The sequence below is a fragment of the Panicum virgatum genome, chromosome 9N (genome assembly GCF_016808335.1).
Source record: "Panicum virgatum strain AP13 chromosome 9N, P.virgatum_v5, whole genome shotgun sequence".
Taxonomy (NCBI): domain Eukaryota; kingdom Viridiplantae; phylum Streptophyta; class Magnoliopsida; order Poales; family Poaceae; genus Panicum; species Panicum virgatum.
Genome location: NC_053153.1, coordinates 25,965,316 through 26,215,201, shown reverse-complemented (window position 1 = coordinate 26,215,201; position 249,886 = coordinate 25,965,316). Strand labels below are relative to the sequence as shown.

The 249,886-nt window shown below is 46.5% G+C and overlaps 9 protein-coding genes, 2 non-coding genes and 3 pseudogenes across 16 annotated transcripts; 8 read left to right on the top strand and 6 right to left on the bottom strand.

The window, feature by feature from the left end:
- The first annotated feature begins 11,296 nt into the window (after positions 1–11,296).
- LOC120693567 lies at positions 11,297–11,405 on the top strand. Its single transcript, XR_005683030.1, has one exon. It is a non-coding gene; the product is annotated as a small nucleolar RNA R71 (small nucleolar RNA).
- A 5,534-nt stretch (positions 11,406–16,939) lies between these two features.
- LOC120688898 (uncharacterized mitochondrial protein AtMg00810-like) lies at positions 16,940–17,368 on the bottom strand. Its single transcript, XM_039971250.1, has one exon. The coding sequence runs from the start codon at positions 17,366–17,368 to the stop codon at positions 16,940–16,942; it is 429 nt and encodes a 142-aa protein (XP_039827184.1).
- A 6,000-nt stretch (positions 17,369–23,368) lies between these two features.
- LOC120688897 (zinc finger BED domain-containing protein RICESLEEPER 2-like) lies at positions 23,369–26,294 on the top strand. The gene is made up of 3 exons (XM_039971249.1): positions 23,369–24,103; positions 24,719–24,779; positions 26,149–26,294. The coding sequence occupies exons 1-3, from the start codon at positions 23,369–23,371 to the stop codon at positions 26,292–26,294; spliced, it is 942 nt and encodes a 313-aa protein (XP_039827183.1).
- Positions 26,295–45,551: 19,257 nt separating this feature from the next.
- Positions 45,552–46,523, bottom strand: LOC120692484 (annotated as a pseudogene).
- Positions 46,524–48,794: 2,271 nt separating this feature from the next.
- On the top strand, positions 48,795–50,402 carry LOC120687701. Its single transcript, XM_039969726.1, has 2 exons — positions 48,795–49,004; positions 49,421–50,402. Exons 1-2 carry the CDS (start codon positions 48,795–48,797, stop codon positions 50,237–50,239), a joined length of 1,029 nt encoding a protein of 342 aa, XP_039825660.1. The 3' UTR covers positions 50,240–50,402.
- Positions 50,403–51,787: 1,385 nt separating this feature from the next.
- Positions 51,788–65,970, bottom strand: LOC120688896 (annotated as a pseudogene).
- Positions 65,971–90,999: 25,029 nt separating this feature from the next.
- LOC120689682 lies at positions 91,000–116,204 on the top strand. Of its 5 annotated transcripts, none has more exons than XR_005681386.1 (15): positions 91,000–91,326; positions 91,788–91,846; positions 92,741–92,849; positions 99,286–99,401; positions 100,509–100,577; positions 100,700–101,386; positions 107,555–108,072; positions 108,201–108,265; positions 109,247–109,326; positions 113,144–113,248; positions 113,468–113,607; positions 113,682–113,810; positions 114,002–114,154; positions 114,986–115,112; positions 115,680–116,204. XR_005681386.1 is itself a non-coding variant. In XM_039972043.1 (14 exons), exons 1-14 carry the CDS (start codon positions 91,128–91,130, stop codon positions 115,041–115,043), a joined length of 2,487 nt encoding a protein of 828 aa, XP_039827977.1. In that variant the 5' UTR covers positions 91,000–91,127; the 3' UTR covers positions 115,044–115,673. The 5 variants fall into 5 exon arrangements, 3 of the variants coding, with proteins under 3 accessions (XP_039827977.1, XP_039827976.1, XP_039827979.1); XR_005681385.1 differs by having other exon boundaries at positions 114,429–115,209; XM_039972043.1 differs by lacking the exon at positions 115,680–116,204 and having other exon boundaries at positions 114,986–115,673.
- Positions 116,205–127,725: 11,521 nt separating this feature from the next.
- LOC120689681 (AT-rich interactive domain-containing protein 1-like) lies at positions 127,726–135,601 on the top strand. Its single transcript, XM_039972041.1, has 2 exons — positions 127,726–128,804; positions 134,679–135,601. Exons 1-2 carry the CDS (start codon positions 127,845–127,847, stop codon positions 135,306–135,308), a joined length of 1,590 nt encoding a protein of 529 aa, XP_039827975.1. The 5' UTR covers positions 127,726–127,844; the 3' UTR covers positions 135,309–135,601.
- Positions 135,602–139,656: 4,055 nt separating this feature from the next.
- Positions 139,657–143,680, top strand: LOC120689679 (ubiquitin-conjugating enzyme E2 4-like). Its single transcript, XM_039972039.1, has 6 exons — positions 139,657–140,257; positions 140,372–140,451; positions 140,732–140,846; positions 140,942–140,994; positions 141,097–141,225; positions 143,265–143,680. The coding sequence occupies exons 1-6, from the start codon at positions 140,214–140,216 to the stop codon at positions 143,393–143,395; spliced, it is 552 nt and encodes a 183-aa protein (XP_039827973.1). The 5' UTR covers positions 139,657–140,213; the 3' UTR covers positions 143,396–143,680.
- Positions 143,681–150,266: 6,586 nt separating this feature from the next.
- LOC120689678 lies at positions 150,267–155,262 on the top strand (annotated as a pseudogene).
- A 35,542-nt stretch (positions 155,263–190,804) lies between these two features.
- Positions 190,805–222,477, top strand: LOC120689677 (silicon efflux transporter LSI2-like). Of its 2 annotated transcripts, none has more exons than XM_039972038.1 (4): positions 190,805–191,138; positions 219,785–221,165; positions 221,271–221,460; positions 221,763–222,477. In XM_039972038.1, the coding sequence occupies exons 2-4, from the start codon at positions 219,939–219,941 to the stop codon at positions 222,029–222,031; spliced, it is 1,686 nt and encodes a 561-aa protein (XP_039827972.1). In that variant the 5' UTR covers positions 190,805–191,138; positions 219,785–219,938; the 3' UTR covers positions 222,032–222,477. The 2 variants fall into 2 exon arrangements, with proteins under 2 accessions (XP_039827972.1, XP_039827971.1); XM_039972037.1 differs by lacking the exon at positions 190,805–191,138 and adding an exon at positions 219,198–219,350.
- A 32-nt stretch (positions 222,478–222,509) lies between these two features.
- Positions 222,510–222,582, bottom strand: TRNAK-CUU. The gene has a single exon. It is a non-coding gene; the product is annotated as a tRNA-Lys (tRNA).
- Positions 222,583–227,122: 4,540 nt separating this feature from the next.
- LOC120688895 (keratin, type I cytoskeletal 14-like) lies at positions 227,123–227,638 on the bottom strand. The gene has a single exon (XM_039971248.1). It carries the CDS (start codon positions 227,636–227,638, stop codon positions 227,123–227,125), a length of 516 nt encoding a protein of 171 aa, XP_039827182.1.
- Positions 227,639–230,926: 3,288 nt separating this feature from the next.
- Positions 230,927–231,897, bottom strand: LOC120689676 (glycine-rich cell wall structural protein 2-like). Its single transcript, XM_039972036.1, has one exon. The coding sequence runs from the start codon at positions 231,823–231,825 to the stop codon at positions 231,148–231,150; it is 678 nt and encodes a 225-aa protein (XP_039827970.1). The 5' UTR covers positions 231,826–231,897; the 3' UTR covers positions 230,927–231,147.
- Between the last annotated feature and the right edge of the window lie 17,989 nt (positions 231,898–249,886).

Genomic DNA, 249,886 nt, shown 5'->3' with positions numbered 1-249,886 from the left:
TATTGCAAAACATCCCGCTATTCATACTAAGACATTGCCTAAGTATGTTGCTCCTAACTCGAGAGGACCCAAACTTGTTTGGGTACCATCAAAAAGTGCATGATTGTGTCTAGATACCATGGCATTGGAGGCTTGGTTAAATTGTTATCTTGTTCGTCATGTGATTGAGTCGAGTAATTAAAGCCTAGTGCTATTCTCATTCCAATGCCAAGTCAAAATAACAAAGTCCAAGTGCTACACCATACAAGTGTCTTATTCTAGTTGTGGTGATTTATTGGAAATATTAAATGGCTTGCAAATATTTGAGTTGAATCTTGCTTTTGGATGAAAATCACTTTGCAAGATTGAGAAATGAGCTAAATGTCATTGATTCTCAATCGTGGCCTGAAATCTAGTGCATTTGCTACTTGGTTCTCTTATGGATCTTTTGGTTTGCATTTCTAGCATTTTTGGTGCATTTTTGGGCTATTTTTGTTTTTCCCTTGATCTTGCAAGTTTTATCCTATTTTTTTGATCCCACATGTTTTTAATGTCTTTTGGAATGCTTTCATGCTGATTTTACAATTTTTGGAAATATCTACGAGCAATGATTCCAAAATCAAATTTAGTTTGTGGAACTTCATTAGAATTCTGGACAGTCTGATAATTGGAGCACGGACGGTCCACGGGTAAGAGGCGGACAGTCCGCCAGTCAGTAAATGTTTCCACCAGAGGCTCTACGGAGACAAATTCAGTAAGAGAAGTGTATAGCATACGATCCGCTCGAATGTCGCGAACGGTCCGCCTGAGATAAGTTGAATCCACCCAGAAACAATCTTAGCTCTGTCAAAATCAGATCATGAACTTCAAAGGTATATCTCTTGTTGATCAAATTCATTTGGATGCATATGAGATGTTTGGATTGAAAATATATGCTTATGTTGCTTGCTATGAGATGATTAAATGGATTTAATGATTAGCAATCAAATTTGTGTTAGTTTGAATGGATATGATCATGAGATGGCTTTTATTATGTGATATGAATGGATATATGCCTTGTGATAGTATTCAAACGAGTTAGCATCAAGTTTGATTCATATTTGTTGAAACATATCTCAATTCCTTAAATCTGTCACTTGTTGGAAATCTGAGTAAGCTGAGAAGTTAGCCACATTTGGATGATCTAATCTATTTGGATTTGCTCGAAATTTGGTGTGCATGATCTACACTTATAGTATAATGGCTGTGTAATAGTTCATGAGAATTGGATAAGAGATACTTTGGTTTTGGAGTGGAACTTGTTAACTATAGTGCAGCAGTTTTCAGCATATAATGGTGTGGAAAGATATGAAAGCTGGTAACAATCTAGAAGTCCAGTGAAGCTCAAATTTTTATGGCTGCTAGATGACTTATTGGTACACATCTCCACCAAATTTCGTGGCAATTGGATATGTATCTTGGGAGATATGGTTTATTCTTTGAAAAGTACAAAATCTGCCATATAAGTGACAATCATTGGATTAATCAAGATTCACTTTAGTTGAATGGTCCTCAAGTTGGAATCATAGTTACAAGTGTTTCAGGCACCTATGTTTGGTTTTTAATTGAGCTAGAAGAATGAAAAGCTATGAGTACAAGGTCATTTGATTGATTGAAGTGTATATTTGGCACATATCTGGTACTCAAGTTGAAGATCAAAACCAAGCTCAAGATGAAGATGAGTTTTAAGTCCTAATAATTATTGGAATTTTTTGTAAGAAAGAAAAGGACTTAAACAAATAGAAAGAAAAGGACTTAAAGAAGTATTCAAGATTATTCATCATGACAGGTCCATCAATTGATCAAACAATCTAAGTCATTTCAAGTGAGTATCAAAAATGGTTCTTGTAGAAATCACTTGTCCCTAGAGAGGGGCGAGCCACCCAAGTGTGGGATTGACAAGCATTGTGCTTGGAACGCTGACATGAAAGTGATGATCTAGAGATTATTGGAGATGCTTAGTTGAAGCTATCTAATAGGTTGATCAAGAAAAACAAGCAATATCCAAATAGAGAGATATTCATGACAATTCAAGTGATATTCAAATATATTCTCTCAAGCGAGCAATGATCAAAGATGAAGCAAGCCAACCACAACAAGAAAAGTGCACTTGATCATAAGTGGTTCTCATTTCATATGGGTGAAGCATGGAATTCATATTGGTATTCTTTGGTCTTCACCAAACTATTAATTTGGTATTGGACTTCATATTGCTATTGGAGTAATGAGTTGGAATCAAAATGACTATCCTCTACTCCAACATAGCAAAGGTACCATTGTATGACATATGCATTCATTTTATATTAAGAACATGATTAGTGAATATAGTCATATATAGTGATCATTCATAAAAAATAAATTGATTTTAAATGTTTGTATGGTGCCACTATTGTTCTATGCTTGATATGATCTAGTGGTAACATATGACATGTTCATGAGCTAGTAAACCCAAGTAGTTGATCTAGAAAATAAACTTTCAAGTGTTTAACTCAACATTGTCAAGATAACCCTTATAATGAGGCGTTAAGAAGCTTGTCATTGGTTAAAACCGAGTTAGATCATTTGGACAAGTAATCTAGATCAAGTCAAAGAGAAAGAAAGTCATAGAAATAATCTAGTTCAAGAATTAGTTATAAATGTCAAAATCAACAAGCGACATCAACATTGCAAGACATGGCTAGATTATCATTCTCTTTCACGTGATGTCCTTTCTACACGTGGTATTTCATTCAAGTGGTATCTAGTCTATCAAATGGTGGTTCCACAAGTGATCCTCAACTTTAAGTGATCAATTCAAATCAAGAAAGCTACCCTCACCAACAAAAGCTCAAATTTCAAATGGATTGACATATGCTTTGACATAGGGGGAGGAGCCCCACTACAAGGTATCTAGGTCAAGGATCCTACAAATGACCTACATGTGGCATTTCAAGGTGGTCTTCATACTTCCACATGTGGTAGTTATAAGTGGTGTCAATTCAAATCAATTGGTAGTGTCCATCAAAATTGAAAGTTCAAAATTCAACCATTACCCTAGTCCAACTCTTTGCATCAAGCCACAAGAGATTCTCATGATACAATCTTCAAGTGGTATTCATTGATCTTCACATGGCACAAATTTCATATGGTGTCGGGCCTTTTATGGTCATTGATGACAAAGGGGGAGAAATTTGGACAAAGATATAAAATGTTTGGACGAAGATATAAGGAAGATAAGAGTGCAAGCATGGACATGACATGGATCAAGAGGGAGCAATATTGAGGAGGATCATCATTCTTGGACAATGGACAAGAGGAGCACACAAGTAGGGAGAGCAAGCTCATGAACTTGGTTGTTTGCATTTGATATGTGCATATTCATGTGCTTACTTGCATTTGCATAAGTTTTAAAATTTATATATGCAATGCTTGTGTGTGATGTATGCTAGTCATAGAACTTGATTGATGATTTGATAACTAGCATGCATAGATTGTAGCTAGATATGTTATTTTTACAAGTGAATCAAGAGCCTTGCTAATAATGTTGATCTCATGAGGTATCTTGAGTTTTTGATGCATGTCTAGTTACTCATTGATGCTAAGGAATAAACTTCAAAGATGCAACTCCGATTGGTATCACGCTTCAAAGATTTATCTTATATACCTTAGCATCACTTAGTAGTGTTAACAATTCCACAAAGTTCATATTTATGCATGTGTGTGAGTTTAAAACCAAATCTCTTGAGCACACATGTAGGGAGAGTTATCACTACCAAGTCAGATTTTTATGGTGCTTATCCAATCTTTCACAAGTGGTCTTAATCGTGGATAAGCAACATAAAATCCAAACCAAGTTAGCTATTTACACATGTGTGAAGTGCTAGCTTGGAATATGCTCAATTTCTATATCTTTGTAGAGTTGTCATCAATTACAAAAAAGGGGGAGATTGAAAGGCTCTTGTTTGGTTTTGGTAATTGAGTGACAACTTAGGTGGACTAATAAGTGTTTATGTGGAGATACACAGGTGATTAGTCCACACAAAGACACTAGTATGAGCAACATGTGCCATGAAGGAGAAATGGCTAAGGGTTGATGCTATGCTCATATAGTGTGATGGAGAAACTCATTGCATATGAGACATGACATGGAGTCATGGGACCAAAGTGGAGAAGATCAAGACAAGACTTGGCTTGATGGACCGGTTGCAATGGTGAAGGGCAAGTCAAGACTTTGAAGCGATGGACCGCGAGGCGGTGAAGCTTGGGTAAGACTTGGCACCGATGGACCGAGGTGACGGTGGAGAGCGAGCAAGGTCAAGATCGATGGACCAAAGAGGTCATGTGATGATATGGAGTGGATCATATCATTCAAAGAAGATCAAGCTGTTGGCATTTCTTAGTGCAATCGCTAGGAATGGTTAGTCCCTGGCAACAGCGCCACAAATGCTTGTTGGCATTTCATAGCGCAATCACTAGGAATGGTTAGTCCCTGGCAACAGCGCCAAAAATGCTTGTTGGCGGTCCTTGGTGCAATCACTAGAAATGAGGGCGCCGAACCCATCCTAGCAACTGCACCCAAGGGGTGCCACTCTCGTGGTATAATCAATGCGATTACAGAAGGATCCGCAAGTGCACGGATATACCGTTGTAGCATTTCACCCGGAGAGTAAGGGTATCGTCATTTATTTGTGTCCCAAAGGACAGTAGTGGAAAAGGTATTGTACTTAACATTAACCATGACATTGTGCCTCAAGTAATAGGCAATGCTCTAATAGGGGTAAGTCTAAGTAAAGAATAAGCAAGGGTAATACGACACATCACACATCCACACTCCAAGAGGAAGGAATAAAAGAGAGAAACAATAAAAGAAAGGAACTACTCTACTCTACGTTAAGTCAGCCGGAGCTTAGGCTAGGTTTGGTGTCCTAATGCTTCTATCCAAAGCCGGGGTTATGTTAGGACATGGTTAGGACTACAGGTGCCAGGAAAATGGGATAGCGGGGAGAAGGTCCCGCACCGGGGTACATCCAGTCCCGTTACCTCTTTGCATGAACTCCTACACCGAACCCGAACGTCGGGGAGTACGCTAAACGCAACACTGCTGTTACGCCGGACGGACAGGGCTGTCATCACCTGCCGTCTACCCCAGTCACACCGTGGAGCACGGTCATATCTGAAGGATCCCGCATACCCGAGCACCATGCTCGTGTATGAAGTCACTACTGTAGTGCCCCTAGGCTTCCCACCCTTCGGATGGACAAGTAAAACACTAGAGCAAACCCGAAAGCACATTGAACCTCTATCCGTACCCAGATCATCTGGCCTAACCAAGACCTTAGCATAACTCATGAACAAACTAAGCATGGATTGATAAACTATCAGTATAGTAAAGCAACCATGGCATAACTCTATATTATGAATAGAAGTCTGACAAATCGGATACAAAGCCATACCGGGAGCCGAGGATTGCTCAACAACCCCGAGGACGACTTGCTCGCTAAAGAAGAACTAGCCTAGCTCCACTACCTAGCTAAGAGAGCAAGAGAGAGGAGAGCCTTCTTGGAATGGTGGAAATGAAGTGTGTGTGTGTTGAGGGGGGGTGGAGAGAGGCCCTATTTATAGCTCTGGAGGTCGGTTTCCCGCCAACGCACATATGGAAGGTGATCAGGTGCCTTGGCAGCTACTCCTCCTCGAAGTGCACCTAGATGGGAACATGCTAGGTTCAGGCAACCCAGGGGATCGGCCGACCCCACCTGGCAGCCCCTCGGTCTGATCCTTTGCTGAGTGGTTGATTCGTTGGATCTTATCCTTATCCTCTAGTGCATCTTGCGTGGAGGCCCTGTTTCCTCTGACATGTGGGCCCTCTTTGTAAGGGTGTGATGCCGGATGCGATATTCTGCGTAGTTGTATGGCGTCAGCTGCATGTTTTCGTCTTATTCCGCTCCTGCTCATCTGAAATGTACAAAACTCAAAAACAACTGTGGAGCAAGGTTAGTGATACAAATATACGAGTAAGGTATGTAGTTTTCCTTGATTATTGAGTATAGTTGACGGTTGAAAATGGCACTTAAACACCGTCAACAACTCCCCCAAGCTAGCCCTTTGCTCATCCCGAGCAAAGTTTTAGACTTAGGTTGTTGATCAGGAGTTGTTACAATGTCGCATTCCTGACTTATGCCTAAGGCACAACCGAGTGTTCTTACCTTTATTCCGAATAAGTTGGCCTTGTTCGCACCTTTTTACCTTACTCCTGTGGGGCGTATAGCATCATCCTCATCTTTGGCGGTTGAAGGTCAGAACAGCTTGTAGAGTATCACTTACCACTCCTTTGTTCAACCGTCAATCCGGAGGTTTTATAAAGTTTTTGAAAAGAAATTTGTAATTTCCTCGGGTGATCTCTCGGATAGCTCAAATGTGATTCATTCCTCACCAAGGCCTTTTTTATGCGCCTTTTTTTTCACCCTATTTCTAATGGCTTCTTTTTGGTGGATCTGTAGGTATGGAGGATATGACGACAACCTTGCTTCTCATATTTTGCAAAGTCAAAGACCGGATTCAAAGGAGAAATAAGTCATAAGCCTTGATCAAGATGTGTAAGTATGTGGATATTTTTGGTGGATGATGGATGAGAACTCCTTTATATGAATTCTCTCTCCCTTGTAATGTTTTTGGTATGGACTATATTTTCTTTTCTCTCTCTTTTTTTTGACACACCTTGTGGGTGTGTGGCACACCTTCTTTGGGTATGCATCTTTTCTCTTCTTTTTTTTAACATGCCTTGTGGGCATGTGGTATACCTTCTTTAGGTATGCATCTTTTATTTTTTTGTATAGTCCATACATTATGATGATAACTTTGGAGAGAGATAAATATGGCACTAGGAGTTTTATTTGTGGATGGATGGGGGGATGTACTTGCTATCTTCAAGGTGTAGAAGTATAGCATGTGAGTGGACGTGTACGTGATCTTGATCATGGGCGTATGAAGTGATTCTCTCAAAGGGTCACAACAATTTGACGAAGCTCAATGAGAGGACAAGTTGCATATGTGGAAAGGTTTTTTCAAACTTGTAACTCATATGGCTTTGAATGGGAATTGCATATCACCGAGGAACTTTATTTTATTTTTGTATTTTTGAAAAGAAATACTCTAGGTATCAAGCATCATATAGGAGAAGATCATAGCAACTCTTTTCAGCCATATCATAACCCACAACAACCTAGATTCGAATTCTGCTTTTCGCTACCCACAAGTTTCAAGCTTAAGTTTTGAACAATTTAGCCACCAAACTCAAAACTTAGGCAGAGCATAAGGTTGTAACTAGGCATAAGAAAGAAACTAACAGAGCAACTATTTATCATCTCAACAAGGAAGAACTACACATGCTTACTACACGTATTGGAAAGCAAGTAAATATTTTTGGTTTTTTTCTAAGTTTTGCAAGTTTTTATTTGGTTTTAGTTATGCAAATTTTTATGGATTTTCTAGTTTTGCAAATTTTTGTTTGGTTTCATGCAATGGTTTTGAAAGCAGTAAAGGATAAAGTTTGATACAAGATACCTCTCGTGGGGGTCCTCCCCCAAGCTAGCTTTAGGCTCACGGCTGTTGGTTGGGATTGAACTCAGCCCAACGGTAGTATGCCCTCTGCTCCTCCTACATCTGCTGCTGACGCTGCTCCATGGTGTGGATCCTCTCACTGGTGAATCGCTGCCAGTCTTGGGTCGACTGGATGTGCTGGCCTAGCGATTCTTCATTGTTGGAGGCACGTACATTCAGTTCGCCCATCTGCTGAGTCAGAGTAGCGAAACCTCTGGACGAAACTGAACGTCTGGCGGTGATCGGAGGTCCGCTGGAGCTAGAACTAGTGGACCGGCGCCCTGAGGCCTGCCGTGCCCACTCGGTGGAGCTGGCACTCTGCCATGACGAACCTCCAGCCTCATATTGCTGTGGTTGAGGCTGAGGTTGTTGCTGCATGAATTCCTCCCTTCTGGCCCTGCTTCTTGTAACCCTGCCAGGTAAAACAGAAGCACTATGCCTGCGGCTTTCCTTTTGTGGGACAAGAGGCCTGGTTAGCGAACGACAGTTATACAAATGATACCCCGCATTTGGCAACGGAATCTCATTTGCATAACCAAGGGAGAATAAAACCAAGGAATCATTCGGACCTTTCTTGAGTGTGTGGCTTTGCACCAAATAAGTCTCATCGATCAAAGCACGGGGATCCTTAATGAAGGGAACGGGGTTCCCGTCTAAGATTTCCATGTTTGATGCGATGCGGGTAACCAACAAATTGCACTCAATAGGACCCATCATCCTGAAATTTGTAAGCCATTGCTTAACCATTGCTTTTGCAGGGGAGACTCGGATCTTGTTGACCATGGCGTATAATATCATCAACTCATCGTTCCGCACTGGCCGTGGATCATCTCTTGGAAAGAGAGTGATAGCCACCCACTTGTGCATCAAACGAAGAGTCGGGTTTTGAATGTCATTGCACCGAGGTGCAAATTTGCCATGAACAACTTGACCCAAGATCAAATCCCAAAACTCATGTCGATCAAAACCGCGGCAAGCTTTTTTAAGGAAAATTGGCAAGCGAGCACTGAAACCAAGGAGGTGACTGAAATTTCTCCAATTAAAATAGCGTTCAACTCCAAAAAATCGGAAAGAAACACCGTCGTTCACCTCCCGAAGAGTGCAATGAAACTGGATGGTGAGGAGACGAGAACCATTCTCCTCAACGGGCACAAAACCATCCCATCCAACCGTATGCCAAACACGAGCGAAGTCAATATCCATACTTGTTTTCTCGAGGAGGTCTGGATCGAAGGCTCTGGTGTGACCAAAGCTTCGATGCGTGATCATGGCGTAGGCTTGACGCTCGCGGTCGTCTTGCAAGTCAAGGTACGGTGCATCATATTCATCTATTTCCATTTCCTCGGCTTGCGGTTCTTCAGCTTGCTCCTCTATTTGTTCCTCTTGTTGGTCTTGCTCATAGTCCATTGTGGTCGGCGTTGGTGTAGGTTCGGGGGAATGACGGGAGCTCGACCCACCCCGTGAACGAGATGAGTTTGACCCTGTCATCTTCTTGATAGCTCCGGAAAGTTTCCGACCTACACGCTTCATGCTTGCAACAAGAGTGAACAAGAACGAACGAGAACAACTCGGTTCGGGTTATGTTAGCGAAATCAAAATGAAATTCTTACCCGAGAGTTGTTCCTTCAAATGAGCAGATGATCTTGTAGCAAAGAAATGAGAGAGAGAGATTTCTTGAAATCAAACTTGAGCCAAAATCCAATGGAAACCCGAGTAAGAATGTGTGAGAGGGAGTGTGAGTGAGTGTGTGAGCATGAGAGAGCTCAACACCCCTCTCGGCCCCTATTTAAAGAGAAGATGGCGCGTGCACCAGAGGAGAGGCAAGCCACAATGGCTATGGAGCCGTTGGAGAAGGTGGGGACCTGGAGCCGTTGGCCCTGGGTCGGCCGACCTGTGGGGTCGGCCCCCTGGTACCCCCCTTCGGCCTGGTGCTTCCTCAACGGTTAAGTTCTTTGAAAATATGGTGCACGGCCAAAAGTTTGCTCGAAAAGATGTCCAAATTATTTTTCCCAAAGGATTGAAAACTCAAAAAATATTTTTGGTATTTTTTTGTAAAAAGGAAAAAGTTGCTAGAAAAATTCCAGCATGCAGGAATCAAATTTGAAAATTTCGAACATGCAGTGGAGAAAAAACAAATGAGGTAAAATGAAAATTTTGAAAAAGCGAAGAAAGAAAATATGAGATAAATATCAATTTACCTTTGGCAAGGGCGCGTCATTTAGAGTCCGACGTGCAAGACTTTTCTCCGACGTTCTTTACCATTGGTCGGCCAGCCCTGGAGAATTGGACGAAGCCGAAATCTCGACCTTCCGCCACACCTTCTTTCTTTTCTTCTTTCTTTTAGGTGCGGAGGGTCGGTGTTCTGGCTGAGGTTGTGGTGCACCCCAGAGTGCTTGCCTTTCGCTGTCCTGGTGTATCAGAAAGCGCTGCTCATCCCTATGCTTGAACCTGAAAAATATGTCATCCTTTCCAACACGGAAGCGGATTTCTCCCCTCCCAACATCGATCCTTGCCCTGGTGGCCCTCAGGAATGGTCGCCCAAGAATGAGCTCCACTCCGAGGTCGCCCTCTATATCCATTACCACGAAATTGGCAAGGATGACAGAATCTCATACTCGCACCAGCATATTTTCGAATATCCCTTCGGGATATCGAATTGATGAGTCTGCAAGCTGCACGAGCATAGTTGTTGGGGAAAGAGCAGGGTATTGAAGTTCTTTGAAAATTACCTTGGGCATTATGTTCACGCTTGCCCCCAGATCACAAAGTGCGTGCTCGTAGTATTTGTTGTAGATTGAGCAACTGATCATGGGGACCCCTGGATCCTCTTGCACTGCCGCCACAAGGCCATCCCAAGAGTCGTTCCTTGGGGAATTGTACCTACCTCCACGATTAGTTCGTGGTGGCATCCGGGACGAGTTGCCCCATCCAGAGAGCACCATGTTGACTTTCTACGGGAGGCTCGGGTTGCCCCGGGATCTTCCCGTTCTCAGCAACAGGTAAAGCAGCAGCAATTTGTGCAAGTTGGGTTTCTATCATTTTATTGAAACTTGATTGGTTTTTAAGCGTTGAAGACAAAGTTTCAAGCTTGACATTCAGATTTTTCTGGGTTTTATCATTGGCCAAGAGCTTTTTGTTTATATTTTCATTAATTTTAACTTGGCCAAGCACAAGTTCTCTCAAGAGGGGTTGGTTCGGATTGAAATTCGAATTGAAAGAAGAGTTATAATTATTACGTCCCTGAAATGGTGGACGTGGCTGGTTCCACCCCTGGCCTCCTTGTGGTGAACGGTACCCATTGTTGTTGTTGTTGTTGTTGTTGTTGAGGTAAGCGCAATCTTCACGGGTCTCGGGGCTGTCATTCCCTGAGTGTCCATCATTGCCACAGACTTCGCACGCGAAGTGCGAACCCATGGCGTAGACGGGAGCCTAAATCTGTCGTTGGCTCCCTTCCTCCATCTTCTAGACGAGGAGGTCCAGTTTTGCGGCAATCATATCCGTCTCCTTGACGGTATGCATGCCTTTCGTGCGGGACTGGAGTCGTTCATCACTCCACCCCTAATTGGAGACCATCTTCTCGACCAATTCTTTTGCTTTGGCTATGGTCAGGTTGAGAGAGGCTCCTCCAGCAGCGGCATCAATATTGGCTCGAGATGTCATTGTGATCCCATTGTAGAAGCATTGCAGGACGAGCCACTCGCCCATGCCGTGATGAGGATAGGCTAGGATGTATTCCTGCAGCCTCTCCCAAGCTTCTGGGATGGATTCCATCCCTGTCTGCTGGAAACTTGATATCTTCCCACGCAGGGCATTGGTTTTGCCCAGTGGGAAGAACTTTGCGAGGAACGCCTTGGAGCATTTGGCCCAGGTGTCGATGTCCTTTTCCTTATAAAACCACTGTTTTGCCTTCCCTAGGACGGAAAAGGGAAACAGACGAAGCTTGACAATGTTAGCAGCGACACCCCGTATAACAACGGTGTCGCAGAGTTCCAGAAAATTCTGCAAATGTGCATTTGCATCCTCGTTTGGCTTGCCACAGAATGGGCTAGCCTGCACCATGTTGATGAGGCTTGATTTTAGCTCGAAGTTCATGTCCCCGACATTGATGTTGGGGCCAGTAGCCACATTGTCGGTGGAGGGGACGGAGAACTCGCGGAGAGTCTTTTCAGCCATAGCCTCAGGAACAAGTGGTGCTTCCTGAATGGGTTCCTGTGCCGGGAGGATAGCGAGAGGAGGAACGATGCAAGGTCATGTCCTTCTCACGAGCTTCTCTGGATTGTCTGTGTAGTTTTTCGGCAGGGAGAAACCGGTCATACACTACCCCTATCTTCTTTTCAAATCAAAAATTAAGAAGACATATAGTGACATTAGCCTGAAAGAGCAATGACTATATCCTAAGTTCAAAGCCAAGATTAACATTAGTACAATATCTTTGTTCACTTGCCGTCCCTGGCAACGGCGCTAGAAATGCTTGTTGGCATTTCTTAGCGCAATCACTAGGAATGGTTAGTCCCCGGCAACGGCGCCAGAAATGCTTGTTGGCATTTCTTAGCACAATCGCTAGGAATGGTTAGTCCCTGACAATAGCACCAGAAATGCTTATTGGCATTTCTTAGCGCAATCACTAGGAATGGTTAGTCCCTGGCAACAGCGCCAGAAATTCTTGTTGGCGGTCCTTGGTGCAATCACTAGAAATGAGGGCGCCGAACCCATCCTAGCAACTGCACCCAAGGGGTGCCACTCTCATGGTATAATCAATACGATTACAGAATGATCTGCAAGCACACGGATATACCGTTGTAGCATTTTACGCGGAGAGTAAGGGTATCATCATTTATTTGTGTCCCAAAGGACGGCAGTGGCAAAGGTATTGTACTTAACATTAACCATGACATTGTGCCTCAAGTAATAGGCAATGCTCTAATAGGGGTAAGTCCAAGTAAAGAATAAGCAAGAGTAATGCGACACATCACACATCCACACTACAAGAGGAAGGAATAAAAGAGAGAAACAACCAAAGAAAGGAACTACTCTACTCTACGTTAAGTCAGCCGGAGCTTAGGCTAGGTTAGGTGTCCTAGTTCTTCTATCCAAAGCCGGGGTTATGTTAGGATATGGTTAGGACTACAAGTGCCAGGAAATTGGGATAGCGGGGAGAAGGTCCCGCACCGGAGTACATCCAGTCCCATTACCTCTTTGCATGAACTCCTACACCGAACCCGAATGTCGGGGAGTACGCTAAACGTAACACCGTTGTTACACCGGACGGACAGGGCTGTCACCACCTGCCGTCTACCCCAGTCACACCGTGGAGCACAGTCATATCCGAAGGATCCCGCGTACCCGAGCACCACGCTCGTGTATGAAGTCACTACTCTAGTGCCCCCAGGTCTCCCACCCTTCGGATGGACAAGTAAAACACTAGAGCAAGCCCGAAAGCACATCGAACCTCTATCCGTACCCGGATCATCTGGCCTAACCAAGACCTTAGCATAACTCATGAACGAACTAAGCATGGATTGATAAACTATCAGGGTAGTAAAGCAACCATGGCATAACTCTATATTATGAATAGAAGTCTGACAAATCGGATACAAGGCCATATCTGGAGCCGAGGATTGCTCAACGACCCCGAGGACGACTTGCTCGCTAAAGGAGAGCCTTCTTGGAATGGTAGAAGTGAAGTGTGTGTATGTGTGTTGAGGGGGGGTGGAGAGATGCCCTATTTATAGCTCTAGAGGTCGGTTTCCCACCAACGCACATATGGAAGGTGATTAGGTGCCTTGGCAGCTACTCCTCCTCGAAGTGCACCTGGACAGGAACCAGGCTAGGTTCGGCTGACCCAAGGGGTCGGCCGAACCCACCTGGCGGCCCCTCTGCCTGTTCCTTTGCTGAGTGGTTGATTCGTTGAATCTTATCCTTATCCTCTAGTGCATCTTACATGGAGACTCCGTTTCCTCTGACATGTGGGCTCTCTTTGTAAGGGTGTGACACCGGATGCGATATTCTGCGTAGTTGTATGGCGTCTGCTATGTGTTTTCATCTTATTCCGCTCCTGCTCATCTGAAATGTACAAAACTTAAAAACAACTGTGGAGCAAGATTAGTGATACAAATATGCGAGTAAGGCATGTAGTTTTCCATGATTATTGAGTATAGTTGACGGTTGAAAATGGCACTTAAGCACCGTCAACACAAGCCAAGTGTTGACTCATGATGATGATCAAAAGGCTTGATGGAAATTGGTGCTTGTGTGGCATCAACAATTTGGGAAGATAAAATGGAATGCGCAAGGCAAAGGTATGACTTGTAGGGCATTTCATTTCACCAGTCAAAGGTTGTGTAGAGAAGTGCATGACCAGATTTAGGATAGATGGCCGTACTATCAAGAGGGGCAAACTTGTTTGCATATCCGTTATCTAGTGCCACTTGATGGATCTAACATTACGGTGTTGCTAGGATCGAGTGGCGTGGTGAGATCAAGTGAAAATCCTTTCAAAATTATTGTGAAAATGCTAACACACATGCATATGGTATTGTTCACTTGGTGTTGTTGGTACATTTGCAAAGGAGAAAGAGTTGGAGTTGATGTTTATCAACTTGGGGAAGCAAGAAAGGCTTTTTGGTGTTCTCTGGTAACTAGGTTGGCTCTTGGAGTGGAATACTGATTTGATCTATTTTGTTTTGGATCAAATATTCAGTTGCGTTGTGTAGCCCTCTGAATAAGCTTTCCATAGAGTCTAAGATCACCTAATTTGGACATCAGAGCTAAGAGTTATGAGCGTTTTACCGAGATTCGTTTCTGCTGGAAATGTACCTGCGGACGGTCCGCTTCTGGGGGGAGGACGGTCCGCCGTTGTCTCATTTGAGCTCGAATAGAACCGTTTTTGGCTCTGGATTGTGGTCCAAAATGAAATGCGGACCGTCCGGCCCCTGGGGGCGGACGGTCCGCATTTAAAACCTGAAACAGGCGCAGAAACTTGGTCTTTCTTTATGGGGTGTCCAAATGAACTACGGACCATCCGCCATTTGTGAGGCGGACCGTCCGCCCGAGCTGTAACGGTCGACTCCAAGAAACATTTATTGAGAATATAGCCATTGGATTTGAAATGGCGGACCGTCCAGTCCCTGTGGGGCGGACAGTCCGCGAAACCTCTATTTTCACGGGATTTGAGTGTAACGGCTAGTTTGAGGCCTCTCGCTATAAATAGAGGTAGTGACCAGCCATTTGAGAGGTTGAGCACCTTGGAACTTGGTGTCCTTGTGTGAGAGTGCTTGAGAGCTCTCCAACTCACTTGTGGCTAGTGCTAATCATATTTGTTAAGTGAGAGTGCTTCTAGTGCGTTGCTTTGAGAGATTGCAAGGGATTGGCACTAGGTGATCGAGATGCAAGCCGGTGGTGCTTGTTACTCTTGGAGGTTGCCACCTCCTAGACGGCTTGGTGGTGTGTCTCCGTTGTGAAGCCCGCAAGAAGATTGTGCGGTGCTCCGGAGAAGCGATTGTGAGGGGTATTGTGCTCACCCCGCGGGAGTCGCGAAGAGCAACTCTAGTTGAGCGAGACGCGAAGAACAATAAGTGGTCCGGCCAGGTCATGTGCTAGAGCTTGGTGTGAGCACTCCACATTTGAGAGTGTGACTTGAGAGTCACCACTAGCAAGAGGATCGGCGGCAACCTTGGAGCTTGTCTCAATGGGGACTAGCTTGGTGGCAACCAAGTGAACCTCGGGATAAAAATCATCGTGTCAACTTTGTCTACTCTTCTCGGTGGTTTGCATTCTCCAAATCACAAGCCTTGTATTTACGTTCATACATATCTTGTGCTTATGTAGTTGCTCTAGTGATTAGTTAGCTTGTGTAGCTTGCTAATCATCTTCTTGCTTGTGTAGCATAGAAGTAAAATCATAGTGTAGCTAATTAGCTTGTGTTGATCAATTAATTGTCGTGCTTAGTTTGTGTAGCTAAGTAATTTTGAGCTCTCTAGTTTGGCTTGTGTAGCCTTGCTTTTGAGAACTACTAGTTGTGTTAGTTTTTGTGAACTTTGCATACTAGTATGTGTAGGTGCTCCCCGCTTGTTTGAGTACTAGTTGCATAGCTTGTGTGACCTTGCAAACTAGAATTGTGTAGGTGAGCTCTACCGAGCCCAGCACCTTAGTTGCTCAATTAGGATCTTTTTATAAGGTGAAAATTATAGATAGAGGGGTGTAGTCTTGGCTAGATCGATTAGTTTAATTCCGCACTCGTTTCGGTTAGCCGGCAATATTTTAAGCTTTAGACAGGACTATTCACCCCCCTCTAGTCCGCCATCTCGACCCTACAACGGGTAATATACCCGGGGCGTTGGGCTGCTAGGGGTGCCCAACGGCTAGTGGGCCACGGGCCACCGGTGCAACGGCTAGTGGGCCCAAAATTAGTCGGGTTGCATAGGGTCAAGCCCATTAGTCGTGTCGGGTCAGGGTCAGCACTATGGGTCGGAATTCAGGCCCAGACACTACCCTATGCATCGTGTTGAGTCGACGCTGACCCTATAGGTCGTGGGCTGGGCTGGGTTAGGGTAGGGTTTTTTTCATGTCGTGTCTAGTGCGTCCCATGTGACCCAGCCCATTTGGCCATCTATATCCGCCACCGTGACGAGAGGAGAAGTTTCCTGGCAGCCGGTACCTGAGCGCCACCCTCACCTACATGGGCGACAACAGGTTTTGCCTCGTTGAGAATGTGCTACGTGCTGTGAACAAAGCTCGCGAAGCCGTGCTCCATGTCACCTTGTTTGGGTTCAAGCACAACCATAAGGGAGAGCTAGCAACTAAGATCCACCACACCACTAGATTCTATGCAGTGTCCAAGAATACCATATTGGAGGAATAAAGACTCAACTCAACTTTCCATTAACCACGAATGAGTTTATATAGAGATTACATGATGACTCTTGAGATACTAAGACCCTTGATATGCTATCCCCCCCATAGTTGGAACATCGATGTCAGCTTGACGAGAGATATTCAAACTGGAGCGAAATTCACTAAATATAGAGGTAGGAAGACCCTTGGTGAACACATCCGCATATTGGGAGGTGGACGGCACATGAAGGACTCAAATTTCTCATGTAGCCACTTTGTCCCGAACAAAGTGCAAGTCAATCTCAACATGCTTGGTGCGCTGATGTTGCACCGGATTGGTTGAGAGATAAACGGTGCTAATGTTATCACAAAAAACCACAGTGGAACGCCGAGGACAAAAATGAAGCTCTTGGAGTAACTGACGAAGCCATGAGACTTCGGCCACAACATTAGCGATGGCTCGATACTCGGCCTCTGCACTGGAGCGAGACACCGTATGCTGGCGCTTTGAAGACTAGAAGACCAAACTATCACCCAAGAAGACAGCATAACCAGAGGTGGAGCATTGAGTATCCGGACATCCAGCCCAGTCGGCATCCGAGTAGGCAACCAAATTATGAGTAGATGAGCGAAGGATCCGCAAGCCGTAATCCATGGTTCCCTTGATGTAGTGGAGAACATGCTTGATCAAGGCCAAATGAGATTCTATAGGATCATGCATATAAAGACATATCTGTTGGACAACATAAGATATATCTGGGCGAGTGAAGGTAAGATACTGTAGAGCCCCAGCAAGGGCACGATAATCAGTGGCATCAGCTACAGGTGCCCCTTCAGCAAAAAGCTTGGCGTTGGTGTCAATTGGAGTGCTGCATGGTTTGCAATCAGTCATGCCAGCACGCTCCAAGAGCTCAAGTGTATAGAGGTGCTGGGAGAGGAACATGGTAGTTTGACTCCAGAGACACATTCATCCCAAGAAAGTGATGCAACTGACCAAGATCCTTCATAGAGATTTCCGCAGTGAGCAAACTCATAATATGGTAAAGCAAATCTCCAGAAGAAGCAATTAATATAATATCATCAACGTAGAGAAGCAGGAAGACTGTGTCGGATCCACGCCGAAGAATAAAGAGAGAGGTATCTGACTTTGCTTCTATAAAACCAATGGACCGAAGGAAGGAAGCAAACCAAGCACGGGGTGCCTGCTTCAAGCCATAGAGCGACTTGTTAAGTCGACATACATAATTTGGTTTTGAGGGATCAGCAAATCCAGACGGTTGAGCACAATAGACTGTTTCTTCTAAAGTACCATGGAGAAAAGCATTCTTCACATCTAACTGATTGACGGGCCAGTTGTGAGAGACAGCCAAAGATAATATTGTGCGGATGGTGGCCGGCTTCACAACAGGACTAAAAGTCTCGCCAAAATCGAAGCCAGGTCATTGAGTAAAACCACGAAGGACCCATCGAGCCTTAGGCCAGTCTCAGTGGGAGTGTCATAGTGGTGTCATGAGCATTAAATTTGCTGATGTGGCAAAGTTTTTATGAAGAGAGAGGATGGAGAGTATCATGAAATGTGCTCCTCTGGCACGATTACCTAGTTTATGATTTTGGTAACTGTGTCGATGACACTTCCACTGAGACTGGTATTATATCGGTCAAGAGTTCCATCTGGATGTAACTTGTGTCTGAAAACCCACTTTCCTGTAACAATATTGTGGCCATGGGGTGGAGGCACAAGTTCCCAGGTGTTATTTGCTTGGAGAGCAGTGAATTCCTCTTGCATAGCATCACGCCAGTTGGATCAAGCAAAGCACTTCTGTTTGTCTTGGGAACTGGAGACAACCCAACAGCTTGCAGATTCATAATGGTCTTGGGTTGGCGAAAACCCTGCTTACCTCGAGTAACCATAACATGTTCATTAATCACTGGTGATATTGGAACAGCACCTTGAGGAAGTTGTGCTGCAGGGATAGAAGAACTAGCGCTAGGAGCATCAACGGTGCTAGCTGCAGCAGCACCTAGAGGTGCAGCGCCTGTGGCCGCTGGGGGCACTTATGCGCCAGGGAGTGCAGTGTCCACCGAGGGCACTGCTGTGCTCAGCGCGAAGCAGTGGCGAAGCCAGCCCAGGAAATGACCTAGAGCCGAGTTCTACGATAAATTTTTACCGGAGCGAGGCGCCGAGGCAGCAAGAAAGGCTGCAAAGGTCCGCGACGGTGGCACACGGGATCCGCTGGCGCGGCCAGGGGGTGCCGAGGTGGGGCTGCAAGATGGACGGGTGCGGGGTGCCATCGCGGCCGACCGTCGCGCAACGGCAGGACTACAGACGGGGAGGGGGTGGATTGTCAACTGTCGAAGTCGGCAGCGGCATCTGGTGGCAAGAAGACGCAACGCTAGGCTGGGACGCTAGGTTGAACCGCTTAAGAGACCGCAACCCACTCGACCAGACGGCCCAAGAGGCCACAAAATCCTCTCGCCCATTGTCTCAATCTGAGTCTCACGACTCTCGGCAATAGAGGATCATCGTCCTCGCATTCGGAGGGCGTCGCCGCACCGTCATGAACCGCTGCTGGAGTTGAGAATGGGGGATATTGTTAGCACCCACAAACCAGAGGAAGCATCTACTACTATGGGCCACCTCACTAGGAAGCCTAGTGTCCGTTTTAGCGGCAACGAATGTGTTCGCTAGATGTGTCTGCACGCACGTATTGAACCCAACTCATGTAAATGCAAGAGAGTTGTTGGTTAAATACTGAGTGCGTGCGAGGAGGAAGGGTATCGAACAACTTGTATAAACTCTTACTCCTTTCTCAAGTAACCTATCCTTCGGAAGCTAATTCCCTCTTCTCCTTTGTTCTTCCTATGTTCCTCGGATCCATCCTTCTTCTTCTTCTTCTTCTTCCCCACTATCTTATTCTTCTTTTCTACTACCTACCTTTGCTACAGATATACTCTGGAATTCACGTAGAGGAACCTAAGGCGGCCACCCTGGCTCGCCCTAGTGGTGGCTCTGCCAGTGGTGTGAAGGACGCAGGCCCAGCGCCAGAGTCGCCGGCGTTAGTTGATGACGGGCCATGGCTAGTGCATGTGCCAAGCATGTGCAGAGCTGGAATTTCCGGGTCCGTAGGAGCTTGGATCCCATTGGCAACAACCCGAGAGGCGGGGGCAACGGGAAAATGCCCATCATCTGGAGCAGCACCTGTACCTGTAACACCAGGACCTACAACAACCGGCGAACTAACAGGGCCAGTAACATAATCAAACTCCAAGAGAAAATCAAAGTTGGGGGAAGGTAGAGGTGGAGGAAGTTCCGCAAAGGGAAAGGAAGATTCGTCGAAAGTAACATGACGAGAAATAATGATGCGATTTGTGGCCAAATCAAGGAAAACACAGAGGGTGGTCCGAGGAGCAAGCTTATGTGGAGTAGTAGCAGATAAATTGGGGTAACACTTACAACCAAAGACACGAAGGTGATGATAGGAAGGAGGGACACCGTACAGGGCGAAGTACGGAGTTTGGAAAATGAGTGTTTTGGTTGGATGATGGTTGAGAAGATAGGTTGCAGTGTGGAGGGCTTCCACCCAATAGGAGGGTAGAAGGTGGGCTTGGAATATGAGGGAACACATAATATTATTAGTGGAACGGATGACACATTTGGCACGACTGTTTTGGGGAGATGTGCGTGGACAGGACATGCGTATGGTGGCACCATGGGAGTAGAGGAAATGACGAGCGGTGGAGTTATCGAACTCACGACCATTGTCACATTGGACAGTCTTAATAGTGGCGCCGAACTGAGTAGTTACATAAGAAAAAAACGAGAGAGTGTAGAAAATGTATCGGATTTAAGGCGTAAAGGAAAAGTCCACAAAAAATGAGAACAATCATCAAGAATTATAAGATAGTATTTATAGCCACTGACACTAGGAATGGGGGATGTCCACAAATCACAGTGGATTGAATCAAAAATCGCAGAAGCACGTGAAGTGGAATGAAGAAAGGGAAGGCGCACATGGTGGCCTAATTGACATGCATGACATAAAGTTTCTAATTCATTTTTATTACATGCGGAATGTAAAGAAGATGTCAAGTGAGATAGAGACTCATGGCCAGGATGACCGAGCCGGCGATGCCACAAAACTGGTGTAGATGTGATGGCAGTGAAGGAACGAGGAAGGGCTGGTGGTCGAAAGGAATATAGCTCTCCAAAACTATTGCACCTGACGATCACGTTCCTCGTTGTGAGATCCTTCATAGAAAAGCCCGAGGGGACAAAATTCAACAGAACAATTATTGTCAGTGGTAAAACGACGGACATAGATAAGATTTTTAATAATATGTGGAGAGACAAGTATATTATGCAGATGGAGTTATCAACAGGTAACTGAAAAGAAGTGGAATCGACACTAGTAACAGGTAAATAAGAACCATTACCAACAATGATATGATGCGGAGTAAAAGGAGTAGGTGGATGAAACTGAGACAGAGAATCGGAGTTTGAAACCATGTGAGAGGAAGCACCTGAGTCCATATACCAGTTGTCGGTTGGTGGAGGCATGAGCGTCATGGTATTGAAGTTGGTCGCCAGAGCCTGCATGATCCCACGTCCAGGAAGAAGCTGTGGGAGAGGCGCCATAGTAGGTGGAGACGGCCACCGAGCAGGTTGCTGATGGAGAGCCAACGAACTGCGGCGACAGTGCAGGGGTGCTGGTGATATACGCCTAAGGAGGGGAGGCAGTGGAGCGAGCGGTGGATGCGGGCGTGCGCCAGGCTGCCCAGGCCAAATAGCGAACGTACCCGTGATCGGGTTCCACTGTGCTGCCCGGGGACTGGGCGGGCGGGCAGCAGCCTGACTGCCACCACCGCACCAACGTCGACATTGGCGATTGGAGCCGCCTTGACTGCGAGGAGCAGCACCATGGCCTCCCTGGTAGGGATGCAAGCGGGGCGGGCTTTGCCGCAAGCCCGCTGGGCAAGCCCGCGCCGCGAGCCCGTTTAATGCCGCAATTGGGCCCGCATAGTTGAAGCGGCGTTATGCGGCGGCCCAACGGGGCCCAGCGGCGCCGCAAAGCCCGCAAGAAACGGAGTCACGAAGAGTAGTAGGGATCGGGGATCCCAGGAAGAGGTGTCACCGCCGCCGCCATCCAGTCGCTGGCTCGCTGCTCGACCCGCCCGTCCTGGCCGCCTCCCCGTGCGCCTCTTCCTCCCGACGGCGGTGCCATCCGGTCCTGCTCGACCTCGCGGACTTCCGCCATGAGCGCCACCGAAGCTGCCCCAGCTGCGGTGGACAGCTGCAAGGAGCCCGTCCACCCGCACTCCGACGTCGTGCTCACGCCCGACCAAGGAGACCCTGCCCCTGTCTCCTTGGACAGCGGCAAGGTCAAGATCTTCATTCCATACTTCCATGCTCCTTGTGTCGCCCTTTCCCCCATTTGCTCCTCTTGCTCTTTCGATCCGGCTGATCCAATCTGGGGTTCTCGCGTATGATTCTAGACGGCGGGGCTCTACAGCGCTAACGTGCACGATGGGGCGTTCGTACACCCTGGCTCGGGCCTCGGCGCCAACGACGCCGACCACACCACGTGAAGGCGAGGCGGGTTTTTCTTGTTGTTCTTGTTCCAGCCTTGTTACGTACCTTGCTTTGCATCCGATTTGTGGATCCATTATGAAAACAGAATGCTGATATGTTGCTGTAAACAATGTATACTGAATTTGGGTTGCAGGGGGCGCAAGATCAAGGAGAACATGCTCCTCCACAAGAAACAAAAGGACAGATCTGAGTTTGGCAAGAGGGTGAAGGTGCTACGACCTGCACACCAAGGCTCCTCCACAGCTGCTTAAAACATAATTAAATGTATTAATGGTCTATTTACTTTGGTTATATGTGCAGGTCAAAATGGACACACAGGAGAAGGTGCCAAGCTCAACGCAATTAAGATCACCAATGGTATCAATGACCGTAAAATCAACAGGAGTGAGAATCCTATTGTCACCAAGGACTAATTCCCCTTCCCCATCCGTGTTTTTTCCAAGTAAGTGACTATACAACTGTTAGATTGACTACTTTTGCATAGTAGATTCTGTCCTGAACTATCAATCATGACCATGATTAGGAAAATATCGTAAAAGACATAAGCTTACATCAGAAATATGGAAAGATTTTGATGCTATATATGATGGTGACTCAATTGCTGAAGCTCAGTGTATGCATTGCCAAAAAATAATCAAAGCCGCACGTGAAGTTGGCACAAGCACTTGCCTTAGGCATTTGCGTACTTGTGAGGCAAAAGCAAGGGTGGATCAAATGCTCAATCAAATGAACTCTGATGATCTGTCCTCACTCAGTGCATCATTAAAAGACTGGAAATTTGATCAGGAAAAATCTCAGCAAGAATTAGCTTATCTAATTGTTGTCCATTCACTACCTTTTAGCCTTGTTGAGTATCCAAGGTTCAGGAGTTTTGTGAACAATCTTAATCCATGCTTCGAACATATTTCAAGAACCACAATCAAGTCATATTGCATGGGTACATATGAGAAAGGGAAGTCTGAATTACTCGAGGTGTTGAAAAGTTCAACTTCTAGAGTATCACTCACTGCAGATTTATGGACGTCCAAGCAAACCTTAGGCTACTTGTGTGTTACCTGTCATTTTATAAGAAATTGGAAACTTCATAAAATGGTTATAAAGTTTGGTACTGTAGAAACACCTCATGATGGCAGAAATTTGTTTAATGCAATGCTGAAGTGCTTGAATGAGTGGAGCATCAAAGATAAGGTCTTTTCAATCACCCTAGATAATGCTTTTGTAAACAACAACTTTGTGAGCACTTTGAGAGAAAACCTAGTAGCCAAGTGTTTGCTGCCAAGTAAAGGCACAATGTTTCATTGCCGATGTACCGCCCACATCTTAAATCTGATAGTTCAAGAAGGTTTGCTGGCCATGAGCAATGTTGTCACAAGTATTAGAGACAGTGTAAAGTATGTGAAGAGCTCACAAGGACGGAAGCAAAGGTTCGAGAAGATGATTAAAGAAGTAGGGATATCTTGTGATAAACGACCGCCACTTGATGTTCCGACGCGGTGGAATTCCACTTATCACATGCTCAAGTGTGCTTTGGAGTATGAGAGAGCATTTGAAGCTCTAACCCGTGAGGACAGTCAGTATGTGCATGAGCCTTTAGTTGAGGAATGGAAGATGGCCAAAAAGCTTTGTGACATCTTGAAGACATTTTGTGATGCTACTGAAGTACTCTCGGGTTCCAACTATCCTACTACAAGCTGTATTTTTGATCAGTTTTGGGAGGTCAAGCTGTTATTGGAAAAGGAGTCCTCAAATACAGATGTTATGATTGCAGCCATGATACATAAGATGAAAGAAAAACTTCAGAAATACTGGGATATATGCTTCTTGCAAATATGTGTTCCAGTCATCTTGGACCCTAGATTTAAGTTGGGATTTCTTAAGTTTCGTCTAAGCAAATGTTTTGGTGAAACATCACAATACTTCCCTATAGTTGAGAGGACATTTCGAGATCTCTTCGATGAATATAACTCACAATCAAGTGACTGTACTCAAGATCATGCAAATTCAGTTGGTAGTGTTGAAACCAATGTTGATAGAAGCAACCCTTGGGCAGATTGGAGCTTGCACCAGAACTTGAGACAAATGAGAAGGGTGAGTGAACTCGACAAGTATTTGGAAGCAGAAACAGTCCCTACAAATGCTCCTTTTGACATTCTGCAATATTGGAAGACTTCTTGCACTACATATCCCATACTTGCACGTATGGCACAAGATATGCTAGCTGTTCTAGCATCAACGGTAGCATCGGAATCGGCTTTTTCTAGTGGAGAGAAAGTTATCAGTGCCTACAGAAGTAGGTTGACCAGCAAGACAGTGGAAGCATTGATTTGTCTCCAGGATTGGATCAGGGGGAAGGGTATGTTTGGTCTACTATATGTATTGTGATGTCTTCTGTGTGTGCTAATATGTTTACTCCTTGCCTAATCCATTTCAATTATTTCAGACTGTAATATCACCCATGATGAAATAGCTGGATACTTAATTGGAGATGAAAAGGATGACTAGTCGTAGACCCATGAGCATTGATCTGCAATATTTTTACTCTGATCTTACTACAAGGTACTGGTGTTTATAATATATGTCTACATAATCTCTAAATATACTGGTGTTCAGTCTTTTGTGTTCAGTCTGTCTGTATTCTAGTAGTAGCTAGCAAAATATTGAGTTACAAATCATTTTGTTTATGAAATATTTATGATAGTTCAGGAAGGTTTGCCTATCTCTGAATTGTTTTCTGATGCTCCTTGTGAGTCAGTATCTGGAGGATGTATGTTGCTTGCAAGTAGGCTTTCCTTAAACTGACTGATCATGCTGAATGTTACAATCTGAATGACTTTTTTTTCAGATTGCAGCTAGGTGATTGATGTCACAAAGGAGAGTTCAAAAAGTTCATCATCTCTTTGGTGGCCAGTTGCTTATGATTTGATACTACATGTAGGAGCATATAGTCTATTAACAGTGCTAAAATCTCTCTCATGAGATTACTAGTAGTTCAAACGGCACTCTTTGTAATATGTTTATTGCACAACTGGCAATCAGTTGCTGGTGAGTCTTTCTTTTTTTTCTGTCAAATTGGAGCATGTTGTGGGCGTCGGTAAAATTTACACGAATGCCCCATGAAATTGGAAAACAAAAGTACGTAAATCAACATGTGAACTTGGGGGGAAAATAAAGTGGTACATGGACAAATATAAGTGCTGACAACTGCGGCTGGGGGCAGGCAACCAGCAGGCTGCTCGCGCAGCGCGCAGCGACACGCGGGTGCAACGCGGGCTGCCGCGAAGCCCGCAAATCACTCGCGGTGCTGTGCGGGCAGCCGCATGTGTCGGCGTAATCTGTTGCGGCTGATGCGGACGTGGGGCGGGCAGCCGCAAACCGCCCCGCTTGCATCCCTAGTCCCTGGCCAGGAGAAGCGCCATGCCCTCCCTAGCCACCTTGTCCTCCCGAGCTGGTGACATTGCTGGGGGGACTTGGCGCAGAAGAGCGTGATGAAGACGAGGCAACAATCGCAGTAGGGGAAGAGGTCTTGCTGGAGAGAGTCACCTCTTCAATAAGCAAATCGGCGCGAACATCAGAGAATGATGGAAACGGGCGAGTATGCTTGATCACGGCTGCCATATAAGAATACTGCTCATTAAGACCACGAAGAACGTTGAGAACCAAGGTGCGATCCAAGACAGGTTCACCCAGAGTGGCCAAAGTATCCGCCATACGTTTCATCTTGTTACAATAATCGGGTGATGGAGAGATCCCCTTGAACAAGGGTCTGAAATTCAGCATCAAGAATTATTGCACGAGTTTCTTTGATGCCCATGAACTGTTCTTCAAGCCCAAGCCAAATAGAGCGGGATGTCGGGGAGGCGGTAGAGACAGCCTCAATAAGATCAGGAGCCACCGTGCCAAAAAGCCAGGACTTAAACGTACAATCCATGCGATGCCAATGAAGATCCGTGGAGAAATCATCATCAGTGAGCACAAGGCAATCAAGAGCATACTTGGTCACGGTGTTCAGGAAGAGCGAGCGCCATCGAGGATAGAAGGTAGACACCTGTTCGAGGATGATAGGGATCATCGATTTGATGTTGATCACGACGATGGCTTGAGCGTGAAGCTGTGATTTCTCTGCGTTCTCATAGTCGGCAAGTCGTTGCTCAGCTTCGTCTGCCCGAGTGATGGCTGCCCGGGCCTGCGCGGCAGCGAGATCGGCGGCGGTGATGGCTTCTTCTGCCGCGCGCTGAAGCTCTTCCTCGCGGGTCGTCATGGGGAGGAGACGGTGACGTAGAAAGGCCGCTGACCAGCAGCAACGGCGAGGGACGTCGCGGCGTCGCCGCTGTAGGTGGAAACGCGTCGGGGGAGTCCGACGGTTTGGGGAAGCGAAGGATCAGAACCTTACTGATACCATATTGGAGGAATAAAGACTCAACTCAACTTTCCATTAACCACGAATGAGTTTATATAGAGATTACATGATGACTCTTGAGATACTAAGACCCTTGATATGCTAACATACTATACTATTTTCGGTATTCTGGATGTAACCACTACCGGAATCCAATACTTCGCCGTGTGCCCCGATCTTTGCCGTGTGCAGAATTTCGGGCACACGGCAACCAGTCCATTTGCCATGAGCCAAAAGAAAAACACACGGCAAACAAAAGGCACACGACAAAAAGTACGTTTGCCGTGTGCCTAGAAAAAAAACGCACGGAAAAAATAAAACACACGGCAAATGGTGGGAGTTTGCCGTGTACCATGACGAACACACGGCAATCTGGTTTGTTTGCCGTGTGCCTAACGTTAGGCACACGGCAAACAGGTTGCCCAGGCGAGCCGTTTGCCTGACCGTTGGGTTTGCCGTGCGCTTCAACTGGCACACGGCAATCAAAATCTATGCCATGTGTTTTTGTTCTTTGCCATGTGCCTAAGTTGTGGCACATGGAAAATTGTTTCAAAAAAAATTGATTAAGCACTCCTAACTTTTTCTGCTAACTACATACTATACGTGGTATTATATGTTAAGTTTTGGTATTTTTCTCGGTCTTTCAGCTATATCTAATCATTTTATTTAAGTAAACCGAATTCTTGTGGATAAATCAAATTTGAGCTGCAAGTATTTTGAATAATTGAATATAATTAGTCAAAATTTGATATTTACATTATTGAGTCCAATGTGAGGCCATATCCATGAAATGGATGCAAATTTCGAACATCTTGCTCATGAACATTGACCACGACCGTCTGGCCGGATCGGTTTAAAATTCTATAAAAATCAAACGGAGTCTGAAAATCATAAGATTTGCCATGGTATCATGATTTCATACGCGGAGGCTAAGAAAAAAAATTGAGAAAGTTCGGACAAGTTATCGCGTACGCTCCTTCTCCGTAGAAGATCCAAAGAGTTGAGAAGTAGTTGTTTAGATTTGAAGTCAAAGTGACAGTCAAATTGGCGTATGACTTCAAAACTTTTTGTACATGCAAAACACAACTTAGATTCTTTCTTAGAAAAATTTGGTTATTTTTCTAATGCTTTTTTTAAATTTATATTGTTTTGCTTAAATTTGGTTTAGGATTTTGGATGTACCGCTGGACGTCGTCTGCCTTTGCCATGCGCGGCCGTTAGGCACACGGCAAAAAAGCCGTTTGCCGTGTGCCGGCCCTTTCGCACACGGCAAAATAAAAGAAATCGGTCACATTTGCCACCTCACCAATCCAAAGCTTTGAAATGGAGCTCTCCCATTGGTCTAAACGTCTTGAGGCGGATCATCCCTCTCTCTCTTCCTTTTAAAGCTCCCGGCCGGGCCTCCTCCTCTCTTCTCTCTCATTCTCTCTCTCGGCGGTGGTGCAGGCCCACGGCGGCAAGCGGGCGGGAGGCCGGCCCCAGGCACGTGCGCAGACAGCGCTCGCACGCGCGTGACGGAGCCTCGTGGGGCCGCAGCGAGCGCGTGGCAGTGGGGAGCAAGCGGCAGCGGAGCCGCTGGGTGCGGCGGGCGAGCACGGAGCGGCGGGGTGCGGTGGCAGCGAGTGCGCGAACGCGTGCGTGGAGCCCAGGACGCGCGGCGGAGCCCCGTGGGGCCACCGTGAGCGCCGGCCATGGAGCCACGTGCGGCGGCGCCGAGCGCGCAGCGGTGGGACGAGGCGGCCACCCGCGCCACCGGCGGGGTAAGGATGCGGGTGCGGCGGCCTCCTGCGGCACCGGCTGGGCGCGGCGATGGCGAGCGCGCGGCACGGACGCGGCACCGGTGGGGTACGGACGTGTACCTAGCGGATTTTTTTGTTTTTTTTCCGATTCTTCGCCATGTGCAAGGGGTCTCGGCACACGGCGAACTAATTATCTTCGCCGTGTGCCTGAAATCGTGGCACACGGCGAATTCATCCCGACGCCGTCAGGTTCCGGTCACGCCATCGTCTTGCTTTTTTGCGCCATGTACCTCGACAAACACACAGCAAAGTTGTTTGCCGTGTGCCCGAAATTTGGCACACGGTAAACTCGGCCTTTGCCGTGCCTGTAGTTGTCGTCTGCGCTTCGCCGGGTGCGAGCCTCGGTGAAATCTTCACCGTGTGCCCGGGGGGCTTCGCCGTGTGCCCCAGGCGAACGTTATCCATCATGGTACCTCTGGGGTTGATGGTGCTGCTCACTTCCAGGAAGTTTTGAATGTGAGCATTGGCAGCCTCTGATGCCTTGCCACAGAATGGACTCGCTTGAACCATGTTAACCAGTCCCGACTTGAGCTCAAAGCCATCATTGCCTTGGTCATTGTTCTGTCCAATAGGAATGTGGCTACTAGACGGGGCCGAGTACTGCCTGAGAGTCTTCACCATGGGTGGTGCTGAGACTGACAAACGAGGCTTCCAAGTGGGTTTCTTCTGAGGTGGGACGATGCGGTGTCTCACAATTCGCCCAATTCTCTGAGGGTTCGGATCAAAGTTGGATGGTAGATCAAAACCGGTCATGCACTGCTCTGCATTGAATAAATGAGAGAGAGAGTAATGGTAAGCCTACTAAAACTAGCGGTGATAAAATAGTAAGGTTTTCCACTCACACTAGTAGGGAATCTCACAAAGATGACGATTCATTTTTGTCACAGTAGGCAATCAAAACGTCACTGAAGATGTTTTGTGACGAAAACTCATTCGTCATGCATATGCCGTCACATTTATCCCACCGTGACGAAATCGATAAATTCGTCATAGAAGTGAACTTTTCAATGACGAAACGGCCTTTGTCAAGGAACAGACGATCTTCAGTGACAAAAGTATATACGTCACAGGACATTGCCAAATTCATCACTAAAGGAAATGCCACGTGGAGTGGACCATGGCGGCGGCTGACGTGGCTTGGGGTGACACGCTGGCAGATGACGTGGCAGGTGACGTGGCGTGTGCTAGGTGGCAGGTGACGTGGCGTCGGCCACTCTGGCAGATGACGTGGCTTTTGCCATGTAGTGGATGACGTGGCATCTGCCACGCTGGCCGATGATGTGGCGTCTGCCATGTGTCCTTCACTGGCCCTACCACGTGGATCATTTCAAATTGCGCCACGTGTCTGCCACTGAAACGTTTTTTCGTCACAAAACATGTCCATTTTCATCATGGAAAACATTCTTATCATCACAGAAGGCACCAAAAAACGTCACTGTATTTGGTCTTCTTTCATCATAGAAGTACAATAGCTCAGATCACATATAGCTCAGATCACATACAGCTCAGATCACACAGCTGGTCATAGAACTTACATCTTAGTTCACCACACATAAATTCAACAAGTTCACCACATTATCTCTGAACTGGCATAAGTTCAACACATGCCAACATAAGTTCAACACAGACCACTGGACTGACATAAGTTCACCACATGATCACTGGACTGACATAAGTTCAACACACCATGGACTGACACAAGTTCAACACACCATGATCACTGGACTGACATAAGTTCAACACACCATGGACTGACACAAGTTCAACACAGAACTTGACTAACATTAGATTGGGACAAGGGAACAGCTCATAAGTCTAGGATGAGTTACCATTGAATCTCAAGAAACGGCGGAGGATGATATTGTTCTCTTGTGCTGTCTTTTCGGTTTGCTCCAAACGCCTTTGGGTCTCTTCTGCTGTCTTTGTGGTTTCATCCAACTGCCTTTGGGCCTTGGCAAGATTTTCCTCGGTAACCTCACTCTTCTTCTTCAAGGTTGCAAGTTGTTCCTCGAGGGCAGCTTTGGCTCGTCGTTCAGCTTCAAGTTGTTCCCGAAGATCCCTTTCAGTTGATGAAGCTGATTTTGAGGAGCACCCAGACTATAGACCAGCATTCTTCAGAAATGTGTTTGACTTGGAGCTATCCTCGGTGAGCACCTTGGCAACAACTTGTGCACTAGACATTTGCTCTTCACCATCAGGTACAACTGCTGCCTTCAAAGCCTCCATTTCAGACTGAAAAAAATTCAAACGACAGAATAATAGGTGGGTAGAAGCCAATATGAATAAATACTATGCATGTATGTACTTAGCTTCAATGCAAACCAGCAGAATATAAGTCAATGCAAGCCATATAGTACATTAGTGCAACAATTTTTGATAAAAAATGCACATATTTTCTCAACATATTATCTCAAATCAAGTTTATGATAAAAACTGCACCTAATGCACATATTTTACATGCCAGCCAAGCCATAATTGATACTTTCCTAACTATCAATAGTATTTGATACATAAGGTCATGAACAATAAATAAATCTCAGATTAGAATGGCACTTACAACAAGGCGTTGTGCCTCATCTCTCAGTCCCGTTTTGGAGCTTGTATGGCAGGACTTGAAGGCCTCCACTACATCAAGCTCTTCATCTTCTGTGCTGGGCTCAACCTCCTTTCTCTTCTACCTCTGGTACAAATATATGGAACATTAGAATAGTTATTTCACATAGTACATTGAAGGGAAAAGTGGGTGCTGACTATAAAAGGAGATTGACTTACATAGGCATGCAAATGGGAAACATAGGCGCGAGAACCTGTTGTCTGATGGAACTTCACTTTCAGCCGGTTTTGTTTGTACTTTTCAGAGGTTTGCTGCAAACACATGCACTTACTAGATCAGCTTCCTAGTACAGCTTGAAAAAAAATTGAGAAGTTGGAACATACCTTATTCTTAGGGTCAGACCAATGGGCAACTAGTGCAATCCATTCTTGATCAGTCATGTTTTGCACAGGAGAAGTAGTTCTGACCTCATTTGCTGGGACACCATTGAAGTATTTCTTCTTCAACCTATAACGCTGGTTTCGTATCGCAGACTGCATTACATCAGCGCAAGCTGCCTTTGTTGCATCATCATTGTTAACAGCCAATCGAATCTAGTGAGGTGAGTTGCACATATCAATAGTTAGAGTAGGTCATATAATAGCTCATTAGTGCAGCATAGTAGAGTGTGTAAATGTACTTACATATATCTTTCCCATGAATTCCTTAAAATGGGAATCATCCTTCTTGTACTCTTTTCAATGACGAAGAATAGGAAGTTCAGACCTAACGACTACACCTGCTTGTGAGAAATTGGCAGCTTGAATAGGTTCTTTTGGCCTCTTATCCCCTTCAGCAACAACCACATGCCTCCTTCTTCCCATAGCTTTGTTCATCCTTTCCAAAAGTATTGCAGCGGTTGGTTGCCTCGGCCGCCTCGGGCATCTAGATGTAGATGCTATATGACAAAGTTATCATTTAGTTAGTGTGCATTCATGAAATTTGATTTGCTTAAGCCTACAAAATTTATTGCTCACATAGATACTTGCCTCCATCAGTGGGCGGGGACTGTTGGTCATTGTCCTCAGGAGACTAGTCCACGAAAGGACTTGTGGGTCTCTGTTGGCGCTCCTTAAGTACCCCTTTTATCCCTTATTTATCCTTGATAATAGCATGAATTTAATATCAAAATCACTAACCGTCCTAACCCCGGCCTAATTATTGGTCATTTTCACACTTGCACATATATTTTGGAGGAACTTCGTTTTTGCAGGTTTTTGGCCTATTTTGGAGCATGAAATGACGAGGCCCGTGATCGAGCGCTAACATGGAGAAAGACGAAGGCCAAAGCCCAAAGGAAGGACCAAAGCCCATGTTGATTCGAAGCCCATTCATGCACATCCATCCTCCAAGAGAGCCCAAAGGACCAAGCCCACGAAGATGAGATCAAGATACTACGGGATTAAGCAAAGCAAATGAAGATTTAAGGAAGGATTCTCTATCCTATCCTTTCCTCGAAGATATCTCCAAGATAACGACGTCCAAAGGAGTGCAATCGTGAAGGACATAAACTCTAGAAGATGCGAGGAGTCTACACGCGAAAGATGAGACCGAGGCGGGCCCGAAAGAGGGTAGGCCGGCCAGCCTAGGCCCATGAGCCGGCTGGCCTAGCCCGTTTCCGAGGCGGTTCGGCCTCCCCTTCGACCGGTGGCTTCCTCGGCTTATAAATAGTTCGCACCTTATTCAACTCGGAGCATCCATCCACCCAGAACTCGACGAAAACCTAGGGCCAAGACCGGAGGGAGACGACGGCCGCCGCAAGTCTTTGAAGTTGTCTAGGAGATGGCTTAGGCCGCCCCTAGCCGCCATGGCCTCCCTACGTGGTTGTGCCATGGTGGAGTTCATGAGCTAGTTGGAGTCGTCAATGGTATGTACTCGGTGGTGACGATCCAAATGAATCTATTATGTGAGTAATGATAATCATGTCTTCCGAATCTTTTAGCGACCATGTTCTCTCTTTCGATTTTGTTCTTTTCTTTGGCTTTGCTTCATCCTAGATCTATTATCGAGATAGATCGCTTAGCATGATCTTGTAGTCATGGTGGCTAGAGGTTCATGGCGGAACTACCAAAGGGGGTTCGACTTGCTTCAGGGTGCTTTCGTCCAAAGGGGGGCGTCGTGACAGGGCATTGCTTTAGTAGATGGGGTATCGAAGGATCGGATTGGAGATTTTGGGTTTAAAGATGCCATTGATTGAGATGCATGATTTATTTGCTCATTAGCTTGAACTACAACTAGATGACAATAGGCCTAGTCATGTCTTTGGTTTTGCTATGGCTACGCCTATATTCATGGATGAGATCAACCTTTACACAACACTCATAACTATTAAAGGTTACTCTATATGTGCAATTCTTGCTTCATGTTAGGATAGATCCGTTAGATTAGATGGAAAATCTTGGGTAGTTCTTTGTCGATCCACGGATTGATAAACCTTGGGGGAATACTCTAAGGGAAAAGCTACACGATCCCGTGCACTTGCGGTATATAAATTGGGGCGCTAAGGAGCGTCAACAGTCTCTCAACATCTTCATGGCTTTGGGGTGTCTCGACACATTCCTGAGGCAACTGTTGATTAGCAACCCCCTCTCATGAAGTTTGGGGCCGTTTCCCTGACCTTGTTGAGACTCCAGATGTTCTCTCCGCTACTGGTCCACCTGCCTTCACCCTCTTGGACTGCCTTACTCCTCCTGGAGCCATGTCGGACACTTGCTTTCTTCTCCTTGTAACAAGTCTTTTGACTCTATCAGTTTTAGGCAACTCTGCAAGGAAAAAAAACAGCTTGTAAGCACAATGGTCAATATGCAAGAGCAGAATTTAATTTACAGTAATGCTGCATAGAAGGGAAAAAATGCAAAGTCGCTATTTTCCTAGCCCCCATAGCCAAGAAAGAACAAGCACCTCGATCTTGAGGGTTGTGGGCTGCTCCTCGTCTAAAGATTCATCATCATCATCATCATTATCTCCTTGACTGTAATCTTCAAGGAGGTGTTCTGATGACTCAGAATCTTCAATCCTAGTTTTCTTCTTGCTTGAATCTGTACCCTTTGTGGATCCCGGTTGTGAAAATATATTTTTTAAGTTCGGACATGCTTTCATGGAGCCCAAGTTCTGCCAACCTTCTTATATTGTCTGCTACCCTCTCATCCCGACACATTTGATATTCAATTTGTTGTTATTCTTGCAGGAATAAGTAAATGGTCACTATCAAAATACTAGATCAAGGCTCAAATGTATCTAATATAGAACAAAGTTGCATTAAGTCTCAACAATCAGCATGTAACACAATAGTATACAGAAATACACATGAATGTTAAGTTCAAACAGCATATATGTTGAAATACACATGAATGCTAGAGTTTCAAATTTATCTAATATAGAACAGCATACACATGTATGTTAAGTCAAACAGCACGTATGTTAAGTTGAAAAACCAACTGGGACAATATTCAGCTGGGAATATTAGCAAAATATTATGCATGGGACAGCATACACTTGTATTCAACTAGTTATACAAAGTAGAGAGAAACTAGAGGATCAGTTCAGACAGAAAAACAAATATAATTTCAGCTGGGACAATATTAGCAAAACCTCATGCATCACAGCTTACTACTCTAGTATAACACAATAGTATAACATGAATGCAACATTTTGAATTAGATGTGACAGCAAACAATCTAAATGTGAACAACCTATCACGATAATTCAATGTTCAGAGAAGCCTAGATACACAATTGATAGTTCAGATAATCCTAGATACACACAGCCATCACATGGCTTCTGATAGAGAGAAGCATGCATGCATACACATATTTCAACAGCTAAAAGGCATTACTGAATCTTAATTGTGATGTTCAGAATTGTTTTTCCCCAACAAAAAATTAACTATGATGTCCACAAACTTTGGGTACCAGAGATTTTATTCCAAGCTATATGCAGTAAACATACAAGCATGCATGCAGACACCTTATCCAGTTCAGATTGCAAAAAAAGGGAAGGAGGAATCTATGAACCTAATCTGCATAGGTGCAACAGCAACACTACCACAGGCCACCATACAACTTCAGATTATCATGCCACAAAATTTCGAAAATGGATATTTGGACATGAATGCATACACATGTGAACAAATACTCGGCGGCGTGGGACATGGCTTTAAGTCGGTTGCATACAAAACTGCACGGAGAAGGAACCAGGGAAGAAATGCTTACCTTGGGATGGGATCGACCTTGGCATACCTCGAGCTGCGCCACGACGCATTGTCACCATGGTGATAGTGCAGATTCGGAGAAGGGGAAGCAGATCTGGCGAAGGGGAAGCAGATCCGGCGAAGGGGAAGCAGATTCAGCAAGTGGTATTGAAGGGGTCGGCAAGGTGGCGTCGGGGACAAGGAGGCGGTGGCTTCACGGAGATCCCGTCGGCGAAGTGGCGTCGGTGATGAGGCGGGTGCGTGGCTGAGATCCCGTCAGCGAAGTGTGTCGGTGACAAGGCGGCGAAGTCGCTGAGATCCCATCGGTGAAGGCAACGGCGGCGGTGGCGGCGTCGGTGGAGGCGGCGGCGTCGGGTTTGGGACCTGGCGTGGGCGGGTAGGGTTTGGGACCTGACGTGGGCGGATAGGGTTTGGGAGGTGGGGGTGTTTTCCTTTAATTTATCCAAGGGCGTGGCCGCAGAAAATTTTGGGCTGGCGCCCAGATTTCCAAACTCGGCGGAAAATTTTGGGCTGGCGCCCAGATTTCCAAACTCGGCGGGAGATTTTAAGGCTGGCGCCCAGATTCTGGGTTTGGGCTGGAACCTCCAAGAATTGGCCCAATAAACCTCTATTTGTATAATGTCAAAATTAGTAATGATATAAAAAATTAAATTTAACTATTTAATATATTTATTTAATGACAAAACTATTTTATACGATTGAAATTAATTATTTGTTTAATGTTGATGATGAAGTCTTTTATATATGTCTTAATTATTAAGTATTTAAATATTTATTTATAACATTGTTGACAAAATAAATCAATACTCGTGTAGCATTATGTTTCAAATTGAGAAGATATCCGGATCCGAATCCGGATTCGAACTATCCGTATCCGATCTTTTAAAACATGGTAAAAGGTGACATCCGGATCTTATTTCATCCGTATCCGATCCGAATCCATCCTTGGTTGGAGAGTTGGATATTTTCTATATCCAAAATCCTTTTAGTAAGGTTTCAACACAGATTTATTGGGAGTAAAAAATTGGACACTATTGGAGATGCTCAGTGCAAGTACAACGCATAGACGAGGTCGTCGATTTACGTCGGGAGAACCAAAATACATCTTCACCGAGCACCTTCAAGACGAAGAGAGAAAGAGAGCAGCCGGTGCTTCCCTCGTCTACGGCTTCTTCCCCATTCTCCCAGGATGTCGGTGGGATCCGATGCGCACGCGCGAATCCGTTTGGCGGCAAAGCTTCCCGCCTTTCCCCCAAATCCAACTCCATATACCCTATCCCCCATCCTCAATCTTCGTTCCTAGGTCGTGAGCTGCTCAAGGCAGATGGGGCCCGGATGCGGTAAGCGGTTCAATCATCCGCGCGGAAGGGGACCTCGTCAGCATGATATATAGCTGTGGGCGATTGCATGTCCCATGCCACTCCACTCAGCTCCAAAGTGATGTGTCCACTTTCACTGGCTGAATCTGAAATAGCGCATATTATTGATGATGGATTATTAATCTATGTTTAATACTCCTAATTAGTGTTGTAAAAGTCCCCACAAATTTTTTGCCCAAATTTTTTTTGGAAATTAAACGCGGCCTGATATCCCAATTATCACAAAGTAACAGATTGCAACTTGATGTTATGGAGATCACGGGGCTTTTTTTTCCTGGCTCAAGAGCACGTGACTTTGCATGTTTTGTTGTTATAGCTAGAAAAAATAGAAAAAAGATAGCCAAGCAAAATCGTCAGAACAAGCCTCGCTCGGTCACATAACTTTGTTCAGGTAACAGAGACGAGCTGCAGAAAGAACTGAGCATAAGCACATAATCTGAAACCAAGCTTATCCTTCCCATTTTATTAGGCAAGTGATCAGCACAATGACGGAGCTAAAACATCAACAGTACAAGGAAAGCATCACATCTTGTGGTCACTATCCTCCGACTCATCATGCAGGTTTGTAGCACAACCATTTGGTACAGCTCCTGCTCCTATTCGGTTGATTTTAGGCATGCATCGAGCTCTGCATAGTCCTTCCGAAATAACACACAATTATTCTTGCACACGTGGATCGAGTTATATCCAAGGCCCAACTCACGCAGACACTTCTTAGCATTATCATATGATTTTGGTAGGTCACATTCTGGAATAGCGGTTGACAATAGATTCAAAAATGCATCAAATGCCGTATTGCTGATCCGATAAAATGATTTGATATGGAGCAACCTCACCATAAAGGAAAACCTTGAATGCTTAGATCTAGGAATAAGTGACCGCTTCGCATCTTCAAGGACTTTGAAGAAATTAGGTTCTTTTCCATCTGCCTCTGCTGCTCTATACATGTCTCATATTAACTCTGGCACTCCATGATCGTCCTCATCATCATGCTCGTCCGCATCCATCTCAAAACCATCATTGCCAGTTTCATGAGCCTCATCCTCTACAACCTCAACCTCTACACCATCCATAGATTCTCCATGATGAATCCATTGAGTGTACGTACATGAAATCCCAAAAATATGTATATGGTTATAGACTGTTTGCTGAGGCCATGACTTCATATTCAGGCATCTCTGGCATGGGCAACGTATCTAAAAATCCTTCCCAAATTTTTGGCCCACAAATTCCATGAACTGATCAACTCCTGCCATATACTCTCGGCTGTGAATTGTCTTCCATTTATCCATCTTCTATCCATCTGTGTTGAACATAATAATATTAATTTCAGAGCAAATTTATCAAACAATTACACTACGAATTCAAGCAACTGTATATGCAACTCAATTTCAGAAGGAATAAATAAGTGCACAATTTTATATATGCTGCTGATTTCATATGCTTTCCTAGGTACTTGATTTTACTCCACTGCACATAGAGTAGAAAGGTAGCATGATTTTACTCTGCTGCACATCAGAGTAGAAAGGTAGTTCCAGTTCATCAGCTCCTCATAGCAACCAAATTACTAACCCTCATAATCATGCCAAGCCCCTTTAACAATCGAGATGTGCAATCCATTATCCATGGCAAGATTTAATGGCTATGCTAGGAATAAATGAAGGCATAAATCTCAGACAACAATCTACATTGAGGTAACCATCAATTAGGAGAATCTCACTGGGGCGCTGCCTTGCCCTTCGTGTGCCTGCTCGAAGACGCCGCCGCAGGCGTGCCTGGTGGCAGCCATCATCGCAGCCCCGTGCATGCCGGCCGTCGCCGCAGACGCGCCTGCAGCTGCGTGCGTGCCGGCTGTCGCCGCACCCGCAGCCGTGCCCGCAACCCCGTGCGTGCCGGCCATCGCCGCAGCCGCGTCCGCAGCCCCATGCATGCCGGCGGTCACCGCACCCGCAGCCCCGTGTATGCCGGCCGTCGCCGCAGCCGTGTGCGTGCCGGCCGTCGCCGCAGCCGCAGCCGCGCCCGCAGTAGCATGCGTGCCGGCCTTCACCGCAGCCGCCACCGTCGCGTGCCTGCCGGCCATCACCGCCGCCGCATGCCTGCTTGCCGCCCGCCGCCCCACAGATGCGAAACATATTTCGCCCCACAGATGCGAATTTCTATTCAATTATACCTGCACTGCTTATTTCATTCAAGTAAAGTGTCCAACCACAGAAAGCCAAGAAAGATGTTGTAGTCTAGTGGGCAAGAAACGCGGTGTTGGTAACCACGTCCCAGGTTCGATTCCTGGCTGCTGTTGTTTTTGCCCCATTTAACTTTATTAGTGCCTAGGTATACACGTGGCCGGTGGTCCCTCTGGGTGCCTATGTAGACACGTGGCCGGTGGGCCCTTTGGGTGTCGTGTGGCTGGTGGGTCCCGGACTTCTAAAGATGGGTGCCACATGGCTGGTGGGTCCGGCATGACAGGTGGGGCCCACGGGTGGCACAAGATTGCGGTCCCATGTGGCTAGTGGGTCGTGCCATGTGGCAGGTGGGTCCGGCATGACAGGTGGGCCCACGGGTGGCACAAGGTTGCGGTCCCACATGAGGTAATCTGTGACAATATAGATTCATCAGAATTCATTACCTAAATGGCCAATACGATCTGTGATGAAATTCATTGTTGTTTTATGACACTCAGTTGTAGTTCGTCATAATTTTTTAGTGGCTGGGCTCCGTCACCCGTGATCAATGACAAATTCTAAAATTTCATCATTGGTGCATAATGTTTAATGACGAATTTTGTGAACGTCACAAGGAAATCGTCATAGATTAACACATTTCTACTAGTGTCAATTATACGATAACTTTAGCCAATTGCTTCTCCGGCAACGGCACCAGAAATACTTGTTGGTGTCTCTTATGCTCAATCTGAATAGGTATTCTACAAGCGCACAGAATTCACCGGTGTAGCACTTCACCTTGGAGTATTCCAGGGTATCGTGAAATCCTCAGGGAAGCACTATGGTAAAGTGTATCGTAAACTGTAGTGACAACCCTTACTAAAGTTATCGACCGACTAATTCAGCAGGGGTAAGCTAGATAACTGATGAGATAAATGGCCAAGCTATGACCGTGTGGCACACAGGAGATTCTATACCTTAGAGAGGTAGCAGCTGTGAGGACAACGAGCGAGAAAGGACTCCTGAAACACTTCTAAACTACTGAGCTAGCCTCACTAGAACTAATCTAAGTGTCAACTTGATGTCGGAACCAGGAGCTTACTTCGGCGGCCCAAGCGAAGGGCGCAGACAGGGGTGAGAAGGGGCCCAACATACTTTTGGCAATCCTACTGCTATGAAAACACCCGAACGTGGTGGACTACGAGGGACGGACAAGGTTGTTACCACTTGCCGCCTACCACTGCGGTACTGTATTCTAGCTAGCACTAAGTCAGACACCACGTCTGCTCTCGGTACTAGGATTTCTCTTGAGGCCTTCAAGAGAAATCCCTCTCAACCTAGTGAACTAACTTGAGTTACACTAGTACAGGCGAGAAAACCCGTAAGACTAACTCCGACAAGCAAGAAAGGGAACTTAAACTGAACTAGAGGTAAAACTTACTCCCGCAGACAAGCACTAGTACTTGGGAAGATAAATAGTTGAAGAAAATAAAGCTGACTCAAGTAAATAAAGAAGATAACTTATATTAAAATAGTCAAAAGAAAAGATACAAGAGCTTTACCGAGCTCCGATGATGACTCGGAATCCCCGAGACAAGCTCGACTCGACTCTAACTCCCAACTACTAACCTACTCTAGACTTGAGAAGAGAGAATTGCTCCTTTGAGTGTGTGTTTACAAGTGAGGGGGAGAGTGCTATTTATAGGCTTCCAAGGTCGGTAGAAGGCCGGTAATTCTGTTAGCGCCAGGTGCACGCAACTGTAGAGGCAGTGCTTAACTTCCACGCGAAGCCGAGAGCCGAGTCTTTGCAAGGTGGGGACGGGCGGCCCTCCCTAGACTGGCCGGCCTAGGGGTGTGCCATCTGACCACCGACCTCCTGTGGATGGCTCTTGATCTCTTCTGGACGTCGGTTCTCTAGGTGGTTTCCTCGGATGCCTCTATCTTGGATCGGGCGGCCTACCTCCAGAGCCCCTCGACCCTCCGCTTCACCGACATTGCACAACAGCACTCCACTTTGCTTCTGGAATGGGTGGTTTCCCCATTTGACGATCTTGGCACTGACATGTGGGTCTTTGAGTTGAACCTTGTGCCTTCCGGGTCCACCGAAAGGATATGAAATGTTCGCCTTGTTCTAGAACCTTATGAACATGTCACATTGCTCCAGTGAAAGTATTGGACCCATGTATGTGGAGGTGTCAGGCCGGTCGGCACGGAATGTGCCGGGCGGCCGGGATTTTCTCTGATTTCGACCATCTTTGGACAGTGAATACTTGCAAGCACAACTCATCCAAAACTTGTGAAACTTATTAGAATCAAATAAAATATGCATGGAACATAGTGCAAAACTCAATTTATTCCCGAGAAGTTGATGGTCAAAAACGTGAAATAATGGCCGTCAACACCCCCCCAAGCTTAAACTTTTGCTTGTCCTCGAGCAAAGCTTAATACTGAGGCTCGGTGGATCAGGAGTTGCATCGATGTTTGCCCTCTACATGTACCCTGTGCACAGCATATTACTCTATCCGTATGTACTTTGATTAAATTGGCTCATACCTATATGTTCTGGATGATGGGGCTTATTTCACATTTCATTCCTTGTCTGAACGGTTGGAGGACTGAACAACCTTCACCGGAATATTTTCCTGTTTTCCCTGTTCAGGTTCATTCTCGGAATATTTCTTAAGTATGCATATGATTAAGGTTCCCTGAAGGTACTCTCAATCGCTCAAGGTGTATGATTCCTCACCAAGATCAAAAACTTCACCATCTTCTTCCTATTCTAAGATTGATATCTGGAGTTATGGGTAGGAAGAGTATGACATACCTTGATTACCTGTGTTACCGAGCCGAAGAGTGGTTTGCAAGAGGTAGGTACTTGATCAAATTCCGATCTTATGGAATCACAAATGTTCAGGGAAGAGGGAGAAATGGACTCACACTTTTGGAAACATTTGTGGGTCATTTTATTGAACTCCTCTTTTGGACTATATATTTTTGCTAAGGATCATGGGCACTTCTTCTCTCTCTCTCTCTCTCTCTTGTTTAAAGAAGATAACCCATGTCCTCCATGAATTCAGTATTTTCTGAGGGAGTAATTGCGGAGATTTTCCTTAACCTTTTTGAAATGGATAGGCACACAGTGGAGATTTTGGGCTGAGTTGTGGTGGAACTATCTGGTGAAGGTGGATGACAATACCCAGAGTAGGTAATTGTCTTACCAGACATTTTGAGGCTAGCAATGAAATGGTACGCAAATGAGAAAGACCGGTAGATGACAAGTACCTTTTTCCAAGCGAACTCACCATTCGACAAAGCTCAAAGTAAATCAAGATAGCCTATGGTAGCTCTTGCATGAAATATCATTATGGCTCTGGATGAGATATGTAAACCAGCAGGGAAACCTTTTATTATATTTTAATATTACTCCAAGAATTTTCCCTTACTGAGGTAGACAGCGTTAATTCCGATGTAGGCCATCTCGAATCCCACAACAACTTAGACTTAGAAATCATGTTAATGCTCCCACACAAATAGATTAATTGTGTCTATTATGTGCCAACTAGTTCTGGACCTAGATGAGTAAAAAGCTGTAAATGGGGCACATGCAAAGCTCAAACAGAGCAACTATTCATCATTTTCCAGATAAGAGTTTGCACGGATTTCCACACCTTTATTCTAAGCATGGCAATTCTCTCTCTTTTTTTTTAACTAGGCTGAACTGAATGAGCGGGTATGACGACTTACCTGGATACTGACGATCTCCCCCCCCCCCCCAAGCTTCAACGAAGCTCCGGGCTACTGGTCAGGATGTGGCGGGGGGTAGTACGCACCATGGTGCCAATCGTAGGACATGGAGGATATCATCCCCCAACTCTCCTATGTGAGACTGGTGTTGTGATCGAGGCTGTGTCCCAACTCCTATCGTAACTCTAAGGCGCCCAATCGGGAAGTGAGGCCTGACAACTCCCATGTGAGCGGGTTGTTGTACTCGAAGCGTGCTAATGCAGATGGGCCAACCTGCGGGCCATGGGAGGTCCACATACCCGAGGGATAGTAAAATCTCTGGTCGTGCCCATACCCTGTGCTACCCTCAGGCTGGTACGAGGGCTGGCCACCCTGGTCGTAAAATCCCTAGGCCTCCTCTAAGCTCATGTGAGTGGTGTCTGGGTGAGGCTGTGCTGAGGCATCTGGCGAGGGTGCAGCATGTGATGGTCCGGCTTCCTGAGAAGCACGTGCCGGCCGTGAAGCTCCTGGCTGGCGAGAAGTCCCTGCCTGGCAGGATGTGCCTGCCTGACGGGAAACTCCTGCCTGCAGTGATGTGCCACCCTCGGCCAACTGTGTGTCACTCCGAATTCTGCCACGTGTCATAGGACCAGTTGTGCTGTGGCGTGCTGGCTCATTCTTTTCCATCTGGAGGGTTAGACATTTCACAGAGTAGAGCGAGAGTTTCGGGCATGGCAGCTCGAACTCCCTCTCATACCCTGGATAGCACATGAAAACTGAATTCCCGGGACCTTCACGCATCATGTGCGTGTGAACAAAGTGGTCCAGACCAATGAAGGTTCTGTACTCATCTGTCGCGGGCAGATATGTGACTTGTGCATTCTCCAAAACACCGACATACAGCGCAATGCGGGTGACCAGTGAGGTTATGTCGATGGGAGATTTGCACGTGATCATTTTCTGACAATGTGCGACCATGCCCATGACAGGTGAGTAGCGAATCTTCTTTGCCATAGCATAGAGGCACATGAGCTCCGAGGAGCTACATAGCCTGAGGTCTGCTCAGGAAAATACTACCATAGCTAGGTACTTGGCTAAAATTCTCAGAGTTGGATTATGGATGGAGACTATGCTGTTTTTACTACTTACTAGTTCATCTGAGATTTTGTTCCACCAAGCACTACGATCATATTCAAGATCATCTGTTAATGCACTAGCTTCTAATAGGCATTTTTTACTGAAGCCTAGTGCATTACTAAAGTCTCTGGGTATCATTTCAGAGAACTCGTTGAAAAAGCGGAAGTGAATTTTAGTTTCTTTTCCAATGGTTTCGACATGAAGTGTTGATAAAAATTCCATGGTGAGAAGGTGCAAACCTGGTTCGGTGATGTCAGCGAAGCGCGACCATCCCACAGCTGTGAACGCGTGATTCATGTCCTGGCGGAGTCCCGTCATCATGAGGAATTCTGTATCGAACCGCTTGGCGTGGCCGTATGACTGCTTCTTCAACAGCTCGAGGGCATCCCGCTCATAATCAGTCCGGACAACGATCTAATCGATTGACGTCAGAACTCTGATTTTGAGACGGGGCCTCGGGACTGCTGGAGAGGCAGGGGCTTCCTCTTCTTCTTCCTGGGATTGTGACGGTCGGCAGACAGAGTCCACCGACATGTCATCCCGGTGGTGGACTACGAGGGACGGACAAGGCCGTCACCACTTGCAGCCTACCACTGCGGCACCGTGGGGTGGAACACACTTTCTAGCTAGCACTGAGTCAGACACCACGTCTGCTCTTGGTACTAGGATTTCTCTTGAGGCCTTCAAGAGAAATCCCTCTCAACCTAGTGAACTAACTTGAGTTACACTAGTACGGGCGAGAAAACCCGTAAGACTAACTCCGACAAGCAAGAAAGGGAACTTAAACTGAACTAGAGGTAAAACTTACTCCCACAGACAAGCACTAGTACTTGGGAAGATAAATACTTGCGGAAAGTAAAACTGACTCAAGTAAATGAAGAACTTATATTAAAATAGTCAAAGGAAAAGATACAAGAGCTTTACCGAGCTCCGATGACGACTCCGGATCCCTGAGCCAAGCTCGACTCGACTCTAACTCCCAACTACTAACCTACTCTAGACTTGAGAAGAGAGAATTGCTCCTTTGAGTGTGTGTTTACAAGTGAGGGGGAGAGTGCTATTTATAGGCTTCCAAGGTCGGTAGAAGGCCGGTAATTCTGTTAGCGCCAGGTGCACTCAACTGTAGAGGCGGTGCTTAACTTCCACGTGAAGCCGGGAGCCGAGTCTCTGCAAGGTGGGGTCGGGCGGCCCTCCCTAGGCCGGCCGGCCTAGGGGTGTGCCATCTGGCCACCGACCTCCTGTGGACAGCTCCTGATCTCTTCTGGACGTCAGTTCTCTGGGTGGTTTCCTCGGATGCCTCTATCTTGGGCCGGGCGGCCTGCCTCCAGAGCCCCTCAGCCCTCCGCTTCACTGATGTTGCACAACAGCACTCCACTTTGCTTCTGGAATGGGTGGTTTCCCCATTTGACGATCTTGGCACTGACATGTGGGTCTTTGAGTTGAACCTTGTGCCTTCTGGGTCCACCGACAGGATATGAAATGTTCGCCTTGTTCTGGAACCTTATGAACATGTCACATTGCTCCAGTGAAAGTATTGGACCCATGTATGTGGAGGTGTCAGGCCGGTCGGCACGGAATGTGCCGGACGACCGGGATTTTCTCTGATTTCGACCATCTTTGGACAGTGAATACCTGCAAGCACAACTCATCCAAAACTTGTGGAACTTATTAGAATCAAATAAAATATGCATGGAACATAGTGCAAAACTCAATTTATTCCCGAGAAGTTAACGGTAAAAAACGTGAAATAATGGCCGTCAACAGCCACCCCATTCCACTGAGCTGAGATGTTCTTGGTGGTGCTTTATCCATGTACAAACCAACATAAGCTTCTGCAAGTTTAGCTCCACTTTGAATCATTTTTTTAAAAAAAATCACCATCATCACTAGAATCATCACTCTCACTTCCATCCATCTGTACAAACAAGTTTGAATGGACACAATGAGATAATAGAATTCAGCTTGTAAACAAAGAAATGTCACACAAGGACATATCAGGTAATGGAAATGTCAAATAGTTATTCAGCAAATAGTGCATGCTCACAAATGAGCTTTCAAAGGAAAAAATGGCACATAAGAACTGAAACAATGATGAGCAAGATACAAGTGCCAATATTAGCACAATCATTGGGTCTCAATTCTACTTTTGATACTTGTCATTGTATTTCCTGCTCAACCAATTGAACCGTATCTCGTCATTAGGCATGGTCATAAACATCTCTCATTGCTCCTTCTTCACAACAATTTAGATGCAACATAATGCTCATTGCTCCCATAGCCGGCAGCACAAGCAATCACAAGTTCCATCACTTGGTCATTTGAATATTTTCCCTCTCTCTTGGAAACAAACTCTATAGCTGAGCTAGCCATACGTGCAACTGCTTCTTGAATGAGGAGTGCATTTCCTGTCTTTTGCTTCTTTTCTTTGTCTTTTCCTTGAAAAGGTCTTGCCAACCTCTTGCCAGTAGCAGGTGTAGGAGAAATAATATTCTCTTCTTCTTGATTTTCAGAAAAAATGCATCATCTTGTGTCCCAAAAATTGCTGCCTCCTCTTGTGTTTCACCATCAATTGGAGGTGTTGCGCCATTAACTCCATGAAGAGACCAATGGTCAATACCAATATTAGTGATTCCTACAAAACACCTTGCCAATTCTTCTTCATTTCGAAGGGGTTGCTTCCTGAACTTCCCACATCCAGGAATATCCTGAAATTGCCAAAGACAACCACATATTAGTACAAAGAAGAACAAAATCAGGTAAAAACAGTAGCAAAATAATAGAAAAACTGAAAACCAAACACACTTACAGCTCTAGCTTTCTTCCACCATTCATCATCCATATCAAATGTCCTCTTTACAGGGTCCCAACTAGTTCCAGTTTCCCTCATCTGGAGTTTCTTCCATGCCTTGAAATCTTCTTTTAACTTGTCCCACTTGTTTTTCAGTTGAGCCTTGCAGATCTCAAGCCATGTCCAATCTTTGAACCCTTTCTCAACCTCAGCATAACCGAGTGCATTCAGGTAACTGCTTGGTTGATTTCCTTTCTCAACTTGTTTGGCAAACAAATTACACACAATCCGGGTGTTCTCAGCGTTCTAATCAATTTCCAACATCTATAGCACCTCACAAATTAAGTTTTAGAAGGCATTACAATGCTGCACAACCACATCCTAACAAGAACAGTAGCATCTCACATAACCGCAAAGAAATTAAACCAACTTTTATAGTGTATAGAGTCTCAAATTAAACTAATTTTACTACTGCATAACCACATCCTAACAAAAATAGTAGCATCTCACAGACCTCGTCTGGTTCCTCGCTTCGCTTGACAGGTGCAGCGGCATGGGGGCTTTGGTTCCTGCACCAAAGTGGGGCCGGCCTCAGGATTTGCAAGAGCCGGCATGGGAGGAAAGGAACGAGGAGAAACAGAGGGCAGCATGGGCGCCATCCCCGCCGGATCTTGTGCTGAGCCCCCGAGAAACTCACCTGCAGATGGGTGGAGGTGTGACTCCGGTGCCTGGATATGGCAGGAGGACGGCGAGGTTGCAGGCGGATGACAGCTTCGGCCTATAGGCGGCAACGACCCCGACCGAGCAGGCGATGGCGGGGTAGCCTAGTAGGCGGCAGTGGGCTGGGAGAGGCGGAGGCAGCCGGTGGGGTTGGCGCACAGCCGCGGCCGGCGGGGTGCGACCGAGAGCAGGCAGCGGTGGTGGCCAGGGGAGCAGGCGCGTGGGGGCTAGGGATAAGGTTGGAGTGGGGGTGGAGAATAGAAGAAAATAACGATTCGAGGTTCGGGGTGTATAACCGATGGCAAACGTGGGTAATTTTGGCCGAACTCCAAGTCGATGTCCATATGAGAGGGTTTGGAGTTGGAAAAGAGGTGCTCCACCAGCTCCATGGAAAATGAACTACGAGCTCCACCCGCTCCAGGAGTTGGTCAGCTCTAGAGCTGGGGTGTTTGGCTATCATTTTCCAGCTCTAGCGTGGAGCTGAGCTCTGGAGCCTTGCCAAACACCCCCTTAGGGACGGGGGTCGGTCACACGCTCCATGCTGGTAGGACTGCTTGGATGGGCGTGAATGGATAAGAGCAGGCACCCCAACCGTACTACCAAACAAGCCACCTGCTCCCCCCGATGGGGGTAACAGTGTTCTCCGCTAGCACAACAGGAAGACGCTGCCTCACCTGTCCGTACACGCGATTGGATAGGACAGGAAGCCATCATCATGACAATGTCAGCATGATGTCATCATCGCAATATCAGGCGCACACCGTCATCAAGTAGGAGCGACGGTGCATGGCTACGGACGACTGCCTTATGGCACTTGACGGCGGGTAGGCCGCTTTAGTTGTCAACGCACGACGAACACGGACGACCGACCCCCCCCCCCCCCACCCCTTGCAAAAGAAAAGCACGCAAGCCACCTGTGCGCTCCGACTGACAAGCTCGACGACCCCCAACGGTCGGGGAGGAGTCCCCGACCGAAGAAGCTCTTGATCTTACCCCTTCTACAAGCCTCAGTTAGCATTCTTGTAAGGAGGCATCCCTTGAACTGTAAAAGGGAAGGCCCTCCACATAGATAGATATCCGAGAATCAATCCATCAATCCTTTCACCCGATCACATCACCCACTCCATCCATTTTCAGTGCTAGCAAAATAGACCTTAGACACAGTTTTCGCACTCGCTCGTAAGCTTACTCCCCAACTTCTTGAGCACCCGGGCTCGAGCAATACAGTCGATCAACCCCCACTGGACATAGGGCATTTAAGCCTGAACAAGCATAAATCTCATTGTGTGCTAGGCCATATCTGATCCGGACGCACGATACACGCAAACGAGTAGATTAGCAGTTGGCCATTTCCGGCACTGACAATGTTCTTTCTAGATCTTTGTCTATATTCTATCCAAGGACATAAGTTCTCTCCCATGGCCTAATATTGCACATTCTCACTGATCCTTGACCTCACAAGATGAATTATTGCATGCGCTCCAACCCATGTCTTCCATCATCCTTGTAGATCTGCCCATCGCTTATATTCCTAATTGCTTCTTTCTTTATTAAACAATTTTTATGTGACCCATTGTCTTTGAAAAAGAATTTGATTTTGGAACACATGAATCTTTTGTGTATCCTTTAGTTCCCCTATTTATAACTGGTACCAAAATTCCAACTCCTTAAATGGGCCTAGAGAAAACATTACATGTTCAGCTTCTGGCCCAACATATCACATCACGTGAAAGGACTTAGCCTAAATAAAAGCAGTCGAGCGAACCCTCCAACCCTTCACCCATTCCCTCCTACTACATCTACCCTACTCGCCTCCTCTCACCAAAAATCACAAACCCTAGAGACCAAGCCGCCAAATCCTACCCTGTTCAGGTCATGCGGATCCGTAGGAGTGCTGCTCGCTTAATCGGCTCCGCCTACTCCGCACCATCGGCTTCGTCTCCCATGTTCCCATCGCCATCACCCCCGCTCGGATCTGGTACTGCTGGTGACTTCCCAAGATCTGCAACTAACTGCAAGGATATCTGCATGCTCAGCCGCTCACCATGGGACCTTATCAATGACCTCCCCCTCTCTAATCCCCAGGTTAGCGCCTCCTCTCCTGCACTACGAGCTCTTTGTCTTCCCCTTTCCCCCTCCCTCCCCTAGTACTCCATGATGTATGCTTGTGTGTAGAGGGGGTGGGGGAGGACACAATAGATCCTTGGACTCATGGGATTCAGTTCGAGCATTCCTCTAGGGTTGGCCAATAATTTTGAGAGGCCCGACCTAGCAAGGCTCTAAGCATTATTAGTTACTCTTTCCATGTGGTAATTTAGGCAGGCTACACAGCTAGGGTTAGAATCAGTAGAGTTGCGGTGGGATCAAACACTAGATCTGTGGCCCTATTTAGGTATTTTTTTTCTTGAGATGTTATTTGGTATGTTAGTGGGCTTGTAATTGCGTCTAGGCTTGTTGCTGATTTGATGTTTTTTATTGATTTACCTATTTTGTTCGACTAGGTGGTTGATGACCTGCTGGACATCTATCACGTGGATTTGAACAACAGGACATGTTGGCTCTTCCCACGCAGCATGCCAACCATGATTGTGAACAAAAAGAAGACAAAGCGAGCCATGGATGCGGCTGGCAAGGACAAAGCACAAGTGCAGACATCGAACAAGATTGTAGCGAAGAAGGAGAAGATGCCAAAGAAGATTATGAAGAAAATGAAGAAGGAGAACATGGAGGGTGAGGCCAAGAAGAAGGCAAAGGTGAAGATTGAAGAGGGTGAGGAAAGGGCACCACAAGACTTTATGTGCAAGAAGAATGATGGCAAGGGGTGGTATTGCAAACAACGAGTGAGCCTCCCCAACACCCTCTGTGAGCATCATGTTAGGAAGAAGGTCTCCTACTTGAAGCCAAAGTTGGCTTCGCCAGTAGAGGAAGAGAAGGTGGTGGTGATGGCACTAGCAGTAGGCTCTAAGCCTTGCAGTAGCTCCAAGACGCGAGAGAAGAAGCCCACTAACCACTTTAAAACAACTGGAGACTTCTACTACTATGATGGGTTTGGACCATTACTTGGCAAGAAGTATTGTAGGAGCACCACTCATGGCTCTGCACCTCTAGCTCCCAAACAAGAAGAGGTGAAACTACAACTACCCAAAGATGTTTCTCCTCCAAATCAGGCTAAAGTTGTTGTGGGCATCGATGAAGGGAGAATCGACAATGACTATGACCCTGATTCCTCTAGCCGCAACATCAACTTAAAGAGGAATGGGAATCCATGGAAGCGCTGGAGGAAGCCCGTGAAGGCACGATCCCTCAAGTCATTGGTGTAAGCAAAAGCAACCGGTGCATGCACATGGTTGCAGAAGAGAAGTCGCTTTGTTATTCTCGAGCTCTCGTAGCTTACTTTTTTTTTTCAATATTGTTATTGATATGGCTTGGTGTCTAAGCTGTATGACATTTGCATTTCCTTTGGTTCGTTGTTTCGTGTAATAAGGCTGCTAAAGTACCATTAGCAACAGCTTTTTGTGTGGATGCACTCAACATGCAACAGTTTAATGTATTCGTAGTCTTTCTTGCATTTGTGATCAAATGTATGAATGTTAATGAAGCTTGTTTACGCATGGATTTACGCATGAGGAAGCAAATGCACATTTTTGGATGCAAATAATGGTCATGTACTCATGTGATTCTAACGGGCTCCTCAATCTAACTAGATAGTTAGACATAACATGTCCTATTACAAGGAAATCAACAGATTATTAATTCAAGAAAGTTTTTTGGTGGCACGCATCACACATACAAGATTAAGGTTTTGCTTAACCTGTCTGTCCACCAAATTGAATCAACATGGTCAGTGTTTACTAGAGAGGGATGTGACGGAACATCAATTGATAGCTGTTCATGAGCCATCAAGATAAAAACGGCACCCTGGTCTGTTTTTTTTTTTTTTTGCGAGGACACTGGTCAGTTAATCCGAACAGCTTTGTTTTGGGTTTTGAGTTTTGGCGGTGCTCTTGTGTTCTACTCGATTGGCAGTGATTGGCCCTCCGCGTGCCGTCCCCAGCAGCCCAACATTTTCTTATGTGATGTTTGCCATTGGTCACCGTCATGTGGTCAACTCTGGTGGCTGGACAGTAGAGTTGTGTAGATGGCCTGTTGTGTATGTGGGCTGGCTGTGCCGGTCACCGAGAGATCCGGTCCACACGACAATGTTCCAAAGCAGTTCTGGGCTTTTCTGTACATAGTTTGGCCATGGGCTTTCCTCCACCATACTTGTTTGTCCAAAAATCAGGTTAACGTATATAGGTGATAGTGAACTACACTAGATGTGTAGTGAATGATGTGTAAAATATGTGAAGCCAGTAAATCTATGCAGAGAAATAAATGGTAGAGAGTGGTTTAAAATGATAGAGAGTTTCAGGTGTTCTCTAACAGGCCAAACAGATGGAAGCTAATAGTTCAAGCACCAGGCATGGGCTTGCCCTAAAAAAAAGAACTTTATGCCATTCCATTTAATTTCCAGTTAAAAGCTAGCCTGTTATACATTAGCAAGCTGTTACTGATGGACTATGGATAAAAGCCCCCACTCCTCCCACTATAACACCTGGGTTTTATGGTCGGGTTGGCTAGGTGGGGCGCGCTAACATGGTACCAGAGCCGAGTTCCCGGGTTCGAACCCACCCGGCCACGCATTTCCGCTGCGCGATTTCCCCTGCGCCTCTCGTGTGCTGAGACCTGCTGCGGGCTACGCCGGGCTCGCACGCCGTAGGGGGAATGATGGACAATGGATAAAAGCCCCCACCCCTCCCACTATAACACCTGGGTTTTATGGTCGGGTTGGCTAGGTGGGGCGCGCTAACAGTTATAGTGTTCTACACTATGGCGGAAAAATTAACAGCACAGCTATTGACAAGAGAAGAATTTGGCACAACTACAATTTTCCATACTACTTAACTTTTGAAACGGCACATCCCCACCGAGTTGCATTCCCATCATCACCATCCGTGCTACCCAAAAGAAGAGGATATCTGATCCAGTTTCAAGAACAGAACCAGGGTAGAATGTACTAAGATCAGGTTTATCGTCTGGCCAGCCAAGTACGCTTAATGGAAAGAGGCCAGATGAAAACCATGTATCAAGTACATCAGGATCTGGATATAACTGATATTTCTTCCCTGGATACCTCTGCTTTGCCTCCAGGATTGCATCATTTTCATCCCTTGCGATGATCCAGTGGTCACTGTAAGAACCCATGTCTTTCTCTTTATCATCTTCTAATGTCACATACCAAGCAGGTATGCAGTGTCCCCACCATAGTTGTCTTGATAGACTCCAATCACGAATGTTTTCAAGCCATCTGCAACACAAAGAAAATTCATGCGGCACTGATCATTTGTCAACTAATTCTAGGAGGATAAACATGATTTATACTTAAAAGCATGCATGCCTAAAGTAAGAAAAAGCATATTACCTATACCAGTCTTGCTCATATTGCGGTGGAATGATCTCAATTTTTTTGGACTTCACAGCATCAAGAGCTCCCTTTGCCATCGAGTTACAACTAACAAACCATTGGGGCTTGATCATTGGCTCCACAACATCTTTAGATCTTGAACACAGACCCAAGCTCATCACATTACTTTTTGTATCTCGGTAGAGACCCTTGATTGACAAGTGCAAACTGATTATAATTTTGCAATTACAGTAACAAAAAATACAGAAAAACATGGATGGTAGCAGCAAGGTATACAAACAGGTAACAAGTTTCAACTAAAGTAAGAAAATGATAAGTAATACACACACAAATGTCGCACATAATTACGAAAACACGACCCAGATTATGACAATACCAGCACGAGAACAAAGCTGAGGCAGAAAAAGGCTCTAATGGAATTACACTAGTAAATATAACATCGCTTCAAGGAAAAGAATATTTAATGTCAGTTTTTCCATTTCAGCTACTTATAAGGCAAGCCAATTGAAGAAATAAAAACAGGAATGCTAACACAACAAAGTACCCATACAATTGACTATACTTTTGTAATAATTGCTAAGCTTCAGGTTCAATCAAATTATGTGTAGAACTACTCTGTCTGCTATTGGAATGTACAAGTCAACAGTATTCCACTATAAAAGTTTTTTTCAAGTTGATTCAATAAAATAATGATCTCTTAGTAACTAACTATAGAATGTTAAGATATCTGAATAAAAATGAATGCAAGCCAGCTACAAGATTGATGTAAAATTAACTGGATAGAAATAGCAGAAAAAAATAAATAATATAGCAACACCTTATTCTTCAATGCATCAATAACAGCAGTTCGAGCAGCAAAATGTGGCATCCCTTCAAATTACGAGCCTCCCATTTCATTTATTTTCCCATCATCTGTGAAAATATTAATGAACTCAAGGTTATGGCGTTCCCCAACCTTGAAGTCATTGGGATCATGAGCTGGTGTGATCTGCAAGATAGCAGTAAAATCCAAAGTAGATATAAGAGTGGATACTTATAGCAATATGTAAATAGCCCGAATAGGAAAAATAAAAACCAACATATCCAAAACAGCATCGGGTGAGCACACTAACCTTGACAGCACCAGTACCAAAACTAGGATCCACTAACTCAGCGTCACAAATTATTTTGAGTTTTCGGCCATTGAAAGGGTGTAGGGCATATTTTCCATGTAAGTGCTTATATCTTCCATCCTGCGGATGAACAGCTATGGCAGTATCGCCAAGCATTGTTTCAATCCATGTAGTTGCCACAATAATTTCACCCAAACCTTCCTCTAGAGGATAGGCAAAAGATATCAAAACACCAAATTGCACTGGGGATCTATAACCAGGAACCTCTAACGGAGTTTCCCCTTTAAGATCCTCATGGTCAACCTGAAAAGCGGTGATGCAAACATAATTATATCATATACTGAAACATAATACTGGATACTACACAATTATGCCAGGAGTCAAGCTGTCCACTGTATTGTTAATGTGGAAGCCTTGTCTACCTCAATATCAAAAATTGCTGTTCGAAGTGTGCAATCCCAGTTCACAAGACGATGAACTCTGTAACAGAGTAACCCGTCAAGAACATGTATCAAGCAAAGATGGGAGAACTCCAAAATAATACATAATACAGAAACAAATGCATGTGCAATGTTGATGGAGAACAAAAATACCACAAAGCAGCAGAACTTTCAACAAGAAAACTAACCTATAAATTAAACCATCCTTATACAGCCTGACAAAAGCCTCAGTCACAGCTTTTGATCTCTGTTCATCCATTGTAAAACACTGTACGTACAACAGCAACAACAACATAGGCTTTTGTCCCAAGCGAGTTGGGGTAGGCTAGAGATGAAACCCAAAAGACACAAAGGTCACGGTTCAGGCACGTTGATAGCTAGTCTCCAAGCGCTCCTATCCAAAGGTACCTCCTCAGAGATATCCCAATCTTTAAGGTCTCTCTTAACCGACTCCTCCCAAATCAGTTTAGGTCTACCTCTACCCGTCTTTACCTTATTGACACGCTTTAGCACCCCCACTACGCATCGGCGCCTTCGGAGGCCTCCGTTGGATATTTCCAAACCATCTCAACCAATGTTGAGTAAGTTTCTCCTCAATTGGTGCCACCCCTACCCTTTCCCGAATAACTTCGTTCCGGACTATATCCCACCTTGTGTGCCTGCAAAACCACCGCAACATCCACATCTCTGTCACACTCAATTGCTGGACATGTCGCCTTTTTGTAGGCCAACATTCAGCACCGTATAACATCGCCGGGTGAATCGCTGTCCTATAGAACTTACCTTTTAGATTTTGTGGCACCCTCCTGTCACAGAGGACACCAGAAGATTGACGCCATTTCAACCAGCCAGCTGAGATTCTATGCCTAACATCTTCATCAATGTCGCCATACTTTTGTAGCATCGAACCTAAATACCGAAAAGTGTCCTTCTGGGCCACCACTTGCCGATCGAGACTAACGTCACAACCCTCATGCCTAGATGCGCTGAAATCGTACATCATGTACTCGGTCTTGCCCCTACTAAGTCTGAACCTTTTGACTCTAACGTGCGTCTTCACAGCTCTAACTTCCTATTAACCCTTGCTCTATTCTCGTCAACTTGCACCACATCATCAGCAAAGAGCATACACCAAGGGATATCACTTTGTATGTCTCTTGTGACATCATCCATCACCAAAGCAAATAAATAAGGGCTCAATGCCGACCCCTGATGTATCGCCTTGTAAAACACTGTACGTAGATTGAAAAAAAAATTGAGGGTTATACAAAAATATAGTATACATAAATGTAGATTTTTCAAGCTAAACCAACAAGAAAAACAAAAAGGAATACCTCGCGTGACCAATCAAATGAGGCCCCAAGCATGCGAAGTTGTTTCAGAATGGCACCGCCATGCTGCTCTTTCCATTTGAGGACCTATGAAGTAAATGATTCAACATTGGGAACAAGGAAATATAAGAACGAACCAGCAAACAAATGATTCAACAAAGGGAACAAGGAAATATGAGAATGAACCAGCAACTTATAATATGGAATGAAACACAGTTCTCTTTTTGCAAATAATTAAGTAAATTGAACCTATTGTGCGCCACTACAAAGTTTTAGAGTTTTGTATGTGTGTCAATTGGTATATTGACATATAATCATGTGAGTCCAGAGCCATCTTGTTAGGCTCATGACTTTTTTTTCTCAGTGTTCACTGACATGATTTATAGTCTATAGAACACATGTTTAGGCAGTAAATCCTACATAAGTATTGAAACAATGACTATCAACAATGTGGCAATATACTACTTGGACATATTACTACTGAAGTTGAATTGTTCATGTGTAAGAAAAAAGCACCTACCTCACATAAAAATTTCTCATGTCCTATGTCATGCCTTGATAGATTCTTATCACACATGAGTTTTTTCTCAACCACCACCTGATGGTGCAAAAACAAATAATTTAACTGATACTTGCTACCATATAAAATATTGATAAAGAGACAATCACACCACTCCCATAATCAGAAGATCAAAATTGGCCTTACATGATTTTGAGATAAAACACACAATTTCATGCCTCATGCAGAGGAAACATATTGGGGTCCCATATTTGTGTTTTGTGCTTCAGCCTAGCAAACAGAACAATACCTGTGTAGCTATACCAGCACGGTCCATTCCAGGAACCCATAAAGCATTGTAGCCTGACATTCTCAGCCAGCGAATTATAGCATCCTGAATCAAAATAGAAGTGCATCAATCACAGAAAATCATAACACACAGTGAAGAAATAAAAAGGCATAATCTCTTACCCCAAAAAATGCTGTGTGAGGTCAGATAACCAAATAGTGCCACACAATGAGTGCGAGCAAATATTTGTTCTATATATAACCCTTTAGAAAATGAAGGCACTTACTATTACAAATGGTGGCTTTGAGCTTGCTGCATCTGCTTCAAAATACGGAGATGATTCCCACCAAGCATACCAGCTGCATGACAAAATGGAGAAAGGGAAATAGAAAAAATTATCCACATATTTCTTATATTGAGTTATAAGAAAGTTCTGGTGCTAGGAGTCAATAGAGAAACAAAAGCAACATACGATTTCTCAACAGCAACGGGATTATATTGTTTTGCCATTTGAGATGCCAGCAGTTTTTTCTGTCCAGCAGGAGTCTCAGGATCAATGAAATCCTCAGGGCTCTCATCTGTGGTGCCTTTCTTTCTCAGCTTCTTCTCACTCTTCTTAGCTCCACCTCCATCAGATGCTGCTTGTGCCTACAGACAACCGACATCAACACGGCAAAGAGATAAAATAAAATGCATCACACATGACACATGAGGTTGAGCATTAAGCCGTTGCAGGCTTGCAGCCACCTAGAGCCTAGCCGCTTCCTTCAGCTTTGCTTTGAGCTTCTTCTTCTCCTCCTTCTCTTTCGCCTGCCAGAGAACACGACGGAATTGGTTTAAACTGGGCACGCACGTTCCACAAAACTCGACCAAATATTCAGTTACATCATGAACAGCAAAGGATAATACAATTGGAGATGTCTATACCTTCTGATCCTTCTTCAATTTCCTCTCCAACTCCTTCTCATCTAGTGGCTGCAGACATGCCAAATCAAAATGTAAGATGCATTCTCCGTGCAACAACCAACAAGGGCGGTATGGTTTCACAAATGCCAGCTAAATCCAAAGAAAAAGGAAACACAATCAGCGGAGATCGTGCATCACGCCTCCCTAATCACCAAAACGGCACCAGGTTGACGTAGCCCTGGATATACAGAACAGAACTGATTCAAAAGCTCCACCAAAGCCCCCCGCTAGAAACGCGATCCCAATTCTTGCACAACCCAACCAGCTGCATCGCGTTCGCGCGCCGAATCGTTTCAAACACTTAACCGGCGATATTTCATAAACTCGCAATCGTGCGGGCGCAGCCACAAAAACACAAACAGAGCACGAGCAGAGAATGACATTGCACAACCCCAAGCGGAAACGAGTCCGCGGGCGCTCACCTTCTCCATGGCGCGGATCGGGGGCCGGCCCCCGGGCTCGCCGCCCGCTGCGTCGCCGGCGGTTGCCCCGATGGAGCGAGGAGGCGCCGCGGCCGGGTTGGGCTCCTTCGCGGGGTTTAGGAGGGTGATCGGAATCTGGTACGTGCTCGAGTGGCGGCGCGCGCAGCGTGATCGGTGGCCGGGATTTATGTGAGGAGGATTCGCGAGGGCCAAGCGACCGGCCGCAGGAGTTCGGCTCCCATGTGGTGTTTGATTGATAATAAGGTCATGTATAGTTCCCAAAATTTTCAAAATTTCTCGTCACATCGAATTTTTAGACATATACATGAAGCATTAAATATGGTTTAAAAAATAATTAATTGCACAATTTAGCTGAAAATGATGAGATGAATCTTTTGAGTCTAATTAGTCAATGATTGACATTAATTATCAAATAAAAACAAAGGTGCTACAGTAGCCAAATCGAAAAAAAATCGCGAACTAAACACGCCCTAAGCCGAGCCTCCACGCGCGAGGGTTAGGTTAATTTGAGTGCGAATAGTCTCCAAGACACGGCCAATCTGTGTAGGAGTAGACAGCTACTATTGTGCTCTAAGAGCATCTTCAACGGACTTTTCATTTTGAGTCCCTTATGTAAATTGGTCATTACCTCCATGCCCCTAAAAAATTCAGTCGCACATCTATACCCTTGCCCAAATTTTTATTCAGTAGGAGGTTTCATCTTTATCCTTCTTCAGTAGGATAAAAAACAAAATCTTTCAGAATCCATGAAACACGTTCAAGGACATCCACATGTGAAACCTGCAAAAGTTTTCAGCTTGAAAAATAAAGATGAAAAGAAAAAAGGGGCTGAAAGGAAATATCTAGAGAAGTGTCATTAATGGTAATCACAGGTATGCCAATTTATAGAAGATAATAGAAACACAGTAGCTGCATACTACCAAAAGTGGTATACCTCTGAATGCACCCGATTGTATTCATGAAGAGTTTTACCAGCTTGGGAAATTGCATTAACCAGTAACAATGCAGATGAAAGATACTTTATATTTGCATGTGGCTGCTCAAGCTCCTCTTTATTTTGAACCGTCTCCAAATCAAAGCTATAGAAGTGGTCGGCAATCCGATTAACGATAGTAGCAAACCCATCTGGCTTACTATTACCATTTTTCTTGGAGGAAGATCCCAAGAGGATATGCTCTTGAGCTGCAAGGAGCAAAACTCCTGCATGGACAAGTTTCCCATCCTTTATGTAATTCCAGACCTCATCAACCAGATCACTTGTGTGTTTTGCAAGCTCCCTAGTGGTATCCAAGAAGATCTTCTGCAAAAAAGAGTTTAAGAAAATGCTTTATTGCCTATGTTCCTTAAACAATAGTAACCTGGAGTTATAACCTCCAAGCAAAAGAAAACAGATTTTTAAGATTCATTAATAGTAGCTTGAAGTTGCTACCTCCTCTGTTTTAGTTAAAAAATTAAAGCAGTGTCAACACATGGTCTTAAAAAAAACTCACATATATAGAAATAATTCTGCATTTGAGAAGTGCAGGTGCAACGATGCTCAGTACAAAAGCAATATCATTGATTTAAGATATATGGCATTAGTCAACAATTTTCATCTATTACTCTGCAGAAGTAGTTTGTGCAAGGAGGGATGCAAAACAAACCATCTCGGGGAGATACAGAAGATGGAAAAGCTTGTAGATATCTGCTTTACTGTAGCTTGTATGCTCTCGGTTCGGCAAAAGATTGTCCTCCAGGTACTTTTGCAAGCAAGTGTTCTCAACTGCAACATGCTGTGGGAGTAGGCCCACACTGACTGTATTGCCAGCCATGCGTACATTAGCTGACACACCTTTGCGTACGAGCAACTTAATCATGTCAACAGAGAAAGTTTCAGCAGCTTCATGGAGGGGGAAGCGCCCATATTGGTTCATGTGGTTAGGTGGGCCAAGTATCTCTTCATAGTGTAGGCATTTACACTATGCCAAAATCGCAGATTGGAGCCGCGGAAAAACAAGCATAGGAGACGAAAAAAACTGCGTCACCAAATTTTCGTCACCGATGTGAATGTCATTGGTGACGTGTATTACTCGCGTCACCAATGATGACTTTTCGGAGACGCAGTTCTTATGTAACCGCGTCTCCCATATCGTCAAACAGCGACGTTACTTCGGAATTCCGCGTCTCCTATATCTGTTAATTGGTGACGAGTTTTCATTTCCACGTCTCCTATAATGTTATATTGGTGACGCGTGAAAAATCCATGTCTCCTAACTGTTCAGTTTTGGTGACGCTTCCTTATAAATCGTGTCTCCGGTAACTTATCTTAGGTGACACAGATCTTTGATCCGCGTCACCGATAACTCACATATTGACAGACACTAGAAGTCTAGACGCGTCTGCAATCTCAATTTTCTTTTTGACCACCTGCTTCATGCCACATGCCACAGACGTTCCATATCACAAATGCATTTCACATTTCACACGATTATCACACAGGCACATATGATTATCACAGCACATTTCACAAAGCCCTTAACTGCACATTTCACAAAGCCATATCACACATGCATTGCACATAGATTCCATCACAAGAAGTTTACTGTATGTTAACTAGGTTCATCACACAAGTAGCAACACAAATAACATGTGACAACATAAGAGATTATTCTTCAGAGTACATCACATAGGTTAATCTCATGTTCTTGCACTTCACACATCATTACCTAATGTGCTGAGAAACGTGGATTTTGGTAGTGGTGATCCCCATTGCTACTAATGACCTGGTCCATGATGAATGAAGCAATTTTTTCTCGAATTTTGAGTAACTCATCTTTGTCAAGGGGAGTAGTTGATACTTCGAACTCCTGTGTACATACAACAAGAGGTAGGTATCAGTTTGTATGAAACACATGTACAAAATGTTGTACAAGCTGCAAGATCTAGCTAAAGCTACTTGCACAAGTTTCTAGTGCATTGTCCATAAACACAATCAGCTGCAGCTTCAACAGTTCAGCAGTTCAACAATCAGCTACACAAGTTTTTTCTGAAAATGAACTATTAAGTGGCAGTTGCAATACTATTCTTAAATCAATAAAAATGACTAGTTTTATGCTTTGCTGAAATTGGAAAGTGGAAACTATCAACTATTCTAGATAGTACAGGAATTCCCCACAGCGTTTTCACAACCTAAGAACAAGTAACAGTCTGCGTTTTCACTTAATATCATTTCAGAAACAAACATTCAGAAAAAAAACATTTATTATATAGGCAGCTTCAAAAACAAGTAAGATTTAATAAGTAGATGAACTTATCAATCCCATAATTGCATGAAAATTATTATCATTGAAAGAGCGCAAAATGCGTGTAATAAGACAGTAGAGGTTTCCAATATTGATGGCCTCAGGAGGATAAATCCAAAATCCTTCAGAATAGATGAAACACGCTCAAGGACATCCACATGCGGAACCTGCTAAGTGTTGCACGTATAAGAAAGATAACGAGGAAAAAGGAGAGATGGGACAAAAGGCAATATCTAGACAATGGCAGTTATGGTAATTGGCCTAACCGCAAACATGCATCAACAGAAGATAATAGAAAAATAGTAGCTGTAGAATAACGTACTTCAATACATTACAAATGAAGCTCAAGACGTACTTCAGTACATATTTTTTTATTTTATGTTTATATGTAAAATTACTCAGAGATTTATGCATGATGTTGAGGTAGAAATGTATAATTGTGAGAAGCTTCTAGAAGATTAGAGAGTATGCATGAACTATGGTCACCATGCTTCTTGGTGAAATATAGAATACGCTGGAAATTAGATATTTGTATAGTTAGATAAGTATGAAGAAAATTTTAGAGTTAGATATTTGTAAAGAAGTCTGCAAAAGATGAAAATATGAAAAAACCATATGAGCCATGGAGTCTTATAAATAGGGGTACTCCTCTCCCCTCTTGCTATACCATGCCATAAAAAGTCTCAAGTAGGAGATGACAATGTTGCCATGCAGTGTAGTAGTGTCATGGTAGGATAGTTGCATAAAGAGTACAGGAGTCATGTGTTGTACTAAGTTATCGTGAATAAAGAGTTGAGTTTTCATATAGAGTTGTTCTATCATATTAGTGTTTAGGTGAATGTCTTCTTGGTGTAGCGTGGGCATAAGGTCCACAAAAGAAGTGATATCAAACTAAGGTTCAACTTCTCGGAAGTCGGTGTCAAGGTTAGGAGCGTCGATTTCTCAACACATGTTATTTATAGAACCGATAAATGGATTAGCTAGGCTATAGCTATAGCCTTTCTTAGCTTCTACAAACACCAAACGCTAAATGTCTTAGCCCGCTATTTTAAACACTGCGTCGTAGTAGGAGTAATATTCACGTAGATAGCCATAATTATGGCTGCAGCAATGACAACAACCGCAATATATGAAATGTGACACATCAATGTAGCAAAATTTGTCCTCAGCCTAGAACGACTCCAAGATCACACTGAATCACATCTTTAAGAAATATAGGCCAATACTTTGTCCAACTTTCATCCATGAAACTGTTAAGAACGCTTACAGCTCAAAATGCAGAGTTTTCAACAGCTCATAATGTGGCCAATATCGAAAAGAAAGCAAAGCATATACAGACTGAAGGGCAAAAAAAAGTTGAGCTAAAACTAAAAAGGAAGGCTCTTAAATGAAGCGACACTAATGGGACTGAATTCTTGAAGATTCTCAACAGCATTATTTTCTTGTTGAGAAGTCATCACAATAGTGAATGAATTATTATACAAGTGTGCTTCTTGGAGCATCTTTGGGTTCAGTATGATGGTGAGGCATTTGCTGGCCTTTCGTATCTCTACTTCTCCCTCCAGTTCATCAGCAAGTGCAATGCGTAGTAAACACAGATATCCCTCCTTCACGAGCTCCTGCCCCTTTCCCAAACCAAAGATATTTTGAATTTTTCGAAGCCTTGCAACACTTGATTCTGAACCGATCATCCAAATATGAACTTCAGAAGGTTTGAGAGCTCAACATACATTGTATAGATCATATAACTTGTCCTCGTCATTATCACCTGTGGTTGGAGCAATTCCTCTACCTGCTGTGATTTCTTTCTTGCTGCAGATATTGTAACTTGTGAATGTTAGTTATACTTGCCAAAACATGGCTAATAAAAAGAGATAAGAAAGTAAAGCATTTCAGCTAATGAGAAAGAAAGACAAGGAAAGCAAGATTACCAATATTTTTAAGGGGTGATGGTCTATCTTTGATGCTGGAGATTGGATCTCCATTCAGATGAGACTCCCATTTTTCCAAGATAGAGGCTGCAAGATACTTGTCAGTATGTGTGCTGGCAATAACATCATGGACCTTTCCAAAGAGCCTGGTCTTCCTCAGCAACCCATCAACGAACGATACACACTCTCTAGGTACCTGGCGGCACGTCAATTCATCAAAATGGCTAATCATCCATCTCAAGAGATTATATAGCTCTCCTAATGTGTCCTTATCACCAGGTCTCCGTTCCCTGCGGATCATGCATATGGAGGCAAACCTGTTGAACAGCATATGCTAAGTCTGGACGAGTGAATGTCAAATACTGCAGAGCTCCAGCAAGACAACAAAAGTCGTTAGGGTCGGTAACATGAACTCCTCCATCCGTAGAGAGCTTAGGATTTGTGTCAACTGGCATGGCACAAGGCTTGCAGTCAGACATACCGGCATGCTAAAGGATCTCCATCATATATTGGCGCTGGGACAGTAGAAGGCTAGAACTAGTGCGCTGCACATGCATACCTAGAAAGTGATGAAGCTCACCGAGATCCTTCATGGAGAACATCTGCTGGAGAGCACAGATGACACGGCGAAGTAGCTGAGGTGACGATGCAGTGAGGACGATGTCATCAACATAGAGCAGGAGATATGTAGTATCGCTGCCCTGGTGGTAGACAAACAAAGATGTGTCTGTCTTAGCCTCCACAAAACCAAGTTGAATGATGTAGGAGGCAAAGTGGCTGTACCAGGCCCTGTGTGCCTGCTTAAGACCATAAAGCGACCGATTGAGCTTGCACACATAACCAGGATGAGCTGGGTTGTCAAAACCTGTCGTCTGCGAGCAGTAGACTGTCTCAGATATGTTGCCATGGAGAAAGGCATTCTTGACATCCAACTGATGAACCGGCCAGCTGCGAGAAAGTGCCAAAGACAGAACTGTGCAACTGTAGCTGGCTTGACCACTGGACTGAAAGTCTCATCGAAGTCATTGTCGGGACGCTGTGTGAAACCACGGAGAACCCAACAAGCCTTGTAGTGCTCCAGTGTACCATCTGCCTTGAATTTGTGTTTGAACACCCATTTACCACTCACAATGTTGCAATGCGGTGGCCGTGGAACCAAATCCCAGGTACGGTTCATCAATAGAGCATCGAATTCCTCCTGTATAGCACCTCTACAATTCGGATAAGCAAGACCTCCTCGATAGGAGCGAGGAACCGGAGGGAGCGTCGAGGCGGTGTGGATGGATGGAAACTTCAGCCCACTCTTTGCACATGTGATCATCCCGTGTTGGTTAGACACGGGCTACGTCGGAACGACACCACGTGGCAGAGGTCGAGGAGGGGCCGGTCCATTGACAGGCCGACGGGAGTAGACGTGGACATACTCCTGCAGTGGACGTAGCTGAGGGGCGGTGGACGGCGAAGCCGCGGCCGGTGCAGCTGGAGGCACGGGCCGCGACGTGAAGACCAGAGACACCGGGGAGACCGCGGCAGTCGCGCCACCAGGGGTGGGCACTGCAGGTGCGCCAGCCTGGGAGGCTGCGGCAGGTGCGCCACCTATGGAGGGCGCCACAGGGGCACCAGTAAAGGACGCCGGGGCCGAGGTCGGGGACGCCGCGCTAGGAGCCGAACCTGGTGAAGGCGCTCCTGGGACAACTGGAGCGCACAACACGGGTGGAATCCCCAGGGCGGCTTGCTGGGACGACAAAAAAGATGGCACGGCTGTGGCCGCACGTGGTAGTGCAGCTGGCACCATGGGTGGACCTGCAGGCAAAGACTGTACGGGTCCAATTGGAGCCGGCATAGAATCAGTCTAATCCAAGAGGAACTCAAAATCCGTTGCATTAGGAGTGGATTGTGAGGCGAACGGGAATGAGGTCTCATCAAATACAACATGGCGTGAGATGAGGACCCTGTTAGACTGAATGTCAAGGCAGCAATACGCTTTGTGATTAGCGGAATATCCATGGAAGACACACGCGGCTGAATGCGGAGCGAGTTTATGTGCTGTGGTAGCGGAGAGGTTAGGATAACATAAACAACCAAAGACCTGAAGATGACCATAAGAAGGTGCTGTGCCAAACAAAGTGAAGTGAGGTGTGGCAGACTGCAAAGTTTTGGTCAGGAGGATGTTCAACACGTGTGTTGCTGTGTGAAGGGCTTCAACCCAATAGGATGGAGGCATGCTGGCCAGAAACAGCAAGGAGCGAGCATCATTATTGATGGTAGGAATCATGCACTCGGCTTTACCATTTTGAGGCGAAGTGTATGGGCAGGACATGCGCAAGTGAACACCATTGGTGAGGAAGAAGGTGCGTGTGCAGGAGTTGTCGAACTCACGCCCGTTGTTGCACTAGACGAGTTTGATGACCATGCCGAACTGTGTGTGAATATAGGAGAAGAAGTTTGCCAGTGTGGAAAAAGTGTCAGATTTAACACGAAGAGGAAAAGTCCACAAGTAATGAGAGCAGTCATCAAGAATAAGCAAATAGTATTTGAATCCAGAAATACTTGGAACTGGTAAGGTCCACAAATCACAGTGTATAAGATCAAAATTACTAGTAGCACGCGAGTTTGATGACTGAAAAGGCAAACGAGTATGACTTCCAAGCTGACAGGCATGACAAGTCTGGCTAGGTGCTGTATTACAAAAGGGAATGACTGAAGCGACTTTCGCTAAGACCTCATGACCTGGGTGACCAAGACGGCGATGCCACAACGAGGGGGTAGATGCAGCTACAAAAGCGTGCGCCGAGGGAAGCTGCAGAGGGTACAGGGGGCCGGAGCTATTGCACCTGAGGATCAACTTTTGCGACGCCAGATCCTTCACAGAGCAACCAGCGGGGTTAAATTCAACAGAGCAATTGTTATCAGAGGTGAACTAGTGTACGTAAATAAAATTCTTAATAAGTCTAGGAGAAAAAAGAACATTATTAAGAGACAGATGACCAGGAATAGACATAGCGCCAGTGGCCGTGATGGGAAGTAAAGAGCCATCGCCGACAACAATTGATGAAGGAAAAGGGTACCGCGGAGGTAAAATATGTGAAAGAGTGGAAGGACTGGAGGTCATGTGCGAGGTAGCACCTAAGTCAAAGTACCAGTCAATCTGCTGGGGCTGCTGGAGCGACATGATGCTGAAGGTCGAGGCTAGTGACTGCTGATCCCAGGAGGTGCCAGTCATGGGGTTAGTGAACCCTAGGGGTGCCTGTGCGACAGGAGTAGGAGCAGTGCCGTAGACGTGCTGAGGCACCATGATGCCATAGTAGGCCTGCAGGACAGGCTGAACCTGTCAATGCAGCGCTTGCTGCTGAGCTTGCAGCGCCTGATGGTGCACAAGAAGCGCCTGTTGGTTCGGTGCCGGGGTGGCTACTTGCTGCACAGGTGGAGTAGCGGGAGGGCGCTGGGCGGGCCATATCTGGATGGCCCCCGTCCACAGGTTGTAGAAGGATGGCCACTGCGCATTGTTTGCTGACGTAGGCGCAGTGGAAGACCGAGTGCTCGAGCCACCTCCGCCTGTGGTGGGATGAGCAGCATTGGCGCCCTTGGGCGCCTTGGAGCGCTTGCCCCGGCCTTGGAGCGCTTGCCCCGGCTGCCCTTGCCGGAGGAGCCACCAGACCTGCCCCCCCCCCCCCCCACATTTCCCTTGCCACTGCCAGAGCCAGAGCCGGAGCCAGATTGGCTGGACTGGCACTGGGTAGGTGCAGAAGGGCACTAGGAAGGTGTGGACGTCTCGGCGAGGAGCGTAGTGAAGGGGGTGGACGCCTGTTCTGCCATGGTGAGCTCCTCCAAGGTGAGGTCGTCGCAGACCTCCAGGAAGGAGGGGAAGAGACGACTCCGGTGAAGATGACGCCTGATGGAGATGAACTTCTCGTTGATGCCGCGGAGGACGTTGAGGACAAGCGTACGGTCAGTGACGGTCTCGCCAAGATCGGTGAGGTCATCAGCCATACGTTTGAAGCGCTTGCAGTATTCTATGATAGAAAGATCGCCCTGCACCAAAGTTTAAAACCAGGCGTCAAGATGAAGAGCGTGCGCTTTCTTGTTCCCAAGGAACTGAGCCTCGATGGCGAGCCAGGTGGTGCGGGCGGTGGTGCCCTAGGCGCTCCAGGAAAGGATGATGTTGACGAGATCATTGGCTAGGGTGCCGTAGAGCCAAGATCGTACGACGCAGTCCATCCGTGTCCAGTCAGGGGAGGGATGCGCAGGGTGATCACTGAAGACATGATCCTGCAGCTGGTACTTCCCTAGGGTGAGGAGGAACTGTTCCCTCCATCGGGAGTAGTTGCCGGAGCTGGTGTCGAGGACGACGGGAATGAGACTCCGGATGCTCTGCACGGCAACTGCCTGTGCGTGCAGGTTGAGGACGGCGGCAGCCTCATGGAGAAGCAGAGTGCCGTACAGATTGCCCTCGCCATCGGGAAGGGAAGCATCGGTGGCGATGGAGCGGTCGTCGTCCAGGGCGTCGACGGCGGCTTGGCCCTCGTGTGCGGCGCGATTCAGAGCAGCACACGCACGGGAAGCCGCGGCGTCACACTTGTGGGAGGTGGCCTCCTGCTCAGCTTGTCGGACGCGAGCAAGAGCAGCCTCATGCGCGGCCTGGCGAGCGGCATGCGCGTCGGCCTTCGACGCGGCGGCATTCGCAGCGGCCTTGGCGGCGGCAGCGTCCGCGGCGGTCTTGGCTGCGGTGGCGGCGTCGGAGGCAGGAGAGGGACCGGCCATCGGCAATGACGATCTGATGATCGGTGCGTGATGGGCAGCGCCGCAGGAGGTGCGGCGGGTCTAGCGGTGCAGGGGACGCACGCTAGGGTGCGGAAGCGGGATCTTGGGGATCCCGGACTCGTGATACCATGAAAGTAATGAGGTTTGCTTGGAATTATTGCTTGATTAGGGTTTAACACAAGGGTTACATCTATAGGCAAGGGATAGCCTGCCCAACCTAAACAGCTGCGTTCGGCACAGGAGCCAGCCCTAGCCGAGGCGCACAACACACCTGGGCTTATCACACACACACACACACACACATATACAATTCTAACAGCATGCACTCCACATTTTTTTTGCGAAGTCATATGATGTGAGGTAAACTACATTATCAACAATGCTATTGTATGCCCAGTGGAGTCCCTGAGACCGCTTGCCATGAAGAGAGAAAGGTGAAAGCAGTCCCCTAACCTTCAGAGGAGCCTCATGAATCTGAAAGAGTTTCCGAAGATTTTCAACCTCGAAGTGATTCTTGCAGGTAAGTTTGTCTTCATTAACTGCTTCTTCAAAAGATCGTATGCCCTCTCGGCCTCTGTCAACACTCGGAATGGAGCTGTCTTGATAGGACGCTTTTGAAGCGGGGACATGAAATCCAGACTCTTTTGCTTGTGGGGGAAGTTGGTGGGGCATCCTCGAATCACGATTACTATCGGCAGAGAAACTTCTTCTGGGCATACCAATAGAGCAATGACCATTTTCTCCACAACCAAATGGCACATGCTACACATAGGCACATAGCAAGGTTGGATACGAGATGCCATTCTCCACAACCAAGAAGCTCAGATTCTAAACACGTGAAAACAAGTCAAATCTTTGTTACAACGAACTATAGGCAAAACACTCAGTTCGAGATCTAGTCACCAATTTGCAAAATCATATAAAAGTGAACTCTTTTACCCATCTGGGACTAACTGGGAGGAGGGTGGACGAAGGTAAAAACAGGTATATTGCACTTCACTCAGAAATTTGAGTGGCTTTTCACAATGTTTCATTTCATCATTAACTATCCTAATCAACTTCCCTACTTAGATACCTTGTACCGAAATGGTACCAACAACTTCCCTACTTAAATACTTATTACCAAGAGGATCATTTACATATGTACCCTTGGATTACCCTAGTGATCTGTCTTCAATTCATCATACCACGCTCACAAACACATTATAAATGAAAAAGGGCCTCATGTTTTAAACACGTGAAACAAGTCAGATCTTTTGTTACAACGAACTGCAGGCAAAACAACAGTTGGAGCTCTAGTCACCAATTTCCAAAACCAAAATCATGTATAAGTGAACTCTTGTCTAACCGGGAGGAGGGTGGACGGAGGTGTGTCTGGGAGGGGGGGGGGGGGGGGGGTGCATCTGGCTGTGGTGGTAGGGCGGCTGGCTGTAGCCGACGAGCGTGCTCAGCTTGCCGGCGGTGGTGGCTGCTCCGATGAACGCCGCCGGCGATCCCCCCTTGCGGTGCCCAGCTGACGCGACAGAGCTCATCGAGGACACGAAGCCATCGTGACTAGTCCTATCGCCGCTGGGGATGCGCCTGTGCCATGCTGCAACGCGTCTCCATCATGATGGATAATAGCCTGTTTGCATTTTGCGCGTTGGAATCCGTAAGGCGATCAGTGTCCATAGCAACGTTTTGCTTTTGCCATAGGCTTTCAGTGAGGCGCGTAGGCACATAGCGCGGAACAGCTAGCGCTCACGGCCAATGACCGAACATGCTGCATTTGACCATTCTTTCGGAAGAGGTTCCTCCCGTAGTAGAGTATTGCTTTAATTTCTTTCAATCTTCTTAAAAAATCGCAGATGCCAAGCACTTTGAGGTCTGACTCTCTGTGTTTAAATATGAGAACATACCATACTGCAGAATGCAGTATAACTAACCATAGCAGTTTATGGAGAGTCGTTGACAACGGGTAGGCGCACCTTGCAGGACAGCATGAGGCGTCTGCGCGTCTCCAAGGCCAATGCAAGGTGGGTGGTCACTGTCCTCGATAGCAGCAGGCGCCCGGCCCGGCCTGGACAATAATCTGCTGTTAGCCAAGAGCCCAAGACGCTCCGGGCGGTTCCCCGTGGGGCTAAGCCGCTCAGGCTCATCTACTTACAGCTTGCTGGCGGCTGGCAAGGATCGGAGCCAACGACCTGCGCCGACGACGTCGGATAGGAGGGGACTGTCTGGCGGTGTCCGCACCACCGAGCGGCCATACACTCGCTCGGGCAGTTCGTCATTGCCTCGCCTCGGTGGGGTCGCCGCGTTCGGCGCGAAGCGGTCGATGCAGTTTGGTGCGGTCCGGCAAGCTCCTCGATCGTGAAGGTGCCGCAGGCCCGCAGTAGATTCGATGCGGTCATCGTGCGCCACCGCTGGCGGCTGTTGGTGCTGAGCCGCGCCCACATCCACGACGCGGGTCGAGTACTCGAGCTCCGGTTGACCACTGGATGCGTCAAGTCTATTGGTGAACAATGTCGCCGCCCGCCCGCCATGAAGTGGTACGGTGAACACGCCTAGCTACAGCCAGCATTGTCGCTGGAACTCCGGCTGCCTCGACGCAACGCCCTCGAGCTGGAGCGCTGCTGATCAGGTTCATGTACACGGTCATCGTGATGAAGATCGCGCTCACCAGTCACCACGGGGCTGGTGCCCACGCTGAACGTGTCCGCGCCTTCCTCGCGCTCCGACGGTGGACGCGCGCGCTGGAGCGCCTCGGCATCGCACACCGTTCCTTCACGCGACAGGAGAATTGCGTCGTCAAGACATGCGCCGTCGCTTGCTAGCCTGCTACACCATCGCCGGGCTTTGGCGGTCATCTCTATCCTCTGTTCTACTCAGCTCAGCTCAGCTCGTCGCGGCGCCCGCTGACGGTTGTCGTTGACTAACATGCTGGTTCGCGCGTGCGCTTGCAGGAGGGCATGGACAACAAGAAGACGTACGAACTGTCCTCGAACTCGCCGGCCAATGTGCCGGGAAGAGCTACAAGTTAAGCAGCCATGGGCCCATGGTGCTCGCCAAGATGAAGGACACCGCCGAGGCCTTCCTCGCCCTTCCTCGGCAGCGAGGTCCGCCGTCCACGACGCCGTGATCACCATCCCGGCCTACTTCAACGACGCGCAGCGCCAGGCCACCAAGGACGCCGGCACCATCGCGGGCCTTAACGTGCGCCGGATCTTCGCCGAGCCCGCCGGCGCCGGCGCCGCCATCGCCTACGGCCTTTTGACGCGAAGCTGGGCAGCGGCGAGATGGAGAGGAACATGCTCATGCTCATGTTCGACCTCGGACCTGCAGCCCTCGAGAAAAAGTTAACGAGATGTTCTCTGCTCGGGTCTTGATCGTTCTATGGGCTGCAGGCCTGCAGCATCGCTCCAGCTGCTTCAGAGTTCAGAGAATGCATGCACCTGCATCATTTTCCCCAAAACGATTTTGGAAAAGAATTTTGGTAATATAAAGTACTAAATGAAGTCTTACAATTTTTTTTGCACGAATGGGTTGTAAATCGCGAGATGAATCTAATGATGGTAATTAATTCATAATTAGTAAACAATTACTGTAGCATCACTATTGCAAATCATGAATTAAGTAGTCTCATTAGATTCGTCTCATAATTTACAATCCATCTGTGCAAAAAATTTATAAATAGACTTCATTTAGTACTCCATGTGTTGCTGCGGGAAATGGGCGACTAATAAACTACTCGATTGCTCGTTTGTTGTGCGCTAGATCGAATATGATCTAGCACGCAAAGACTCGAGGATTTAGACTGGTTCGGCCCGAAAATGCCCTACGTCAAGTATGGGGGGTGGTGTTCTTGTTCTATTGCTCTCGAGCCCGGGTGCTCAAAGTTCTGAGGGGAGCTTACAAGTGGTGTCAAGCAGTGTCGAACCTCCAGGAGTCCAACTCTTTCCTACGTGGAGGACTTTCCCTTTTATAGTCCAAGGTGGGGGCCCCATTTACATATATCTAGCGCTGTATCTTGGGCCTGTCTGGGAGTCCTTCGTCCTCGTCAGTCGCCGAGGCCCACTCAGTCAATCCGGAGTGGGGAGGCTTGAGTCTGGCTAGTTTTCTTAGGCAACGGGTTGTCCACGCGCTGTCCCATCCTCGACCAGTCGGGACAGCCTGGTCACTCGGATGGTCGCTCGGGGATCATCTCCGGTCTTGTCCGCCTGGGCCTACGCCCTTATCCGCAGGGCTACCTCACCTCCTCCTTGCGTAGCCCCTGCCCGTAGGGCAGCGCACCCGGTGAGGGATGCCTTACTGAGGTCTGGCGGGGGACGTCTCGTCACGCTCGCTGGTATAATGGAGTGGTGTGCAAGGGCAACCATCATTACTGCGCAGGAGGCGACGTCCGTTGATGCCCTCTCCTGTAGTGTCGCGGGGCCCGCACTTGCGGCGCTGTCCCTCTGTCAGAGAGCCTTGTAGCCTATGTCTACGCCACAAGATAAGGGGAGCAGGCGTCGTGGAGCATGTACAGGGGCCTGTCTTGACCGACACGCCTGTCAGACGGTGCGGTAATCTTGGAGCGCACGGCCGGATCGCCCGGTACGGCTCTGACCCGGGGCGCTAGGTCGGGGAGCCTCCACGTGTCCCAGCCGTGTTGGCTTACCAGCGAAGGCAACTGCCTATGCTGGTTGGTGGGCCGCGCCGCGTCTGGCCCAGGAGACTGGTTGGGCTGTCCCTGCACGAGTCAGGCCCGTCAGGGGTCCCGGGTTTACACCCCCGTCAGAGGCCCCCGAGTGGCTCTGTGGTTTTGATAACCGCGGAGCCGCTGGACTCGGTCTGATGACCCCTGGCCGGGGCATCCCATTTGCCCGTCCGCGTTCCCAGCTTTCGGCGGGCGCCAGTGCTGGCGTGACGGAGTCGTGCCGATCTTGATGGCTGGCTGGAGCGCGGGTACCGTGGAATCTCGAGGCCTGCCGTCGCGTCTTATCACCGCACCGCGGGCGCCTTGGCTTCCCCCCTGCTCGGGGCCGCCCCCCATTGGTGGGTCGTGCGGCGCCCATGCCCCGAGTGGCGCGGCGGTCGCTCTGCGAGCTGGGCCCATTCCACCAGCAGGGCGAAGCTAACATAAAAGTTGAGGTGGTGCACTCTATACGTAACAAATAATTTTTTCTTGTAATATATGGTAAATCTCAGTAAATTTAGTGGTAAAAGTTTGTTTTACCCTGGTGCCTGTGCACCAGGTTAGCACACTGTGGCTTTGCCCCTGTCCACCAGTATTTAAGAGAGGGGTTCGGTTTGGTGAAGATTTATGGTGTGCCATGTTTGACTGGTCCGTTGGGTGCTGGGGCCGTTTGTGTCCACGTTTGCCTATAAATAGGGGCGTTGTGGATACATGGTTCCACACAAGAAAACGGGTCATGGAAACCCCTTTGGTAGTTTTCTTCGTCGCACCCTACACCCGTCCTCCAGATGAGGGCGGGCATGTCCTATGTCTCTGGTGCTAGAAGAATGCTTGCGAGCGGCGAGGGATCTTCCTCAGGCATGAAATCATCAACGAGTTCATCCCGCCTACCGCCGTTCGGCGCCGAGGAGTTCGAGGGCTTGCTGCCGGAGTATGGCAAGCCAGGCCACCGGTCTGTCGGCTCCCTTGCCAATCGGTTCGGGGGGCTCCCGGCTTCACTGGTGGCCTCCTTGGACTCTCCTCGGCGTCGGCCGGGTGATCTGGTGGTGGTGGACCTATCCTGCCACGGGGGTCGCCCTTCTGCATCCTTGTTGGTGCTGCTCCCCCGAGATTTCGGGTGGGTGCATCAAGCGTTGTTGACGCGGAGCCGCAGATCTGCTGCCTCATCTTCCAGTTTTAACTGGAAGGCGGCACAGCTTGGCGTTGTGCTTTGTGGCAGCGGGGGACGGTCATGGGCTCTTCTCTCGTCTGGCAGGGTGGTCTTGCAGCCGGGATGGGTCTCCGCGCCTCCGTCCGAAGGCGGGCGATTTTCTGAGGGGCGACTGGAAGGCGTCGTGGCCCGGGGGGAAGGAGATCATGGCCCGTCTTCCAGCACCTGAGGAAGATACTCAGAAGCGGCGACGATGAGGAGCTTGAGCTAACCTCAGCTCCATTAAACTCCTCGACGACGTCGTCTGCCTCTACCTCCGCCGGGGGTCTCTCGGCACGGCTGATGCTAGGAGAAAGCTTGCAAGGTGCTACAAGAAGTCTTGCGATGTTCTTTGGCCATGTCCTCCAGCTTGCCAGGTAGTGGCCGTTGCCTTAGCCCCCATTTGTTGCTCCCTTTGTGGGAGTAAACGGATTTGATCTATTGTATCCGCTGTCTCCCCGAGTTGTGGACAGCTAGCTTTTGTTTGTAGTAATGGTTTTCGGCCGATTGTTTTAGGGAGATGATTAATGAAACGAAGTTCGCCCTGGGGCGTTTTTTGGTTGTTAGTTTGCCGCACTGTCTTTTCATTTTCATGCCTTAATGGTAAATGAACTCCACTGCGATCGGAGGAGGTGAACCCTGCCACTTGACCTAGGTGGCCCCAAATGGCGGGTTCGACGAGCTCGATAACGGGTACGCCAATTTAAGGACAATCCGAGTGAAGTCTGACCCTGCCGCGGACGGTCGGGTCGACAGAGCCCCATTGGGAGCACTCCACTGCTCAACAGCCCGCATCCCAATCAGATACCCGAGCCGTCAGCCAGCTCGGGGGGCCTAGTTGGCCTCCCCCCTGGAGGGGATTCCGTGGAACGCTAGAGGCCGGATCGGACAAGAAAATTTGAGACGACCCGACTGCTGCCGGGGCAGGTTGGGCTTGGGCCGCTTGGTGCTCATCTCGGTTTTTGTTCCCTGGCTCTTTGAGTCAAGGCGGCGCGGAGCCCTTAGCAGACTGGCCTTCGAACCTTGAGATCGAATCATGCGGTTGTGATTCATTTGAGGCATGGAAACGGTTCGCCGTCTCTCCTGCAATTGGAAACGAATTGACGACAGGGGATTTAATTGAAACTGTGGAAATACGCACCCGTTGAGCCGATGCGTCGCGCCGGTTGCCGCAGAGAGGCCCGTGTGTGCCGGCTCGTGCCTCGAGGCATCACTTCGTTCGGGAACCGCCGTAGAGTGATGACGATGATGAGCCTATTTAACCCCCTGCCACCTATTGTCTCGTCTCCGTCGACGCTGTTGCCTGCCAGTTCGCGGAGAAAAAATAGAGAGAATGAGAAGACAAAGGCGCGGGGGGGAAGAGAGAGAGGAGAGGTGCTAACCGCCTTCTTCGTCATCGTGATCTTCTCCGATGGCTGACGGCAAGCGCACCCGCGATGAGGAGTCCAGTGCTCCGCCGTGCGGTCTGCCGCGGGTGTGTCGCGAGCTCTTCCGGGGAAGGTACTTCTCGATGCCATCCTTCTTCATATGTCTCTGCATTTTGTCTTGTTGTATTCTCGATAGTTCCCGCGTGGTGGTAGGGTGGCGTCGTCGGGTCCCGGCGTGTGGATCGCGGGGCAAGGCGGCGTCGGGCCATCGGGCGTCGTCGCCGCTTCTGGCTCCTCCTCGTCTGGCAAGCATTCGGCGTGGGTCGGTGCCGGAGCGCCCGCCGCTGCTGCCTTCGGTTCTGCTTTGCCCTTGGTTGTGCCTCTAGTGCCAGTCGTCGCGGCGCCATCGGCCGCCGCCGCTGCTGCGTCGGGTTCGCCCGCGGCGTCTGCCACGTCCTCAGAGTCCGGTTCTGCAGAGGTCCATCCGGACATACCAATCCTGCAGCGGGAGTGCGATTTGGCGCGTGACCGCTTCTCGGCCGCCTCGGTCGAGATCGAGCATCTGCGGGACAACCTGCGAGTGGTCGAGGTGGCTCGCGGCGCTATCGAGGAGGAGGCACGTGCGGCGAGGGATGCCGCCGCGGACGCCCAGGCCCATGCCTTTGGTGAGTTCTGTTCTTGGTCATGTCATCCATTGTCTATTTTTCCTACATTTCACAACTTTTATCCGCAGTGCTGGAGGAGGAGTTGGACGCCGTTCGTCGTGAGGTGACGGACTTGCAGTGCCGCCTCGACGAGGTAGAGGACCAACGCGAGGCCCTGGAGGATGGCGCGCTCGCCGTCTTCCGCGTGGTGGAGCCGTGGGCGCCCATGCGGGTGGTTCAGCTCCACGCCCTCCCCGCGATCATTCGCTCGGTGGTGAGGCTGGGGATCCGTTGCGGTGCCGCCGCCGCATTGGCCTCCGTCCAGCTTCGCACCGGGATGCACCTCGGGGGAATCGACGCCGGCTTCCCGGAGACCTCTAGCGCGGCGGTCCGTCGGACGGCCATGCGGAACTTCGCCGGGTTCGGGCGGGTCATCACGGCGGAGATGGGCGTCGACGCCCTACTGCAGTGTGGCGCGGACCCGGACCTGGACGACTCGTAGTGGCCCGGCGGGACGGAGGTGGAGCACGGGGCCGGCCGGCGGCCATCTTTTTATTTTGTTTAATTATGAAATGTCTGTAAGTGCTGGGCCCCAAGCCGTTCGTGCGGCTTGGGTGAACATCTGGGGTGTCTGTCATGTGTGCAGTACCCTGATTATGTTTAATGTCTTGTTTGCTTCTTATGCTCTTGCCCGGCTTTTCGTCTAGCGCGGGTTCATTTTTTCGAAAAAGTTTCACCGTTTTGCTTTTTGATTTCCTTGTGGAAGTTTCTGTGTGTTGTGTGGCAAGAGAAAATGGTGTGCGTGTGCCGCACAGTCTGTCCCAGTGGGGTCCCTGAGCGCCTTGGCCTGAGAGTGCTCAGGTCAAGGGGTTGTAGAGGTGAAAAACGCAACAGAAAGTAGGATGGTCGAAGACCATGGTCTGGCCCCCGAGCGCGCCGAGCCAAATGCAGTTGGGTCAGGGTGCTGGGAACCAGAGAGCATGTGTGCTGCTAAAGGATAAAATGCAGGTGTCCGGCCCCCGAGCGATTCCGAGCCGGGAGTGGCCTGGGTCGGGACGCCGGGGGAGTGCACTGTGCTGTGCGGGAAGAAGAAAAATCGACAGGTGTCGGGCCCCCTAGTGTCCCGAGCCAAAAGTGGCCGGGTCGGGGCACTGGGCTGAGCCGCTAGTGCTCTTACAGGAAAAAACACCGTAGCTATTCTATGTTGCAGGAGTTGGTCAGTATGTTACTGTCGGAGTCTTTTAACTTGTAGGTGCCTGGCCGTATCACCTCTACGATACTGTAGGGTCCTTCCCATGGCGGTGAGAGTTTGTGCTTGTCCTTCGTCGACATGACTCGTCGCAAGACCAGATCTCCGACTTGCAGCGTCCTCTCCCGTATACGCCTCTCGTGGTACCTGCACAAAGTTTGTTGGTAACGGGCTGACCGGTGTAATGTTGCTAGCCTTGCTTCCTCCAAAATTTCCATGGCATCCCTCTGGGCCTCGGCTACCATTTCTGGCTCAAACACTTTGACTCTCGGGGCACCATAGTCTAGGTCAAAAGGGAGCACGGCCTCCGAACCGTATGTTAGGAAGAAAGGTGTTTACCCCATTGACCAGTTAGATGTGGTTCGCAAGATCCAGAGGACTTCTGGCAGCTCTTCCACCCAACGACCTGCGAATTTTTTGAGCATGTCAAAAATTCGCGGTTTGAGCCCTTGGAGGATTAGGCCGTTAGCTCTCTCAACTTGACCATTTGTGCGTGGGTGTCCGACCGATGCTCAGTTGATCCGGATCTCGTATCCTTTCGCAAACTCTTGGAAGTAGTGGCCCGTGAAGTTGGTTATGTTGTCGGTAATGATGGAATTGTGCACGCCGAACCTGTATACGATATCCAGGAAGAACTTGATGGCCTCCTTGGAGTCGATTGTGGTGATCGGCTTGGCCTCTATCCACTTGGTGAACTTGTCGATTGCGACAAGTAGGTGGGTGAACCCTCCTGGTGCCTTCTTCTGTGGACCGACCATGTCTAAACCCCACACGGCGAATGGCCATGTTATGGGAATGGTCTGAAGGGCCTGAGCTGGCAGGTGGGTTTGTTTCGCATAGAACTGGCAATCTTTGCACGCGCTGACGATTTTCTCCGCGTTGCGCAGTGCTGTTGGCCAGTAGAATCCTTGTCGAAAAGCTTTTCCGACCAGGGAGCGCGGTGGAACATGGTGTCCATAGATACCGACGTGTATCTCAAGAAGAAGTTCCTTGCCCAGGGCAATGGGAATGCACTTCATGAGAATGCCAGTTTCAGACGGGTTGTGTTTGTAGAGCTCGCCGTCGATTAAGGAGAATGTTTTGGCTCGTCGGGCGATCCGGCGAGCTGCATTGCGTTCCTCAGGGAGGACTTCGTGGAGAAGGTAAGCCAGTAGGTCAGTCCTCCAATCTGTGTCGTCTTCCTGACTTGAGTCGGATTGGCCTGTGGCCAGGCAGAGTGGGCCCCTAGGTGTCTGGTCGGGGGCTGGTTCGGAGGGAGCGTGCTTTGTTTTCTTTGCATGCTCTGTTTCCTCTGCCCGTGTCTTGTCTGCGGTAGGCGACTTTTCTCATGCTGATGGCGCGTTTAAGTCGTTGACGAAAACACCACTGGGCGCCGGCTTGCGCTCAGCGGCCATCTTTGCGAGAGCGTCTGCATCGGGGTTTTGATTCCGTGGGATGTGGTGGAGCTCCAAACCTCGGAATTTCCCTTCTAACTTGCGGACTTCCTAGCAATATGCATCCATGAGAGGGCTCTCGCAGTTGGAGTTCTTTATGACTTGGTCGATTACCAGCTTGGAGTCGCCGTAGACGTATAGGCGGGTTGCCCCGATGTCGATGGCTATACGGAGACCGCTGATGAGCGCCTCATATTCTGTGACATTGTTGGATGCGGGGAAGTGGAGGCGGATCACGTACTGGAACTTGCCTCCCTCTGGGGAGACCAGGACGACCCCGGCCCCCGCGCCGGGTCCCATGACCGACCCATCGAAGTAGAGGGTCCAGTATTCATGAGAGATTCCTGGGGTCGGAGTCTGAATTTCTATCCACTCGGCGATGAAGTCAGCCAGGGCATGAGACTTTATCGCCGTGCGTGGTATGAATTTGATGCCGTAGCCCATTAGCTCAACCGCCCATTTGGAAATCCGCCCCACGGCGTCGCAGTTGCGGACCACTTCACCGAGTGGGAATGAGGTGACGACTGAGACCTCATGCTCGGTGAAGTAATGTTGCAGCTTCTTGGCCGCCATGATGACGGCGTAGAGGAGTTTCTGTGTCTGCGGGTACCGCGACTTGGTGTTGGTCAGTACCTCGCTGACGAAGTACATGGGGCATTGGACTTTGAGGGCCGTGTCCCGGCTCCTCCCTTTCTACTACCAGAGCGGCGCTGACTACATGGTTGGTGGTTGCCAGGTAAAGCAGAAGGGGTTCGCATGGATCTGGTGCGATGAGCACCGGGGGAGAGGACAAGAAGGTCTTGAGGCGGTCGAGGGCCACCTAAGCCTCCTCTGTCCAAACAAAGGTGTCAGACTTCTTGAGGAGTTTGTACAGCGGTAGGCCTCGCTCTCCCAATTGGGCAATGAATCGACAGAGCGCTGCTAAGCACCCGGTTAGCCTCTAGATGCCCTTAATGCCACGGATAGGGCCCATGTTGGTGATGGCCGTGATTTTGTCGCGGTTGGCCTCGATGCCGCGCTCGGACACCATATACCCGAGGAGTTTGCCCTTAGGCACACCGAACATGCATTTCTCAGGGTTCAATTTGATGTTGAACCACTTGAGGTTTGCAAACGTGGCGCTCAGGGTGGTGACTAGGTCATCCGCGCACGGTGTCTTGACGACGATGTCATCAACGTAGACCGTGACCGTCGCCCGAGGCAGATCCGGCCGGTCGGGGTCGGTCGGTGGATTAATCTGGTCGGAGAAGCAGGCTTGCATGCATCACTGGTATGTTGCTCCTGCATTCTTGAGTCCGAACGGCATCGACACATAGCAGTATGAGCCGAACGGCGTGATGAAGGATGTCGCGAGCTGGTCGGATTCCTTCATCGCTATCTGGTGATAGCCCGAGTAAGCGTCTAGAAAAGACAAGATCTCACATCCAGAGGTGGAGTCGATTATCTGATCTATTCTAGGCAAAGGAAAAGGCTCCTTGGGGCAAGCCTTGTTCAGGCCAGTGTAATTAACACACATCCTCCATTGTCCAGTTTTCTTCTTTACAAGGACTGGTTAGAGAGCCAGTCGGAGTGACAGACTTCTTTTATGAAGCCAGCAGCTAACAGTTTAGCTATTGCCTCTCCTATGGCCCTACACCTCTCGTCGTCGAAGCGGCGCAGGCGTTGCTGGACGGGCTTGGATCTCGGCAAAATGCGGAGCTCGTGCTCGGCGACCTCCCTTGGGATGCCTGGCATGTCGGACGGCTTCCAGGCAAAAGTGTCCTTGTTGGCGCGGAGGAAGTCGACGAGCGTGAATTCCTATTTGGCTGACAGCTGGGAGCCGACCCGCACCGTCTTGGTTGGATCGGTCTCGTCGACCATGACCGACTTGGTCTCATCAGTGGAGATGAAGGTCGGTGCCTGGCTGGGCTTGCCAAGGGTCAGGACGGCATTCTGGAGTGGCGGCATGAAGCTGGCCGAGCTCCACTGAGTTCGCCGCAGTGGTGGCGAGGTCGAAGTACTCGCGGCTGCTGACGTAGGCCTGCTCGAAGGAGCCGCTCACCGGGATGACCCCGTTTGGGCCTGGCAGCTTGAGCTTGAGGTAGGTGTAGTTGGGCACCGCCATGAACTTGGCGTAGGCGGGGGCGCCCGAGAATGGCGTGGTACGCCCCCTTCTAATCTACCACCTCAATTGTGAGAATCTCAGTGCGGTAGTTGGCTTTGTTGCCGAACGTGACCGGCAAGTCGAGGTTGCTGACCGGGTACGCCTTCATGCCCGGCAGAATGCCGTAGAAGGGGAAGAGAGAGGCTCGCAAGCAGGCTCGTGGGATCCCCATGGCTTCTAGGGTGTTGATGTACAGGATGTTGAGGCTGCTGCCCCCGTCCATCAGCACCTTGGACAGGTGCATGTTGCTGACGACGGGGTCGACGACGAGTGGGTAGCTCCCAGGTCGAGGGATGCTGGCCGGGTGGTCGTCCTGATCGAAAACGATGGGCGTGGACGCCCATTTCAACTTTCTGGGGATAGCGCTGCGGCGGCACATACCTCGCGAAGCCGCACCTTCTGCTGTCGCCTGGAGCATTCATCCTCCAGGCCGCCGATGATGACCAGGCACCGGTCCACCTCTGGGAACGACCCTTCTGCCGGCTTCTCCTTGTCCTGTTCAGCGTCGGGTTGCTTGTCGCGACCGTCTCTGTCGGACTTGGCTGTCCTGCGAAGGAGGCGCTTCATCATGTCACAATCCTTAAACTTGTGATTCACCGGATAGCCATGGTTGGTGCATGGCTTCTCCAGGAGGAGCTGATTGAAGTAATCGTTTCTGGGAGGGCACTTATCTTGGCGGTCGGTCGCCGCGACCTCGCCGGCAATGGGAGGCCGGCGATTCTTCTTGTTCTTCCTATCATCACGGCTTAAGGAAGGCCTATCGGGGTTGTGACGTTTCGCATTCGCCACGTGCTGGTCCCGCTCAAAGACGGCCCTGACCGCCTCCTCGCCGGAGGCGTGGTTGGTGGCGATGTCCAAGAGCTCGTGCGTGGTGCGCGGCTTCTGGCACCCCAGTTTGTGGACTAGGGTTTTGCAGTGCGTCCCGCTGAGGAACGCGTTGATGACGTCAGCGTCGACGACGCCGGGGAGCGAGTTGCATTGCTTGGAAAAGCGCCGGATGTAGTCGCACAGGGACTCGCCTGGCTCCTGCTGGCAATTCTTGAGGTCCCAAGAATTGTCAGGGCGCAAGTACGTGCCCTGAAAGTTGCCGATGAACACCTTTCGGAGGTTTGCCCAGTCGCCGATGGAGTCGGTGGGCAAGAAATCCAACCAGGCACGGACGTTCTCTCCCAGGCAGATTGGGAGATACTGGATGATGAAGCGGTCGTCGTTCGCCCCTCCGGCCCGCCATGCGAGCCGGTAATCTTCCAGCTACACACTGGGGTTCGTGTCCCCGGTATACTTCACGATGTTCGCCGGTGGCCGGAAACACTGGGGAAGGGCGCCCCACGAATCGCCTTGGAGAAGGCGCTCGGTCCGGCGGGATCCGGGCTCGGACTCCAGTCGCGATCCATGTCGGGGTCGCAGGGGCGTCCCCCATGCCGGAGCGGTGAGTGTTCCGGATTGGACACATATGCCCGTGCGTCTTCTGCTCGAGCGGCCGCGCGTCGACGTCGGCGCGGTCGACGGATGCGCGTATGCATGCGTCCAAACATTTGATGTGATGTTTTTTATATAAAAATTTGGGACCCTAATTGAACAGAGTCCCCAGCTGACCAGGCAACGCTCGACGTCAGGGACTAGTAATGATTTCTTGTAGGGCTAGACTAGAGGAGGGTTGTCGGGCTGCTAGTTGACCTTCGGGATTCCATACCATGGGAGAGGGCGAGAGGCAACGGACGGTTGGGACCTGCGGCCAGAGTGTGTCAGCGAAGCTCGTGCAAAACTGTTTTTCATTCATCATCAGCCGTCCATAAATCATGGGTGACTGTATTTGTAAAATGATATCAATTGACTTAGGCCAGTCTTAGTGGGAATTTTATGAACACCGTTACCATGACTGAAAACTAAATAACTATGTCAGATAAGTTTTATGGTGATAAAACTCTCCTCACATCTCATGAAACTTCAGCCTTCACTCTTCTTACCATATCAGTAAAATTGATGATATTTAATGTTATGAAATATTTTATGAAACTTTCATTGAGACTGGTCTCGTATTTTCTCCTGCTGCCAGGCCACGCGTGTTACTCGCCGGGAGAAAACAAAGCAAATTCTTTGGTGCAGCGCGCGCTCATTCCGCACGCCAGCACGCTTGTTCCGGGCCGGGACAGAACCGAATTTAGGAGCGAGCCAACGATCCAGCAGTCCAGCACCACCAGACCAAATTAATCTTAAACACCAAACAAGTGATCAATGCGTAACGAGAGAGGTGAGTGAGACTGGGAGCCTGGGAGGGGTATTATAATTGGTCATATGGGTCAGGCCAAGCAGGCGCCCGAAACCCAACCCGGTCCGGCATGAAAGGAATAGTGCTCGGGCCGGCCCGACCCAATATAGCAGGCTGTGCCTGGGCCTTCACAGCGGCCCGTAGTGCCAGCCCGAGCCCAGCCCGACTAAGCTAGCGGCCCGGTAGCAGGGAGCCGTTGCCCCGACCTACTAGCCGTTGGCGGCCCGGCTCGATAGCTGTTGGGGGCGGCGGCATATTTACCAATGTAACACAGTCGTCGCCGGAACGACCGACGCACTAGTGAAACTCCGATGGGAAATCTGCTAGGGTATCAGTGCCCGCACGCGCACGGGATTCACCACGGGACGTGTCGATCTTGGAGTGGATATATAGCACTGTAAAGAGGCCCTGTTTAGTTCCCACCCCGTAAATGCAAAAATGCAAAATTTTGTGAAAGAATTTTGCTAATTTGAAGTACTAAATGAAGTCTATTTACAAAACTTTTTGCATGGATGGGCTGTAAATCGCGAGACGAATCTAATGAGTATACTATTCATGATTTGCAACAGTGATGCTACAGTAATCATCTGCTAATTATTAATTAATCATGGATTAATTAGCATCATTAGATTCATCTCGCGATTTACAATTCATCTGTGTAAAAAATTTTATAAATAAACTTCATTTAGTACTTCAAATTAGTAAAATTCCATCGTAAAAAATTTTTGCGTTTACACGGCAGGGACTAAACAAGGCCAGAGTGACATAGACTGTATGTGAACCCGTACCCATACCGGTCCATGGCTCCATGTTTTGCAATGTCAGGGTTGCAGTCCAACGTCTCAGTTTGGACGCGCATGCAGTTATAGTTGTACTAGCTTTGCACGCGTCACGGCCGGCAGCGGCACAGCGCTCAGCCGCGAGGACTCTACAGTCCTCTATAGTTGAGTCCTTAACGTGTGGACCCGATCTCTCAGTGAGAGGGCAGTACTGCAGAGGAGTTGCTTCGGCGCTCCGCTGCTCCAGTGCTCCTGCCGTGCCAATGGCCGCCGGCCGCCGCGCACACGGAGAACGGCGTCGTGCATCGTGCTTGTCGCTGCTCGTCGTCTCTCTCCGTGGCTGCTCTTGTTGTCCTGCTCGATCGGCTACTCCCCAACAAGTCTACTAGCACAAGAGAGACGATGGGCCAATCGGGAATGCAAACGGGTACGTACGATGTGGCACTATTTGATACGAGTACAAGAATTAGGAGATGGGTGTAAAAAAAAATAAAGGAGATGGCGTACCACAGTTTGACGAAAGAATTAGGACATGGACAAAATACCAACCAATCAACCTGATCTAAAGATCACGTGGTAGATTGGGCATGTGACAAGACTTAGACAAACGATTACTTCGTTCCTCACTCCCTAAATATAAACAATTCTGGTGTTCGAAAACATAAGGACTTCTAAATGTCCACCAGGCCCAAAAATCATTTATGGAACAGATTTTTAGCACAATATTGGGTTACAGATAAAGAAAGTTGTCGTAATCTTAGTTAAATGAGGGGCATCATGGACTGTCCTCTTTCAGCTTTATTTGCCCTAAATTTCATGAATTCTTATATTTAGGGACAAAGAGAGTACTCTATGAAGATGTCATTTTTGTAACAACTTTTAATCTAAGCAATAACTTTTCAATACAAATAATAAAAAATTTATATGACAAAAGCTATATACTATATAGTATTTCTTTTTATCAAAGGCTTTGCCCTAACAAAACAAAGAAGCTTATATAAGAAAAACTTTTGTGCTTGTGAAACAAAAAAAAAGTACACAAGAAACCACAAAAAAACTAAGGGCGTGCTAGGAATGGAATAGTTCATGTGGAACTTTTGCACTTTTGTCATAAGTAATGTTTTATTATAATATAATTCTAAACAACATTTTACTAAACATATACTATAGCCATGAATAACAAATCAGAAAATGTCACTAGTAGTTTTGTTTCTTATATAAATTCCAACAACCGCCAAAAATTACCATGTATACTCTAGTAAAGAGAAAACTCTAAAATATACAATTTAGTAGTTTGGTAGGCCCAAAATTAACAAAAGAATACAAGCTCAACATCCACAAAAGAACACATACCTTTATACATGCAAGTAGGTTGCTTCTAGACATAGAGTTTGGCCAAGGCATTTCGAAGCTAGTCAAAATACCACTAGCCAATTATGTAAGGCATTTAAAACATAGTAGCATCTAGCATATGGACTAATCTTGAATGAGAAACAATTCTAACATTTCTCTTTGAAAGTGTATTAAAGATTAATGAAACAATGATAAAAAAATTGTTGAATCTATCATAATAAAACACATACAATTATTTATTGTCTATACATAATTTTATATGAGCGTAGTGATGTGGTTTAAATTTTATTAGAAGATCTTTTTTGACAAAAAAGTTCACATATTCGAGTCCATGCAGTTGCTTCACCACTTGCCTAATTCACTTATTGTGACATGATTTTAGCACATTAAGTATGTGTTCACTAGTCCTTATATTCCAAAACATGCATCCCATCTTGATGGGTGCCACGTCAACCCACTTCTCTGTTTTGCATAGGTTACGTCATGTCATGAGTACAACATAATTATCAGGCACAACAAACACACAAAAATACCCCAGAAGTTTCGCTAATTTACTCGTAAGAATAACACCAGAATGATCAACTAGCCTACATTGAATTGAAGTTCTAATAATTGATGTAAAAAGACCATGAACACATAATCTGCATGAACACAAGAGTTTTCACATAATCCAAAATCAGTTTTCTACCAAATTCTAGAAAATCACATGAATACAACTATATCTTAATTCGCCGTTTTCCTTGATTTTCTGCAGGGAGAAAATCATTAGGTTGAAGCAGATCTATTAAGCGATGGACCACAGGTATATGTGTTGGAGTTCATGATGTTAGGAGTGTAGACTATTGGCTATAAAGTCCTTTATGCATACGTTAGTAGAGTGACTAAGGGTCATCTTCCCATACACATTCATGCACTCCATATATTGCGCTTATTCATAGTACATGACTTGTGCAAAGGACAAAGGGCAGCACAGAGGGAAGAAAGTCACATGGCCAAAATTCCGAGAGAACAAGGCAATCACAGGGTTGACTAGGAGAGGACTGAGGAGACTCTGATCAAGGTTTGCAGAAGGGGAGGACTGCAAGCTAAGGCAAGTGAGGGATGCTCTAGGGTTGGGAGGAATTGGGGTTTTATGAGGGCATACGGTTGGGGGGCACACCTGTTTCTCCAGTTGCATCATCAGCTGCTACTTCTAAATTCGGGAAAACCCTGGTTGCTGCCCCCCCCAAAAAAGAAGTTTCCTCTGTTTGATCAGTTTAGTTGCATAAAAAAATTTATAAAATGAAATTGACCTGGTGGGGTGAAGAGCCTCACGGTTTTTTATTAATAAGAACTAACCTTCATCAGCTGCTACTTCTAAATTCGGGAAAACCCTGGTTGCTGGCTCCCAAAAAAGGAGTTTCCTATGTTTGATCAGTTCAGTTGCATAAGAAAATTTATAAAAACAAATTGACCCGGTGGGGTGAAGAGCCTCTCACGGTTTTTTATTAATAAGAACTTACCTTCTCCGGGTCAAGAAAACCCCCAGACCCCGGCTACGCCGGCGAGGGGATTTTTTTGAACCAGCCCCGCAAATCCGCTCCAACAAGGAATCAAACCCTGGTCTAGTGGTTGTGACCATGCCTCAACCCCTCTAACCAACTAGGCTAGAGGACCTATGGCGCATAATTTCTTTGCGTTAATGTCAGACATGTTCTAAAACAAGAAAAAGAAAGCATAGAGCTCATGTAATACCTTTCTACTCATGCATTCTTCAAGACATTCAACAACGCCGTAGCACTACTTAATGACCTTCTAGGTAGATGATTAAGTTGTTGCTGAATTGCTCCCAACCAGTGGCGGAGCTAGATTCTCAGGCCAAGGTGGTCCAAGTTAGCATAATTTTTTTCAACACTATAAATGTAATATTGCCAACATACAAGTATAGAGTTTTTCAAATAACTTACATGCTCACTGTAGTTGAATAAGAATACGCATTTCTAAAAGAGAGATGCAATATCTCCACTAATCATGTTTCAATAAATCTACAAAAGAACTGTACAAGTTTTCAATTTACCATATCAATTACGCATTGAAATCCTAAAATTGATCTGGACTAGTATCTAAATCAATTGTTCTATTCATGCATGCCTTGTGCAAACAATGAAACAAGTTGCCGTGCTCACTCTTCGGCACCACGCAACCGCGTCGGCCACTACTAGAAAACACGCCAAAGATCGGTACTTTTGGGGTGGATGAAAGCCTATGGATACACAAACCGGTACCTAAGGCTCTCCATACATTAGTACCGGGTGGTAACACCAACCAGTGCCTATGGATGAGCCTTAGATACCGGTTGGCGGTACTTTTAGATTAGTACCGGGTGGTAATACCAACTGTTGCCTATGGATGAACCTTAGGTATCGGTTGGTGTTACAAACCGGTACCTTAGGTTCATCCATGAAAGGAAAATATCTTTCTTCCCATCACAAGTATTTTTTGACCAAAAATAGTAGTTTACAAAATTTCGAAATAACTTTCAAACCTCTGCTCAAATGAACTCGAGCCTAAAATAAGAATTGTAGATCTTGAAATTCTGAACAAGTTTGATATTTAGAGTTTGTTTGTTTGACATAGGGAAAGTAGAAAAAAATATCAATATAGCGTAGAGTGAGTGATTTATACATTATGGTTTCACGCTGTTAATCATTATATACGTTGAAATATAGTTTCTTCTTGCCAGCTTGATTGAACCTTTCTCTGAGCTAGAATCTCTTGATCTTTTGCTGCCTTCGGAGTTTGGTGTATCTACGAGGATGTTTTGATATTTACTTCAATTTCTACATATTATAATACACTTATGGTAAAAATTTCACATTTTTTATATGTTTTGCTATATGTTTTCATTTAAACAAAATTTCAGAATTAAAAAAATTGTCCGGATACTCCGGACAAATATCCGATCTATTTGTCCGGATACTTATGGTATATGTTCGGATACTCCGAACTTTTTTGAATGTTAGCCAGCGGACAGCCCGCCCCGCAGGCCGGACCGTCCGCTAGTCAAGATGTTCGGATGTCCAAACTTTTGGATCGGTGGACAGTCCGCCACTTAAAATGGGTCATTTGAAATTTGATTTTTTAAGTACCTCGGATGGTGTCAGACCTGGGGCAGTGAGACTGATTATAAGCATAGAATATTCTAGAGTAAGGGATAGCACATGGATGTGACTTACCTCTCTTGTAACTACCCGAATAGGCGTAGAACTAGCTGCAGTACAAGGAAACTACCCGACCGTGTTGTAGTAGGACTCCAATTGTACTCGGCTAGGACTTTCCATATAACCTTGCCCCCCGGATATATAAGGGCGGGCAGGGACCCACTCAAAACACATCAACACCTAAGGCAATACAAGCAACTACACAGGACGTAGGGTATTACGCATCTCGCGGCCCGAACCTGTCTAAATCCTTGTGTTCCTTGCACCATCGAGTTCCAAAGCAGTCGATCCCTACCTACAATACTACTGCTAAAGGTATCCCTGAGCAGGCTTGGCAGTAAACACCGATAGATGGGGAAACAGTGAAAAATGAAAGTTATAGATCTCGAAAAATTATGAAACTTTCCAGTTGACAACTTTTTGATATGAAATCATCTTGTCAATAAAAAACTACATTTCAATTTCTCAAATTTGAATTTCAAATTTTGTAAATGACCTCGGATGGAGAAAGTATCAAAATGAAAGTTGTAGATCTCGAAAAGTTATGAAACTTTGTAGTTGACAATTTTTTAATTTGAATTCAATTAGAGCTTCAAACAAGCAATTTACACTCAATTCCGTATAATATGTTGGGAAAGAAAATGGAGTACAGACACAAGTGATAGCGTGGTGCGGTAATAGAGGAAGTTACATGGGAGGCTTGAGGTAGGTAGTTCGAATCCCAAGTGATGCAAGTGCGCATATTTCGTAAAGAAAAATCGTAGCTCCACACTATAGGGCTAGTGGTGGTGGCTGGTTGGCTGCAATAATTTGTTTCTTTCTTTTATTTTATTGTTTTTGATTTTTTTGGATTTTTTATTATCTAGACATGGATTTTTGACCAAAAATACTTTGGTATTCACCGGTACTAAAGGTAGCCTTAGGCACCGGTTCATTTACCCGGTAATGATGACCGAGCCTTAAGTACCGGATTCCGGGAAAACCGGTACTAAAGGCTTGTTTTCTAGTAGTGGGCCGTCGACATGGCAATTTGACCATGGGCTTTTCTCCACCACGCTTGTTTGTGACAGTAACTTGGAATTCCAAACAAGTCCCCTCTAAAAGAGAACAAATGAAAGTTCCAAAACATGAAGAGAATCAAGAATTCAAATGTGTATCTTAGGTATAGGACAAGGAAAAGGCCAGCCAGGTGGGGCAATGTTTAAAAGAACAACTTCTCTGTTTGAAACTTTGAATTATCATGTCCTCCCCCTCTTTGTTCCATCACTCTTACTGCATTTTTCAGTCTGTCCAATTTTATGTTTTGTGCTTGCGTTTAATAGAATTATTATCTTTTTCATTTTACCTGTTCCAAAGAGCTTTATATTTATTATTGTTGAGTTGAAAAATTACTCAAAGGATTGCGAAGTCCTTTTCAGGAGCAAATATTAACGTTAGGTCTGCTTAGCTCCAGTGCAGGTACTTAGCTTCTTAAGGTTTGGGCGTGCCAGCCAGTTTGATTCTGCAACTGACAAGATATATAATCTAATGATCAAAAAGCAAATCAGCCTAAAAGCCGACGTAGTGATATCAACCAATGTCGACACAATTTTAAACGATCAGCTATATATTTAATGTAGATCCTTAAATCTTGGCTCGAATGTTTAAAGCAGTCTTCGGCTAGAGGTCCGATGTAAAAGTCACTTATCGGCTAGTTTTTCGATAAATGCCATCGGCTAACAGTTCGATGTGGATGGAGCGATTACTAAAAATCTACCTTGTCGCGAAAGAACCACCAAACCGATAACAATTAATCTACCGTCATCACCAATCAGATCAAACCTAGCCGAGACAGCGTTGGCAGCAAGGTGATAAACTAAGGGCTACAACCCTTGGAATGCATGATCTGCTATCTTGAGCCCTCTAACCAAGTCAGCTAGAGGGTCGTTCGCAAACTTGAGCTTTATTAACCAAGGGGAGCATATTATGATTAAGTTCTACTAGTCGGGCAATATAAGTTGATGCTTGCCTCAATCAAGAAGCTGGATGGACAGTCCTATATAATTGTGCTAATAACTAACCATTGCGCCGTTGAATTCTGGTCACGGTTTACTGATGGATTTCCACTTCTCCTAAAGGAAATGCAAGACTCCTTTGCTTGACAAGAAAGGTGATCCCTGATGTATCCTCTTCTGAAATCTGAACTCATCAACGCATTCACCACTCCGGAGCAATCTGGTTCAATGACCGCCGGCAAGTGCACCACCAATTGTGATGCATGACAAAAGCCCTACACGCATGGTCAGATTTCAGCTTTTGCCGGACACTAGAAAAATTGAATGTAACACCATTATGGTCCTGGGCCAAAATACAAATCCCTGCCTCCCTAGTTCTGTTGTTTCTACCCAGCATTTCCTGGGGAGCAATCCATCAACTGCTCCTCCCCTGCTCGTCATCAGTTCTATCATTTCGATTAGGTCCACCAGGATCCCGTGCAGCAAGGTCATTGCCTCTCTCATCAGTCATCAGTAATTTTAAGGATTTCCTAAATGCCCGGTTATATTATTTTCAGACATTCCAAAATATTCGGTTATATTATTGTTCAAACTTATCATTTTGTTCAGTAATTAGCTGATAGTGTTGGCCAATCATTCTTTCTAAATACGTACGTGTAGGTACACCCTCCCTTCCTAGTTTAAGCGAACTAATTAGTTTATTCTAAACTTCATTCATACATTTAAAAACAGAAAGAGTACTACAGACTACCTGTAGTACTCTAATTAGGTGTGTTATGTTAAACATTAAGATTGTACGTGGAGTATTATCAGCCCTCCAAAATTTTCCACTGTCAATCCTCGCACGCCATTGACTCAATCATCACTCATGGCACCAATAATCAACCAGCAATTCAACATCAACCCTCCAACCACATCATCCTTGGACCCCCCCTTGTCAGATGTTGCCATTAGAAAAAGGAGACCACGTTGAACTACGATGCAACCCAACACCTCCAGCTAATAAAAAAGAATAAATCCCAGAACATTCATCTGGAAGAACATAAACAAAAAAAAAGACAGGCACCGTAGATAGATACTTCCCCCTCTTGACTCCTCCTCCTCCCCGGTCTACTCCGTACGAGACCAGCAGCATACGCTCGGCTCCACCACCCCGTCGCTTTCTCTCCTTTTCCAGTCTTTTTCCCGGCGATTAAATAAAGCAAAAAGAGATCGGCAAAGAGAAAAGCGGCTCGGATTAAGATTAGCGTCGTGACGGAAAAGCCCCTCGACCCCTCCCTCCCTCTCCACATTCCCCCCGATCCCCCGCTCACCTGAAGGAACAGTTGTGCTGGTTGGTCCAGTTCGAGCGCGTGGGTTTAGTCAGAGGCTTTGGAGCTCGCCCCGCGGGTTTCGCGGGAGGGTCGTTGCCGGGCTGATGCGCGCGCCCATGGCCGCGGCGCGTTGGCGGCGGGCGGCGGCGGCGGCGGCGGCGGCGGCGGCTGCGGTGCTGGTGCTGGTGATGGGCGCGGGGCTTCCCGCGGGTTGCGCCGCGCAGGAGGGGGAGGAGGTGGTGGTGGCCAGCTACGGGCAGGGCAGGCTCTGGCTTAAGCCCTACGACTGGACCTACCTGCGTGGTGAGACAGTTCGTGCGCTCTGATTCTCTCGGTTTGGGCTCCCGCGTTTCCCTGTTGCGATCGCCGCCCCGAGAATTTCGATTTTGTTTTTTTTTTCAGCGTGCAGGGATATGGTGGGTTTTTTCTAGTATGGGGGGTTCTGGGCGTTGAGCGCTCGTGGCGATGGAATTGAAGGACCTTTGTGTTTTAGTGACGGGTTCAGGCCCTAGCTGTCGCGAAATTTCACGGGAAACGCCACACTCGTGTTGCAGAATTCGTTTTACCTTTCAGCAGCTGTTGCGTTTTGGCATGCTCTGCTTAGTTTTTGGCTTCCCAGATGCTGCTCCCCCCAAGGCGGATAGGATTGGTTTAGTTGGTTTTCCGTTCTGGCTACTAGTTATTTGTCTCATCCGTGGGAATTCTATTTTCTCTATCTCCCTATTTTTGGATCGATCTTAATACTGTACTTCCTGTACTGCCAGTTGAGTTGCCGCCCTCGTTTTCCTCGGTCACCATGGATTTCGAAACTGACATGGACATTGTAAGTGAAAGATTCCGGAATCCCGACCATTATTAAATTATGAAGTACATGTACTAAGAGCTTACTTTGACTGCTATCAGATTTGTTAAGTGGATATGTTGGTACTTGCTACTATTAGTAGCTGGGTCATGCTTAGTCTCAGGCACTGATCAGTAGCTAATAACAGCTCCCAGATTATGGGTGTATGTTTATCGGTTCACATGTAAGTGTCTTGATGCCTTAATGTGGACGGGAGGAGTTGTGGTGTTCCCTTTCTTTTGGAGTAGAATATTGTGCTACAAAAAACCAATTGAACAAGTAGTACAACCAAACTAAAGATGATCAAACAGCTTGTATGTTGGCATTTTCCTATCACATTTTATATGGACAGTTAATTTTTTTTCTCGAATACTCATGGACAGTAAAATTTCGGTGGGAGAAACATACTTTTGTATTCCCTCCATTCCAAACTATAAGTCATTCTAGTTTTGTCCTAAGTCAAACTTATCTAGCTTTGGCCAAGTATATAAAAAAATACGCAAATATCTATGACATCAAGTTACTTACGTTGGATACACCATGTAATATATATCGGCTGTGCATTTATTTGATATTGTAGATTTTAATATATTTTTCTATAAATTTGGTCAAAATTAGATAAATTTGACTTCAGACAAAGCTAAAACGACTTTTGATTTGAAACGGAGGGAGTGTATGTAATGGGGATTGAATGAATATGAAACACTGGCTTAGTTGTGTTTTGAGGCATGACACTGTGAGTGGAAATTTTCTGTTCTATGAATATTTTGGCTTTTTCGTGGAAGAACTTCTTAGCGGGGCACCCTCCTTTTGGTTTAGATCTGACTACATTGACTTATGTACAGTTTGTGAATGCTTCTTCTTTACATAATGCAGCAGAGGGAGCACATGAAAGGCATTCCAAGAAGCGAGCTTGCTATTATCTGTTTGATGAATTCCAACCCTCCTATTCCTGATATATCAGAATCTTATCTAGACAGTTTATGTGAGTACCATATACATTTCCTAATGCGATGGTTGTCGCCTTTGATATTTTCATTTTCCATTTGAACCTCTTCTTATACCTGCTGAATTGTAAAGCAGATTTGTTCAAGGCATGCTATGCGTAGTTTGCAACTGTTTTTATTTTAAATTGTGAAGGATTTATACCCAAATGCTATTATTCTTAAGTTCGTCATGATTAGTGTTGTAATATATCTTCACAGTCCTAGTAAAAATTTATTGCAAACAATGAGTGCGAAAATAAGAAAGACCATCTCTGTTACAAGTTTGCTAATTTTAAACTATTGGATCTTTCAACTTGTTCATCCTGAAAGCTCATCACTGGAGATTTTGGTGTAATTTTATAATATTTTGATGATCCACACTCTGTGCTGTTTCTTATCCAGTCTGATGGCTTCGAATTGTGTGTTCATCTACTCATCTACCATCTGTTCTATATCCTGCTGGTGTTTAGCAGTGATGGAGAGAATAATTCTCTGTATTCATCCAACCCTAGATGGGTGGGTATATATATAACATATACATGTGCCTCTAGGTGGGCCTCTATACACATGGGCTCAATATACTCCAACACCCCCCCCCCCCGCAGTCTGAACTACCGGCGCAGCGGTATTCAAGACTGGACAACAAGAAAGCTAACCCCCCCCCCCCCCCCCCCCCCGCAGTCTGAACAACCGACGCAGCGGTGTTCAAGACTGGACAAGATGAGAGTACAAGGAGTGCACAAAAATGGCTAATACCCCCCGCAGCCACAACTAGCCATCGGCTACGTTGAGGCTGGATCGAAACTCCGAGAAAGTCGACGAGGGCAGCCCCTTGGTGAAGATGTCAGCAAACTGGGAGGTAGTCGGGACATGGAGTACCCGAACATCGCCGATGGCAACTCTGTCGCGCACGAAGTGTAGGTCGATCTCCACGTGCTTCGTCCGCTGATGCTGGACGGGGTTGGTGGAGAGATACACGGCGCTGACGTTGTCGCAGTAGACGAGCGTGCTCTTGGCGAGCGGGCTGTGGAGCTCCGCCAAGAGCTGTCGTAGCCAGGACGCCTCCGCCACGCCGTTAGCGACAGCCTGGTACTCCGCCTCGGCACTGGAGCGGGAGACAACCGGCTGCCGCTTGGACGACCAGGAGACCAGGTTGCCGCCCAGGAAGACGGCGTAGCCGGAGGTGGAGCGACGAGTGTCCGGGCAGCCAGCCCAGTCAGCGTCTGTGTAGACCACCAGCTCAGCAAAGGACGAGCGGTGAAGTACCAGGCCGAGGTCCACAGTGCCACGGACGTACCGGAGGAGACGCTTCAGCGCAGCAAGGTGTGACTCCCGGGGATCATGCATATAGAGACAGACCTGCTGAACAGCGTAGATGAGATCCGGCCTGGTGAAGGTGAGGTACTGCAAAGCGCCGGCCAGACTCCGGTAGGCAGTAGGATCATCCACCGGATCACCCAGATCAGCAGACAGCTTCGCCTGAGTGTCGACTGGAGTGGAGCAGGGCTTGCAATCAGTCATCCCAGCCCGCTCCAGAATATCGAGGGCGTACTGCCGCTGGTGAAGGAGAAGACCAGACGGGCGAGGCTCAACAGTGACGCCCAAGAAGTGGTGGAGCTGACCGAGATCCTTCATAACGAACTCCTGCTGCAGAGAGGAGATGGCACTCTGAAGTAATTGCTGACTGGAAGCTGTGAGCACAATGTCGTCGACATATAGCAGCAGATAGACAGTCTTATCCCCACGGCGGTAGATGAAGAGAGACGTGTCAGACTTGGCCTCGGTGAACCCCAGTGTCATCATGAACGTGGCGAACCGAGAGTACCAAGCCCGAGGAGTCTGCTTCAGCCCATAGAGAGACTTGTTGAGCCGGCAGACCATATCCAGACGACTCGAGTCCACAAATCCCGCAGGCTGAGAGCAGTAAACAGTATCTGACAAGGTGCCGTGAAGAAACACATTCTTCACGTCCAGCTGGTGCACAGACCAAGTGCGCGAGAGCGCAAGCGAGAGGACCGTGCGCACCGTAGCGGGCTTCACGACCGGGCTGAAGGTCTCATCATAGTCCACACCAGGCCGCTGAGTGAACCCCCGGAGAACCCAGTGAGCCTTGTAGCGCTCCAGTGTGCCGTCAGCCCAACGCTTATGCGTTCAGATCCACTTGCCAGTCACCACATTGCAACCAGGCAGACGCGGCATGAGGTCCCACGTCTGGTTGGCAAGAAGAGACGCGTACTCCTCTTCCATCGCGCGACGCCAGTGAGGATCCGCCAAGGCGTCGCGGATAGAGGAGGGTACCGGAGAGACCCGCGGCTCTCCCTCGATGGCGGAGAGAGTTGCGGCCTGGGACGCCATCCGCCGAGTCACCATGGGATGGATATGCCGAGGATCCTAATGGATGACTTGCGGGTGGTACACCTCCGGCTCGGCTCGAGAGGGAGCCGGATGAGGCGGCGGCGGCGACGGCTCCGGTGTCGGCGTCGCAAGAGCCTCCGAAGCAGGAGGCGGCGCCGGTGTTGACGCCGAATGACGCCGGTACACCTGCACCGGCTCAGCGTACCGCTGTGGCGCCGGGTTCGGCGCCGAGCGACGCCGGTACACCTGCACCGGCTGAGCGTACCGCTCAGGTGCAGGGGAAGGCACCGGGGCCGCGCGTGTCGCAGCGGGAGACACCGGGTCCGTGCGTGGCGCGACCGTGGGCACCGGGGCCGCGTTCGTCGCAGCAGGGATCACTGAAAGCGGTGCCGGTGTGCCGGGAAAACCTGCAGGAAAAGGACAGACAGGTAACGGTGGCTGAACCACCGGGTCAGTCGGAAAAAGAGACGCCAGCTCGGGATCAGAAGAAGGTGTGGATGAGGTGGAGTAGGGGAAATCCGACTCGTCGAAGACAACGTGTCGGGAGATCAGAACGCGGCGAGAGGTGAGGTCAAAGCATCGGTACCCCTTGTGGTCAGGGGAGTACCCAAGGAACACACAACGAGTCGAGCGGGGCACCAGCTTGTGAGAAGCGGTGGCGGAGGTGTTAGGGTAACACGCACACCCGAAGACCCGAAGGTGGTCGTAGCGAGGAGGGGTACCGAAAAGAGCGTGGTGTGGTGTGGGAGCAGGAGAAGCAGTGGACGGAAGGCGGTTGAGCAGGTAGGTGGCGGTGTAGAGGCTCTCAGCCCAGAAGCGCGGGGGGAGAGAAGCCTGGATCAGAAGGGTGCGCACGACGTCGTTCATCGTGCGAATCATCCGCTCAGCCTTGCCGTTCTGAGGAGAGGTATACGGACAAGACATACGCAGCTGAACACCCCGAGACAGGAAGAAAGACCGGGAGGTGGAGTTATCAAACTCCCGCCCGTTGTCACACTGGACGGCCTTAACGGTGAGGCCGAACTGAGTGGACACCCAGGCAAAGAAGTGGAGGGTGGGGAAGGTCTCAGACTTGGCGCGCAAAGGGAAAGTCCAAGAGTAATGAGAAAAATCATCAACAATGACCAGATAATATCTATAGCCAGACATGCTGAGTACAGGAGATGTCCACAGGTCACAGTGAATGAGATCAAAAGCATGCGCAGCATGCGAAGAAGAAAAAGAAAACGGAAGTCTAACATGACGACCTAACTGGCACGCATGACAGAGGTGCTCAGCAGGAGCCCTAGTACATGGAATATCGGTACTACGGCGGAGCTGAGCCAAAACGTCGCGGCCGGGGTGACCAAGCCGGCGGTGCCAGGTGGTGGAAGAAGGCGTCACGGCAAAAGCAGAAAACGAAGAAGCCGAAGGTGAGGCAGCGGAAGCAGGAAGCCGAAGAGTGTAAAGGGGCCTCGGGCTGTCACATCGGAGGAGCAGACGCCGGGAAGCCGAATCCTTCACAGTAAGACCAGATGAGTCAAATTCGATAGAACAAGAGTTGTCAGCAGTAAACTGGCGAATAGAAAGAAGGTTGTGAACCATTTGAGGAGCAACAAGAATATTAGGAAGACGAGGAGCAGAACCCACGGCGGTGACAGGAATGCAAGACCCATCACCAACCATGATAGAAGAAGGATAAGAGGGGTGTGGGGGTCGGACAGAAGATAGGATACCAGCATCGGGAGTGGTGTGGAACGAGGCACCCGAGTCGGCGATCCACTCGGTGCTGGTCGGCGGCGTCGGTCCCATGGTGCTGAAGGACTGCGCCAGAGCGGCCTGGTCCCACACCCCAGGCCAGGTCGGCTGCTGGCTGGGCTGAGCGGGCGGGGTCCAGGACGGCGCGAAGAGTGGAGTAGCGCCAGTGAACATGGCCGCTGGCTGGAGCTGAGGATGAGGCCCCCCTCCCGGACCCTGGAACGGCCACATCGAGATGCGCCCTGACCATGGGTTACTGAAGGATGGCCAGGGCGTACCTCCAGCGGCAGGGGCAGGAGCGGGAGCCGGAGCCGGAGTCGGCGCGCCCCGACGGCCCCCACCGGTACCGGTGCTCCCAGAAGCAGGGCCACCAGAGCCACCACCACCACCCCGTCGCCGGCGACGTCCACGGCCCCCCCTCCTCCGGTCTGCCCGGCGGGAGCAGCACCAAGGAGGGAGGTGGCAGGAGCAGCGGAGGAGGCCGGTGGAGTAGCAACAAGCGCGGCGGGGGTGGGCGAGGGCGATCCGGGTGCGAGACCCCTGGTGATCTCCTCGAGGACGAGGTCGTCCCGGACCTGCAGGAAAGTGGGGAAGGGCCTCTGCCGGGCGATCCAGCCCTTCAGGTGGTCGTAGGTGCTGCTCAGTCCCCGTAGGACATTGAGCACCAAGACCCGATCGGACACCGGATCCCCGAGGTCGTGAAGAGCATCGGCCATGCTCTTCATCCGCCGGCAGTACTCACCGACGGAGAGGTCCCCCTGTACGAAGGTGCGGAAGGTGGCATCGAGCTGGAGGGCGCGGTACTCAGCATTGCCGAGGAACTGCCCCTCGAGCTCCATCCAAGCCTGCCGCGCGGTGCCGCTGTGGGTCCTAATGAGGTCCTGCAGATCTAGGGAGAGGTCCCGAAGATCCAGGACAGGGCGACGCTGTCGAGGCGCAGCCACGTCACGTCCCGCGCCTCGATCGGCGAGTCGACGAGGATATGGTCGTCAAGGGCGTAGCGGCGGAGGGTGAGGAGGACCTAGTCCCGCCAGCGGCCGTAGGAGGAGGACGCGGGATCGAGGAGGACGGAGACCAGGGCCCTGATGTTCTGGACGCCGGCGGCCTGGAGGTGGAGCTGGGTGACCATGGGGTCGGTCGGGTCGTACCGGGCTCCAGATCCAGCAGGCGGGGCACGGCGGGAGGAGCTGCCGGGCTCGGGGTCGACGGGCAACTGGCCGGAGGATATGCGGAGAAAGCGCTCCGCCTCGGCGACCCGGAGGGCGAGGGCGTCGGCCGTGGCACGCTCGCGCTCCCTGGCGAGGGCAGCCACACGGACCCGCTCCTGGGCCGCCGAGGCGTCCGACTTGGCGGCGAGGAGGGCCGCGGCGAGGGCGGCGTCGGCCTGCTGTCCTCGGAGTGCCTCGGTGGCGAGCGGTGCATCCGCACGGGGCATCCCGAGCTCGGGCCACATGGGAGTTGCGACGGCGGGCTGCTTGCCTGCGGCTACCGCAGCGCGATGTGCCTCAGCGGCGGCGGCGGCGGCAGCAGCTGCAGGGTCGCTGGTCGGTGCCTGCTGCAGGGGACCTCCTGGCCCCGCGTCTGCAGCGGCAGTAGCAGCAGCAGGTTGCTGCAGGGCGCCCACGGCGGCGGCGCCCGCAGCACCCGCGGCCCCTGCGGCCCCCGCGGCGTCTTGCGCTGGCGGGATGACGGCCTGCGCGGCGACCGGCGCGCGCCAGGCCGGAGAGCCCCAGGCGGCGGCGGCGGCGCCAGATCCGGTGCCCCCCGCGTTCGCGCCCCCCGTGCCGGTAGCAGAGGCGGCGGCGGCGGCGGATGCAGGGGTCAGGGCGGCGGCGGACGCAGGGGTCAGGGCGGCGGCAGTGGGGCGCCATGCGGCCGCAGAAGCAGGGGAGGAGGGAAGTGGGGGGAAGGAGGAAGGGGGGAGAGGGACGGCGCCGGGAGGGGCGGCGCCGGCGGCCGGCCATGGCGCCGGCGGCGGCTGCTGCAGCGCCCAGAACAGGGGCGGCGGCTGCAGGGGAGAAGAGAGAGAAACCCTAGGCTAATGATACCATGATGGAGAGAATAATTCCCTGTATTCATCCAACCCTAGATGGGTGGGTATATATAGAACCTATACATGGGCCTCTAGGTGGGCCTCTATACACATGGGCTCAATATACTCTAACAAGCAGCATATTTATTTCTGTGAGCTGGAGTTCAGATGATTTCTATATTTATAGAAAAAAAAGATAGTTGGTTTAGGGGCATTCTTCTGTCAGTTTTTTTTTTAAAAACTACTTTAAATGCTTAAATAGCTCTCTGAATCATTTCAACTAATTTTGACAGGAAGGTTCTTTATTGCAGTATCAAACTTTCTCCCATCTGGACCTTTTGGCAACGGCAATATAATTAATCAGTCAAATCTGGCGCAATGCTTACCATTTCAGAAAAACATAACAGTTGTGCGAACAAATGACCAGGTAAACTATTCTTATACTGTGATTTACTAAAACAATATCTTTCTTGTGAGATCTAATGTGCAATATGTGGTACTTTCATCCTTGTCCATAGGAGCATATTGTTATGTTGAGTTATGATAGCTATGCTGATATTTGGATGATCATATATCCAATAATCAGAATCCCAGTTAGTACTGAGGCATACTAATATTCTGAGGAGTTTATGACACTTCAGTGCTATCTGTGTTTAATCCAGCTGATGTGGATTGATTACTAGATGATAAACACGAACGGCAAGGTGGTAGTCGAGATCTCGCCCTCACGCTAGAGGCTCTGAGATTAATCTCTTCTACTTCTTGCCTGCCTTACAATGACACCTCTCCTCTCTATTTATAGAGAAGATTACTTGACTCCTAAGAAAGCTACCTAATCTTATCTTATCCTTCCTAAGCAACCAATCTTATCTCTAAGCAATCTGACTATCCAGTCAGCTAACAAACCTAACCCATCTAATCCGCGCGGCACTGTTCACGTGCTACAGTACTCGTGGGCCTAGGCCTGTGGCCGGCGCACTTGCCATAACACCAGCCATGCTGCTTCTGTAATAGTGATGCTGTGCTTTTTTTTCAAGTCAAATTGTTTGGGATTAGTGTTGGCATTTTCCAGAATAGTCACCTCCCAGACATGTTAGAAATCAATTATATAACTTAGACTGTTTCTTGGCTGATTACTTGTTGGACCTAATAATAATATACATATAAAACTGCTGGACCACAAAAAGGTAAAACAATCTGTTTTTTCTAGTCCCAGTAATCACTCATTTGTGGTCTGCTGTCTTATTGAAAGAAATTGAGATCTTGTTTTACACCCAATCATCTGAAAACATATTAATTTTGGCCTTTTACCCTCACTTTTCATGTGTTGCTATGATGCCTTCTTAAGCACTATATGCAATGCATTTTTTTCGTTAAACATGTCCCATATACTTGGCAATACCAAATTGAAATGGGTTGTTGCAATCCTGATCTGATCACTAAGTGGAAGAAATTTATTATCTTCTGATGCACTGAAACCACCTTAAGAAATTCATGAACTTCTGAGATGCCAACCTTTGATTGTTTTCTGTAGATATCTCCAGGGGTATGGTACATTGGGTATTTTCATGGCATCGGCCCTGCTCGCACACAATCAAAGATGGTATGTTTAGAAACATGTCCATAGAACTCTTGGTCTCTACTGCATATTTATGTATTTTTTTGTCTTTTTCGCACAAAAATGCACTAAATGAAATTTGAATTGTGATGGCTATACTTTTGCAGATTAGCAGAGGAAAAGCACGCTTGGTGAGCACCCACATTACTGTAAGAGAATGCCCTACTTCAGCATTTTGGGGACCCTACTGCAACCAAACTGTTGAAATGATTGGTTGTTCTCAACCTTCAATAGATAATAATAACTCAAGGAATCTTCTAGATCTGAACATTGAGAGGAGAAACAGTTGGTATCCTAGAGAGCATAATAGGCGTATTAATATCCTATCTCAGAGTCAATTAGTAGAAAAGGAAGTTGGATCTAATGTTACAGCCCTGGCGAGAATGGAAAACTCAGTCACTTGTTCCATTTCTAATAACTCATTATGCGTCAGGCAAGGCGACATGAAGTTCTACTTCTTGGATGTAGTCGACTTAGCATTGCAGTTTGAAATTACAGCTGCAAACTTTGGAGTTATAGAGCCATCCTTGATTTGTTACCTGCGGTATAATGCCTTTCCTCAAAGGGATCTTCATGACTATTCAGGTGATATCAGCCACGATCCTTTGGTTGTGAAGTTACCAAATATTGGGCGTTGGTATATTGCTATTGAGACTGTCAATAAAACACAGATGAATAATACAGCATCAAAGCCTGTTCTAGATACTATGTGTTTCTCACTGAAGTGGCAATTGACTGGATGCTTGAATGGAAAAACTGGAACAAATTGCTCTTGGGAGGTATACGGACTCCAGGTAAGTCTGTATTACTGTTGTTGGTGTATATGTGAGCCCATGTATAGAGGCTCATCTAGAGACTCATGTATAGGATCTATATATCACACCCTTCTAGGGTTTGGAGGAATACAAGCATATTCTCTCCTATTCTCCCTATCTTACATGGTATCAGGCTAGCTCCATGGCTGCTGCCGCCGCCGCCTCCATGGCCGGCCGGCCGGCCGCTGGCGCCACTCCTCCCTTACCTCTCCTCCTTCCCTCCCCTCTCTTCCCTTCCCGGCAGCAACTCCTCTGCTCTGCTCTGGGCGCCGATTCCTCCCGGCGGAACCCCTCCTCCTCCCGGCCCTGCGCCCGCCCTGCCTGCCCCTACCGCCGCCGCCGCCTCTGCGGGCGCGGGGGGCGCGCCGGCGCCGGCGCCGCACCTGGCGCGGCCGTGGCCCCAGGGGTGGCCGATTCCTCCCGTCGCCGCGGGTGCCCAGGGCGCCGCGGGGGGCTCCCCCTCATCTGCCCCTGCCGCCGCTCTTTGCAGCCGCCGCGTGGGGCGCGGACGGCCTGGCCGCCGCGGGCGTTGGCCTGGGTGCCGTGGTGGGCCCTCCTCTGCCCCGCTCGCCTGGGCCACCGCCCCTGCCGCCGCGGCCGGCGCTGCTCGCGCGGGCGAGCCGCCCGTCGGGGCTACCCCTCCCCTGCGCCCCCCTCTCCCCCGGCGACCTCAGCGCCCACGCCCCCGGCGACCTCTGTTCCAGGGGCGCGCAGTGCGTTTGCCGCGGCCTCTGCTCCGGGGGAGCAGCGCTCGTGGGACCAGTCCGCTAATGCGCAGCCGCCCCCCGCCGACGCCGCCCAGGATCCAGGCGCGGGGGGCGCACACGACGCCGCCATCGTCACTGCTGCTGCTGGACGCGCGTGGCTGCCCCTGCACGCGCCCGTGCACACGCCCGCGCTCGCCGCGCGGGCGCACGCCGCGCAGGCCGCCGCCTCTTGCCGCCGCGCACGCCGCGTAGGCCGTCGCGCACTCCGTGCAAGCCGCGCAGGCCGCTGCCTCCCTCGCCGCCGCGCAGGCCGTCGCGCCCCTACACGCGCCCGACCCTCTCCTTGGTGCTCCTCTCACCGGCCAGACTGGGGGTGGGGGAGGCCGAGGGCGTCGTCGGCGGAGGGGACGTGGTGGTGGTGCTCGGGGCACTCCGGACTCGACTCCGGCTCCCACTCCTGCTCCTGGCTCTGGAGGTACGCCCTGACCATCCTTCAGCGCCCCATGGCCAGGGCGCATCCCGACGTGGCCGTTTCAGGGTCAGGGGGGCCCCTCGTCCTCAGCCCCAGCCGGCGGCAATGCTCGCCGCCGCTGCCCCCCTGTCCGCGCCTTTTTGGACCCCGCCCGCTCCACCCAGCCAGCAGCCGATTTGGCCTGGGGGTGGGACCAGGCCGCACTGGCGCAGTCCTTCAGCGCCATGGGGCGGACGCCGCCGGTCAGCACCGAGTGGATCGCCGACTCGGGTGCCTACTTTCACACCTCCCCACATGCCGGTATCCTCTCTTCTGTCCGACCCCCACACCCCTCTTGTCCTTCTTCCATCATGGTTGGTGACGGGTCTTGCTTTCCTGTCACTGCCGTGGGTTCTGCTCCTGGCTCCTTTCGTCTTCTCAATGTTCTTGTTGCTCCGCAGATGGTTCATAACCTTCTTTCCATTCGTCAGTTTACAGCTGACAATTCTTGTTCCATCGAGTTTGATTTTTCTGGCCTCACTGTAAAGGATTCGGCCTCCCGGCGTCCGCTACTCCGGTGTGACAGCGCGGGGCCCCTTTACACCCTTCGCCTTCCTTCTTCCGCTGCACCACTCTCGCCTTTTCTTCGCCCTGGCCGTCTTGGTCTGCCGCGACGCCGTCTTCCACCACCTGGCACCGCTGTCTTGGTCACCCTGGCCGCGACGTTCTGGCTCAACTCAGTCGTAGTGCCGATGTTCCTGGTACTAGGGCTCCTGCTGAGCCCCTTTGCCATGCGTGCCAGCTCGGTCGTTATGTTCGGCTCCCTTTTTCTTCTTCTTCTTCTACGCATGCGACGCAAGCATTTGATCTTGTTCACTGTGACCTGTGGACCTCTCATGTACTTAGCCTTTCTGGCTATAAGTACTATCTGGTGGTGGTCGATGATTTCTCGCACTACTCTTTGACGTTTCCTTTGCGCGCCAAGTCTGAGACCTTCCCCACCCTCCACTTTTTTGCCTGGGTGCCCACTCAGTTCGGCCTCACCGTTAAGGCCGTCCAGTGTGACAACGGGCGGGAGTTCGACAACTCCTCCCGTTCTTTCTTCCTCTCTAGGGGTGTTCAGTTGCGTATGTCTGTCCATATACCTCTCCTCAGAACGGCAAGGCTGAGCAGTTGATTCGCACGACGAACGACGTCGTGCGCACCCTTCTGATCCAGGCCTCTGCCCCCGCGCTTCTGAGCTGAGAGCCTACACACCGCCACCTACTTGCTCAACCGTCTTCCGTCCACTGCTTCTCCTGCTCCCACTCCACACCACGCTCTTTTCGGTACCCCTTCTCGCTACGACCACCTTCGGGTCTTCGGGTGTGCGTGTTACCCTAACACCTCCGCCACTGCTCCTCACAAGCTGGCGCCCCGCTCGACTCGTTGTGTGTTCCTTGGTTACTCCCCTGACCATAAGGGGTACTGATGCTTTGACCTCACCTCTCGCAGCGTCCTGATCTCCCGACACGTCGTCTTTGACGAGTCGGATTTCTCCTACTCCACCTCCTCCACACCTTCTCCTGATCCCGAGCTGGAGTCTCTGTTTCCGACTGACCCGGTGGTTCAGCCACCTTTTCCTGTCCGTCCTTTCCCTGCAGGTTTTCCCGGCACACCGGCACCGTTTCCTGTGATCCTTGCTGCGCCGAACGCGGCCCCCGGATCTCCGATCGTGCCGCGCGCGGACCCGGTGTCTCCTGCTGCGCCACGCGCGGCCCCGGTGCCTTCCCCTGCACCTGCGCGGTACGCTTAGCCGGTGCAGGTGTACCAGCGTCGTTCGGCGCCGACACCGGCACCGCCGCGGTACGCTGAGCCGATGCAGGTGTACCGGCGTCGTTCGGTGCCGACACTGGCGCTGCCTCCTGCTCCGGAGGCTCCTGCGACGCCTCCACCGGAGCCGTCGCCGCCGCCGCCTCCACCGGCTCCCTCTCGAGCCGAGCCGGCGGTGTACCACCCGCCCGTCGTCCATCGGGATCCTCGGCATATCCATCCCATGGTGACTCGGCGGATGGCGTCTCAGGCCGCGACTCTCTCCGCCACCGAGGGAGAGCCGCGGGTCTCTCCGGTACCCTCCTCTGTCCGCGACGCCTTGGCGGATCCTCACTGGCGTCGCGCGAAGGAAGAGGAGTACGCGGCTCTTCTTGCCAACCAGACATGGGACCTCATGCCGCGTCCGTCTGGTTGCAATGTGGTGACTGGCAAGTGGATCTGGACGCATAAGCGTCGGGCTGATGGCACACTAGAGCGCTACAAGGCTCGCTGGGTTCTCCGGGGGTTCACTTAGCAAACTGGTGTGGACTATGATGAGACCTTCAGCTCAGTGGTGGAGCTTGCTACTGCGCGCACGGTCCTCTCGCTTGCGCTCTCGCGCTCCTGGCCTGTGCACCAGCTGGACGTGAAGAATGCGTTTCTTCACGGCACTCTGTCAGAGACTGTCTACTGCTCTCAGCCAGCGGGATTTGTGGACTCGAGTCGTCCGAATATGGTCTGCCGACTCAACAAGTCTCTCTATGGTCTGAAGCAGGCTCCTCGGGATTGGTACTCTCGGTTCGCCACGTTCTTGCTGACATTGGGGTTCACCGAGACCAAGTTTGACACGTCTCTCTTCATCTACCGCCGTCGGGATGAGACTGCATATCTGCTGCTCTATGTCGATGACATTGTGGTCACAGCCTCCAGTCAGCAGTTGCTTTAGAGTGTCATATCCTCTCTGCAGCAGGAGTTTGCTATGAAGGATCTGGGTCAGCTCCACCACTTCTTGGGCGTCACTGTTGAGCCTCGCCCGTCTGGTCTTCTTCTTCACCAGCGGCAGTACGCACTCGATATTCTGGAGCGGGCTGGCATGACTGATTGCAAGCCCTGCTCCACTCCTGTCGACACTCAGGCGAAGCTGTCTGCTGATCTGGGTGATCCGGTGGCTGATCCTACTGCCTACCAGAGTTTGGCTGGCGCTTTGCAGTACCTCACCTTCACCAGGCCGGACCTCACCTACGCTGTTCAGCAGGTCTGTCTCCATATGCATGACCCCCGGGAGTCACACCTTGCTGCGCTGAAGCGTCTCCGCTATGTCCGTGGCACTGTGGACCTCGGCCTGGTGCTTCACCGCTCGTCCTCTGCTGAGCTGGTGGTCTACACCGACGCTGACTGGGCTGGCTGCCCGGACACTCGTCGCTCCACTTCCAGCTACGGCGTCTTCCTGGGCGGCAACCTGGTCTCCTGGTCGTCCAAGCGGCAGCCAGTTGTCTCCCGCTCCAGTGCTGAGGCGGAGTACCGGGCTGTCGCTAACGGCGTGGCGGAGGCGTCCTGGCTACGACAGCTCTAGACGGATCTCCACAGCCCGCTCGCCAAGAGCACGCTCGTCTACTGCGACAACGTCAGCGCCGTGTATCTCTCCACCAACCCCGTCCAGCATCAGCGGACGAAGCATGTGGAGATCGACCTACACTTCGTGCGCGACAGAGTCGCCATCGGCGATGTTCGGGTACTCCATGTCCCGACTACCTCCCAGTTTGCTGACATCTTCACCAAGGGATTGCCCTCCTCGACCTTTCCGGTGGCTAGTTGTGGCTGCGGGGGGGTATTTGCCCTTTGTACTCTCTTCTTGTCCAGTCTTGAACACCGCTGCGCCGGTAGTTCAGACTGCAGGTGAGTGTTGGTGTATATGTGAGCCCATGTATAGGATCTATATATCCCACCCTTTTAGGGTTTGGAGGAATACAAGCCTATTCTCTCCTATTCTCCCTATCTTACAACTGCTATACAGTATCAAATGATACAAATTCATTATGTACCAGACTAGCAGTTTGCAATAAATCAACTGATACTGTGTTTGCTGATATTTATCTTCCCATTAAAGATCCAATGAACTGCCGATTAACTATGTTTCTGTTGAGTTTCACGCACTAATTCACTTGAATGCTTGATACATTTTAGAAAGTTGGGCAATGCTGGTGCTCACATCTAGGCTTTCCCAAGCCTATGATGCGCACTGGAAGTGTGACTTCAGTTATAATTTCTTAAAATTGTGCCCATGTCTTGATTGTAAGACCTTTGGGTTCTATACTGTCTTAAGTGCTCTGAATATTTTTTTTTAATATTTAGTTGTTGATGAAAGGTGGAGATTATACCCACAATCTCTTACTCAACAGCTATATCAAGGGGTGGCAATGGATCATGTCCCTATGCTCCTTTAACAATCCAACTCGGCCCTTATGTATTATTAGCTCAAATGTTATAAAATAAGAGCCAAGCCCTTAAATTATCTAGACTAAATTTTTAGGCCTTTAACCCCCTAGCTTATATGTGAAATACTTGGACTTGAAACGTGGTGTTTACTATTTTCCCTTCGCAGGTAGTAAATGGATACCCCCCCCCCACCCCCGCCCCCCCCCCCCCCCCCCCCCACACACACACACAAAAAACAAGAAAACCTTTCAGTGTGCCAAAATGTGAATGTATCAACCAAGCTGAGTGTCTTAGCTTCAGTTGTAGAGGAAATGAGGCTTTGGGGTTTACCGGGTACTAAGGGCATCACTTTGTTGATTGCCCCGCTGCTTGGTACTTTTGAGCTCTTGCCTTGGTTGAGCTAGTTAGTGGTTGTTTTTAAATTTGTGCAGAGGTGCTACTGTTTTGTCTTATAAGCGTGTGAGTGCGTGTGTGAGTTTGTTTGTGTGGGTTAGTTTTGTTTCTGTTGGGGCTGTTTTATCCATTTTTCTTCTTAATATAAAGATACCCAGCTCTCCTGCGTGTTCGAGAAAAAAATTATCAACCAACTATGAAGAAAGATTTGGAGGCGGGGTGTGGACAGTGGGGTTGAGGATTATATACACTACAACATGGATGTTACACAAACGTTCATTTAAGATTGCTTTTGTGCATTCTTTGTGAATATGCATTTTCTGTACCTGAAATACATCTTTGTTAATCAAGTATTGCTTGTACTCGCAGAGGGTTCCAAGGAGAAGTCCTTCTATCCCGTTTGAGTCATATTATATTCCTAGTGATGAAAGGGCATCTCTGGAAGATAGCCACTTCTATTTGGAGCAATTTCTAAGCAACTCATCCCATGAGCAGATTGCATGGACATATTTCTTTTTGGATGTTCCTCGAGGTTCAGCCGGTGCACTTATCCATGTCCAGCTTAAGTCAGATAAAGAATTGAACTACGAGTTGTACTCGAAATATGGTGGCTTGCCATCCAACGATATTTGGGATTATTATGCGAGTAGGACAAGCAGCAGTAATAGCTCGGTATTTTTTTCATTACAGAATTCCACGAATTCAGACATGGATCTATCAATTTTCTATGCTAAAGAGGGAACTTGGTGCTTTGGGGTGAAGCATCCAACTGATACGGCAAATTCTCAGACGTATATGTCTGTATCCCTTCAGGGTTGCCATAGAAATTGCAATCAGAAAGGTGTGTGTCATTCCTCAGTTGATGAAAGTGGGCTGACATTCTACAGGTGAGTTCTAAACATTTTTTTCTATCATCTGAATGTTTTCCTATTTCTTTTGCCATGTATTCTTTAGTACTTGATGACATAAAGTAAATCTTATTGGTGGTGCGATAATATTTTTCTTAATTTTCCAGTTTCTGCACATGTGATCGTGATCATGGTGGGTTTGATTGCAGCGATGAGCTAGTTTCCCCTAATGGTAACAATATTCATGTCTCCTTTTTAAAATCCCTAGGGACAATTTGTACTGAAATAGTTTTTGGATATTATCAATGCTTTAAACTCTTATTAATAAAATTTTGGTTGGTAAAAATATTTTGGATTTACTACACTATGACATTTAAGCTAATGGTTTCATGTGAAGTTTGATTTAATTAGACTAGCATGCAGAAGCATTGTAGCTCTACAATTTTGACTGGCAGCAAACTAGGGGCCCGTGTGATCGCACACAAGGAGCAGCAGCTACACCCCTTGGGCTGGTTGACTAGAGATGTCAGCATTGCCATCCTTTCTCATAATGGAAAGATAATTAAGAAAATTTCAAACACCCTAAGGTCACTGCTATGTCTCAATCGTTGGCCCAACATTTTGAGATTTATTACTCCCACTGCCAATGCCTTCCTTCACTTAATGTCATTCTACTAAAGCTCAACCTCCCTTCAACAGATGCTTAACCCTGTTGTTTACTTATGAAAAAATCTCAGTGTAATGCTACGGAAATGCCTTCATGTAAGGTACAAATTTAAGTTCCTACCTGACTTGTAACTTTTATAATTTCAAATAAGATCCACCAAAATTTCATAGTTGATGACGAACTTTTGAAACTAAATGCAAAACTGAATTTTCAGACTGCATCTTTATTTGTTGGCAAGTAATTTTTAAAATTATTAAAGTGGTTCTGTGATGCAGCAGTGCAAATCATGGTGAGGCAAACTTTGCCATATACACTTAGAGGATGGAAAATGAAAGAAATAAACCAATATGTACTAAAGTTTTGCGAAATGTAAATGAAATCTCGTGTCAAACTTTGTTTAGGTTGCAGATATTTTCAAGTAGAATGTAGTTCCTTCTTTGAGCAGCAGAACGCAGAAGTATTACTTCTCAACCAGTTGCAAGTTGCAATGCATGCTTTTGCGTCCATATATCAAAATTACACTCTAACATGGTCCCATCTATGTAGGGCACATTTGGCAGTCTGTCTTTCTAATCGCCTCAAATGCTGCAGCTATTTTACCTGCCTTCTGGGCCCTCAGGCAAAAGGTATGCTTTTCATCTACTTCATGGTGGCCTGAAAATGAGCTGTTTGACTTTTAGTTACCACCAGCATTTTTTTTAGTCTACCTACACTACATGGTGGTTTAAGTATGCCCATAACAACATAAACTTAAAAACCGAATGTTTAGGACCCAAGTTTTTGGTAGTCACTAGTCAGGCCACTGTAATTCTAAAGGAAGAAGTCTACATAACTCCCTCAACTATTGGACCTAGACTACTTAACCCCACAAACTACAAAACCGGTTATTCTACCCCCTGAACTTTGCAAAACCGGCCAAATAATCCCCCAAAGCGGTTTTGGAGGGTGGTTTTGTCTTTTTATTTTTTATTCATTTCAGCTGAATCTTTGAAAAATCATAACAAATCACAGAAAAATTCAAAAATTGAAAATCAAATTTTGTTGGATTCTACATGAGTAGATCTACATATTGAACATATAATATGGTATGCTTTAGTACAATTTTTTGTTGTAGATTTAGATCTACACTTTTTTGCAATTAATGGAAATAATTCATATATGAATTTTCCATGGTCCAATTGTGGTGAAGGTTTTATGGTGGGCTAACTATTGTATCCTTCAGCTATAGTAAAAACTCATTACGCCTTAATAATGTTTTGGTCTCACCCCAACTTATTAAGAATCTTATTTCTGTTCGTTAGTTCACTACCGATAATAATTGTTCTGTGGAGTTCGTCAGTTCATTACCGATAACAATTGTTCTGTGGAGTTTGACCCTGGTTGTTCTGTGAAGGATCTCCTGTCCAGGAAACTGATCGTTAGGTGCAATAGCTCCGGTCCACTATATCCGCTGCACCTTCCAGTTGTTGCTCACTCCTTGGTCGCCACCTCCACCGCCTCCCTTTGGCACCGTCGCCTCGGTATACCTCCTCGCTGCGCTGGCTCGAGCCCGTTGCTCGCCGAGTGCAGCCCTGCCGCTAGCTCAAGCCCGTTGCTCACCGAGCGCAGCCCTGCCTCGCTCTACGACGGCACACCAGCTCTTGTGGTTGAGGGAGCACCAGCCAGCCCACAGCCATGCGCGGCACCAGATGCCGCGTTGCCACACACTACCCCCGGTGGTTCGACTATCTCCCCTGCTGGCACCTCTGTTACGCGGATACTCCTAGGACGTGGCGTATCCGTATCCGATACGTATCGGATACGGATACGCCTCGGATACGTTTCTAGCCGTATCCTGAAAAAACGGATACGTATTTGCTTGGATACGCGTATCCGATACTTTTGGGCCAGATGGGATACAGCCCAAAACAGTAATCAGCCCACCCAAATGCTGTTTTGGTAGTAAGAGATGATACAAAATGATAAACTTGCTGCAATATAATTGTAGAACTAGATGAGCAGCAACTGAAGAACCCCTTGTGGAATCAGTTGTGCTTTTAGAGAATGCTAGTTACAGAGGTAATGTTATATGGACATGCAAGTATTGCACATCTGAGTATAGGGGAAGTAACTCAAGAGTAAAATCTCACTTGCTGAATATCTATGTGATATTTATATATAATTATTAATTATCCTAGCTGTATCTCCGTATCAGTATTTTTTTGGAAAGTGCGTATCCGCATATCCGATACGTATCGTATCCGATACCCGTACCAGTATCCGTGTAATATAGGCTGGCACCACGCAACCACGTGCGGCTGGGGTCCTCTCTGGCACCGACTGGGTGCCCCTCGTGTGTGACATTCAGCAAGTCTACACCCGACGCGCCCCTCGCGTTCCCCCAGGATTTGCGCCTCTGCCGGAGCCTTCGTCCTCTCGGTGACAATCTGGTCTCGTGGTCTTCCAAGCGGCAGCACACTGTTTCACACTCCAGTGCGAAAGGTGAGTATCGCGCCGTTGCCGAGGCGTCGTGGCTGCGACAACTGCGACAACTTCTCCAGGAGCTTCATGCACCGCTTCGCCGCGTCGTCCTGGTATACTACGATAACACCAGCTCCGTGTACATGTCCTCCAACCCCATTCAGCATTAGCGCACCAAGCACATCGTGATCGACCTCCACTTCGTCCGTGAGTGGGTTGCTGTTGGTGATGTCCGCGTTCTTCATGTGCCGACCACATCACAGTACGCTGACATCTTCACCAAGGGCCTTCCTTTGTCGATCTTTGCTGAGTTTAGGTCCAGTCTGAACGTTTGCGGTGCTGCCGATCAGACTGCGGGAGCGTGTTAGAGGATGATGTATGCCCACATGGGTTGTGCTTGGTTTGGCACGTCAGGGCCCATGGAGTCTGGTCGCACCATCCATCTTGGATGTTTGCGCCGGCCCTAGGTTAGGTGCGTCCGGTGATTCCTTCATGTACAAGGCAAGGATCCCTTGATTGATGGTATTCTATAAACCATTAGAGTTCCTTGTCTATAAATGTAACCGGCTATTGCCTCTTGGAATGCATCTATAATTCCTGGCCATACTCTTTCAAAGTCTATATAACCCCCCAACGTATCAACAGTGGATCACATCACCCCTTGAACTATAAAACTGGGTTTCTAACCCCCTTACCTTTGCAAAACCGGACACTTAACCCCCAGGGTGGTTTTGCGGTTCGGTTTCACAGTCCGATTTTGCTATAGTGTCATGGTTTTGTTTTTTCTTTTGTATTTATTTCGGCTGAATCTTTAAAAAATCATAGCAAATCACAGAAAAATCATAAATAGAAAATCTTATTTTGTTAGACTCCACATGAGTAGATCTCATCTACATAGTAAACATATAATATGCTTTAGTACAAATGTTTTGCTGTAGTTTTAGATCTATGCTTTTCTATAAATAATTGAAATTATTCATAGGTGCAGTTTCTATGATCTAATTGTAGTGAAATTTTTATGATGGGCTAATTGTAGTATGCTTGAACTGTAGTAAAAATTTCATATTTATTGGATCCTGTATAACTTAGTTATAGATATAGCATAGATTTAACAAGCATAAACCTAAATAAATCTATGACTAATTATACATTATCCAACAAGTATGAAATTTTTACCACAATTCAATAATACAATAATTCACCCATCATAAAAACTTCACCACAATTGGACCATAGAAACTGCATCTATGAATTATTCCGATTAATTGCAGAAAAGCATAGATCTAAATTTACAGTAAAAACTTTGTGCTAAAGCATATCATATTATATATTCACTATCTAGATCTACTCATGTGGACTTTAACAAAATTTATTTTTCTATTTTATAATTTTTCTATGATTTACTATGATTTTTAAAGATTTTATGAAAATAAATAAAAAAGAAAAAGACAAAACGACGCCACTATAGTAAAACCGGGCTGCAAAACCACCCTAGGGGGTAAAATGTCCGGTTTTGCAAAGATGAGGGGGCTAAAAATCCGGTTTTGTAGTTTAGGGGGTGATGTGATCCACCATAATACGTTGGGGGGTTATATAGACTTTTTCCCCGCTGCAAGGACAAGCTCGGGAGGGTGCAGATCCAGGCCGAGGGGGCGCAGATCCACGGGTCGGTGGCTCCGGTGACTGGCGGCAGGCAGGAGACCTTGACGACCTAGATTTGGGGCTGGATGAGAGCAGAAGGGGGAAGGAAGGAGCTGAAGGTGCGAACGGGCTAGTAGTGTTTCTGGTCGGTAGTCAAATTCTTAGGATCTGTCAGTGTCAGATGTGAAGCGAAGCTCTCTTTTACTCATCAGCTGGCTTTCATTTTGTTCTTCAAACATCTGCTATGGGCAAATAACAGAATATTCAGAGAAAAAATAGCTGTTATAGAATGTATGAGGTTTCTTTGATCAGATGTTAACTTTTTTTTTTCTTGCCACCAAGGCATTTGCAGAATGGATTCTTTACACATCTAGTGGAATTTCCAGTGCATTATACCATTCATGTGATGTGGGAACCTGGTGCATTCTATCATTTCGTGTATTACAGGTAAGCTACTAACCACACATTTTTTCAATGCTAGTGTAAAGATTGTTGGGCATGGTCTGCTATTCATCACTACTGGTCATGTCTATCCAAAACGAGGTAGCCCAAATACATCTGTTTTACATGTTCTGTTGGTTGTACCAAAATCCTGTCTACTTGACCTTTTAATTATACATAGTTCTTCTGATATACTCTTGTCCTTTATATTGTACCTGAATCCAGTTTTTAGACTTCTGGCTTTCCTTCATGGCTGTTGTGGGTACATTCATATGTATGGCTACAATTGATGAAGCTTCAAAGCGAGCAATGCATACAGCTGTTTTTATCCTCACAGCTCTTTTAGCTGCAACTGGTGCAACAAGGTACCCAAACCACTGGTTACATTTTTCTAAAATACTAAGTGAACATAGGGTGTATGATTGGGTTATCATCTCAGATCTGCAAATATTGGAATCGTCATTGCGATTGGTTCTCTTGGCCTGCTTATGGGATGGTTATTGGAATTCTCTACAGCAAGAAGATTTATATGCTGGCCCTGGCAAATTAATCTTAGTATGCCTCAAAGGTAATGTGCTTGTATTGAACACATGGTGTTATGAAATATCACCTGATCTATGTACAGGATCTTAGTTTAAACTTCAAAGGAAGCTTCATCACATGCTAGTCTTTGGAACTTATTCTGGCTCCTTTGTGCTTAAACCTATGGTGCCCAGCATTTCCTTTGGTGAGCTGACTCAGTTGTCATCTTGTGTGTAGTTGGGCAAACTTTGGGACTTTGTTCCGGAATACTCTGGAGGTGTTGAACAAACGCTTCCGTTGGATATTTCTACTTTTGGGTTTCATCACATTATCATTTGCGGCTACGAGCTGGAAACTGGAATCGAATAGCAACTACTGGATTTGGCACAGGTGTGGAATCATCACCTTCCCTCGTTAAACATTACTTCAAGTTGGATAGCTTGCGGCGGTTTTACCTGTTTTAGAGGATTTGCTGAGCACGTTTTTAATTAAGAAAGCGGATTAGGTTACAGAGGCAGCTGAACTGCCAACCAGAGATTGCAGGCCTTGAAGTCTTGCTTTCACCATGTCTGCCTTAACCCATATCTTTTGTGCCAGTGTGACTGGTTGTAGAACAACATAGTCAAAGACTCTGGTGTCACCTTTTTTTTTCCAATTGGACCAGGCAACCAAACCGTGGTGCTGAAACCTTTTCCGTGCGCCTTTTGCACTTGTTTCCTTGCCTGAAGCCACCAATTAGCAAGCAGCTGGACTCTGACAGGCACAAATGCTACAGTTCGATGTGGCAGAGAGAACCCTAAACTACGTCTCTCGAACATGTGCAAAACTGAGCATAAGATGGTTGATGGTTTCTGGCTCCTGTGCACAGAGGGCAGAGTTGTTGCTATCCCACGGGCCATGACGACGTAGCCAGATAGGACTCCAAGAGCGACCAAGCACATTATAAGAGGGCCTGGGATATTCGTTGACCAGGGAGCCCGTTCATGAGAATTAGTGCTTGGTGATCCAGTTTGTCCAAACACTCAGAAAGCCCAGAAATTGGAGGTCGGAGGAAGACCCATGACACTGACAAAAGCTTTGGCGATGTCCAGTTTTATGAGGAGACTTGGAATGTGTTCGTCATGCAGAATCTTTGCAGCTCCCTGGATGTACCTGAAGTTGTCTTGGGTACGTCTGTTTTTTTATGAAAGCGCTTTGGTTGTGTCTGACCATAAGTTTCAGGGGTACGGAAGCGGTCCGCCAATGCTTTGGAGAAGAGCTCACTGAAGCTGTCAATTAAACTTATTGATCTATTGCCATTCAACATTGTTGGCTCTTGCTTCTTGGGTATCATTAGGGAGTTATTCAGGTGATGAAAACTTCTACTGTCCATCTGAGCCAGCATGTTGAGAACCCTGATCACATCACGTTTGATGATTGGCCATGCGGTTTTGCAGAAGTAACATGTAAATCCATCTAACCCTGGGGGATTTATCCACAGGAATTTCTCTTATGATGTTCCAGATTTCATCCTTGGTAAAAGGATAGGCTAGCATGGTTAGGTCGACCTGAGTGGGGGTCAAGCAGTTCCTGTCGAAGGGACTGCACTGAAGCCAGGGTGTGGCCTAGGTAGAGGTGGTAATGGGTCATGACCGTGGCCCTAAATACTCCATTTTCAATCCAACTCAGTCCTTAATTATTCTTAGTTCAAAATTATACAAATATGAGCACAATTCTTTTTGAGCCGGCCTTTAAATTATTTTGGCTAAATTTTTAGACCCTTTACCACCGCTAGATCCAGGATGGCATTTGAAGAACTCAAATGCGGCTCTACCGTGATCACTATATTTGTTTTTCACCATGCTTTTCTCTGTAATATTTTCTACTTTATTATTATTACTACTTACTAACTAACGTATCTTTTCCTCTCTTGCAGCATGTGGCACATAACTATATATACTTCTTCATTTTTCTTCTTGTGCTCAATGCGGGTAAACTCAAGGAACCGCAGTCCAGAGTCAAACTATGAGTTAACGAGGCAAGACTCCTTGCCCAGGTCAGAACAAAGGGAGACCTAGCTAGTAAGGAACGAGGGTGATCACAATCCACGTCCTTCTCATAGCGATTTAAATGTTTATGTACGATGGTTTCATACAAGAATTGGCTGAGTTGGATTTTGGCTGGATTCGTTTTTGGTGGAGTTGGGTTAGATTCGTTCAACGGTATGCAGGGCTGTCTGTGTAGGTACATGGCTTCTGTTGCCGTCGGGGCGCTCAATAACTTGAACAATCGTAGAAGTGGGATTTGGGAACTTCACCGTCAGCTGCATCGCATGAAAATTGTAAATAGCGTGTTGCTGGCAAAACATCTTTTTGTGGGACGTTCGTTACATGTAAATGTGTTGTAAGCATACGCTATTCCAAAATGGAACAAACCTGTTTGAGAATTTTGCTTTCGTGCACTGCAAGTTTGGCGCTTGTCGAAGTACGAGTCTCATTACTCTATGCTCCCTCAGCATGTCAAAATAACTCATTAACGTATATGTACGTGCCTCGGGAATCGGGATCTTTCTTGCCGAGGTGGGGGTGCAAGGAGCAGGGCCTCATTAGACCATTGTTTGTGATTTTGGTGATTGTGTGACAACATAATCAATGAGACTAACAAGTTTGTGAGATTATATTTATAGAATTTATTAGGTTCCATGAATAATGTTCAAACCATCTCCAAGATGTCTAATTCACCATTGAGATGTCCAACTTACCGTCGCGATGCCAAAGCATAGTGAAAAAACATAGATGGAATATATTTGAAGTGTCTAAATGACCGCGGCGATGATTTGGACACAGCTTGCAGAAACAGTTGCACCGGTTTAACCGGTGACCAGGCATCGGTCTAACCGGAGGTCTCCAGATAAACCGACGCACAGGCATCGGTGCATTGGACAGAGCGCATGTAGGTAAAGTCAAGAAATCTTAGTAGCACCGGTTGAACCGACGATCAAGAAATGGGCGTCGGTGCATTCACCGTACTATTGACCAGAGAGCATGTTAAACACGCAGAAGCCAATTCTTCAGCACCCCTTGAACTGACGGTGTATCAGAGCAAGGCATCGGTGCAATAATGTCAACAGTATTGGAAGATGAGGATAAAAAGCTCAGCATCGGTTGAACCGACGTGGCGTCGGTGCAACGCACCGGTCTAACCGGTGGCCTCTGGAGTAAAGTGTCAGAAGGCCAACGGCTAGTTTAGAGCCGTGAGTGACCGGTTACACCGGTGCTCTATCATCAGTTCTTCCAGTGCCCTCGCTGGAAAAAGGGTAACGGCTCCAAACGACTAGTTAAACTTGGAGGCCTATATATATGTCATCCCCCAGTCATTTGAAGCTTGTTGGAATTGCTAGAAGTCCCACACACATCCAAGAACATCTCCAAGCCATCCAAGAGCTTAGTGAATATATCTTTAGTCCTTAGCACATCTTTTTTTATCATAAAACTGTGGGGGAGTTCCCCATAGCGCTCAAATTTAAAGAAAGAGAGTTCTGTACAAGAAGGAGGCATACTTACTAAGGGGAGAACAAAAAGAGAAAGAAAACAGCACAGTTACATGATTGACTCTAGCCATTCTAGGATGGGGGTGTGGAGATCTTCTCTAACTCTCACGAGTTGGAGCTTTACTAGACACTTAAAATTCCTGAGCCAAAGACGAATAGAAGGAGTGCCATTATCAAAAAATTTGGCGTTGCGTAGCTTCCAAATCTCCCAAGCAGCCAATATGAAGATATCCATTAAAAACGGCATCTGCTGTTGACTGATCAAGTCCAAAACCTTATCACCCGGGTCAAGATGAGCTGACCAGTGGAAGCCTGGCTTGCTCCAGCAGGCAGAAGCAAAAGGACAATCAAAAAATAGATGAGTGATGTCTTCCTCTTCCATTCTGGTACACATAACACAATATTTGTTTGGTTGGACATTAAAATGACGACGAGCTAGCATATTCCTTGTATTGAGTCTATCCACAAAAATAAGCCAGGCAAAGAACTTCAGTCTAGGTGTGCACTTTGATTTCCAAATCTTCTTGAAGATACCATGAACCTAAAAATTCTGGAAAACCATCCTATAATATCTGCTCGAAGTGTAATTCTGATTTCCCCAAATGAAAATCCATTGATCATCCAAGTCAGGATTATAGGATATAAGGTTCAGATATTGCTGCAGATTCAACATTTCATCATAAGCGGGTGAGGAGAGAGGCAGCTGAAAAATAGAGTCTAAGTCTATGGCCTGCAGGAGCTGCTTGACTGAGATGTCTTTGTTTCTGGCAAAGGAAAAAAAGAACTGGAAACTTAAATGCAAGAATTTCCGAGGACCAAAGATCACCCCAGAAAGAGACTGTTGAACCATCCCCAATTGTACATCTAGCAACACCCATAAACAAGACAAGGCATTCAGTCGAAGCACATCTTTCCACTAGAATGATCCAACTTCAAGTGATTCATGAGGAACTTTATCCCTATAGTATTTGTGCCAAATGAGTTGAACCCAAGGGATATCCTTTTTGCTATAAAATTTGTTCAGCTGCTTTAAGAGAAGGCTGTCATTCTGAAGCCTAAGATTTAAGACCCCAAGACCACCTTTATCTTTGGGTTTCTGAACTAATGACCAAGCTGCCAAATTACCTCTTTTTTCATTGCATCATTGCCTCTCCATAGACATTGTTTCCTAACACGATCTATATTATCAATGACACCAGCAGGTAGTTTGATGGAACACATAGCATAAGTTACTGTGGCCTGTGGGAGAGAGAACTGAATTTATCATTTGCAATCTGCCAGTGTAGCTAAGAAAGGTTGAGCAAGCAACCAGTCTTCTTTCAACTCTATCCATCAAGGGTGATAAGTCCTCCATTCTTGGCTTGGTGGTACCCATTTGGAAGACCCAAGTAAGTAAAAGGCATGGAAGCAATCTGACAGCCAAAAACAGCAGCAAGATCTTGCATTTTGTCAGGGGAAACATTTATAGGGATCATGGAGGATTTCTGATAATTCACCATTAGGCTAGTGGATTGTGAGAACAAAGCAAGCAGATTCTTTAGGTGCAGCAATTGTGCAGTATCAGCCTGCATAATTAAGATAGTATCATCTGCATATTAAACCACAGGAAAATCTTGGCTTGCATGTGGGATTGGCATAGTCAAGAAGCCATTCTGAAGTGCATCATTGATGATGTATTGCAGGAATTCAGCAGCTAAGACAAAGAGAGGAGGAGATAGTGGGTCTCCTTGTCTAACTCCCCTCTTACATTTGAATTGCTTGCCAAGGATCCCATTAAGAAGGATGGAAGAGAAACCAGAGGAAAAAATAAGACTCATCCAGTGCAACCATCTGTCTGGGAATCCTAAATGTCTTATCACTTGCATGATTGCAGTGTGCTCCACTGTATCAAAAGCCTTGGCAAAATCAAGTTTGAGAATGATAATTTCCCTCTTGCTTTGTTGGCATTGATGTATAAATTCAAAACACCAGGCAATACAGTCTTGGATTGTTCTACATTTAGTAAAACTATATTGATTCTTATGCAAGATCTGAAGGATGACTTTCTGCAATCTTTCAGCTAGGATTTTAGTCAACAACTTAATGCTGCAGTTTAACAAAGAGATTGGTCTAAAATCATTAACAGTCTATGGATTGTTGACTTTTGGGATGAGAGTAATGAAGGAGGAATTGATACTCTCCAGATTTACAGTGCCCTCAAAAAACTCATGACAAAGCTTGTAGAAATCCTCTTTAATTATATTCCAACATTTTTTCATAAATAGACCATTGAAGCCATTAGGGCCAGGGGCTTTGTCAGGGGGCATTAGCTTAACAATTTGATCAATTTCCTCCTGCAGAAAAGGAGCAGCCAAGTCCCCAAGCAAAGAAGAGGGCAAGATTAATCTGGACAGGTCAAACTGCATGGTGGGTTGCAGGGAAATGCCCATACGGTTCTTGTAAGTAGCATGAAGAAGGGCAGCCTTACCATCATGATCCAACACAAAGTTTCCATTAGAGTCTTTAATCTGAGTGATTGAGTTCCTTCTAAAAGAAACAGTAGCCATTGCATGAAAAATTTGGTACATTCATCACCAAACTTAACTTTGATCAGGGTGAATCATTTCCTCCGGTAAATATTCTTGTACTTGAGCAGAGTTTGTAATTGTTTTTTAACTATAACTCTTAAATTCCATTATGTAACATGCATAGGTCTGCAATCTTCAACAGATCCAGGAAGAAAATCACCTCATTGCACATATTGATTAGAGCAGTAAGATTAGAGAGATGCTTGCTCCAATTTTTCAAGCTATATCTTGTGTTCATTAGTCTGCCTGCTTTGATATTTGCTGCATCTTTGGTGTTTCTGAGCTCCTTCTCCCATCTACTTTGCACAACCTCTAGGAAACCTGGATGTTGTGGCCAAAAGTTCTCAAATCTGAAGATATTTGCTTTAGGTATACTGGTACCAATCAATAATTTACAATGTATATGATCTGAGGTGATTTTAGCTAGGAGCAAGACTAAAGAATTGGGGTAGTCTAGAGTCCAATTGACAGATGTGAAAAACCAATCAAGTTGTTCAAGTAAAGGATCTTGTTGCATGTTACTCCAGGTAAAAGCATGACCTTTCAGTGGAAGTTCTACAAGGCCCAAATGACCAATAACATCATTAAAGATCAGAGTGTCCTGAAGGTTGCCACCTGGCTTATTTCTGTCTTGCAAAGATCTATAAAAATTAAAATCTCCAAGAAAAAGTCAATTAACATCATCAGCGATATGGTGGCCTTTAAGCCAGTTAACGAAAGAAGACTGGGCAGGCTCAGTGCAAGGTCCATAGACCGTTGTCATGTTCCAGGTGGCAAGATTATGCATTGAAGTAAAACAAATCGTAAAGCCAAAACGTTGCTTGTCTAAAGTGACCCCTGTGAAGATGCCACTATTCCAGATATCTAGGATGCCTCCAGAAGCACCATCAGATTCTATAAAGTCAAATTTATCAAACCTTCTAGGAGCAAATTTATGAATAAAGGGGGTATCAATATGAGAGCATTTGGTTTCCTGCAGACAAATAATTGAACATCCACTTTCCTCAATTTTGTCCCTCACAGCATCATGTTTTTCACAAGCATTCAGACCTCTGACATTCCAACATAAGATTGACCAGTTTCTAGTATTCATAGAGTAACATCAGAAATAACAAAAGAGCGAGTTTGCAGCCAGTGCAACTCCAAACTAGGAAAGATCCAGACAATAGCAACATAAGTTTTGCATAGACACACAGAGAAACATAGGAGAAAAGTCTGAGACAACTGAGCCAAAAGAGTCCCAAGCAAGATTTGCCATGTAAGAGTGCAACAGCAAAGAAGAGAAGCATGAATTATGCATTTGTGTCATCATCAGGAAGCTTGTTGCCTTGAAGCTTGTCAGATGTAACATCCTCAGGAGCTACACCACAATTGAATTCCCTAGTCTTGAAGGATCTGCAGAGGAACAGGGGCAGGAAGATCTTCAGCCTTCTTGGGAGGATTGGTCAGAGAGACACCATCAGCAGAAAGAAGAACTTCTTCCTTCCTGCGCTTGTAATCCAATCTGACATGACAGAAACCCTCTGGATTGTGCAGTCTTGGGCTTTTCCTACTTGGGTTAACTGTCAGCTGTTTTTTACTCATGGATCTTGAGACTGAAGTGGGGAGGGACATGTTGATCCTAGGATCCCTGTGGGGAAGCTGAGAGGAGCTGTCACTTGAGTCCACTGCATCCTGCAAGGAGATAGGAGGTTGAGAACTGTCACCAGAATCCACTGCATCAAAGAGAGACATTAAGTATTTCTTTGCAACTAGTTCATCAGCATGAGCAATGGCAGCCATAGTAGCGGGTGGAATTTCTGGAGGACCACCCTGGTCAAAGATTGTCAAATCATCCACAGCCAAAGAAGCAAAGTCACTCGGACTTGAAACATTCTGAAGCAAACTATCAGGTTGTGCATTAGCCCAAATAGTGAGTAGAACAACCTGCAAAGTGGGCTGGTAAGGAACAACAGCCAGAGAAGGGTCACTGATAGTATAATTGAGCACAGTCCTTTCCATAACAATAGGATACTGTAGAACGCTGGGGATAGGTCTCTGAGATAATTTATCAAAAGCAGCCAACTCAAATTTCCAAAACTGAGGTGTAGGAAAACTCAGAGGATCAGCTTCAATTCTTTCAACTGTAGAGGAAACATTTTGAGAAGTTGCATTCTGAATGATGGAAGCAATCTCATCAAGATGAAGAGGAATATCTGGGCCAGTTGCTCTCAGGTATTCAGCTGTGGAACCTGATTGGTCAAAAGTAACATTGTCCTGTTGCACATCATCTGAGTTCTCATCTTGATTGTCTAGATTATCCCTAATAAAATCATTCTGGGCATCATCTGGCCAATTACCCCAAGCATCATGCATCACTTCATCATGGGGTTGTGCTAGGTCATCCTAAACCTCAGCCATCTGCTGTGCATTCAGTCCAGCATCCAAATGAACATGTTCAGCAGCACCATAGAGTTCATGCTGCCAGCCTTATTGCACATTAGGGTTTCCTTCATTAACATGACCATTAATAGGGTGAGGATTACCATCCATCGGTACAGGATCCTTATCCTAAGGAAAAACATCTGGAAAATTGCCATCTAAAAGAAACACTGGGACTGACCAAGATCTCCCATTCCCACCAAGCAGAGAACCTTGAGAAATGACCAGACTCCGTGGCACACGATCTGGTGAAATGACCAAGCATTTAACTAACACTCTGGATTTGTTTGGGCCTTCAAACCATCTGAGCAATCTACCAAAGGGAGACACTGCTGCCTTAATGTAATCATGCAACTGGTAATTCAGAGGAAAACCTAAGAACATCACCCAACATTCCCTGATGTAGGGGCACGATCTAAGGTTCCTAGCTTCATCATGTTTCTGAACTGAGAGTTGAAAATCCCCAGACTGAACTGGAGAGGCATTTAGCAACAACTCACGTTGTACCGGGTTCTCAAATTCGAAAAGCCCCAATCCCAAAGGTGAGGGGAAAGCTGAGATCACTCTCACCGAATGCTATTCTTGAAGAAACTCGATGACCTCATGCAGAAGACCCAGAATCTGATGCTACATTGGCTCCGACGCTAGAGAGAGGATCGCCAATTGTTCATGCTGGCGTGGTGGTTCACCTCCAAGTGCAAGCCGGGTACGAGCCGGACGCTGCCATCCATGCTCGACGTGAAGCCCAGTAGGAAGCAGTAGCTGGGGGTTGCATGGGAAGTTGGCCATCGACGGCGAGGTGGGGGTGGAAGGGGTTGGGGACGATGGTGGCGATCGCGGTGCACTGTTGGTCGGAGAAGACGAAGAGGCACTTGGAAAGTTGGGATCCTCCGAGAAGGTTGCACGAGAATCGAGGTGTGATGTATCCAGGGAAATATTTTCCAACGGTGAATGGGCCAGATCACTGTCTGCAGAGTGGGCGGAAGTTTTCTATTTGGGGGCCCAAAACAATTTGGGCCGAGAAGCTATAAGACACCAACGGGATTTATGACCATACCCAAAGCAGCGTTTGCAGCGCCACTGAGCGGAGCAGTTAGCGGCCCGATGACCATGGGCTAGGCACTTGGCACAAGCCCAAATCCGAGGATCCCTCTAAACATTTGAACTTTTGAAAATTGAATCATTCGAGACCGAAGAACACGCCTGAGAAGTAGGATCCCGAGAAAGAACACTCTCGGAAGGCTGCAGAGAAGATTTGATGCGTCCAAACACTCTGGTAACAGGAACTTGATCATCCAGGATCGGCAAACAGAAAGAGCCCACTTTGAAAGATGTCATAGGTGAAGGACTATGTTTGGAAATTGGGGAATCCTGAATCAGTTTAGGAGCAAATCGAACTCGACGAGCATGGGAGGATTGAGATTTTCTCTTCCTTGATTGAACAAAAGTCCACTCCCTTTGCTGTTCCAATTCCCACTTAAGCTTCTCTCTTTCCCAGTGAGGATCACCATTGCTCCATAGGTGAAAATAAACATCAAATCTTCGACCAATGAACCGTTTGAGATTGAAAACCTTAAAACCGACTGCCTTGCAGGAAACAGAGAAGCGAAAGTGCCGATCGCTTTGAAAACTGACATGAAAACCAGCAGCCGAGCCACCAAGACAAGATTGCCAGGCGAGAGCTACTGAATCCTCAGTCAAGCGAAAGGTGTAGCGACGAAAAGTGGCCAGAAGAAAGAAAGAACCATCGGGGCGAGAAGAAGGGTGATGAACTGACTTGCCAAGCGATGAACGAACCTCTTCCTGGAAAAGTTTTCCATGATCGAAGTCAAAATTGGCGATCAGATCATTGGACGAAGACATCTGGAGAGGGGAGACATGCGAGGAGGACGATCCGAGGACCCCTAGCGGAGATCGCCTAGAGATCGCTCTCACCGCCTGTGTCGCCATGCTTTGCCTTGTCAAACTCCTTAGCACATCCTTGAGAGTGTTAGTACTAGGTTAGCTCTTTAGTGGGTGAGATAGCAAGGTGTTGTGCCTTATGAGCTGGTTCTAGAGTGAACCTAAAGAAAATCTCGGTGCGCCGATCCCTTGGAGCCTTGTTGGCTCGTCGGCAACATCAGTGACCCTCCGACTTGGTGTGGAGCGGCGTCGACAACTTTGTGCGGGGGACGTGGAGACCCCACCCTTCTTGGTGAAACTCCTTAGTTGACAGCGGGATCAAGGTGACCATGATTGTGTTCGCGGAAGAGACTTGATTGCCGTGGAGCAATACTCTTTGTGAGTGCTTCGACAACGTGGATGTAGGTATACCTTTGTGGCTAACCGAACCACGAGATAAATCCTCGTGTCAAAGAGTTTGTTTCCTCTCATTTCTCCTTTAAGCTTCCGCATTTCATACTAGCATCTTTGTGTGCTTTTATTTTCATAGAGTAATATCTTAATAGGATTGGCTATAGGTTGCTAAACTCTTTTTGGGATGGAACAAAATTTCACACTAGAAGAATCCTAGTTGCACATTTAGATAACACGTTTTAGTTTAGGGTTTTAAATTACCTAATTCACCTCCTCTCCTGTTAGGCTAGAGTATCCGATCACTTTCACGGGGGAGTAGAGGGATGATATATGCGTACGCGAAGGAACAAAACCATCGAGCAACCCGATGAACAAGAGGATCCAATTATCCAAACCTTTGTGGTAGGAAGTTCTAGTGTGCTACGGATCGAGGAACCCGATGAACAAGAGGATCCAAACCTTTGAGGTAGTGGTTGGAATGCTACGGATATTTTTCATTTGACCGCATCTATAATAATCGGGTATTTAATACGTAACGTATCTGCATGCGTATCTGAATGTTTAAGTGAGTTGTACGTGAATATAGGATGTGTATCAATATTTGTCACATTTGATACTATTCGTAACTGATTAAAAATAAATATATATTCATGTGTATATATCCGTTCATATATATCTGATCTGGTTCCATTCTTTGAGGTGTCCGAAGAACGTGGAAGAAAGTCTGCATGGAAATGCTATGTTCCGAAATATGACGTGCCTCCATAACAGGTGATCCCGACCAAATGCAGCTAGTATACGACATTAAACTTGTAATTGTTGTGGTACGAAATGTTTCCCTAGTAATGTCCCGTATAACTTGGGGGGGGGGGTAAAATCTAGGTAATTTAAAAGTCGGATTTTAATCTTATACAATTTAAAGCTAAAAAATTAAGAATCAAATAAGATTGTGAAGAAATCATTAGGGCATGACCCATTATCACCCCTACATATAAACCCTCTCATGAAGGAAATTAATATTGGAGACATCCTGCCTTCATTCTATTTTGGTAGACATATTTTATTTTAGCATAGTAACAAGGGAGAAGGATGCCAAGTACCATCCTATTCGCTGTGTTTGCTTGGCTGTGGCTGGTGTCTGTTGCTGATTTGTTATAAGAGAACAGTACTATTAACTGGCTGGTAGCTGGTGCTAATTTAGTATGAGAGAGAGAATAGTACTGCTGGCTGGTTGGCTGACAAGCCAAACGAATATAGCGGACATCATGCACTCTCAAAAATGATTTTTTATGAGAACTCCTTGGTATCAACATCATCATATGTATGTACCAATTGTTTTCTAAAGGAGCCACTCTGCATAGAAATAAAAATAGCTGTCGTTATCTGAAAGAGAGCAACTGAAATAGAACTATAAAAAGAGAAATTTAGAGAAACTTTAGTTCTAAAAAATTATATCCCTAAAAAAAAAGGAGACAAAGGTGGGTATAGAAAATTGCTGGTGTAAAATATCATATCATTTTGGTGGAAAACATTGACGAAACCAATCTCCCCCTTCCTTTCGTCAAACTTTTTTGGCCTATCAAGTGAGACCTTTGTGAGGGGTACGGTAGACCTAATCTTGATGAGAAAAAATTTTAGTTGTTTTCACTTTTATAGTATAATAAATATAAATATAATCTCCGATCCGGTTGAACTCTAGGTGGTCCACCTCTTAAAATGTAATAAGTGTAAGATGCATGTTAGTCTAGGTTCCAATTCGAGAGTTTTGTATCATGTACTCCCTCCATTCCAAATTCTAAATTAATAGTCGTTTTAACTTTTCTAGATACATCGATTTCGCTATGCACCTAGACATAAGGGATGGAAATGATAGGGAAACAGAAAAATAAATATCCGAGATATCCGAATCTGTTTCCATGCGTATCTGATCTGTTTCCATCCTAGGGGTGGAAACTGGAAAGAAATAGAAAAATGGATATCTGAGATATCCGAATTTGTTTCCATGCGTATCCAATTTATTTCCATCTTTATAGATATGATATATATCTTGATACATAAAAAAACTATGCATATAAAAAAGTCAAAATGACTAATAATTTAGAACAGAAAGAGTATATGGTATACATATCAAATGTTGAATTGGGAAGCACAATAATTGATAACAAACGGAAAATGCATGAGGACCATTAAGGAATCCATAGTTAACATGTTTTGACATTCTTCCATACTACGAGGTATCTTTTACGGCAACCTTAAATTAAAATTAAACAAACTAAGTAGCTAACAAATATATGCTATACACGGTGTAAACAAAAACCCTAATATTCATACATATAGTTATCTTTTGGAATTCCAAGTTATAGATCATTTTTATTTTGTACCGCGGTTTTTATTCTATGTACCTAGACATAATGTACATCTAATTCATAGTATAAATATTATATTTTAAAAAAGTTAAAATAATCTATAATTTGGAGCGAGTATGATCTAATATTATTCCTCATATGAGTAATGTGTTATATTTTTGTTTGTATGCTTATAAATAATTAAATATGACAGCTCATATATTCTTGTTGCCATTTGCGTTATACACTTCACCTCACTAACAACGTGTCTGCGTCCACCTTAGGGCGTCCGCAATGGTAATATCTAGTATTAGCTATTTAGTTTGCTGATGTGGAAGTGAAAGAGAAAGAAAAAGACTATTTTATACTATTGGACCCACATACTTCTCTCACAGATTTTTAGACTGCGTGAAATAGATTAGCTATTTGCTTGTCACCGATGACTACTTTCTCTCCTACTTTTTTTGTTATCACATCAGATCTAGTTAGCTAAATAGCTAACCATTACGGACGCCCTTACAAGGATTTGAGATAACCCCACACACCCTCCTCTCCTCTCTCTCTCCCTTCTCTCCTTCCCCAAACAAATCTAGGGTTTGCGCAAATACACTGAAATTCCTCATCATTGAAACTACGAAGACCAAGACGACCAAAACCATTCTTCTCAGTTTATTGGGGAACGGAGACTAAGAGATTGAGATAACCTTCTCACCCTCCTCTTCTCACTCTCCCTTTTCTTCTTCCCCAAACAAATCTAGGGATTTGTGGAATTCCCCACATTGTTGAAAATACGAAAACCCAGACAGCCAAAGCCATTCTTCTCAGAAATATTTTTTGTTCTCTCAACTTGGACATGGAAACATAGGAGAATTGAAGCACACTAGTAGTTGTTTTTCTTCCAAGTCAAGGGGCTCCAAGGAATAATGGGCGGAAGTCCTGCCCCACCCCCGCCACCTCGCTCGAATTCCGACTCCTCCGCGCCCGTCTTAAAATTAAACGCCCCGGGCCCGAGCTCTGGCCACGAGGCGGCACAGGGCGCGTCCGCCTCGCCAGCGGCGCCGCCGGTCCGCGCCCCATCCGAGGCGTTGCTCGCCGTGCTCGGCGTCGTCGGCGAGCTCCGCGCTCGCGGATTCCTCGCCAGGCTGGAGATCCCGGAGGCCCAACTCACGGGCGCGCGCGCGTCCGCCCTGTTCGACGCCGTGCTAGCGGCCTTCATCGCCGAGGCGTGGCACCCCGAGGCGGCCTCGTTCCTCCCGATCCCGCCGCCGCCGCTCGGGGATGGCTTCAAGGTGGAGCTTCTCCGCCTGTTCCTCGCCGTGCGCGCTCGCGGCGGGTTCGCCGGCGTCGCGTCCTGGGCGGCCGTTGCCGAGGATGTCGGGCTTGGCCCAGCCGACGGCATGGCCGTCAAGCTGCTCTACCGTAAGTACCTCGAGCTTCTGGATCGGACCTTCGACAAAACACTAGAGGACCACAAGGTGGGCGAGGGCAGCGGCAATGCCGGCCGGCGCTTGGGCTCCGCGAAGGACAGGTTCCTGTCGCCGACCAAGGAGCCCACGAGCGCCGGATCGCCGCACCTGAAGAGGAAGAGGGAACCCCTCGTCGAGGTCCTCAACTGGGTGCGTCTTGCGGCGAAGAGCCCGGCTGAACCGGGGATTGATTGCCGCGGCCTCTCCTCCACCGTGGTTGGGCTCCGGGAGCAGATGCTCGCGGATAATGGTGAGAAGCTGGAGGGGATGCTCTGCTGGATACGCCTTGTGGCGAAGAGCCCCGCCGCACCGGGGGTCATCGGTGGCAACTGCGACGGTCACCGCTCCACGGCGGCTCTGCTACGGCGCCAGATGTTTGCAAACATCGACGGCGGCAGTGAGTCTGCCTCGCCGCAGGTAATTCGTTGCGTTACCATTCACCACTTTGATCTCTGAATTCATTGATGCCTTTACATATACTTGACCCTGCGCTCGTGCTCATTACAGTTTCATCTGCGATTTCAGACGAGTCAATTTATTTTGGTCTGTTCAATTATAGCGTTTGCTCATTAGATTTTCCTTTCATTATTCAACTATATAGCAATCAGTCATTAGATTTTTTTTTCCTTTTCATTGTCACATTGTTTTATTATCTTGTGAGGGTTAGTACCAAGGGCGATGGCAAGGCTGTGCCTCAGCCCTCAGGTGGCTGCGCACTGCAGCCAGCCATGACAAGTCATGGTGCACATCAGGGCCAACACTCTTATATGATTATATCTAGGAATTTATTTATTAAGCAAGTGACATTTTATCTCTTACTACTCTGTCCTAAACTCCTAACAAAGAATGTAATTCTAGGTATGCACATGGACAATCACATTGTCCAGATATATAACCAGGAATGCGTTATTTGTTGGGACAGAGGGAGTATAGTATATCAGATTTACTAATCATAAATTGTGCAGGATTAGAATGCTACCATACCATGTCTCTATTTGACTGTTCCAGTGTGTTATTGAGCTACCTGTGTAAGAGCATCTCCAAGAGCTCTTGTATTATGTTAGGTAAATTTGAAGATTATATCCCCTTTGCAAAAATAGAAAACCACCTAATTCCATAGGGTAATCCAAGAGATTAGGTAAAACATGATTGCTATATTCAAAACTGATTCCACATCATACTATTTCGTCCGATGGTTTCTTTATTCCACGCTCGTAGCCGCGTCCATCAGGCCGCCACCACCACGATCCTCTTGTATGCCGCGCCGCCGGCGCCTTGACGTTGAACCTGTGACGCCTCATCACGTCCACGTGAACGGCAAGCCACATCCATCGCGCCGCCTCCGTTGCGATCCATCGATCCCTGACACTGCCATGCTGACTACCATCGATCCCTGGCACGTGGACGATCAGAAGCAAGCAACGACCATATAGTGAATCAATCTGCTGGTGGACGTTCCATCTAATTAAGTTCAGGTATAGTGCATTCAATCCGTGCGGTGCTGAATCAATCTGCTAGTCAAAGCGCGGGAGGCGGGGGGATGCCGAGCGCCCAGCGGTGGCCAAATATGCAAGGCGGAGGCCCCTGTATACAAAACGAGGATAGAAGATGACATCGATACAGTGTCTGTTGGATGGGGGTTTGTGGACTTCATTTTCTTTTTTTTAGCTACATCATCTAATATACAAGAGCTCTTGGAGATGCTCTAAAGAAGCTATGGTTCTTTGAATTGACTCCAACTACACAAAGCACCAGTTTGGTAGCGCTCCAAACTAGCTCCACTCCTAGGTGCTCCCGCTCTTGGTTGCTCCACCCCCTCCCCCTTCCCCCGAAAGAAAAAAAAACTAGTTTGGTGGCGCTCCACGTGCTCTAGCTCCAACCGAAGACAGTGGAGCGGCACCGGCATGGCATCCGAGCAGTGCAGCAATTTTACATCCAGCGCCGCCAATCGACCTTTTGGAGCTGTGAACCAAGCTCCGGTGGCGCGAATCGAGCAGGAGAAGCGGAGGGCAAACCTACGGGTGGGGATGAACAACTACAACCGCAAATCAAGCAAGATGAGTAGAAGATGGACTTGCGTGTAGGGACGAGCTCCAGTGGCTGCAAAGCGACCTCCAATCGAGTTCCAATGGCCAAGCTCCGGCGAGCGAGCTAGCGAGAATGAGCGAGCAGCTAGGGAATGGGCGGGGACGAAAGGCAAAAGTGGAAGGGAATCATGGGGGGCAGGTTTTTCGGCTCCCCATTTTACATGGAAATGGGTGAAGCACTCCAACTTGGTTTAGAGAAGAATTGGGTATTTGGTAGCGCTCTGTCGATTATCGTGCGGAGCGGAGCGGCTGGAGTGCTTCCAAACACACCCTAGATAAGAGAACTCCCTCTCTTGTCCTCTCTTTGTTGACCAGCACCACCATTGTGTGTTGGTCATAACATCACGCATCTTGTTGTGGGCAATGACTATTCTGCTATCTTCTATTTTGGTTGGGAATGGCACCAAGAGTGTTACATTGCAAAGCCTTATTCGATGCATCCCTAAACCTCCCATGACTACAATTTGTGCACAGATACTAGTATAACCAATGATAACTAAGTGAATCAGTACTTCCATGGTTCCGCCATGACCGTGTCCAAGTTGGATTCTACTACCCTCTAGATGCAAGTTTCGATGTTTGTCAGAGGTACTGACTCACCAGTGCAAGTCGTCGAAGACCAAGAATTGGCTTATTTATACTAAGCATTCCTCTTACAACTGGATCCAATCTCCTGGTCCCTACAGAAAGGAAAAAATAATTTCACATTCTTCCTTTGAAGAAGGGAGGATTAGGGGAATCCTATTGATTATTGCTTTCTCCAGACCACCGGGAAAAGTATGGGAAAAAAGGCTCGAACTGTACGATCTCTTGAGCATCTTATGAGAGATCTCATTTTTCTATTGGCCACAATGCCATCCTCATCACACAACACATCGCCTACCTTAGGTGGATTTGTTGTGACCAATATGATGTCTCGATTGGCATCCTTTGTCGATCAGTGTCCCTTTTGTCCAAAGTCCATTCTTTTCGAACTTAAAGCGGAGGCGCCCGACTAACCCATATAGTAAATGAGGCATTCCAAAAGATGTGGTGCCTTTCTTACTATTTTTGGATGTAAAATAAGATTTTTCATCATTGGGTATGGCGTGTATGGCTTTTAATCATGATGAGCCGCTTTTGTAGCTATGATGTGCAAACCATATATACTTTTGTGCATGATGAAATGCACATTCCTGATGCTCTGATGTCACCTTAATGCAGTGGCGAATCTAGTCCGAACATGTAGAGGGGGCTCATGTCCATTCTTTTGTTCTTCCTCCTCTCTTCATCTTAATTGTTTCATCCCAAAAATGGAGGGGGCCTAAGGGGGGTATCCATGGATCTTGGGGAGGTAGGAGGGCTTGATCCTCCCTGCAGATCCGCCCCTGCCTTAATGGGTTTTAATGCCTTCCTTGCAATGTGTCCTCCAATCTAGTTGTGACCATCAAAACCATGACCATACCTTCAAGGCATGCAAGTGTGCGGTTGTGCCTCCTCGGCCACTCAACTCATATAAATCCCAGGGAAGATCTCACCCTGCTATAATGGTCAATTGAGATGATAGCTCGCATTTCATATGTTTGCTAGCTCATTTTTGCCAGGATTGATGATGTATTCCATGTTGGAGCATTAAAATGTTAAAATGACAATCAGCGGATGACAATAACATAGATGGGGCCAACACTCGAGTAGAAAAATATGAAGGACTTCTCTTGGCAACTAATGTGAAGTCTGGCAATGCTCGACCTCTAGGACCTCCACCTTTGCAAGGAATCCACGAGTGCGAAACTCACCAATGATTGCTGAGTGCAAAGACCAACACATTAGCCGGACAGCGCAAGGTTTGGCAGCACCATGACCAATGTTGAGGCGGATGTGCTCTGAGACGACTCATGACTAGATCTTCATTGGATTCAAAATAGTGACCTCAATGTGAGATCAAAGATTTTGTAACTTATGGTTTTGACTATGAGTACTTCAATAAAAATACTCAAACTTCCGGCGGAGGTGTGCCCAAGACTTTGTATTAAGAAATGATACTAGGCCCCGAATGCGGACTGGCAAGAGGGTCTCAATGAGCCTTCCTCCCTCGAGTTTTCACTATTCTAGCCAATATAGATTGTGAGAAGCTGCTAGGAACTTTAATGAATGTTTTGGTATATGAAACAAGCTACAATTGCAAGGTTGTTGCTTTACTTGTCATCTTTGCTTGCATATGGTCTATATATGCAATTGGCGCATGATTTTAGCACTTACCATATTTAACACTTAATTTCATGATTCCTACTTAAGTCGTTGTGCATGCGCTCAGTGCATTCCATTTCCTCTTCAGTTTCTCTCGATAGAACTAGAACACGTCTATTGAGTAGATGATTTTAGATTAGCTCTTGGGATTTTTGGTTATTTCGGTGGTGAGCTGATTGACCAAGGCCCTTACGACGATGTAATCTTCCATTAGCAAGCGTACCTTTGTTTATCTGATTATCTCCTTCAACTTTGAGGGAAGACCTAGTCTTTCGATATTAGAAAAGGTAAGGTGGTTGTGTGATGCGGTCAAGGTGATGCATGTAGTTGGGGTCTAAATAGATGCAATCGGCAACTGATAGGTTGAGCCATAGTCACAAGGAACGGTGTCGATGCTGCATTCCTTGTCCTAGGTACATCGTCCCGATTCCGAGAACGTGGGAACAATCTCGTCACCTTTTAAAAACCATTCACAAGTACCATACCATTCCCCTTGACCCTATCGATGGGGAACATTGTGACTATGGATTGAACCTTATTGACAAGACTACAGCATCCTGGCTCATCATCCCAAACGTTCTTGGTTCACAACCATCATCTCGATCAACATCTCAAAGAGGACTTGCTGGCTGAATGTAAGGTGCCTCCCTACTACTATTGAAGTGGAGTTAGAAAGCCGTATGATAGGTGGTAACTATCTTGTACGGTTCGGGGGACCCATAAATTAGCAAAAACTTCCACTCTCGAATCAGGCAATCAAAGGTCAAGCTGGTCAAGGTCAAAGCGGTCAAAGACAAGCTGATCAAAGGGCCATAGCCAAGTCGCCACTAAGCCTGTGAACCAGAATGGTGCCCCGACACTTGAACCAGCATAAATCTTGTGTCTCCATTTTGAATTGGGACACTACAACGACATAACACAAACCCATGATCTTAGTTGTTGTCCTCTGGTTGTCTATGCATTGCATCCATGTTGATTCAATGGTATTAATGTTACTAATCCATGGTCTTTACACTTTGTTAACTTGCTAACCTTCCTAAAAGTGCAGAATTCACAGTGGTAACAAAATGTATCAAATGCCAAAAATGGATGCAAAGATGTTTCTCCTTAGAAAACTTCCTCCATGTATCCCTACAGAGCTCAGGTGCTTGTCTACATGGGCTTCTTCCCTGATCCAAGCTTGCATCTTTTGAAAAAATATATATAACTTTAACTGATTGTTAACCGATGCTCACAACTTGGTCTACTTGGTTATCCATCTTAGTGCTCTAGCTCCAAGATTGCAGATATATATGGTAACTTTTGTTGACATTGTAAAAATCATGTAGTGATCCAGAAAGTACTAGAAAACACAATCTGTGCCCCCTATACTTTATTAACAGATTAACATTTTTCTTGTAGTGTGTTATTATCTGTTACCAGTTCTGTTAACTTCATGTATGGTTTCTAATAGGTTTCAAGAGATGATCTATTTGAATTGCAAAAACATCTTTTTTTCTGATTTAAATCAAAGTGATTGCTTAACAGTAAGAGTAGTTTAATGTTAGCATTTCTGCCTCAAACAAGATAGAGAATTGGAGTTACTTTTATGGCCACCATAGCAAACATTGTGTCGTGATGGTACGATCTATTTGTTAGATTTCTAACCATTTTTAATTCCCAATTCTACACCATGCAAAGATAAATAGTTTTGCACTTCTAAATTTGTTTATTAGCTTTGTGTTGTTTGCTAATATCATAACTGAGATTGTTCTTTCAGATACACTGTTTCAGTATATTAAAATATTCCAGCACTCTGTTGTTTTGGTTACACTGTTTAGATCATTGACATTGGTGCATTATTTTGTGCTGAAATATCTTTATTTTTATGTATCTCGTTGCTGTTTGAAGTACATAAGTGACAATTTGTGCTAATGATCTAGCTAGTGATATACGGTGAACATATACAGCACTAACATATTATTCCTTGTTCATGCAGAGGGGACATTCGAATGAGGAAGCACTTCCTTGTGGCCAAGCAGATATTCCAAAATGGACTGGGAAGCCTTCATCACGTTATTATGATGACCGACGCACACTGAGGTTTCTTGGAGAACCTATTCTGCTTCCAGAAAGTAATGAAGCCCTTGATGGTGGTTCCATTGGCAACGGGAGGCAAGATAATTGCAACTGTCCATTCCCAGGTTCCATTGATTGTGTCAGGTTTCATGTGGCAGAGAAAAAAGATGAACTGAAGCGTGACCTGGGCCCAGCATTTTATAAAATGGGGCTTGACAAAACCGGTGAGGATGCAGCACTCACATGGACAAAGGGTGACGAGAGGAGATTCAACACCATTATCCAGGACAACCTGCCTACATCCAAGTACAATTTCTGGGGCAAACTACGTGCTGCCTTCCGCTCCAAAGGCAGCAAAGGCGCCCTTGCAAGCTATTATCACAACGTTTTCCAGGTCAGGCGACGGGCCTACCAGAACCACGTCGCTCTGAATGCTGATAGTGATGACGATTCCATAGAGCCTGGTTTCCTATACTCTCGTCACGGGGATGTTAAAGGTAGCTCCAGGTCCAGGTCTGCTGCTTCTTCCAGGAACGGGAGAAGCTCTTAGCAGGCTAGCCTCAGGCTGATTCTGATAGGTGGTCACTGCCTATCGCGTACCGGTAGCTCTCCAGGTGAGCAGCTTCCAATCGACCTCAAATGAAGGGCGTTAGGGTTTTAGTCACCAAATTGGTGATTGAAGATGCTAAGGTAGACTTCTGTTGGGGTATCTCGCTGATACTTACTAATTTCCCTTTTTGTGACTGGTGGTTTGCTACCCCATTTGTTTGGTATGATCTGAACTTCAATGTTGACATTTAGACTATCTTCTAATTTTATCGTTATAGGTGTTTATTTGATGAATGTCATAGTTAGACTTAGACTGTGCTATTTTTTTAAGGAAAAGTCCAATTTACACCTTTCAACTATCACAAAAATTTGATTTTCAACGTTTAACTACAAAATCGGATAACGGGGCCATCCAACTACTGAAATAGACAAATTTAGCCATTTGGTGATTTCAAAGGTGTTTTTTCATTTAGTGATTAAAATTTAAAATTCAAGTTTAAACTAAAAAATATAAGTAATTTATTTAAATAAAAAAATATGAAATGGGAGCAAATATTTTTCTAAAAATATAATCTATATATTGGCACTCTATTTGTCAGTTAGTTATTAGGATCCTATGTTCCTTATCTTTGTTTCCTTGTAGTTTTGCCTATTGTTTAAATAAATTATTTTTAAAAAAATGGTACTAGTTTCATATTTTTTTAATTTAAAATGAATCAGCTTTGATATAAAAAACCACGTTTCAAACCACCCAAAAGGCTAAATTTGTTCGGTTTCAAAAGTTGAATCATTTATCCATTAATTATTAATATTTTAATTTTATGAAAGTATTTATTATTTCATAATTATTTGATATATTTAATATTTAAATTATCCATTGATACACATGTTACACTTGCTCTTTACTCTGTATTTCTACTTGCACAAATTTTTAATCTACTATGGTGATAAAGCAGATCGATACTTGCGATGATGCTCTTCAAATCGAGGAGGTATCTGAATTCAAATTATTTATTTTATATTTGTACTAAGCATCAATGTCCATACGTTGTTACGATAAAGTTGTATAAATATCGGATACATACAATTTTTTCATTCCTCAATTTGTAGGAATCTATATGATCGAGTCATGAATGAAGAGATGGTCCACATACGGGATGGACTAAAATCCACCTGTAAATGATACAGACAAAAAACTAAAAATTTAGATTGAGATCTTACTTAATTTAGAAATAGATTTTTGATGTCAATAATATTCATATTTGAATTAGATTTAAAAGTAATAAAAATTACTATCCGATTTTGTAGTTGAAAGTTTAAAATCGGACTTAACTTTATTTAATGATACAAAAATTGTTTTTATATGTGTTAATTTGCTTACTTATTATTAACAAAAAGATTATTTTATCCATTAATTATTAATATTTTAATTTTATGAAAGTATTTATTATTTCATAATTATTTTGATATATTTAATATTTAAATTATCCATTGATACACATGTTACATTTGCTCTTTACTCTGTATTTCTACTTGCACAAATTTTTAATCTACTATGGTGATAAAGCAGATCGATACTTGCGATGATGCTCTTCAAAATCGAGGAGGTATCTGAATTCAAATTATTTATTTTATATTTGTACTAAGCATCAATGTCCATACGTTGTTACAATAAAGTTGTATAAATATCGGATACATACAATTATTCATTCTCAATTTGTAGGAATCTATATGATCGAGTCATGAATGGAGAGATGGTCCGACTCACATACGGGATGGACTAAAATCCACCTGTCAATGATACAGACAAACCAACTAAAAATTTAGATTGAGATCTTACTTAATTTAGAAATAGATTTTGATGTCAATAATATTCATATTTGAATTTAGATTTAAAAGTAATAAAAAATTATTCAAATTAGATTCCACACGTATTCATGTATAATTTCTCTTTGGCAAAATTGGATTCGTGACACCGAAAGATGCAAGGTTCAGAAGAATACCACCGAATCGTCCCAGTACACTTTAATACCATCGAAAGATCCCTCCGTTCGGAAATTTACCACTCCGTCCATCGCCGTTAGGGTTTTCAGAATTTTTAAATTTCTTTAATCCAGGAGGCTGTGGGAAAAGACTGGTTTGCCCCTTCCACCCAGTATACCTCCAATCCCCTTGGCTGCTCCCTTGCTGCTCCCGGCGCCGCCGTTTGCACTGTGCTCCCGCCGCCGCTGGAGGCTGCTGCTGCTCCGCCGCTCCTGTCGGCTGCTGCTGCTGCACCTGCTCCCGCCGCCTGACGGTCCCCGCTGCTACTGCTGCACGGTCGCTCCTGCTTGTGGTGCTCGTCGCTGGTGCACCACGCTGCTACACCAGCAGCCCACCCTCCCAAAGTTGCAGTGGATCTGAGTCTTCAGTGAGATGGATGCTGCAGAGGCAATCAATGGCAGATGGGTGGATCCTGCAGCTTGCACTTTGGACAGAACACGAGGGGAAGGATCTCCCTGCCACTAGCAGATGAAGAGCCCATCGACCTGTCTGCCATGACGCCTCCTCTCCCTTCCAATTCCATGGTCAACATACATAAGAATTCCAATTGGCATCCAATTTCATGGTAATTAACAGAGGAATTCCAACTGGCATATAATTTCATGGGGGCGCCCTGAAGCAATTTACTTGTGCAGAGTCTTCTTCATCGTAGGTGGTTTCCTGCTCGCGGCTCTCTCACCTATGGCGCGGCGGCTTGCTCCTCTCCCTGCGCGCCGCGGGCTCCCTTGCTCCTCTCCCTGCAGGTCGGCGCCGGGGGAGCGCGGTGGCCGGGGGCACGTGTTGGTCAGGGGTGCGTGGTGGCCGGCGGAGGCGAGGTGGCCGGCCCTAGGAAAGGAGGCGCGGTTGCTGGCCAAGTTCGTCCGCTTCGAACATCAGCTTCGAACAGATAAGCGTGGCCATGGAACAGATAGGGTTCAGCCTCAGGGGTAAAAATGTCTAGCAGTGCCCAATTTTCCTCTGTTAGGGCTCCTTTTGGACAGAGTGGTAAATTTCCGAAGGGAGGGATCTTTCAATGGTATTAATGTGTACTGGGACAGTTCGCTGGTATTCTTCTGAACCGTGCATCTTTCGGTTCACGAATCTAATTTTGCCTTTCTCTTTTTACTAATGGAGATGTACGTGCACATGCATTTATTTAATTTTTCTTCCATCAAAAAACATTGTTATCTATTTTTCTTTTAAAAATAATATACTTGTTTTTTATTTCATAAAATAATGATATCAATTATTATCATTCCAAAACTAGTAATGACCAAGGTTTTTTTTCCCGACCGGTTGACCCAAACCACCGGCCACCGGTTCCGGTTTGACCGGTTACCGGTAGAAACCGGTCAAATTCAAATTTGAATTAAAAAAACTCAGTTCAACCGGTTCTTACCGGTATACCGACCGGTTAGACCGGTTTACCGGCCGGTTTGACCGGTTTACCGGCCGGTTTGACCGTTTTGAATTCAAATTCAAATTTAAAATCGCATGTGTAACCGGTTTGGACCGGTATACCGGCCGGTTAGACCGGTTTACCGGCCGGTTTGACCGGTTTACCAAGTGGGCCTTAATGGGCCGTCTCATTTTTTTCTTTTTCTTTTTTGTTTTAACTTTAAATACCCGAAAAGTATGTTAGACGAATGAATTTTTGAGAAAATTTGACACCATTAGATTCGTCGCACCTTGAAGTATTTTTAAGAATTTTTTCATTTTTTTGGATTTAAATTTGAATTTTGAATTTGGGCCGGTTCCAAACCAGCCCAAACCGGAACTGGAACCGGTCAAACCGGACCGGTTCCCACCGGTAAGGTGAACCCTGGTAATGACACAAACTATAGGTATGTGTAAAAGAAAGTGATACGCAGTTACACAAGATAAAGTATAGGAAACTGTCGGTGTAAAAAATTTTAGATTTTGATAGAAATATTTTTCTTCTATCAAAATATAGATCCGCATTTTTTTTATCAAATCTTCTGACCTGACAAGTGAGATTTTCGGGAATGGCCCGACAAATCTAACTTTGCCGAGAAAAAGTTTCACAATTTTTATATTTTTTAAAAGAACGCATGTACGATTTCCTACGGTATATATCGTATATATCGGCACATTATCCGCGGGAGATGCACGTGCTGTGCGCTAATTGAGGCCGTGCACCTCCAAATTAATACTGTAAAATCTCTCGGCGCTCCGTCCATTGCTGGTCTGCCACGCGCTTGCGTCGGGAGCCGGGAAAAGTTGCCAGCGCACGCCCCTGTCACCTCCCCTGCCGCCGAAGCAAAGCCGGGCGGTGGTTTCGGCCGGGCCGAGTCCAACCCCCCGATTTTACAACCGGCGCTCGCCGGATCTCGCCGCCTCCATTACCAATAAACCTTCCCCCTCCTCCTCCTCGGCAAGCAGAAAATCCCGGAGCAAGAAGAAAAAGGACCCGGCTATTAGAAGAAAAGTAGGCGTGATTAGGGAGGGGAGCGGGATTAGCCGCCGTGCCCTGGCGTCACCCGGAAGCGATTGCGTGATTGATTGCGGCGCGTCCCTAATCCTCTCCTTCCCCCCATCTCCTGTTTTGCTCTTTCGCTTCGCTTTGTTCCTTTCCTCCCCGCATCTCCTTGTCTCGCACGCCGGCCCTGAACCACCACCCCTCCTCTCTCTCTCTCTCCTTCACGGCGTGGCGGCCGCGATAAAATAAATCTTGTGCAGCGTGTGGGGAGGGCGTACGGCGACGCGGACGCACCGTCACAGGGCTGCGCAATCCCTTTCTCCCTCTTCTTCTTATCCCAAAGGCAAGAGCCGCGTCTCCGAGAGTCCAGAGGGTGAGGAGGAGGAGAGAGGAGGGCGCGTCCTGCTGTGGTCCTTGTTCGTTGCTCCACCTCCGCTTTCCGTGATGTCGTCACCGAGCAAGCGCCGCGAGATGGACCTAATGAAGCTGTGAGGATCTTGGAGCTCTAATTCGTCTTTCGATTTCCCCTTGATGGGTTCCGTTTGTTTGTTTGTTTTGATCTGGCCTTTCTTGGGGGCGTTCTTGGCTTCTCGGCGCCGCAGGATGATGAGCGACTACAAGGTGGAGATGGTGAACGACGGGATGCAGGAATTCTTCGTCGAATTCAAGGGGCCGACCGAAAGTACGAACCCTCTCGCGCAAAATCGCCTTTTCCCTCTCCGTGCTTCCTCGTCTGGTGATCCACGTTGCTGTTCCTGATCTAGATGTAGCTGGGGGGAAGCGAGTGCGAGGAAAAACCGTGAATTTCCCCTGTTGATCGCTTCTGCCACTACCCTAGGATGATTTAGCTTTATACTGGGTGGATTGCTCAGTTGTTTGTTCAGTTGACCTGAAGCATTCTATGGCTACAGTGATTCTTTAGTAGGCTTTTCAAGCTGATGAATTTTTGCGCAATTTGGTAGGTATCTATCAAGGTGGTGTCTGGAAGGTTAGGGTGGAATTGCCTGATGCGTACCCTTACAAATCCCCTTCCATTGGCTTCATCAACAAGATTTATCACCCGAATGTTGATGAAATGTGAGTACTATAGTCTCGAACTACTTTCTTCACCGCAATTGAAGCTCGTGGGGCTAGCATTTCCTGACCTGCTCTTGTTTGCTTTTAAAATGCAGGTCTGGTTCCGTCTGTTTGGATGTCATAAACCAGACATGGAGCCCAATGTTTGGTGAGATAGTCCCTTCCACTTCAGTGTCACTATGAGCACGTACTTCCTATTCTAGCAGCTATAACCTGAGCTTCGTCTTTCCTCTACATTTTGTTTTTGCAGATCTGGTAAATGTTTTTGAAGTGTTCCTTCCACAGCTTTTACTGTATCCGAATCCTTCTGATCCATTAAATGGGGAGGCTGCTGCATTGATGATGCGTGACCGCCCTGCGTATGAACAAAAAGTGAAAGGTAATGTGATTCAGCAAAATCCCTGATTCTCTTTGCCTTTTGGGTACATACTCTATACTTATGGAGTGTGAACCCACATTAGGGTGTTCTCTTGCAACCTCGCTCTTTTATGCACCAAAACAGCATGAAAAGTCTGATTGTCTTTCATAATGCTTGCACGCATTAGTCAATTGCAAACTTCTCTCAAGCCTAACATGTTCAAATTATACTACAATACAAACAATGACTTGGAGTTGCACCCCAACTAATTATCTACTAAGCTCTCCAAAACCTAATGTCGAGTCATATTGCTGAGAGAACATTCAAACAACAACTATCAAATTTGAGAAAAAAATAGGAGCACAAACAATTACTTGACTTGAACAGAAAACATAGGTTTTGTTTGTTTTCGTTTAGCTTATAATCTAAGCGTGGCCGAGAGAACCGAAGATTTTCTCGCTTCTCGATTCTTGCTTCTTGTAGTTCAAATCTCTGAAGCGGATTACCACATAAGCGAAAATAATCGAGGCGTTTGGTGGGATTATCGTTTATTTCCACCGATAAGCCGATTATAATCGGAAACAAACAGGGCCATAAGAGGGCATGCATTGCATTGTCTAAGGAATTGGTGCTTGAACTTCAAACTGGCTACTACAAATATATCTCCTGATATAGCGCACATCTTCAACCTCTAACATCGCATTACTTCTCTGCTACCAATTGTACTAAATCCTATTAAAATTACTTTGATATCAAGTCTTGTCATTGTCGTATTCGTCTCCAATGTACCTCTCAATTATTTCTTCTGGCATTACTGTGGTTTGAACAAAGTGAGTAAGAGGCATCACAAGACGCCAGTAGGGACCATTGTAGCCAGTGAGCTCATGGAATTCCTGTGAAGTCCTACCACTCTACCACAGATGTTGCTTGCTGCAGTGGGTTCTTCCTCTTGTGCTGCACACTTTTTCCTGCACTGATATCTTTTCATGTACCTGAGATAGAACAGTGGACTAGTCCTGTCATGCATGTGGTGTTTCAGGTACTGAAGTGGGGAAGTCCTGTAAATTTGTGTGTAAGGGGCAATTCCTGGATAACAGATACCAATTGGGCTAAGTTCTAATGTTTAAGAGCTAGATTTATTAATCTGAATGCAAAAGAAGGCAATTTGAAGCAAGAATACTTCTTGTGCCTCTATTAGAGAATGCAGACACAATACTGCTAATTTCTCTTTATGGAGGACTGGGACTTAATGGCAACAAGCCCTCTTCTTATCACACTCACAGATTAACCTATCCTTTGTTTTAGATGAAACTTGGTAAAACTTTGTGTGTGTGTGCTTATACAGATACCGAACAAAATTAACCTACTTTAACCTTGTTCTGGTTTGACCGAGTGGTTCTTTTTTAACCCAGCTCTGGTTTGACCTGGCTTACCATGATAACGTTTATGAAGATAGAAAATCAAACCTTTTTTTAGTGGGGTTGGGGGATCAAGATAAATAAATGAACGTGCACTCTGATTACTTGCCTAAACCAGTTAATGAAGTCTTTCTGCTTGGTTGGATGTTCTAATGCATTTTGAAACTCAACACTGAAACCAAGGTTATGCTGTCCTAACTGATGACAAACCTATGGCATATGATTTATTCTGTTGCTGCCAGTTCCATGACACTATAATAAGTTTTTTTCAATATAAAGTTCACCTGCTAAGATAAATACTAATCTTGAAATTGTTCACTTGCTTGAATAAGTTAATACTTGCACTACCTATCTGCTGACAACTACTGAGTAAGTGGGTGATTAATTTTTATATTCCTGATGTTAGGCCTCTCTTATCTCAAATTGTTGATATGTATGTTGACAGAGACTCGTAGTGACGTGGTTGTTTGGTGCTATATTATCTAGGCTTTCTTTATGTCCGATGGCACCTTGCTCCCAATAAAGATTCATATGCCATATGTTGGAGCACTACTTTGATCATCATTGGCTAACTAGGCTTTGTGCTATCATTATTGCCTGATTGACGCTATGGTGCTAACTTGCTCTCGCATGTTTCTGCAGAATACTGTGAAAAGTATGCCAAATCAGAGGACGCTGGAATAACCCCGGAAGACAAGTCCAGCGACGAGGAACTTAGCGAGGAGGAAGATGACTCCGCGGACGAGGCTATACTTGGCAATCCTGATCCTTAGTCTGCGTTGGAAGCTGCGCTCCCAGCTCATCTATACAATGTTCATTGCAGAAATTGCAATTAAACAGAAACTGAAAAACTAAAAAAAAATCTGGATGTCATGTAAATAAGTGTCCCCTGTATGTTATGCAATGCTGTTCCTTTCAGTCGGCCGGTTCAATTTGCTGTGGCTCTTGCATCGTCTCGTTGGTCTTGTCGGGTTTCGTTTCATCATCATGGAATAGACAATGGTTGTAGCTTTTCCTCCATTGGATGGTGAAACAAACTGTGGTTGTTGCTTCCTCCATTGGATGGTGATGTGGGTATGACGGATATTGATTGCTTGCTTGTTTAACAAACCAACAGTTATTTGATTAACATTTTTGGCCCTTGGGACAAGCTGGTTGATTAGCATTGATGTTGGTGTCGACTGTCGCCCAAAAAAATGCAAGATTCTGTTCACACTAGCCCGCTTCATAATATTCAATTTGCAGACGAGGAAATTGTCTAATTTGTTTTTGGTCCATTAAAGATTACGTTCAGTTTTTTTACTCTTCTTTCACTCGCGTAGCGCGGCCCACTAGCACCAAGCTCACACAGCCACCACAGTGGTGACGCAACACCAAGGCCCAACGACGGTTCGGCCCGGACCCCAACTTCCAAGCCTCGTTCTCTCGGTCGCCGGACGGTCTGTCTGCCGACCGGACGCGATCGCACCGCGCCGCCGCCCGCCCGCCCGGCACGGCGCTCCGAAACCGTTGCGCCAGCTAGCGTCGCTCCCCTGCGGCGCGAGCAGAGGCACCTTCCTGGACGCCCCTCCTCCCCCTGCCTCCTTGCTTCCCCTGCCAACACCCCATCGGCGGGGCGGCCCATTTCACCACGCGCGAGCGCCGCAGCAGGCTGCAGGGCTCCACTGGCGGCCTCGAGCGCCCGAGGGCAGCGCGCCTGGGCCTCTGCTTTGACTGGAGCAGCGGCTCCACCTGTGGGCCGCAGGGCGCGGGCGCCGCAGCTGCAGCGCCTTGGAGTTGGAGGTACGGCGGCAACTCCTACCTAGTCTCCTCGAATTCAGATTGGTGGACCGCTGCTTTTTTTTTTGGTTTATTCTTGCTCAGAACTAGCAAAAACTAGTAATTCTCTCTCTGTTGTCTCTTCAACTTTGATTTTGTCTGCTGTTGATGCTCAATGCAGTTGACCGTGGTGATTGAGAATTTCATCTGTGTTCCATATCAACTATCTGATCACTTATGCTGTTGCGCGATGCCTTTATGTAACCTTGTAAAGTCTTAGTCTGCTCAGGCGGAATCTCAGCTGTCCTTCTGTGGTATGAGATGTTCATCTAATTGGACTCAAATGGAAAACACAGATAAGTTTTTGTCACACCCGTGGCCGGCGACGATCGCCGCCGACGTGAGATTCAACAAGGGGATTCAGTTTCGGATAACTTGGGGAAGGAGGAGGTCTCCTTTTCCCCTTGCGTAACGAGTTTTACTTTTCAGATTTTTCATGTCCAGTCATACAGACGCGCCGGCTTATATGCGCACGGCTCATACACTGCCCAGTGGGCCCTTCACCAAACCACGTTCCCTTCAATTGACAGCTAGCGTAACAACCTTGTTACATGGACGACGACTCACGCTTGTCACACTGGCACCGTCGTGACATTTCCCCCCGCCAAAGCACTTGCTTGTCCCCAAGCAAGACATGCTGGAAAACGCTTCTGGAGGACGTAGAGATCTTCCCAGGTTGCGGAGGCATCCGGCAACGATGACCATTTCACGAGAACTTGCGGAATGGCAGAATTCCCTTTCTTGACGAGGCGACGGTCAAGGACAGCTTCTGGGATCAGTGGCGAGGCTTCCAAATCCACCGGTTGAGGGAGATCCTTGTAAACTGGTGTATAATCTGCAACAAAAGGCTTCAACTGGGAAACATGGAACACAGGGTGAATGAGACTACCTTCAGGCAGAGCCAAACGATAAGCAGCCTTCCCAACACGCTGTAACATATGGCCCAAAGTACTTGAAGGACAGCTTGGGGTAGGGTCTGTTCACGACTGAAGTTTGAGCATAAGGCTGAAGTTTAAGGAGAACCTTCTCACCAACTTGGAACACCAGATCAGTGTGTTTCTTGTCTGCTTGGAGTTTCATCCTGTTTTGAGCAGCAGCTAGATGTTCTTTCAAAGTCTGCAAGTGCAGCTGACGTTCTTGCGCTGCCTCTGAACTCAGAGAAGCATTACTAGTAGCAGAGTCAGTAGATAAAGCCCCAACATTCGCATCATACCCATAGAGTGCTTTGAAAGGAGAGCAGCCCAGTGATGTATGATATGAAGAGTTGTACCAAAGTTCAGCTAGAGCCAACCAAGATTTCCATTTGGAGGGGAAATTGTGAACATCACAATGCAAATAAATTTCGACACACTGATTCACACGCTCTGTTTGGCCATCGGTTTGTGGATGATAGGCAGTACTGAACAGCAGCTTCACATTATAGATTCTGAATAATTCCTTCCAAAAAGAACTCATGAACACTTTGTCACGGTCTGTTACCACTGTCTTGGGTAAGCCATGGAGTTTGACAATGTTGTCCAAAACCACACGTGCAATGATCTGAGCAGTGTAAGGATGCTTGAGAGGAATGAAGTGGGCATACTTTGTGAAACGATCCACAACAACAAGAATGACAGAATATCCTTCAGATTTGGGCAAACCCTCCACAAAGTCCATGGAAATATCTTGCCACACTTCAGTTGGTATTGGCAATGGTTAGAGAAGACCGACAGGATGTGTGTGAGGATGTTTGGCTTGCTGGCATACCTGACATTGTTTGACAAAATTATCCACATCTTGCTTCAGACCTTTCCATGAGAACAGCCTCTTGAGACGCTGATATGTTGCTGCCACTCCTGAATGTCCCCCAATGGCACTGGAGTGAAATGCATTGATCAATTTAGTCTGAGTAGCTGAATTGTTACCAATCCAAATCTTGTCATGGTGTTTAATGAGCCCCTTATCCAAACTATAACCTGCTGTATTAGGAGAATGATGCCAACTGGGAAAGGAGATGTTGAGCCTGAGAATCAGTGGAATAAGAGTTAAGGACTTCCTGAACCCAAGCAGGTTGGACCTCAGAAACTGCTTGTAAAGCCATAAGATGACCAACTCTGGATAGGGCATCAGCTGCCATGTTCTCCTTGCCCTTCCTATAGACCACTTTGAATGTGAGACCCATGAGTCGTGTCATAGCTTTTCTCTGAAGATCTGAGTGCAAGTTTTGTTCAGTGAGATAGGATAGGCTCTTGTGGTCAGTGACAATGACAAATTCCTGGCGTTGGATATATTGCCTCCATTTCTCCACAGCCATGATAAGGGCAAGAAATTCTTTCTCATAGATGGACAGCCTTTTATGAGTGTCACTCAAAGCTTTGCTCAGGAATGCAATAGGTTTACCTTGCTGCATAAGCACTGCTCCAATGCCATCATCACAAGCATCACTCTCAATTGTAAATGGTTCTGCAAAATTAGGCATGGCCAGCACTGGTGTGTTTGTCATGGCAGTCTTAAGATTGAGGAAAGCTACTTCTGCTGTATCAGACCAGTGAAATTGATTTTTCTTCAAAAGCTGAGTGAGAGGTTTGGCCAAAGTACCATAATTTTTCACAAAATGTCTATAGTATCCTGTGAGACCCAAGAAACCCCTCAATTCTATCACATTTGTTGGTCTTGGCCACTGCAACATTGCTTCAGTTTTACTGTTGTCAATGGAGACCCCTGCACCAGAAATAATATGGCCCAGATACTCCAATGTATCTTGGGCAAATGAACATTTACTAGCTTTGAGATATAGGTGATGTTCCCTCAATTTATCCAGTACTTGCTGAACATGCATAACATGATCCTACATTGTAGGGCTATATATCAGAATGTCATCCAAAAAGACTAGCACAAATTTTCTGAGGAATGGACTCAAAATGTCATTCATGATATATTGGAAAGTGGCTGGGGCATTGGTAAGCCCAAAAGGCATTACCCTGAACTGGTAGTGGCCTTGGTGGGTCTTGAAAGCTGTTTTGTGTTCATCCTCCAACAGCATCCGGACTTGGTGATAACCGGACCTCATGTCAAGTTTTGTAAAGAACTTGGACCCAAACAACTCATCCAAGATTTCCTCGATAACTGGCATTAGAAATCTATCCTTAATAGTAAGTTCATTCAACCTCCTATAATCCACACAGAACCTCCATGTACCATCCTTCTTTTGGACTAGTAAAATAGGTGATGCAAAGGGACTGTTACTGTGTGTAATGAGGCCTGACTCTAGTAACTGCCTCACTTGCTTCTCAATTTCATCTTTATGTGCTGGTGAGTATCTATAGGGTCTAGCATTAACAGGGACTGCACCAGGGATAAGAGGAATGGTATGATCATACCTCCTAGAGGGTGGCAAAGTGTGTGGTGCAGCAAAAACATCCTGGTATTTGGAAAGAAGCTATTGGATAGCAGGTGGGGGTGCTGGAGCAGTATCAGCAGGAACATAGTCCACTAGAGCATATGCCCAAATATCATTACCCTTTGTCCATTTGAGCAGTGTGTCAGAGGAAACAGCTGTAACTTGAGCTTCTGGAGGTTGAACTCCTTGTAGTGTTACTGACTTGCCATTGTGCATGAATGAGATAGTTCTGGCCTCCCTATGACAACTCATGGGGCTGTGTGGTTGAAGCCAATCATATCCTAGAATAGCATCATAGGCTCCTAAATCCAGAACCCTCATTTCAGAAGTGATAGTGTGACCCTGACACCACCAGGACAGTTGTGGCACCACTTTATCAGATATCACTACCTGTCCATTAGCCAGTTTCACCTTCTTTGGCAGAGTAGGGACAACAGTGATACTCACCTTCTCCAAAAATGAAGAATCCACAAAGCTGTGAGAACTCCCAATGTCCATCAATGTGAGCATCACCTTGTTTTTGACCAAAGCCCTTAGTTTAATGCAGTTTGTATTTTCAGTACCAGCTAAAGCATGCAAAGAGAGTTGGCAGGATTCCTCATTCAAAGCATCTTCCACAGCTAACTGGGCCAAGACTTCATCAGTAAGATTGGTGTCCAAGTTGTTCAGCACCAATGCATTGACCCGAGGTTTAGGTCTTTTAGTGCATTTCTCAATGTGGCTGGCATCAAATTTGTCACCACAATAAAAGCAGAGGCCATTGGCCTTTCTGAAATCCCTTTCCTGTCTTTCCTTCCACAAACTGCTAGAGGGTGTGGCCTGTCTTGTCTCAGCCCTGTAACTGGAAGAATGACCTTTGGTGTATGGCTTCTGACTCTTAGTTTTGCTTCTATCCAAAATTTTCTGCTGAATTTTGGCTAACATCACAGCCTTGGTCATTTTATCAGGTACCTGAATCTGAACTGCAGAGCTGATATCATGTTTCAAACCCTTCAGAAATTGTGAAACAAAGAACTCCTCATCATAACCATGGTTGTGCATGCTAATCTGATATTGAAGTGACTCAAACTCAGTGACAAACTCTTCCATTGTGCCAGTCTGTTTGAGTTCCAACAGTTGGGTTAAAGCCTCTCTATAGTCACAATACCCAAATTGATCTTCTACAGCCTTACTGAATGAGTCCCAAGTACCTAGACCAAACTGTGCCTTATACACTTGAAGCCATTTTGCTGCATTCTTATCAAAGTTCATAGAAGCCATAGCAACCCACATGTGATCCGGGACATCAAAAATGCGAAAATAATCAAGGCATTTATCCTTCCAAATCTTAGGTTGATCACCAATGAACTGAGGGAATGGCATTTTGGGCAGAAAATGTCGATGCATGCCATGGGATTCAGCGTGTGGACGACCAGCAGTACGAGATGAAGAAGCCTCACCAAATAGCTGTCGAGGAGGAACTGGAGACGGGGGGCGACCAGGGTCACGCTCATGTGCGGTGTAGTGATCCCCCAGGATCTGGGCAACAGCTTGAGCGGTGGAGTCAACCTTCTGTGCCAGGATTTGCTGCTCTTTCCCGAAGGTGTCCACAGCATGGGTAGTCAGTTCCACCTGTGAGCGAAGTTGTTGCTGAGTATGTCCCAGATCTGTCATCTGGGCGAAGATGAGATCGAGACTCCATGACTTGCTCCCAGTGAGCATCATCCTGACGCGCAGTCTCTTCCATGGCGTTGAGCACGAACTGAGTCTGCGCGGAAGGCTTGGGAGGCGCCGTGGTGCCCGCACTGCAAGTCGACCCGAGCGGGAAAGGAATTACGGGCAGTGATTCCACCGCAGATCGCAGGCGGAAACACACGATCCCAACCGAATCGATTGCTCAGGTCAAAACCGACGGGGTTCAGCGGACAGCATGTACCCGAAATTGGCGACGAAGGGCAGAGTTCGCCGGATTCCTGCACTACACCCTAAGCGGCAGAGAAGAGTATGTGGACGGCGGCGCCGGAACAGCTAACCGGCGTGTGGCGTGGACGCCGAAATCGAGCGAAATCGGCGGAGCAGGCGCGCACGCCGATGCGGTAGCGGCCCTGGCGGAAATCGCGGCGGCGAGGGAGGAAGCGGCGGTCCGAGAAACGCTGAATCTGATACCACCTGTCACACCCGTGGCCGGCGACGATCACCGCCGACGTGAGATTCAACAAGGGGATTCAGTTTCGGATAACTTGGGGAAGGAGGAGGTCTCCTTTTCCCCTTGCGTAACGAGTTTTACTTTTTAGATTTTTCATGTCCAGTCATACAGACGCGCCGGCTTATATGCGCACGGCTCATACACTGCCCAGTGGGCCCTTCACCAAACCACGTTCCCTTCAATTGACAGCTAGCATAACAACCTTGTTACATGGACGATGACTCACGCTTGTCACGCTGGCACCGTCGTGACAGTTTTGAGTCTAGAAGCCCATATAATTGTAGAAGATCTCTGCAATGGAAGGGTCCGATTCTAGCAGAAGTCGCAGCAAGGGAGATGTTGAGGGCAGCATTGATGCCATGGGCAGTTGGAAGGAATACGATGAGCAAGAGGATGCTGACGGCAGAAAGAGCCAGCCAGGCAAGGTTACAAAGCATGGCTATGCAGATAGATTTGAGGATCCAGATGATGCTAGGTGGGGATCTTCTAGTGATAGGAATGAGTCTAGAAGGGAGTCTGTTTCAGGCTCAGCCAAAGCCTACAGTGAAGATGAGGATGACTACAATCTAAGAAGGGATTCACGGGTGTCCAAGGTTCCACGGCGAAGCCCTGAGGAGAAAAGTGAGAAAGATGGGGACAGCAGTAGGAGAAGAAGAGAAGATGAGAATGATTGGGACTCTGATCAAGCTGATGGTAGGCCATCTTCTGGTCAGAGTAATCACAAGGATGCACGAGAGGCTCATGACCACAGGGATGGATCCGGTCAAAGAGATGATAAACATAGGATTGCCGAATGGGAAGAGAAAGCTGAGAAACTAAGGCATCAAGATGACTATACATATGAAAGTAACATCAATTTAGGAACTAAAGATGGTGGAAGCGCCAGGGAACAAAGTATTAACATGAAAGAGAAAACTAGAGAGGATTTTATGTCACACAGAGGGAGGGAGCGAAACAAAGAATCGGAAGAATCAAGAGAGTACAGGAGAAATCATCAAAGGGAAGATTCTAAAGGCACAAATGACTATGGCACTACTACAGAATGGAGTCATGGGCATGAAAGGTTAGATGGTGGAAGTTTCCAGGGCCGATCTGCGTACCGGAGAGATTCTAGGGGCAGATATGAGAGCAGCAAAGGTCCTTCATCATATGGATATCGATATGATAGTTCTGATTCTATAGAAATAAGGCCTAATAGGAATCTAGATTTTGGAAGGGAGAGCTCTGTTTCTGGGAGAAGAACAAGCATGGCTGCACATCAGGATTTAACAGCTGGAACAAATGATCCTGCTGAAGAGGACAAAAGGAAGTATGGAAGTGAAGAGGCTTCAAAAGAGAGATACTATGATGATGCTCAAGTTACAAATCAGAATACCAGTAAAGGTTCTGTTGATTCACCAATTGTGAGAGCAGGATTGAGAGGACCAATGACATCCGATACAGCAATAGAAGTTCAAAGTGGTAGCAGCAGTTTGTCTTCCCTGATTCCTCAGCAAGGATCAAAAGGTGGTAGATTTTCTAGAGGTATAAGAGGGAGGCCAAATGGAAGGGACCCTCAGAGAATGGGAGGTCCAGTGCCCATGATGACGCCTCCACCATTTGGACCTCTTGGTCTGCCACCAGGTCCAATGCAACCAATGGGCCCAAACATGTCACATTCTCCAAGTCCTCTTGGACCTGGTATTTTCATGCCACCTTTTCCAGGGCCTCTTGTTTGGGCTGGAGGAAGGGGTATGGATGTGAATATGCTCTCTGTTCCACCCAATCTTCTTATGCCTCCTCTAGCAGCTGGACCTGGGTTCTCTCCTAGTGTGGGAGCTGGCCCAAGGCATAATATTCAATTGGATCAAACAACCACTGGAAGAGGAGGTCCTACAGATGATCCAGTACCAGGTTTCAACCCAATGGCTACACCAAATCATGAAATGCTTCATGATAAGCCACCTGGAGGCTGGACACCCCAGAGGAATAGTGGACCTGCTCGAAAAGCTCCTTCAAGGCGTGAACAGAATGATTATTCACAGAACTTTGTTGACACTGGCTTGCGACCTCAGAATTTCATTAGGGAACTAGAGCTTACAAGTGTAGTGGAGGATTATCCTAAGTTAAGAGAACTCATACAGAGGAAAGATGAAATAGTTGCTAACTCAGCTTCAGCGCCAATGTATTACAAGTGTGACCTCAAGGAACATGTGCTTTCCCCAGATTTTTTCGGCACAAAGTTTGATGTTATCCTTGTAGATCCTCCATGGGAGGAGTATGTTCATCGTGCTCCAGGTGTCACAGATCATATTGAGTATTGGACTGCTGAGGAGATTATGAATTTGAAAATTGAGGTTGTTCTCTATCTTGAATTGCTATATAATTTCCCTTTTAGTGAAGATTACAGCCTTTCTTCTTCTTTGGGGGCTCATCCTTTTCTTGTGGAGTTGCTATGATATAGTTAGTTATTTGATTCAACAGGCCATAGCTGATATGCCTTCATTTATCTTCCTTTGGGTTGGTGATGGTATTGGTCTTGAACAAGGCAGACAATGTTTGAAGAAGGTGGGCTAGCTGGCTCTTTGTATAACTTGGTATCTTCATAAGTGCTGTTTCTAGTGTTTTATTTATTAATTTATTATCACACTTGACCTGTTCATTGGGCGCCTTAGAATTGATTTCAACTTCTAGAAGACCAGATCCAGACTACAATATTCTGCTCAAAACATGCTTTCCATTGTCCCCAATGTGTGCCTTACTCATCTTATTTATTGTAGCTATTTCTTGTTTGTTTGGCCCATACCCCATGCTTTGTTCACAAAAGATGTTCTATTTATTTCATAAATACTAAGGAATATTCTATCGGATTGCTATTCATATAATATTACATTAACAATTTCATCACTCTCAAACATGCTGAGTTGCTGGCTGCTGCTTACTATGTGCTGCACTCCATATTCAATTGTAGCCATTTCTTGTCTGTGCACAACTCGATGCAATTTTTATTGGAATTGTGCCCTATTTACCTAATGGAGATGAAGGGGTGTCTCATTGGGTTACATTGAAACAGTAATCCAAGAAATCTTTAGCTTAATTAGTGAATAATAGTATTGAGATGCATAGTGCTGAGGTATTTGTTCCTGCAGTGGGGATTCCGTAGGTGTGAGGATGTATGTTGGGTAAAAACCAACAAGAAAAATGCAACACCAGGTCTGCGCCATGATTCGAATACTTTGTTCCAGCGTTCAAAGGTTAGCTATTCTCTGTCTAATGGCTAATAAACTCCCTTGTAGCTGGCTTTCTTCTTAATCATATGTTCCCCCCTTATTCAGGAGCATTGCTTAATGGGCATAAAAGGAACTGTACGGCGCAGCACTGATGGGCATATCATCCATGCGAACATCGACACTGACATAATAATAGCTGAGGAACCCATTGATGGTATTTGATTCTTAATACACATTTATAATACACAAATATCATTATTCATTGCTTCATGTTCACCCTTTGCTAACTACCAGTGCCAACTGATGAGCGGCAGCATTGACTATGTATATAGTCTTCTTCCCTCGTACAATCTTTCATCAGATGGCACCTCTAATGCCTCATGAAAAATGTTCTCCCTTCAATTGTCATATTTTGCATGCTAGGATTTTCCATTTTGATTTGTTTATTATGCGAATTCCCTTTCAATATACCTAGTTTTCGACCTGCCAACATCTATTCAGGTTAACTGATACCATTTATTAGTCTGAGCAAGCATCTATTGTTTTTTGTTTTCTTTGAATGTTCTAGAATGGCTTTTGATGACCCAGTAGTTTGTGCAATTTTTTTCCTCCGTAATACAGAGGGGACATGGCCTTCTCTATCCCTATTCGTGTGGTTCTGAGTTATTGGGGAGGGAGGAGGTGGCTAAACAGTAGCGGAAGGGGGGAGAGACTTGGGGACTGGAGAGCCTAATGGTTAAACCCTTTACTTATTGATTTTCAACGATTAAATCTCCCCTCACATTTATGGGGAGGGTTTGACTTGACTTGCAAGGAATCCTGAGTTGACTTGACTTATAAGCAAACCTAATCTCTAGACACTTCCTAAAACCTAACCTACACGAACTCCTGGTGTGCCTGTGCTGTACTCGCAGTACCCTCCTGGGCTCCTGCCCATGGTTGGGCTAGGGCTTGAGCCCAGGCACCTTTTGCCCACAAGACGTTCACCTAACTGTTTATCCATTTTGTCTCAAAGGAGATTGGTGAGGGAGAAAACAAATGTAAAAAACCAATATAGCTGCTATAACTATCTTTTGTAGCACTCATCTTTGCTGCCTTTAGTTGTCCTTTTTATAGCAACACCCCCCCCCCCTCTTAGAGAGTTAATAGGAAGAATCTGATCTTATGTATATGTTGTTCTACTTATCTGTTACTATTATTTGCAGCCATCTGATACTTGTCACTATTTATTGCTGACTCACATCAATTTTATTATTGAAGGAATGCTAATTGGTAAACCGTCACTAGCTTGGTAATATTTGTGTATTGTACAGGTTCAACAAAAAAGCCTGAAGACATGTATAGGATCATTGAGCATTTTGCGCTTGGTAGGAGGCATCTTGAACTCTTTGGTGAGGACCATAACATTCGTCCAGGTTGGCTTACTCTTGGTAAAGGTTTGTCCACATCCAACTTTAATAAAGAGGTATGGCCTGAACACAGATGAAATTCTGAGTTTGGAGAACATTTTCTACATTCATCGCTGCTAAGAACTTGCATCCTTGCAGGCATACATCAAGAAATTTTGCAGACAGAGATGGAAAAGTATGGCAGGGAGGTGGGGGTTGTAACCCGCCTCCTGAAGCTCCTCATCTCGTGGTGACAACTCCAGAGATCGAGAGCCTCCGTCCCAAGTCCCCACAGAAGAATCAGCAGTCGATACCCACGATAGGATCTAGCAGTTCCACAAACAGGCGACCTGGCGCAAATACGCCACAAAATGTGGTGACTGTCGTTGGTTCTGAAACCATGATGCCAGCACCGTGGGCTTCCATTCCAGTGGCAGATTTTGGAATGCCGGAGGGAGGAGTTGCCCCTGACAGCGGTCCTTCTGATAGTTTTGGCTTCAGTGCGCCCTTCGGAAGATCCAGTTCAGATCATATGGATTTTGACACCCCGAGAATGTTGTAACATTATTTGAGCTTGATCGTTTGTATCCAGAAATTTTGTTTCAAGTCAACAATTCATTGCTGCCTAGTGCCTACGATCATTATTGATTTGCTGTATCCATTCAAGTTGTCAGCTTTTCAATGTGTGGCACTTCATCATATCTCTAGGTAGAGTGGTAGACATTCATCAGATACCTTCGATTGTTATTTCTCCGAGATAAACATGCATTCTATTTAAAAAAAATGCAAATCCTCTCATTACCACTATATATGATCTCCAAGGAATATCTGTTGCACAGTTACATTCCTCATATTCTATTTTAAAGCACAAATATTCCTCAAATATTCTCCGGTAGTATCCTCCAAGAAAAAACTCACCTTTAACAATAATATGATCTAAATTATTCAGGTTTAAAGGTTGCTTCAGTAGAACACTGTTCTTGGGCAAGCTCCTTTCCTATCAGATGCACTGTAGAAGCAGAACTTTTTTTTTAAAAGGAAGCAGAAGTAGCTGCTACACTGCGGTTGCTTCCGTTGCTTCCCCATCACATGTAGAGACACCGGACGATAGCTGCGGCTGTTGTGCTATTTCAGTTTCAACAGTTGAGAGCTGTGGAAGACCAAACAGAGAGTCGTTGATCTTCTTGGTTAAGCCAAGGCATAGACGATGACCGGAGTCGAATCATGGGGCCAGCAGAGCGGTCGCTGCACGAGGTGCCATGTCCATTCCCCTGCGTCTCGTCAAGCACCATCGGTTCAGAATTCAGATCAGGCACATGATGTCTCATCGGGCACGATATTTCCATTTTTTCCCCCACTCTGTAAAACAGTGATTCCTCAGATTCCGCTCTCATTCATCAGTCAGTCCAAGCTCGTGTAGTCGTGTCGCAGTGGTCAGTAGTAGCTTCGAACTGAAGTTGCATCCGTAGAAGCAGACAGCGCTGAAGCGATTCCTCCACATTCTTCCTCTGGGCTGGGACCCGTCGCATCGCGTTCCGGAAGCGCCGAAAGGGTCTCCGCCACCAACTCCGGCGACACTCGCCGCCGCTCGGTGCCGTAATTTTCTGCGCCACGCGCGGTCAGCAGCGTGGCTCGCTCCGTCCGCCACCCCTGGCCGTCTCACCGAGCAGGCGCCAACCCTGTCCTTGTTCCGACAACGAGGGCCGCCAGCAGCGACGGTGCCAGGGTCCGTGCGGTACCGATACGTCCCCGTCTCCGACGACGACCAATCTGTGGTCTCCACCGCCCTCGCCGCCGAAGAAAAAACGTGCATGCTCTGTTGTTGCTTGCTGAACGCTCGAGCGTTCTGCGACTCTGAGCGAGAGCAGGCGAGCAGCAGGCAGTGCCTTCGCTGGTGGATTCTCTGCCATGGATGGCTAAGCGGACAGCGACGCCGGAGAAAGCTAAGGTTTGGTCCAGACTTGTTCCTGACCAGGAGTTGTTGATCGATCTGACGAGAAACCATGCTCGATTCTGCGGTGGATATCATGTGTGAGATAGTCGTCTACTCGTCTACACATGACAGTTATGTGTTACTGAAGTTGCTCCGAGAACATGTGACCAATCTAACCGTAACTGTATGCAGATAAGAAAGGTAGAATATGATCTTTAATTTGGTGCACATTTGTCCTGATAATTTTTTTTAGCTAGTGGTATCTTTTTAGAACAAACATGATAGTGATATACTCAATGTACGCATGTTATTTTCTTCTTGTTAATTTTTTATGGGCCAACAAACTTGATATAGCTCGATGCCAATAGTGCGCTCTTTACAACGACAAAGACGTTCTGACAAAGTCTTGACTGGGAAATAGAAAGAAAGCTTTACATTATTTATTACATTATTTAGTTACATCAACCAGTGGATGATTTTAACGATCTTGGCAAGGCCGCACGGTAGACCTGCATGCTGCTTGCTTCAGGAACACTCTGTACGGACTCACACATTCAGTCTTGAGCTTTCAGGGCTCAGAGGACGATTGATTACACAGGTTTTCCTTAAATGATATTCGCTTTACAGGTGGTACGTACCACCCAATTTCCTTCAGGCGTGTATGCGTACATAAAAAATTAAAAAGTGCTGGACAAGCACTTCACTCGTCAAATGATTTCTTTTAAGTTGAAACATATATCAAGCGTCAACGTCCACACCGCAGAAAAGAAAACAACTAGGAGACTGTGAAAATATGTCAACATCACTGGAATCAGCATAAGATTTAAGTGTGTTTGGCTCCACATCCTTGGGGCTATACATGTGCAGAGATCTGCAAATCACAGCAGTTTAAGACAGGACAAAGCAATTTTTCTGCACTGATCACGCCCCCCCCCCCCCCCAAAAAAAAACAAAAAAAGAGAAGCTCCCACTTAGGCATTGTTCAGTTAATCCCCTCCACAAATGGATTGAGAGGATTGGAAGGGACTGAGAGGGATTTTGATTTGTTGGGAATTTAATCCTTCCCAACCCTCTCTACTCCCCTTCAATTCCTTTGCAACCGATCAAGAACTTAAGGCTAATTTGGAAGCAAGGGGAGCTAAATCCAGGGAGTGAAAACCTCCTATGGAGAACTAAATGTCTTGTTCAAATTATATCCCTATAGATTGCTCACCCTAGGAAAAGTCAGTTATCCTAGGGGATTTGAATTCCCAAACTAGCCCTGGGTGGCCCCACCTCGCCAAAAAGCGCAGGGTGCGTAGGCTAGTTTGATTCGATTCCCAACATGTTCTTCTGAACCCACGAGCTTAATTTCCCAGGTCCCCCAGGAGCCAAGGGTAGAATCATCGCAAAAACTTGGTTCCAGCTTCCCACGTTCCACACGGCCTGCCATGCTCTGCTGTGTCACTTGCTCTTGTTCGAGGCCGAGCCACAACGTTAGGGATCGATCCGTCACGGCCCCGACCCGACGGCCCACCCCGCACTTTTCGCTACTGACACCTCCCTGTCCGAGCACGAGTCGAGGAAAAGAAAACAAGCGCGTCGCCGCAGCTCGGGAGCTCTGTGAGGGCAAGTACAATAGTATATAGATAACTGTTGTTTTTTTATTAAAAACAGACAGCTGAACAGACAATTTATACAATAAAATATCTATTTGGCTGTCTGCAGGGTGATTAATTTACTATTTAGCACATAAATTTATGGTGATCTAATGCATAATCGATCTTTGTAGCTATTTTGTTGCATACTTGATAGTCACAGTACATTCAAATGGGACCCACACTCGTGCTAAATGGTGTGAATTACTTGATAGTCCCATTTGAATGTACTGTGACTATCAAGTATGCAACAAAATAGCTACAAAGATCAATTGTGCATTAGATCACCATGAGTTTATGTGCTAAATGGTGAATTAATTACTCTGCAGTCACCCAAACACACATTCCATTGTATAAGTTGTCTGTTCAGCTATCTGTTTTTGATAAAAAGACAGCAGCTGTATGTACTGTTGTAATTGCCATAACTGCTGCTGCTCAGCCAGTTTTTTGAAAAAAAAAATTGCATGTCTACAGCTCTCGACAACGCGTTGTACTTGCCCTCATTCGTTCCCGGCCGGGCACCAGCTTTCTTCCGACCGCGAGCTGGTCAGCTCGCCCCTCGCCGGTCGCTGTCGACCCGAGTCCTCTCGACTCCTGCTCCAGCGCCAGCGCCCGGAGAAAGAAAGGCCCTCCTGCACAGCCGCCCGGCCGCGCCTCCGGACGGGAGGTCCGGGACAAACCCCCGACCCCTATGGCACACCACCGTGCCGTCCCGTCCCCCCCCCCCCCATCGGACCGTTACGAACTTACGGGACGGCAACGGCTTCGGCTGTCGCCGTGTGCTTGTCCACCGCTGATCGCCAGCGCCACTCCCGCGTCCGTGCACATGCATGGCAGGCAGCAGACCTAGCGCTTTCCGACCGTGACCACACGCACTCACCTTTTCCTATCATACCTATCGCACACGATTTTCAAAAAAAAAATCTCACTACATGGAGTGCTAAACGAACTTTATTTACAAAACCTTTTTACGGATGGGTGTAATTTTTTACGACGAATCTAATTATAGTAATTAATCGATGATTGTCTACAGTGATACTACAGTAACCATCCTCTAATCGTACGGTCAAAGGCCTCATTAGATTCGTCTCGCGAAGTAGCGCAAGGTTGTGGAGATAGTTTTATAAATTGACTTTATTTAGTTTCTCTAATTATTAGTCAAAATTTGTATGCTACTTATGTTACTTCAAACCAAATAGCGCCACGGCCTCCTGCACAGTGCCGCGCGCGTCACCGGACCGATCGAAAATTCCCGGCGCCCACCTCCGGACGCCGGAGCGTCGATAAGCCCACGACGCCGACGACACATCGCCCGTGTCCGGTGGCCCGTACTGTGCCGTCGCCCGTCGACCCCGGCCGCTAGCAGCGAGCCGCGCGCTCGAAGCGTGCGTGGCGTCCCGATGCACGACGGCGACCTCTTCGCTGACAGGTCGCCCGCGCGCGCGATGGGGATGGTGTGGATGTGGACGAGAGCGAGCGAGCGAGGCATGGCGCGCGTGGGCCAGCCGGCGGGCGGGCGCGGCCGCGTGTGACGCCGCGTGCGCCTTGCGCCGGAGGGAACAAGGGTGTAGCGAAAATGGCCTCTCATGCCATATTTCAATATAATGTTTTGGCGATTGATGACACACGCAACACTTGAACTAATGTGTTTGCTTAGATGATATACTCAGGCTTTTAGGTTCAAGTGATGACAAAGAGAAGAGAGGCGAAGCTAGGCCCGAAGGGCCGCCCCTACGGGGGTTCCGCTAAAAGAAATCAAGTCACCGGTTGAACCGACGCCAAGCAAATTACACACGTCGGTGCATTGACTTGAGCACGTCTGGGAGTTTTAGTATCACCGGATGAACTGACGTAAGGCAAAATGTACTCATCGGTGCAATGACAGAGATGGCCTGCGGGCTAGGGTTTGGCACCGGATGAACCGACGATAGGAAGTTTGAATACGTCGGTGCAATGGCAGAAGCAGACCAAGGAAAATGCATACATCGGATGAACCGATGATGCACCGGTTAATGGCGTCGGTGCAGTTGTCCAGAGAGTTTGTTTTTCAAGGATCAGAGGACAGTTGCACTCACCGGTTAAACCGACGCTAACATTACATACACCGGTCGATTGCGTCGGTTGATTGCCCGTACACGTAACGGCTAGTTTTCAGTGGGCAGTTTAGTATCACCGGTTAAACCGACGATGGCGATTTGGGGAGCATCGGATTAACCGGTGTTAAGCACATTTCTGGCAGCTTTTCTCCAACGGCTATATTTGCTTGTGCAGCCTATATATACCCCCAAGGCCGCACCATTTGAGTGTGCTGGAGTTCAAAGAAGTATACTAGAGCTAAAGATCATCTCCAACCATCATAGAGCTTCATTGTACATCATATAGGCTTAAGCACACTTGTTAGAGTGCTTAGTGCTTAATTAGGGATTAGTTCTTGCGAGAGCTCCCTTGAGAGAAGTCTTGCTGCGGCAAGCAAACACTTGTACTCGTCGTGTGACCCTCCGACTTGGTGTGGAGTGGCAACGACACTTTGTGCGGGGAAGGAGGCCCCTACTTGGTGTTAAAGCTCCAAGATAGTGAAGACGGTGCCGTGGTGACGCTTCGAGATAGACGGTGGCGGTGACCTCGTCTTTGTGACTTGGTGTCACTTAGCCTTTGCTTGTCGGGAGCCTTGGAGGCGTGGCAAGACGGTGATCAAGCGAAGAGACTCGGTATCACACTTGTTCTTTGTGAGCAAGTGGCCGTGGACGTAGGGAGGGACTTTGGTGTCCTAACCGAACCACGTTAAATCGTGTGTCTTGGTGTCTTCACGGGAGTTTGCATATCCTCTCCCTTACCGCTTTACTTACCGCATTACGTTTCCGCATTTACTCTTTCTTGCTTACCTTTACTTTCCTAGTTAGTTTGATTAGGATTGACTATATGTTGCAAGTCTTTTGGGGTAAGTAGAGGGTAGCATAGATAAACCTTAGTCATAACTAGCATGTGTAGGACGTATTAGGTTTATCTTATGCAATTAGATTGAGCCCTAGGATAGAAAAGCGATTAGCGACCCTATTCACCCCCTCCCCCTCTAGGGTCGGACACCCCGGTGATCCTTACAATTGGTATCAGATCTTGGTCTCACACCTCTTACGAGGATTAGCCAATTCTATTGGTAAATTTGTGAGAAAGCTCGTAGGAGACCCGTCGACTTAACCGTCGAGTGAGTATATGTCCGGGGAAGGGATGAGTACCGATAGGGCTCCATTTTTCGATGGCACGGGTTTTCCACGTTGGAAAGTGCTTATGCAAGCACATCTTCAAGCCCGGGGGCTTGATGTTTGGCGTGTCACCGAAGAGGGCAAGAAAAATGAGAATAAGGCCGAGAGACAATATGATGCCATTGCAAAATCAATTCTATTGTCATCTCTATGTGATAGTGTGTTTAATCGTGTATTTGCTAATGAAAATGCTCATAAGCTATGGAAGCAAATTGTCGAGAATCATGAGGGCACAAAGGATGTTGCCAATCAAAAATACCATATTCTCGGCGAGGAGCTAAGTAGCTTTAAGCAACTTCCAAATGAAAATGCTCATGACATGTACTCACGATTAAATACTCTTGTCAATGAAATTAATGCCTTAGGTCTCAATCAAGTTGATGATGGGGAAATTAACCGCAAGATTCTCCGAAGCCTTCGCAAACCCGACTACAACATCATCAACACGATCTTGCAAAAGGAAGACTTGGTCAAGCTTACACCAAACCAAGTCATCAATCAAATCATCGCCCATGAGTATAGTATGGGGATGACAAAGAAGAAAGAGCAAGAGTCCACCTCTCCTTCAAGCAAAAAGAGTCTCGCCGCCAAACACTCATGCAAGCATCAACCAAGGCGACAAGACTCATCAAGCTCAAGTGAAAGTGAACAAGAAGAAGAGGATGACGAAGATAGTGATGATGAATCAAGTTCAAGTGATGAAGAATACCCAAGGGCCGTGCTATACCACAACCGCAAGATTGCCAAGCATGTACATGAGCTCTATGAGCTTGGGTACAAAACACTTATTAAAGGGAGTGCGGTTGGGATAGAGAAGATGGCAAAGAAAAAGAACAAGTCAAGAGCCCAAGCTCTCTCCGCCATCCACAAGCCCAAGAAAAGTGGTGAAAGCTCAAGTCACAAGAAAAATTCCAAGAGCTCAACCACCCATCGTCCTCGGAGATTATCACCACCTCCCATGTGTCTCATGGCACTAGGTAATAACGATGTAAGTGATGACTCCTCCTCAAATGATGAATCCGATGTTGAAACCAATGAAATGTGTGAGATGATGACTCTTCTCCATAATCAACAAGAATATCTCATTAAACAAAATAAAGAAATCAAAGCTCTCAAGGCTAACGAAAAACTTCATGCTTCATTTGTCTCAAGATATGAGAACTTGCTAAACAAATTCAATTTGTTAGACAATGAGCATAAAGAACATAAAATGAAATATGAGAGTCTTGAGTCTAAAAGTGAATCATCATCGGATAAATCATTTCCTTGCAATATTCCTTGTGCTATCTCTTTTGACAAGGTAGATGCGTCTACCTCTTGTGATCTAACCCCTTGCAATGAGAATGTGATTGTAGAAACTTGTGATGATCTCATTGCTAAGGAAAATGATGAGCTTAAACAAGAGATAGAAAGGCTAATGATGGACTTGAGGCGGCTCAAAGGAAAGAACACTCAAGAGCAAGTCCAACCTTCTCAAAATAACACCTCCGTGGGCGTGAAGAAGCTTGAGAAGGGAGAAACCGTGACTTGTTTCAAGTGTCACAAAGAAGGCCACAAGTCCTACCAATGCAAGGAGAAAGAGGGCAATGCAAAGAGCAAAGAAAGTAGCAAGCCCAAGAACTTGAACAAGAACAAGAAGGCTAAGGAGATCAAGAAAAACACATCTCCATACTTGAAGGCGTCCTACATGTACACCAAGCCCACCCACAAGAACAAGCACAAGAGCAACCACTACATAATTGAAAAGAAGAAGAATGGCAAGGTGGTGGCTCATGTCATGGGGTGGAGAACATATGGATGGAACCAACCTATTTGGGTGCCCAAGGATATTATTCATACCATGGATGGCTCCCAAAAGGTTTGGGTCCCTAAGACTTAGGCACCAAACAAGTGCATCGGGGGATTTGGATGCTTAGCTTACAAGTTAAAAGTGAAGGTCCAAGCCAAAACAAGCTAAGCTCACAACTTGGACATTTGTTGCCCAAGTCCCCCATAAGGTAATGGTAGCTAGATTTCAATTCAAGCATCATGTAGCTCCATTGCTTTTGCTAGGATGTTTGCTTGTTTTGCATCTCTTAGTGTTATATATGGTGGGTTGCTTGTGCCATGACTCTAACCCATGAACAACCTACATGGTTTGATAAGTGTGTAGAAAGCTACACAAGGTTACCTTTCATGGTACACGGACTTCATGAGGTATGTATTTCTTATGTGTACTATGAACACAAGCTATAGGGTAAACTTCCCAATTGTGTAAAAATCAATGTGCATACATTTGCTTGGTGATTCAAACACTAAATGCACACATTTAGGGGGAGTTCACTTTATAGCTTGTGATTTTTGAGACTAACATGTTTGCTAGCTTATCTTTTGTAGTCTCACGTGGAGTTAACACTCTAAGAGAATGTTTCTCACAATCAATGTGAACAAACAACTCTATAAGAGTGGTTAGATAATTTGTGCTCTCATACATATTGAGCAATGCTTTATTGAACTTAAATGCTCATATCTAAGTTCATAGGCTATGTGCTCGTACACTTGCTCAACTTTGGTGTACCAAGTACTCTTCCTTCAAAGACTTTCAATTGGTTGCAAGTCACTTTCAATTTGGTACATACAAGGTAAACTAAGTTGTTTCCCCCGGAGGTATGCTAGGTTCTAAACTCATTCAATTGGTATTATTGTCAATTTCTTATCCTTTTAGAGCTACATCCATGAATGATATGATCTAAGCTTTCTAGTTATAACATCTAGTTGTGCACTTGATTTTCACATTATCTTTTTGTGCACATACTTGTGGAAAGCTTGGCTCATGTCATGCTAGTTTCGTGATTTTGTGATCCACCATAGTAAATTCTCAATTGGTATCTTCATTGATATCATACAATTGGATCATGAGTCATGAACCAACTCCCTAGGATACTAATCTTCTTTTGAGCTATATTGTTTTGCAAGACCTTTTTAGGAACAAGACCTTTTAAGTGATTTGATTCCAAAGGGAGAGAAATGTGGATCAAAGAAAGATATTTTCTCAAGGAGAAATACCTAAGTGAATCAAGTCATGAGGGAGAAGCAAAGGAGAATCATGGTTTTAGAGGGAGGCCAAGCCATCATTGGATGGTAGTAAGCTTTCAAGCAACGGGGAATTTGGAGGCTTGACAAGGTTTGGATGCATGAGTAGGGATGCATCATGCAAAAGTTTTTGAATTAAAGCCAAGTTGTGGATTAAAGATTAGTAACCCAAATTCCCCTCCCCTACATATGAGGTAATGAGCAAGGTAAAAGGATGATCTCAAATTCATTTGATATCCTTCATGCATCATTGTAGCTCAATGCCTCTCTAGGAATGCATGATCTTATCTTTACAATTGGTATTTACATTTGGTATCTTTTATGCCTTCCTAGAAATATCATATGGTAGGTTGTTTTGGTACTAACTTCTTATCTAGTGCAACCTACATGGGCAAAAACCGTTGCTTCACCATGACACATATTTTCGAAAGAAAATACCAAAGTCTACAATTGGTATCAATCCTATCCTTGGTATTCATTTGGTGTCATGTTTTTCAAGTTATAGAGTTTGATCCCCATTATGTGAATTACAAGTGCATACATTTGATTAAGTGATTCAAACACTAATGCACACATTTAGGGGGAGCTAACTCTATAGCTTGTGTTTTTGTGACTAACATGCTTTACAAGTGCTATTTGTTGTAGTCACACTCCTTTTTGTCCATATGGTAATACACTCAATCCCTCGATATCAAGATAATACACATTGTAATTAACCTTACATTTGGTATCAATGGATCAAGAAAGATTGGATAAGGGAAGAAGACCAAGCCATAACTCCCAAAAAGTTAAAGAGATAAATGATATAGGGAGGCATGGCTAGTCACCTAAAGCTATCTCCATGAATTCAATTTCTTTTGAACACTACCCCTACAAGTCACAATTGGTATTACAATGGATGTCAAGATAGGAGGTACCACAAGTTTTGAAAAAGGGGGAGCTTGTTCAAACAATGGGAGATATGCCTAATCTAGTTGGTATAACACTCTATCACTAGTAAATTTCTTTTGCTACTAATGATCCTTGTTGCTAGTGGTTATAAAGCTTTTAGGTGTTTGATGACAAAGGGGGAGAAAATGTACCCTAAAAGCAAGCAAGTGATGCCATTAGCAAGGGGGAGGAATGGAAAATGCAATGCAAAAGGATGCATGGTGATAGGGGGAGGTACTTAGTCAATGTGAGGGAGAAGTGCAATTTGATGATCCCATGGACTAAGGTTCAAACCACACACAAGCCTTTGTTCTACAATTCTTTCTACAATTAGTATCAAGGGCTCTTTAAAATGAGCATTGAAATGTCATCCAAGCAAGCTAAGTAGTTTCTAACTTTTCAAATTGGTATCAACTTCATATTCTTGAAATTCATCTTGCTTGTTTTGATTGTGTTGTCATCAATCACCAAAAAGGGGGAGATTGTAGCGAAAATGGCCTCTCATGCCATATTTCAATATAATGTTTTGGCGATTGATGACACACGCAACACTTGAACTAATGTGTTTGCTTAGATGATATACTCAGGCTTTTAGGTTCAAGTGATGACAAAGAGAAGAGAGGCGAAGCTAGGCCCGAAGGGCCGCCCCTACGGGGGTTCCGCTAAAAGAAATCAAGTCACCGGTTGAACCGACGCCAAGCAAATTACACACGTCGGTGCATTGACTTGAGCACGTCTGGGAGTTTTAGTATCACCGGATGAACCGACGTAAGGCAAAATGTACTCATCGGTGCAATGACAGAGATGGCCTGCGGGCTAGGGTTTGGCACCGGATGAACCGACGATAGAAAGTTTGAATACGTCGGTGCAATGGCAGAAGCAGACCAAGGAAAATGCATACATCGGATGAACCGATGATGCACCGGTTAATGGCGTCGGTGCAGTTGTCCAGAGAGTTTGTTTTTCAAGGATCAGAGGACAGTTGCACTCACCGGTTAAACCGACACTAACATTACATACACCGGTCGATTGCGTCGGTTGATTGCCCGTACACGTAACGGCTAGTTTTCAGTGGGCAGTTTAGTATCACCGGTTAAACCGACGATGGCGATTTGGGGAGCATCGGATTAACCGGTGTTAAGCACATTTCTGGCAGCTTTTCTCCAACGGCTATATTTGCTTGTGCAGCCTATATATACCCCCAAGGCCGCACCATTTGAGTGTGCTGGAGTTCAAAGAAGTATACTAGAGCTAAAGATCATCTCCAACCATCATAGAGCTTCATTGTACATCATATAGGCTTAAGCACACTTGTTAGAGTGCTTAGTGCTTAATTAGGGATTAGTTCTTGCGAGAGCTCCCTTGAGAGAAGTCTTGCTGCGGCAAGCAAACACTTGTACTCGTCGTGTGACCCTCCGACTTGGTGTGGAGTGGCAACGACACTTTGTGCGGGGAAGGAGGCCCCTACTTGGTGTTAAAGCTCCAAGATAGTGAAGACGGTGCCGTGGTGACGCTTCGAGATAGACGGTGGCGGTGACCTCGTCTTTGTGACTTGGTGTCACTTAGCCTTTGCTTGTCGGGAGCCTTGGAGGCGTGGCAAGACGGTGATCAAGCGAAGAGACTCGGTATCACACTTGTTCTTTGTGAGCAAGTGGCCGTGGACGTAGGGAGGGACTTTGGTGTCCTAACCGAACCACGTTAAATCGTGTGTCTTGGTGTCTTCACGGGAGTTTGCATATCGTCTCCCTTACCGCTTTACTTACCGCATTACGTTTCCGCATTTACTCTTTCTTGCTTACCTTTACTTTCCTAGTTAGTTTGATTAGGATTGACTATAGGTTGCAAGTCTTTTGGGGTAAGTAGAGGGTAGCATAGATAAACCTTAGTCATAACTAGCATGTGTAGGACGTGTTAGGTTTATCTTATGCAATTAGATTGAGCCCTAGGATAGAAAAGCGATTAGCGACCCTATTCACCCCCTCCCCCTCTAGGGTCGGACACCCCGGTGATCCTTACAAAGGGGATGGGAGGAACGAAGGTGTTCGGTTGGGGGCGGCGTGCGGAACGTGACCGGTCGCGACTGGCGACCGTGATCCGGCCGGGGATGGCGTGGCTGTGACGGAACCGCCAAATTAAAACTCTAATTAAGCGTAATAGCCGTCATTTGAACACATCAGGCGCATTAGCTTAACGGCTTAATTTGGCGATCCTTTCTCAACCCACGGCCCGATCGAAACAACACCGGTAGTCCCACGCGAAGATGGGCGCAGATGGTACAAGCACGGCACATTACTTAAAATACAAGAGCGAACACGACATGAAACATTAAGTTTTACAAACCGAATTCAAATACATAAATAATTTACAAACCTAACTTTACAATAGATACGACTGAAGTTCAAATATAAAAGATCCTACAACTACTCTAGCTTTCACCAGTTCTGATCTATCAAGACCGGTCAGACCGGTTCTCCCAACCGGTCGGACCGGTTGGCCCTACCTGCCGACACCGCCGGTAAGACCGGTCCCACGGACCGGTCAGACCGGTCTGCACAAAACAGAAAGGCTACACACTCAGCCCCAAGTGTACAACTCGACCAAGCCCTAGCCTAGGGGTCTCTCTCCACCACTTCCCACCCCTCTGCATCTCTGCGGATGAATTTAACGCAGCAGGGGCAGAAATCGACGTCCGGGTGTCCTGAAATAATAATTGTGGCAACAAACCCTGAGTATACTAATACTCAGCAAGGCTTACCCGACCAGTGGGTATAACTTAGCCCACATATCTAAACATGCAAAACTTTCTGGCTGGTGGTTAGTTTGCATAAAAAGCTTCTAAAATAAGTCCTAATTTTTCCACTTTTAGCTCCAAATTTAATATACAAGAATCATTAACTAGTATTTGCACCTGCTAAGCAAATCATGACAAACATGGGAAATAATTCAGGATAGTCATTTCCAAACATCACTTAAGATTTCATATAGCATTACTACGATACGGTGCTGCGATCAAGGTGCTCATATCCGAGAGCGACTGACGGCGAATCGATCCGTTTTAACCTTGCAAGGTGGACCTAACCAACACGGCACGCAAAAGCCCCGTCGGACCCCACGCACCAACCTTTCCCCTCCTCGCCTCGAACTACAGGAACCAGCCCAACGACATATGGTCAGCCGAGCTCAACGTGAGACCACAAAAAATAAACATATGCATCCCAATTCTCCGCGACTACTCGACTCGCCCCAGGAGTTGGGTGCGGGTTCCTGTACTTTCGAAGCAAAGCAATACTCGGCTTACCGGTTTCGACTACCTCCTACTCCCGGTATGCGGTTAGTACTGCTCAAACTCAATCACAGGGCCAGACAACGAACGGTCCTTAACCGACACAGACGGGGTTAACTTTTCCCCGCCCGGTCTCCAAATTCTTTTCCTTTCTTACCTAATTCAATATTCCATATATTCAAAATAAATAAATACCCTATATCTCGCGAGTGACACGAATTCACTCGTCTTCTACCGAGTTCTATTAAGCATAGCATTTCTATCGTCCTCTACATACTAGTACAACTCGAGGGAACCTAGGGATCATGCAACTAAGGTTCCAACAAATTCCTAAACCTAATGCACAAGTAATAGTAACATAAATATAGGCGTCATAGTTTGAAATAAAAGGATGTGCACCGGGACTTGCCTTGCGCCTGCTGCTCAACAATGGGGTGAGTGGGGCCTTGGGCCAACTCCCCACGATCCTCCTGCCGCGGGGCTTGCCCCTGGGGCTCCTGTGGCTCCGCAACCACCTCGTATACGACCTCCTCTGCCGCGGCTGCTATACGTATGCATAATGACATGAGAATGCATGCATGGGTTGCAATCTTAAAATAGCCAATGACTAGATGCAACCGCAAGTAATTTACACAAAAATTGCATTCCCTGGCCCAAAACATTCCCCAAAAATCCGGAGTATCCGGACGAATACCCGGAGTATCTGGACCCCCCAAGTCCGGAGTTTCCGGGCCTATACCCGGAGTTTCCCCCGGAGTTTCCCAAACCCGGAGTATCCGGGCTTATACCCGGAGTTTCGCCCGGAGTGTTCAATACCCGGAGTATCCGGGCTTATACCCGGAGTCTCCGGGCTTGACAGCATTTTCGCCCCAAAAACTAAAATCTTGATTTTGACAAAACCAACCCACCAAAATCAAAACCCTTTTAGATCCAAGTTGAGGGATGCATATAGAGTTGATTGACCAACATAAATCACTTAAAACCTCCTAGAAACATAGATCGGGGCGGCACAAGTTGAATACCTAGAATGAGCTTTTCTTGGATGGAAAACTTGAAATCTCAAGCCACCCCGAGGAGGAGCACATGGGGGAAAGGGTTCTCCACGCCGATTGAAGCTTCTTTAGCCTTGGAATCAAGTTGAAAGGGAGGATTTGCACTCTAGGGCACTAGAGAGAGAGGGAGCTCAAGAGGGAGAGGGAGAGCTCATGAGGGAGAGGGAGAGAGTGCACGTGAGGGGAGAGGGAGAGTGAGCTGTGAGGGAGAGGGAGAAAGGGTGAGATCCCTGTTTTAATAATTGTGGGGGTCTAGAGGACAAAAATTACTTGGATTAGGAACTCTATGTCCGGAATATCCGGGCCTACGGCCGGAGTATCCGGGCAAGGTGTTACAGTGGCCTCCCCTGTCGGGTCCGGGAGATGGACACGGCCGGATTGGTGCGGCACTGCAGCTAGCCGGGGGCGGCGGGAGCCACTGCGGACGACACCTGATTGGAATGGAATGGCATCTCGTTGCTACTACGATGTAATGCCAGGCACGTAAAGGTAAAACCGAGCAGCTGTTAGCTTCCACTTCTTTTTTAAGTGCTGATGTAAAAAAAAAATTCTTCGTGAGGAATTTTCTGTGCACTTTAAGTCTTCAATAACAGAGTACTTCCACTTGTATTCAGACTTTCAGAGTGTGTGACAAGCGTTTTAGTTACCTCCTTTTAGAACTTCCATCGCGGTCTAATCCGATCCCTTCCTAGTTTTCATCTTGGATGAGCGTCGCCGAGAAAATTTGTCTACTCATTGAGTAGCTTTATTTGTCAAGATCCGACATAAAACAGCGCCCTGTAAAAAGTTTGTGCCTCTTGTCAAAAAGGATGCTGTGACTTCCAGGGAGAACACATCAGCTACTTGGAAATAAAACCTTTGGTCGAAAGATTTTTGTGGATGCCCAATTTTCTCTACTCTTTTTGTTGACAAAAGCTCGTGCCATATGCTTGAAACATGAATGAACAGCGCATATACTCTAGACTTGTGGTGCTTAAAGCAGTAAATTTGTGAAGTGTAGATGATCATCGTTTCTAGTGCAATGTATAAAAGAACAAACTCTTTAGTTGACGGGGAGCTCTTCAGCAGTTGTACACGGCTCAGCGTGCTAGCCGTGAATAATGGGTTAAAATGCACATATTCTTTGACTTGATAACAATAATGAAACTTAACTAAGGGTGGGTTTAGATCCCAAGATTTTACAAAAAAAACATCACATCGAATGTTTGGACACATGCATGGAGTATTAAATAAAATCTATTTATAAATTTTTTGCACAGATAGGTTGTAAATCGTGAGGTGAATCTAATGAGCCTACTTAATCCATAATTTTGCTACAGTAATCATCCATTAATTATAGATTAATTAGGCTTATTAGATTCGTCTCGCGATTTACAATCCATCCGTGCAAAAAGTTTTGTAAATAGACTTTATTTAATACTCCAAATTAATAAAATTCTCTTTCAAAAAACTTTGGCACAGTGATCTAAACACACCCTAATAAGTTAAGTTTTAGATTGTGGGGGAAACTTTAAAAGGTACCACAAGGAAATAAAGCTGTTCGTTGACTCTTTAGACTGTGAAAGGATCGAGGCCCAAGAAGGGGGGTTGAATTGGGACTTTTTTCAAATTTGTACCTAGTCCTTAACCTAGACTAGTATTGCCCAATCTACAAATTTGAAACCTAGTCACTATAGCACGCTAGCAAAAGGTCCTTAGGTAGGTAAACACACTATCATGATCATTTTGTCTAGATGGTGGCACACTAGCAAGATCAAAACCTAAGCAAGAGATCACACTACCATGCAAGTTGTCCTTGTCAATCTACAAGCAATCAAAAGTAAGAACAACAACAAATGGATTTAATTGCTTGAAATAAAAGTAAGAGACACGAGACAACCGGATTTTTTCCCGTGGTATCGAGGAGTTGATGCTCCCCCCTAATCCACGTTGGAGCACCCACACAAGGGTATAGCTCTCTTGCTTCACTAAGGAGCAAGTGATCACTAAGAATGCTCCTTCTCCATCTCCGGAACGGCGAGCTTCACACAGTGTACAAGCTTCTTGTCTTGGGGCTCCCACAAACTTCAAGAACCTCCCGATCACCGAGATCGGCTAGGTGCCGTCAAACACCAAGAGTAACAAGCTCCTAAGCCTTCAATTGACCTACACTCAGTTGGCCCTAGCTCAAACACACTTGCTACACTTGCAAAGGTTGAATTCTTCAAGGTTAAAGCACAATCAATGTACTAGATCTTCACTCTTTTGCTCAAAGCACTTGCTCTTATTCTCAAGGGTGGCCTCAGGTGTTCAATGTGTCAAAGGCAGTTCAAATGAGGCAGGGGGTGCCCTTATATAGAGTGGAGAGGGTCACATAGCCGTTGGAAGTCCACTATAGAAAAATCGTGACCATCGGAAGAACCGACGGGTGAGAAATTGAAGGCATCGGTTCAACCGGTCTCTCTGTGTCCAAATAATAGCCGTTGGGGGTTCTGACACAGTATCCAGACTTGCGTCATTGAACCAGTGCATGATCCGTAGGGGCATCGGTTCAACCGGTGCTGAAGAGGTTCACTGATCAACTCAAACAAGCTTTCTGGAACATAGTACATCCAATGCACCGGTGGTTAATTCTGAAGCGTCGGTTCAACCGGTGCTGAAGACGAGTTGAGGTCCACCAAACATGCTCTCTGGAACAAAGTACATCTAATGCACTGGTGATTTGCTTGGGACCATCGGTTCAACTGGTGATATAGAGTTACTTGACTTGATTTCAGCTTGCTTCCAAGAGAGATAGACCGACAGGGCGTCGGAACTTCCGCCAAGCATCGGATGCTACGATGATAGGGGCATCGGTTAAACCGGTGCTACTGTTTTTCTTCATTTTCAACTGAATTGACTTGGATTTGAATGTAACTTCGATTATTTCTTCTTCCAAGTGTTGTGTTGACTTCTATTGACCATATTGGGCTGTTTTTGAGCAAGTGTGCAAGATATCTAAGGCCAACTCAATTTTAGTCAAGCTACTAACTCATGAACCCCTCTTAATAGTACGGTCAAGAACTAGAAACTATAGAACCTAGCTAAATCAAGTGTCATTCATCTCCTTGTGACACTTGAGACTAAAAAGATCCTTAATCTTTAAAATTTAGTCCTTGGCACACATGATTGTTTTGAATTGAGGGGTCTCCTTTCATATTTCATATGAGACTAATCCAATCATTGATTTTTTTTTTCAAAACACACGTTAGTCGCATATGGTTGTCATTAATCACCGAAACTTACCATTAGCATCTATTGACCTAGATGCGCTTCAGACTGTAATAACTACTGATTTGAAAGTGAGACAGGAACATGCCATTATTTATTTGGTGCACTTGGACATATTCAAATGTCCTTAAACTGGCCAGGTTAGCAAATAGCGACTATATATGATGTTTTCTTCTACAGTAAGGTCCAAAGAACCCCATCATCTCGGAAAGGAAAGAGTGCAAGATAACCAATGGAGAAAATTGGACATGTTTGCTGTGGCCTAAAGGAACATTCATCGCCTGAATGAATTCCATCGAAATCATGACTAGAGAATTTCGTCAATTTAGACAATCATTAAGGCGAAAGAGTTTTTCCTTTATACCATATGTTTGCGGTTCAATTTTTTTTATTCTTTTTACGTGGACCGATTCAATTTCCAAATGATTTGAGGAAAAAAATGTGATACTGTAAAAATGTCCTCGGAAAGTCCATGCCAACAGTATCGAATCAGGCGATCAGACAACCAAAACGGTTCAGATCAACCAAGAGCTAGAATATCTTGTTTATGCTTAACTAATAACCTGCCTGCGTCATATGACGTACTAGCACCATACAGCGTAGTAGCTAAATACTGCCCATCATTTTTTTTTCTTTCATTTTTATATATTGCTTTTTAAAAAAAATCCAGGGAGTTGCACGTCATCCAGATACCTCTATCTTTACATGACAAACGTAGAAGCAAGGTCAACAAACATTAAAAGAGACGAGCGCATGAGACAATTCTGACGAAAAACGACATGGCCGATCGATCATTTTCTTGCTATAGGAAAGTGACCCGAGTGACCAAAATCTCTTCCCTCCTGACCTTATATTCTTGTCATCTGAGCTCAAACAACTCCTACCTTGTACATCATTTTCACCGAGGCAGATGTGCCCGGTGAGTACGTTACAGTCACTGCATAACGCCTGGACGACTAGAGTGAAGTTGGACTTGTGGTGTCCATGCATATTGCTGTCCCTATACAAGCAAAAAATGGATTAGTATAGCCAGCCCAATTGGTTTCTGATCTTCTTGCTTTGGCTACTATCTACCGGCCGGGCGATCGGTCGTGCACTGATCAGAGGGGGTTGCTTTGCTAGGGGACCACGGAACAGAGCTTCTGAAAGCTAGTTTAGAACAACTAACACGGAGTGTTCGAAGCGCAACTATCATCCTCATCACCATCTTCGACATTGTACTACAAAAATTGTTTTTGCCCTTTTTCTTTGTTTTTTCTAAATGAAAAGAAGATAAGATTTGGGAGATGCACATTTGCCTTATGGTCACATAGACATATAAAGCGGGTTTTAACAAACAACGATGACTGGTTTCTTTCATGCTGGGGCACAGGTGTAGTACATCTGTCGAGTTAACAATGGGCTCTGCAGCTAATTTCGTTTTCTATGCCAGCTGGTTCTCCGTTTTTTTTTTGAGATGCAGGGGAATATTCCATCTGGACCAAGGAGATAGAGATCATGTGCAAGAAGAAAAAACCCCAAGAAAACACCCGACGGCTTCAGCGAGGACAGCAATGGGTCATTGCTCGACCGTTTCCCGTTTCTTGAATGGTGAGAACAACTTCTCAGGAGGCCCCAATTTTGGTAGCAATAATATGTACAGCACACAAGAATAGTTACAGTTATTATTTGAAACTAATTGTGCCAAAAGATCGATCGAGTTGAGATCAAGTTCTATGTGAAATCGTTCCAGTCATCATGTATGGTGTGTATGGGGCACTTCTGTTGTGAACTTGTGATCACAGTGTCCTTTTCGCTTGTTAATGCAGTTGTCTTAACCTTTTCGTTTTTAGTGAGCCTAGCATCTCACAAGTTTGAAAAATGTGTCATCGCTGCTATTTCTTACCTGGTGATAGTTACATATGGTAAATAGGTCAATTAGGTTACCAAAAAAGCGGCCTTAGTATGTTGAAGTTGAACACTGCACCTGTCACGCCAGCTGTGTTGACCAAATGCTAACAGCGAGTTCTTGTTTATTTCTTACTTATTAGGATTATTGCACCATAGACGAAATGCTAACAACAGCAAGTTTTTTCAGATGACGTCGTATTTTATTCGCTGCTTTGCATGAAACAGGAACCTCCACCAGCTGTTTCAACGACGATGCACATGACAGCATGCATGCATGCGGCTAGCGGCTCAGCTCAATCTCTTTAATAACTTGATAGGTTTAGGAACCCCAAAACTCACTCGACTCTGCCCCCGCGTCGTCCCCGCGTAGGGCGGCACGGGCGGCTCTCCGTCACCAGCCGCCGCCGCCGCCACCACCCCCTTCCCCCTCTCCCCTTCGCCGCGCCGCCGCCGGAACCAGCCGCCGGATGTCTGCGCGGCCCGCGAGGACGGCGGCGGCGGGGCAACCCTTTTCCTGCTCCTTCACCGGGCGGACGCGGCCGCGGCAGGAGATGGAGGGGCTCGCCGCCGAGCGCACGGCGTGACATCGGTGTTGCCGGATCTGAGGCCTCCGCGGCCGGATCCAGCGGCCTCGGGGTCGGATCTGCCACCAGACGCCATGTCGGCGGCCCTTCGCGGCTGAGGTTGCGGCGGCGGTGGGTGGCGGCGGTGTCGGCTCGGGTGCGCCGCGCGGGACTGCGCGCGAAGGCAGGGGGCGACGCGTCTGCTGCGGTTTCCAGAGGTGGCTGCGTGGCCGCGTCGCGGCCCGTGATGGGGGCTGGCAGAAGCTGGACCCCCAACGCGGCGCTCACGAGGAAAGGGAGCAGAGACCGGCGGTCTGGCGACGAGCGTCGCGGCAGCTGCCGATGTGGAGAGACAAGTCCTTGGTGGCGGCACCTGGTTGGAGCACTGGTGCTGGTCATGGATGGCCACGGCGTGAGCTGCGCCGCCTGCAGTTTAGGCTGGGCGAGGTTGTGGCGGCGGTGCGCGCAGAGTTGGCTGCGGTGCAGAGGCCGCCGCTGGTGTGGAGCTCAGGTGTGGTGAGCGCTTCCAGACGGCGAGCGCAGCGGAGGTGGAGGTCTGCGGCATGGTGCATGGAAGCGCGGCGGTGGAGCCGCCCCGGATGGGCTGCTGTGGCTGTGGTCCGGGAGTGCCAAGCCATGAGGGTGTTGCGTGGGGTTGGAATGCTCCTGGCGAAAGCCATTGCTGGCATCATGCTGGTTGAGATGACGGCGGCGTTCTAGGGCGGCGCTCTAGATGCTGGCATCATGTTGGGGGCGTCATCTTGGAGCTACAACCCGCACGGGGTTCTCTGGGTGAATACCCTGTCCAGTCTGGACGAGCAATGGCGGCGCCTTTTTGGCGTCGTGTCCTCCTTGGAGGCGTCGTCTCTTGAGACCCAGCTTGGCTTATGGTATTCCTGGTCCATTGGTCATGGGCGGCCTCGGATGGTGTGGCTTCCGCCATGTGGCAAGCTGAACGGGTGTTGCCGAGCTCTCATGGTGGCGTTTGCAGCTGTGGCGGCGGTCTTTGCCGAGCTCTCATGGTGGCGTTTGCAGCTGTGGCGGCGGTCAGAGGTTGTCGCATGTTTGTCGGTTGTGGCTGCTTGCAGCGGACCGCGGCGGCTGGCGTTGCTTGGCAACTGTCAGTGCGGCGTAGGACTGCGTCGAAAGACGGCGCTTGCGGTACCGACATTCTGGGATGACTTGGCTTGCAGCAGACCGTGGCGGGCTGCTCAGCTTGGCTGGGCTTCCCGGTGCAGTACAACGTCGGAAGATGGCGCAAGCAACTTCTTCGATTGCTGGCATGGCGGCGGAGGTCATGTGCGTGGGTGAAGCAAGTAGGTGAGGTCGGCCTGCGGCGGTGGCTCGACATTGATGGAGATCTGGGGACGTGGGGCAACATTGCTCACCACCTCGATGGCGACTAAGGAGATGAAATCGTGGCGTGGAGTACCGTGGCGGGTGTGGCGAGCCCCCCACGCGTGGTGATTATTCGAGGCGACGAGAGTGAGGTCCAACGGCAGAAGTGGTGAGGCCCCCGCACGTTGTGTTTCGCGGTGGCGACTGCGTGGCAGCCTACGAGAGATCCGGTTTCGGTGGTTTCACTCCATCAGGTGGAAGGTGGTGTTGCAGCGGCACGGCGGCGGCGGGTCCCGCATAGTGATGGTCTTCTCGGTGCGGTGCGGGCTGCATCTTTCAGTTCACTATCGACGCAGGGTGACGCTTGGAGGTTCACGACTACTACACGAGTGTGGTTGATTGGGTGGGTGCCACGGGCTTCGGTTCTGTTGCTATTGCTGAGTGGAGTATTTTCTGACCGAGCAAACTTGTGTTGGAGTTGAGTTGTGCGGCTGTGTCGATGTCCCAATCCGACCGGCCTGAGTTGTTGAGTAGAGTTGAGTTCGGCGCGCGTTGATGTCCCAATCCAACCCGCCGGTGTTGTTTTTGTGGTTTTTCTTTTTTCTTTTCTTTTGTTGCCTAGTTATGGCTTCCCAGATATATAACCTTGTATTTTTTTTCTGCTATATCAATAGAAACGCACTCGTCGAGTGTGTTGTTCGTTCAAAAAAAAGATAGATTTGGGGGGGGGGGGGGGGGGGGGGGGGCAAGGGGCTTACTTTGACTACGCCAACAGCCGGCATCACTAGACACTAGTGTTGGTAAGTGTTCACCGTCTCATCATTTACAGAACGGGTCATCGATCCATCTCATCGACGTCCTTGCCAGCACTACGTACACTCTTTACCCATTCGAGTCAAGCTAAGATCACACTCGTCCTCGCCGTTCGTGGGCAGTTTTTCCGACGTCTAACAGGCAGTACGTACGTTCCGATCATGCATCATGACTGACTGTTTGCCAACTCCATTTAATAAGACATGCATGCAACGAACCTGTAATTTATCCAGGGTAATCCCTTCAAGCAGCTAGGCTTCAACTGAACAAGCATGCAGCAGCGCAGCTTCTCGATCCGGCTCAGACCGATGGATCTTCTCCGGGCCCCCAGCAAGTTACAAACGGTTCGTTGTCAGACAACGAGGCGCTGCGGCGGTAGCCCCAGGCATGCATGTCAGAAGCAGCGCCACAGGCATGGAAAAGTACAAGCGCAAATCAAGAGCGAGCCTCCAAGCCGCACAGCTCATCATGCACATCACGCGTGGCGCCTCCCGTCCCGTCCCGTCCCGGCCGGCCGCTTATTTAGGCTTTATTTTTTTGCGTGAGAATCTTGCCATTTTGAAGTACTAAATAAAATTTATTTATAAAACTTTTTGTATAGATGGGTTGTAAATCGCGAGATGAATCTAATGATGCTAATTAATCCATGATTAATCAATAATTAGTGGATGGTTACTGTAGCATCACTATTGCAAATCATGGATTAAGTAGGCTCATTAGATTCGTCTCGCGATTTACAGGGCAACCATGTAAAAAGTTTTGTAAATAGACTTCATTTAGTACTTCAAATTAGTAAGATTCCTTTGCACTTTTTTGCGTTTACGGCTTTTTTGCGTTTACGGGGTGGGAACTAAACAGGGCCTTATAGGGACGCCCCGCGCAACCACCACCACGGACCACCACGCCCACATCCCCAGCGGCGGAGCGACGGCGCGGTGGCCGGCCGGCGAGAGCTAGGGCGCCCCGTGTTGGGATCTTAGCTTCTTAAACGCCCAGACATGAGTATGAACAGTATGAAGATGACAATGAAAGCAGGTGCTCAATTCTCCAATAATAAACAGAAAATTCAACCCTTCACACTGTGGAGAGAGGGGACAATTTATACCTCTAGCCATCGGCCAGGTTTTCCTAAATTGTCCCTCTCCAACTCATTTACAGCTCACTTACAGCCGGTTTCGGGGTAAAATTACATGGTGCGAGGTGTACAAGTCCGACCTTCTCACGTATTCACGTTTTACACGCACGCCTATACCCGACGAAGGATCTCGTGTTCTTCGGAGCATCTTCGAAGGTTCTCGTCTTTGATCCTGTGCTTCCAAGTGGTCAGTCGCCACCTTCGGTCATCCGAAGGTGGTCTTCTCGAAGCTTCGCAGGTCTTGGTCCATGGGCTTGCGCTTCCGAATGGTCAATCATCACCCTCGGCCACCCGAGGGCGCGATCCTTCGTCACCTTCGGCTTCCCGAAGATGCTCATCTTTGATGTTTCGCAGGTACCTTCGGCTCCGAAGGTGGGCTTCTCGCTCCCTGGTGTCCTGATTGGCACCGAGCACCCTTCGGGCGCTCATGTTACCGAACACTGTGGCCCTGCAGACGGGTTAGGAGTTGTTTTTGAGGCAGGGATTAACCTCCGGGTATACTCCCGAAGGTCCAATCCCCAACAGTAGCCCCTCGAGGGCGAGGTCCGAAGCCGACGGTCCGAACCCTTGTCAATGAAGAAGATTGCGTGTAACCTTTGGGAAGATCCCGAGAAAAAACATCTCCCGAACCGTCGGCTGCAACGGTCGGTTTTGTTTGCGTACGTGTCAGGCTCCGATTGGGCCGCATTGGTCGTTCGACTCCTCGATTTTACCGTTGGTACTGTTGCTTTTCCCCGCCTATATAAGCGGAGGAGGGGGGTAAAACCTGTGCCCTCTCGAGCTTTGCTTACCTTCGGCTTTTTTCACTATAAAGCACTTCTTCCGAAGGTTTCGTTTTCGTGCGTGATCGAGCTGGTCGTTCTTCTCGGTGTAAGTAGCTTTGAGGCTCATGGCTCGCACTAAGCAAACAGCGAGGTTGATCGAAGGTTTGTTTGTGCCCCTTTTTCTAATTTGCCTTCGTTTTTTTGTAGATATGGCATTTATTGAGAGGGTGGGTCTCCGCACAGACTCTGGTCCGGCTCCCGAAGGAGAGGCGGGTGCTTCGCAGCCGTCTCAGCAGCAGCAGCAGCAGTCCAGCGAGAGCCTTTCGGCGGTGTCCGCAGATGTGTCGGAACTGATGGCTCCGGAGAAATGTAAGACTTTGCTTTTTGAGCCATCTATCGTTTCTCAGAGCACGATAGATTTCTACGTTTTGAAAGGCTATTTCGCCGAAGGGGTTTGTCGCCCTCCAGGGGTGGAAGTGATTCCTGTACCGGAGACTGGCGAGGTTGTGGTTTTTAAGGACTTTTTTACAGCTAGGCTTAGACTTCCGATGGATCCAATTGTGCCGAAGCTTTTGGAGCCATTTAACGTGAAGCTGCACCACTTTACCCAGAATGGGATTGTTGATTTGTCCAAGTTTCTATGGGTTGTACGGACCTTTGGAGGAGAGGTGTTCGTGGATGCCTTTTGTTGGTTTTTTCAGCTGCACTGCTAGCCTCGTAAGGTCTACCAGAACAGCTGTTGCACCTTCGTTCCTTGCAAGCCGATCAAGAGGATTGGCTTAGAGAAGGTTATGCTTTCGACGGCTTATAAGAACAAGTGGGAGGGGAACTGGTTGGGATATTGGTTTTACGCCAAGATTGGTTTTCCTGATCCCGAAGGTTCTGACGAGAAGTATCTGTTGGCTTCGGACGTCGAGATGTTCGAACACGTCTATCAGCCTGCCTTCAGCAAGCGTGGGCCGGGTTTCAAATCATGCCTGGAGGCCTTCATGACGGCTTGCCAAATTTGTGGCGGTAGGGATGTTGTGGAGGAATTTTTGGCTGCGAAGATTTGGCCTTTGTCTGCTGGCTGGTCTCTGTTGAGGTTCGAGCGTAAGCGTTTTGCTGGCTTGAAGTATGATGTCACGTCTCCGGTTTTTGGGCTTCGGAGACCCGAAGGTTGCAGCGACGAAGTTGTGGTGGTTGAGCTGGAGCGGCAGGCTACGAAGATATTGGGTCCCTGGAACAGGAAGGAGTATGGTTCTTTGGTGGAGGTGTGTGGGGGAGAACCTTCGTTTGAACCGGTGTTTGGCTGAGATGTGTGTGGCCTATGATTCTCGGCCGGTGCCGGCAAACGCCGTTCCAAGAATGACTCCGCCGGGGAACGTTGGTTCGGAGGTTCCTGGGTCAAAGTCCAGAGGTAAGGCTAAGGTGGAGGAGGTGGGGAGTTCCGGGGCTGTTGGCACGCGGGGGCGCGGGCGTGGCCGGAAACCTTCGAGGTTTCTGTTGCGACGGCTGAGAGCGCCAAGAGGAAGGCACAAGACGAGGAGGTTTCTTCAGGCGACAGTGGTAGTCCCTCATTTATGGAAGAGCTCATGGGGACGGTGGCCGGGGAGATTGTAGTTCCCGAAGGATGGCTTTTTAGATCCTGTTATGATCTTAGCGATGAGTACGGGACCATACTTTCCGGTTCTGGCCGTCGGGTTGAGGTGGCGAAAGCGTTGATTAACCTTCATTGTTCCTCCGAAGGTACAATGAAGCGGAGGAGGATTCAAAGCCTCGTCAAGACTGGTCCTAGGCCTGCGGACCTTCCGAAGCCACCCGTGCCGAGGGTGACCGCCTCGACAGCTGATGCCCCAAAAGGTCCGGCTCTGGCGCCGACCGCTGCGCAGCCTGTTCTTGCGGTGAACATCGAAGAGGGGGAAATCTTGGTTGGTGAGACGTTGATGGCGCTCAGAGGTGGAGAGGTTCCTGGCGGTTCTTCTGCTCCACCTTCGGACAAAGAGGTGGAGGCGTTGGAGGGAATGTCCTTCGACGAGTCCGGTGAGCTTCGCCTACCTTGCCTTTTCTGATTTCCTGATTCGTTCGTGGCTCTCGAAGGGGTTTTGATTTTTGTTACTTTTTGCAGCTGTCTCTACGTCAATGCAGCAGCTCTTGGCCGTGATGCACGGGCCTGGCACATCCGGGATTCTACCCCCTGAGAAGGGTGAGGGGCCTTATTGCATTTTTAGCTTTTGTTCAATTTTTAGTGTTCCCTAAGGTGATTTTGTGTTTGATTTAGAGTTCATTGCAGCCGTGGAAGAAACATCCACCTCCGATGCTGCCTTCATCGTTGCTGAGCTAAGCAAGAAACTTGCCCACGCCAGCCGTATCTTGACGCAGAAGGCCAAGGCGGACGCGGACCTTCGGGTCAAGAGCGCCACTGAGAGGTTGGATCTTGCTGACAAGTTGCGGAGGGCTGAGGCTGAGATTCTCGCGCTGAAGGACGAAAACAAGCAAATTATGGCCAAGTGTTCGAAGCTGGAGGCAACTGCTTCGGACAATGAGAAGGTTCTGGAGAGCCTTCGGAAGACTGTGGAAAGGGATGCGAACGAGAAAGCTGCCCTTAAGGGGAGGGTCACTGAACTGGAAAAGGTTCATGCTAAAGTGGGTGAGATTGAGCAAGCCTTTGCTGAGATCGCTTCGCGAGCCGAAGGAGTGTACCAAGAGTACAAGAAGGCTCTTGCTGCTCTAGGAGTAGAGCCTCTGCCCTTGCCTGAGCCAGCTGAGGGTCCTCAGGCTATCTTTCAGCTTCTGGACTGGTTGCTGTCTGAGTTTGAGAGGCTCGGGGAGGTGATGGGCGTTGCGAATGATAACGCGGCGTCCGTCTCCTTCGAGGGGCTTGTCGGGAACCTTCTCCGCGCCGGCGCCGTCGACCTCTCTAAGCTCGAAGGGGGCTTTCAGTACGTCCCCTACGAGGGCTTGTCCGAAGAGGTTAGCAAGATACAGGATGTCAAGATGGCATAATTCGATCGTTTCTGGGAACCTTCGGGCAAGGTCGCTGTTTGGACCCTCGCGGCTGCTGCGACATGGGTAATCTTTTTCTTTTTTGGCTTGCTCTTTGTTTTTTTTCTTTTCCATGGTAAAACTTTGTTGTTTTGTGCAGGAATTAAATCTTGACCGTCCTTCTGGGGTCGGCGGCATGCCCGGGGGCGGCAGGTCTCCTTCGGGACGCGAAGCGGATGGATCGCTGAGAGCTCAGGTGTAAAGATTAGCTTGTAGGGGTTTGTTTTGGGGGCTTTAGAATTTGTTTGTAAATATTCCCATGCTGCAGGAAGCGAATAGTGCTAAGGTATTGATGAGCTGGGAGGCTTTCAACCTTGCTCGTCCCGGATGCAGCGTTGCAGAGTACTTATGCTGGTCCGGTCGTGACTCATTGTAACTTTTGCTTTTTGGTCCAAATGTGACCTTCGCTAAGGTTCTCGAAGTATACATTATTTTCTTGATTGCCTTTCACATGGCTTATACTGCGCATCCTTCGGGTTTCCTTTCTGTGTGTATTCTTTGACTTTCTGAGTGCATCCTTCGAGGTGATTTGATGTGAGCATCCTTCGAGATGCTTTGTTGTGAGCATCCTTCGAGGTGCCTTGTTGCGTGATGTGTTAGGCATGTTTGCACGGGAGGTTTGCGGAGTAGGACTGTCGTGGGGCTCTTGGAGAAAAACGTCTCCCCCTGCCTTCGTGTTGTCTTCCCGAAGGATCTTTTTAGAGGTTGCTTTTTACGGAGGAAAGCTCTAATCTCCGCCTTTGGTTGGTTGCCGGACGTGTCCTTCGGAAGGTAATTTGCTGTTGTCCGAGGTGACGCTCGTTAGGGTGGTTCTTGAAAAAACGTCTCCCCCCTTCCTAATGAGTCGTTGCCCGGAGGCATTTTATGAAGAAGAAGTGTTTGGTATCCCGATAGATGATTTGTTTGCTAACGAGGTAACGCGCGGAAACATTGTATTTTGTGAAAAAATGTCTCCCCCCTTTCTTGCGCGCTGTTGTCTTCGAAGGGTTTCGTTCTTTTCGTTGCTGGGTAAATTGTATAATGTGTGCCGAGGGTTAGGATGAAAAAACGTCTCCCCCCTTTCTGGCATCCATCCTTCGATGCTTCCTTAGTTATTTTGGGTTCGGACCTTTTGAAAGGTCGGAGCCCCTTGGCGTTTTTGCACTTGTTGTGCATTTGTTGCCGAAGGTTTTTTGGTTCGGACCTTTTAAAAGGTCGAAGCCCCTGGGTGTTTTTGCACTTTTTGTGCGTTTTTTGCTGAAGGTTTTTTGGTTCGGACCTTTTAAAAGGTCGAAGCTCCTTGGCGCTTTGTTTGCACTTATTGTGCCTTTTTTGCCGAAGGTTTTTTGGTTCGGACCTTTCGAAAGGTCGAAGCCCCTTGGCGTTTTGTTTGCACTTATTGTGTCTTTTTTGCCGAAGGTTTTTTGGTTCGGACCTTTTGAAGGGTCGAAGCCCCTTGGCGTTTTGTTTGCACTTATTGTGCCTTTTTTGCCGAAGGTTTTTTGGTTCGGACCTTTTGAAAGGTCGAAGCCCCTTGGTGTTTTGTTTGCACTTATTGTGCCTTTTTTGCCGAAGGTTTTTTGGTTCAGACCTTTTGAAAGGTCAAAGCCCCTTGGCGTTTTTGCACTTTTGCGTTTGGATAAGTATGCAAAGTTTACGGATTCTGCATACTTTGCTAACTTACTGTTTTGTGCAGCATGTAGGTGCTTGCCGAAGCTTGCCACTTGGGCTGCTTAGGCGAAGGTGACATTTTGTTTGGGGAAATTCATTGCATTGAAATTGTTTACAATGGGTCCGCCTCGTCAAAAACCTCACCTCCTGTGTGGAGTTTCCCCTTGTGAGGAAAAGAGTACGGCCCGTTTGCAATGAAAAAAAGAACTGAAAATAAATGCGAAGGTCCGCAATCGCTTATAGCTTCGCGATGCGTCCTTTTTACAAGTTTATATGTAGTACTTTTTTAGGGTGTCCGCATTCCAAGGATGCTGCAGCTCGTTGCCTTTGGCGTCGGACAAGTGATATGACCCTGGCCTGTTGCTCTTGATTACTAGGAATGTCCCTTCCCACTTGGGTTGAAGTTTGCCGGAGGTTTCGGCATTTGGCTTCCTTTTTAGGACCCAATCTCCGACTGCGATGCCCTTTTTCACAATTTTCTTGTCTCTCCACTTTGTGGTTTCTTGTTGATACTTGTCTAGGTTTTTTGAAGCTTGAAGGATGTCTAGCTCTATGAGGTCTTTGTCATCCGAGGGTGTGCCCTCAACTTGGTGGGTCACCCTTAGGCTTCGATTTTTAAGCTCCTCTGGTGTCATTGCTTCGGCACCGTATAGTAGCCTGAAAGGAGTGAACTTGGTGGTTCTTGATTCTGAGGTGTTGTGGGACCAGATGACCTTCGGGAGTTCATCTGCCCATTTGCCCTTTTTCTGATCAAACATGCACTTCTTGATGCTGCCGAAGATGATGCCATTGGCCCTTTCGACGGCCCCGTTGGTTTGTGGGTGGTACACCGAGGCAAAGATTACCTTCGTGCCCAAACTATAACAGAATTATCTGAAGAGCTGTGAATCAAATTGTTTTCCGTTATCGACAGTGATCTCCCTTGGGACCCCGAACCTGCAGACGTTGTTCTGTCAAAAGAATTTTCTGATTGTTTTTGAAGTGATGTTGATGAGTGGCTTGGCTTCGATCCACTTTGTAAAGTACTGAACAGCAACTGCTGCGTACTTGTAATTGCCCTGAGCTGTGGGTAGGGGTCCCACTAGGTCAATTCCCCATCTTTGAAGAGGCCAGGTCGGAGGTATCAGCTGAGTTGGCTCCGAAGGTTTTGAGGACTTCGGGCCCATCATTTGGCATGCTTGGCATGTTTTCACTATGTGCTGAGCGTCATTCAGCGCTGTTGGCCAGAAGAATCCTTGCCTGAAGGCTTTTGAGACAAGTTGTCTGAAGCCAATGTGGGATCCGCAAAACCCGGAGTGAATTTCCTTGAGGAGCTCGATTCCTTCAGTTGTCGAGATACACTTTAACCATGGGCTGGTTACACCTGACTTGAACAACTCTCCCTCGGAGGTAACATAGCCCCTCGCTCTCTGGAACATTTTCTTCTCCTCTTTCTCATTTGGCAGCTCGGTGTTTCCCCGAAGGTACTTCATTATAGGTGTTCTCCAATCTTCGGCTGAGATGTCTGATACTTGTTTTTCTTTCTTCGGCTTGACCGAAGGTTCTGTGATTTCTTTGAAAAATACATCCGAGGGTAACTGCTCCTTTCTTGTTGCTGCCTTTGCCAGTTTGTCGGTTTCGTCGTTCATGTGCCTCGGGATATGAACGATGTCGAAGCCCTTGAAATACTTCTCCATGGATCTGACGGCATCGAGGTACTGGATAAGCTCTGGTTTTCTTGCCTCCGAGTCCTTTTCGATGTGGTCTCTAATGACCTTCGAGTCTGTTTTGACTATGAAGTTTTGATGGCCAAGGGCTTTCATTTTGCGAAGGCCCAGGAGCAAGGCTTCATACTCGGTGGTGTTGTTGGTAGATGATTCGAGATTGCCGAAGGTTAGTCGTGCTGCGTATCTTGTTTTTGCTCCCGAAGGAGACTCTATGATTGCAGCAATACCCGCTCCATCGTTGCACCAGGCCCCATCGCAGTGCACGATCCAGGTTTCAGTCGAAGGTTCCTCCTTGAAGGTTGGGGATGTCCAATCGGCAATGAAATCTGCTAGTACTTGTGATTTGATGGATGTTCTTCTTTCGAAGTATATGTAGAACTCCGAGAATTTCGAAGCCCATTTGGCAATTCTGACTGAGGCCTCTCTGTTGCTGAACAAGTCATGCAAGGGTTGATCTGTGACCACGATTATCTTGTGAGCTTCGAAATAGTGTCGTAGCTTCCGAGCAGACATGACTACTGCGTATGCAATTTTCTGTAGCTCTGAGTATAGGAGCTTCGAGCCTGCAAGAGCTTCGGATACGAAGTAGACGGGTAGTTGCTGCTTCTTTCCTCCAACTTCTCTCTCGAGGATGAGCGCTGCACTGACAGCATAGTAGGATACTGTGATGTACAGCAGCAACACGTCCTTCGGGTCAGGTGAGGTCATTTTGACCATGTTCTGGAGATGGTTTTTGAGTTCCTGAAGGGCATTGCTTTGTTCATGGCCCCACTCAAATTTGTTTGCGTTGTGAAGGACCTTGAAGAATGGTAAGCTTCGGTCTGCAGAGCGGGGGTTGAATCTGTTTAGGGCTGCTATCCGCCCTGTGAGTTTCTGTACGTCCCTGATGGACTTTGGCTCCTCCATGTTCCAAAGAGCTTTTACTTTGTCGGGGTTTGCTTCGATGCCTTTGGTGGACACTAGGCATCCTAGCACCTTTTCTTTGTGAACTCCGAAGATGCACTTATTGGGGTTCAAGGACAGTCCTGTTTTTCTTAAGCTTGTGAATGTTTCGGCCAGATCTGACACATGGTTGCTTCTTATTGAACTGGTTACAGCAATGTCATCAATATAAGCCAGGACATTCCTCCTAAGTTGGTGTTCTAAGACCACGGAGGACATTCTTGAAAAAGACTGTCCTGCATTCTTTAATCCTTCGGGCACCCTCACGAAGCAGTAGGTGCCAAATGGTGTTATGAAACTTGTTTTCTCTTCATCTGCCTTTCTCATCCATATCTGGTGGTATCCGGAGAAGCAATCCAGCAGAGACATGAGTTGACTGTTTGCTGCGTCATCAACGACTCTGTCGATTCTTGGCCGGGGGAAGTCATCCTTCGGGCAGGCTTTATTGAGGTCAGTGAAATCGATGCACATGCGCCATTTGCCATTCTTCTTTTTGACCAGCACGGTGTTTGCCAGCCATGTTGGGTACTTGACTTCTCTAATGACATTTGCATCTAGCAGTCTCTGGACTTCGGCCTTGACTGCTGCGACTTTTTCATCTGCCATTTTGCGAAGCTTCTACTTCTTCAGCTTGATGTTTGGGTTGATGTCCAGGCGATGCTCAATGATGTCTCTACTGACTCCCCGAAGGTCGCTGGCGGACCATGCAAAAACATCTTGATTCTTGCGGAGGAACTCGAGAATTTCTTTCTCCTCTTCGGGCTCGAGGGTTGCATTGATAGTCACCATTTTGTCGGGGAGATGTACATCGAGGGGGACCTTCTTGACTTCATAGTCTTCTTCGAAGGTTGCTTTCTCGCTATCCCTTTGCTGCTATTTGAAGGCAACGGGCTTGGATTCAGTCCGAAGATTGTGGACATTTTTCTGGCATGGGGTGTATCCCCGCTCAATGTCCCGCGCAAGTTGCTGGTCCCCGCAGATGGTGATGACCCCCGCGGGAGCTGGCATCTTCATGCACAAGTATAGTTGATGGACGATAGCTTCGAACTTGTTGATTGTCCCCCTTCCTAAGATTGCGCGGTATGGGTAGGGCATTTCTACCACATCGAAGGTGATGTGCTCTGTTCTTGCTTTGGCCGTGTCTCCGAAGGACACGGGGAGTGACAGTTTGCCGATTGCGTTCACTCTCTTTCCTCTGAATCCCATTAAAGGGATATCCGAAGGCTGAAGCAGGCTTCGGTCGATACCCATTTTATCAAAGGTGTCGGAAAAGATGATATCTACAGAACTGCCAGTGTCAACTAGTATCTTGCCGATCCTCCATCCCTGAATGCTTGCCTCGATGACAAGAGCATCTGTGTGTGGGTAGCTGATGAGGTTGACATCTTCTTCGAAGAAGGTGATCGGAGAGTGTGACCACTGGGTTCTCTTGGTTGGACCTTCGGAGACGATGCAATGGACCTGCCTGAAGTAGTCTTTGCGCTGTCTCTTGTTTTCGAAGTCCAGGGTGGAACCTCCGGAGATGGGCATGATCATCCCGAAGGAGGGTAGTGCCGCGAGTTGGCTGTTTGTGGTTTGGTTTTCTTGTTTTGGTGGGTTGGCTGGGGGTGGTGGTAGTTGCTCTAGAGTTTGTTGAGCTTGGGTGGTGGGTTGACTGGGTTGCGTCTGAGGGTTTGGCTGCGGCTGCCAATTGTGATTGTAGTTGTAGTTAAACATGGGTGGACGGTATGCTTGTGTAAATGTGGGTGGTGGAACGAACGAATGTTGCGCGTACTGTATTTGTTGAGATTGTGGAGTCTGAGGCCATGCGGTGTGCCCAACTAGCTTGGCTTTTTTCTCGGACTCCATTCTGTCAAGGGTTTTCTTCTTCTCAGGGCACTGGTTTGTTCTGTGGTCGGAGTCAGACCCACGGAAGTGACAGAAGAATTTTTTGGGATCACGCGAAGGTCCACGACCTCAGCCCCTTCCTCCGCCGCGACCTCTGCCTCGTGCTCCGGACGAAGGTTGCTTGTCGTTTGAGCGTTGGGGTTCTGACTTTGGCGGTGTTATGAGGGGATCGAAGGTTATCTGATCCTCATCTTCATGCGAAGGTTCCAGAGGTAAGATGAGCTGGTGAGCTGGCTGCTTCTCTTGCTGTCATGTTTGTTGGTTGTATTTTTCTGCCTGACGCATGATTCTTCTTTGCTCGACCCTTCTGCGGTGGTCGGGTTCTGACTTCGCGTACTTTTCTGCTTCTGAATAAAGCTCCTCTAGAGTCCTCGGAAGCTCTCTTATGAGGTGGGAAGAAAGCTGGCCAGGCAGGAGACCCTCGATGCATTTCTCTATCGCATCTTTCTCTGGGAAGTTTGGAATTTGAGTCTTCTTTTGGACAAACCTCTGGAAGTAGTCATAGAGAGGCTCACAGTCATGCTGGGGGCATTTAAAGTCTTTCACAGTGTTGGTAGTGAGCCTCCTGAAGCCCTGGAAGTCCTGGAGGAGCCTTCCTTTCAGCTGATACCAGTTGTTGATTGATTGCGGAGGCAAGTACGAGTACCAGTTGGCCACAGAACCTTCGCAGGCCATGACGAAGGACTTGGCTATGGTGGAGTCGTCACCTCCGGCCGAGGCAATGGTTGCTTTGTAGGCCATGAGAAACTGAGTTGAATCTGTTGTAGCGTTGTACTTTGGAAGCTGTGTGGGCTTGTAGCCGAGCGGCCATGAAGTTCGCTGCAGGGCGACTGAGAGTGGCGAGGTTGGGTCAAATGGGAGGTTGACCGGTGGTGGCCTTTGGTTTTCATTGTGAGCGAAGGTTGTCTGGAGGATGATACGGTTTTCTTGCTGGGAGGAACCTTCGGGCATTTCTTGGTATGTCCTCTGCAAGCTCTCAACTTCTGCCTCCATCTCTTGTAGCCTGCGCCTGGCCTCGGCTAGCTTGTTTGCCTGGTCCAGTGCCCTCTTTTTGGTGGCAAGTTGAGCTTCGATGTTCTTTTTCTTCATTTCAAGGGCCTTGAGCTTGAGTGCTGCTTCTGTGAGTTGATGAGCTTCGTTGTTTTCAGTGTTATCAATCGGATCTCCATGAAGAGCAGCTTCGTTGGTGATGTCTTCAATTCGTGGGTTGGCTCCTTCGTGCTGCGGTTGAGGGCCGTCGAGGATACGGCCAGGCTCAGTGGAGGCGCTTGTGGTGCCGGCGGTGGCTTTCTTCTTCGCTGGGGCCATCGAGGGTTGTCTTTCGAGCTGGAACGGTGGCGCCGCTGTTGGGATCTTAGCTTCTTAGATGCCTAGACAGGGAGCATGAACAGTATGAAGATGGCAATGAAAGCAGATGCTCAATTCTCCAATAATAACCTGAAAATTCAGCCCTTCACACTGTGGAGAGAGGGAGCTATTTATGCCTCTAGCCCTCGGACATGTTTTCCTAAATTGCCCCCCTCCAACTCATTTACAGCTCACTTACAGCCGGTTTCGGGGTAAAATTACATGGTGCGAGGTGTACAAGTCCGACCTTCTCACGTATTCACGTTTTACACGCACGCCTATACCCGACGAAGGTCCTCGTGTCCTTCGGAGCATCTTCGAAGGTTCTCGTCTTCGATCCTGTGCTTCCAAGTGGTGAGTCGCCACCTTCGGTCATTCGAAGGTGGTCTTCTCGAAGCTTCGCAGGTCTTGGTCCATGGGCTTGCGCTTCCTAATGGTCAATCATCACCCTCGGCCACCCGAGGGCGCGATCCTTTGTCACCTTCGGCTTCCCGAAGATGCTCATCTTTGATGCTTCGTAGGTACTTCGGCTCCGAAGGTGGGCTTCTCGCTCCCTGGTGTCCTGATTGGCACCGAGCATCCTTTGGGCGCTCATGTTACCCAACACCGTGGTCCTGCAGACGAGTTAGGAGATGTTTTTGAGGCCCGGATTAACCTCCGGGTATACTCCCGAAGTTCCACTCCCAACACCACGTGCGTCGAGCACTCGAGCTAGTAGCTAGCTCGCTCGCTCGCTCCCACACAGTGGACCAAGCAAGCAGCCGACTAGCATGCCGCAGTAGTAGACTCCGATCCTCCGCGGATCGCCTGCTCTCCACACCTACAGATTAGCTAGCGAAGATACTAGCTCCGCACACTCTTCTGCTGGCCCTGTGCAGACAGTGTTCCCTGATCTTCTCCGTCCGACGCGCGCGCACATGGATGCAGCTGGTCTTCCCTGATCTTGCTAACTTGGATCGTCTCTACACCACCACACGTACGGCGGCAGGCGAGAGGTGGTTGCAATCTGGGCGTTCGTGCATGGATACCTGGCTAGCTTCTGGGTGATCTGCAGAGAGCAATGTAAGTGTTTCCACTGCAGGATTCTTTTCTCGCTGCCATGCGTTTTTTTTTAATTTTTTTTGCTCCGCGTTAGATGGACCTTGCTTCAGTCTGTGCATATGCACGCCGCCATGGCGCCATGGCCGGCCGTATCTCGATCTGAGGTTATGTCTGGAGTATGGCGGCGTACTTGGATAATTGGATTAGCACTAGGTCGTTGCTGGACCGAATCAATTCTTGGCGGGTTTTTCGGGTGTCAAGTAGTAGTCGTACAGCTGCACCATAACTTGGCTGTCGACCAACCGTACGTGCGTATGATCCCGTGAGATAGATTTGTCGAGCCCAGACTCGTGATGAACTGATGATGATCAGCGTCACGCACTGTAGAGTACACTGTTGTTCTGTAACGTTGTAGGGAAGAACACTACTATACAAAATAGGTCTTTGTTCCAGGTCATTTGTCCCGGCAGCCTTTGGGCCCGGGACAATAGGTGACTTTTGTCCCGAGTCCAACGGCTAGCCGGGCCAGCGTGGGGGGGACAGGGGCCTTTTGTCCCGTTGGAGGCACTAACCGGGACAAAAGGATGGCCTTTTATCCCGGTTGGTGGCTCCAACCGGGATAAAAGGCCAGCGCAGCCTTTTGTCCCGGTTGGTGTCTCCAACCGGGACAAAAGGCCTTGGCCCCCTTATCCTCTTTCCTCTCCTCCCGCCCGAGCCATTCAGCTCACGTATTTCTTACTGTTCATGGCTCGGGAGAGAGGAGTTCTTGCTCATTTCTTCACCACATTTGTGAAGATCTTTGATTCTCCGTCCATCCATCGGCGCTAAAGGTTTGTGGCTTGTTTTTCTCTTCTTCCTTGGCTTGTATAACTCATTTCATGCTTTAAAAATAGGGAAAATGTGTAGCTAGCTCATTTCTTGGACATTTAGCTAAATTACATATGTAGGTGTGATTTTCTTTTAGATTTAGATGAGTATGTGGATAGTAGAAATTTTTAGAATGAGTGTTGACACTTCATGTGATGTACTTGTACATATGACCATATTATGGATAGTTGATTTTTGTATTCATGAATGAATTAATGAAATGAGTATATTAGAATTTTTTGTATTATGAATCAATTATTTTATTTCGAAATAAGTATACGTCGTTAATCTCCATCCAATGGTGATGACACTACCTTTCGGAGGTACACGATGCGCTATAAGGACGTCACGAATCAGTTGGTCGCATCACCAGCACTTCCGATTGATAAGAAGATAGCATTTGACGCAGTCAGTATGGTCGTTGTTGTACTGAGAGCATATCAACGAGCACACTGCCTGTGCCAAGAGCTATACCTATTAATCGTAAATGTTGGTGCTGCGACTGGCCGATTGGAGCTGTTCCTATTGCGGCGTTATGGTTCGTCACCACCAAACTCGGAGGTTTCAGCTCCGCCATCTTCTTCTGCCCCAGCAAGAAATCCGTTAGAGCATTCTGCCTTCCAACGCAAGGACGGTTGAAAACCTATGTGTTGTTGTCCGAATTTTTAAGTTTCATGTATAAGTACTCCTTTGTTAAGTTCTGTAATGAATTAAGTACTCCTTTTAATTAATGAAGATTTATGATGGATATTGCATATCTTTTAATTATTCATGTTATGTTACATTTAGTTTAATTTAGGTTTGATATATTTTATTTATTCGATACGTGTAAAGAATTCAAATCGATTTATTTAAAATGCAGATGGACCGGCAATGGATGTACAATGCTGACCGACGTTCGAAAGAATTCAATGATGGCCTGCTTTATTTTTTGTCTGTGGCTGAGGCAAATAAGCAGAATGGTTTTATGTGCTGCCCGTGTGTTCATTGCAACAATAACAATGATTACTCATCTTCAAGAATCCTACACAGCCACATTTTCGCAAATGGTTTCATGGAGAAGTATGTTTGTTGGACGAAGCACGGAGAACAGGGGGTTACCATGGAAGACAATGAAGAAGAAGATTTTGACGACCACTTTCCCGGGAATGCTGGAATCGGTGCATTCAATGACGATATTCCCATGGAAGAGCCCGAAATAAATGTAGCAGAAAATGATCCCAGCGACGATCTGGGGCAGGCATTGCACAATGTGCAGGCAGACTGTGAGAGTGAAACGGAGAGGTTGAAGTTCTAGAAGTTGCTAGAGGACCACCGTAAGTTGTTGTACCCAGACTGCCAAAATGGATTGAAGAAAGTTGGCACCACCTTGGAGTTGCTGTAATGAAAGGCGACAAATGGTGTATCCGACAAGAGATTTGGTGAATTACTCAAACTTGTTAAAAAAATGCTTTCTGAGGACAACGAATTGCCTGCCACAATGTATGAAGCCAAACAACTTATTTGCCCTTTAGGATTGGAAGTGCAAAAGATACATACATGCCCCAACGACTACATCCTCTACCGAGGCGAGTACGAGAATTTGGATGCATGTCCCGTATGCAGTGCATTGCGTTACAAGATTAGAAAAGATGATCATGGAGATATCGAGGGGGAGCCTCCCTAGAAGAGAGTTCCTGCGAAGGTCATGTGGTATTCGCCTATAATACCACGTTTGAAGCGTCTGTTTAGAAATAAAGATAATGCTAAGTTGATGCGATGGCACAAAGAGGAACGCAAGAAAGACTCGATGTTGAGACACCCCGCTAATGGGTCGCAGTGGAGAAAAATAGATAGAACGTACCCTGAATTTGATTTGGATGCGAGAAACATAAGGTTCGGTTTGAGTACAGATGGCATGAATCCTTTTGGTGAGATGAGCAGTGGTCATAGCATTTGGCATGTGACTGTTTGTATGTACAATCTTCCACCATGGCTCTGCATGAAACGAAAGTTCATCATGATGTCAGTGCTTATCTCGGGTCCAAAGCAGCCCGGAAATGACATTGATGTGTACCTAAAACCATTGGTCGAAGAACTCTTATTGCTCTGGGGCGATGAAGGTGTACGGATGTGGGATGAATACAAACAGGAAAACTTCAACCTACGAGCATTGCTATTCGTAACGATCAATGACTGGCCTGCTCTTAGTAACTTGTCAGGACATTCGAACAAGGGATACAAAGCATGCACACACTATTTAGATGATACCGATAATATATGGTTGACTCATTGTAAGAAGGTTGTATACATAGGTCATCGTCGGTTTCTTCCCATTGGGCATGCGGTACGAAAGAAGGGCAAGCATTTCAAAGGCCAAGCGGACCACCGAAAAAAACCGATGCACCGTAGTGGTAAAGACGTCTTCAACATGGTAAAAGATCTAGAAGTTATTTTTGGAAAAGGATATGGTAGCCAACATGTTCCGAACGAAAACGGAATGGCACCCATGTGGAAGAAGAAATCTATATTTTGGGAGCTACCATATTGGGAAGTCTTAGATGTTCGTCATGCAATTGATGTGATGCACCTCATGAAGAATTTTTGCGTCAACCTGATAGTCTTCTTGGGAGTGTACAAAAAGACAAAAGATACAATAGAAGCACGTCATTAGGAAAGGGTACATTATGAAAAAAATCTTATGTCTGCACAGATGATTTCTCATTCAAAAAAACGCATTATACGGTTCTTCAACAATCATACTTGGTTGACCCATATATCGAGGAACACAAGAAAATTCTGCTCTCCAATTTCCCGAAAAAGTCTGAGGCATGGATTACTCGTGAGGACATGAACACTTTCTGGAGCTGGTTGCGGAAGCATCTAATGCATAACATGGATATAAGTGAACAACTATTCTTATTGGCTAGGGGACCATCTTGGAATATCTTAACATACCAAGGGTACGAGATAAATGGAAACACATTTTATACGATAGCCCAAGATAAAAAGAGTACCAACCAAAACAGCGGTGTTCGTATGGATGCCACGGACAATAATGGAAAAAAAGACACATATTACGGCTGCATTGAAGAGATTTGGGAGCTGGATTACGGTCCCAATTTCAAGGTGCCTCTATTTCATTGCCAATGGGTTAAGCTATCTGGAGGAGGGGTAACAAAAGATGAGTATGGGATGACAATAGTTGATCTCAACAATCTTGGGTATAGAGACGAGCCATTTGTCCTAGCCCAGGATGTCGGTCAGGTTTTCTACATTAAGGACATGTCCAGCAAACCAAAGAAGGGGATAAACAAGCAAAAGGATGAGCCTAAGTGACACATAGTTCTATCAGGAAAGAGAAACATCGTTGGAGTGGAGGACAAGACAGACTTGTCAGAAGAATATAATAATTTTGTTGTCATTCCACCTTTCGAAGTAAATGCTGATCCATGCATCCTGCTAGCCAATGAGGATGCTCCATACTTGCGCGGTGATCATAATCAAGGGACATTTGTGAAGAGAAAGTCTGTTACCGCTAATTCTTCATGTACTTGAATCATTTTATATTATTGTATAAAAACGTAATCGCAATTCGAATACTTTATTATATATGTACTGTACAATTATACTTTATGTGTTATATATATTATTTTTTATATTTTTCACTTAATTACCAGACTCAATTATAATTTTCATTCAATAATGGATTACTGAACTAATTTTATTTATTTTGTGAAATTACATTCACATTAACACACTATACTCTCTCACTAACACACACTATCTCTCAAACTCACACACTACTCATTAATGTCATGAAATTACTTAATTTTATGTAAAATTCACTTTTTAAACGTTAATATCGTGATAGAATCCACTTTCTGTCGAAAAGCAACAGTTTGAATTTTTTTTTCACCTAATATATTTTTGCATGGTCAAAATAACAAATATGATTTCAAAAAATTAGATATTTCGTTGACCCAATCACTTGAATGAAAATTAATTATTTTTGTTGCGTGTATCAAGTTTATACAGAGATAAGAAATTTTGTTCCATAATTTTTGGAATCAAAATTTATTAACTGAATTAACAAATGAAAGCCTATTTTAAAAGAGAAGTAAAAAGAAACAAAAACAAACATAAGATTTGGCGAGAATGAGGGAAAACGGGCCCCTTTTGTCCTGGGTGGTAGATCCACCGGGGACTAAAGGTGGGCCGCGGGCTGGGAATTTTCCCGGCCCGCCCGAAAATTCCTTTTGTCCCGGATGGAGCCACGACCCGGGACAAAAGGCCCTTTTGTCCCGGGTGGTGGCTTCACTAGCGACAAAAGGGCCTTTTGTCCCGGGTCGTGGCTCCACCCGGGACAAAATGCCCACACCCCTATATCTCCCTTCTTCCTCCCCCTTCCCCAACACTTGGTGGTTTTCTTGATCTGCGTCGCGCCGCCGCCGTCCCCTGCTCCCACCGCGCCTCCTGCTCGCCGCCGCCGCCGTCCCCGAGCGCCGCCGACCTCTGCCGCCCAAGTTCCGCCACCCCATCGCGCCATCGGTGCCGAGCTCCGCCGTCCCCGAGAGCCGTCGATGTCCCCCATCATCCCCCACGAGCGCCGCGCGCCCGAGCTATATTCGCCGCCCGAGTGCTGTCGGGCCGCCTCAACGCCGCCGTTCCGCCCCTTTGGAGTCGCCTCCACCCTGTGCGTGCCTCCCCTGGCCCGCTCCAGCCCCGCCTCCGTCGTGCCGGCCATCGTGTGCCTCGACGCCGCCGCCCCCGCCCCTGCGCGCCGCCGGCTACGCCTCGACATCGCCGCGCCGCTGCCTCGCCGCTACTCCACCCGACGGCACGGCTCGACGCCGACGCCGCGCCGTCGTCCTTGTCCCCGACGTGGTATGGGCCGGCCGCCGGCCATTTATTTTTTTTCTTTTACTATAGAATTATTTATATATTATTTGTTTCTATTAATAAATATTAACTACAATTTAATTATAGAGATATTTTTGTTGAATTTAATTAAGGTATAAGGTTTCCATTATTTGATATTATCTAGAATTTAGTTATTAGATATAGTGAGAATTATGGAGAATTTAGAGAGAAATAGAGAAGGAAATGCTTTTAATTATTTAAATATAGAGTGTATAATGTATTAGAGAATTAGAGAGTGTATAATGTATTTATTATTTAATTATGTCATTCAAAGACTCTAATTATCTTGTATTCATTATTTACATATGTCATTCATAGACTTTAATTTATCATGTATTTATTATTTAATTATGTCATTCAAAGACTTTAATTACATGTATTCTTTATTCTTAATTGAAAGTGTCATTTATATTACTTCTTTATATTCACCGACGCTCTCTCCTTCTCACCGACGCTCGCTCACTCACTCAATCACATACACACACACTCACTCACTCGGTCGCTCACTCGTTCAATACTCAAACCGTTACCGAACGTAGTCCCCTTCTCGTTACCGCTTGGAAATGGTTAGAGTATTTGCCATCTAAACGTCCATGTAAACGTAGTCCGATCCAAACGTAGTCCCCTTCTCGACCTCGTCCATGTAAACGAATTTTGATCCAATCCTCGCACATATGTACATTTTTTAGAGAATTTTTTTAAGGGTTTTATTTGTATTCATATTTTAGTTACGATGGACCCGCGACACACAGACGCGGAAGACGAACAGTTCCTGTTCAATATGATTGGCGAAGGTCAAGGAGATGTCCCTGAACAAGCTGATGATGGCAGCAATACCGACATATATTTGAATATGTCCGGTGATGGAATTGAGCCACCATCTATTCAGGATGACGCTGCTGCTGAACAAAGTGCTAATGTACATATCACAACTATACTTATTTATAGTGAAAATCATATTTTCATCTGAATCTATATGAATACTATGAATGTTTTTTTATAGCCGTCTGGATCATCGTCGCAACAGAAAAAGACGAAGCGAGGCCCGACAAAAAAACTGGAAGGGCAGTTCATTATAACGGAAGTTGGTCCAGATGGCGAACCGATCTCTCCAGAAGCTGCCGCCAAAAAATTCATAAGACAATCCGGATCAGCTTCAGGCTCTGGAAAGCTTCCAATCCAAGCGAGGAATGGGATGCGGTACCCGAAAGAGAAAAAGAATGGTGCTGGCGGGAGCTTAAGAAAAACTTCACGGTTCTAGCTGAATCCGAAGAGATATGCAAGCGCTGGACCCTGAGTAAGATGGCCGAACAGCTGCAATCATTCAAGAAAATTTTGACGAAGAAATATATCAAGACCGGGACCACACCCGTATTTACCGGCGAGCTCGAAAAGCTCAGGGGGTCACTAGGATGCATTTGTGGAATACAAGTCTTTAGAGCTTGGGCTTCAGAAGGTGCAGAAGGCCAAAGACAACACCTCGAAGAAAGTGTACCATCACACTCTAGGCCAAGGAGGCTACAAGCTTGCAATACCCAAATGGGAGAAGATGGAGCAGGATCTGCTTGACAGAGGCATCCAACCTGCGACCATGAACTGGCCTGAAAGGTCAAGGATCTGGTTTTATGGTCACAGGGGAAGCTTGGACCCATTGACTAGTGACTGCATCTATGGGCCAAACATCCAGCGAGCAGCCCAAAGACTACAGGAGGCCATACAAGCAGCGGCCGAGGGAACATTCCAGCCGGATAGAGAGAGGGACGAGCTGACTTACGCCCTTGGGAATCCAGAGCATCCGGACCACACAAGAGGCAAAGGCATGGTTCCGTGAAAGTATGGGTTCAAGGATTACATTGAATCATATAGAAGCCGGCAAAGAAGAAAGAATGATGAGCGGGAGCACTTGCGAAGGCTAGAGGAACGACTCATGTCACACGATCAAAGACTGGAGGAAGAGGTTCAACGCCAAGAGGCCATAGCAATGAGCCAGCAACAGCAAGCGCAAACGGTACCTCCAGAGCCTAATGTAGCAGCCGATCATCTGTCTCAGCAGAAAAGCAGCTGCGCTTCCACAGACGTCGCCATCGCTGAGCCAACGGGGATCCAGGCCGCAGTTGAAGCGACGGCCCCGAAGCGATTTCCAGTGGATGAGATCACCCAGCGGACACCTTGTGACCTGCAGACTGCCGTTAAGAACTTAATGTTTACTGTTGCGTACGGTACCGCCATGCCAACCCAACCAGGCGATGTGTACCACGGGCAGCAAATTCCGCCAGGATACACAAGAGTTGGCGTGGAGCAGGTGTGCCAGGGTTGGGAGACGCTCGAGCTTGACATTCCTGGAGGAGATGGGGAGTGGACACTAGCAGAAGCCATTCATGGCTACATCCTATGGGATAAGCGCTACATTGTCCTAAAGTCGGATGATCAAACACCAAGACCGGCATCTCAGCATGCCTCTCCAAGGCCGGCATCTCCGCAAAACTCCCCAAGGGCAGCACTATCTCGGCAAGGTTCACCGGTACATTCTCCATCGCCATCATCTCATGCGCTGATGAACACTCAAGCGTCACCATCGCCTCCTTGGTCACCCCCTCCGCCGCCGACAAAGAAGCAGAAACGGCCGCCGGCAAAGAAGGTTGCTACACCGGCTAAGGAGCCTCCAAAGAAGAAGGAAAAGGAGAAGAAAACCAAGGAGGCTCCTATTAAACCCTGGGACATGAGCCTTGAAGAATGCGATCGGATAACTCAAGAAAGAGTTAAAGAGCACTTCAAGCCGAAGCCGAAGCCGGAGCCCGAGAAAGTGATAAATCCGATAGATTTGAAATTTTTTAAGGGAATGTGCGAAGTAAATAAGATAAAATTCATTTCGAGAGACCCCCCTTCAGACTACGAACGCACAATTATCAAAACTACTGAGAAAAAGAAGAGACAATCAAAGTCGTCGTCGTAAGACGTTCCACAAGTCGAAGCCCAAAAGAAACAATCAATAGAGCCTCTCGTAGTGGGACAGACGACGCAAGAACAAGACTTTGTTACATTTTTGAAAGAATCAAACCTGACGGCGGCTCAGATTGTAGGGGGAGAAGATATTCCAAAGGCCGATGTGGTCGTCAAATGAACGTATGAGATCGGCAAAACTCTTGTACCCCCCCCCCCCCCCCGAAGTAGTGTACGTGCTTCCAAAGCAAATGTATAAGATGCACCAGCACTACATGCGTGCAATGACCGATTGCATCTTCATGCAGGGTGCAAAGATTAAAGATGACGATTTCTTACGGGGGGAGGCCATTATATGGATAAACTGGGAAGAAATTTACCAACTATTCCATCAGGATGCCCTCGACATCTCTATGGTCGGCTTGTGGGTTCTGTAAGTATTTTACTCTCCTTACGTATTGTTTTGCATGATCTCAACATACTGATATCTTGATTTATTCGGTATCATGTAGAATGGAAATACATACTTGCAGGAGAAAGGGATACTCTCACCTCGGCTTCATCGACCCAATTACTTGTAATTGGAGGATTCTACGCGACACTGCCGATGAGCTATACCAAAATTTGTCCAAGTACATAAGCGTTCATCACAACAAGCAAATGATATTGTTTCCTTACAACTTTGCGTGAGTGATTCCTTCCGTCTAACTCTTTCTATTATGTAATCGAATTGTTTAAACCTTAACTACCAAGAACTACCTCCGTATAATCTTGCAGTGAACACTGGGTCCTAATTGTCATAATTCCCGAGAAGAGCCTACTCGTGGTTATGGACTCATTGAGGAGACCTCCAGAACAATACGAAAATCTTCTTAACATGATGAAAAAGTAATTCTACCACTACTCCGTCGATGACCGATAATTTGAATCACTTTGTTACTTGACTATAATTGTTCTAATCATGCACAGGATTTGGAAAGAATTCGCTAAAAATCATCCAGGCAAATTTGACAAGGAGTTGAAGATCAAGACAGATTTTACGGTACGCACTTGGATGATTCGTTGCACGATTCATTATTTTTATTATATATTCATGTAAATACCTAATAATTTCTTCTCTCTTAAAGTGTATGAGGCAGAAACAAGGCACTACTTTATGCGCATACTATGTATGCGAGAACATCCATGGTCTGGTAGGTCCTTCAAAGGGTTGGACAGATTGGGAGGAGGAAGTAAGTAAAAAACTTGTTAATATTTGAACTCGTATTTTAATTAGTCGAAATTAATTATCCCCTTTTTCCATAGGTCGAGGAGATGCGCGATAAACTCATACCGGAGGAAAAGATTATGGCGATTCAAGAACAATTGTCTGAATTTATTGTTGAGCAAGTCCTCGATCCAAAAGGCGAATTCTACTATGATAGACTATCTAATATTCACAATCGCAGCAAATATCATAATATACGCGTATATATGTAATTAAGAACGAATATACCTATGTAAATATATATGTGTATGTATTAAATTTCTATTTATGAGTATGTATGTATTATATATATAAGCACTCCAATAATATATATGTGTATATATATATTTATATAATATTGGTCCTAGACATTTTCATAAGTAAAGGAATTCACATGTATAGATATGTGTATACATATATATATAAGTGAATTAATTTATATATGAAAACTATCTAAGACAAATATTATATAAGTAACTATATATATGTGTATATATATGTTAGTGGAGATCATACACACTGAATTCCAATACATAAGTTTAATTGAAATGCAAAAGTATAATTGAAATAGAAAAAGAATTGAGAAAAGAAAAACAGGAAAAAAAGAACCTTTTGTCGCTGGCAGCACCAACCGGGACAAAAGGTCCTCTTTTGTCCCGGTTGCCAGACCCGGGACAAAAGGGCACCCCCTTTTGTCCCGGACTGGCGTTCCCGGTTGGGAAACCGGGACAACAGGGGTTTCCCAACCGGGACAAATCAACGTTTTTGTAGTAGTTGAAGAAGAATATAGAATACCTTTTACATCTGATTTACTATTTGTAGAAGAAGAAGCAAGAGAGTAGAGAAGTGATCGAACATCATTAAGTGGAGGAGTATGAGCTTCAAGTTTGTATCTTTCACATGGATGCATATTTGTGACTGTTATTGGTAGCTAGAGACATGTAATTAAGCATGGTTCTCCACCCAAACGCTCTGAATCAGTTGAAGGGGCAGCCAACGCTAGCTCATTCTTCTCCTGTAGTAGTAGTTGCAAAAGGGAACTAATCATGGCAAACTACTTCATCAAACCCAGATATAACTTCATTACTTCGCAAAAAAAATGTAATTTCGTTAGGATATATCAACATGGCATGGTCTCAAACACAATACTTGAATTAGGGTGCAGCTAATCTGCGCGCGCTAGGAGGCGTGCCAGGTCTCGATCTCGGGCAGTCGATAATTTTCCTTTCCAGAAAAATTCCTTTCTTCATGATTTTCTATTTCTAGAAAGCTAATTATAATATATGTGTACAGCTTTTTCAGACAACTATCGGGTGATATTTTTTCAACATAACTACTAAATGATATTTGTTTCAGTACAGCTTTTATGATACTTATAACTGTTACTCATAATTTTTCAAACCAACTTTTTATAGAATAATTTTTTAACACAGCAGGTACAAATTTTATGCATAACTTTTTTTAGCGTTCTTACTAAATGATAACTTTGAACATAACTTACACGAAAACTTCTCACACAACTATGATGCATAAGTTCGCATAAGCTCGTAAAAATACAACTTGTCGAGATAACTTTTTGCCATAAATTTAATGCATTGTTTTTAAAAGTTTTGCAGAGGATAATTTTTCAGCACAACTTCTAGGACGAATTTTTATGTACGAGTTCATCATACAACTTTTAAGTACAACACTCAATATAATTTTTTAGTATAATTTTCCTAAAATCTTTGTCAAGAAACTTTCTCTAGAGAAAACATAGTAGAAAAGTAAAAGGAAAAAACTAAAAGAAGGAAAGAATGATAACTACTGCAATTACGAAACACAGAGGAAAAAATTAGAAAGGAAGAAAGAAAGAAAGAAAATCAATATCTAAGGTTGTCACGTGGGTGGTCACGGACAGCTGCTTCGCCGGTGTAAGGTTGCACGCCACGAAGCTCACGACCGCGCGATTGGTGTTTTGGATTTCCGCTTGAATTATCAGCATTGTAAAATACACAATTTTCACGGAAAATTGTAACATTTTTCATTTTTTTTAGATTATGGAAAGTCCGGCCTATTTTTCATGATAATAAGTAATGCCTACTTGCATTCTTTAGTGGTCAGATCTAATAAAGTTTAGCCAGTACTCCACGCGAAAATCAAGGAAAGGAAGGACTTCTGTCATAGGCTGTGTGCACGAATGGGCAAAAGTTTATTGAACGACCGCAGCGCCACACGGCAACTGCAGGCCGCCCGGCCGGTTGAGCTTGACAGTTAACGAGTCCGTCCGGCGCGAACCGCTAACCGTCCGTGCATGCACGCGGCCACCCTCCGCATCGATGGCGAGTGCGCAGCCGAAAAGGGGAGCCAGGCGATCGTGCACTTGCGCCCCGCGTTTGGACTCTCTGGGCCGGGGGATCGGATCGGATCTCGGGAGTTTTCTCGTCTCGGCCTCGCACGATGACACACGAAGACTGCACGCTCGCTCGCGTACGTCCTTGCCGCCGCGCTTGACGGCGATTGTTGGACAGCAACGCCCGGGACCAACATTATCAAATGCTACTCTAAATTCATATTTTCTAGGAGGTTTAAATCATTTTTTGCGAAGAGCATTAATCATATGTACCGGCTTGTTCAAGCAGTAACTTCTAGTGATGATTCCTGCAAATTGGAGTTATCTAGTCCAGGCTTCCAGACTAGTTTAAGTTTCACTATACGGTGTTCTCATTTTCAACTCAATGACAATAGGAACTATATAATGTATTTTAAAATAAATTCCTGCACTCTAATACCTTTTGCTTTCAGTTGTATACCCCTTTATTGTTGTTAATTTTTTATTCAAAATTTTGAATATAACAAGTTTCAAAATGACAAGAGATTAGTAATCATTCTTACTATGAAACTTTTGAAACTACAGCAAGGTTGACTCCACAGAGAAACGCACTATATGCAGCCAAATTTCTTGATGCCATGCATAAAAGCATTATATTTCTAGATCTTTAAGGTACAAATTAAGCAAACAGCATTTGAACCGATAGTTTAAGATGTATGTCGTGGCTCAACGAGGAGGGCCACAGCCGGGTGGCGTAGTGCACCCGCCTAATCTCAGAGGTTGGTTACTCGAGGAAGTGCAAACGATTCGACAGATCTACTTATGAAGCAAGAACACAAGAACACACGGGGATTTAGAGTGGTTCGGGCCGCCGGAGCGTAATACCCTACGTCCACTGAGAGTTCTATTGCTCTTGTGTCCGTGGATGAGTCTATCCTCTGCCTCTAAGTCCCTTTTGAGACCTGAGTCCTTCTCTAGCAGGTGTCCCCCTTTTATAGCGCAATGAGAATGTGTACACAGGCGTTGGACCACGACAGGTGGGGCCAACAAGGATGTATAGTTTACCATGAAAAAGACATTAACAGTGCTTTGTGAATCTCTTTCCGGATATGCCTCATCGCCCTGTAGACTCTCTGACCGAGGGGGGTCTTCACCTGTCCCATCGGCGAGGCGCCCGTTGAGGCGGTGTAGGTTGCGGCGTAGACTGTTGGGTCTACCGCGTAGGCATTATGATACTCCGTCGCCGAGCTGTCGTGTCTAACTGGCGTTGCTGACTGACGCGCGTGGCGTGGGCGACGCCAGAGGCTGCACTGTGCGCCTTAGTAACGCGCGGTCAATAGTACAGCCTGTCAAAAGTCACCTCGGGCTCTGCTGTGACAGAGCGCACTTACGTCAACCGCATTGAATGCGGTAGGTGGGCGAGTCTTTTCGGGGAAGCTCTGAAGCCTCGCGCATGCCTGCGCCTGCGGACATGTGGTGGCTCCGGACCCCCCCCCAGGCGGGGTGTCTGTTCCCTCCCCACTGAGGTGTCCGGATATTATTTGGGGTTCCGGGGCCCCGGCTGTTTTGGCTGAGCGCTTCGTTCTCCGGGACACATGGTGACACCGGACCCGTCCCCGAGCGGGAAGCGAGTCCGGGACCGTTGGTCCGGTGAGATGGATCGGACCCCAGGGGTCCGGCTGTTCAGCTCTTTACGTCGTAATTATGGATAACTACACAAGTCTTGACACAGCAAGAGGGGGTACCCTAGTCCAGAGGTACCGACAGTGGCCTCCGAGTCCACCTCGGGGGAAGGTACGAACCCGCAGGTGGGGCCATTATCGTGACGTGTTCTGACGCAATCCTGGTTGCGTTGGCGTGCTCATGTCGAGAGCGGGTGCTCCGGACCCCTAAAGACTGTAGCACTTGTTACCAGGTTCAGGTACTAGAGCTCTCTCCGCAGGGCGGCGAAGGTGCAGGCTTAGGGTACGGAACCAAGCTAAGCGGCTGCACGGACCTCGAACCCCCCCGGGAGCGAGCACCACTTCCCCGGCCCGGCTTCAAGCGACCGTGGCGAGCGGTCTCCGCCGGAGCAGGCCACCGGAGTGGACTTGGGCTGTTGCCATCGATCCACCGAGATATGTTATCGGACCTCGTGGTGGGGCATAGGAAACCATGCCTTACACTAGAAAGGAGTCCGGACCCCTAGTCACGGCAGCCTCAGATACTAGGGTACTCGTAACAGGGCAGTGAAGTACGTAGGCTTAGGGTACATTACCAAGCTAAGCGGCCACGCAGAACTACTCCACCCCAGGATACAAACACCACTTCTCCGGAGCAGGTTCCTAGGAGTTCGGACCACCTTTCAATTAGAAGGGGTGTCCCAACCTGACCATAAGCCAGCAACTCGATTTGGATCGTTAGTAACAAAAGAAAAAACTCCGTTCGGGAGAAGGAAACATGCAAGCTGAACGGACAAGTGTTATTAAGTTAATGTAAAGATAGGACTGAGGACGCAAATCTCCTTCATTGCTTGATTCGTGGTGTACATCAGTGGTCGAGATTACGAGGGCGGACCTCTACCGCTCTGGACCACTTGCTGGTGTCGCCTGTTTGTGCGATGAAGCCAGAGGTCGGGTTTATAAGGGCGGACCTTTACCGCTCTGGACCACACGTAGGCACCATATCATTACAGAGGACAAACACACTCAATCCTATCTAGTGGTAACCTACAGCCGTCGCCCCGTAAGGCATGCACGTTCCTGGCCGGAGTGGAACTGCCACCTTGGAGGTTCCTTTCAGTCGTTGGGGGCGAAGGCGCCCTGGACGTGCCTATACAGCATCATCCAGCATCACCTCAGGAGCTTGCAGGGCCCTCCTCAGCACAAGAGCTGTTTCATGCTCAGATAGCATGAGAACAACTTCTTTGGCTTTGAATGGGAGTGGCCCTACTGTTGCCAGCTGCCGTCGGAAGCCAGCCCGATGGCTACTCATAGTGAGCTGAAGCCAGCTTGCCACCATGGCGCTGCAGAAGGACGGGTGCTCGTTTGGACGAACACGGAGCGTGGAGAAGGGTGGTCGTTCACCGGCTCCACCTTGGTGCTGGCACAGGGCCCCCATGCCTTGCGATGGAGGTCGACACCTGTCTGCAGCAGCTCCAAGGGTGGCTTGAGCCAGGCGAGGGAGAAGGCGACAGACATCCTTCCTGAGTGTTGATGCTCCTTAGCGCCCCGATTTGTATACCGCAAGAGCACAGTTCGTGTAACTTTTCCCTTAGAGTATTCCCCCAAGGTTTATCAATCCGTGGATCGACAAAGAAATACCTAAGGTTTTCCATCTAATCTAACGGATCTATACTAACATGAAGCATTGATTGCATATAAAGGGTAAACCTTTGACAGATATGAGTGATGTGTAAATGTTGATCTCATCCATGAACATAGGCTTAATCATAGCAAAACCAAAGACATGACTAGGCCTATCGTCATCTAGTTGTAGTTCAAGCTAACGAGCAAATAAATCATGCATCTCAACCAAAAGCATCTTTAAATCAAAATCTCCAATCCGATCCCTCGATACTCCGCTTACTCAGTGGGAACGGCCTGTCACGACGCCCCCCCTTTGGACGAAATACCCTGAAGCAAGTCGAACCCCCTTTGGTAGTTCCGCCATGAAGCTCTAGCCACCATGACTATAAGATCATGCTAAGAGATCTATCTCGATAATAGATCTAAGATTAAGCAAACCTAAAGAAAAGAACAAAATCGAAAGAGAGAACATGATCGCTAATAGATTCGGAAGACATGATTATCATTACTCACATAATAGATTCGTTTGGATCGTCACCACCGAGTACATACCATTGACGACTCCAACGAGCTCATGAACTCCACCATGGCACAACCACGCAGGGAGGCCATGGCGGCTAGGGGTGGCCTAAGCCATCTCCTAGACAACTTCGAAGACTTGCGGCGGCCGTCGTCTCCCTCCGGTCTTGGCCCTAGGTTTTCGTCGAGTTCTGGGTGGATGGATGCTCCGAGTTGAATAAGGTGCGAGCTATTTATAAGCCGAGGAAGCCACCGGTCGAAGGGGAGGCCGAACCGCCTCAGAAACAGGCTAGGCCGGCCGGCCTACCCTGTTTCAGGCTCGCCTCGATCTCATCTTTTGCGTGCAAACTCCTCGCATCTTCTAGAGTTTATGTCCTTCACGATTGCACCCCTTTGGACGTCGTTATCTTGGAGATATCTTCGAGGAAAGGATAGGATAGGGAATCCTTCCTTAAATCTCCGTTTGCTTTGCTTAATCCCGAAGTATCTTGATCTCATCTTCGTGGGCTTGGTCCTTTGGGCTCTCTTGGAGGATGGATGTGCTTGAATGGGTTTCGAATCAACATGGGCTTTGGTCCTTTCTTTGGGCTTTGGCCTTCGTCTTTCTCCGTGTTAGCGCTCGATCACAGTCCTCGTCATTTCATACTCCAAAATAGGCCAAAAACCTGCAAAAACGAAGTTCCTCCAAAATATATGTGCAAGTGTGAAAATGACCAATAACTAGGCCGGGGTTAGGACGGTTAGTGATTTTAATATTAAATTTATGTCATTATCAAGGATAAACAAGGGATAAAGTGGGTACTTAAGGAGCGCCAACATTCCCCCCATGCTTAAACCTTCCTCGTCCTCGAGTAAGTCTAGGAGCTTTGCTTATAAAGAAATTAGCGTTGCCCCTCAATGTCTTCTCTGCACTTAATCATACTTAACAAGACATATTGCTCTCTCAAGTATTTAGCATTTAAGTTCATGTTGTGACCAGCTACTTTTTCATTATGGAAGATAGACTAGCAATTAAAGAACAAACCACAATAATAAATAAATGCAATGCTCTCTAACTTAAGCGAACTTCAAACCTTTACCTTGTTTCATCGTGAAGAGTTTTCAAAAGAATGCATATCAAACATAAGTGAGGTTCTCTTGCAAAAGATCGTGGAAATACTCATCTCATCAAGTCTCTCAAGCCTACATTAGATTGTCTTCAACCTATTCTACTCATATATAAAAGTGGAAGGCTTATGTTAGCTTGGTAGGTAAAAACAATCCTAACAAAACATTATATCTGAAATATTGTCAAACTAAGAGAGAGATCTATTGGATTTACTTAGACTTGTCAAAAAGGCCATTGGAAAATAATGTTGGAGAGGGAGAAAGATGAAATACACACATTTAGATAGGTGGACATGTGCAAGTGGTAAATGGATGATCCCGAGACACAAATGAAGTTCTCGTTATCGGATTGCACATGGTTGGAAGATTTGAGTATGGAATAGTTCTTCAAAGTAACGTGAAAAATTAATGAAGCCAAAAAGAGCTAAGGAGCATTTTATTCTTCTCTCTCTTTTTTTCTTTCCTTTTCTCCCTTTTTTTCATTTTTCTATTTTTCTCTTTCTTTTTTTTCTTTCTTTTTGCTCCTTAGAACTTTTGATAGCATAGAATACTTACCCAGCCATCCTCCCCATGCTTGAACGAATGCTCGTCCTCGAGTATGAATAGTGGGAGAACCAACTAGCTAGGGTAAGTATCTCAAATTCACCTTCTTCTTCGTAGAACCGCTTGAAACTCCGGGGAGCCTTGTCTCCCAAAATTTTTCTTTATATGGTGCCCTTGATTCTTTTGATTCCGTCGAAATGATAATCCATACTCAAATTGGGTTGTGGTCAAGAATGTAATCACAAAAAGATATTTTTGGTTTAGGGTGGATATCCAGCGAGGTTTGCAAAATTCCCGAAGTAGAAACTCACAATGCATGGATAAATAATCTAGCAGAAAGAAGGTTATACAAAAAAAACTGAATGACCAGCTTCTTAGTCTCATACCAAAGAAATAAATCTTAATCCAACTCATCAAAATATAAGTTTGCAATCTAAAGGTTTCATCATGAAAGAATATGTATGTATAGGCTTTGGTAGGTAGAACTTTGCAAGAGATTCACAAATGTAGATAGCATAGGAATTAAGTTTTCAAATTAAACAATCACAATGTGTAAGGTCATCGGTAGACTTAAATCAAAAAGCAACATAGAATATATGGGTTTAGAATTTAGTCATTTAATCTCCACAAATAAAAGAGCCGGTATTTAATCATTTTAATTCCATTTAATTGAGAGCAAATGGTCAAATCATATACAACATAGCGTAGGTAAAACAAAGCAGCAACTTTCATCATTTTTCCATAAGCATAAGGCATTGCCAAAATGTATCAATGCGGTGAGCACAAAGTGATGGTGATCCTACACTTATTGAAAACAAAAACAAAACTAGGTTATCCTCCTAGAAGCCATGTGATAGGTTGAGAGGTATATACAAATGTTGCATCTATGGTTGAAGGCATATATGTACAAGCATTTAGAAAAAGAGAGAGTTGAGGAAGAATTACCGTCCTTCTCAATGCTCGTAATGAAGTGTAGCGCGGCCTCGCCCATACTTAAGCATTGTTCTAAGCATGGAAAAAGAATCATGAGCATCTTGTGGCAACCGTGATTATCTTACTCCATGAGATCTTTCTTCCTTGTCCATGAAATCCTCCCCCATGCTTAGCATGATGCTAGGCGTGGAAGGAGAAGATGGACCATCTTGAAATTCTTGAAGTCCTTCCCTCATGTGTATGAATATCATCTTCAATGTGTCTTCACCTTTGTTTCCTAAATTTCCTTCAACTTCTTCTTGTACTAAGTCATGGTCCAAATCATTGCTTCACATCGTCGTCGCCTCCTTCAATTCCTCGTTGTCCCATTGCTGCCTCATCTTCATGAATTTTTTCTTTCAATTTCCAGAACAGAACATGTACTAAAACATTGCTCCATTGCGAAGTGCACGAATTTTCCTTTCCAACGAGACCTCATTTGCCCAAAACTGATTCCAAACAAGAGAGTTATGTCCATTTCATCCCAGCGCAACAATCTGTCTTGACGAATTTCAGAACGCGCAACGTCCAATGTTCTTGCCATATCTCTTTGTACGGGTCTTCAAATTCATTGATCTTGAATGCGTTGGAACGGGAATTTCATGAAGATTCTAAATATCAACTTTTTTTCCTTGTACATCTCTGTTCATGTGCAAAATTTGATGAAAACAGCGGGGCTTGCTTTCGAACTTTGGAGATGTTGACGAATTTGATTTCTTCTTTGATCACGAATTCATGGGAACGCTTTGTCATGCCTGCAAAACAATTCAAGTGCACAATCTACCCCCAAGGTTACAGTTGGGAGTAGAAACAATTGCCAACAAACAAAAAACATCCCCTAAGATACTTAACTTGTGGCATAATTAGTCTAGTGAAAATTAAACCTAATGGGTGTATGTGAATGCAAGTGGGAGGTATGTGTATGCAAATGAGAGGAAAATGGATTGCTATCTTAGTCAAAAGAGCTTAAAGATGGAGGTCCGCAAACAATTTTAAACACCACATTTACACAAGATTGCAAAAGGTAAATGCTATCATGATAAGCATTACATGGTAGGAAAGCATACATCAATAAGATTGAGACCAAGCTAGCAAAATGAGGGCATGAACAATGGAATGGATGCAAAGTGCAAATGCAAAGTTAGCAAAAACAAGTGTTAGCATGGTTGAAAGGACCTTTCGATGTCGTTCCACAACTAGCTTATTTAAAAACAATTGCTAAGAGTGACAAAAAGCCTTCGCGACACTTTATAAGAAGTGAGGTTTTTGTCAATGAAAAGGTTATTTATCGAAAAGGACCAAGCAACCGAGCTAACAAGGTTTTAGAAGTAGGTTTATGGCTTTCCTATATTTTTGGCTTAAAACAAAAATTTTGAAGAGAGAGTGTTGAGTATAGAAATTCTATCTAAGGTGGTTTTTAAAAAAAAACTAGAGAGAAACAAAAGTTAGAGATTTTTTTTGGAATGAAAGACATAACCTATGGTTTTAGTATTGCTCTATGAGTGGTTTTCCTAAGGGTTTTAGGATCTCAAAAGCGAGGCTAGTCAATGTTTTTTTTAGAAAAAGTTTTTTTTATAAATGCAACATGCAATGCAATGCAAGGGTGAGACGAACAAAATGATATGACATGATGAGGTGGTCTAAAACAAAATAAAAAACTAGCCTAAGTTAACTAGCCACAAGTTTAGAATCAAAGGGTGGTGCAACACTTCATATTTCCCCCTGAAAGGACACAAATAAAAAGACTCTAAACACTAATAGGCACACAAAAAGGTCTACAAGTTTCTCAAGATCAAATAACAAAGTGCTCCTTCAATAACATTTAGAATGAACAATATGAAGTTGTAGTTTTTGTTAGACCAATGGTACAATGTTACTTGATATTCCGATTAAAGAGTGCAATGTAGACGGTCATATTAATATATATAAAATAAAAGATCGGGTTGCCTCCCGCAAAGCGCTTCATTTAGAGTCATAGAGCTCGATTTTCTTACATACCTTCTCATTGATGCGAAGCCATGGTCCTTCATGTAAGAGGTGAAGGTGTTCCATGCAGCTCTTATTCCACTTCCCATGTTGGACATGATCAATCACTCTTAATGGAAAACTTGCCCAATCGTCTCTCACATCATGGTCACCTCCTTCTTTGTTGTCCTTCGTCGCTACCTTTCTTTTCATGGATTTTCCTCTCTGTATAGATTGGGAATTGCACCAAACAATTGGTCCAATGAAAGGTGCACGAAATATTCTTTCCAACAAGTCTTCATTTGCCCAAAACGCATTCCAATTGAGGGAGTTATGCCCCTTTTTCCCCGTCACTGCAATCTGCCCCGTGCTGATTTCAGCACGTGCATCTCCGATGTTTGAGACATAGCTCCTCCCGTGGGTCTTCAATTGTATCGATCATGGATGCGTTGAACCGAGGACTTGATGGAGATCCTGAATATTCAACTTTCTTGTATTGTAAATCTCTGGACTTGTGCACAAAATTGATGAGGCTTAGCGATGTCCGTTCTTGAAACTTAAAGATGTTGATGATGGTGTTCAAAATTTTGGGCACAGTTTCCCTCCTCATCATTTGTGTTTCATGTCCTGCATGGTTAGTGAAATTCGGGGATTCTCCTGACATGTGCTCTTTTAGGGTCATGAGCTTGACCAAGCGCAAAGCAAGATCGAGATTTGCAAATATTTGTAAACATATGCAACATAATCACATCCTCAATTAAATTTCATCAACAAGGCATGGTGCAATTAAATACAGCATGTGTTTCTTGCATAGCACGGAGTTCATTATTAGGCAGAGGTTCTTTAAGCATGAAATCAACCTTCTCAAGAAACTCTAGCCTATCATCATGAAAAGAACAAGGCATAGAATTTAAACTTTCATTCCAACTATTGGTTCGAGCATGAGATTTTTAACGATTAACAACAAAACCAATAGAAGCTTGAGAATTCACTGTATACCTTAGCCTCGGAGCTTTTTCATACTCATTGGAGTCGTGGTGCTTTGTGCGAGATGTCATCTTGATGCACTCCTCGTGGTCCATCGTGATTTGCTTCTCACGTCTCCATGTGTTGAATGTTGCACTCTTGTAATCCGTCGTGGTTTGTTTGCAACATCTTCGTTTGTCGAAGGTCGACCGCTTGTACCTTCATTTGCCAATGTCATTAGGGTTCTTCCTCTGCTCCAAGCCTCTGAATTTTATCATGTACGCTTGATGAAAACATCGCCCAAGCTTCTCTTCATTGTTGTCATCATCATCTTTTCTATCTTGTTCTCATCGTGTTGCTCCTGCCTCTTCTTCGTGGAATCTCTCCTGTATACTCAACAGAACATATACCAAGATATAGCTCTATTGAAAAGTTTATGAAATTACCTTTCCAACGAGTGGTCATTTGCTTTAAACGGAGTCCAAACGAGGGAGTTATGCCCGTTTCACTTTTGGCGCTGCGTGCTGTCCAGAAATTTTCAGAGTGCACAACCTTCAATGTTTTGGCCATACCCGCTTGTAGGAATCTCCGATTGACTTGGTTCTTGATTCGTTGGGATGGGAACTTCGTGGAGCTTTTGAATATCCAAAAATATGCTGCTATTTTCTTCTGAGGTTGAGCAGAATATTGATGATAACAATGACTTCTTACGAATTGATCCGAAGATGTCGATGATCTTGATCTTGTGGTCTTCGGAGCATCTTGTTGTGCATCTTTGGCTTCAAGGTCATCACAATTGATTCACCAGCGAGTAGCATGGCTCCAATGGTCTGTCTCCATGGTTCTTGATTTGCCTAAGGTGCCGGGATCGAAGGAGGCTCCCGTGCTTTGTGTCGATGATCAGAGCGGTCTCTTTCTTTGATTGCACTCGACAAGAAGCTTCTTGAGCATCCCATGGAGAAGATGGGTGGCATCATGGTTCCTCTAATCTTGTTGCCTCTAGCGTTGGTAAACTTCAAATCATCAACTTTTGTGCACAAGGTTCTCCAAACATCTTGCGACATCGTCATCACTTTCTCCATTATTTGTTGCTGCCTCTTCTTCGTTGAATTCCTTGATCATCCTGCACAGAACATGTACCAAAATTCTACTCCATGGAAAACCTTATGAAATTACCTTTTCAACGAGTGGTCATTGATCCCAAACGGACTCCGGATGAAGAAGTTATGGTCGTTTTACTCCGGCACTACGCTCTGTCCCGAGACATTTCAGAACGCGCAGCGTTGAAAGATTTTACCATAACTCTTCAAACCGATCTCCAAAATTCATGATTCTTGATGCGTTGGAAAGTAAACTTGATGGAGCTTCAAAATAATTTATTATTTTCTCACGGTACTTCTCTGATCTTGGACGAAAAACTCATTACAATAGTAACACATTGGAGATGATGATGATCCGATCGCACGATTTTCTTCGCGGGCATGCTTCATACCTATTGCTTGAACAAACAATTTATCCCAAAGACATTAGTCTTTAAAATCAATTGACACGGCAGCGTATCTTATTTATCATCTTTTGCTTTGGGGAGTGGGGACTCGATAGCGGATGCTGGGCCACTAATAAAAGTTAGCACCTACCACTAAAGAGCGGGCCTTCACATAGCCATCAACTTGCTTGAGTGAGATTGGACTTGTCAAAGTATGGACGTTGAGAACTTCTCAATCGCTTTGTGTCTAGGGTTTTACCTGCATTCATGGACACAAACAAGAAACACATGACATATGCAACAATAAAATTAGGGTTAGTCCAAAAACTAGATAGATCGTCCTAGGGTTCGTGTTGCCGATCCCCGGCAACGGCGCCAGAAAAGCTTGTTGATGCTCCTTAGCGCCCCGATTTGTATACCGCAAGCGCACGATTCGTGTAGCTTTTCACTTAGAGTATTTCCCCAAGGTTTATCAATCTGTGGATCGACAAAGAACTACCTAAGGTTTTCCATCTAATCTAACGGATCTATCCTAACATGAAGCATTGATTGCATATAAAGGATAAACCTTTGACAGATATGAGTGATGTGTAAAGGTTGATCTCATCCATGAACATAGGCTTAATCATAACAAAACCAAAGACATGACTAAGCCTATCGTCATTTAGTTGTAGTTCAAGCTAACGAGCAAATAAATCATGCATCTCAATCAAAAGCATCTTTAAATCAAAATCTCCAATCCGATCCCTCGATACTCTGCTTACTCAGTGGGAACGGCCTGTCACGACGCCCCCCTTTGGACGAAATACCCTGAAGCAAGTCGAACCCCCTTTGGTAGTTCCGCCATGAAGCTCTAGCCACCATGACTACAAGATCATGCTAAGAGATCTATCTCGATAATAGATCTAAGATGAAGCAAACCCAAAGAAAAGAACGAAATCGAAAGAGAGAACATGATCGCTAATAGATTCGGAAGACATGATTATCATTACTCACATAATAGATTCGTTTGGATCGTCACCACCGAGTACATACCATTGACGACTCCAACTAGCTCATGAACTCCACCACGGCACAACCACGCAGGGAGGCCATGGCGGCTAGGGGTGGCCTAAGCCATCTCCTAGACAACTTCGAAGACTTGCGGCGACTGTCGTCTCCCTCCGGTCTTGGCCCTAGGTTTTCGTCGAGTTCTGGGTGGATGGATGCTCCGAGTTGAATAAGGTGCGAGCTATTTATAAGCCAAGGAAGCCACCGGTCGAAGGGGAGGCCGAACCGCCTCAGAAACAGGCTAGGCCGGCCGGCCTACCCTGTTTCAGGCTCGCCTCGATCTCATCTTTTGCGTGCAGACTCCTCGCATTTTCTAGAGTTTATGTCCTTCACGATTGCACCCCTTTGGACGTCGTTATCTTGGAGATATCTTCGAGGCAAGGATAGGATAGGGAATCCTTCCTTAAATCTTCATTTGCTTTGCTTAATCCCGTATCTTGATCTCATCTTCGTGGGCTTGGTCCTTTGAGCTCTCTTGGAGGATGGATGTGCTTGAATGGATTTCGAATCAACATGGGCTTTGGTCCTTCCTTTGGGCTTTGGCCTTCGTCTTTCTCCGTGTTAGCGCTCGATCACGGGCCTCGTCATTTCATACTCCAAAATAGGCCAAAAATCTGCAAAAACAAAGTTCCTCCCAAATATATGTGCAAGTGTGAAAATGACCAATAATTAGGCCGGGGTTAGGACGGTTAGTGATTTTGATATTAAATTCATGCCATTATCAAGGATAAACAAGGGATAAAGTGGGTACTTAAGGAGCGCCAACACCGAGCCACAGCCGTCGGCTCCAGGCTCTATCTTGAGAGGAAACCTTGAGCCGACGTCGTGCCGCCGCAGGGGACCCCCGGTGGTTGCTTGAGAGAAAACCTTGAGCCGACGCTAAGGTGTCGCAGGGTGATGTGCAGCAGGCGTCGCACCTGCGCGCCACCGTGCCGGCCCTGAGGTGTCGCAGTGGACACTGCTGCCTCGGTGCCAGGGCATGCGGCGTAGGTGACGCCGTGCCACTCTTTATCTTCTCGTCGTCGCTACAGAGGATGAGCTCAACCTCAGAAGCCAGGAGGTGAACGAAGATCTGGCCAACGCTTGCGCCTCCCCACGGACAGCGCCAGATGTCGTAGCTCAAGGAGGAGGGCCACAGCCGGGTGGCGTAGTGCATCCGCCTAATCCCAGAGGGTGGTTACTCGAGGAAGTCCAAGCGATTCAACAGATCTACTTATGAAGTAAGAACACAAGAACACATGGGGATTTAGAGTGGTTCGGGCCGCCGGAGCGTAATACCCTACGTCCACTGAGAGTTCTATTGCTCTTGTGTCCGTGGATGAGTCTATCCTCTGCCTCTAAGTCCCTTTTGAGACCTGAGTCCTTCTCTAGCGGGCGTCCCCCTTTTATAGCGCAAGGAGGACGCGTACACAGGCGTTGGACCCCGACAGGTGGGCCCAACAAGGATGTATAGTTTACCATGAAAAAGACATTAACAATACTTTGTGAATCTCTTTCCGGATATGCTTCATCGCCCTGCAGACTCTCTGACCGAGGGGGGTCTTCACCTGGCGAGGCGCCCGTTGAGGCGGTGTAGGTTGCGGCGTAGACTGTTGGGTCTACCGCATAGGCGTTATGATACTCCGTCACCGAGCTGTCGTGTCTAACTGGCGTTGCAGACTGACGCGCGTGGCGTGGGCGGCGCCAGAGGTTGCACTGTGCGCCTTAGTAACGCGCATTCAATAGTACAGCCTGGCAAAAGTCACCTCGGGCTCTGCTATGGCAGAGCGCACTTACGTCTACCGCATTGAATGCGGTAGGTGGGCGAGTCTTCCCGGGGAAGCTCCGAAGCCTCGCGCGTGACTGCGCCTGCGGACATGTGGTGGCTCCGGACCCCCCAGGCGGGGTGTCTGTTCTCTCCCCGCTGAGGGGTCCAGATAGTATTTGGGGGTCCGGGACCCGGTGGGGGTCCGGGGCCCCGGCTGTTTTGGCTGAGCGCTTCGTTCTCCGGGACACATGGTGACACCGGACCCGTCCCCAAGCGGGAAGCGGGTCCGGGACCGTTGGTCCAGTGAGATGGAGTCGGACCCAGGGGTCCGGCTGTTCAGCTCTTTAGGGCGTAATTACGGATAACTACGCAAGTCTTGACACAGCAAGAGGGGGTACCTTAGTCCAGAGGTACCGACAATGTAAACTACCAGTTTTTTTCTTGGAGTTTATAGAAAATATTATTAATATGGCATGATATGAAGCGTCTAAATCTCGAAATTATAATAAGAACAATGATAGCCTCAGGCTGCCTCTTCATTTTTCCCTACTATTTTCCTTAAAAACCTTACCAATAAAACTATATAATTACATTTACAGATCTGACAAAATAATTATTTGAATAGTATTCGTTAAACCAAACTTGTCTTCTGACCCCTCCGGCCACCGAGTGAGAATAACGCCACTTTCTTTTTGTCACTTGAAAATAGGCACTCCACTGAACACAAGTCAACACAGTGCTGCGACATTCTTGTCGTGACCACCTCCTTTTTCGTATGTGTATATGGTACTTGAGGCCACCAAAAGCACGAGATAGTTGCGATGCGCACTTGGTATATCCATCCATGGATGCTTCCTTAACAGTGAACAGACACCGATGACAGGACAAAATAGCTGGATCTGGTCCTCTAAATGGAAGGTTGATGAGCTAGTTGAAGTGTGATGAGTTGGAGCACAATAACTTGATTCATGATGAATCGCTAGCAATAAGGTCACATATGCGTGCCCTGAGTAACACATAGTGTAGGGTTATGTGGAATTAAACTTATTCTCACTCCAATTACGGACAAAAGATATATGTACCTAAAAAGACACCTTTTATGGTGTCATGTTTTCACGAACTAGTTCGTGGTTCGGGTCTACAAAATTCTCTTCTTTCTCAAAACCATAGTTCATTTGTGGACTATGGTTTCAATTGCAGTAGAAGGTCCTAGGTACTAGTGCTCAATTTTTAACTAAGGTTAGAGTGTTTTGAGAAAAAATACTAAATTAAATTTAAAAATAGAAAACAACCCCTTTTCATCAAACACCTCCCCTTAGGTAATGAAGTCCCCCATTTTGAGTTCACAAACAAAAGAAACTAGAGCATTCATGCATGGATTCTTTCCTTAACAATTATAGACGGTCCAAGGAGCTGGATATGGTCCCATTATCACGGAAGGCTGGTTGAAGTGATGGTTGGATCACAACAACTCGGCACATGATGAATTGATAGATATATGGTCACACATATAGACGGCATGAATAATCCTCCAACTTTAACTATAATTTAGAGGGTTATGGTAACCGCTAGCTAGGGTTACGCCACAAAAGGTATTTGCAAACAAAAGATGTTTTTTTTTAAAAAAAAATTATACAGTACAACTCAGACGCTCACAACACATATAGTTTGGATTTATGAAATGTTCTATTGTTAACCATGTATAACTATGGTTTTTTTTTTTGGAGTGGGGAGCCCCTCACGTTTCCGTCCCCCATCCCCTCCACAACCCGCCCCCCCCCCCCCCCCAAATTTTTTGAAACACCATATACCTTCGTTTTTTTTTTGAGTTGCCATCTAGTATGTATCCTTTGTAGGTTATGAGAAGCAAACTGAACTTTGGTCAGAAAAGGTTGTAAAATTAAAATCCCCGCAAAAAAGGAGTAAAGTTTATAGAAAAAAAATATCGTCCTTCTGGTTTTGACTTCACCACGCCACCACACCAAACAAGGCCGGGCCCAACCACAACAGCGAAGGAAGAAGCATATCATAGCCCAACCGGTGCCCGTTGTTGACGCAAGCCTGAGGGAGCGGGAGACTGGGAGGTGATGATGCCCTTGCCGAGTCTCTATCTCGCGCGGACGGACATGGCGGCCGCAGCGCCGGACCAGCAATAAATACCCGCCCCGAGTCCCAACCTGGAGGAGATAATATCCATCGATCACAGCGCCAGCAGCAAGCCAGCAACGCCGGCGGCACACGCGTCGATAATATCTCGGCGTCCTCTCTGCGCCCGCCCGCAGCCCGGCGGCGCCGCTCGTGTAAACCCGCAGCCGGCGGCGAGAGGTGAGCGGCAGCTCAATCCCAAGCGGAGTTCCCTTCCCCCCCTCTCGCGCGCCACCCACACCGAGCATTATTTTCGCACACGGGGACGGCGGGGGCGGTGGCCGCCTATTTTTGGACCGGCGGATCGAGTGATCTTCTTCTCTGGCCGAACGCTCGCTCGTTGTTGCATGCACGGGGCTCACGGCACGGCGAGGTGCCGGTTGTTGGTGGCAGCCGCGCGCGTCTAGCCTGCCTGCCTGTCTAGCAGTAGCAGAGACGTGACCGTTAGCTGCCATTGGTTGGCTGTCGCGGCCGCCAGTCGCGGTGGCCGAACCAAGGATATCCCGATCGCGTCAAATATCTGCGGCTACCTGCCAGTCCCGTTCCACCGTTCTGTCCATCAGTCAGCGTTAGCTGCTGCTGACACTCGTGTCGTGTGTGCTCCGGTTTTGCAGGATCTAGACAGCCAGGCCCCAGGCAGGGAAGAAGCCCGGCCGGCCGCTCGTCCCGGACCACGCACGCACGCGCGGATCACACGAGCGGCATTGGCCGCCGCACGCGCGCAGGCAGGGCTCGGCCTCGTCGTCGGTCCTCGTCTCCGCTCCGGCCATGGCGGCGCTGGCGAGCACGGAGAAGGTGGTGCTGGGGTGCATCGCGTTCGGCATCTTCTGGGTGCTGGCCGTGTTCCCCTCGGTGCCCTTCATGCCCCTGGGCCGCACCGCGGGCTCCCTCCTGGGCGCCATGCTCATGGTGCTCTTCCGCGTCATGACCCCGGACCAGGCCTACGACGCCATCGACCTCCCGATCCTGGGCCTCCTCTTCGGCACCATGGTGGTCAGCATCTTCCTCGAGCGCGCCGACATGTTCAAGTACCTCGGCAGCGCGCTCGCCTGGCGGAGCCGGGGCAGCAAGGACCTGCTCTTCCGCGTCTGCCTCGTCTCCGCCGTCGCCAGCGCGCTCTTCACCAACGACACCTGCTGCGTCGTGCTCACCGAGTTCATCCTCAAGCTCGCGCGCCAGAACAACCTGCCGCCGCAGCCCTTCCTGCTGGCGCTCGCCTCCAGCTCCAACATCGGCTCCGCCGCCACGCCCATCGGCAACCCGCAGAACCTCGTCATCGCCGTCCAGAGCGGCATCACCTTCGGCCAGTTCCTCGTCGGGGTCTTCCCGGCCATGATCGTCGGCGTCATCACCAACACCTGCATCCTGCTCTGCTACTTCTGGAAGTACCTCTCCGTGGCGGAGAAGGACCAGGAGGGGGGCGCCGCCGCCGCCGGCCCGGAGGTCGTCGCCGACGACGAGGTCACCTCGCACCGCTTCACGCCCGCCCGGATGTCGCACGCCTCCTCCGTCAACGGCGTCGACGCCGACTGCGTCAGCGAGCCCATCCGCCGGAGCGACAGCCTCAACAGGGCCGACACGCACAGCATGCGGAGCCGGAGCTACAACTCCGAGGGCGACATCCAGGTCGCCATCAGGTCCATGCGCGCCTCCAGCATGTCGCAGGAGATGGTGGAGGTGTCCACCGTCTGCGACAGGCGCGACGACGGCGTGGTGGGCCCCAGGAAGATCACCAGGACCACCAGCCACCAGCGGAGCGTCATCATCGAGGACGCGCCCGAGGCCGATGCCAAGGACGGCGAGAAGGGCAAGGACGCTGGCGAGGTGAAGGAGAAGAGGTGGAAGGTGCTCCTGTGGAAGACTTCTGTGTACCTCACGACCCTTGGCATGCTCGTCGCCCTGCTCATGGGGCTCAACATGTCCTGGTCCGCTATCACTGCTGCTCTCGTACTCCTGGCACTCGATTTCACTGACGCACAGGCTTGCCTGGAGAAGGTATTGCTGGCTGCCTCCTGAACTTTTAATTTCGGCATTTTATCTGACCATTTCCCCCCTTTTTTTTCATTCTAGGCATGATGCTGACGATGATTTGCTCTGCAGGTGTCATACTCATTGCTAATCTTCTTCTGCGGGATGTTCATAACCGTCGCCGGCTTCAACAAAACCGGCATTCCCAACGCGCTCTGGGAGCTGGTCGAGCCGCATTCCAGAATCGATAGCGCCAAGGGCACTGCGCTTCTCGCAGTTGTTATCCTTGTTCTTTCCAATGTGGCATCAAATGTTCCAACAGGTATTACTCTTGACACGCTGCTTGTCTGTACTAATACCAAATAGTATCATAGTGGTGATATGCTGCATGGAACTTATAGTACTATAGTTGGTGAAAACTTTGATTAATAACGTTATATTCATGTTTAGCTCATGTCTTCAGAATCAACTGACAGCACTAACCCGATAATCCAGCGCGGCTGTCGACGAACTTAAACTGAACATTAAAATGATATCTGCAATTTTGGTTGGATACAGAAGCACGCAGCTAGTTTTGTTGCATACAAAAATTTAGAATCGCTGAGCTCTGAACAATTGTTTCAGTTCTGCTGCTCGGCTCAAGGGTGGCAGCATCAGCAGCTGCGATCTCCCCTGCTTCAGAGAAGAAGGCCTGGCTCATCCTAGCCTGGGTCAGCACGGTGGCCGGCAACCTGACTCTGCTGGGCTCGGCCGCGAACCTGATCGTGTGTGAGCAGGCGCGGCGTGCGCAGTTCTTCGGGTACAACCTCACCTTCTGGAGCCACCTCCGCTTCGGCGTGCCGTCGACCATCATCGTCACCGCGATCGGCCTGCTCATCGTCGCCAGCTACTGAAATCAACATTGGAGTACAGAAGTGAACTGAGTACCTGAAAAAGGAAGGAAACACCATTGCAGATGGGGATGTAACTGAGAAAGAAGGTGTTGTACTGATAGGTTTCTGTTGTAACTGTGTTATGTTTGTGTAAACGTTCGCGCAAGCGGAGCGCGAACGCGGCGGATCGCCCATCTGCTAAGGCAAATAATGGGCAAAGGTTGTAGTAGACGATGGCACGAGCACGACGAAGTGGTCGGCACACCTGTTCTGAGGCGAAAACTTTCGGTCTGGTAGTGCAGGTTGGATTGCTGGGGGAAATGGTATCGTAAGGTAAACTTTTCAGGTTTTTGTGTTGTCAGGGGAAACTGTGTTTGTAAACTTCTGCCGATGAAAAAAGGGCTATGCCAAGCTTTGCAATTTGTACTGCATTATTATTAGTAATAAGAAGTTGAAATCTGGCTCAAGCAAACGGTTGTTCAAAATGTTCAAAAAAGAACGCCCACCGTGGGGCTCAAACCCACGACCACAAGGTTAAGAGCTTTGCGCTCTACCGCCTGAGCCAGACGGGCTCTGTTGGAGTGGCCGGACTGCGTGTTCATTAAATCGTGTTTCTAAAATTAGTATGCAAATAGATCGCTTCGACTGCCAGATTAATCAACGATGGCACTAAATATTTGAACGAGGTTCTTCACTTACACTCCAGGTTGCTATGTTACGCTTGACCGTAAATGAAAACTATAACTGACGTTGCTCTGATAGGAAAATACGAGTAGTGGAAAAGCACTAGTGGGCACATGCAGGATTAGCGCTTTCTGCATGAGGCTAATGCAGCCCAAAATCACATCTATTTTCATCTTTATTCACTCTTCCCACTTTTAAAATAAGGGGTCATTGCGACATTCGCTCTAACACTCGGTGCTACTAGAGAGAATTCCCTCAATGCCACAAAAAATTAAGGGTATTTCTTCGATGCCACAAAAATTTTCAATCTTCCTTGAGTGCCATCAAAATTTTCAATCTTTCCCTCAGTGCCAGTTCCGTTAACCATCCGCTAGTTTTGACGGAAACTAGAGGGGAGAGCCCTGTTTCGTAGGGTGAAATGGCAATTATGCCCTTGGTTGACTGACGAAGGGTACCTCGATCTCTCGTCCTGCTATCGAACCCTTCGACTCCGCCTTATCCTCCGCCGTCGCCCATCCTCTCCTCCACCTCCCTCCCCCACTCCTGCTGGCGGCGCGGCTGCGCGCCGACTCGGCGCGGCGGACGACCGGCGCGGCGCGTCGGCGCCCCCTTCGCGCATCGGAAGCAGATAAGGCGTCGCAGGGGCACTCCACCTCCTCACACGACGTCCGGCCCCAGGCAGCACTGCGCGTCGCCATTCACCGCCGCCGCCGCCGCCGCACTGAGCCGGCGGAGGAGCACGCGATGGAGGAGAGATTCGTCATGGGAAGACCAGTGCTGCTGGCCGCCACCTCCGACCAATCCCAAAATCTTGCCGGCTAGCAAAGCGTCAGGGAGCTCTCTGTCCGCCATGTCTAAAAGCTTCAAGCTTTTGGGAATCAACCCCTGAAGAACCGTGTAATTTTTATATATTATATGTGTCTTGTGTCTTTAGCAGAAAACCCTCTGAGAATCTATTGATGACAGATTTGACATCAGTGGCCGATAGAGGAGGTACCTCTGATAGCAGATCCAGCCGATGAGTCAGATATTACTGATAAAAGGGGCAGCCGATGGATCGGCAGATTGGAAATGGCTGATGAAGATGAATGGATCGGCCCACGAGAGAAGTTTCTTTTTTTGTCCAGGGTAAAAGTGTCTTTTTGTTGCCCAGTTAACTGCTACTTAACAGCTATTGGACGGAATTGGCATTGAGGGAAGAGTTGAAAATTTTAGTGGCACTGAGGAAAGAACGAAAATTTTGATGGCAGTGAGAGAATCCATGTGAATTTTTGTGGCACTGAGGGAATTGCCCCGTGCTACTAATTAATCACCAGTGCATACTTTCCACATGTACAATGTTTCACGGAACCTTTCATCCATAAATGGCAAAAAAGTAAGTCTGAGCTAATTTTATCCCATGCTTTCTTAAAAACTAAAGGATAAAAGTATACAAGCATGGTTATTTTGTTCCTTTTGGAGTTCTTAAACTGAATAACATAGGTAATCTTATAGAAAAACTTGTGAAATGTCAAAAATATTTATTACTATGTGAAACTAATTTGCAAACATACTTTTATAACACTTCTTTCCTGTTTACACAATTGCATGAAATAAACGATCTAAAGTGTAGTGTGATAGAGTTAATTGATTTAGGGGCATGCATGATGCATTGTGTTGAACAAATCTGCTAATTTTTGGACACACCTCGCAGTCCTAGTACCAAGCACAGGTCCGACTTCGAACACCCAAATCCGTTTGATTGGATTGGATATGTTCAAGCAAATAAAAACCTCGGCGATCAAATGAGGCAAAAGAAAGGGGAAGAGGAAACCCGAAAGGAAATAACTCAAACTGATACAGGCCGTTAACCGCATTCTGTCGGCCCAGCTACCTCAAAGGCAGCCCATAGGCTCATCTCCTCTCATTGACTGACGGGCCGCAGAAGTAGGATAGTGAGGATTTTTTTTGAGGAAGAATAGTGAGGATTTTAGGGGTGTTTGGTCGCGAAACTGGCCCTGTTTAATTTCCTGGAGCACCAGGAATAGTATTACGTCGACCGCTAAATATGATGTCACATAAAGACAGTTTACAAAACCAACTTCAGAACTCCCGCGCTAGGAACGCTGAAGAATTTAATGAGATCTTTGATCGCGTGATTAGAGAATGGTTACTGTTGCATCACTATAGCCAATTATCAATTAATTACCGTTATTAGATTCGTAACGAAAAATTACACTAATATCTGAAAAAAATTTGCAAATAAACTTTATTTAATATTTTATACCGACAAGATTTTCTTTTCGAAATATGTGTGCTAGGATTGCCTGGCGGGAACCAAACACGGCCGTTGAATTAGCAGTCGCTCGTCCCGAGCCCCGCTAGCGCTCGACGGACGACAGATCCACATGCCGCACGTCGCACCCACCCCGCACACAGATTCAAACTTTATTTTTTCTTTTCCATTTTATTTTTTTCATTCAATTAGTTTTTTTATCATAGTAACATTTAACATTTGTACTTATGTGGATCCTTTATGTGCACAATCTATATACCTAAGGTTTCTAATAAAATTCTAATTTAAGTTATAAAAAAGCTATATATAATTTATATCTTTCATAAAATATCTTTCATAAAAATTGTGCTACAAATTTTTTTTAACAAGTTCCAATGCTGTTTAGAATTTATTCCTGAAAGTTATGCTAAAATTCTAGCCCGTAACGAAAATGTGTACTGAGAGTTATATACATAAGTTATCATATTCTAAAAATAGAAAGTTGCGGAAATAAAATGTGGGAATCGCTCGCTCGGAGAGCTTCTGGTGAACGGCAGCTATTTACACGTGTTTGGTTCCGGAGGGCTAAATTTTAGCCCGGTCACATCAAAGATAATCTTATTATTTAGTAGTACAAAATAAATTATAATTATAAAAATAATTGCAGAACCTATAGATTAATTGGCAAGACAAATCTAATAAAGCATATTAATCCATAATTCTCACGAATTAGTATCACTATAGCAAATTATAGATTAATTTGGCTCATTAAATTGGTCTCATGAATTAGCATCCATCTATGCAAAAAATTTTACAAATAAATTTTATTTAATGCTCTAAATGGTAAGATTCTCGTTTGATGTGATGGGACTAAATTTTAGTCCTTATAAACCAGGGCTCTTATTTTGATGACGAGCCAAGCATAAGCCATATGATTCCATATAAAGATGTAACACTTGTCGGTGTCTTGAATCATCGACAAGTAAATTTGTGTTTTGCGCGTCTAGCCCAGGTAGTGTGCAAGATTGACATAAGGGTCTATATTAGTTCGAGCAGAATGTCCCTACGTCCAGTATGTGGCTGCTTGTGTTACTTGCATTGGTTTGCAGTAAGGGGTACAAACGGTCGAGGAAGGGAGACTGATCCCAAGTCTCTGGTGTTCTAAACGTGGTGTGAAGTGTTGTTGCTGTTCTGAGAGTTCGGAGTCCGGTTTCTCGAGTTTGGAGATTCGTCCTCCACCTAGGAGGGCTTCCCTTCTCTTTATAAGTCAAGGGAACAGGATAGGTGACATGAGAGAGAGAACTAGAGAGAGGAAAGGGAAGTGGAGGACAAAAGTGGAGAGGGCCCTCCACGATCCTACTGTCCGAGGACTGAGCGTAGCTCAGTTGGTCCGCTCGCCAGGTGAGCGTGCGGCCGGGCACGGGTTCAATTCCTGGGAATCGCAACCCGCGTGCCTCACCGGGTACTGAGGTCGTGTGCGTGTGTGCTGGTGTGTGTGTGTGTGAGGTGGTGTGCGTAAGCCTCGGTATGACGCGTTCTGAGACTTCTCAGACAGTCTCGTCTGCGCTGAGTCCGGTCAGCGTGGGCGCCCAAAATTCTTACATGACTCCTCAGTGCTCCTGGGTGCTTTCAAAAAAAAATCCTACTGTCCTCCTCCCAGATACACGGGTCCCACTAACCCTACCATCGCCACCTTTCTCCCCCGTGTGTAGGGGGTCCCGCCGATCCTACTTGCTCCGCAAACTGCAGTGGGAGGTGTGCGCAGGGGCGACGCGTGCTTCGCCGGTATTGGCCCGTTCTATCCGTAGGCCGTATAGGGGCGTGCCTGCACCTGTTCCTGCGCTACAACCCTATCTACAGGCCCGGTCCTACACACCTACGGTGGCTGGGCGTGGCCCAAGACTGTAGGGCCCCATGTCCCTCAGTCGGGTGAGGTGGTGCCGTCTCGCGGGCGGTCGGGCGAGGCCGAGATCGTGCCCCATCACATATGCTGTCCTTACCAAATACACAGCCATATTCATAACACAACTTTCTTATTTCGCTTTGCCAAGCGAGTACGGAGACATACCCAATCACCCTTAATTACATATTGTGGAACCAATATTTTGTATGCCAACCAATACCAAAGACACATACTCTACTGTATATATGTTTGACTGGAACGGTAGAATTGTTCATTGGAGCACAAACCTAGTAGTGTCCACCGCCACTACCGGAGCCGTATCCGTAACTAGAGCAAGAACCATAACCCGAGCCATTGCGTTGGCCACCACCACCATATTCGCTAGCGTAAACACCATCCTCGTAGTATCCACCTCCGGACCCATAGCCTGAGCCACCACCAAGCCTGTCACCTTGGCCATCTCCACCTCCACCACCACCAGCACTGCCAACACCAGATCTATAGCCCTCACCTGACCAATATTAAGACCCTGCACCGCCACCATCGTCGCCGCCACTACCAGTTCTGTAGTCACTTGCCCTGGAAGCACCACCAGATTCATGACCTTCCCATAACCATATCCTGAACCAGACCCTCCACCTCCACCATCACCACATCCACCTCCACCACCATGGCCAAATCCTTCGGCGGCACTTCCACCATTGCCCTTGCCATACCCAGACCCATATCCGGAACCATAGCCCAACCCAGGAACACCGCCACCTCTACCGCTACCACCACCTCCCATTACTACAAAAATGATTTGTAGAAACATCCCATTTTTTACAAGGGGCGGGTCAAAAGGTAAACCGCTCCTACAAAGTGCCAGAGATAGATCTGCGAATAGCTGCAAGAAAGGAAGAAACATGACTCCCACTAGGATTTCACTGTAATTCTACTAGGACTCTACTTTGTAATGATCCTAGGACTCCTACTCTGTAACCGACTAGTATCCCACCCCCTGGAGTATATAAAGGAGTGCAGGGGTATCTAGATTGGTAGAACCAACGCAGAGCCAATAGGCAACACCACACGCAAGTGCAAAACCCAAACAGGACGTAAGGTATTACACTATACTGGCAACCTGAACCTGTCTAAATCTGTGTCTTGTGTCCTTGCATTTACCTTCAGGTTCTAGGCAATCCCTCACCAAACAATCACCTACCTTAGAGTATCCCTAGGTAGGCTGGCGATACAAACACCGACACAAAAGGAGGGGAACTACTGTAGCAGTTGATCCACACCTAAAACGCACTTCTACGGGCGGTTGATAGCGTCATCCATTCCTGGAAATGGCCACCATTTAGAGGGGCGGGTGTAGCCATCACCCTCCCCTAGAAATGGCCATTATTTCTAGGGACGGTGATGGCGTCACCTGCCCCTAAATATAAATTTTTAGGGATGGGTGATGGCGTCATCCTACCTCCTAAAATTATTTTTAGAGACGGGTGATGACATGACCTGCCCCTACAATTGGTCTCACATAAAAATTATAATTTTTAATACGATCTTGGATGAGGACAAACTTAACACCAAAATTGTAGAGCTTGACGAGATCTAAATTTTTGTAGTTGATAACTTTTTTATTTATGGTCATTTAATAGTTCAAATAAATATTATAAGCTCTCTAGTTCCAAAATCTACAAGTTTTGATTTGTTTTCAAATAAGCTTGGATGTAGAGTAGTTCTATATCAAAGTTGTAGTGGTAAGATCTATAATTTTATAGTTTATATATTATTCATTTAAGAGCATTTAGGATCACAAGATCATTTACTAGTGTGCCCTACATATGACTATGACTATATATTATCTCACACAACTCAAGTTGTATTTTCAAATTTCCACGATCTTAACATTTATATACACTGAAATAAATTTGCCATATTTTTTCTATATCTATAGCTCACAATAACCATAGTGTACAAGTTTCACTTTTTTTATTTGTTTTTCTATATTTAAAGATTTAAATGAAATTTTGGAATAAAATATAAAAATATTTTTAGGGGCGGGTGATGGCGTTACTTGCCCCTACAAATCGATTTTAGTGTTGATATAAGAGAACGCCGCATTTTAGAGAAGGGTTCGCGCGAGGCTTGATGTAAACGGTTCAAACTCCGGTTTGTGCAAGTGTGCATATTTCGTCAAAAAAATTGCACCTTAGTAGTAGAGAGGTTTGTGGTGGTGGCTGGTTGGTTGGGATAATTTTTTTCTTTTCTATTTTGCTGTTTTCATGCTTTTTCTATTTTTTTCTGAAAATTAATTTGTAGGGGCGGGTCATGACATCAACCCGCCCGCTGTAGTCGATATGTAGAGGCAACTGAGCCCCTCACCCGGTGTTCCTACAAATCGATTTGTAGGGACGGGTGACGCCATGACCATTTCTTACAAATGCATTTGTGGGGATGCATTGACACGTTACCTGTCATTACAAATCGAATTTTAGCTGCAAAAGTAGATAGGAGTACCATACGCACCTCTAAAAATACGATTTTACCTGACCCTAAAAACTTTTTTATAGTGTCCGCCACCTTCCTCACCAAGACCATAACCCAAGAGGTTTCGACTAGTCATTCCTACACTAAGGGGGACTAGGATGGCCAGACCCAAATGCTTGGTACTCATCTTTACTTGCTGACTAGTTACACTTCAGCAGCTCTAGGGTGCTTCGATCTTATGCGTGCATGACTGCCAAACAGAATGGTCCATATAACCTCAAGGCCACAGTACACGTACGTAGGATAGAGTTTGGACGCGTTGGGTGTGAAATGAGGACCAGTAGTAGTGAGTGTAGTGCTAGTGGTTGCTGCCGTGCCGGTCGCCTTTCTTGACGTTACCGGCCGGCGGTGTGTGATGTTGCCTGCGTTCGGTTGATTTGCTTTATGCTCTTTTTCCGGCAGCCGAATAATTGATGCATCGATGAAGAAGCTTTACAACAATACATGTTCACATTGGCTGAATATCATTGTGCACTCATTTCACCAGTAATTATCTTTGCATCTGCAAAAGCCGAAGCTTGCAGTGACACATATGCACCTTCACATATTTGATATTTCAGCTGTAGTGTGATCCATGAATCATGGGGAATAAATTTGAATTTTCAATCCACACTAGCACGAATTGTTAGATATCCAGTGAAAAAGTAATGAAATTTGAATTCGATAGTAATCTGCTTCCCGTTGCAAATCCATGTTTGGATGTTATCTCTTCTGTTGTGTGTGAACACATTGGGAGCAGAACAAGAGGAGAGCATCCTGCAGCTGAACTAAAACACTGGAAGACTTCGAGAGAGTTCAGAGCACTCGATCAGCACTCAAATAGCATACCAAAGCCACAATTTTGATGTCAGAAAAGTGGCATAGCTCAGAAGACAAGCTCTGGTGTCCATAATGCAAAGTTTGTTTGGACATAAAAGTGTGTTCTTTTTAAGTGCACTTCAGGGCAGAGATGAACAACTAGTGGTGTAGAGTAGTGCGATGTGTTGTTTGCAGATATATGTATGCATGCGTCAGGCACTGTTAATTTATCCAACTACAATGAGTTTCATCAGGAATGGCTTGTAGAAATGGAGATAACAAAACTGTGGACGATGAATTTCTCTACATATAGCACAATCCTAAAAGGGCAGTTGGAGCTTTGTCAAAACCTGCCTGAATTGAACAATGTACCGCGAGATTCCAGTGGAGGCACTACTGAGGCATATATTTCAGTTGTGAGATCATGGATCAAGAGACAAATATAGCTTCAGGACGGATCTCGAGAGTTCATGAGTACATGGATCAACAGGGTCAACGCGTACATGAGGTCATGAGCCCCCACCAGGCCACCCCTTGGACTCAGCTAACAGAAACGTTTCCTTATGCTTCCACAACACATATAGTGTGTGTGTGTCTATATATATATATATATATATATATATATATATATATATATATATATATATATATATATATATATATATATATATATATATATCCACATCACACAGTGCACTGAGCTCTGAACCACTGAACCCAAGAATCATATAGAGACAAGAAGTTTTCATACTATAATTCCAAGCCAAAAGATTGGTTTATTTATTCCTTAGCCCTTGCCAATTAGATAAAGCGGCAAGCTGGGTACAACATTACATGTATACTGTCAAACAAGCTTTTAGTGTTACACACTCAAATAAGCAGTTTTCTGTATAACAAGAGACAAACGCACCACTGATGATACATTTGTAGCTATATACTCTGTAGTTGCCTCTGAATCTGAGCTTAGTTGTGTCCACCACCAGAGCCATACCCAGAGCCGGATCCGGAGCCATAGCCAGAGCCACCACCTTGGTCGCCGCCGCCGCCACCACCGCCGCCGCTGCCATAGCCTCCTCCATGAGCTCCACCCTGCCCATGCCCTTCACCTGATCCGTACCCGGAGCCGGAGCCATAACCCGACCCACCTTGGCCACCACCACCACCGCCACCATGCCCACCGCCGCTACCACCACCACTAGCACCACCTCCATAGCCGGAGCCGGAGCCATAGCCTTCGCCACCTCCATGGCCATAGCCGGAACCACCACCTTGCCCGCCACCACCTCCGCCGCCTCCACCACTTCCATACCCACCAGCACCACCACTGCCGGCTCCATAGCCAGAGCCTTGGCCAGACCCATACCCTGAGCCACCAGCACCACCGCCTTCGCCGCCACCACCTCCGCTGCCGCCACCATGTCCGTACCCACCAGCAGCACCCCCACTTCCACCTCCCTCACCGTACCCTGATCCGGACCCATAGCCTGATCCCCCATAGCCACCCCCTCCACCTCCACCACTACCGCCGCCTCCTCCTCCTCCTCCGGGACCGTAGCCCAGCTTGCGGGCTCCAGCAGCAGTGGCCACCATGCTTACGCTAAGGAGGACGAGGATGGCAAGCGCCAGACGCTTGGCCGCCATCTTGGCTGGTAGCTAGCTAGCTCGATCGATCAGTGCTAGTGTGGTTGGTTGTGTGGTGAGCGAAGTGAAGCCCGGCCGGGGTATTTATAGGGTGCAGCCGTGCGTGGGCCGGCCGGCAACCCAGCGTGTCGTCCCTGCATGGTCTAAAACAGCCGAAGGTGCGCACGTAGAGTTTGGAGTCTCTGGACGCGCAGGATGCGTGTGAAACGAGGACCAGGAGATGAGAAGGGCACTAGTGCTTGCCACTTTGTTGACACTTGAGATAGAGCGGTGCGGTGATGCTACCTGCTGATGGATCGAGAGCTCTTTCTCTTTTTCTTTGCCTTTTTGTGAGATAGAGTTATTCGGTTCGGTATTGCATTCTGTCCATACTTCATGGTCATCTGAGGTCATTTTCAAAACAAAAAAAAACGTGACGGGAAGAGGCAGACCGCCTCCCCGCATTTCACTTAGAAGGGAGCAGGGCTCGAACCCGGGTCTCCTGGCTGGGAGCGAACTCCACTAGCCAGCAGTCCGCGAGAGCGTCTGCTATCTGAGGTCATTTTCTTGATCGAGACTTGGATTATATTTGCTGCGCCATGTGGATCGAATAATCAGCGGCAGCTCGAGTTAATTAGGCGTGGATTAATAGTTAACAAACAGAAATGGGTGCGCTTTACTGCGTGTAATCCATGTATTTATTCAGTGATTTGGTTGATCATTGACACACACGTTGCGGTAATCGTGGTCGGCGGTCCCACGGCGATTTCATCATCGTCTATATCTAGTTGGAGTCCAGTCATCATGAATCTCAAGGTTCACCACTACAGCTAGCTAGCTACAAGAATTTGGCAGTCGATCACTCCATGTTGCAGACAATGGAAATTCGAAAATATATTCATTATATTTGGGCTTGTACGTTGCAAGATGAACACACAATCTTCAATGGCTACCGGTTCATACACGGTGAAGGCTGATACACGCAAAGTTTATCGAAGTCGTTCCACAACATCTCTGACCACTGTTGCCGTCGATCAATCACTGTCACGCAGCTGGCGGCACTGCGATAAGGCATAGCGAAAGCCAAGCTCACTGAGGGCTAGCGCTACAGTAATAGACTTTTTTTTTTGCAAGAGTCGTTTCTCTTCAAAGTAACTTTTTGATTTTCGAAGGCTAAGACAAATTACAATCTTAGAAAAAGTTACTTTGAGGATACATGACTTGTTTGTTTGTGCCGACTAGGGGGGAACGACGGTAATACGGTGTGCTCGCCCAGCAGCTACCATCCCTTGTCGCCGCGGGCACATGAACTGAATGCCGTCCATCGAGACCAACAAATTGGACGCTATCTGCGCAAGTCAGTGGCGTCCTTCTCGAGAGAGCGAGTCGTCGGTGAGTGCATGTGCTGTGCCAACTACCAACCCATATCGTGATTTTGGAGAACAGCAGTACAATACCTACTCCATCCGTTCAAAAAAAAAAACAAATCATCCTAGATATTTTAGGACAAATTAACAAAACAGTAAAATAGTCATGTTTACCCCTATTTATTATTCATATTTGGTACTAATTAATTCTTACATGCACATGCACTTTCTAAATAAGATAAGATGACTTGTTTTTTGGAACAGATTTTGAATCTTAGGGTGACTTGTTTTTTTTGGGACGGAGGGAGTATGCTATAAGGTGAATAGGTGATCGAAGCCTTTGATTTTTTTACCCCCCCCCCACACACAGATCTATACTATAAAAGTTGAAACAATCAACCCTTTCTCACCAAGATTAGGCCCACCGTACCCCTCATGGAGATCCCACTTGTCAGCCCAAAGGTTTGACGAAAGATGGTGTAGACCCACAAAATTGATAAAAGAAAAATATTTCCACCAAAATCCTAATACTTTTTACACCAAACACTTTACCTACCCAGTATAGAGATAAGGCAACCATAATTTTTGGTAAGACATCGTAAAATCTCTTCTTTTATTTCCTTATTGTTGTGAGCTGATTAACCATCTTTTGTTTATCTTCCTTTTGTGTTGTGCGCTGGTTGATTGAGTGCCAAACCTTCCATTAATTTTTGGTAATACATCCTAAAATCTCTCCTTTTATTTCCTTATTGTTGTGAGCTGATTAACCCTCTTTTGTTTATCTTCTTTTTGTATTGTGCGCTGGTTGATTGAGTGCCAAACCTTCCATTTGTGTTGTGCGTTGGTTGATCAAGGATTTTTGTGCTCCGTCAGGTGCGCCGCTCCCACGCTCGACCGAGATTGGCTCGCGAGCAGCCGTCACACTATCGCCGGGCCGCCTTCGCGAGCGCCCACTGCAACATGATGTCGTCACGATGGCCGACTACCCCAGGCAAGTGCCGACCTTCATCTTTGATCTTGGATTCATTAAATCAGCGGTGAGGATGCCACCCCCTCCCACCGTTGCACCTTGGTCATGGTGCATGTTTTCTCCTTGGTGCACCTTTAGCGATGTTTGTTTTTTGTTTTGCTAACTGCCGTCGAGATCGCTGACCTCCATCTTTGTTCTTTGTTTCCTTAAATCATTACACTTTTATTAAATCAGGGCACTGTCAGGATCCACCTGTGTTTCCCATCAGATCCTGACCCCCAAGTTGCATGTTGTATCAAGGTATTTATTTTCTCCATGGTGTAGGACATCAAGCAACATCGACCGTCTAGGGACTTTATTTAACAATGTTTGTTTTTTAATTTGCTTGCATGCGTCAGGCGATGAATTCTTAGAGCACATATCGGCAAGCTTTTTAGCACCAATCTCCAGGGTATAATTTTTTTTCGGTGAAATTAGATGTGTAATTATATGTGCCCAGAGTATCATTCGTGGAGAAGTTCACTGCAGATGTGATGCCTATGAACTTAAGGGTGGTGGTGAATCGGAATGCCGTGACCAGCCGGGGTTCAGAAAGAGCAATTGAGTTTGCTCTCGCTTTGGTGGAGCGTCTATATGGCAAAGAGAAGATGGAGGAGGTTGATGGGCCGTTGGTAAGCTGTAAGTCATAAAACTCCTATGTTTCTCTTTGTTGTGTTATTCCATCACGCAACAAATAATATTTTTTAGTAGTAGTTTCATGCAATCCAATTACTTTTAAATCATTTGACTTTAAACATGTGCATGTGGCACGTACATATCCACTAGTCTATATATATAGAGAGAGGATGTTTACATATATACACACATATATATACACGAAAATGTTTACATGCCTAATAAATAAAGGATGACAGAGCAGAGAAAGAAGATCGAATTATCTTGTTTCCGACGCAAAAAGCTTGCTCCTCATATGTATCTCATGGTACTATCTTTAATTATAAAGTGCACGCATGTGTGTGTACGTGTAGTGTGCCTACGTGATTTTACACTACCCCTCGTAGCAGTAAAAAAGGTAATTATACTATTAGGTTAATTAATCCTTGCGATGGGCACATCTTTCACGACACGAAGAAGAGGTCGAGCCGAGCGAGAGAGTTGGTGAAAAGTCACGCACGCGATCGAGGATTACCATTGCTGAACTTTTTTGCGGGTTCAGTTGGCCATGATTGCAACAGGTATCGGTGTGAATATATGTAATCGAGACATGGCAGGGAGTCAAAGTGCTGCCTGGCTCAGTGCATGCCATCCCGGTTAGTCTCTCTGATACGTACTACTGCACTGCGAGGGGGATACATGGACTTTTTCTTCTCTGCCTTTGCCCTTTGCCTTTAGGCATGCATGTGGCAAGACCTGGAGGCTGGAGCAAATGAACACGTGTCGCGCTGTTAGGAATGAGCACAGTACTGCCTCGAAAAAAAAGGAAGGAGCACAGTACGCTTGGTTGTTTCTCCTTCCCCTCAAGTCCCGTCCCGTGACGTGCGTGTATAAAAAGTAGAAACGCTAGCTAGCTGCTCCGAGATTAGGTGCAGGAAGCCAGGAATTTCTCACTCTGAATGGACCGGTGTCGATCTACTAGAATAGCCCCTCTATAGCTACGCTATATTTAGAGTTAGACATATTTTATTTTGTATCTATAGCCATGTAGGCACGTTTTCATAAAGCATGTTAGAAGCGTCTTCGTATGCAAAGTGTCAGACTTTATAGAGATGAATTCATTAAGCGTGTCAATGTAAGGAAAGATGTTTCATAGACACGCTAGATGCATGTGTACACACAATGATACATTTTAATAGAGACATATGTAAATTGTATCTATTGGTGTTGTTAGACAGTATCATTTTGAAGGCTAGCAAGAAGAAAAAAATCAAATAGAATGTAAAAATAAATAGTTGGGGCTGGGAATCGAACTAGTGACCCCTGGTTTCCAAACCAAACATCCAAACCACTACGCTAATCAAGTATTTTCAATTGTGAGTCATATACAATATCTTTTGTATCACCCCAAATAGCATATTTACAGGCTTATGATACATTTTTTGATACGCTTAAAATCGTGTGTACCATGTACACACAGTTGAAAGCATGTCTATCAATGTATCAATTTGATACATTTTAAGTATCATGTCAAGAAGCGTCTTTAGGTCCATATTGACAATTACTTGTTGCACTTTACAATGTATCTAGATGATAGCAACGATTAAAAGCGTGTGTAACACCGTGTTAAATTGAGATAATTTTCAAAGTGTGTCAAAAAAACATTTTTACATACCTTGTGACGTTGAAAGTGTAATAAATATCGTCTCATGTTGCCGCGTTTCTAAAACCGTATCAATATGTATGTGTACAACCCAGTGTAGAAATGTTTTTAAGTGGCGTTACAAACAAAACGTACCTAAAGAGAATTTTCGATCGATCTAGCACGGCCGCACGTAAGTTCTGTTGCTCAATCCTCTTGCAAACCGGTGCCCACACTGAAACGACGACTGACACCGCGAGCACTCAGATGCAGTGACCCGAGAAGAACAGGTGGGCATCTCAGATGGACATGGACTCCGGCCGTTCGCCGCCAAAGGACCGCCAACCGCGGCGGCCAACATACGTTTGGGAACGGTGACAAGTAGGGGAGAAAATAGGGGAAAGGCTACTTGCTTTTGGTGAGATTAGTAGTGTTGTGATTGAGAACGAAGCACGGTATATAGAACCCATGACTTCAATTGGAGTGAAGCTTTTATGGCTAGATTGAATGTGGAGAATTTATAGAGATATTTTTCAATCATTTTCTATATATTAGAAATGACCGTGGTATATTTTTTAATTTTTCGAATGAGATGAGTATATGTGTACAGTGGAAATTTTTAGAATGAGTTTAGAGAGTTCATGTGATTTACTTGTATATATGATCATATATGAAAAGTGAATTTTTTTATAATGAATTATTGAAAGAAGTATAATAGAATTTTTTATTATAAATGGATTATTTTGACACTATACTAATGTATTTATTCAGGTTCACATTGAAACCATCTAGAAGCTTAAAAAATCTTTATTTCGAAACAAGTATACGTCGTTAATCTCCATTCGACGGTGATGACACTACATTTCGAGGATACACGATGCGCTATAAGGACGTTGCCAATAGGTTGGTCGCAACACCAACATTTTTGGTTAATCCGAACACAGCATTTGGCGCAGTCAGGGTGGCCGTTATTGCAATGAGAACATATCAACGAGTATGTTGCCTGTGCCAAGTGCTGTGTTCCAATCAACCGAAAATGTTGGTGTTGCGACTAGCCTATTGTCGACGTACTTGTACCGCACCGTGTCCCCCCCGAAAGGCAGTGTCATCACCGCAGGGTCGAGGTTACCGACATATACATTTTTCGAAATAAAGTTTTTTTCTTCTAGATGGTTTCTAAATATTGATCAAAAGAGTGTTCGCCTGAAACTGAAGGGTGTCAAAATAATTAGGAGATATAGAGATTTATTTCAATTAATTTATTCAGGTTTTTCTGATTGAGAATTAATGTGATTTTGCATTGTAGTTCACAGACACTTACCAGCAAGTGTGAAATGTAAACGAATTAGTGTTGCTATTGGGGTATTAGTCACATCGTGGCTGCTCTGTCACAGCTCTTTGTAGACCCTTCATTATGTAGATAGGGTGAGGTCAGGATCGACGAAGAATAAGGGCTTAGACAGAGCTGTGACATAGCACGGCACACAATGATGATTAATGCCTCAATAGCAGCTCTAATTTGATTACATTTCAGACTTCATGGTAAGTGCCTGTGAAACTCGAATATGAGGATATAATGATGTACATATTTTAATTGTAATTGTAAGAGTAATTCTTCATCTTTTTTTATATGTTTTCATTGTTATTTGAAAGAGTAAATAATCTGATTATTGTAATTGTAATAGTAATTAATATTTGCATCGTAATTGTAAGAGTTTTTTCAATCAATTTGCAAATTAATGTGATTTACTTCAATTAATTTATTCAGCTTTTATTGTAATTGTAAGAATTTATAATGTTGTGAAAAATAATAGTGTTTTCTAGTAAAATATGGCTTCAGCAGCTGGAGGGAGTGGCACCGGTGGGGGTGATCGTTGTCCTTCTAGAGAGAAGGGCACAACTCCAGTAGGTCGTCGGTGCAAGAAACCTAGCGCTTTTTATAAGGCAGCACTCCGTTATTTGGAAAAAGAATATAGAGAATGTGTGGCAAGGGGCAAGGAACCTCCATTTGATCTTGAGGATTTGTTGCGGCGTTACGGTTCGTCACCACCAAACCCGGAGGTTCCAGCTCCGCCATCTTCTTCTGCGCCAGCTAGAAATCCGTCAGAGCATTCTGCGTTCCCACGCAAGGATGGTTGAAAACCTATGTGTTGTTGTGCGAATTTTTAAGTTGCATGTTTGTTTTTGGGGTGTTTGTGTTAGTTTTCGAATGCAATCTATGTATGTGTTGTTGACTAAATCATGCTAGATGGTTGAAGACATATGTGTTGTTGAATAAATTATGTTGGATGTAATAAAAATGTTTGTTATTACAAAATTGTCAAGTTCTTTTCCACTGAATGAAATTGCTTATCCAATGAGAATATATTATTTATAAATGGATCGACAATGGATGAACGGCCAGCGGTGCACAATGGCGTGGATTAACGGTCTTAAAACTTTCCTCGATGCTGCAGAGACCCACAAGTCGTCGAAAGGTTTCATGTTCTGTCCATGCCGCACTTGCAGAAATCAAAAGGAGTTCTCAAAAAGACATACTCTACATGTCCACCTTTTTTAGAAGGGTTTCATGGATAACTATACTCTTTGGACCCAGCATTGTGAACCTGGAGTTTCGATGGAAGACAATGAAGAAGATAATGATGTTGATAACATCCCAGACTGGGCTCACTTGTATGAAGCGGGTGCCTTTGAAGATGAACCAATGCATGAGGCAGAAGCAAATGCTGCAGAAGAACAACAACCACTTGATGAACTAGGTCAGGTTTTAGTCGATGCACACAGAGACGCTGAAACTTTGAAGGAGTCAAAGAAGTTTGAGAAGATGTTGGAGGATCACAGAAAAATGTTGTATCCAGTTTGCAAGCAGGGGTTAAAAAAATTGGGCACCATACTGAAAATGCTGCAGTGGAAGGCAGCCACTGGTGTGTCAGATAAGGAATTTGAGGAGCTAATAGGACTTGTAAAGAAGATGCTTCTAGAGGGGAATGAACTGCCCCCGACAACTTACGAGGCCAAAAAGGTTGTTTGCCCTTTTGGGTTGGACGTACAGAAGATTCACGTATGTCCTAATGATTGTATCCTCTATCGCGGTGAATACGAGGAACTGGATGCATGTCCTGTCTGTGATGCAAAGCGATATAAGATCAGGCAAAATGATCCTGGTGATGTTGACGGTGAGCCCGCAAGAAAAAAAGTTCTGGCTAAGGTGATGTGGTATTTCCCGATAATACCACATTTGAAGCGCTTGTTCAGAAACAAAACAAACGCTAAGTTGATGCGGTGGCACAAAGAAGAGCGTAAGCAAGATCAGCTGATGAGACACCCTGTAGATGGGTCTCAGTGGAGAAACGTGGATAGACAATTCCCAGATTTTGACAGTGACCCAAAAAACATAAGGTTTGGTTTAAGTATAGATGGAATGAATCCATTCGGTGAGTGGGGGAGCAATCACAGTACATGGCCTATGACCCTTTGTATGTTTAACCTTCCTTCTTGGCTATGCATGAAGAGGAAGTATATATTGATGCCGGCACTTATCCAAGGCCCCAAACAACTTGGCAACCATATTGATGTGTACCTAACACCGTTGGTTGATGAGCTTTTATTGTTGTGGAAGCCAGAAGGCGTACGTGTGTGGGACGAGTACAAACAAGAGAATTTTGACCTCCGAGCATTGCTTTTCGTAACCATCAACGATTGGCCTGCACTTAGCAACCTATCCGGGTAGTCGAACAAGGGATATCAGGCCAGAACCCATTGCTTAGATGAAACCGACAGCTTGTACCTGAAAAATTCTTGGAACGTCGTCTATATGGGCCATCGTCGATTTCTGCCCCTCAAACACCCCTTGAGAAGAAAAGGGAAACATTTCAAAGGGGAACCGGAAACTTGTGCTAAGCTTATGTTCCGTGACGGAAAGCATGTTTTCTCGATGATAAAGGATGTTCATGTAGTGTTCGGAAAGGGTCGCGGCAGTCAACCAGTTTCGAATGATGAAAATGGCCATGCATCGATGTGGAAGAAGAAGTCTATATTGTGGGAGCTACCTTATTGGGAAGTCTTAGAGGTCCGCAACGCAATTGACGTCATGCACCTGACAAAGAATCTTTGCGTGAATGTATTAGGTTTCCTTGGTACTTATGGTTAGGGAAAAGATACACTCGAAACAAGATGTGACATGAAAGAAATGAAATAACGAGAAGATCTTCAACCTGAGAAGAGAGAGAAGGGACAACACTACTTTCGTCCTGCTAGCTACACTCTTAGTAAAAAGGAGAAGCAAAGCATATTTGATTGCTTGAACAGTATAAAGGTACCGTCCGGATACTCGTCAAATATACAAGGAAGATTAAACATGAAGGAAAAAAGTTCACAAATTTAAAGTCTCATGACTGTCACGTCCTGATGACACAATTGCTTCCAGTTGTGTAGAGGGGTAGTCTACCGGAGAATGTTAGATTGGCAATCGTGAAGTTATGTGCTTTCCTCAATGAAATTTCACAAAAGGCAATCGATCCGGAGAAGCTCATATAACTACAAAATGACGTTGTCCAATGCCTTGTCAGCTTTGAGATGGTGTTTCCACCTTTGTTCTTTAATATTATGACACATCTCTTGGTTCATATTGTCAAAGAGATAAATATTTTGTGACCTGTATTTCTACACAACATGTTCCCTTTCGAGAGATACATGTCAGTTCTTAAGAAGTATGTTCGCAATAGTTCTCGACCAGAAGGATGTATCGCCAAGGGTTATAGAACAGAGGAGGTCATTGAGTTTTGTGTTGACTTTATTGATCATCTTAATCCAATTGGGGTCCCCATGTCACTCCACGAGGGGAGACTGAAGGGAAAGGGCATACTAGGGAAGAAATCTAATATGCACATCCCAGAAAGTGAAATCTGCAAAGCAAACTTCACAGTTCTACAAAATTCATCCCTCGTGGCTCCATATATGGATGAGCACATTAATATCGTAAGGTCTAAAAACCCTAGGAAGCCTGATGCCTGGATTACAAGGCATCACATAGATAACTTTGTTGTTTGGCTTAGAGCAAAGTTGATGGGTGACGGCACGATTGCAGAGCAACCTTAATGGCTGGCAAGGGGCCCATCAATGACAATCATGCAGTACCAAGGGTACGAGATTAATGGCTATACATTTTACACAAGAGCTCAAGACGAAAAGAGCACCAACCAAACTAGTGGTGTGCGTATAGACACAATAGGCAATGATGAAAATAAGAACAGCTACTTCGGAGTCATAGAGGAGATATGAGAAGTAGAATATGGGCCTTTGATGATTCTTTTGTTTCGGTGCCAATGGGTGAACCGAGCTGGAGGCGGCATAACGATAGACCGCTACGGGATGACAATTGTGGATTTCAAAAAGATTGGATATAAAGATGAACTATTCATCCTAGCCAAGGATGTCGCACAGGTGTTCTACATGAATGACATGTCAAGCAAGCATAGGAAAAATTCAGCCAAGTCCGACGATCATTGGAGCCAAAACGCCACATAGTTCTTGCAGGAAAACGAAAAATCATTGGAGTTGAGGATATTTCGGACAAGTCAGAAGACTTTGATCAGTTTGATGACCGTTCTCCGTTCTCGGTTGATGTTGACCCAAGCATCTTGTTAGCCAAAGAGCACGCTCCTTATTTATGCCGCGATCATGACCAAGGGACGTTCGTAAAAAAGAAAATTGTAAATATTCCATTAAATAATGTTGAGTCATAGTGTTGTGTATCCATTATGTTTCACTTTATTGTTTGTTTCATGAAGTGATTTTTGTAATATATATTTTCATTTTGCAATCATAAATAATATTAATTAGTATTGTTTACCTATGTATTAATTACTCATTCTGTGTTTGCATCTTCAACATGATCCCCTTCATTGTCTACTCCACTATTAGCATTTTTATTGATCTAAATTACTTATATTAGCATTACCATGATTTTTTTAAATATGTTACACACCAACAACATTTTTAAGGAAAATAAAATATTTTTTTGCATATACCTATATTCTATAATTATTCATTATGCAAAGTGCCCTAAATTTTTTTGCATGTTCAAAATATTATATCCTTCTATTTTTTAATGCCATTGTCAAATTATTACATAATAAAAATGCATAATCCATAAACAAAATAATTGCTGCGAATTAATAATTTTAGTGTTTTGGTACCGGGAGGCCTTGGCCCGATACTAAACTGCCACCACGAAAATTTCCGCCAGTAGTAGTTGTTTAGTACCGGGCAGAGGCTTTGCCCGGTACTAATGTGACCAATTTAGTACCGGGCCTTGGTTACGCCCGGTACTAAAGGCCCCAAGAGACAGTTTAGTACTGGGCGTAGCCACGGCCCGATACTAAACTTCCGTCCCTTTATAAGGTGACCACCGTCGCTCTCGTCGTCGTCGCCGCCGCTGTCGGCGCACGTAACTGTTATACCGCGACCGCCGCCGCTAGATCCCGCCGACCTCCGCCGCCGGACCTCCCGCCGGACCTCCACGCCAACCTCCGCAGCCAGACCTCCACGCCGACCACGCCGGCCCCCTGCACGCCGACCCGGTACGCGTCCCGCTCGTCGGCCCCCTAGATGCCGCCCCGCCGCCCTCGACCGCCGCTGCGCCCTCATCGCTGACCCGCCGCCCCGGCCACCCTCTTCGACGCTGACCCGCGCCGCGCGGCGCCGGCCCGATCGACCTCGACCGCCGTCGACCCGCGCCGCCTCGGCCCGCCCTCGACCGCCACCCCCAGACCGCTGGCGCACCGCCCTGCGCCCCCGGACCGTCGCCCCCGCACCGTCGGCGCGCCGCCCGCACGCACGCCGCCCTACTCGCCGCCCTCCCACACCCCGCCGCCCCCGGTTCGACGCAAGAGGGCTGACGTAAGCCCTTGCTGACGTCAGCATGACGTCAGTTTTTCTTTTTATTATGTGGATAATTAAAATAAATGTAGAAAATTATATAAAATAGTTAGGAAAATATAGAAAATAGTTGGGGAATTATAGAAAATAGTTAGGATTTTTTTTAATTATGTTGAAAATGTCAAAAATATATAGGAAATAAAAAAGATAAAACATGTAGGAAATTATAGAAATAGGTAGGAAACTATAGAAATAGGTAGAAAAATCATAGATAATTTAGAAAATTGTTGGAGGATCATGGAAAATTGTTGCAAATTATTGGAGAATCTTGGAATCATTTCGTTATTGTTGAAACTTGTTAGAGAATGGTAGAATCATTTCCTTTTTGTTGAAAATTGTTGGAAAATCGTAGAATCATGTACTTATTGTTGATTATTGTTGGAAAATTGTATAATTATTTATTTATTGTAGAAAATTGTTATTATATATATGAGTTTAATAATTTTCATATTGTTGCAATTAATGTATACCTGATGTATTTGTAATGTATTCATATTATAAATTTATCATATATTGTTGAAAATTTTCATATTATCTGATGTATTCATATTATCACGACACGTAATTCCATATGTATTTCTAATGTACTTTCTGCGAGGGTGATGGCAGCCAGTATCTCAATGATACCGGTAATGGCGATGCCGAAACTATGGAAGAAATGCATGTGGAAGATGACATCCCCGAGGTATATGGAATTCGATCACAGGATATGAGATACTAGGTAAACCGCGCGCTACGCCGCGCCCATTTGAAAATATAGAGCAAAATAGTTGATGTATTGACGGGCAACATATACGTATAGAGCAGGAATAGAGGTAGAGGGCGGTGCGGCGAGTTGGCTCGTGTGGCGTCCTATGGCGACAGGTTTATACTATCCGCACTCGTGGTGCTCTATTTTTATCCTCAAAAAAATATTTCTATTTGGTTATCGAGATTCTCTCTTCTATATGCAGGTTTTCCACACCTATCATTCTCTATATCTTCTACTCTATATATCAGCTACCACCAGTGGGACCCGCTTATCATTTTTTTCTCCTTTATCCCCCACCCGCCTCCCTCACACCATCCCCATTCTCTCTCTCTTTCTCTCTTTAGCGAGCACACCAGCCACCTCTGCCTCGTTTCCTCTGCCTCCGCGCTCCTCCTTGCCTCCCCGGCACGCCCACCCCGCCCGCGCAAGCGCGGCCGGCGAGGCATAGATCGAGGCTCCAACGGTGGCCGGATCCGGGAGCACCATCTGACTCCGCCGCCTCCTCACCTCCCCGACTCGCCCGCCCCACGCACACCGGCGAGCAGGCGCGGCCTGTGAGGCACAGATCGAGGCAGTGTTTGCTCTGCCTTCGCCTCGTCCTCACCTCCCCGGCTCGCTCGCCCCGCACGCGCCGGAGAGCAGGCGCGGCCGGCGAGGCACAGATCAAGGCGGTGAGCTCCGGAGGTGGTCGAATCTGGGAGCTCCCTCTGCCTCCGCGGCCTCCTCACCTCCCTGGCTCGCCCGCCCCGCGCACGACGGCGAGCAGGCACGACCGGTGAGGCACAGATCGAGGCAGCGAGCTCCGGCGGCGGCCGGATCCAGGCGCGCCAAGCTCCTCTTCTCCCCTTCCTCTTTGCCTTCCCTCTTTCCACGCCAGCTTCTCGTGGCTCCGTGCACAGATCTGCGGGCTGCGGCGGCCAGCCCTCCACCCCCTCTCCCTCCTCCCGCGCCCTACCATGGTGGCGGCCGGATTCGGGCGGCACGAGCTCCATGCTCCGTGCGTGCGGGCGGGTCAGAGGAGCAAGGCATGGCATTTTTTTTGGAACGAAGGCGCGGCGTTGCGGGAAACGACCGGACGCCAATTCCATGGCCCGCGTTGGGCTTCCTCTGGGACACGTGTCTCTCTGAGAGCCTCCAGGGGCTCCCAGCCCTCCCCCTCCATGCCGTATAGTATATACAGTACTTATGTATGTCAAACGTGTAGTAATATATATATATATATATATATATATATATATATATATATATATATATATATATATATATATATATATATATATATATAGGACGAGTTTTTCTACACTCGCGTGTAGCTACTCTCATCATCAGTATATCACCATATGTATGTACACATACTCATTTATCACTTTGAGTATGTTCATATACTAATTCTAAGATACTTCAAATAGATACATGCGAAAAATTTCAAAAATATCCCTATTTTTTAAATATATTATGATTATATATTACTATTATATATTAAAAATAAGTATGTCCATATACTCCATGTATGGTTGCATACCTAATGTATATACCACCATATATTGTCTAGTATGATCACATACTTCACATACATACTCTTCGTTGGGTCAGATACATCATACATCATGAGATATACGCGTGGGACTAGCTACAAGCGAGTGTAGAATGAATTTTTTTCTATATATATATATATATATATATAATTTCAGGCTTCCGGATCGAAGAGCTCGAAACGTAAACGAGGCTCAAAGAAAAAGATGGAGGGGCGTACCACGATCACCTCGTTGCACCCAGATGGGGAACCCAAGTCTCCCAAGGGGGTTAAGACGACTGTGGTAAATCAGTGCGGATGTTATGTCAGGGAAAATATCCCCATTAGCTTCAAGCTCTGGAAGAAAACCAAAAGCACAGATAATGATGCTGACATCGTCCCTGAAATAGAGAAGCAAATGCTATGGGCAGATGTCAAACAACACTTTAGTTTCCCAGAGGACAAAGAAGAAATCTTTAAGGATTGGGTCATGAAGAAGATGGCTATTTCTTTCCAGACGTTCAAGAAGAACTTGAACAAAGACTACATAAAGAAGGGCCGCGTGCCAGACTTCGAGAAGCACTTAAAGAAGCAACGTCCTTTTTGGGATGCATTTGTGCAGTACAAACTATCTGAGACCAGCGAGAAAAGGATAGCACAAGCCAAAGATAACGCGAGCAAAAAGATACACTTTCATCATCTTGGGTAAGGAGGTTATTCAACGGCAATCCCCAAATAGCAGAAAATGGAAGACGACCTCACTGCAAGGGGAATCGTACCGGTGACTTTCGACTGGCCGCAACGCGCAAAGCATTTCTTCTACGCTCATGGAGGCTCCCTAAACCCGGAAGATGGCTCGCTTATCACTAGCGACGCCATAAGAGAAGCGACCAACAGGCTGGATGAGGCACTAAAGGCCGTGTCCAAAGGCAGTTTCAAGCCGGACAGAGAGAAAGATTCACTGACGTACGCTCTCGGGACACCGAAACACACAGGACGTGTGCGGAGTATGGGTGTAGTTCCACGGAAGCATGGCTTCAGTACTGACATTGGAACCTATCGAAGCCGATCCAGGAAGAAGGCTGAACAGGAAGATAAGATGCATGCCCTGGAACAAAAGATAGCTTTGATTGAAGGGGTAATGGTAGCTAGCAGCCAGGCACACCAACAAGAAGCCAGATTAGCTGCCAATTTGAAGAGCAGCCCCATCTCGCAACGACGTAGCAGCGTCGCTTCCACGCAGCACCCAGCCGGAGGTCAACCCACAGTGTTTGCGAACGAGCCAGAACATTACCCGGTGGATGACATCACTGTGAGGACACCCTGTGAGCTTCTGTATCAGCAGAGGAAAAAGATCAAACTGGTCGCGCACGGCATTGCTGAAGTGCCTGTCCAAGGTGGGACAATTCATGGCAGGCCGATTCGGGAAGGATATGCTAGGGTCATGGTCGATCGAGTCGAGCTAGGATGGGAAGACCTCGACCTCGAGATCCCTGGAGGCGATGGAGAAAAGGAACTCGGACACGCCGTGCACACATGGATCTGTTGGAACAAGTGATACATACGATTGGCCTTTGGGATACAATTCGCCGATACACCAACTCCCGGCTCCGAGCCCGCCAAGTCACCGGCAGCCCAAAGATATCCCAGTCCGAGTCCTGCTCCGAGATCACCACCGGCACCACAAAGGAGTCCCAGTCCAGCTCCGAGATCACCACCGGCACCACAAAAGGAGTCCTAGTCTGGCTCCAAGATCAGCACCGACAGCAGAAAAGAGTCCCAGTCTGGCTCCCGATGATGCAAGGGACTCAAGTGACAGCTCAGGACCTTGGGTCCCACCGTCAAAGCCTCCGAAGGCGAAGAAGACCACAAAGGTCGTGCCACCTCCAAAGGCGAGGAAGACCCCCAAGAAGAAGAAAGAAAAGCCTCCACCACCGAAGTTAGCATACCATATGACTCAGGAGGAATTGAAAGAAAGTGAGAGCGAGTATGTCAGAGCTCATTTCGTGCCAAAAAAGCCTCCACCGGTGCATCAATGGTCAGAGGCAGATAAGAAATATTTCAGATCTTTACTCCAACCGAAGTACGGGAAACCCCTATCGGACTACGACCACCAGATCACGAAGTCCTGGGAGAAGCCAAGTAACCGTCGGCGCAACAAAGTTCCCTAGCTCGGACAACAGTCCAAGCAATCGATACCCCCGCTCAAAGTGCTTTCTGAAAAGGATGTAGCTACTGCTCAGTTTGTGCTGGAAACCGGCCTCACAAAAGCTCAGCTGCTCGAAGGGGTAGAAATCGAGGTTCACCCAGGGGCAAACAAAAAACCTTTCATGTTGGGGGAACCTCTTATGTGGGAAGAGTTGATTCCGACGCTACTAACTAGGATGCGTGAGTTGCATGCATTGTACCTGAAAGCAAGTGCATCAAAGGATGTTGTGTTCCATGCCCGAGTACAAGATAGGCATTTCCATCGGGGGATGGATGACATATGGATTGAATTTGAAAATCTTTATGATCTGTACCATCAAGACGCCCTAGACAAGTCTCTCCTCAGTGTATTTTGTATGTAAGTGAACTTCGTCCTACCTTTTGTATATAGTACTCTAGCTCTACTAATTATGTGTTTTCTCATCCTCCTCCTTTTTTAATCGTGTAGGATGAAGGTTCAAGAATGCCAGAAAAAAGGGTACTATCACGTCGGCTTCATAGACCCATATAATATACATTAGGAGTGTCAGGAAATGGCCTAATCGGACCGAGAACAACATACTCAGGGCCATGCATAGGCAGAATACTTGTCAGTACATTCTGTTACCGTACAACTTCGAGTGAGTTCTTTATCTTTTTCCTTGACTTGACTATATATATGTGTATATATATCCAACATTTCTTATACATATATGTGTATGAAACAGGTTTCACTGGATCCTTCTTATTATCGAGATCGATAAATGCCGAGTTCGGGTGTACGACTCCTTGAGGAAGCCAACATATTATTACTAAGACCTCATAAACATCATCCAAAGGGCATGGGCTCGCTTCCTCCAAAAACATATAGGAATCTCGTCACCACCAGCCCCGCTAGAATTCAACGCTAACTGGCAGGTACAAATACATATCGCACATCTACTGTCATTTTTTTAATCAACATAAATATTTCATAACACATCTATGTATATGTATATATAGATTATGAGACAGGCGCCTGGAAACAACCTATGTGGCTACTACGTATGTGAGTACATGATGAATTTTTGCTGCCGCAGCTCGATGTCACAACACGATTTCAGAGTACGTAGAACAAAATTACTAATAATTACTTGCATTTAGTTCCATCTAGGTACTAATTCAAAATATTGGTGTTTGCACTTGATTGATTTCTTGTATGGCAGAAGACCTCATCCAACCGCAGAGAATCAAAGCAATTCAAGAATCAATCTGTGGATTCCTCCTAGATGAGGTCATAAATCCAAATGGAGAATTTTATGCAGATCCTAAGATAAGTGTGGGTTGAGCAGATCCGAATAAGGACATCAGCGATGATGATGAGGCGCCTAAGGACACTTAGTATCTTATAAAAATTTATTGGACACAATTTATGTGCACGACGACTTGTAAATATCTTATGAATCCCGAGTTCATTATTAACATATATATATAGAAGTACATATAATATTTCAAGTTTATGTAATTATAATAAATGTATTCTATTGTATGCTAGACACGAATATATACGAATATGCATACATACAAAAATATGAATACACAGATATACACAAATACGATACGCAAATATATACAAATACAAATTAGTTGAAACCCAAAAAATGAAAAAAACAGAAAAGAAAAAAAGACATTTAGTACCGGTCGGTAGGTACTAAAGTAATCGCCTGCGTGGTTGGCACTTTAGTACCTGGCGGCATGACCGGTACTAAGTGGCGGCCCACTTAGTACTAGCCAGGCGGTACCGGGCGGACGCCCGGTACAAACCGGGGGTTCCCGCTCGGTACAAATGAGGGATTTTCTAGCAGTGATTACTAGTAAAAGTAATCATCAAAATACTAAACTAAATTTATCAAATTACTGAACTATGTTTAGTGATAGCCCACCGATTACTGAACTACTGAAAATTTATTCAGTAAACTAATTCTGCTTATTTTAGCTATTGGTATAGAATAAACGATTACACCTAAGATGTAGAATAGCACATGGATATACACACGCGCATAGGGTGTAGCTGCGTGCT

What these genes read in the sequence shown, in the direction of transcription:
- LOC120687701 (XM_039969726.1), top strand. Translation starts at nt 48,795, where the DNA reads ATGCGGATCCGTAGGAGTGCTGCTCGCTTAATCGGCTCCGCCTACTCC. An exon ending in TCCCCCTCTCTAATCCCCAG is followed by an intron (nt 49,005 to 49,420) that starts GTTAGCGCCTCC and finishes TTGTTCGACTAG; the next exon opens with GTGGTTGATGACCTGCTGGA.
- LOC120688895 (XM_039971248.1), bottom strand. Translation starts at nt 227,638, where the DNA reads ATGGGAGGTGGTGGTAGCGGTAGAGGTGGCGGTGTTCCTGGGTTGGGC.
- LOC120689676 (XM_039972036.1), bottom strand. Translation starts at nt 231,825, where the DNA reads ATGGCGGCCAAGCGTCTGGCGCTTGCCATCCTCGTCCTCCTTAGCGTA.
- LOC120688898 (XM_039971250.1), bottom strand. Translation starts at nt 17,368, where the DNA reads ATGTTCCTCTCCCAGCACCTCTATACACTTGAGCTCTTGGAGCGTGCT.
- LOC120689681 (XM_039972041.1), top strand. Translation starts at nt 127,845, where the DNA reads ATGGGCGGAAGTCCTGCCCCACCCCCGCCACCTCGCTCGAATTCCGAC. An exon ending in GTGAGTCTGCCTCGCCGCAG is followed by an intron (nt 128,805 to 134,678) that starts GTAATTCGTTGC and finishes TTGTTCATGCAG; the next exon opens with AGGGGACATTCGAATGAGGA.
- LOC120689682 (XM_039972042.1), top strand. Translation starts at nt 91,128, where the DNA reads ATGCGCGCGCCCATGGCCGCGGCGCGTTGGCGGCGGGCGGCGGCGGCG. An exon ending in ATCTTATCTAGACAGTTTAT is followed by an intron (nt 92,850 to 99,285) that starts GTGAGTACCATA and finishes TCTTTATTGCAG; the next exon opens with TATCAAACTTTCTCCCATCT. An exon ending in TCTGGGCCCTCAGGCAAAAG is followed by an intron (nt 109,327 to 113,143) that starts GTATGCTTTTCA and finishes CTTGCCACCAAG; the next exon opens with GCATTTGCAGAATGGATTCT.
- LOC120689677 (XM_039972038.1), top strand. Translation starts at nt 219,939, where the DNA reads ATGGCGGCGCTGGCGAGCACGGAGAAGGTGGTGCTGGGGTGCATCGCG. An exon ending in CACAGGCTTGCCTGGAGAAG is followed by an intron (nt 221,166 to 221,270) that starts GTATTGCTGGCT and finishes TTTGCTCTGCAG; the next exon opens with GTGTCATACTCATTGCTAAT. An exon ending in GGCATCAAATGTTCCAACAG is followed by an intron (nt 221,461 to 221,762) that starts GTATTACTCTTG and finishes CAATTGTTTCAG; the next exon opens with TTCTGCTGCTCGGCTCAAGG.
- LOC120689679 (XM_039972039.1), top strand. Translation starts at nt 140,214, where the DNA reads ATGTCGTCACCGAGCAAGCGCCGCGAGATGGACCTAATGAAGCT. An exon ending in ATTCAAGGGGCCGACCGAAA is followed by an intron (nt 140,452 to 140,731) that starts GTACGAACCCTC and finishes GCAATTTGGTAG; the next exon opens with GTATCTATCAAGGTGGTGTC. An exon ending in GACATGGAGCCCAATGTTTG is followed by an intron (nt 140,995 to 141,096) that starts GTGAGATAGTCC and finishes TTGTTTTTGCAG; the next exon opens with ATCTGGTAAATGTTTTTGAA.
- LOC120688897 (XM_039971249.1), top strand. Translation starts at nt 23,369, where the DNA reads ATGAGCAATGTTGTCACAAGTATTAGAGACAGTGTAAAGTATGTGAAG. An exon ending in ACTTGAGACAAATGAGAAGG is followed by an intron (nt 24,104 to 24,718) that starts GTGAGTGAACTC and finishes ATGATAGTTCAG; the next exon opens with GAAGGTTTGCCTATCTCTGA. An exon ending in TGAGTCAGTATCTGGAGGAT is followed by an intron (nt 24,780 to 26,148) that starts GTATGTTGCTTG and finishes GCGTTCTCATAG; the next exon opens with TCGGCAAGTCGTTGCTCAGC.